General features: G+C 46.0%; 1 protein-coding gene across 3 annotated transcripts; it reads left to right on the top strand.

Annotated features, from left to right (window-relative positions):
- Nucleotides 1–44,006: 44,006 nt before the first annotated feature.
- On the top strand, nucleotides 44,007–267,427 carry afg1lb (AFG1 like ATPase b). Of its 3 annotated transcripts, XM_038799213.1 has the most exons (14): nucleotides 44,173–44,294; nucleotides 64,713–64,961; nucleotides 83,971–84,197; nucleotides 113,222–113,273; nucleotides 124,610–124,711; nucleotides 140,654–140,784; nucleotides 166,082–166,181; nucleotides 180,684–180,742; nucleotides 199,978–200,060; nucleotides 226,717–226,787; nucleotides 227,045–227,145; nucleotides 260,072–260,212; nucleotides 261,003–261,116; nucleotides 266,778–267,427. In XM_038799213.1, exons 2-14 carry the CDS (start codon nucleotides 64,823–64,825, stop codon nucleotides 266,904–266,906), a joined length of 1,449 nt encoding a protein of 482 aa, XP_038655141.1. In that variant the 5' UTR covers nucleotides 44,173–44,294; nucleotides 64,713–64,822; the 3' UTR covers nucleotides 266,907–267,427. The 3 variants fall into 3 exon arrangements, with proteins under 3 accessions (XP_038655144.1, XP_038655141.1, XP_038655142.1); XM_038799216.1 differs by lacking the exon at nucleotides 64,713–64,961 and having other exon boundaries at nucleotides 44,007–44,294; XM_038799214.1 differs by lacking the exon at nucleotides 113,222–113,273 and having other exon boundaries at nucleotides 83,971–84,240.
- The last annotated feature ends 4,023 nt before the right edge of the window (nucleotides 267,428–271,450 follow it).

Here is a 271,450-nt window from a genome sequence, read left to right as displayed (position 1 = left end):
GACGTAATTAATTCAAATTAAAAATCGACATCTTCAATCAATAGCTTTGAAGAACATAGAATAAAGGTGATAAATGCCATTCACTGTGAAACTGGGTTGAAATCTAACCTTGGCTGATCGTAAATTGCTTCACCACATTAACGGCTCTCTAATGAATGCGATAATCACAAAATATCACAGTGAATTTATTTTTAAAAAAAGGAAAACACTGCTGGAAATCTGCTGGGAATACTCAGCAGATCGGGCAGCATCATTGGAGAAAAAATGTCAGGGCAGTGCAAGGCTGTTAGGCGCCGTCGGTGAACCCACAGACTTGTGCCCGCACAAATTAAATGTTGCGCATTAATATGAATACAAATTCTGCATTTATAATTGCAGATATTTTACATGAAAAAAGAAAGTACAGTATTATGATATTGGTTGTACATTATCATTGTTCCGCACTTTTTATCTCAAACAATGATGAGTCAAAATATAGGAGGGAGATAGAGAACCTAGTGGAGTGGTGTAACAACATCAATCTCTCCCTCAATGTCAGCAACACTAAAGAGCTGGTCATTGACTTCAGGAAGCAAAGTATTAAACAAATCCCTGTCTGCATCAACAGGACCAAGGTAGAGATGGTTGACAGCTTCAAATTCCTAGGTGTGCACATCACCAACAATCTGTCCTGGTCCACCCACGTCAACGCGACGACCAAGAAAGCACAAAAGTGACTATATTTTCTCAGGAAACTAAGGAAATTCCTTAGGAGCTGGTTTAGCACACTGGGCTAAATAGCTGGCTTTTAAAGCAGATCTAGGCAGGCCAGCAGCCCCGTTCAATTCCCGTACCAGCTTCCCCAAACAGGCGCCGGAATGTGGCGACTAGGGGCTTTTCACAGTAACTTCATTTAAGCCTACTTGTGACAATAAGCGATTTTCATTTCATTTCAAATTCGCATGTCCACAGTGACTCTTACCTACTTTTACAGATGCACCAGAGAAAGCATCCTATCTGGCTGCATCACAGCCTGGTATGGCAATTGCTTGGCCCAAGACTGGAAGAAACTACAGAGGGTCGTGAACACTGCCCAGTCCATCGCACAAACCCGCCTCCCATCCATTGACTCTGTCTACACCTCCCGCTGCCTGGGGAAAGCGGGCAGCATAATCAAAGACCCCTCCCACCCGGCTTATTCATTCTTCCAACTTCTTCCATCGGGCAGGAGATACGAAGCTCTGAGAACACGTACAATCAGATTCAAAAACAGCTTCTTCTCCGCTGTTACCATACTCCTAAATCACCCTCTTATGGATTGATCTGATCTCTTCACACATCTTCTCTACTGAGTAGTACTACACTCATGTATACTTCACCCGATGCCTGTGTCTATGTATTTACATTGTGTATTTTACATTTGCCCAATGTATTTTCTTTTCATGTACGGAATGATCTGTCTAAGCTCTATGCAGAACAATACTGTTCACTGTACCTCAGTACACGTAACAATAAACAAATCCAAATCCAAATTTACAGGATACATATTAGACAGATGCACATTATAATGTGTAATATGGCTCAAATGATTAATACTATGTGTTCCTGCAACAGGTACCAGATGATTTTATGCACAATTTACCACAATCAATAATCATTATGTCTGCCTTCACCAAAGTCGCAAAGACAGTAATCTGAGAGCTTTTGCAAGCAGATGACTGTGCTCCAGTTGCTCACAACAAGAAAGACAACCAGGCTATGACAAGTAAATCCCCAAGTGTTGCCAAACACTTACGCCTTTAAATCAGTGATTCCAACTTGAGGTTATGTTTCAACTTGCACCAGGGACACACTATGAAGCACCAGACATATCATTGATGGTACCATTTCAAGGCGATAAAAACATTCTAATATCTTGGTAGAGTCCTCTCTGCCACTAATATTGATGAAGATATCACTGCATGTATCCAGAAAGCAAGTTCTGCTTATAGCTGACTCTATGATCATGTCTGGAACTAGCATGACATTAACTTAAAGACTAAACTCTATCAGGCCACTAACCTTACCAAGCTGCTATATGGTGTTGAATCCTGGGTCTCCTATAGGTAGCACATAAAAGCTCTGAAATGCTTCCACCGAGTGCACTTGAGGTCCACCATGAGAATTCAACGGCAGGACAAAATCGCAATCAATGAGGTCATGCATTGTGCTGGTTTCAAAAGCATGAAGACCATACTGGAGAAAATACAACTTAGATTGGCAGAGCATGTCTCCTGAATGGACTGGTTCAGTTCAGTGGACTAGGCAGCTGGTTTGTAATGCAGAACAAGGCCAGCAGCGTGGGTTCAATTCCTGGACCAGCTGAGAATTCTGAATTCTCCCTCTGTGTACCTGAAAAGTGCTGGAATGTGGTTTTTCACAGTCGCTTCATTGCTGTGTTAATGTAAGCCTGCTTGTGACAATAAAGATTATTTACATTTACTACAGAATGCCCAAGCAAGTCTTCTTGGTGAATAATAAATAATCTTTATTGTCACAAGTAGACTTAAATTAACACTGCAATGAAGTTACTGTGAAAAGCCTCTAGTCACCACATTCCAGCACTTGCTCAGGTACACAGAGGGAGAATTCAGAATTCTCAGCTGGTACAGGAATTGAACCCGCGCAGCTGGCCTTGTTCTGCATCACAAACCAGCTGTCTAGCCCACTGAGCTAAACCAGCCCTCAAGGTTGTCAGGACAAATACACAAGACACACGAAAAAATAACTTTACATACTTCTGCATTGCACACCACCTCTATCACACTTGGGAAAACAGTGCAGCTTCATGTAGAAGCAACTGCTGCAAGCTTCAAGGACCATCTATGCCTAATATGCAACATTCAATGTGCCCAGAGGAAGGCCAGAGGTGATGCCGCTGTAGAAGTTCCCCCAGGCACCAACAACGACAACAAACACTGTCAGTTCTTTGCATGTCCATTTGATCTCTCATCAGACACTGCAGTCATGAGAGGATCCATGGAAAGGTTGAAATCATTTACAGTTTACTAGAAACATAAAACATAGGAACAGGAGGAGGCCATTCAGCCCTTCGAGCATGTTTCGCCATTTATTACGATCATGGATGATCAGCTGACTCAATAGCCTAATCCCGTCTTCCCCCCCATATCCTTTGGTGCCCTTTGCCCCGAATGCTATATCTAATTGTTTCTTGAAAACATGTAATATTTTGGCCAACAACTTTCTGTGGTGACAAATTCTACAGGCTCACCATTCTGGGTGAAGGAATTTCTCATCTCCATCCTAAACGATTTACTCTATATCCTCAGACACCCCCACCATTGGGAACATCCTTGTTGCATCTACCCTGTCTAGACCAGTTAGAATTTTATAGGTGCCTATGAGATCCCCCCTCATTATTCTGAACTCCAGCAAATACAATCCTAACCGACTGAATGTCTCCTCGTATGTCTGTCCCGCCATCTAGGAATCAGTCTGGTAAACCTTTGTTGCACTCCTCTAGAGAAAGAACATCCCTCCTCAGATAAGGAGCTTGGGCATACTCGAAAAACGAGGAGTCCACCATTACTGTGACTAGGCACTCGAATCCTATTTTCCTGTCCTTGATCCATAAGTTTGATATTCTTTTTTCTAAAATAACTATCAAATTTATTAAAACACTTTCTAAAGGGGCAGCACGGTGGCGCATTGGATAGCACTGCTGCCTCACGGCATCAAGGTCTCAGGTTCAAGCCCGGCTCTGGGTCACTGTCCGTATGGAGTTTGTACATTCTCCCCGTGTTTGCATGGATTTCACCCACACAACCCAAAGCCAGAGAGTGGTGGGCCTGTGGAATTCATTGCCGCAGAGTGCAGTGGAGGCCGGGACGCTAAATGGCTTCAAGGCAGAGATAGATAAATTCTTGATGTCGCAAGGAATTAAGGGCTACGGGGAGAATGCTGGTAGGTGGAGTTGAAATGCCCATCAGCCATGATTGAATGGCGGAGTGGACTCGATGGGCCGAATGGCCTTACTTCCACTCCTATGTCTTATGGTCTTATGTGCAGGGTAGGTGGACTGGCCATTCTAACTTGACACTTAATTGGAAAAAATGAATTAGGTACGCTAAATTTAAAAAGAAACACTTGCTAAAATTCTAATGTTTAGTTCTTAAGATGTTGCGGCAATGCCAGTGACTCTTTTATTAGCCAGGCCTGAGATGGCCTGAGAAGTTGTCGACCTTCTTTCAGTTGAGTGATTGTACATCTAATATAATAAATTTTATTATTGTCACAAGTAGGCTTACATTAACACTGCAATGTTTTACTGTGAAAATTCCCTGGTCGCCACACTCAGACGCCTGTTCGGGTACACTGAGGGAGAGTTCAAAATGTCCAATTCACCTGACAGCACGTCTTTCGGGACTTGTGGGAGGAAACCAGAGCACCCGGAGGATTCCCACGCAGACACGGGGATAATGACATAGTTGTGCCTGACGCGGCGACACGGCAAGGGCATTAAATTTCACGAGATGCCTCTCAGGAGAGTTACGATGCTTGGGATGCCTTGTGAGATCTAACAATATTAAATATTTACATATTTAAGTGAGCAGTTAGACTCATTTAAATATGTCAGCGCCCGATTCTCCCGGCGCCGGGAACAAACGTCTGTCCTTGTCTGTGAGACTGTTGTGGCGCCATTTAGCACTGGTCCACACAAACGTGGACCAGGTATTATAGCACCTGGGCAGGTCTCCTATGCCATCTGAGCCCCCCAGATGGTCGGGTGGTACCCTGGCACTCCTGCTGTCACCCGGGCATCTTGGCACTGTCAACTTACAGGGGCATCCTGGCACTGCCAGGGTACCCAGGTAGCACTGCTAGGCTGGCAGTGGCACTGTCAGGGTTCCAGGCTGGCAGTGCCTGGGTGCCAGATTGCCCCTGCCAGAGATCAGGCCCAGGGGTGCCCTCCCTTTATGAGGTGCGTTAAGGAGGGTTTTAGGACGCCCTAACAGGTAAGTTGGGGCATTGGGGGTGGGTCCGGTGGCCACGATGGGGATGCCGAGGGGGTCAAGAGATCGAACGGCATTTAAAAGTGGCACCTGATCTCTTCCTGCACTGACCAGCTGAGCTGAGTTAGTCAGTGCAGGAAATGAAGGTAAGTGCTTGAGTGATTGGAATGCTCTTAGTGCTTAGAATACACTTACATTTCCTTGATGTGGTCAATGTTTACAAACATTGGGGTTTCACCACGTAGGCACTGAAGTGTGAAAGGATATGAATCGATCAAAGCTGCAGGTGGTTTTTATGAGCTGCCAATCTCACCACGACTGGAAAGCTATGAATGGCTTGCAGATAATGTATCTGTGGGAACCAGATGCAGACACAGCTGCTCTCCTTCGAGGGATGGACACGTAGAGCTGCAGTGTGAATATTACAGCTATAATCCTTCCCACTGCCCCTGTCTGGTCTGCTCTCCAGCTTCCATTAACACCCTCTAAGATCCATTTGCATTTATTTACATCCCCCTACTGGAGCACATTGTGGACGCAATTCATGCTGCCAGAGGGGGTTAGAGCATCGATTTTCCCCCAACACCTGATTCTGCGTCCCATCAGGGAACATATTCAGAGTATCCCGGGATGGAGAATCCCGCCCTTGATTTTACACATATTATCACCATGCAGCCTAGTGCCTATTTGATGAATGATTCAAAACTTTCTGATGCCACCTTATGTAGACCCACCAGAAATTCTGCACATGCATGCTCCTTTCTGATTCCTTGCTCAAGTTCAACCAAAATGTAGTTGGGGAGGCCTAAGCAGAGTTGCAAGCTCCACACCCACCAGAATTGCTCCCATTTCCACCTGTGAAATGTCATTTGTCTCCATCCCTAATTCACCCCATTGTTACTAAAATCTTCATCTATGTTCTGTCACCACCAGAATAAACTTCTTTGATATTCTTCTGGCCAGTGTCCCAAAGTTGCGCCATCAATAAACCCCAATACATTCAGTATTCTATCTCCCACATTGAACCTGGGTCCTACTTATTTATCACTGCTGCCTTACCAACCTAAATTCACTCCCATCCCCTTTGTTCAAGGACATCAAAATTCTTGGCCTTATTTCAAGTTCCTTGTGATGAATGTAGAAATTGATATATATTAGATTTCATATTTGTGGCAGTAATGTTATTGAACTACATGTCTGCTGATTACATGAAGCTGTAATTAAGGAACAAAGAACAAAGAAAATTACAGCACAGGAACAGGCCCTTCGGCCCTCCCAGCCTGCACCGATCCAGATCCTTTATCTAAACCTGTTGCCTATTTTCCAAGGTCTACTTCTCTCTGTTCCCCACACGTTCATATATCTGTCCAGATGCATCTTAAATGATGCTATCGTACCCGCCTCTACCACCTCCGCTGGCAAAGCATTCCAGGCACCCACCACCCTCTGCGTAAAAAACTTTCCACGCACATCTCCCTTAAACTTTTCCCCTCTCACCTTGAAATCGTGACCCCTTGTAATTGACACCCCCACTCTTGGAAAAAGCTTGTTGCTATCCACCCTGTCCATACCTCTCATAATTTTGTAGACCTCAATCAGGTCTCCCCTCAACCTCCGTCTTTCCAATGAAAACAATCCTAATCTACTCAACCTTTCTTCTATGCTAGCACCCTCCATACCAGGCAACATCCTGGTGAACCTCCTCTGCACCCTCTCTAAAGCATCCACATCCTTCTGGTAATGTGGCGACCAGAACTGCACGCAATATTCCAAATGTGGCCTAACCAAAGTCCGATACAACTGTAACATGACCTGCCGACTCTTGTACTCAATACCCCGTCCGATGAAGGCAAGCATGCTGTGTGCCTTCTTGACCACTCTATCGACCTGCGTTGCCACCTTCAGGGTACAATGGACCTGAACTCCCAGATCTCTCTGTACATCAATTTTTCCCAGGACTCTTCAATTTACCATATAGTCCGCTCTTGAGTTAGATCTTCCAAAATGCATCTCCTCGCATTTACCTGGATTGAACTCCATCTGCCATTTCTCTGCCCAACTCTCCAATCTATCTATATTTTGCTGTATTCTCTGACAGTCCCCCTCGCTATCTGCAACTCCACCAATCTTAGTATCATCTGCAAACTTGCTCATCAGACCACTTATACCTTCATCCAGGTCATTTATGTACATCACAAACAACAGTGGTCCGAGCACGGATCCCTGTGGAACACCACTAATCACCTTTCCACCACTACTCTCTGTCTCCTGTTGCCCAGCCAGTTCTTTATCCATCTAGCTAGTACACCCTGAACCCCATAGGACTTCACTTTTTCCATCAACCTGCCATGGGAAACTTTATCAAATGCTTTACTGAAGTCCATGTATATGACATCTACAGCCCTTACCTCATCAACTAACTTTGTCACTTCTTCAAATAATTCTATTAGGTTTGTAAGACATGACCTTCCCTGCACAAAACCATGCTGCCTATCACTGATAAGTCTATTTCCTTCCAAATGTGAATAGATCCTATCCCTCAGTATCTTCTCCAACGGTTTGCCTACCACTGACGTCAAGCTCACAGGTATATAATTCCCTGGATTATCCCTGCTACCCTTCTTAAACAAAGGGACAACATTAGCAATTCTCCAGTCCTCCGGGACCTCACCCGTGCTCAAGGATGCTGCAAAGATATCTGTTAAGGCCCCAGCTATTTCGTCCCTCGCTTCCCTCAGTAACCTGGGATAGATCCCATCCGGACCTGGGGACTTGTCCACCTTAATGCCTTTTAGAATACCCAAAACCTCCCCCTTCCTTATGCCGACATGACCTCGAGTATTTAAACATCCATCCCTAGCCTCAACATCCATCATGTCCCTCTCCTTGGTGAATACCGATGCAAAGTACTCATTAAGAAGCTCACTCATTTCCTCTGACTGCACGCATAAATTCCCTCTTTTGTCTTTGAGTGGGCCAATCCTTTCTCTAGTTACCCTCTTGCTCCTTATATACGAATAAAAAGCTTTGGGATTTTCCTTAACCCTGTTAGCCAAAGATATTTCATGACCCCTTTTAGCCCTCTTTATTGCTCGTTTGAGATTTGTCCTACTTTCCCGATATTCCTCCAAAGCTTTATCAGTTTTGAGTCGTCCCGATCTTATGTATGCTTCCTTTTTCATCTTAGCTAGTCTCACAATTCCACCCGTCATCCATTGTTCCCTAATCTTGCCATTTCTATCTCTCATTTTCACAGGAACATGTCTGTCCTGCACTCTAATCAACCTTTCCTTAAAAAGGTTGACCGACCTGGTTAAACCAATCGACATGTAGATTAAAATCCCCCATGATAACTGCTGTACCATTTCTACATGCATCAGTTATTTCTTTGTTTATTGCCTGCCCCACCATAATGTTACTATTTTGTGGCCAATAGACTACTCCTATCAGTGACTTTTTTGCCTTACTATTCCTGATTTCCACCCAAATGGATTCAACCTTATCCTCCATTGCACCGATGTCATCCCTTACTATTGCCCGGATGTCATCCTTAAATAACAGAGCTACACCACCTCCCTTACCATCCACTCTGTCCTTCCGAATAGTTTGATACCCTCGGATATTTAACTCCCAGTCGTGACCATCCTTTAACCACGTTTCAGTAATGGCCACTAAATCATAGTCATTGATGATGATTTGCGCCATCAACTCATTAATTTTATTCCGAATACTACGAGCATTCAGGTAAAGTACACTTACGTTGGGTTTTTTACCTCTGTTTTGAATCTTAACATCTCCAGTTTTATTCCTTTTAGTATTACTGGGCCTATTCACTGAGCTCCCCTCAGTCACTGTATCTTGTACTGTCGCTCTTTTTGATTTTTGACTATGTCTTCTGTGCCTTGCACTTTCCCCCTTACTTCCTTTTGCTTCTGTCCCTGTTTTACTACCTTCCAACTTCCTGCATCGGTTCCCATAACCCTGCGACATTAGTTTAAACCCTTCCATAAAAGGTGAGGTCATGATTGATTCCAACCACTTACTTGGTTACAGATAACGGCTAGTGGGATATCATTATGATTTCTGTAGATTCCCTGGAGAGTAGGTCATTTATGAGGAGTTGTATTTAGTCCTACCTAGCTAAGCAGCTCATGTGACAACTTAGTGGGAGACAGATGATATCATTAATGGGAGGAGCCAGGTTTGTAGTTTCGCAGTTTGCCATAGAATCTGAGTCTGACAAGACAGATGGATTTTAGGTTGAACAGCCAAATATTGTTAGGTTGAGCAGAAATGTACTTAACCTGCTATTGAAAGGTTAACCTCTCTCCAAAGGTCTCCACACATTCAGCAAATAACCTGTTTTGTTAACTTTATAGGCTATATTTAAGTGGCATTTGAACTGTATTGGGTTGCTTATTTGAAGTTCGTAGCAGGCACAGATAGTAAGCTTAGGCGTTTTCTTTTGTTTAAGAATGTTTAACTGATAATCATAAAGCTATCTTCTTTGATGTTAATTCTGGGTTTAAATTAAAGATACCTATTGGTCAGAGTCATCACTCCTGGTTTTATAATGTTGGAGTCTGGCCTGGTATCTTGACACTTTTATCTCTATAATCTCCTCCAGCCCGAAGTCATATCTCACATCCTCTACTCCTTTAACTCCAGCTTGCTGAGCATCCGCTGCTGTTGATGGCGGAGTCTGCTACCTTTCTCCCACTTGCTAGAATTCTTTGCTTAAATCCTTCCAACACACTATTCCAAACACTACGACACTTTGAGAGAATAAATTCATCCACATGAGGAATTTATCAGCACACATAAAAAGGTTCAGGGTATGTAATGGAGAGGGAAAGCTTTGCATCTCTTTCTTTTCCAACTCCCCAATTGTCCTAAAGGAATGCAAGGCTATATTTCTATAGAGGATAGCAACTCCTGCTACAAATGACTATTTTTCACATGTAAACTTTGGTGGTGAACACCAGTAGCTAATTACCATTGAGGAGGCATTATAGGTTCCCAGTTCTGTACCAATATCCATGAAGATTTCAGCACTGGGATCATAACTTGCTATCCCCAGTACAGTGGACTTGAGAAGCAGAAACTTGACCTATATTTTCATATTCTTTATGATGGAACCATCAATTCAGTGAACACGTGTAGTTGGATCTGAACAGAGGCTTTAATTCACTCACAATAGAGCCAGCCTATTTGTCGTTGAACTTCAGGTGAACTGGCAGGCTGGCTCTAAGGCACTGATCTTTATACATCGGTCCCAGGGGGAGGAGTCCTGGGCGGAGCCAAGGGAGGAGCCCAGTACAACCCTCGCGTACTCCCAGAGCGACTCCCCCTGGTGGTCGGATAGTGCAACTGCACTTACAATGGGTAGATAACGAACATATATACATGGAGTGATATTGGCAACTATATATAGTGTGAATCACATTCACCACACTTTAATCCTTCAAAAGCGTTCTAAAAGAACTTGACTAACGGCTGAAAATTGCTTCCTAAATACAAGTGTCATCTTTGCCTGCCTATGCAAATGGAATAAGAACTGTATGTTCATTTGGAGCGCTTGTTTACTGGGAACTCGTGTGTTAAGGTTGAGAAACTACTTTTAATCTGTTATTGTTCGGGCTGAAGTTTAAAAGTTTAAATATTGTTTTTCTTTTGTTCTAATAAAATTTGTTTATCAATTAACCAAGTACTGTTTTGTATTTTATCACTCCTGGAACAAATCGATCTTTCCGCACCGTCTTAAAAACGTAAAAACATTATGGTTCTGATTCAGTCTCTGAGCCACTGTTGAGAGCTGATCAGGTGTCCAGAACACAGTGTGTAATTAATACTTAGGCTCCATTTCACCCATACCACATACTGACTGAGAAGGCAGTAAGCAGGCATCCATGGCTACTCTTGTGACACTTCTTGCGCATTATCAGTGTGGTCACCAGTATCAGACACATGAGCTATTTCTCCTGTTACAGTTGTCTATATCTATAATTGCTATTAATGTAATAGCCAAGGCATAAAAAAGACGATTGTTTTTTCCTCCAATGTATCTCAAAATTTAGCATGTCTTCGAGATGGAAGGACCTGCATTCATAGTGCCTCGTATGTCTTTCAGAAATACAGTATCACTAAAGTACTTGACATGAATTACTGAGTCACTCGTTGTGCAGACAGGATTCTACAAATTTCAATTGAATGAATGACCATTTAATCTGTTCCTTAATTGTCAAAGAAATGTTGACTAAAACTCCCAATTCTTCTTCAAATAATGTCACAGAAACTTTAAAGCATTGAGGTATTTAGATATCGTATTCAACTGACTTCAATTCTGACAGTTCAGCGTTTTCCAGCCTATGCTGAAACTCCCAATTTAAAGGTAACACTGCAAATAAGTGAACCAAGCAAGTATACAACCGCTTTATCTAATTGTCCATTTTCTGTCTGGCAGACCCTCCCAATATCTCATCCAAGAGTCAGCACTTCCAGCAGTGCAGTATTTCCTCAGTACGGCACTCATTGTATTATCAATCCTATGTGTTAAAGTGGGGCTTCAACCCATAACCTTCAAATTCATGGGTGAAAGTGTGACAAACTAAGCAGAAATGACATCCAGCACCAGTCAGAGGATGCAATTTTGAGTCTTACACTCAATTAGGCTACCGTAATGATGATTGATGTTTGCCAGGAAGGAAGCTAACTCTGATCCTGTTGAGTAAACTGGAACTGTGTAAAGTATAAGAAATACTGTGACTACTTCCTTTAGTGTTTAAATAGAGAAAAGCTGTTTTCCTGTAGATATGATTGTGTATCACAACCGCACAGTCAGGTTTTATTGGTCTGGAACAAAAACAGCTGCGCAAATATTACTGGGTACATTGTACATCATTGAAATGTATGGTTCATTCATTGACCATTAAAATCTATATGTTGTTTCAGATAAGTACCAGCACCGGGGAGGCAGTGGAATAGTGGTATTGTCACTAGACTAGAAGACCAGAGGCTCAGAATAATGCTTTGGGGGTCCAGGTTCAACCCAAATGGTGAAATTTGAATTCAATAGAAATCTGGAATTACAAGTCCAATGATGACCATGAAACCATTGTCGATTGTTGTAAAAACCCATCTGGTTCACTAATGTTCTTTAGGGAAAGGAATCTGCCGTTACCTGGTCTGGCCTACACACAACTCCAGATCCACAGCAAAGTGGTTGACTCTTAACTCCCCGTCAAGGGCAATTAGGGCTGGGCAATAAATGCTGGCCCAGCCTGCGATGCCCACGTCCCATGAAAAAATAAATAAATAAGAAATCCTAGCAGCCTCAGTCTGCTTCACCTTTCAGCTTGTTTGTTTCGGGGATATTGATTTGACTGTTGCGACCTTTGGTCCTATGTCCGTACAGCTGAACATGACTGAGTAATAATTTAGAATTTAGAACAGTACAGCACAGAACAGGCCCTTCGGCCCTCGATGTTGTGCCGAGCAATGATCACCCTACTCAAACTCACATATCCACCATATACCCGTAACCCAACAACTCCCCCTTAACCTTACCTTTTAGGACACTACGGGCAATTTAGCATGGCCAATCCACCTAACCCGCACATCTTTGGACTGTGGGAGGAAACCGGAGCACCCGGAGGAAACCCACGCACACACGGGGAGGACGTGCAGACTCCGCACAGACAGTGACCCAGCCGGGAACCGAACCTGGGACCCTGGAGCTGTGAAGCATTGATGCTAACCACTATGCTACCGTGCTAATCTCATAGATAAATCTTAAATTTTTACACGCACCCATTCCCCCCCGCACCCTGTTTTTTTTTTATTTCTCTGTATATTTGCAAGCAGGAAATACAGAAATTAGTGTTCAAGAAACAAACTCAAGATTCTCAAGAGGAAGATAAGTCACAGAACAAGACAAAACCTGGGAGACTTATGACCCAGTCAGGAATACTGACAAATCTATGGATAAAACATGCAAAATGAGTTTTAGAGAATCAGGTATTTGATTATTAATATAATAGGAACTTTTGAGATACAATATTTTGTCGGCAGCCAGAGGGTGTGGATCATACTGGGATATGATTCTATCACGGGAGCCCTCCAGTTCCCAAGTGGCCAGGTGCTAGTAACAAGAGGGAATATGACCGAGGGACCAGCATCAATACACACATACTTAACAGCAAAGGTCACCAGATAGTAATCAAGATTGGGAAACCTGTTTAACTTTTCCTCACCCCAGCCTGGGTTATGCCGGGGCCAGCGATAATCCTCAATGCTGCTGCAGTTGAGATTCCATCTCTGTAAGATCCCAGCGAATTTGGCTTGGAGTGGATAGACTTGGAGACTTTGAAGCAGGGGGTAAAGGAAAGCTCTGTAATCCAACACATAATAAAAACATTACATTTGTGGAAACAAGCCAGGCAGTGTGTGGTGCCTATTGAAATCAAGAGGCTCATGGATTACCCAGGCTATAGAAGACAGCTTTTGAAAGTACAGAATTAATAATGAATACTCCACAGAAGCGAATGTCAGGAGCCCATAAACTGTTGCTAATGCTTGTTTTAACATTGAGCTTTGAAAATTAAAACCAATCTCACCACCTAACTGAATGAAGAAAGCAATATATTTCAGAGAAATTGACGTCCTTCAAACTTCCGTGAAACTGATGAAGGGTGCCAGCAGTAATTTTGCATTCCTCATTGAAAATATGAAAAAAACTGCTGCTGAACGTGAACAAGAAAGATGCTTTATGTTTAACGAGAGGCAGCACTCCTCCGTGAGTAATCCTCCTTTATTCTGAGCGGTGACCACATACTGACCCTTTCTGTGTGAAATAACCTTCAACTTTACTTTGAATAATCTGGCTGCATTGATTCTGAAAATTGTAAACGTTGCAAAGGACATTTTTTTGGTTTCACTGTATATGGACATAGAAAATGTAAATCTGCCCTTCATTCCAATATAATGAAGAACATTCCTTAATCATATCCCAGTTTTCCTTTCCTTTGCATCAGCACAAAAAGCAATGCAAAGATTGAAAAGGGGCAAAAAACAGCCCTATCCAGAGAAAATTGCATAAAAGAAAAATCCAAGAAATTAAATGTAGAAGCATTTAATGATTTGTGGCCTTCTTGAACATACAGCAGGGAAAGCAACCAGTATCTGTCATGTCAGTGTCAGTGTTGGATCTTAGTTGGACCTATCTACTCTACTCTCATTTCCTTGAACTTACCTCATTACCTTTCATATTATTCCTTTTCAAATTTCCTTTCCAACTATGTTAGAGCTTTTTCTTTAACCACATGGTAAATAACTTCTTAATCTAATAACTAAATTCCCTCTATCTTTTTCTAGTGATAATTGTCGGTCTATGTGCGCTTGTTACTATTTGTCAACCAATTGAAACAATAGGAGGAATTTACCGTTTTCTTTTGTTAAAGTATCAACTCGGGCAGGACAAGAGAAGGGCAGTGCCGGCTATGTGCCAGCTTTTCCCACCGTATTTTTAAACATTTTGACAGAAGAAAGCCAAGGGATGTGTGCCACGATGTCACGCTGGCCCAGCAACTTTGGTTTTTAAAAGATTGGGGTGTCCATTTTGAAGGATGCCTGAGTGTCAAGAAAAACCACCCCCACGGGACCTCACCCCGAGCTTGGAAACTGCGCCCCCTCTGAATCTCCCCCATAGAACCCCTGGCACTTGCCCCTCAACCCCCCCCCCCCCCGGCACTTCCCCCGACACTGCCAGGGGGCAGTGCCCAAGCAGTGCCATGGGGTGGTGCTAGGGGGCAGTGCTTCGGCAGTGGCAGGGTGCTGCCTGGGCATGACTATTAGATATGAGGTAAGCAGCCACGCATAAGTGAGGTAAGTAGATGGATTCCTGAATTCAGGAACGGAGGAGCCTAAACTCTTTACCCTGTCCAACAGGAATTACATACTTGCTCCCTGTGTGGATGAGAAAAAGGGCTGTAGGGAGGATGAGCTAGCTGACCACTGCACCGTGGTACAGAGGCCATTCAAGCCGGGGGTCGGGGGGGGAGCAAAAAGACAAGTGGTAGTTGTAGGAGATTCTATAATGAGGAGGATTGATAGCATTCTTTGTTAACAGGACAAAGAGTCCACATGGTATGTTGCCTGCCCAGTGCCAGGGTGAGGGACATCTCTAACCGGCTTGATGGATATTGGAGAGTGGGGGGGGGGGGTGGGGGGGGAGGATCCAGTTGTTGTGGTCCATGTTGTGACAAACAACATAGGCAAGGCCGAGGAAAGAGGACCTGTTGGGGATTATCAGGCACGAGGAACTAAATTAAAGAACAGGTCCTCAAGAGTTATAATCTCTGGATACTACTTGAGCCATGTGCGAACTAGCATCTAGATGAGAAAATTAGGGAAGTAAACACCTGGCTAAAGAACTGGTGCAGGAAAGAGGGGTTCCATTTCATGGGGCATTGGCATGAGTATTGGGATAGGAGGGATCTGTACCACTGGGACGGTCTCCACCTGAACTGAGACTAGTGTTCCAGCGGAAAGGATAAATAGGGTGGTCACAAGAACTTTAAACTAGCAAGTGGGGGGTGGGGTGGGGTTGGGGGGGGGGGGGGGGGGGATGATAAAACTATGAGAAGTATAATGGTTAATGGGAAGCAAAGCAGCCGGTTAGTAGATGGGGAGGTGGGCTCAACTACATGGAAAATTATGAAAAAAAGTTAAAGGCAAGAAGAACTCAGGAGATGTTATTAATGGAGGTATTAGGATTCCAAAAGAAGCTATAAAAACTAGCATAAGGACACTGATGGAGCATGTGCAGTTAGCACTGGCGGATGCATGCGCACAGCCATCTTTGTTGGTGGCAATGGTGGAGCCTGATCTTGTCCTCCGCTGGCGCCCCATCCTTGATCGGGAAGTCAGGGAGCATCTCCCCATGGAATGACCGCTGCCACCCCCTCCTCCGGCGCCCGATCAAAATGGCCACCGCCAGCTCCCGATTTTGACCCACGTGACACTGACGCCTGATGTCATGCTGCCGTTGACGCGCTCCCCACCACCAATCAGGGAAAACCTCAGCCCTAGTCCCAGTGAAGACCATCAGGGCCTGGTAGTGCAATTTAAATGCACCAATGAGGTAAAGACCAGTAACGTCATGGGTACATGAACTAAGCGTGCGAACAGCTCTCTCTCTAAAGGAGTGTAATTGTGCTGCACCTTTGGGTACTTAATAAAGCCATTGAAATTTAAAAACCAGACTCGACTCTCTGTGGAAACAAAGAGATCTAACAGGTACTTTACCTAAATGCTCGTAGCATTCTAAGTAAGGTAGATGAGTTGACGGCACATATCATCGCGAATGAGTATGATTTAGTGGCCATTACAGAGACCATGGTTGTAGGTGGTCACAACTGGGAGTTAAATATCCAGGGGTATCACACATTCGGAGAGACTAACAGGAAGGTAAGGGAGGTAGTGTAGCACTGATATTCAAGGTAGTGAGAGATGATGTAGGTTCTATGGAGAAAAAGGTTGAATCCATTTGGGTGGAAATTAGAAATAGGAGAAAAGGTCACTGATAGGCGTAGTCCACATGCCACCAAATAATAAAACCACAATGGGGCGGGCAATAAACAAAGAAATAACTGATGCATGTAAAAATGGTACAGCAATTATCATGGAGCTTTTCCTTTATATGTTGATTGGTCAAACCATGTCAGTCAAAGCAGCCTTGAGGAGGAGTTTTAGAATGCATCCGCGATAGTTTCCTCGAACAGCATGAAATGGAACCTACGAGGGTGCAAGGTCTGATCCTGTGTAATGAGACAAGAATAATTAAAGGTCACATAGTTAGGGATCCTCGGAAGGAGCGATCACAGTATGATTGAACTTAAAATAGAGATGGAGGGTGAGAAGATAAAAGCCAATATCAGTCTTGTGCTTAAACAAAGGAGACTACATTGGGATGAGGGAGGAGTTGACTAAGGTAGACTGGGAGTAAAGACTTTATGGTGGGACAGTGGAGGACTTTCAAAGTGATTTTTCACAGTGCTCAGAAAAAATATATACCAGTGAAAAGGAAGGACTATAGAAAAAGGGATAATCAGCCATGGATATCTAAGGAAATAAAAGGAGGGTATCAAATTGAAAGATAATGCACACAAAGTGGCAAAGATTAGTGGGAAACTCGAGGATTGGGAAATCTTTAAAAGTCAACAGAAAGCCACGCAAAAAGCAATAAAGAAAAGTAAGATAGATTATGAGACTAAACTAACTTAGAATATAAAAACAGATAGCAAAACTTTCCACAAATATATAAAACGAAAAAGAGTGGCTAAGGTCAACATTGGTCCTTTAGAGGATGAGAAGCAGGATTTAATAATAGGAAATGAGGAAATGGCCAAGGCATTGAACAGGTATTTTTTTTTATAAATCATTTTATTGGCATTTTCAATATTATATACATTGCCGGTCTTTCGTTTATTGTTCAGTACAAAGGATTTTTCTTAAGTCTCTCTATTTACAGTTTGTCACCATCTGGATCGGCATACCATTCTCCTTCCCCCTCCCCAGCCCCCTCTTCCTAACCCCCCCATTCCTTGCCCTCCCTTCCCTGATGCCCTTCCTGTTTGTTCTGGGGGGGTGGGGGGGGGGGGGGGTTCTCTCTCCTCATCGTTTCCCCCCTTTATCTCCCTTTCTTCTCTCCTCCTGTCGATTTTGTCCATTTTCATCTTGTGGTGGGGGAGGGGGGTCGTTTGCCCATTCCCTCCGCGTTGTTTCTTTTGTTCCTCTCAGGCTCTCTCTTCTCTTCCCCGCACCCTCCCCCCTCCCCCTGGGTTGTCCGTCCCTGACGTTCCTCTTTGTCTTTTTTAAAAACTTACCCGTTTCCCTCTCTACTGGCTGTTGCTGGCCTCAACCAGGTTTCGGAACAGGCTGACAAATTGCCCCCCATGCAGTAAGGAAGGTTTCCTCCAACCTTCGGATGACAGATTTGATCTTCTCCAGGTGGAGAAATTGCGATAGGTTTGCCAGCCAGTCTGCAGCTGTGGGTGATGCTGCTGATCGGCAGCAGAGCAGGATTCTCCAGCGTGAGATTAGGGAAGCGAAAGCAAGGGCGTCGGTCCTCTTCCCCGTGTGTAGTTCTGGCTGCTCTAATACTCCGAAGATTGCCACTATTGGGCATGGCTTCACCCTCACCCCCACAATCTTGGACATTGCCTCAGCTGTCCAGAACCCAGCAAGTTTGGGACAAGCCCAGAACATGTGGGTGTGGTTAGCCGGGCCCCTCTGGCACCGTTCACATGTGTCTTCCATCTCTGGGCAGAACCTGCTCATTCGGGTTCTGGTGAGGTGTTCTCTGTGCACCACTTTCAACTGCACGAGGCTGAGCCTTGCGCAGGTGAAGGTGGAGTTGGCCCTGCTCAGTGCTTCGCTCCAGAGTCCCCAACCCACTTCTGTCCCCAGTTCGTCCCCCCATTTCCGTTTAGTCTCATCCAGTGGTGTTCGGGCCCTGTCCAGTAGCTGTCCATATATTTTCCGCAGAGTCCCCCTTCCTTACTGTCCGTGTTCATCAGGTCCTCTAATCGTGTGGTCTCCGGGGCCCTGGGGTATCCTACTGTCTCTTTATGGAGGAAGTGTTTTATTTGTAGGTGTCTCATTTCCTATCCTTCGTCAGTTCGTTCAGCATTGATATATAGAAGTCCCTAACTGTCAACGTTTCCAGTCCTGTCCCCATTTTTAAAAGGTTGTGCCTAGCATGGCTGTTAAGAACCTGTGGTTACCGCAGATGGGGCTAAGGGGGACATCTTGGTCAGCCTGAAGTGTTATCTTAATTGGTTCCACATTTTCAGTGTGGCTGCTACCACTGGGCTGGATGTGTATTTTGCCGATGGGGATGGGGGTGCTGCTGTGGCTAGGACCCGCAGTGTGGTCCCCTTGCAGGAAGCCTCCTCCATCCACACCTACTCCGAGTTGGGTTCGTGTACCCACCCCCTCACTCTTTCTGCCGTTGCCGCCCAGTGGTAGTATTGCAGATTTGGTAGTACCAGGTCTCCTTAATTTTTCTCCTTTGCAGTGTTGGTTTGGGACTCTTGGATTCTTAACCCCCCCCACCCCCGACACACACACACGCACATACAAACGACATAATTAAGCTGTCTACGTTTTGGAAGAAGGCCTTGGGGATGAAGATCGGTATGGATCTAAACAAGAAGAGGAACCTCGCAGTACATTCATTTTGAACGTCTGCACTCTCCCTGCCAGGGAAAGTGGGAGTGAGCCCCAACTTTGCAGGTCCCTTTTAACTTCCTCCACCAGGCTGGTCAGGTTCCACTTGTGGATCTGTGTCCAGTCTCTGGCTATTTCGATCCCCAGGTATCGGAATCTATTTTGGGCTATTTTGAATGGGAGTCCCTCCAACTCTATTCCTGCCCCACTTGGGTTCACTGGGAATGCCTCACTCTTGCCCAGGTTGAGTTTGTAACCTGAGTAGGTTCCAAACACTTTCAGGATCTGCATGATTGCTTTCAGTCATTTCTGTGGCTTTGAGACGGATAGCAGCAGGCTATCTGCATAGAGTGAGACTCTGTGCTCTCTGTCTCCTCTCTGGATGCCCTTCCTGCTTTTCGCGTCCCGCAGGGCTATCGCCAGGGGTTCGATTGCTCGCGTAAACAGGAGCGGGGACAGTGGACATCCTTGCCTGTGCCTCTCTGTAGCTGGAAGTATTCAGAGCTGGTGGTGTTGGTTTGAATGCTCGACTTGGAAGTGTTGTACAGGAGTCTCACCCAGGCAGTGAATCCCGCTCCTAGCCCAAACCGTTCCAGTACCTCGAGGAGGTATTTCCATTTGACTCTGTCGAAGGCCTTTTCTGCGTCCAGGGAGATGATCACCTCTGATGTTCTCTCCCGCGAAAGGGCCGGGGGGGGGGGGGGCAAGTTGTCCCTTGCCAGCAAGTCTGCGAAAAGTTCCCTTAGATGTGGGGCCAGGGCCGGCGCAAATGTTTCATAGAAATCCGCCCGTTGGGTCCGGCGCCTTCCCCACCTGCATGGAGCTGATGCTCTCCATAATTTCTCCCAGATCTATTGGTGCTTCCAGCTCCCCCGTCTGTCCTTCCCCCACAACTGGTATTTCCAGTCCGTCAAGCAACTGTTTCATCCCCGCTCAGAGGTGTACAGCCCTCGGTAGAAGATCTCAAATGCTCAATTGACCTCTTTTTGTTCCGCTACCAGTCTGCCTCTGCCATTCTTTACCTGGGCTATTTTCCTCATGGCTGCCTGCTTTCTTAGCCAGTAGGCGGCCAGCCTTTTCCCCATGTTTGTAGAAGGTCCCCCCATGTCTGGCGGAGTTGTTACACTGCTTTCCTAGTGGATAGCAGGTTAAAGTCCATTTGTATCTCTTTCATCTTCGCCAGCAGCTCTATGGTCGGGGCATCGGAGTACTTTCTGTCGACCTCCAAGATGGAGTCGATCAGCTGTTGCCTGGCCGCCCTCTCTTCCCAGTCTCTATGTGCTTTGTAGGCTATGAATCCCCCTCTGATCACAGCCTTCAGTGTCTCCCAGAACGTGGAGGGTGAGACCACCCCTTTCTGGTTGTTACTAACGTACGTCGCCTGTGGCCTATGATGTTTTCTGGCAGAAGGCCTCATCAGCCAGGAGATCCTCCATGTGGGGCGCTGGGTACGGTCCGTCTCCAACCTCACATTCCGTAGTGTGGAGCGTGGTCGAAGGTGACTATCGCGGAGTATTCCGCTCCTACAATTCCTGGAAGCACCGATTTCCTCACTGCAAGGAAGTCGATACAGGTGTACACCTTGTGCACGTGTGAAAAGAATGAGAATTCCTTTTCGCCCATGTGTAGTAACCTCCATGAGTCTACAGCCCCATCTACTCCATAAATGCCCCCAGTCTCGGCCATGCCTGTCTTTCTCCCCATTCTGGGGTTTGATCAGTCAGTCAGCTTGTCCTGTACACAGTCAAAGTCGCCCCCCCCCCATTATCAGTCTGTGTGACAATTTCCGCCATGGTCATTATTATAAATTTTGTGTTGTCCCAGTTGGGAGTGTACACATTCACCAGCACCACCGGTGCCCATTCCAGGACACCACTTACCATGACGTACCTTCCCCCTGGGTCCATAACTACCCTCTTGCTGATCAGTCTGGCGACTCCCCTAGCCCTCGTCCCGTAGCATGAATGGTCTTCTACCTCACCCAGCCCTTCCTTATCAGTAATCTGTCCTTCTCCCTCAGGTGTGTCTCCTGTAGAGAGACTATGTCGGTCTTCAGGATTCTCAGGTGGGCGAAGACCCTGTATTATTTTCACCGGGCCGTTAAGTCCCCTGACATTCCAGGTGATAATCCTGGTGGGAGGATTTTGTGCTGCCATTCCTGCGGGATTAACCATATTTACCTGTTGGACGCGCCTCTGCTCTCCGGGGTTTCCCTTTGTTAGGGGGCCATCCGAAATGCCGCAGTCGCAGCTCTCACCATCAGGTCGGCCCCCCCTTACTGCCTGTCTTCTAGATTGGTGGCTCCCATCCCTGGGCTGGTTTAGCCTGTCTCAAATCTGTCTGCCTGTCTCCCTTCCCTGCCTCGCCCCCTCACCTGCTTCCCCTATCCTCGCTCCCTTCCCTCTCTGTCTTCCAGCTTTATACTGAGAACGAGGCAGCACAGTCCCACGCAAACACAGAGTCCATACGGTTGTTCCTGGTCCCATTCTGTCTTCCACTTGTGTTCCTTTTTTCCTGCAGTTCCCACCACTGCCGTGTTTGTTTCCTCTACAAATTGTTCACTTGTACAAACTCGTCGACCTCCGCTGGGTGTCAAAGTAATATTCCTTTCCCCAGTATGTAACCCAGAGTCTGGCCGGGAACAGCATGCCAAAGCTCACACCGCCTTGTGGAGCTCTGATTTTTCCCTATCGAACTCGGCCTACTTTTTTTGAAAGGTCCTCCCCAATGTCCTGGTAAACCTGTTTCTCTGCCCTTCCCATGAGCACGACTTTGTTTGTCAGGCCCACCTCAGGATTTTTTTCCCGGTCCTGGTACCGGTGCAACTTTGCGATTATCGCCCTCGGGTGCTCCCCAGTTTTGGGTTGTGGCTGGAGAGACCTGTTTTCCTGGTTCGCCCTGTCGAGTTCTGGAGGGCTGAGGAAGCTGTTTCTCCCGACTAGGTTGCCCAGCATTTGGGCGATGTAGTCCGTTGGGGCCCTTCCCTAAATGCCCTCTGGTAAGCCCATGTTACGGACACTTTGCCCACGGAACCTGTTTTCCTGGTCTTCGACCTTCACCTTCAAGTTCCCCTGGGCCGCCACCAACCTCTTCACCTCAGCCTCCAGAGCCACGATCCTGTCGCTCTGATCGATGACGCCTTTTCCAGGTCCAGGATTTTCCTTTCTTGGGCCTCCACCTTCTTCTCCAGGCCGTCTATCGTGCGCTGGGGGGAGGCCATTGCTTCCGTCACCACCTCCTTCACCACCACCTGGAACTCCTTTTTTGTCACCTCCCTAATGATGGCCAGTTCCTTTTTGAGGAATCTCTTCCATCTGTGGCCTGGTTTGCGGGGAGATGTCGACATTCGTTGTAGTTCCGTCATTCGGGTCGCCAGTTGTCCCCACTCCTGGTTCACCGGAGCTTCCACCTCGCCTCATGTGTCCGCTAGTCTGTCCGCCTGTTGCTCGCGCCCCTTTCCGCCGCTTCTGCCTTCTCGTCAGCTCTTTGAACTGCCGTTTGCTGCCATCTTCTTCTCCACTGCGTTGTTGTTCGCCCCGTCAGGGTTTGGAAGAGTTTGGGGTAGCTTTTTGGGCCAAAAATCTCAAAATATTCAATATTTCGGGTTTGATTGGGAGGAGAGCCACCTGATGTGCGTCCACTTAGCACATCACCACCACCGGAAGTCGAACAGGTATTTTGTATCAGTCTTCACAGTGGAAGACACAAATAACATGCCAATAATTGATGGAAAGGAGGCTATAGCAGATGAGGACCTATCATTATCACTAAGAACATAACATAAGAACATAAGAACTAGGAGCAGGAGTAGGCCATCTGGCCCCTCGAACCTGCTCCACCATTCAATGAGATCATGGCTGATCTTTTGTGGACTCAGCTCCACTTTCCGGCCTGAACACCATAACCCTTAATCCCTTTATTCTTCAAAAAACTATCTATCTTTATCTTAAAAACATTTAATGAAGGAGCCTCAACTGCTTCACTGGGCACGGAATTCCATAGATTCACAACCCTTTGGGTGAAGAAGTTCCTCCTAAACTCAGTCCTAAATCTACTTCCCCTTATTTTGAGGCTATGGCCCCTAGTTCTGCTTTCACCCGCCAGTGGAAACAACCTGCCCGCATCTATCCTATCAAGAGGTAGTGATGGGCAAGCTAATGGGGCTAAAGGTAGACAAGTCTCCTGGCCCTGATGGAATGCATCCCAGGGAATGAAAAGAGATGGCGGGGGAAATAGCAAATGCGCTCATGGTAATTTACCAAAATTCGCTGGACTCTGCGGCGGTTCCGGCAGATTGGAAAACAGCAAATGTGACGCCACTGTTTAAAAAAGGAGGTAGACAAATGGAAGGTAACTATAGGCCAATTAACTTAACTTCTGCAGTGGGAAAAATGCTTGAATTTATCATCAAGGAAGAAATAGCAAGGCAGCTGGATAGTAATTGTCCCATGGGGCAGTGCAGCATGGGTTCATGAAAGGCAGGTCATGTTTAACTAACATACTGAAATTCTTTGAGGACGTTACGAGCACGGTGGACAATGGGGAACACCGACCGGTGGCTGAGGTGTATCTGAATTTCCAGAAGACATTCTACAAAGTGCTGCACAAAAGGCTGCAGCAAAAGATAAAGGTGCACAGAGTTACAGGTAATGTATTAGCATGGATAGATGATTGGTTAACTAACAGAAAGCAAAGAGTGAGGATAAATGGGTGTTTTTCTGTTTGGCGATCAGTGGCTAGTGTTGTGCCTCAGGGATCAATGTTGGGACTGCAATTGTCTACAATTTACACAGATGATTTGGAGTTGGGGACCAATTGTAATGTGTCAAAGATCACAGATGACACTAGCATGAGTGGCAGAGCAAAGTGTGCAGAGGACACTGAAATCTGCAAAGGGATATAAGACCATAAGACCATAAGACATAGGAGTGGAAGTAAGGCCATTCGGCCCATCGAGTCCACTCCGCCATTCAATCATGGCTGATGGGCATTTCAACTCCACCTACCAGCATTCTCCCCGTAGCCCTTAATTCCTCGCGACATCAAGAATTTATCTATCTCTGCCTTGAAGCTATTTAGCGTCCCGGCCTCCACTGCACTCCGCGGCAATGAATTCCACAGGCCCACCACTCTCTGGCTGAAGAAATGTCTCCGCATTTCTGTTCTGAATTTACCCCCTCTAATTCTAAGGCTGTGCCCATGGGTCCTCGTCTCCTCGCCTAACGGAAACAGTTTCTTTGCGTCCACCCTTTCCAAGCCATGTATTATCTTGTAAGTTTCTATTAGATCTCCCCTTAACCTTCTAAACTCCAACGAATACAATCCCAGTATCCTCAGCCGTTCATCATATGTTAGACCCGCCATTCCAGGGATCATCCGTGTGAATCTCCGCTGGACACGCTCCAGTGCCAGTATGTCCTTCCTGAGATGTGGGGCCCAAAACTGGACACAGTACTCCAAATGGGGCCTAACCAGAGCCTTATAAAGGCTCAGTAGCACATTGCTGCTTTTATATTCCAACCCCCTTGAGATAAATGACAACATTGCATTCGCTTTCTTAATCACAGATTCAACCTGCATGTTTACCTTTAGGGAATCCTCGACTAGCACTTCCAGATCCCTTTGTACTTTGGCATTATGAATTTTCTCACCGTTTAGAAAGTAGTCTATGCTTGGATTCTTTTTTCCAAAGTGCAAGACCTCACATTTTCTCACGTTGAATTGCATCAGCCATTTCCTGCACCACTCTCCCAAACTGTCTAGATCCTTCTGCAGCCTCCCCACTTCCTCAGCACTACCTGCCTGACCACCTAACTTCGTATCATCGGCAAACTTCGCAAGAATGCCCCCAGTCCCTTTATCCAGATCATTAATATATATGGTGAACAGCTGTGGCCCCAACACTGAACCCTGTGGGACACCGCTGGTCACCGGCTGCCATTCCGAAAAAGAACCTTTTATCCCAACTCTCTGCCTTCTGTCAGACAGCCAATCCTCAACCCATGCCAGTAGCTCACCTCGAACACCATGGGCCCTCACCTTACTCAGCAGCCTCTTGTGTGGCACCTTATCAAAGGCCTTTTGGAAATCCAGATAGACCACATCCACTGGGTTTCCCTGGTCTAACCTACTTGTCACCTCCTCAAAGAATTCTAACAGGTTTGTCAGGCACGACCTCCCCTTACTAAATCCATGTTGACTTGTTCTAATCAGACCCTGCTCTTCCAAGAATTTAGAAATCTCATCCTTAACGATCGATTCTAGAATTTTACCAACAACCGAGGTTAGGCTAATTGGCCTATAATTTTCCATCTTTTGTCTTGATCCTTTCTTGAACAAGGGGGTTACAACAGCGATCTTCCAATTGTCCGGGACTTTCCCTGACTCCAGTGATTTTTGAAAGATCTCAACCAACGCTTCCGCTATTTCTTCAGCCACCTCTCTCAGAACTCTAGGGTGTAGCTCATCGGGGCCAGGAGATTTGTCAATTTTAAGACCTTTTAGCTTTTTTAGCACCATCTCTTTTGTAATGGCAACCATACTCAACTCAGCCCCCTGACCCTCTATAATTTTTGGGATATTACTCATGTCTTCCACTGTGAAGACAGACGCAAAGTACTTATTAAGTTCTCCAGCCATTTCCTCGTCTCCCATCACTAGCCTTCCGGAATCAGTTTGAATTGGCCCAATGTCTACTTTGGCCTGTCGTTTGTTTCTTATGTATTGAAAGAAACTTTTACTATCATTTCTTATATTACTGGCTAGCCTGCCTTCATATTTGATCCTCTCCTTCCTTATTTGTCTCTTTGTTAACCTCTGTTTGTTTTTGTAGCCTTCCCAATCTTCTGATTTCCCAGTGCTTTTGGCCACTTTATAGGATCTCTCTTTTTCTTTGATACATTTCCTGACCTCCTTTGTCAGCCATGGCTGTCTAATCCCTCCCCGGATAATCTTTCTTTTCTTGGGGATGAACCTCTGTACAGTGTCCTCAATTATGCATACAAACTCCTGCCATTTTTGCTCTGCTGTCTTCCCCACTAGGGTCTGCTTCCAGTCGATTTTCGCCAGTTCCTCTCTCATGCCCTCGTAATGACCTTTATTTAACTGTAACACCATTACATCCGATTTTGCCTTCTCTCTTTCAAACTGCAGACTGAACTCAACCATATTATGATCGCTGCTTCCTAAGTGTTCCCTTACTTTAAGATCTTTTATAAAGTCTGGTTCATTACATAGCATTAGGTCCAGAATAGCCTGCTCCCTTGTGGGCTCCATGACAAGCTGTTCCAAAAAGCCATCTTGTAAGCATTCCATGAATTCCTTTTCTTTGGATCCACTGGCTACGTTATTTACCCAATCCACCTGCATATTGAAGTCCCCCATGATCACCGTGACCTTGCCTTTCTGACATGCCTTTTCTATTTCCCGGTACATGTTGCGCCCCTGGTCCTGACCACTGTTAGGAGGTCTGTACATAACTCCCATTATGGTTTTGTTGCCTTTGTGGTTCCTCAATTCTACCCACACAGACTCCACATCATCCGACCCTATGTCGTTTAGTGCCATAGATTTAATTTTGTTCTTAACTAACAAGGCAACCCCACCCCCTCGGCCCACCTCCCTGTCTTTTCGATAGGTTGTATATCCTTGGATGTTTAACTGCCAGTCCTGAACCCCCTGCAGCCATGTCTCTGTGATGCCTACCACATCATAATCATTCACGATGATCTGTGCCATTAGTTTGTCTACTTTGTTACAAATGCTACGAGCATTCAGGTAAAGTGCCTTAATGCTAACTTTCTTATCATTACAGATATTGGAAGTCCTAAGACGTCCAAAGTTATCCTTCCTTTTTGTTGAATTCCTAGTCTGCATCAAGCTTAAATCCACCTGCCTACATGTTATCCTCCTGCGTATCTTGCCATTTAACTCCATGCTCCCTGTCGCTTTCACTTTCCCTTCCCCCCACATGCAGGTTAGGTGGATTGGCCATGTAAAATTGCCCTGAGTGTCCAAGAAGGTTAGGAGGGGTTATTGTGTTACGGGGATAGGGTTTGAAGTGAGGGCTTAAGTGGGTCCGTGCAGTCTTGATGGGCCGAATGGCCTCCTTCTGCACTATATGTTCTATGTTCAAATCCCGCTGGTGTGAAACCTGTTTTGGGAAACCCGCTCTATTCTTCTCCCACTCTACCATTCCTGCCCCCCCCCCCCCCCCTAAGAAAACAGGAGTGGAAAATTCCCCCAGTATTTCACTATTTACCTTTGAAAATTGTTATTATTTTAAAAATCTTGATTAGATTTCTCTGTTCCTTTTCTGTCCTGATTGAAAACTATAACTACTGTGGATGTACACATACAGAAAAATAGGCCTGGGGAGCGAGAGGCCGGCCCGCCGATTGGTGGGCCCCGATCGTGGGTCAGGCTCCATCGGAGGCACCCCCCCCCCCCCCCCAAGGTTGGAGCCCCCCCCCACAGGCCACCCCCCAATCCTGCGCACAGAGTTCCCACCGGTTGCGACCAGGTGCAGACGGCGCCGGCGGGACTCTGCCTTTTTAGAGCGGCCGCTCAGCCCATGCCGGGCCGAGAATCAGTGCCGGCGTCGGGGCAGCGTGGCCCCGTTGTGGGGATTCTCCGGCCCGGCCCCAGGCTGGGAGAATCCTGACCCTCATATCCCCTCATTGCTCTCCTAATTGCTTTCTTAAGCTCCATCCTGCATTTATTGAAAATGAAAATCACTTATTGTCACAAGTAGGCTTCAATGAAGTTACTGTGAAAAGCCCCTAGTCGCCACATTCCAGTGCCTGTTCAGGGAGGCTGTTACGGGAATCGAACCACGCTGCTGGCCTGGTCTGCTTTAAAAGCCAGCGATTTAGTCTAGTGTGCTAAACAGCCCTGTGCTAAACAGAATATTGTATCTGGAAAAAAAAAGGCGGCAATCAGAAACCTGTGGCTTTAAAGTTTTTTAACAAAAGGGACATTTAAATAAAAAGAAAGAACTGGAGAATCTATATTTTTTTATTCGTTTATGAGCCAGCATTTATTGCCCATCCCTAATTGCCCTTGAGGGGGCAGTTGAGAGTCAATGACATTGTTATGGATCTGGAGTCATATGTAGGCCAGACCAGGTAAGGATTGCAGATTTCTTTCCCTAAAGTACATTAGTGAACCAGATGGGTTTTTACGACAATCGTTTGGTCATTATTTCCAGATTTTAAAAAAAATTCAAATTTCACCATCTGCAGTGGCAGGATTTGAACTCTACCCATGCCTCTGATGGTTTACTCCCCAGACACTTATTAAAAGATTATCTCTTTTCTCATTGTAAGATGATAATCTCTGGTCATCCATGGTTCCCGGGCTTGTTACACCTTCCTATTACCCTAGAGGGAGCATGTTGGACCTGTACCCTTCCCATTTCCTCTTTGAACACCCCCCCCCCCCCCCCCCCCCCCCCTCCCCGCCACTGCTCTTCTGCAGATCTCTCCACCAGTAACTTGTTCCAATCTACCTTGGCCAGATCCTGCCTCATTTTACTGAAGCCAGCTCTCCCCCAGTCCAAGACCTTTTTCTGCAATTTGTCTATTTCCTTGTCCATAGCAAAATTAAATTGCACCATGTTGTGGTCACTATCACTGAAATTCTCTCCCGCCATCACATCAACCACCTGTCCGGTTTCATTCCCCAGAATTAGGTCCAGCACTGCACCATCTCTTGTTGGATCCTCCACATGTTGAGCTAAACTGCTCTCTTGTATACATTTTATGAATTCTGCTCCACCCCCAAGATATCAACTCTCCTTACTGCAGTATTTGACTCCTTAACTAATAGTGCAATGCCTCCCCCTCTTTTGTCCCTCCCCCTCCTGAAAATTCTGTATCCTGGGATGTTGAGCTGCCAATCCTGCCCCTCCCTCAACCACGTACCGTGATGGCTACTATATCATAATTCCATGTGTCAACCCTCGTCCTTAACTCATCTGTTTTACCTGTAAATACTCCGGGCATTAAAGTAGAGACCATTCAGCCTTGTCTTACTCTCCTGAAACTTACTACCTCTGTATTCTCACTTACTTGATTGTTTTTCTGTGATACACTGTGTCCCTATTCTGCTGATTGTCTGTGTTCCCTCCCCCTGCCAAATTAGTGTAAACTCCTCCCAACAGCATGAGCAAACCCACGAGCAAAGATGTTAGTCAGATGTAGAGCCTCCCGCTTGTACAGGTCCCACCTTCCCCAGAAATGGTCCCCATGGTCCATGAATCTAAAACACTCCCTCCTGCACCAACTCTTAAGCCACGCATTCATCTGTGCTATTCTTCTATTTCCAAACGCGCTAGCGTGTGGCACTGGGAGTAATCCAGAGATTACAACCCGAGAGGTTCTGCTTTTTAGTCTACCACTTAGTTCCCTGAGTTCCTGATACAAGACCTCCTCCCTCTTTCTACCAATGCCATTGGTACCAATATGTACCATGACCTCTGCCTTGTCACCCTCCCCATTCAGGATGCCCTGCAGTCATTCAGTGACATCTTGGACCCTGGCACCAGGGAGGCAACACACCATCCTGGAGTCTCTTTCACGTCCACAGAAGCACCTATCTGTGCTCCTGACTATGGAATCTCCTATATAATTATCGCTCCTCTGCGCTTTGACCCTCCCTGCTGAACAACAGAGCCAGGGTTAGGGTTAGGGTTAGGGTTAGGGTTGATCCAGCAGAGGGCAGCAGAGCAGAGCTACTGATCAGCTGTTCTGGGGAAATTTGCATACGTGCAGTGCGGTCAGCCTAATTTGAAGGTGAACCTGCAAAGGAGACCCAAGGAGTTTGAGTGAAGGCAAGCATCCAGCAGAGGGCAGCAGAGCAGCGCTACTGATCAGCTGTTCTGGGGAAATTTGCATACGTGCAGTGCGGTCAGCCTAATTTGAAGGTGGTTTGTGGAGGGGCTGTTGTCAAGTGACAGTTAAACCCTACCTCCTCTTCTAACCAAAAAAAAAACCACGGTTGTTGGGAAGCGGGAGCAGGGGCCTGTCGTGAAGGTGAGTGAGTGCCTTTAAATTGCTTACCTTTCAGCGGGAGCAGGGTTTGAGGGAATATCAGGTAAGCTCTTCCTTTCTTTTTCTTTTTCTTGTTTTTTTTTAATCTTTAGAACTTTAGAACAGTACAGCACAGAACAGGCCCTTCGGCCCTCGATGTTGTGCCGAGCAATGATCACCCTACTCAAACACACGTATCCACCCTATACCCGTAACCCAACAACTCCCCCTTAACCTTACTTTTTAGGACACTACGGGCAATTTAGCATGGCCAATCCACCTAACCCGCACATCTTTGGACTGTGGGAGGAAACCGGAGCACCCGGAGGAAACCCACGCACACACGGGGAGGACGTGCAGACTCCACACAGACAGTGACCCAGCCGGGAATCGAACCTGGGACCCTGGAGCTGTGAAGCATTGATGCTAACCACTATGCTACCGTGCTCCGGGATGTCAGGGAAGGCAGTACAATGCTCCTCCTGCAGAATGTTTGAGGTGAGGGACGCCGTCAGTGTCCCTGCTGATTTCATCTGTGGGAAGTGCACCCAACTCCAGCTCCTCAAAAACCGTGTTAGGGACCTGGAGCTTGAGCTGGATGAACTTTGGATCATTCGGGAGGCAGAGGGGGTCATAGATAGGAGCTTCAGGGAAGTAGTTACACCAAAGACTGGAGATAGATGGGTAAGAGGGACTGGGAAGAAGCAGTCAGTGCAGGGACCCCCTGCGGTCGTTCCCCTGAGTAACAAGTATACCGTTTTGGATCCTTGTGGGGGGGACGACTTACCAGGGGTAAGCCATGGGGTACGGGCCTCTGGCACGGAGTCTGTCCCTGTTGCTCAGAAGGGAAGGGGGGAAAGGAGTAGAACATTAGTAATTGGGGACTCAATAGTCAGGGGCACAGATAGGAGATTTTGTGGGAGCGAGAGAGACTCACGTTTGGTATGTTGCCTCCCAGGTGCAAGGGTACGTGATGTCTCGGATCGTGTTTTCCGGGTCCTTAAGGGGGAGGGGGAGCAGCCCCATGTCGTAGTCCACATTGGCACTAATGACATAGGTAGGAAAGGGGACAAGGATGTCAGGCAGGCCTTTAGGGAGCTAGGATGGAAGCTCAGAGCGAGAACAAACAGAGTTGTTATCTCTGGGTTGTTGCCCGTGCCACGTGATAGTGAGATGAGGAATAGGGAGAGAGAGCAATTAAACACGTGGCTACAGGGATGGTGCAGGCGGGAGGGATTCAGATTTCTGGATAACTGGGGCTCTTTCTGGGGAAGGTGGGACCTCTATAGACAGGATGGTCTACATCTGAACCTGAGGGGCACCAATATCCTGGGGGGGAGATTTGTTAGTGCTCTTTGGGGGGGTTTAAACTAATTCAGCAGGGGCATGGGAACCTGGATTGTAGTTTTGGGGTACGGGAGATTGAGAGTACAGAGGTCAGGAGCACAGATTTGACTTCGCAGGAGGGAGCCAGTGTTCAGGTAGGTGGTTTGAAGTGTGTCTACTTCAATGCCAGGAGTATACGAAATAAGATAGGGGAACTGGCAGCATGGGTTGGTACCTGGGACTTCGATGTTGTGGCCATTTCAGAGACATGGATAGAGCAGGGACAGGAATGGTTGTTGCAGGTTCCGGGGTTTAGGTGTTTTAGTAAGCTCAGAAAAGGGGGCAAAAGAGGGGGAGGTGTGGCGCTGCTAGTCAAGGACAGTATTACGGTGGCGGAAAGGATGCTAGATGGGGACTCTTCTTCCGAGGTAGTATGGGCTGAGGTTAGAAACAGGAAAGGAGAGGTCACCCTTTTGGGAGTTTTCTATAGGCCACCTAATAGTTCGAGGGATGTAGAGGAAAGGATTGCGAAGATGATCCTGGAAAAGAGCGAAAGTAACAGGGTAGTTGTTATGGGAGACTTTAACTTTCCAAATATTGACTGGAAAAGATATAGTTCGAGTACATTAGATGGGTCGTTCTTTGTACAATGTGTGCAGGAGGGTTTCCTGACACAATATGTTGACAGGCCAACAAGAGGCGAGGCCACATTGGATTTGGTTTTGGGTAATGAACCAGGCCAGGTGTTAGATCTGGAGGTAGGTGAGCACTTTGGAAACAGTGACCACAATTCGGTGACCTTTACATTAGTGATGGAAAGGGATAAGTATACCCCGCAGGGCAAGAGTTATAGCTGGGGGAAGGGCAATTATGATGCCATTAGACATGACTTAGGATGTGTAGGTTGGAGAAGTAGGCTGCAAGGGTTGGGCACACTGGATATGTGGAGCTTGTTCAAGGAACAGCTATTGCATGTTCTTGATAAGTACGTACCAGTCAGGCAGGGAGGAAGGGGTCGAGCGAGGGAACCGTGGTTTACCAAAGAAGTGGAATCTCTTGTTAAGAGAAAGAAGGAGGCCTATGTGAAGATGAGGCGTGAAGTTTCAGTTGGGGCGCTTGATAGTTACAAAGAAGCGAGGAAGGATCTAAAGAGAGAGCTAAGACGAGAAAGGAGGGGACATGAGAGTCTTTGGCAGGTAGGATCAAGGAAAACCCAAAAGCTTTCTATAGGTATGTCAGGAATAAAAGAATGACTCAGGTAAGAGTAGGGCCAGTCAAGGACAGTGGTGGGAAGTTGTGTGTGGAGGCTGAGGAGATAAGCGAGATACTAAATGAATACTTTTCATCAGTATTCACTCAGGAAAAAGATAATATTGTGGAGGAGAATGCTGAGACCCAGGCTATTAGAATAGATGGCATTGAGGTGCGTAGGGAAGAAGTGTTGACAATTCTGGACAAGGTGAAAATAGATAAGTCCCCGGGGCCTGATGGGATTTATCCTAGGATTCTCTGGGAAGCCAGGGAAGAGATTGCTGAGCTTTGGCTTTGATTTTTAGGTCATCATTGGCTACAGGAATAGTGCCAGAGGACTGGAGGATAGCAAATGTGGTCCCTTTGTTCAAGAAGGGGAGTAGAGATAACCCCGGTAACTATAGGCCGGTGAGCCTAACGTCTGTGGTGGGTAAAGTCTTGGAGAGGATTATAAAAGATACGATTTATAATCATCTAGATAGGAATAATATGATTAGGGATAGTCAGCATGGTTTTGTGAAGGGTAGGTCATGCCTCACAAACCTTATCGAGTTCTTTGAGAAGGTGACTGAACAGGTAGACGAGGGTAGAGCAGTTGATGTGGTGTATATGGATTTCAGTAAAGCGTTTGATAAGGTTCCCCACGGTCGGCTATTGCAGAAAATACGGAGGCTGGGGATTGAGGGTGATCTAGAGACGTGGATCAGAAATTAGCTATTTGAAAGAAGACAGAGAGTGGCAGTTGATGGGAAATGTTCAGAATGGAGTTCAGTTACGAGTGGCGTACCACAAGGATCTGTTCTGGGGCCGTTGCTGTTTGTCATTTTTATAAATGACCTAGAGGAGGGCGCAGAAGGATGGGTGAGTAAATTTGCAGACGACACTAAAGTCGGTGGAGTTGTAGACAGTGCGGAAGGATGTTGCAGGTTACAGAGGGACATAGATAAGCTGCAGAGCTGGCTGAGAGGTGGCAAATGGAGTTTAATGTGGAGAAGTGTGAGGTGATTCACGTTGGAAAGAATATCAGGAATGCGGAATATTTGGCTAATGGTAAAATTCTTGGTAGTGTGGATGAGCAGAGGGATCTCGGTGTCCATGTACATAGATCCCTGAAAGTTGCCACCCAGGTTGATAGGGTTGTGAAGAAGGCCTATGGTGTGTTGGCCTTTATTGGTAGAGGGATTGAGTTCCGGAGCCATGAGGTCATGTAGCAGTTGTACAAAACTCTAGTACGGCCGCATTTGAAGTATTGCGTACAGTTCTGGTCGCCTCATTGTAGGAAGGAAGTGGAAGCTTTGGAACGGGTGCAGAGGAGATTTACCAGGATGTTGCCTGGTATGGAGGGTAAATCTTATGAGGAAAGGCTGATGGACTTGAGGTTGTTTTCGTTAGAGAGAAGAAGGTTAAGAGGTGACTTAATAGAGGCATACAAAATGATCAGAGGGTTAGATAGGGTGGACAGCGAGAGCCTTCTCCCGCGGATGGAGGTGGCTAGCACGAGGGGACATAGCCTTAAATTGAGGGGTAATAGATATAGGACAGAGGTCAGAGGTGGGTTTTTTACGCAAAGAGTGGTGAGGCCGTGGAATGCCCTACCTGCAACAGTAGTGAATTCGCCAACATTGAGGGCATTTAAAAGTTTATTGGATAAGCATATGGATGATAAGGGGATAGTGTAGGTTAGATGGCCTTTAGTTTTTTTCCATGTCGGTGCAACATCGAGGGCCGAAGGGCCTGTACTGCGCTGTATCATTCTATGTTCTATGTTCTAGCTGTGGTGCCTCCTCACACCTCAGGAACTGCAATGGTTCAAGAAAGCAGTTCACCACCACCTTCTGAAGGACATCTAGGGATGGGCAATAAATGTTGGCCTCGCCAGCGATGCCCACATCCCGTAAATGAATAAAAACAAATCTCATTCCTGGTATCAGTCTGGTGACTGCTACACTTTTCATGATTGTAATACATTCGGTCGCACAGTAGTTAGCACTGTTGCTTCACAACACCAGGGTCCCAGGTTCGATTCCCAGCTTGGGTCACTGTCTGTGCTAAATCAGCACTTTCTCGCCGTGTCGGCATGGGTTTCTTCCGGGTGCTCCGGCTTCCTCCCGAAAGACGTGCTTGTTAGGTAAATTGGACGTTCTGAATTCTCCCTCTGTGTACCCGAACAGGCGGCTAGGGGATTTTCACAGTAACTTCATTGCAGTGTTAATGTAAGCCATCTTGTGACAACAATAAAGATTATTATTATTCTAGCGAGCTGCCAGAAATGCATGCAATATACTAACCAATGTCTTGCACAAGTTTAGCATATGGCAGCAAATGTCATTTTGTCTGATTCATAACTCGTCAGGCATGAATTGGGACTCTCAACTTCCCGGTTGGGTAGTTCAAAACTGGAACCATTAGGCAAGAATAATGACTCATCAGATTCACCTTAACTTTGGAATGTTCTTACCTTGAGCTTAGAAATTGTGTACACTCCTCAAACAAACCCTTGTCCTCTTTGCCTTTGCAACCTACCGTGCCATGTCTAACCCCCCCTTTGCTTTCCAAAGTCCTTGAACATGTTACTGTGTCCCAAATCTGAGCTCATGGGCATGATTTTCCCACTGCATTGCGCCCGGCGCCAATCCGGTTAGGTTTACAACTTACTTCCGTGAGTGTCATTCAGTCCTGCCCATTTGGGGCAGGATTCCGACTGCGACGTCTCAAGGTTCTCTGGAGAATTCTGGGAGGTGGGGAGCCTGTCGGGTGGCCCCTCCCAGCATTCTCCGGCCGAGTTGCGCTCAAGCGAGCAATCCAGTTCCTAAATCTTCTTGAATGTGTCAATGTAACAACCTTCTTTCCATTTGACTGTATCGTAAGTGATGGAACCATCAATTCAGCGAACACGTGTAGTTGGATCTGAACAGAGGCTTTAATACACTTAAGAAGCTGCCGAAGTAAAGCATGGAATCCGCTCTAAAACCAGGACGTCTAGAACTCGATCCACAGGATGCAGAGGCGAAAGAAACCTTCTGCCACTGGCTGAAATGTTTAAAGGTTATCAGAGGGAGGATTAGGCAGCCATGGCTGACAAAGGAAGTCAGGGAATGCATCAAGGCAAAAGAGAGAGCCTATAATGTGGCAAAGAGTAGTGGGAAGTCAGAAGATTGGGAAGGCTACAAAAACAAACAGAGGATAACAAAGAGAGAAATAAGGAAGGAGAGGATCAAATATGAAGGTAGGCTAGCCAGTAACATTAGGAATGATAGTAAAAGTTTCTTTAAATACATTAAAAACAAACGGGAGGCAAAAGTAGACATTGGGCCGCTCCAAAATGACGCTGGTAATCTAGTGATGGGAGACAAGGAAATAGCTGAGGAACTTAATAAGTACTTTGCGTCAGTCTTCACAGTAGAAGACATGAGTAATATCCCAACAATTCAGGAACGTCAGGGAGCAGAGTTGAATATGGTTGCCATCACAAAGGAGAAGGTGCTAGAGAAACTAAAAGGTCTGAAAATTGATAAATCTCCGGGCCCAGATGGGCTACATCCTAGAGTTCTAAAGGAGATAGCTGAAGAAATAGTGGAGGCGTTAGTTATGATCTTTCAAAAGTCACTGGAATCAGGGAAAGTCCCAGAGGATTGGAAAATCGCTGTTGTAACCCCCCTGTTCAAGAAGGGAACAAGAAAAAAGATGGAAAATTATAGGCCAATTAGCCTAACCTCGGTTGTTGGCAAAATTCTAGAATCCATCGTTAAGGATGAGATTTCTAAATTCTTGGAAGTGCAGGGTTCGATTAGGACAAGTCAGCATGGATTTAGTAAGGGGAGGTCGTGCCTGACAAACCTGTTAGAGTTCTTTGAAGAGATAACAAATAGGTTAGACCAAGGAGAGCCAATGGATGTTATCTATCTTGACTTCCAAAAAGCCTTTGACAAGGTGCCTCACGGGAGACTGCTGAGTAAAATAAGGGCCCATGGTATTCGAGGCAAGGTACTAACATGGATTGACGATTGGCTGTCAGACAGAAGGCAGAGAGTTGGGATAAAAGGTTCTTTTTCGGAATGGCAACTGGTGACAAGTGGTGTCCCGCAGGGTTCAGTGTTGGGGCCACAGCTGTTCTCTTTATATATTAACGATCTAGATGACGGGACTGGGGGCATTCTAGCCAAGTTTGCCGATGATACAAAGATAGGTGGAGGGGCAGGTAGTATTGAGGAGGTGGGGAGGCTGCAGAAAGATTTAGACAGTTTAGGAGAATGGTCCAAGAAGTGGCTGATGAAATTCAACGTGGGCAAGTGCGAGGTCTTGCACTTTGGAAAAAAGAATAGAGGCATGGACTATTTTCTAAACGGTGACAAAATTCATAATGCTAAAGTGCAAAGGGACTTGGGAGTCCTAGTCCAGGATTCTCTAAAGGTAAACTTGCAGGTTGAGTCCGTAATTAAGAAAGCAAATGTAATGTTGTCATTTATCTCAAGAGGCTTGGAATATAAAAGCAGGGATGTACTTCTGAGGCTTTATAAAGCACTAGTTAGGCCCCATTTAGAATACTGTGAGCAATTTTGGGCCCCATACCTCAGGAAGGACATACTGGCACTGGAGCGGGTCCAGCGGAGATTCACACGGATGATCCCAGGAATGGTAGGCCTAACATACGATGAATGTCTGAGGATCGTGGGATTATATTCATTGGAGTTTAGGAGGTTGAGGGGAGATCTAATAGAAACGTACAAGATAATGAATGGCTTGGATAGGATGGACGTAGGGAAGTTGTTTCCATTAGCAGGGGAGACTAGGACGCGGGGGCACAGCCTTAGAATAAAAGGGAGTCACTTTAGAACAGAGATGAGGAGAAATTTCTTCAGCCAGAGAGTGGTAGGTCTGTGGAATTCATTGCCACAGAGGGCGGTGGAGGCCGGGACATTGAGTGTCTTTAAGACAGAAATTGATAAATTCTTGATTTCTCGAGGAATTAAGGGCTATGGGGAGAGAGCGGGTAAATGGAGTTGAAATCAACCATGATTGAATGGTGGAGTGGACTCGATGGGCCGAATGGCCTTACTTCCACTCCTATGTCTTATGGTCTTATGGTCTTAAGGCCTACCTGGCCGAAATCAGCACCGCTGAAACTACGGAGGAACAAAAGCTCAGCCTACTGCACGCGAGGGTAAGCCACAGAATTTCTACACAACTAAATCCAGCCGGTTCCTACACTGCAGCGCTGGTGATTTTGGATAAAATGTATATTAGGCCCATGAACTAGGTCTTTGCCCGCCATGTGTTCACGACTCGCCGACAACGGGCTACTGAAACATTAGCTGAATTTGCACGCGAGTTGAACAATCTCTCAAATGACTGCAATTACCAGGCCGTAACCGCGGCCGAACATAGGGAGCTTGCTGTGCGGGATGTTTTTGTAGCGGGCCTTCGATCTAGCTATGTACGCCAGAGACTATTAGAAAATGGGGCCCAGGGCTTAGAGACTACCGTAGAGGCTGCTATCACAATGGAAGTTTCCTTCCGCAGCCTCAACTCGTTTCCCGTGGGCCCCGCTAACCCTGCATGGGCCCCTGGCCTGAGGACCCCCAAGCCTGTGCCACAAGGCCCCCCAGCTATCGCGCTGCCACAGCCGGCCGTCCAACTGTCCCAGTCAACTACTCAAACTATCCAGCTGCTCCAGCTAATTACTCAGTTACCCCAGCCAGCTACTCAGCTCGCCAAACCAGTTATTCAACTGCTCCAACCTGCCACTATTCAGCTCCCCAAACCAGTTATTCAACTGCTCTAGCCTGCCACTTCTGTGGACAAAGCGAGCACTGCTCAGCCTGATCCGCGACCTGCAGCAGCTGCGGGAAGAAAGGCCACTGTGCTAAAGTATGCCTCGGCAGAAGGGCCCCAGCCCTCAACACCCCAACAGTCCAAAAACATTGCCCCCAGCACCAGCAGGCCCGCGGGGCCCGAAACGCTGCGGCCTACGCTCTGCCTCCACCCCTCCCGCCACGTGTGATCCATGGGGGCCGCCATCTTGGCAAACCTCCACCATGCGGCCGGCCATGTGCGATTCATGGGGGCCGCCATCTTGGACGCCATCTTCATCACCATCCTCCACGTGCGATCCACAGGCCCTAGCTGCATCCCCAGACTCAAACGGCTCATCGGAGGAGTACGACCTCCCCGGGCAGTCACCACATGGCCCGCAACTTAGCGCAGTTTTCCTGCATCAAGCTCGCCAGAACGCAGCGGCATCTACTCGACAGGACGTCCGATCGGAAGAATTCGACTCCCCCGGGCACCCACTACTCAACACGGTCACCCTCGACCAATCTCGCCCCAAGTATCTGAGAAATTCGATGACGGATGTCCAGATCAACGGGTACAACACGTCGTGCCGCTTTGACTCCGGGAGCACAGATAGCATTATACACCCAGAGCTGGTAAGACGCTGTTCCCTCCATATTTATCCCATCAACCAAACTATCGCCCTCGCTTCGGGCTCCCATTCCATCCAAATCCAAGGCCGCACTACAGCAACGCTAATGATTCGAGGCGCTAGCTATTCCAAATTTAAACTGTATGTCTTGCCCGACCTCTGCGCGCCACTCCTCTTAGGCTTGGATTTCCAATGTAATCTCAAGAGTCTCACCCTCAGCTTCGGCGGGCCCCTGCCCCCACTCACTATCTGCAGCCTCGCCACGCTGCGCACATCGCCCCCCTCCTCTCTTCGCCAACCCCACCCCGGAATGCAAACCGGTAGCCACCCGCAGCAGGCGGTGCAGCCTGCAGGATAGGGTATTTATCAGAACGGAGGTCCGAAGGCTGCTCAGTGAGGGGATCATAGAGGCCAGGAACAGTCCCTGGAGAGCAGAGGTGGTGGTCGTCAAGGCCGGGGAAAAATTCCGCATGGTCGTCGATTATAGCCAGACCATCAATCGCTTTACGCTCCTAGACGCGTATCCCCTTCCCAGAATCGCAGACATGGTAAACCAGATCGTCCAATATAGGGTATTTTCCACGGTGGATCTGAGGTCTGCATACCACCAGCTCCCAATCCGCCCGGAGGACCGCCACGACACGGCGTTCGAGGCCGATGGCCGCCTCTTCCATTTCCTCCGGGTTCCCTTCGGCGTCACTAACGGGGTTTCGGTGTTCCAACGAGCAATGGACCGAATGATAGACCAGTACGGGCTGCGGGCCACGTTTCCGTATCTGGATAATGTTACCATCTGCGGCCATGACCAGCAGGACCATGACGCCAACCTCCACGGTTTTCTCCAGACGGCCCAAAAATTAAACCTTACGTATAATAAGGAGAAATGTGTGTTCCGCACAAACAGACTAGACATCCTCGGCTTCGTCGTGGAGAACGGAGTCCTGGGCCCAGACCCGGACCGCATGCACCCCCTCTTAGAACTCCCCCTCCCCCATGGCCCCAATGCCCTCAAACGGTGCTTGGGACTCTTTTCGTACTACGCCCAGTGGGTCCCCCAATATGCGGACAAAGCCCGCCCACTCTTCAAGGCCACACTATTTCCCCTGTCTGCTGAGGCGCGCCAAGCCTTCAGCTGCATCAGGGACGACATCGCCAAAGCAGCCATGCGGGCGGTGGATGAATCCACTCCCTTTCAGGTTGAGAGCGACGCCTCAGAGGTAGCGCTAGCAGCCACTTTAAACCAAGCAGGGCGGCCCGTTGCATTTTTCTCCCGTACCCTATCCGCTTCAGAACTCCGACACTCCTCAGTCAAGAAGGAAGCACAAGCCATCGTGGAGGCTGTCCGACACTGGAGGCACTACCTCGCAGGTAGGAGGTTCACCCTCATTACCGACCAACGGTCTGTCGCCTTCATGTTCGACAACTCGCAAAGGGGCAAATTTAAAAATGACAAAATTCTTCGGTGGAGGAGTAAACTCTCCACCTACAATTACGATATCAAATATCGACCGGGGAAGTTCAACGAGCCCTCGGATTCCCTATCCCGTGGGACATGCGCCAGCGTGCAAATCAGCCGCCTAAAAGCCATCCACGATGACCTCTGCCACCCAGGGGTCACCCAGCTCGCCCACTACATCAGAGCCCGAAACCTGCCTTTCTCCAACGAGGAGGTAAAAGCGGTCACCAGGGACTGCCCGATCTGTGCGGAGTGCAAACCGCACTTCTATAGACCAGACAGGGCCCACCTGGTCAAGGCTCCTAGGCCCTTTGAACGCCTCGCGATCGATTTCAAAGGGCCACTCCCCTCCACTGACAAAAACATTTACTTCCTTAACATTATTGACGAGTTCTCCCAATTCCCCTTCGCCATCCCATGCCCCGATATGACCTCCCACACAGTCATTAGGGCCCTGCATAGTGTCTTCACCCTGTTCGGTTTCCCCAGTTACGTGCACAGCGACCGGGGTGCGTCCTTTATGAGTGACGAGCTGCGTCAGTACCTGCTTGACAAGGGCATCGCCTCGAGCAGGACTACCAGTTACAACCCCAGGGGGAATGGGCAGGTGGAGAGGGAGAACGCGACGGTCTGGAAGACTGTCCTACTGACCCTCAGGTCCAGAAAGCTCCAAGTTTCTCAATGGCAGGAAGTCCTCCCTGATGCGCTCCACGCAATTAGATCCCTCCTGTGTACAGCTACCAACCAAACCCCTCACGAGCGGTGATAGTGAACATATACACGGAGTTATATTGGCAACTATGTACAGCATTGATCTTACAATGGGTAGATAACGAACATATACATGGAGTGATATTGGCAACTATATATAGTGTGAATCACATTCACCACAGTAAGAACCTGCTATAAGTGCTTTTAAACGTTTTTTCTTTATTATTTTATGGACTGTGGGTGTCACTGGAAGGCCAGCATTGGTTGCCCATCCCTAATTTCTTTTGAACTGAGTGGCATCTGAGCCCACTGCCGTGGGTTGTGTTTATTAATGCCCTTCATTGTGTCCTGAGGGGCAAATCAGCATGGCCAATCCACCTAACCTGCACATATTTGGACTGTGGGAGGAAACCGGATCACCCGTAGACATGGGAAGAAAGTGCAAACTCCACACAGAAAGACACCTGAGACTGGAATTGAACTCAGGTCCCTGGCTCTGTAAGGCAGCAGTGGTAGTATCAACAGCCTGCGATATTGTGAGCTTGTCTTTCCAATCTATTTTTTTCAGGGTATGCAGTGCCCCATGTGAGCTGATCTACCAGCTTTTCATTTTTGACCTGCTGGCTACATTTCTCAATCTCGATAAGAAATTATCAACAGGTTGACCTGGTTCCTGCCTCAAAAATCTGAAATTCATATTGGTGGATTGGATTGATGGTTTAACCCACCTGGCTGGTTATTATGATCCCAGTGAAGCAAATGGCAGGTCAAACGGCCTGCTGCATCTGCCAGGGGAGACACGCCATGGCAGGCTGTAAAATCCTGGCCGTGCTGAATTTCCCAGAATTCTTGTCTGGGTTTTCCCCAGCCACTAAACAGATTTAATCCTTTTTTTCATACCCACAAAAGAGGAAAGTTGACTCTTTCCTTTTCACTAGTTTCTTAGAAAGCTACTAAATGCTAATCTGCACTTTTGTTTCAACGACTCTGATGTGACCATCAATTCACAAGACACGAGATTGGAAGTGAACAGTGGTTTTAATAGTCTTACAACAGAGCCTGTCTGCGACGAGATGAACTGGCAGCAGGCTCAGAACTGCTGATCTTTATACTTCTGGTTAGTGGGAGGAGCCATGGGCGGAGCCAAGGGTGGAGCCCAGTACAAACTCCTCATCTCCCCCTATGGGCAGAGCTGCGCAACTGCATGTATACAGAGATCACAAAGACACAATACATATAATACAACACAGTGTACAGAGCTCACAAAGACATAATACATATAATACAACACAGTGTGAATTACTAGGATTAGAATTCACCACAGTCTCAAATGCATCCATGGCGTTATTGGCTTCCTAATTCATCATGGCCTGAAGCTGCTTTTCCATTGCTGCAGCAGTGGCCATCTTGGTTTTGCACGATTCACTCAGTTTTTTTCTCTCTGGCACTAATTTGGGTTAAGTTTTCTCACTTGAATCAAGCATTAAATCTGTTTAAAATGTTTGGGTTATACACACAAACAACTGCTGCAACCATGTAATGTCTTGTGGTTCCCAGAAGTTTGAAATGAACCCACTATTTTACACTGACACCAGAGCTCATATCAAATGTATTTCTCAGATCTCACCATGTGCTGCTACTTTGTTAGTTAGGTAGAAGGGTGCAGTAGTGAATGATTGGCATTCGCATAGCAATCCAGTTCCTAAATCTTCTTGAATGTGTCAATATAACAACCTTCTTTCCATTTGACTGTATCGTAAGAACCTGCTATAAGTGCTTTTAAACGTTTTTTCTTTATTATTTTATGGACTGTGGATGTCACTGGAAGGCCAGCATTGGTTTCCCATCCCTAATTCCTTTTGAACTGAGTGACATCTGAGCCCACTGCCGTGGGTTGTGTTTATTAATGTCCTTCCCTAAAGGACACCAGTAAACCAGATGGTTTTTACAACAATAGATCATAGTCTCATGGTCACCATTTTGACGTGCAGGACACACAAACAGCATTGTCTATGGGCTAAATCGGTGATCTTAAATCCTGCTCACTTATGCGCTATACGTAGATGGTTGGAAATTTGAAAGAAAATCAGAAAATGGCGGCAACATACAGCAGGTGGTCAGACAGCATCTGCAGTGAAGACAGACAAGTTTATGCTTTAACTGCAGGCCCTTCTTGGACCATACTTAGAGATTTCAATCAAAGTCAATGTCAGGGGAGGTGGTGGCGTCGTGGTCTTGTTGCTGGATGAGTAATCCCAGACCCAGGGTACTGCGTTGGGTACCTGACTTGGAATCCCACAACGGCAGATGGTAAAATTTGAATTCAATAAAAAGTACAACGATGACTATGAAGCTGTTGTCGATTGTCATAAAAAACCATCAGGTATCACTAATGCCCTTCAGGAAAGGAAATCTGCCACCCTTACGTGACCTACATGTGGACTCTAGATTCACAGCAATGTTGACTCTTCGAATACACTCTGAAAATGGAACAATTAGGGATGGGTAATAACTTCTTGACTCTGCCAGTGATGACCACATCCCACGAATGAATTTTAAAAAGAGGTCGAACGAATAAATTGTAAATTTGCCCCACATTTTATTTAAACGGCCTGGAGCTCGGCGCAGAGATTTTTCTCCCCAGGAAAGGTGCCTTGAGAAGGCAATAAACAGACCACCTGTCGCAGCAGCAGCACCACCTTCCCACCTCTCACACACACAGACAACTTAATAAAGTTCATTCTTGTTGACGGCCTGCAAGATGGCGGCCTCCAGGACGCCCTTCGTTTTCATCGGGCGTTTGTCGAGCCTTTTGAACGCTGAAACCCGTCGGTTAAAGAACAAGTTGTGCCCGACAAACCGGGGCTCCTTCAAAGGTGAGGAAGGCGGTTACGGGGTCTGATGAGGCCGGTTCTGGGTGGACAGTGAACGGGTGGGAAAGGCCGGGAGACGGACAGACCGAGGGCGCGGTGTCCGTGTTGTAAACTCTGTTCAATGTCACCGGGCTCTGGGCGGGCAGTTGATTTATTCAATCTGCCTTAAAAGTGATACCTTTTAATAGGTCAGTCCTGTAATTTTGGTCTCCGAATAATGGACAGGAAAAGTAGACATTGACCCTGGAACAAGCTGAGCTGAGCCGGAAAATTGAATTACATTTTTTTTAAAAAAAGGTAGCTGTTCAGAAAGGAGGTTGATGACTCAAGTTTAATCCGTTTATTTAAATTCCGACAATACTGGTATAACGCTGCACCCTTCAATTCCAGCTTCTTGTGCAGATCGGATTTCCCTTCATTCCACCTTTTGCTTCCATGGTCTAAAGCTGTCCAGTGTTAGAATTGTCTCCCGAAACCTCTCTGCCTCTCCCTCCTTTAAGATGCTGCTTAAAACCTATCTCTGGATATTACAACAGTGGCAACATTTTAAAATTATTAATTGGCTGTATAACGCACGGATCTGTTGGGGTTGTAAACGATATTATGATGAATGCCAGATCGTTTGTGCTAAATAAAGCTTATACATGTAGTTAAGCTGTCTGATTTTAAGACGAGGTCTGCTCAGGATGGCAGTTTCTGCCATGGTCTTGATGTGACCGAACAGGCCAATTCTTGTTTTAAAAATGTATTTTATTCCAAACATATGAAATGAAATGAAAATCACTTATTGTCACGAGTAGGCTTCAATGAAGTTACTGTGAAAAGTCCCTAGTTGTTGGGGGAGGCTGTTATGGGAATCGAACCGTGCTGCTGGTCTGCTTTCAAAACCAGCGATTTAGCCCTGTGCTAAACAGCCCCAACACATACACAAGAACATTTAAACAGGCCAATTCTTGATCTGCAATCTTTGGGTTCATGGGGCAGGATGCCCTACGAGATAATGGGATCTGTTTGTAAGATTTTCTTCCTTTTCTTTCCTTCAGTGCTGCTGCTCTGCCTCATCATTGAGACAATTTGACTGAAAGCATGATGCAGCTTGATGGACTATTTGTTGCCATTTAGAACTGTTGGTAGCAAGTTCCTCTCAGTTGTTAATGTCAGTGCTGCTGTTTTTCAAGAGCTGCAGAGTGCCTTTGACATATTTTCTTTGTCCTCCCATGGAATGCTGCCCATTTGAGTTGAAAATACGGACTGGTAGGGACAATGCTTTTTGGATAGCTGGTATCGTGTCCAGTCCAGCGTAGTTCATTTTTCAGGAGCTTTGCTTGAAAGCTTGTGGAACTGGCTTGAGTTAGCGTTTGTTCGGCAGTCCTCCTAAACTCTGCTAGTTACATACACGAGGGAGAAAAGAATGGAAGAGTATGGTGCTAGGGATAGATGAAGTAGGGTGGGAGGAGGCTTGTGAGGAATATAAACATTGGCATAAACCAGTATGAGAAATGAACACAATAAGAAGTCGAACAACACCAGGTTAAAGTCCAATAGCTTTATTTGGAATCACTAGCTTTCGGAGTGTATCTCTTTCATCAAGTGAGTGATGAGTATGTGAAATGACCTGTTTCTGTGCTGTATATTTGAGGTACTTCTGTCTGTTTAAAAAAATGGAAATGCATGTGGCGGCAGCCCTCAGTCTCGTAAGATGGTTTGTGCTGTGTTGGTCAGCTCTGTGTTAAGTGTCGCTTAGTCTGCTTCAGGCATCCCACACTTGCATGGCCATCTCTGCTGAATTTGCTGCAGAGAAAGACAATGATGTGGAGATGCCGGCACTGGACTGGGATGGGCACAGTAAAAAAATCTCTCAACACCGGGTTAAAGCCAACAGGTCTGTTTGAAATCACAAGCTTTTGGTGGCTGCTCCTTCATCAGGTGAAGTGGAGGCAGGTTCACAATGATAGCATATATAGGAGAGACGCAATTGCAAGATAATTACAATCCTACTAATACTGTCCTGGTTTGAGACAATTCACACCTCGATTACCTGTGATTATCACTCATTCCACTCTCACTGTTTGTTCCTGTAAAGTCCCACATTTCAACCATCCTTCACATTCCAATTGCTAAAACACATCCCTGCTGCTGTACTCGAAACCTTTTGCAATGAAGGCCAACATACCATTAGCCTTCTTTACCGCCTGCTGCACCTGCATGCTTACCTTCAGCGAATGGTGCACAAGGACACCCAAACCCGCTGCACACTCCCCGCTCCCAATTTACAACCATTCAGGCAGTTTTTGCTTCCAAAATGAATAACCTCACACCAATCCAAATTATACTGCATCTGCCATTGGTTTGCCCACTTGCCCAATCTGTCCAGATCTTGTTGAAGGATTTTGCATCCTCGTCGCAATTCACCCTCCCACCTAATTTGGTATCATCTGCAAACTTTGAGATGTTAGTATGTGTATGTACTTGTATATGTACATGTTCTTGCAATTCTTTTGTGTAATTTCTTTATTTCTGCTTTTGTGAATTTAAAGAAGACATGGTTGGCTCCTGCAAGGGTACAGACTGGTCTGATATTTGATAGGAGGACGTTACAGCGTGTTGTTGGTACCTCTGGAATTGAGGAAGATATGTTCTGGTGCGCGTATGAACATCGCCCAAAGATCTTATCCTGAATTCTTATGGTCATTGTGGGCAGTTGTTGTGGAGGAAGTTGTGCACCATTTTACCATATTACCATATTTTCATATTTTACCATATTTTCATGGTCTCATGGTTTTCACGGTCTCACGGCGCCACAGTCCCGGGTTCGATCCCAGCCCCAGGTCCGTGTGGAGTTTGTACATTCTCCCCATGTCTGCGTGGGTCTCACTCTCTCAACTCAAAGATATGCAGGTAGATGAATTTAGCCTATTAAAAAAAACAAACATTTTTGTAGCCTTGTCCTCCTCTCCCATCTTCTCCGGTAATGCGTATAGAGGTGCCAAGTAGAGGTTAGCTTAGTGATTGTACTGGGCCATGTGTATTGCTGTTCTTCTGTCTTCCTCTGTATCTGCGTATGTTGAGACATTTTGGCTGTGCTGTACCATTTCTGTGGTTTTGTTGTGTAAATTGTTAAAATGGAAAAACTTCAATAAAAATACCTTTCTTAAAAAAAGAATTCTGTTCAGAGAGCCACATCTGGTGATGGTCAGTTCCAAATTGTTAGGCCCTAATCTTGGATGTCTCTAGGACCTCCATGTGGCATGGTTTGTTCTGCCAGAAGGTATTAGTTAACAGAGTTTGTGGTAGCATTAAAGCTCAAGTCGTCTCTATCTGTTTTCATTTATCTTTTCCAGACCTTGATGTATGAGGCAGGAAGGCCATTGCCCCATGATCTGCAATTGCTCCTGTGATAGCAGTGCCACTATCCTCATAGAATTGGTCTTTCACCTCAGCAGTGAAGCACAGCATTTGATTTTTTTTTTCTAGCTCCTTTTATGGCCACAAGATGTCCAAAAGCACTTCATAGCCAATTGTGTGCAAGTTAAATGGAGTCACTTTTTTAATGTAGGAAATGCAGCAACCAATTTATGCACCGGAAGCACTTGTGAACAGCAGTATAATAATGACCAGATCATCTGTTTTTGTAATGGTTTGATTGGGGATATGTATTGGGTAGGATACCAGCATTAACCCGAGTGTCTTGAATCTTTTACGTTCACTGAAAGAGCAGGCAGGGTCTTAGTTTAATGTTTGATCTGAAAGACAGCACTCCTGACAATCCCCTGACAGTCGAGCAGCCCCCCAGTACTCCAATGGCATGTCAGTCTTGATTGTTGTAACTTAAACCCAGAATCTTCTGACTCGGGTGAGAGCACTACTAGGCAGTGTGAACCTTTGAGATTAGGAATTACAAGATTACCATGTTCAATTTACCCATATCAACTAACCAATTTTGAGTTGTCACCCAAGTCGACGTGAACAGTTGTTTCCGCAGATTCAGTTGTCTGACTCTGTCAAAAGCCTTTCAGAGGATTGGCGCATACTCGATGGACCGAATAGTTTCTTCTGCACTGGTGGAATTTTATGGTTCTATGATCATGGCTGATTCTCTATCTAACTGTACTCCTGTGCTCTTGATGCCTTTACAGTCTAGAAATCTATCTATTTCCTTGTTAAGTATACTCAGTGACTTTGCTTCTAAAGCCTTCTGAGGTAAAGAATTCCAGAGGTTCACCACCCTCTGAGCGAAGAAGCTTTTCCTCATCTCATTCCTGAATGGCCTACCCCATAGCCAGGGACTATGACCTCTTGTTCCAGATCTCCAGAAGGAACAACAATCCTGCACCCAGTCTATCAGCCCTATCAGAATTTCATAGGGTTTCAATGAGATCCCCTCTCATTCTTCTAAATTTCAGTGAATATAGGCCTAGTCAACCCAATCTCTCTTTGTATGACGATCCTTTTTTTATTCGTCCATGCGAGATGGGCATCACTGGCTGAGCCAGCATTTATTGCCCATCCCTGAGGGCATAAGAAATAAATCGGATCTTTCTGTTTCAGTTAGTGTTGATTGAGGGAGGAAAATTGATCCATTGAAAAATCACTTTCACTCACACAGGCCAAGAATTTCCATTGGAGTCAAGTAAGGATAACCTATTTCCTTCCCAAAGGATATTAGTGAACCAGATGGATTTTTTACAACAATCGTCATTGCACTTTTAATTCCAGATTTTTCTTGAATTCAAATTTCACCAACTGCCCTGGTCCCCAGAGCAATACCCTGGGTCTCTACTGGTCCAGTGAAAATACCACAACACCACTACCTCCCCAAAGAGATTAAGCTGTTTTCTGACCTCTATCTCTTTCCAACCAATGTTACGATTCATTGAGTATGACGGCGCTGACATTTGTCGCCAGCAGCTTTTGTACCCTGCCTATCGCGTGCTGTCTTCCATGTACTTTTGTTATGATCCCCGGAGATACTGAACATTTCAAAATGTATTTCATTCCAGTGACCAACTAAAATCAATGGCCAATTGCATTGCTTGCCAGCTATTCCTCCACAGAACCTAGTATGGGGGTGTGTCCTCGGCAGGATCAGAAAATCCCACCAGCGGGAAGGGACGGAAAATTCTGGCCTGTGTGAGTGAAGTGATTTTTCAGTGGAAGGATTTTCCGCCCTCAATCAATACCAACCGAAACAGAAAGATCCGATTTTATTCATATGCAATTTTGGTGTGTGAAAATTGGCTTCATTTTAAAAGTAATCAGCAGCTTGTAAATCATTGCAAAACGTCCTGAGAATGGGATAAAGCCCTTTTATAAATCCAACTTCTTTCTTTTTGTACTTGTTCATGTATTTTGTCATAACTTATGTCTCCAGACGTAGTCAATTAAAAATCCTCCCACAATAATTGGTTCAGACCTTTGAATGTATCCTTCAAATACAATTGAAGCTTTGGCAGCAAGGGATCTCTTTCTAAAGCGCTCCATCATCTTGAGAGAACCTGCAATCCACGTGAGGAGTGTTTTAGGATTGTGATAATTCGGTCAGTGACCTGGTTGGAATTTTGCAAAGAGTGTCTTTTTCCTTTTCTTATAAACTGCATGTTTGTGCCCATGTGCTTTTGCAATCAAATACTGGAGTGCACTATGCCTGAAGCAAGTAGTGAGATGTGCCGTGGTAAAGGATGCATTTTCTTCCCTGAATGCTCTGTTTGTTTATCAACAGTTTAGAAATATATTTGGAGCAGTTGAAAATGTATTTGAAGTTGTCTTCTCCACAAGAAAGCACATTTTGCTATATTTATGATGTTCTAAATCCTCCAGTGTTCTTGGCATATAATTCAATCATGCACCCTATCTTGAACTCTGCGACCCTTTTCCCAGGCTCTGGAAATTCTGCTCTTTCGCTGATCATTAGACAGTGTGAGAGAGCAGTCCAGTTCTGATTATTTTTTATTTTCCCTGCCACCCCTGTGGGCAGTTGTTGACCCTGTATGGCAGTCTTTTTAACTTCTGCGAAGAAGCAAGCAGAATCTAGGTAATTGGTATTTTGTACAGATCAAGTTCAATGTGACTTATTAAAAAAATTGCCAAATTGTAGTTCGGCGCAATTAAAATATTCCGTCCAATTTTTAGTGAGGCACAATTTATTGACCGGACAGTTCAGAAGATTAAATTTCAGAGAGCAGCATTGAAAGAAGAAATAATAAAGAATCTATATTGAACTTTGTGGTTTTGTGCCACTTGCAGGAAAAATCATTTTGGTGCCATTGTACAGAAAAGGGATCCCTGGGTCACAATCGATTGACTACGGACGGTGCAGAAAAGGGTGCACTTCAGATTAATGGGATCGTGCACTTTGTGTGACCTTGACCTGAAAAGATATATAGTGCGAAAATCCAAAGATTGTGACAGGCCCAGAAAAGGCATTGATAAATTGAGCAAATCTATTCAGTCTGTTTCCAGTCAGTGAGATGCTCAGTCCCACTTTTAATTAGTGAGTGCTTAATCTGCAAATTAATATGACAGAATTGTTACGGTGAAGGGGGAGGCCAATTTGCCCATTGTCTTTGATTAAGCAACTTGCCTAGTGCTATTCCCCAACCTTGTCCATGCAGCCCTGCCCTTCCCTTCCAGATAAGTGCCTAATTCCCTTTGAATCTTCAATTGAACTTGCCTTCACCACACTATCAGGCAGCGCATTCCAAACCCTAACCATTCACTGTGTGAAAAAGTTTTTCTGCCGATCATTTTTTTTGCTTCTTTTACTACTTACTTTAAATCTGTGAGTTTGCAATCTTGATCCTTTCACAAATGGGAATGGCTTTTCCCTATCTATTCTGTCCAGACCCCTCATTGTTTTGAATGTCTCTATCAAATCTCCTCTTGCCCATCTCCAAGGAAAACAGTCACAAATTCCCAGGACTGTCAGCCTCTCTAATTGTTCGACAGATGTGAGGTTCCTTCAGCTTGTTTGGATCCTTCAGCTTGTTTGTATGAGAGTGGGCAGCTTGTTTGTATGAGAGTGCGCACTGCAGGGTGGATGAGCTGACTGACCATAGCAATGTGGTACAGGATGCCATTCAAGTGGGTGGAGAACATAAGAATGTAGTGGTAGGAAGGGACAGTAAAGTGAGGGGGTTGACACTGTTTTCTGTAGCAAAGAGCTAGAGTCCAGATAGCTGTGATGCTTGCCCGGTGTCAGGGTTCAGGACATCTGCTCTGGGTTGGAGAGGAACTTGGGTTGGGGAGGGTGGATCCCATTGTCGTAGTCCATGTCGGCACTCGTGACGTAGGTAGAACGAGGATAGAAGTTCTACATAGAGAGTTTGAGGAGCTAGACACTAAATTCAACAACAGAACCTCTAAGGTTATAATCTCTGGATTATTACCTGAGCCATGTGCAAATTGGGATGGAGTACATAAAATTAGTGATGAATACAATGTTCAAAGACGGGTGTGGAAGAAGTGGGTTACAGTTCGTGGGACACTGGCATCAGTACTGGGGAAATTGGGGGATGTACCTGTGGGATGGCCGACATCTGAGCCATGCTGGGACCAGTGTTCTTGCAAACTGCATAACTAGGGAAGTTGGGGGGACTTTATAAATAGAGGGCGGATGGTTCTGGAGAGAGGGTGCATAGGCTTACAAAGGAAAAGGATATGGCAGCATTACAAGACACCTATTTAAGTTAGGACACCCAGAGTGTGACAGGAAGGGGCAGAGTGTACGAACATTTAAAAAACAGCAGCAGATAGGGTCAAAGGGGAAAAATGTTAAAAAGGCAAAAGTAATGACTCTTTGCAAAATAAATGAATTAACATAAGTTAACGTTAATGGGTATCATTTTATTGAGTTGAGATAAATGGGGCATTTTCAGGATGGCAACCTGTAACTAGTGGAGTGCTACAGGGATCCGTGCTGGGACCACAATTATTTACAGTATAAATGACTTTACGAGGGAAGTGATGTACTATTGCCATGTTTGCGGATGACACCGAAGTAGGTGGGAAGGCAAGTGATATGAATGGCACAAGAGTCTACGAGAGATATAGACAGGTAGGTGAGAGGGCAAAAGCTTGGCAGATAGAATATAATGTAGGCAAATGTGAAGTTATGCACTTTGGTAGGAAGAATAAAGGAGCTGAATATTATTTAAATCAGAAAAGACTGCAGAAAACTGCAGCTCAGAGGGATTTGGGGGTCTTCATGCATAAATCACAAAAAGCTGCCATACAAGCTCAGCAGGTAATTGGGAAGGAAAATGGAGTGTTGGCCTTTATTTCAAAAGGAATGGAGTATAAAAATAGGGAAGTCTTGCTAAATCTATCCAAGGCAGTAGTTAGACCAAACCTGAATGTTGTGAACCATTTGGTCAAAAGGTTCACTAGGTTGACCCCAGGTATGGAGGGATTTTCTTATGAGGAGAGGTTGAGTAGATTGGGTCTGCACTCATTGGAGTTTAGAATAATGAAAGGTGACCTTACTGAGACATGTAGGATTCTCAGGGGCTTGACAGGGTAGTTGCTGAGAGGTTGTTTCCTCTTTTGGGAGAGTCTAGGACCAGAGGGCAAAATCTCAGAGTAAGGGGTCAATCATTTAAAACAGAGATGAGGAGGAATTTCTTCTCTCAGAGGGTATGCCCTATTAATAAGGCCTAGGATACATAGAACATAGAACAGTACAGCACAGAACAGGCCCTTCGGCCCTCAATGTTGTGCCGAGCCATGATCACCCTACTCAAACCCACATATCCACCCTATACCCGTAACCCAACAACCCCCCCCCCCTTAACCTTACTTTTTTATTAGGACACTACGGGCAATTTAGCATGGCCAATCCACCTAACCCGCACATCTTTGGACTGTGGGAGGAAACCGGAGGACCCGGAGGAAACCCACGCACACGGGGAGGACGTGCAGACTCCACACAGACAGTGACCCAGCCGGGAATCGAACCTGGGACCCTGGAGCTGTGAAGCATTTATGCTAACCACCCTGCTGCCCCCATGCTACCCTGCTGCCCATACTTTATGCTTTATTAACTACTCTCTCAACCTGTCTGCCATCTTTAATGATTTATGCACATATACACCCAAGTTCCTCTTTAGAGTTATACCATTTATTTTATATTGTCCCTCCATGTATTGCTACTAAAATCACCTCCTACTTTCTGCATTGAGCTTCATCTGTCGCCTATCCACCCATTCCACCAATTTGTCTAAGTCCCTTTAAGTCCTTCACTATCCTTCCCATGATTCGTAATGCTTCCAAGTTTTGTATCATCTGCAAACTCTGGAATTGTGTCCTGTATACTGAGATTGAGGGAATTAATTTCTATTGGGAAAAACAAGGGTTCCAAATCTGATCCCATGTGGAACTCCACCAGAAACCGTTCTCCAGCATGAAAACATCCATTAACCACTGCTCCCTGTTTCCTGTTGCTCAGCCAAATTGTGTCTCATTGTTGTTTCTGTTCCTTTTATCCCATGAGCTTTCCTCATAAATCTGTTGAGTGGCAGAGTATCAAACCCCTTTCGGAAGTCCATATATACCACATTACAGCATTTCCCCCTCCAACCCTCTCTGTTCCCACTTCAAAAAACTCCACCAAGTTAGTTAAACTTGGTATTCCTTTAAGAAATCACTGCTGGCTTTCTTTAATTCACTTGCATTTGTTCATGTGACTATTAAATTTGTTCTGAATTATTGTTTCCAGAGATTTTCCCACCACCAAAGTTAAACTGGCCGTCCTGGGCTTATTGTTGCATCCATTTTGAACAAGGGTGTAGCATTTGTAATTGTCCAGTCCTCTGGCGCCATCCCTGAGTCTATGGAAGATTGAAACTTTATGGTTTGTGCCTCTGCAATTCCTACTTTGACTTCCCTCAGTAACATTTGATGCCTTTCATCCAGACCCAGTGCCGAGAATATAATCTTATTTTTAATAATCTTTATTGTCACAAGTAGACTTACATTAACATTGCAATGAAGTTACTGTGAAAAGCCCCTAGGTGCCACATTCCGGCGCCTATTCAGGAACACTGAGGGAGAATTAAGAATGTCCAATTCACCTAACCTGCACATCTTTGGACTGTGGGAGGAAACCGAAGCACCCGGAGGAAACCCACACAGACACAGGGAAAACGTACAGACTCCGAACAGACAGTGACCCAAGCTGGGAATTGAACCTGGGACTCTGGCGCAGTTAAGATACAGTGCTAGCCACTGTGCTGCCGTGCCCCCCAACTTTCCAAGTGCAGATAATCTCTCCGCCTTTTCCATTTTAAATCCATCTAATGCCTGAATTCCCTCATTTTTTACTATGGGCTGGGTAGCATTTCCTTTCTTCATAAAGAAGAATACAAAGTATTCATTTAGTACTTCAACTCTGCCCTCTGCTACCATGTGTAAATCCTCTTTTTGACTTCTCATGGGCCCTACACCTCCTTTTACCACGCTTTTACTACTTGTATGCCTTTTGAAGACTTTGGGATTTCCTTTTGTGTTGGTTGCCGGTGTCTTTCATACTAACTCTTTGCTTCTATTACTTGTTTCTTCATCCCACCTCTGAACCTTCTGTCTTCAGTTGGGTTTCAACTATATTTTCTTTTTTAAAAAATAATTTTTATTGAAATTTTTTTGAAAAATATATATCAACAAAACAATACAATAATAACAATAATAATAATAAACACCCACCGGCACCTGTAACAACGCATATAACAAACCCCCCCCAACCCCCATAAACAACAGAATAAATTAACAATACGCAAATTAACTTAAACACTATCCCCCTAACCCCCCCCCCCCCCCCCCCCCCCCCGGGTTGCTGCTGCTGCTGACCTAGTACCTTATCGTTGAGCCAGAAAGTCGAGGAAAGACTGCCACCTCCTAAGGAACCCTTGTATCGACCCCCTCAGGGCGAACTTGACCCTTTCCAACTTAATGAATCCCGCCATGTCATTAATCCAGGACTCCATACTCGGAGGTCTCGCATCTTTCCACTGCAGCAAGATCCTCCGCCGGGCTACTAGGGACGCAAAGGCCAAGACATCGGCCTCTTTCGCCTCCTGCACTCCCGGCTCCACCCCAACCCCAAATATCGCGAGTCCCCAGCCTGGCTTGACCCTGGATCCCACCACCCTCGACACCATCCTTGCCACCCCCTTCCAGAACTCCTCCAGTGCCGGGCATGCCCAGAACATATGGGCATGGTTCGCTGGACTCCCCGAACACCTGACGCACCTGCCTTCGCCCCCAAAGAACCTACTCATCCTAGATCCTGACATGTGGGCCCGGTGCAGCACCTTGAACTGGATGAGACTAAGCCTCGCACATGAAGAGGAGGAGTTCACCCTCTCCAGGGCGTCCGCCCATGTCCCCTCCTCAATCTGCTCCCCCAGCTCCACCTCCCACTTAGCCTTCAGCTCCTCTACCGACGCCTCCCCCACCTCCCGCATTACCTGATAGATGTCAGATACCTTCCCATCCCCGACCCACACCCCCGAAAGCACCCTATCCCTTACACCCCCCCCCCCCCGCGGGGGCAGCAAAGGGAACCCCTCCACCTGTCGCCTAGCAAACGCCTTGACCTGAAGGTACCTGAACATATTCCCCGGGGGGAGCTCAAACTTCTCCTCCAGTTCACCAAGGCTCGCGAATCTCCCGTCAATAAACAGGTCTCCCAACTTCCTAATGCCAGCCCTGTGCCACCCCAGGAGCCCGCCATCCATGTTCCCTGGGACAAACCGGTGGTTCCCCCGCAGCGGGGCCTCCACCGAGCCCCCCACTTCCCCCCCTGTGTCGCCTCCACTGCCCCCAAATTTTGAGGGTAGCCGCCACCACCGGGCTCGTGGTGTACCTCGTTGGAGGGAGCGGCAACGGAGCCGTTACCAGTGCCTTCAGGCTCGTGCCTCCGCAGGACGCCATCTCCATCCTTTTCCATGCTGCCCCCTCCCCCTCCATTACCCACTTGCATCCCATCGAGACATTAGCCGTCCAATAGTACCCAGAAATGTTGGGCAGCGCCAGCCACCCTCTATCCCTGCCCCACTCCAAAAAGACCCTCCTTACCCTCGGAGTCCCATGCGCCCAAACAAATCCCAGAATGCTGCTGTTCACCCTCCTAAAAAAGGCCCTCGGAACGAAAATGGGGAGGCACTGAAACAAAAACCAAAACCTCGGGAGCACCGTCATTTTAACGGACTGTACTCTACCCGCCAACGACAACGGCAGCATGTCCCACCTTTTAAATTCCTCCTCCATCTGCTCCACCAACCTAGTAAAATTGAGCTTGTGCAGAGTCCCCCAGCTCCTAGCCACCTGAACCCCCAGGTACCTAAAACTCCTCACTGTCCTCTTTAGCGGGAGCCTACCAATCCCCTCCTCCTGATCTCCCGGGTGCACGACAAACAGCTCACTCTTGCCCAGGTTCAATTTATATCCCGAGAAACTCCCGAACTCAGCAAGAATCTCCATCACCTTTGGCATTCCCCCCACCGGGTCTGCTACATATAACAGAAAGTCATCCGCATACAGCGACACTCGGTGCTCCTCCCCACCTCGCACCAAACCCCTCCACCTCCTCGACTCCCTGAGAGCCATGGCAGGAGGCTCTATTGCCAGTGCAAAAAGCAAGGGGGACAGGGGGCACCCCTGCCTCGTCCCACGGTGGAGCCTGAAGTACTCGGACCCCCTCCCATTTGTCGCTACACTCGCCATCGGGGCCTCGTACAGCAACCTTACCCATTTAATAAGCCCCACCCCAAATCCGAACCTCTCCAACACCTCCCACAAGTACCCCCACTCTACCCTGTCAAAGGCCATCTCCGCATCCAATGCCACCACAATCTCCGCCTCTCCTTCTGCTGCCGGCATCATTATCACATTTAGCAGCCTTCGCACGTTAGTGTTCATCTGCCTTCCCTTCACAAAACCCGTCTGATCTTCGTGTATCACCCCCGGCACACAGTCCTCTATTCTTGTGGCCAAGATCTTCGCCAGCAACTTGACGTCTACATTCAGCAGTGAAATCGGCCTGTATGAACCGCACTGCAAGGGGTCCTTATCGCGCTTCAGGATCAGGGAGATTAGTGCCCGAGACATCGTCGTGGGCAGAACACCCCCCTCCCATGCCTCGTTAAAGGTCCTGACCAACAGGGGGCCCAGCAGGTCCGCATATTTCTTATAAAATTCAACCGGGAACCCATCCGGTCCCGGCGCCTTCCCCGACTGCATGTGGCCAATCCCACTGACCAGCTCCTCCAGCTCGATCGGCGCCCCCAGTCCCTCCACCTGCTCCTCCTGCACCCTTGGAAATCGGAGCCTGTCCAAAAATTTCTCCATTCACCCTCCCACCGCCGGCGGCTCCGACCGGTACAGTTCCCTATAGAAGTCCCTAAAGACCTCATTGACCTCTTCCCCCTGCCACATTCCCATCTCTATCCTTCACTCCACCAATCTCTCTAGCCGCGTCCCGCTTAAGCAGCTGGTGCGCCAGCATCCTGCTCGCCTTCTCGCCATACTCATAGACCGCTCCCTGCGCCTTCCTCCACTGTGTCTCCGCCTTTCTGGTGGTCAATAAATCAAACTTGGCCTGCAAGCTACGCCGTTCCCCCAGCAATCCCTCCTCCGGGGCCTCCGCGTACCTCCTATCCACACTCAACAGCTCCTCCACCAGTCTCTCCCCCTCCCTCCTCTCCCCCCTCTCCCTATGGGCTCGGATGGAGATCAGCTCCCCCCTAATCACTGCCTTCAGAGCCTCTCACACCATCCCCACCTGGACCTCCCCAGTATCATTGACCTCGAGGTACCTCACGATACATCCCCGAACCCTCCTACACACCTCCTCATCAGCCAACAACCCCACGTCCAGACGCCAAAGCGGGCGCTGGTCCCGCGCCTCCCATCTCCAGATCCACCCAATGCGGAGCATGGTCCGAAATCGCGATAGCCGAATATTTGGCCTCCTCCACCCTCGGGACCAGTCTCCTACTCAGAACAAAGAAATCAATGCGGGAATACACCCTGTGCACATGGGAGAAAAAGGAGTACTCCCGAGCCCTCGGCCTCCCGAACCTCCAGGGATCCACTCCTCCCATCTGGTCCATAAACCCCCTCAATACCTTGGCCGCCGCCGGCCTCCTGCCTGTCCTTGAACTAGAACGATCCAGTAGGGGATCCAGCACCGTATTGAAGTCCCCCCCCCCCCCAGCACCGTATTGAAGTCCCCCCCCCATGATCAAGCCCCCCACCTCCAGGCCAGGAATGCGGCCCAACATACGCCTCATGAAACCAGCATCATCCCAATTTGGGGCGTACACATTAACCAACACCACCCTCTCCCCCTGCAGCTTACCGCTCACCATCACATATCTGCCGCCACTATCAGCCACAACCTCAGACGCCTCAAACGCCACCCTCTTCCCCACCAGGATCGCCACCCCCCCGGTTCTTCGAGTCGAGCCCCGCGTGGGAAACCCTGCCCCACCCACCCCTTCTTCCGACACACCTGGTCCGCCACCTTCAGGTGGGTCTCCTGGAGCATGGCCACGTCCGCCTTCAGCCCCTTCAGATGCGAAAACACCTGGGCCCGCTTAACTGGCCCATTCAACCCCCTCACGTTCCACGTAATCAGCCGGATCAGGGGGTACCCCGCCCCCCTCCCCCGTCGACTAGCCATAGCCCATCGACTGCTCGCCCCTGCCCATCACCCATTCGGCCCGTTTCCCACGGCGATAGAACCTCACCCCGACCCCCCCCCCCGAACTCCTCCCTGGCCAATCCAGCAGCAACCCGGTATTCCCCCCCCCCCCCCCCCCCCCCCCCAGGCTAGGACCCCTCCCAGCCGTGACTCTCCCTCCACTGTACTCCCGTGAGCCAGCTGACTTCTGCTGACCCCGGCAGCTCCCGCTCTAACTCCGACCCCTCCCGATATATGAGGTCCCCCCCCTGCATCAGCTCCTGGGCACCGCTTCAGCGCGAGAAACCCGGTCTAATAGCCACGCCCCTCGCCACCAGCTCCACCCCCTCGTCCCGCAGCGCGGGAAACCAGAGAAAAGCCTGCGCTTTCACACTGCCCCACCCCACCAACGCAGCTCCCAAACCGCAGTCCCAACCCAACCACCAACTCCATACAAACAAAGACACAGATCAACCACAAACCCCAGTACCCACCTTAGAACAGGAAACCATAACCCACATCGTCCGAAAGCAAGAGAAAAAACAAAAACAAACAGAATAACCCGCTACAGCATAAACAATGATACATGAATAGAATAGAAAAACTCCCACAGCCCCCAATCTTTAGTTCAAGTCCAGCTTTTCAGCCTGCACAAAGGCCCACGCTTCCTCCGGGTACTCAAAGTAGTGATGCCGGTCCTTTAGGTGACGCGCAGGCGGCAACATGCCGAACTTCTTTCCATGGAGCACTGCCTTCGTCCGGTTAAACCCGGCTCTCCGCTTGGCCACCTCTGCACTCCAGTCCTGGTAGATACGCACTACCGAATTCTCCCACTTACTACTCCTCACCTTCTTGGCCCATCGGAGAACACACTCCCGGTCACTGAACCGATGGAACCGCACCAGCACCGCCCGTGGGGGTTCATTCGCCTTAGGCTGCCTGGCCAGCACTCTATGGGCACCCTCCAGCTCCAGGGGCAGGTGGAAGGATCCTGCCCCCACCAGCGAGTTCAACATCACGGCCACATAGGCCGGCAGGTCCGACCCCACCAGCCCCTCCTCGAGGCCCAGGATCCGCAGGTTCTTCCTCCGTGACCGAAGCTCCATCCCCTCAAACCGATCTTGCCACTTTTTATGAAGTGCCTCGTGTATCTCCACCTTCCCCACGAGGGCCGAAACCTCCTCCTCGCGCTCAGAGGCCTGCTGCTGCAACTCGAGTATCGCTGCACCCTGGGTTGTCTGGGTCTCCAGCAGCTTACTCGTCGTCACCTTCAGGGATTCCAACAACTCCCCTTTCAGCTCCGTGAAATAGCGCAGAAGGGCCGCCTGCTGCTCCTCAGCCCACTGCCTCCACTCCTCAGGGGCTCCACTGGCTGCCATTTTGTCCACCTTCCTCTGCTTTCCCAGGGGAGCTGCTGCCGTTTTTCTCCTCGCCCCACTTCGATTCCGAACCATAAATCCCGGGGGGTTTTGCTCCAGACCCCTTTATCCACCGGGAATCGTTTAATCAGCGCCGTTTGGGGCCCTTAAAAGAGCCCACAAGTCCTTTTAAAGAGGGAGCTGCCGAACGTGCGGCTTAGCTCCGCATAGCCGCAACCGGAAGTCTCAACTATATTTTCTACATGACACCCATCATAAGCACACTATTTCTTATTTATTTTAATTTCAACAACCTTTTTAAAAATAAATTTAGAGTGCCCAATTCCTTTTTTTCCAATGAAGGGGCAATTTAGCATGGCCAATCCACCTAGCTTGCACATTTTTGGGTTGTGGGGGCGAAACCCACGCAAACACGGGGAGAATGTGCAAACTCCACACGGACAGTGACCCAGAGCCAGGATCGAACCTGGGACCTCGGCGCCATGAGGCCGCAGTGCTAACCCACTGCGCCACCGTGCTGCCCTCAGCCCTGTACTTTTTTTGACCTCGGTTGCCGCAGGTCAGGCGACCGACATTTCCTCGTTGGCTGGTGTGGTGGAACTGCCATCAGCGGCTGATTGTCAGGAGACTAGTCATTGGCAATATCTGGCGGTGGCACCTACATCTCGGAGTCTGAATCCTCGGCATATTGCATTTTGGCACCGGGATCCCTGTGGGATGGTGCTGGTGGCGATAGCGACACCAGGGCATCCAGGGGCCATGCAGGGACCTAAAACAAGGCATACACAATACGGAGCTCCTACTATGGAGATAATCAAGTAGCCTATCCAATTTACTGTCTCTCTCACAAACCTGGCACCACAACGGCCTGGTCTATTTAACGATGGTGCCCGGAATCCATTTGGTCCGGTCACTGAAATTGCGCCACCTAGACAAGGATACTCGGCAGAGGAGCGTCTCCAGCTGCTGCTGTCTGCGTCGTAACCTCCTGCCAATAGTGGGGTGAGTCCGAAGTCAACGACCCATAAGGAGTTCCGTCAGTATCATGCAGATGGCGGCCTGTGGGGTATCAAAAAAGGAAATGCGCCAACCACATATTGAGGGACCCTGTGATCTGCTTGCGCATGCCACACCTGAAGGTCTGGACCACCCACTTGGCCAAATTATTGGACGCAGGGTGATATGGGACGGTGCGCATGTGCCATACGCCATTGGTCCTGATGTAATTCCTGAACTCCGCACAAGTAAATTGTATCCTGTTGTCTGAGACCAGTACCTCTGGCCGTGAATACTAAGCGAGAGCCGAAGCTTCTCGACCATTGCCCGTGAAATTGTCGATGACATCCTGAGGAAGTCCAGCCTCTTTGAGTGAGCATTGATAAGGAGGAGAAACACGGACCCCAGAAAAGGGCCGGCAAAATTGGCATGGAGGTCTACCCATGGGTGACTTGGCCACTCCCAGGGGTAAAGCGGGTCGGTGCTTCTTCTGCTGCTGGCATACGCTGCATTGGTGGGCGAGCCGCATCCAAACCTGTCCACCATGTAACTCCGGGCAAGCTTCTTCTTCTTCTACACGCTGGGGTGCCCATTGTGGAGGTCCATGAAATGCATCACAGCGATGACCTCATCGGCCCTGGGGGAGGCTTCGGCGGCCTCATCGGGAGTAGATGTCTGCTCACGGGAGTGGATGTCTGCTCAAAGCGTCCGCGTGCGGTATCTGTGCCCGTGGGCAGTGTTCCAGCACATATTTGTATGCCGCCAGGATGAGGGCCCATCGTTAAATTCTGGCCAATGCAATGGGAGGAATAGCCCTGTCCTCCTTGAACAACCCCAGCAACGGCTTGTGATCAGTCAACACTGTGAACCGATGCCTATAGAGGTGCTGGTGGAATTTCCTAATGGCAAAAACCACGGCTAGACCTTCCTTCTCTATTTGGGCATAGTTGCGCTCAGCCATGGTAAGTGTCCTTGAGGCCAAAGCGATTGGATGCTCCCAACTGTCGTTCATCTGATGGAACAATACGTCGTTGATGCCGCAGGACGAGGCAACACAGGTGACCAGAAGTAGCTTTGCAGGGTCGAAATAAGTCAACAGCTGAGCAAATGTGAGTTGCCGTTGCAAACGCCACCTCCTGTGGCTGTCCCCGATTACAGGAAGATACAGACGGGCTGGTCAGATCGGCTGATCGGTGGCAAATGGAATTCAATATGGATAAGTATGAGGTGATGCACTTGGGCAGGACAAACAAGGCGAGGGCCTTGATGAATGGCAGGACCCTGGGAAGCACCGAGTGTCCGAGGGACGTTGGTGTACATGTCTGATCCCTTAAGGTAGCAGGGCAGGTAGATAAAGTAGTTAAGAAGGCATATGGTGTACTTTCCTTTATTAGCCGAGGTATAGAGGTCAAGAGCAGGGAGGTTATGCTGGAAGTGTATAAAAGGTTAGGCCACAGATAGTGTTGTGTGCATTTCTGAAATCCACATTATAGGAGGGATATGATAGCACTGGAAAGGGCGCAGAGGAGATTTACCAGGATGTTGCTTGACTGGAGGGTTTTAGTTGTAAAGAGAGATTGGATAGACTGGGATTGTTGTCCTTATAGCAAATTATGCAGGGCATAGATAGAGTAGGCAGGAAGAAACTTTTCCCTTTGGTAGAGGGATCAATTACCAGAGGACCCAGATTTCAGCTAAGGGGCAGGAGGTTCAGAGGGGATGCCAAGAAACTCTTTTACACCAAGAAGGTGGGGGAAGTTTGGAATTTGTTGCCTGAAAGGGTGGTGGAGGCAGAGACACGCATAACATTCATTCAGTATTTAGATGTACACTTGTGGGCAGTACGGTAGCATAGTGGTTAGCACAATTGCTTCACAGCTCCAGGGTCCCAGGTTCGATTCCAGGCAGGGTCACTGTCTGTGTGGAGTCTGCACGTTCTCCCCGTGTGTGCGTGGGTTTCCTCCGGATGCTCCGGTTTCCTCCCACAGTCCAAAGATGTGCAGGTTAGGTCAATTGGCCATGCTAAATTGCCCTTAGTGTCCAAAATTGCCCTTAGTGTTGGTTGAGTGGGGTTACTGGGTTATGGGGATAGGTTGGTGTGGGCTTGGATAGGGTGTTCTTTCCAAGAGCCGTTGCAGACTCTATGGGCCAAATGGCCTCCTCCTGCACTGTAAATTCTATGATCTATGATGCCAAGACATATATGGGCCAAGTGCTGGAAAACAGAATTCGAATAGTTCGGTGGTTGTTTTGACCAGCCCAGACATGATGGCCCGAAGGACTCTATGACTACTGCTCTGTCTGCCTGTTCTTTTTACAATGTGGAGATGCCGGCGTTGGACTAGGGTGAGCACGGTAAGAAGTCTTACAACACCAGGTTAAAGTCCAACAGGTTTGTTTCAAACACTAGCTTTCGGAGCACTCTGAGGAAGGAGCAGTGCTCCGAAAGCTAGTGTTTGAAACAAACCTGTTGGACTTTAACCTGGTGTTGTAAGACTTCTTACTGTGCTTACCCCAGTCCAACGCCGGCATCTCCACATCATGACTACCATTGACACCACAAACTGCCGGCTCAAAGTGGAGAGGATCTCCAGGAAGATCGCGCATATAAACGCTGACATTAAGTTTCTACAAAGATGCAAGAAAGCAGACAAGATCCCGAAAGGGCTACAGATCGCTGCTGTCATGCCGGTCCCGCCGGTGGGAATCAAACCACCTTCCTTACCGGCGGGACCAGGTGGCGCGAGCGGGCTCCGGGGTCCTGGGGGGAGTGCGGGGCATCTGGCCCCGTGGGGTGCCCTCACGGTGGCCTGGCCCCCGATCGCGGCCCACCGATTGGCAGGCGGGCCTGTGCCGTGGGGGCTCTCTTTTCCTTCCGCGTTCGCCATAGTCTTCACGATGGCGGACACGGAAGTGACCCCCCTCCCCTGCGCATGCGCGGGGATGACGTCAGCAGCCGCTGACGCTCCGGCGCATGCGTGGACTTCCGCCGACCGGCGAAGTCCCTTCGGCCTCGGCTGGCGTGGCACCAAAGGCCTTTCCTGCTGGCTGGCAGGGCGCCAACCACTCTGCCGCGGGCCTAGCCCCTCAAGGTTATGGCTTGGCCCCTCAAGGTGCGGATTTCTCCGCACCTTTGGGGCGGCCCGACGCCAGAGTGGTTCACGCCACTCCATCCCGCCGGGACCCCTCGCCCCGCCGGGTAGGGGAGAATCCCGGGCCATATTCTCAACTTGCGCTCAGGACGCAGCAGACCAGCTGCGGAAAAAAAATGAGGAAGGAGCAGTGCTCCAAAAGCTAGTGATTTGAAACAAACCTGTTTGACTTTAACCTGGTGTTGTAAGACTTCTTACTGTGTTCTTTTTACGACAGTCTGGTGGTCGCCACTTCTCTCTCCCCCAGCACACTTTGAAACTGCAGGGTGACCACATCTGCAAACGTGTTATCCATGATGCTCTCAACCTCGTGGATGGTCTGGAGTGATGCCAGCAGCTGTTGCTCAAGCTCTACAATCCAGAGCTCAGGGTACTGCATCTGACCACACTTGCTGCACAAATGGTTATCCAAGACATGGGAAGTGGTCCTGGATTCCCTACATTACACATGATGGGCACTCTTCAGGTTAGATCAGCCCTGCAATTTCTCTGTTTATTGTCTGATAACCCTGTGACTGTGGTTAAACCTTACTGTTGGTAATGAACCCTACCAAGATTAACAAAGCTTTATCAATACTAATAAATGTTACTATTAATAAATCTTAGCAATATTGATAAACTCTACCAATATGTAGCACATCTTACTAATTGTCTTAAGCTCCACTTAAGAATAAAAGATAAGACATACCAGCTACTTACTTGTTACTCATTGTTCATATTTTAACATTTTAAAAATTCCCAATGGCTTAGACTCGGTCCCGCAGTAGCATTACTCATTATCATTTTCCTGCGTCACTGTTCACTTTTTTTTCAAACTCCGGCCGCTCGTGGACTTCGCTGCCTCTCTCTGAAGGTAAGTGGCCGACACAGCCTTGCTCCTCGCTTATATTTATCCTCTCCTGGCTGTGTAGCCCCACAGGCCCACTCCTCTCTCTGCCCCTCTCTGAAGGTAAGTGGTGCAAGGGCAAGTGGTATTAATACAAAGACAATGCATTCCGTTGGATGTATCTCTCAGAACCACAGCATTCAAAGGCTCATGGCCTTTCACCATTCAGATTTATGCTGCCGCTGAAAGGAGCTGGTTGGAGATAGACTGAGGGGGAACATCTGAGGGTAATCCATTTGCAAATGATGGTGTTGAAAGTGGATGATTTTCATGGTGGCTTCTCTTGATCTCCTGAAGGCAGTATACAATTCCAGAGGTATTTTAACAAGCAGCCATTCTGTATAAGCTTGATCTTGTCCTCATTTGGTGCACATACCTGTGGGTTAACAAGCAGGGATTACAGGGTTGACATTTAGAGATAAATCCCTCTCTCTGCCACCCCTCACCACCAACCCAGTGATACCTAAAACAATTACAGCAGCCACTCTCCCACCGCAATAATTCCGCCTGAAATCCACAACAAATTTGAGGCCGTGTATTCTGCAAATACTGTACCACACATTTACCTGCCATGGGGCAGCTTTCAAGTGGCTCTTTAGTATCTGGGTGCATTATTTCTTCCAGCGACAGAATCTAGTCCCTTTAAAGTTTGCAGTCCCTTTTAACTGGAAAGGAATGTAGTTGGTACTTTCCTTCATCACGTTTGTTCTTGAGCAGGATCAAATAGATTAAGGTAATAGTGGCTCTTAAACATAATTACCTCCTTGAAGAGCGAACTCTTGAAATGCCAGCAGTGTATTTTTACAGAACCAAATGGATGTTAATTTTTTTCCATTTACAAATGTCTGCAGCCCTTGCCTCCTCCAAAGAAATATCGCTTAATGAATCCTGAATGTGCTAGTTCTCCCACTATGCCTTTTGAAATGAATGGGCAACCTAATGGTTTGAGTTCTGTTCACTGCTTCCCTCCATCTGGGGATTCAGGGCTTGGACTAGTTGTTTTAAAAGGCCAAGCGATGAATGAGAATGTTCAGCAAAATTTCTCCTCTTCATCTTCCAGCTATTATCTGGGTGTTGCCAAAATCCATTCTCCTGCAGGTGGTTCATACGTGAAAACTTGTGATTAGTGCAACAAGTTGCAGCGGAGAAACAATGATCACAAGTTCTTCATTTAGAGCCTCTCAATTTAATTTTGACCTAAAGTCGGGCATGGTTTGATTTGATTTGATTCAACATAGCAGGAGGAAAGTTAGTAATGTGCTCTGGGTGGTGGTGGAGGGGGAAGGGTGCTGATCAGTATGTTTCTTTCTTTCTTTCTTTCTTTACCAAGTATTGGGAGTCCAGCTAGTTCTGACATTTGTTTCGTAGGCACAACCAGATAAGGCAGTCCTTCACACCATCCCTTGTTACTCGCAAAGGGGCCCTCTTGAAAAGAGGTTATTTGAATAGTTTCTTGAAGGAATTGGCAGTGGAGGGCATATTAAATTAGGAGACTTCTTAAAAACGAATCAGTAGAAACAAGTTTTTAAAAAATGCAGCAAGTTAATATGAAGCTCGGCAGATGAACTTTAAGCGAACAAAATAAAGAAAGAAATGTTTCAAAATAGGTGAGAAGGGATTAAAGGATTAACTCAAAAGGTCAAGGCTATTCAGATGCTAATCTATTCATGGGGCAATGGGCTCCAAATAATTTTTTTGACTTGATTAAGGGACTGCAGCAGCTACTTAAATTGATTAGTGGTTGATGGATTTTGATTAACAATTTTGCTTCAAGAGTAGTAGTTTCAGACAAATTGAGCAGTATGTATTCTAAGTGGTTCAGACTTCAAATTGTCTCAGAGCTCAACAATTTGCACCGCAAATTGCAAAGCTAACGGATCAGGAAATGACATTCAGCCCATTTGAGCTCATCCTTCCAGTACTCCAACTTGTCCAGCCCTTGTAGCTAACTGCATTTTAAATTCTTCCCCCATTGCAGTCCACTCCCTCCCTCTATTGCTCCCTCCACTCACCCAAGTATTCGACACCAGCAGTTTGCCAACTGGATTTTTCCAAGTGTTGAATTCCAAAGAGCTCAGTTTTTTTTTTGATGCTTCAGAAAAAATCAGATTATCCATTAATTTGAATTCAGCCGTCACAACAATGTGCAAATTTTGTCTGAAAATGTAAATGATCTGATCATTTAAATCGAAAGTGGCTATAAATTAAGGTTAGTTTTTTTTTACATTTACATTTGGTGACTTTTATATATCTCTGGTCCCACTGGCTTGAAGTAGTATACTAGTTTAGATGATGACTGGACTCATTTGTATTCCAGCCCAGAGAAAACGTTATGTAAAGTTAGTTAGGATGCTTTGAATTCAGTTGGGTATAGGGTCACAGCACCAAGCTTCCTCCAATTTACCATAAATTTACTGGAAATGTAATGCATTACATGGTGATTTTGGACTGTTTTTCAAAGGATGGTGTTAAGGTGTATTTAACAGTGAGAATATTGTGTATTCACGATTGATTCCTGACAGCTGAGTACAAAATCTAGGCTGAAGTACCAGGGCAGTACTGCAGAAGTGATGCACTGTTGGAGGAGCTGTGAGACTACCAAAATGAGCACTCTTGATCTTCGATATGGCAAGTGAACCCCAGAAGAGCGAGGGAACGCTTAAGGACACCCTCTCTCCTTGACAATGGGCAACATCCCCACCGGCACATGGGAATCCCTGCCCCACGCCCATCGAAGTGGAGGAAGGAGCTGAACACCTTGGGTTTCAATCCCAAGAACAAGCTGAAGCCAAGTCGACAGTGAAAAGAGCGCATGGCAACATGGGCTTCCCACCCACCCACTCTGCCAGCCACTGTCTGCCACACCTGAGACAGAGACTGTAGGTCACGCATTGGACTCCTCAGTCACCTGAGAACTATTTTTAGTGTGGCAGCAAGCTATCCTTGACTCCGAGGGACTGCCTAAGAGGATGATTTGGATTCCATGAATCTCAGAAGTGTTCTCATGGTGCCCGAGTCACTATTTATTCTTGAATCAATGTAAATCATTCACAGATTATCTGGGTATCGTCATTATTGCATTTTTGTTTATGGAACTTTGCAATGCGATTGCAGTGTTTTCCACATTGCAACTGTGATAACATTTCAAAAGTAGTTCCTGTTGCAAAGCACTTTGGGATTTCCTGAGGTTGTGAAAGGTCCTTTGCAAATGCAAGTATTTATTTCTGTGTCTGCATCTAGAGGTTCTGTACGTCAGTGGTTCTCAACCTTCATTAGTTGAAGGACCCCTGTTTAAAATGGATTAGTAAGAGTCTTAAGATAGTATTTGAGCTTTATAGGGTCACAGCACCAAGCTGAAAGTATGTCAAGGTGATCATTTCAATGATGCTAGTGAGTTCTTGTATTGTTAACGGCCAGAATTGCCCTTTGAAAATGTTGTTACCATCCAAATTTGTTCCTAACTTGCCTGGAACTCCTGTGTTTATATCCCCCAATTAGGTTCCCACCCCATCATACAACTGTGACTTTTGTCAAAGTCAAATGACATTCACCGTTAGTTGGTGTCAAGGGGCAGCACGGTGGCACAGTGGTTAGCGCTAGGGACCTGGATTCAATTTCGACTTGGGTCACTGTCTGAGTGGAGTTTGTACATTCTCCCCGTGTCTGGGTGGGTTTCCTCCGGGTGTTCCCACCCACAGTCCAAAGATGTGCAGGTTGGGTGGATTGGCCTTGAAAAATTGTCCCTTAGTGTCCAGGAATGTGCAGGTGAGGGTACGGAAATAGGGGGGAAGTGGGTATGAATCAAGTGCTTATTTGAGGGGTCAGTGCAGCATCGATGGGCCAAATGGCCTCCTTCTGCACTGTAGGGATTCTCTGAACGTGACTGTCACAACCATCGCTTTTTTTTTCTATCTTTCTGCAGTCCTTGACAATGTTAATCATACCATTTTCCTCCAATGCCTCTCTACCATCGCCCACCTGGGTGGGACTGGACTTGCATGCTTTCATATTGATTTAATCAGTATCAGAGAATCACCTGTAATAGCTTCTCTTCCTGCTCCTATGCCATCACTTCTGGTGCCACCCAAGGATACATAATTGGGCATTCCTATTTCTCATCTACATCTGCCCCATGGCAACATCATCCAAAAATGTGGCGTTAGTTTCCATTTGTGTGCCAAAGAGGTGCAGCTTTACCTTTCCATCAAGGAGCCCTAGCAAAACTGAAGTCATTGGAAATCGGGGAAAATTTTCCATTGGTTGGTGTCATCGCTCGTACAAAGGAAGGTGGTTGTTGGAGGTCAGTCATCTCGGCTTCAGGACATCACTGCAAGAGTTCCTCAGGTAATGTCCAAGGCCCAACCATTTTCAGCTGTTTGGTCAATGACTTTCCTTCCGTCTTCATGTCAGAAGTGGGAATGTTGGGGGATGATTACACACGTCCGAAGTGGGGATGTTCGCGGAGGATTACACAATGTTTAGCACCATTCGCGATTCCTCGGATACTGAAGCAATCCATGACCATGTGCAGCAAATACTGGACAATACTTGGGTGGGGGCTGAGAAGTGACAAGTAACATTCACACCACACAAATGCCTCCAGGCAATGACCATCTCCAACAAGAGAGAATGTAACTGTAATAATCCACAGGGGGCAGGAGTCCCGTCACCACATCAATATTTATTGCCAATAACTAGATACAAGAGCAGCTCCAAACAGTGCTGCTAGCATTCCAGTCAACTTTCTGTGTCATCCACCGGGTCGTTCTCCAACGTGGGTGGGGTGTACCTTTTATAGGTGCCCGTCTTTTTCTTGACAACCTCCTTGGAAGTTGTTGTTCCTCCTCCTCCTCGGGGAGAGGTGTTGCGGCGGCCTCGTCGAACGTGTCCATCTCTGGAGAAATTGCTCGGGGCTGGGGTCTGGGTATCTTTTCCGTCTGGGCTATCCCAGCTTGAGGCGGTCCTGCTTTGCCTGCCTCCAGGTGTGGTTCCACAGCCCTTATTTGGTCTCGGTGTTTCTTCAGCACCTTGCCTCCTATCGAAACCTCATAGGATATGGGCCCTGTTTGGGACTCTACCGTGCCTTTGACCCACGTTGGTCCATTCCCATAATTCTTGACCCAAACCAGTGCCCCCACCTGGAAATGTCTCTGCTGCCGACTATTATCATGCCCCCTGCGTTGGGCCTCCTGTTGTTTCTCCCCTTTCCCCGTTAAATTTGGGAAAAGGAGACTCAGCCTCGGTCGCAGCCGCCTTCCCATTAAGAGTTCAGCTGGCGGTATGCCCGTTGTGGAATGCGGTGTGGTCCTGTAATCAAACAGCCAGCGGGAGAGCTTTGTGTCCATTGATGCTGCCGGCTGCTTCTTGAGTCCCGCTTTAAGTGTCTGGACCACTCTCTCTGCCGGCCGTTGGTCGCTGGATGGTAAGGGGCCGTTTTGAAGTGACGGACTCCGTTTTCCTTCAGGAATTTTCCAAATTCTCCACTTGTGAATGCCGTTCCGTTTTCCGACACCAATACCTCCAGAAGTCCATGTGTTGCAAACGAGGCCCTGAGCTTTTCAATTGTCAATGCTGTGCTTGCCGTGTTTACCCGGTGGACGTCCAACCATTTGGAGTGGGCGTCCACTATCACCAAAAACATTGAGCCCATGAAAGGGCCGGCGTAGTCAATATGCAGGCGGGTCCACGGTCTGCCTGGCCATTCCCACGGGTGCAATGGCGCAGCTGATGGCACTCTTTGCCCCTGTTGGCATTCCTGGCACTGACGTACCAAGGCTGCTATGTCTATGTCCAATCGTGGCCACCAAACGTAGCTTCGAGCTAGCATCTTCATTTTAGACACCCCTGGGTGTCCGTGATGTAACTCGGTTAAGATTGTCCTACGGCCCTGAGCTGGGACTATTACCCGGGCTCCCCATAATAGGATACCGTCTTCAACGGTTATTTGGTCCCTTCTGCTCCAGTATGGGTGCATCTGGGGCTCCTCTGGTCTTTCCAGTTCCCCTGTTAGCAGTAAATGCTTCATCTTGGCTAAAACTGGGTCTTTTTCCGTCCACAACCGAATATGTTGTACGTCCACTGGTAGGGTGTCCAAAAAATTTAGAGTCATTACTGGCTCCTCTGCTTTCGGTATTAGCGGCGGGGTGTCCGGGAGGGGAAGTCTGCTCAAAGCATCTGCATTTGCTACTCTCGTTCCCGGTCTGTGCTCCAGAACGTATCTATACGCCGCCAGTAGCAACGCCCAGTGTTGGATTCTAGCTGATGCGATCGGGGGTATTGGCTTGTCTTCTTTTAATAACCCTAATAATGGCTTATGGTCCGTCACTATGGTGAATTTCCGCCCGTACAGATACTGGTGAAATTTTTTTACTGCGAATATCACCACCAGTCCTTCCTTCTCGATTTGGGCGTACTTCCTCTCAGCCATCGCCAAGGTCCTCGAAGCATAGGCTATTGGCCGTTCTTCCCCATTCCTTCCTCTATGGGCTAAGACGGCTCCTACCCCGTAAGGGGATGCGTCACAAGTGACCACCATCTCCTTCCTTGGATCATAATACTCTAGGACATTTTCGGATGACAGCTGTTCCTTAATGTTCCTAAATGCTCAGTTTTGGCGGGCGGACCATTTCCATTCTTGCCCCTTTTTTAGTAGCTGGTGGAGGGGTTCTAGGATGGACGCCCTATTTTCAATAAATTTGCCATAATAGGTTACCAACCCTCGAAATGATAGTAACTCCTGGACCGTGGTGGGAGCTGGGGCTTCTTTTATTGCCCTTACTCTCTTCCAATGGGTGTAAGCCCGACTCGTCTACTTTATATCCCAGGTACATCACTTGTGGGGCCAGAAAAACACATTTTTCTTTTTTAAGCCGTACGCCTGCCTTTGCGAAACGCCTGAGCACTTCCTCCAGGTTCCTTAAGTGTTCCCTGTTCGTCCTACTCGTGATTAAGACATCGTCCAAATAAATCGCCACCTGCGGTAATCCCTGCAGAATATTTTCCATCGTACGCTGGAATATAGCGCAGGCTGATGACACTCCGAAAGGTAGCCTAGTATAACGAAAAAGGCCCTTCAGGGTGTTGATCGTAGTGAACTTCTGGGAGTCCTTGTCCAGTTTTAACTGCAGGTAGGCGTGGCTCATGTCCAGTTTCGTGAACAAAAGCCCACCTGCCAATTTGGCATATAGGTCGTCTATTTTCGGGATCGGGTATTTGTCCAGCAGTGCGTATTTGTTTACCGTCTGTTTGAAATCTCCACAGAGATGTATCGAGCCGTCTGGCTTCAAAATTGGTACCACCGGCGCTGCCCATTCCGAGAACTGTACTGGTCTGTTAATGCCGTCGCGCCGTAACCTTTCTATTTCGTCCTTTACTTTCTTCCTTAACGCGAAAGGTACCGCACTGGCCTTACAAAATTTTGGAAGGGCTTCTGAGTCCACGTGCAAAGTTGCTTTGGCGCCTATGATTTCCCCCAAACCTTCTTGGAAGACCTCCGGGTATTTTTGGAATACTCCACTCAACTGCCCGCTTCCACTCTGGAAAATTTTCATCCAATCTAATTTTAGGTCTTTCAGCCAGTTCCGTCCAATTAAGCTCAGTCCGGAGCCCTCTACTATCGTCAACGGTAATCTGAGCAATTGTTTCTCATATTCCACGGGTACATGAGTCGTGCCGAGAACTTCCAGGGGTTCCCCCGTGTGGGTTTTAAGTTTCGTCGATGTTTTTGTTAGGGTTAGTGGCTGGAGTCCATCTTTGATTTTTCTAAATGCTGCCACTCCCATTACTGATACGGCCGCCCCCGTGTCTACTTCCATTATTGTCGGCCGACCGTTCACCCGTGGGGTAATCTTAATAGGTTCTGCTTTCTTCATCGCAATATTATATAATTGTTCCCCTTCGGAGGAGGATGGGGCGTCTAGGTTGTATACTTCCCTGCGTCACCACCTGCTATTCCTCTTTTGCCACCTCCTTCTAGGGTTTCTGTCGCTGTTACCCCATTCTGTCTGGTGCCAAAAACGGTCCTTCTCTGTTGAGGGAGCCTCAGCTGGTACTTCCCTCTGTCTCCAGTTAGTCCTAGCAGACTTGGGGGCAGTTCTGGGGTTTTCCTTTGGCCCTCTATTCCTCAGGCTTTTCCTGAGAGTGGCTATCTGGTAACTGGACCCGTTGTGGTAGTCCCTCTCACAGGTATCTACCTCCATTGGCGTGCCCTGTAGTTCCTGCGCCCCACTTGCTGCCTTTTCTAGGGACAGTGCGAGCTGTAACGCCTGCCTGAAGTCTAGCTACGTTTCCGCCAACAGGCACTTCTGTATTGTGAGGTCGTTTATACCACACACTAACCGGTCCCGAAGCATTTCATTTCGCGTTGGGCCGAACTCACATTTTTCCGCCAGCCTTCTCGGGCGGGTCACGAAATTTGTGACCGACTCCCTGTCTTCCCGCTTCGCTGTGTAAAATCTGTACCTACGCAAAATGAAGGGTGGTTTTAGGTCGTAGTGCTCTTTCACCAATTCCGTTAATTCTTGGAAAGAATTCGTGTCCGGCGCATCGGGATAAGTTAGACTACGTATAATGGCGAAAGCTGAGGGTCCGCACGCCGACAGCAGGATAACCCGTCTCCTTTCGTCCGTAATTATATCATTGGCCCGGAAGAAGTAACACCTTCTCTCCACATACTGGGACCAGTCCTCAATAGTCGGGTCGAATGCATCTAACCTCCCAAAAAACGGCATTTTTGAAATAGCAAGGCTTACCCTCCGAGTGCGACAGCAAAGTTCTTTGTTTACCTCGTCGCCACTGTAATAATCCACAGGAGGCAGGAGTCCCGTCACCACACCAATATTTATTGCCAATAACTAGATACAAGAGCAGCTCCAAACAGTGCTGTTAGCATTCCAGTCAACTTAAGACTGGCTCACAAAGCCTACACAGGTGTTTATATGGGCCCCCTCAATGAGCTATCATTGAGGGAGCTCATACTCCAATTGGCCAACCAATAATGCCAATTGGAGGTCATTACAGTAACCATCTCCCCATGACATTCCGTGGCATTACCATCGCTGAACTGTACACTATCGACATGCTGGGGATATCCATTGATCAGAAACTCAACTGAACCAGCCATATAAATACTGTGGTTACAAGAGCAGGTCAGAAGCTGCGAATTCTGTGGAGAATAACTCTCCTCCTGACTCCCGAAGCCTATCCACCATCTACAAGGCACAAGTCAGGATTGTGAAAGAATACTCCCCCACTTGCCTGGTTGGGTGCAGCTCCAACAATACTCAAGAACTTTGACACCATCCAGGACAGAGAGAATACATTCACTTCCTCCATCACTGGCACACAGTGGCAGCAGTGTGTACTATCTACAAGCTGCACTGCGGCAACTAACCAAGGCTTCTTTGACAGCACCTTCCAAACTCACGACCTCTACCACCTAGAAGGACAAGGGCAGCAGATGTATGGGAACATCATGACCTGCATTCCCCTCCAAGCCACCCGCCATTATGACTTGGAACTATATTGCTTTTCCTTCACTGTCGCTGGGTCAAAACCTCCTTCCTAACTATGGGTGTTCCTATGTCACATGGACTACAGAGGTTCAGTGTGGTGGTACAGCTCACCACCAGCTTCTCAGGGGCAAATAGTGATGGGCAATAAATGCTGGCCTAGCCAGCAACCACCACATCCCCAGAACAAATAACAAAATCCATCAACTCTCTCAACCAGTCCACTGTCTAGATTGTCAGACCGCTGGTCTGAAGTCCAGTCCTGGATGAACAGAAATTTCCAAATGGACGGAGGTCATTGTCTTTGGTCGCCATTGTCTCCGTTCCTGAGCTATCAACACCATATGTCTACTAGGTAAGTCTGAGGCTGAACGCAGCCATTCACAATCTTGGTGACATGTTTGATCCAGCGATGAGCTTTCGACTACACATCCACACCATTATTAAGACTGCTTAGTTCCATCTCCATTACATCGCTTAACACTGCCTCTGCCTAAGTTCATCTGCTGCTGAACTTCTCATCCATGCCTTTGTTACCTCCAGATTTGACTGTTGCAATTCACTCTTGACTGGCATCTCATGCTCTAATCTCCACAATAATAAGGTTATCTAGAATTCCACTGCTCATGTCTTGAGGTACATTAAATCCTGTTCATTCATCGCCCCTATGCTTGCTGACTTCCACTAAAAAGCTGGTTAAGTAATACGTTGATTCAATTACAAAAATTCTCATCCTGTTCAAAGCCGTCCATGGCCTTGCCCCTCTCCATTTCAATAACCTCCTCCAGCCTCGCAACTCGTGTATTTGAGCTTCTTTAATTCTGACCTCTTATGTATGCCTGATTCAATTTTTTCCAATTATGGGACAATTTAGCGTGGCCAATCTACCTACCCTGCACATCTTTTGTGTTGTGGGGGCACCCACGCAAACACGGGGAGAATGTGCAAATTCCACAAGGACACTGACCCAGAGCCGGGATTGAACCTGGGACCTTGGCACCATGAGGCAACAGTGCTAACCACTGTGCCACCGTGCTGCCCTCTGTATCCCTGATTTTAATCAGTGGTCATGTCTTCACCTTTTCTGTAGGATATAGGGGGAAAGTGGGATCAGGTGACTGAGTTGGATGATCAGCCATGATCATAATGAATGGTGGAGTCGGCTCGAAGGGCCGAATGGCCTCCTCCAGCTTCTATTTTCTATGTTTCCAACTGTCTGGCCCTAAGCGCTGGAATTCCTTCCCTAAACAAACTTCTGTCTCTATCTCACTCTCATCCCTTCCGAACTCCTTAAAGCTACATCTTTGGAATATCTCCTCATTGGCTCGGTGTCATGCTTTGTTTTATAATGCCCCTGTGTAACGTCTTGAGATATTTATTTATTTATTTATTTATTTATTTAAAAAATATTTAATTCTGCATTTTCACATTTTCCTACAAAATTTACACCCCACCCACAGACAGTAAACGGTAACAAATACAAAATCAATCCCCTTAACAAAAACAACGATCCCATCCTCCCACCACCCCAAACAACTACCCACCTGTCAATGTATGCATCCAATAAAACAAACCCTCCCACGGTGAAAACAAAAACCAAAGGAGAAAAAGAAAAAGGAGTCCGGGACCGCCCATGGTCGCCATAGAGTCCACTCCCACCCCCCCCTCCCCCCCCCCTTACACACAACGCCATCCAACTTCTGAAAGAGTACCGTACATGATACCCAAGAGATGTAAAACACCTCCCCCCCACCCCCCCCCTCTGCAACATCTTCCATCCACTGCCTCTTGTAAAACTCCTTCCCCCAACTTCGGTTCCTTCCCCCCAACCTTCTGCCCCGGCTAGACCATTCTGACCCTGTTCTGCCAGGCTCCGATGGCCGCAGCCCCTCTCCTCACTCCTGTTCACTGGCCGGCTTAAACCGACCAGTGTGGAGGCCCCCGCTCGGGTCCCTTTCCCCCATGCCCGGCCCCAGGAAAGCCCAGAAATCCCCTTTTAGCACACAAACCCTGCATATCCACCTACACCCCAAAGAGCCCTCACTTCAAGTGAAAGTCCCATCACCTTCCCTTGTCCAAATATATACAACATTGGCTCCTTTAGCCCATACACCCGCACGCAGTGAAACAAAAAAGAAGAAAATACAGTCCTGAGGTTACATCGGCACATAGTCATTTCTCAAGTTCTCAGTTCTGCCACAGTCCTTCTGCCTTCGCAAACTCCTCCGCTGCTTCCGCCGTTCCAAAATAAAAGTCCTTGAGCTTGTAAGTCACCCTCCGCTTCGCTGGATATACAATGCCGCACTGCACCTTGTTAATGTACAGTTCCCTCTTCACCCGGTTGAAGGCAGCCCGCCTCTTCGCCAGCTCCACTGTAAAGTCCTGGTATACACGTATACCAGCACCAGCCCACTGCACCACCCGCTTCTGCTTGGCCCAGCACAGGACCTTCTCCTTCACACTGTACCTACGGAAGCACAGTCACTACCCGTGGCGGCTCACTCGCCTTTGGTACAGGCCTCCACGACCGATGAGCCCGATCCAGTTCATATCAGGAGGGATCCTCCCCCTCCCCCAATAGTTTCGCCAGCATCGCGGCAAAATACTCAGTCGGCCTCGGCCCTACAACTCCTTCGGGCAGCCCCACAATCCTCAAATTCTGTCGCCTGGATTTGTTTTCCAGGTCTTCCATTGTTCCTCGCAGATCCTTGTTAATCTCCATCACCTTCCGCATCTCCTTCCCCATCGAGATAAGTTGATCACCGTGCTGCAATAATGTCTCCTCTACTTCCTTCAGTGCCTCCCCTTGCTCCCGCACCTCCGCCACTGCGCTCGCCACCGCCGTCGTCACCGGGGGAATCACCTCCTCCACCAGCATACTCAAAACCTCCCTCATCTCCTTCCTCATTGTCTCCATGTATTTTGTAAACTGCCTTTCGAATTCCGCAGCCATCACCGTAGTTATTTCTTCAGCTGTAAGCAATGCGGCCTCCCCGGTGCTCCAGCCTCCATTTTCCTTGGTGACCCCACGGTGACCTTTCCACACCCTGCCGGACCTTCAGCTGTTTTTTTTACGGCCGTTTTTTTGCTCACCCTCAACATATTCCTTTACTGTGCCTCCTCTGTGCCTTCTCCCTGCTTTTGCCACCTCCGTGGACCCTGGGACCGGGCTTAAAGCCCCGAAAATGCCGTTTCTGAACGGGAGCCCTCCATTGTGTGGCTGCCTCCCGCCCGCCGTTACCTGGAAGCATCTTGAGATATTTATCACATTAAATGCTAATTGCTTGGTAACAGAGGCATGGATGAGAGGAAATGCCACAAAAATACGTGTTGTTTGAAGACTTTAAAAAATATATATTTTTATTAGAGTTTTTCCATTTTTACAAATAACAGAACAAATCCTCAAAACTGGTACAGTACAGCATTAATGCTTCTGCATACATGAATACACCCACACAGTTGCTTCAGGTTAACCATTACACTCTCTGCCCCTATTTATACAAGGAATACCAATGAACGGATAAGCTAGAGGATGGGGGGAAAAAAAATAAAACCATGCAAATGGGGTAAAGTGGTGCAGACCGAGGCAGCGCGGGGCGCAGTGGTTAGCACTGCTGCCTCACGGCGCCGTGGTCCCAGGTTCGATCTCGGCTCTGAGTCACTTTGCACATTCTCCCCGTGTTTGCATGGGTTTCGCCCCCACAACCCAAAGATGTGCAGGCTAAGTGGATTGGCTATGCTAAATTGCCTCTGAATTGAAAAAAATGAATTGGGTACTCTAAATTTATTTAAAGAAATAAAATTAAAATATTTTTAAAAAATGGTACAGACGGACTTCCGGTGGCGGCAATGTCCGAGTGAGCCGTACATTCGGCGGGCTCTCACTCCAGCGGGCGTTTAGGGGCTGATTCCCCGCGATAGCGGGACCACGGAGCTGAAGGAAGGCGGCAACGAAAGTGCTGAGGAGCGGGCTGCGGCACATGAAACAACGGGAGTCCAGGACGCAGAAGAAAAGAGAAAAAGGGACAGAGACAAGGACCTGAAGAAACTTACCTGGAACCTAAGATGGCGGACACACGGACTCCGGACTCAGCAATCCAGCAGGCGCTGGATAACATGCTCCAGGTAATGAAGTCCAGTTTTGAAGCGCTGAAGCGGGACAGCTTGGACCCAATCCAGAGAGCGGTGGATCAGCTGAACCAGAGGCTGGATGCGCAAGATGTTAAAGTTAAGGAGCTGGGAGAGGCGGTGGAGGAGCAGGCGGATGCGCAGACTGTTGCGGCGCTAGAAGTTGACAGGCTGAAGGAGTGGCAGAGAAGACTGCTGGGCAGAGTGGAGGAGCTGGAGAATAGAGCCCGCAGGAACAACCTGAGGATGGTCGGCCTCCCGGAGGGGGCTGAGGGAACTGATGCCGCAGCGTTTTTAGCAGACCTATTGATGCAGCTGATGAGGGCCGAAGCCTTTCCGTGACCGCCGGAGCTGGAGGGGGCATACAGAGTGCAGGCGAGGCAGGGGCGGCCAGGCGGACCCCTCCCGCCCGATGGTGATTAGGTTCCACAGGTTCGTGGACAAGGAGTGGGTGCTGCGGTGGGCAAAGAGCGCCAGGAGCAGCATGTGGAACAACAGTGTTCTCCGCATTTATCAGGACCTAAGCCAGGAGGTGGCTCGGCGGCGAGCAGCCTTTAAGAATGTCAAGGAGGTGCTGTTCAAGAAGCACTTGAAGTTTGGTCTGCTGTTCCCGGCTCGTCTATGGGTCATGCACCATCTCTGAGCCTGAAGAAGCGATGGACTTTGCGAGGGATCAGGGGCTGGTCCCGAAAAGAGGCCCCACGGATGCGAATTAGGACCCGAGGAAGGTACCGTAGGAAGGTACGCCGAATGGGCCTGGACTGCTGTTCAACGGTTTGCTGGGTCAAAGGTGCCAAGCAGAACATTTGGGACTCTTTCCTTTGTTCATGGACATTGGTTTGGGGTTTTTTTTATTGTTTGTTTATTCTCTTATGTTTTTGTTTTTTCCTCTTTTTTTTCTGTTTTTTTTCCTTTTTGAGTGGGGAGGAGGACGGGGAAACAATGGGAATGAGACAGGAAGGTTCCAGAGTGTTGAGTCACCGGGCTAGCAGATTGGCTAGTCAAGGGAGTCAGGTGGGGGGGGGGGGGGGGGGGGGGGGGGGGAAGATCACAGCCAGTGGATGGCAGGGGTGGGGGTATCGGGGGGCGTTGGCGTTGTTAGTGGGGGGGGGGGGGGGGGGTTGTTCTGCTGACATGGGAGGGACTTGAAATAGGCACTGGAAAGGAGGTAGAGGGTGGAGGCAGCCAACAGGCGGGCCAGGAATGGCGCGACGCACGGGCGGGGGGCCGGCCCGAGAGAGGCTATGGCTGACCAGCGTGGTGGGGGGTGGGTTGTGCCCCCCGACCAGGCTGATCACCTGGAACGTCAGGGGTCTGAATGGGCCAATTAAGAGGGCGCGGGTGTTCGCGCACTTGCGGGCTCTGAGGGCGGACGTAATTATGTTGCAGGACACACATCTGAAAGTGTCTGACCAGACCAGGCTAAGGAAGGGCTGGATTAGCCAGGTCTTCCACTCGGACTTGGACTTGGACTCGAAGTCCAGGGGGGTGGCAATCATGATCAACAAGCGGGTTCAATTTGAGGCGGAGGGCATAGCCGCAGACAGGTGCTGGTGAATATGTATGCCCCAAACTGGGATGATGTGGACTTCATTAAAAGAGTGCTGGGGAAGATCCCGGACCTGGACTCTCGCAGGCTAATAATGGGGGGGGGGGGACTTTAACATGGTCCTTGACCCGGCTTTGGATCAGTCGTGTCCCAGAACGGGTAGACTCCCAGTAATGGCAAGGGAGCTGAAAGGGTTTATGGAGCAAATGGGGGCAGTGGACCCCTGGAGAGCCAGACAGCCGACAGGAAGGGGCTAATCGTTTTACTCGCACGTCCATAAAGTATATTCTAGGATAGATTTCTTTGTACTAAGCAGGGATTGTATGGGGGAGGTAAAGAACACGGAATATTCAGCAATTACTATCTCAGACCATGCCCCGCACTGGGTGGACCTGCAGATCGGGGGGGCGAGCTACCAACGCCGCAATGGAGGCTAGACGTAGGACTACTGTCGGAGGAGGGGATCTGTGCGAGGCTTCGTAGGTGTATGCAAAATTACCTGCAGGTGAATGACACGGGGGAGGTCTCAGCTGCGACCCTCTGGGAGACGCTAAAGGCAGTAGTGCGGGGGGAGCTGATTTCAGTTGGGGCCCACAGAGCCAAGGCAGACCGGGCAGAGATGGATAGATTGGTCAGGGAAATGGGTCAGATAGATGAAGAGCACGCGGAGTCCCCGGGGGAGGTTTTACTCGGGGAGAGGCAGAGACTACAGGTGGAACTGGGGGCACTATCCACGAGTAGGGCCGTGGAACAGCTTAGGAAGGCGAGGGCCGTGGTGTACGAGCATGGTGAAAAGGCTAGCAGACTGTTAGTGCAGCAACTCAGGAGGAGGGAGGCGGCCAGGGAAATAGGTAGAGTGATGGATGGGGAGGGGCGCAAAGTGGAGGATCCGGCAGGATTGAATAAGGTATTCCGGGACTTCTATCGCAAGCTGTATACTTCGGAGCCGCCGGAAGAACCGGAAGAGATGAAAAGGTTTCTGGACGGGTTAACATTCCCAACAGTAGGTGGGGGGTGAGTGGATGAGCTGGGGGCCCCGATTAGAGTAGAGGAGGTATTGGGGGGCCTAAAGGCCATGCAGTCGGGGAAAGCCCCAGGGCCGAATGGATACCCAGTAGAGTTCTATAGGATGTTTTCTGAGCTGGTGGGCCCGGTCTTGGCGAGGGTTTTCAATGAGGCAAGGGACAGAGGGACCCTGCCGCCGACGATATCGCAAGCCACTATATCACTGATATTGAAGCGGGGTAAAGACCCGGAGGCGTGTGGGTCCTACAGGCCAATCTCCCTGATTAATGTTGACGCCAAGCTCCTGGCAAAGGTACTGCCGGTTAGAATGGAGGACTGTGTACCGGAGGTGATTGGGGAGGACCAAACTGAGTTTGTGAAAGGTAGGCAGCTGGCGGCCAACCTGAGAAGATTACTTAATGTGATAATGATTCCCCCGGCGGGCAGGGAGGTGGAGGTAGTGGTGGCGATGGACGCCGAGAAGGCCTTTGACCGGGTGGAGTGGGACTATATATGGGAGGTGCTCGGACGGTTTGGGTTCGGGGAGGGACTGATGGATTGGATCAAATTATTATATCAGGCCCCGAGGGCCAGTGTCAGGACTAACAGAGAAGTGTCGGAGTACTTTAGGTTGTACCGAGGGACCAGACAAGGCTGTCCGCTCTCCCCGCTGCTGTTTGCGCTGGCCATAGAGCCGCTGGCGATTGCGCTGAGAGCCAGAGAGGGATGGAAGGGGATGGTGAGGGGCAGGGTAGAACATACGCAGACGACCTGCTCCTGTACGAGTCGGACCCAGTGGCCGGGATGGGAAGTATACTGGGAATGTTGAGGAAGTTCGGCCAGTTTTCAGGATACAAATTAAATACGGTCAAGAGTGAAATGTTTGTGGTCCAGGCAAGGGGCCAGGAGAACAGATTGAGAGGGCTACCGTTTAGGCTGGTTTTTGGAAAATTTCCGGTATTTGGGAATCCAGGTGGCACGAGACTGGGGCAGGCTGCACAAGTTAAATTTGGCCAGGGTGGTGGAGCAAATGAAGGGAGAGTTTCGGAGATGGGATGCACTCTCGCTGGCAGGGAGGGTGCAGACTGTAAAGATGATAATCCTCCCTAGATTTCTGTTTGTTTTTCAGTGCCTCCCAATCTTTGTCACACAGTCCTTCTTCAAAAGAGTTAACAGGATGATCATGAGCTTTGTCTGGGCGGGAAAATACCCGCGGGTGAAGAAGGCGATGCTGGAGAGGAACCGCAGCGAGGGAGGGCTGGCTTTGCCGAGTCTGATTAATTATTACTGGGCGGCCAATATCACTATGATAAGGAAGTGGATGGTGGGTACGGGATCTATCTGGGAGCGGGTGGAGGCGGCTTCGTGCAGGGGCTCCAGCTTGGCAGCCCTGGTCATGGCTCCTCTACCGCTGCCGCCGGCCAGGCACTCCACCAGCCCGGTAGTGGTGACGACCCTGTGGATATGGGGCCAGTGGAGGAGGCATGTAGGGGAGACGGGGTCGTCGGTTTGGGCGCCAATCTGTGACAACCATCGGTTTGCCCCCGGGAGTATGGATGGGGGGTTTCGAGTATGGTGGCGGGCGGGGGTGGGAAGGGTGGGCGATATGTTCCTGGAAGGGAGCTTTGCGAGTTTGAGGAGCTTGGAGGAGAAATTTGGGCTGGTACGGGGAAATGATTTTAGGTACCTACAGTTGCGGGACTTTGTTCATAGACAGGTTGGGGGGGGGGGGGGGGGGGGGGGTTAGGTAGGTAGAGTAGAGTGGGAGTGATAAAATGGCGGGTAGTACCGGTGGGAGAGGAGCGGGCTTGTGCAGTAAGTTACGATTGAAGTATTGAAAGTACGTGGATGTTTGCACATTTTTGCCTTCTTTGCTTTCTTTCTGTTGATGTCTGTAACTGTTTACAAAGCCAAAAACTACCTCAATAAAATTGTTTATTTAAAAAAAAATGGTACAGACCTTCATATGTAACGAGTTCAAGGCGGCGGAGTTCAAGGCGGCGGAGTTCAAGGCGGCGGAGTTCAAGGCGGCGGAGTTCAAGGCGGCGGAGTTCAAGGCGGTGCTACATAACTTATGAAAAATCTTGTAGGAGCAAGTCCGACATTACAGAATCTATATATTTAACATGGAGGCCCCATACTTTTCGGAGTTGAAGACTTTTAAATTAAGTCAAAACCTGTGATGGTCAGCAGCAGATGTTGTAATAAGATAGCATTAATAGACATCTGCTTGTATTGTTCTGAATATTCAGCATAGCAGGCCGCTTTGAATAACTTGTGGTCATCTTGAGATCATCTCTATTCCGTTTCCGGAATACAGAACAGTCAGTCTATTGTTACTGAAGGTGCATTGTAGTTGAAGATTAAAGTAATCATTTTGACTTGTGCATTCCTTCAGGTTACATTCTTCCAGCATCAAACAGTGCTTTGCCTGATCCAGGAGAAAGGGAGAAACACTCTGCCATTGCACCAAGTATTGAGGGACCTTTGGAGCACTATGAATGGTTGGTCAAAGAAGGCAAACTAAAAGATGATGACCACCAAAGAAGAGTTACGCAAAGTTTACAGAAGCTTCATGAGGCACTTAAAGGATACAGTCCTGATCAGCAAAATTTCTTTTCAAAGGTGAGATCAGAAGTTGAGATATCAGAAGTCCAGGGGTCAGCAGGTGAGCATATTAGAGAGCCTTAAGGAGCTGCAAAGAAACAATGCAGTTTACGTCTAATTGTGAAATGTAATATGCTTAGTTGTCTACTTGACCTTTCGGTTTCCCTTTGTTTATGTTTTAAATCTTATCAAGATCTGTAAGAATTGAGATAAATTTGTTCTATCCCATCTCATGCCTGTAATATAGTAATTATTAAAATTTGGTTTTGTAATTACATAAATAATAAAATGATTGGATCCTCAAAATAACCTTTGAAGTTGTCAGCTATGTGGACTCTGCCCTCCAGATATAGAACAGGGATGCTATGCAAATGCACGATTTCTGTGCTGTAAAACTCTATGACTATGATACTGAGAAATGAAATTGGTTTCAGAACCATTGCATTGGAGAGGGGAAAATAATCAGCCAGATTACCCCTGATCACAAACAAGACGACACTTTCATGAAAGTATAGGTGTGTCAAAGGTGAGATGGCTTATTCATCAACTTGTCCAGAACTTTGCCCTTCTTCCCTGCTGTGCCATTCCTCTTAAAATCATCCTATTGTCATTGGCCTACATTAGTTCCTTGTTCATCTCTATGCTTCAAGTTTAAAATTACTAACCTTGTGCTTCAATGACCTTGTGACTTCTCCTCTCTCTTGCTCAATTCCTCCAGCCTGACGTCCGCTAAACGTAGCCCCTTGAGCCTACTCTGCCATTGGATAAGATAATGGCTGATCTGATTGTGGTCCCTACTTTCCTGCCTAATTCCTATACGCCTGGACTCCCTTGTTAGTCAAGAAGCTATTTAACTGCGCCTTAAAAACATTCAATGGCCCTGCCTCTGCCACTTCTTGGGGAAGAGAATTCAGCAGCCTAATGACCCTTGGAGAGAAAATAAACTCTCATCTTCATCTTAAATGGGAGACCCCTTATTTTCTAATTGTCTCCTCACACATGGGGAAACATCCTTTTGGAATCCACCCTGTCGAGTGCCCTCAGTATCTTGTATTGTTCAGTGTCCAGTGCGCATTAGGAACCATATAGCCACCATGTATTTTTGTAAAAAATGCCTTAAATATACTTTTAATATAGATAAATATATTTTACATTGCTTAAAAAATGTCAGGAAGCTAGGAAAAGGTGGTTTTGTAGTTCTGTTAAGTACGGATGACAGTACTGTAGTGAGAGATGACTCGATGGGCCAAATGGCCTCTTTCTGCACAGTAAATTCTATGATGCCCGTTACTGGGTAATGCCCACGTGTGTGGGAGGGGGATGACATTGCCCATGGGTGGGGAGTGGGAGACCCATAAACTCACTTAGAGATCGGAGCACCCTTTCAAAATGGCAGCCTGATCTCTGTCAGCTCCCCAGTGATGAAGAAAATTCCAAGTGTGGGGAGTGAGAAACTCCCCAGGGCCCAAAAGATTGAATAAGTGTTATTGGATAGCGGTGGGGAACTCCCCCAGCAAAACTCGCCACGAATAACATTTAGAAATCTTTCTGTTAGATTGCTCCCTCGAACTAAAGTCCACCGTTTAAGAATGAGAGGACTTCCTTTTAATACGGAGGTGAGACTTTTCTCTCTGAGGGTCATAAGTCTGTGGAATTCTCTGCCTCAGAAATCTGTGGAGGCTAGATCTTTGAATTTTTTCAAGGCTGAATTTGACAGATTTTTAATTGCCAAGGGAGTCGAGAGCTATGGGGGGCAGACAGGAAGTTGGAGTTGATGACATCGAATGGGTGGAGCAGGTATGAAGGCTGAATGGTCCAATGTTCACCGATCAGTCACCAGGGAAGTAACTTTCAATGAAGGTTGTTCAAGATGCTGTATAAATGCATTGATGCCTTGCCTTGTACCCTGATTTCCAAACTTAAGAAGCTGTTATATGCTGTATTAGTTTCTGGAATCAAATGTTAAGAATGACCACTTGGCGAGGTAATAAAGTAGCACTGGTGCACAGGGATTGTTCATGCCCAGTATATAAGCTGCTGTCATTCGGAGAGGGGAGGGTGAAAGAAAAATTTACAACAGTTGGTGCCACGGTATTGAGTATCTGAAGTGTAAACAGCATGTGCACATTCAAGTAGGCCGCCTTTCGGGCTTTTTAGCTCAATTACAATATCAGCTAAATGTTTTCACCTGAAAGACAAGGAAAAAAACCATGACAATTAAACAGATGGCTTTTATAATCTCATTAATATGCAAATAGAAAATAGATTCTTATAATGACAACATTGGTTGACTAGAAAATTAGGAGCTATTATATACAAAATCTACCATACAGTTTTATGCCATTTCCCAAAAAAATGTTCTAAACTTGTGTTAGGAATAACATGTTCTGAAGTAACAGTTGTTTGGCACGAAAATTTTAAACTTGAACCTAATGGGAGGTTCATAGTTACAAAAGTTAGCCCACTTGTAAAATAAATGTTGTTGTGTGTCTATTTAGCTGTTTTGTTCACACTCTTATTTCAGAGCTGGCAGCTCGAGTGCTCACGTCCGAGAGTGAATACACTATAGTAGTTTAAAACACAATTTTTTTTCATTGTTACAAAATAAGTCCACACTACCTATCAAATACATATATAGTACGGTACATGAATACCAGCTTCAAAAATTAACGACTCGTCTAACCCCATCCCACACACCTATAGTCAAACGCAGACTAATAACTGTACTCTCTCACCCCTCCACCCCCCCCCAAAAACAGCTGACAGTGACTAGCTCTCTGAAAGGAAATTAATGGCTGCCATCTCGAGTAGAACCCTTCTACCGACCCTCTAATGTTGTACTTGACCTTCTTTAGGTATAGGAACTCCATTAGATCTCCCAACCAGGCTGAGGCACTAGGAGGATTAGGAGATCTCCACTCCAGCAGAACTCGCCTCTGGGCTACCAATGAGGCAAAGATGATAACCTCCGCCTTCACCCCCCTCTGCAGCACCGGCGAGTCTGATATCCCGAAAAGGGCCATCAGTGGACAAGGCTCCAGCTCGATTGAACAATCCCTGACATGGTGTTAAAGGAGGAGACCAAAGCTCATAAGTTTAAGACGCGACCAAGAGCAGCAGGTGGCGCAGTGGTTAGCAATGCTGCCTCATGGCGCAAAGAGCTGGATTCGATCCCGGCTCTGGGTCATTGTCTTGTGGAATTTTCACGTTCTCCCCGTGTCTGTGTGGGTCTCACCCCCACAACCCGAAAGATGTGCAATCTGCTTGCAGGCAGATTGACCCTGTTAAAATTGCCCTTAATTGGGAAAAAAAAGAATTGGGTACTCTAAATTACAAAGAAAGTTTGGGACGTTACCAGAACATGTGGGTATGAACCTGCAAAGAGCCTCACTCCACACCCCTTCCTCAAAAAACGGATACAGCTCTCCTCCCACTTCCTCCTCCCCTCAACCAACTGAACCTGTTCTGCCTACAGGATCTGACCATAATTTTGTGCAGTTTTGGTCTCCTAGACTAAGGACATTCTTACCATTGAGGATATCCAGCAAAGGTTCACCAGAGTAATTTATGGGATGACAGGACTGACATGTGAAGAAAGACTGGATCGACTGGGCTTGTATTCATTGGTGTTTAGAAAATTGCGAGGGGAACTCGGACACATATAAAATCCAGATGGGACTGGACTAGCTAGATGCGGGAAGAATGTTCCTGATGTTGGGATGTCAAGAACTAGGGGGTCACAGCCTAAGAATAATCAGGGGTAAGCCATTCAGGACTGAGATGAGGAAGACCTTCTTCTCTCAGAGAGTTGTGAACTTGTGGAATTCTCTACCACAGAAAGCTGTTGGGGCCAGTTTGTTGAATATATTCAAGGGGGAGCTGAATGTGGCCCTTGCGGCTAAAGGAATCAACGGGTATGGAAAGAAACCGGGAGTGGTATACGGAAATTGCATTGTCTTTGATTTGATTTATTATTGTCACATGTATTAATATACAGTGAAAAGTATTGTTTATTGCATGCTGTACAAACAATGCATACCGTACATAGGGAAGGAAGGAGAGACTGCAGAATATAATGTTACAGTTATAGCAAGGTGTAGAGAAAAGATCAACTTAATACGAGGTAGGTCCATTCAAAAGTCTGATGGCAGTAGGGAAGAAGCTGTTCTTGAGTCGGTTGGTACGTGACCTCAAACTTTGGTATCTTTTTCCTGAAGGAAGAAGGTGGAAGAGAGTATGTCCGGGGTGCGTGGAGTCCTTAATTATGCTGGCTGCCTTTCTAAGGCAGCAGGAATTATAGATAGAGCCAATGGATGGGAGGCTGGTTTGCGTGATGGACTGGGCTACATTCACAACCTTTTGTAGTTCCTGCGGTCTTGGGCAGAGCAGACTCCATATCAAGCTGTGATACAACCAGAAAGAATGCTTTCTATGGTGCATCTGTAGAAGTTGGTGAGGGTCGTAGCTGACATGCCAAATTTCCTTAGTCTTCTGAGAAAGTAGAGTCGTTGGTAGACTTTCTTAACTACAGTGGCGTCATGGGGGGACCAGTGCAGGTTGGTGGTGATCTGTACACCTAAAAACTTGAAGCTCTCGACCCTTTCTACTTGGTTCCCATTGATGTAGACGGGGCCATGTTCTCCACTACACTTCCTGAAGTCGATGACAATCTCCTTTGTTTTGTTGACATTGAGGGAGAGATTATTGTCGTCACACCAGTTCACCAGATTCTCTATCTCATTCCTGTACTCTGTCTCGTCATTGTTTGAAATCCGACCCACTACGGTGGTGTCATCAGCAAATTTGAAATTCGAGTGGAGGGGAATTTGGCCACACAGTCATAGGTGTACAAGGAGTATAGTAGAGGGCTGAGGACACAGCCTTGTGGGGCACCGGTGTTGACGATGATCGTGGAGGAGGTGTTGTTGCCTATCTTTACTGATTGTGGCCTGTGGGTTAGAAAGTTCAGGATCCAGTCGCAGAGGGAGGAACCAAGGCCATGGAGTTTGGAGATGAGTTTCGTAGGAATGATGGTGTAGTCGATAAATAGGAGACTGACATAGATGTCTTTGTTATCTAGGTGTTCCAGGTAGAGTGCAGTACCATGGAGATGGCGTCTGCTGTGAACCTGTTACAGCGGGAAGCGAACTTTAGTGGATCAAGGCAATCTGGGAGGCTGGAGTTGATTCGTGCCATGACTAACCTTTCGAAGCACTTCATGATGATGGATGTCAGAGCCACTGGACGATAGTCATTAAGGCACGCTGCTTGACTTTTTTTTTGGTACAGGGATGATGGTCGTCTTCTTGAAGCAGATAGGGACCTCATTGTTGTAAAGAGAGGTTGAAGATGTCTGCGAATACCCCTGCCAGCTGATCCGCGCAAGACCCGAGTGCCCATCCGGGTACCCCATCCGGGCCAGTGGCTTTCCGAGGGTTGACCTTTGAGAAGGCTGCTCTGACGTCTGCATTGGTGATCTCAGATACAAGTTCATCTGCGGCTTCTGGGGTGGAGGGCTCGCTCTCGCTAACCTCTTGCTCAAAGCGGGCATAGAATGCGTTGAGCTCATCAGGGAGGTGTGCGTTGGAGCTGACAATTTTACATGCCTTCATCTTGTAGCCTGTTGTGTCTTGCAGACCTTGCCATGGAAGGCGGGGATCAGTGTGGCTAGCCTGGGACTCGAGCTTGGTCCGGTACTGTCTTTTGGCATCTTTGATGGATTTCTTTAGATCATATCTGGTTTTCTTGTAGAGGCCAGGGTCACCTGACTTTAACGCCTCAGACCTAGACTTCAGCAAGCAGTGGATATCCCTGTTCATCCAGGGTTTCCGGTTGGGAAACACGCGGCTTTGCTTCTTTGGCACACAGTCATCTACACACTTACTAATGAAGTCAGTTACTGTAGTGGCGTACTCGTTCAGGCTGGTCACAGAGTATTTAAATACTGACCATCCACTGACTCTAAGCAGTCCCGTAGGAGATCATCCGATTCCTCAGACCAACAATGCACGACTTAGACCAACAAGCACGACTAGTCAGCCATGATCATATTGAATGGTGGTGCAGGCTCGAAGGGCCGAATGGCATACTCCTGCACCTCTTTTCTATGTTTCTATAAATTTCCAAAATCTTTCCCTTAACAAATGCCATTGGTGAGGAGTCACTGAGGAACATTCTGGGAAATCTCAGCTTGATCCCCATAACCGAGGAGGGGATTGCAGGGGTTCTAGTGTTCTACCGGAGGAAGAGCAGTCAACAAATGCCGGTTCAGAAAGTGACAATGGGCCAGCCAAAGCAGCTAATTGGTGAATAAGTCCCGGTGAATATTTTCATATTATTAAAGCAATTCATTGTGTAATACTCAGGTAGGGACTTTAAAAAAAAAAAGGATAGTACCGTCCAATTATAATAGAAGTTTTTGGTAAGAAACAAGGTTCGTAGCTAATATAAATAAGACTCCTAGCTAGCGTAATTCTTTTAAAGGGAGTAACGGGAGGAACTAGCTTCATTGAGAGGGATGTCCTGGCAGGAGAACTCAGACACGTGATATGCTCCTTCTGCACAATGTGTGAAATGAGGCACACTGGATAACCACGTGTGCAGAAGATGTGTCCAAATGCAGCTTCTAACTAACCAGATTTTGGAGGTGGAGCTGCGTGTGGACTCATTGTGGAGCATCCGTGATGCTGAGGAAGTCGAGGATAGTGTGTGTGTTTTGTGCGTGTAAAACAAGAGGGCAATAATAGTGGGAGACGTTAACTATCCCAGTATCAACTGGGATTCAAATAAGCGATGGGGAACTGAGGGAGAACAGTTAATGCAGTGTGTCCAGTAATGGGGAATGAAGAAGGGCACGTGGGTGAAATGGCAGTTGCCGAACATATCGGGGATAGTGATCACAGTTCCATTGGATTCAGTATTACCATGGAAAAGAACAAGGCAAAGCAGGAATAAAAGTTTTGCACAATAAATGAGAATATACTAAGAGGGTTAGATGAAGCGAGAGGTCTTGGCATACAAGGCAGCACTTCAAATAGACATGGCTGTAAAGAAGGCATATGGAATGCTCTCCTTCGGTGGCAGAGGTATAGAACATAAAAGCAAGGTTATAATATTGGAATTGTACAAAACACTGGTGAGGCCACAATTGGAGTATTGTGTGCAGTCACCAGATTACAGAAAGTACCTAATTTCACTGGCGAGAATGCAGAGGAGGTTTACAAGAATGTTGCCAGGGTGAGGAAAGTGTAGCTACGGGGAGAGATCAGATAGATTGGGGTTATTTTCCTTGGAACAATGAAGGCTGAGGGATGACTTAATTGAGATGTACAAAATTATGAGGGGAAGAGATAGAGTGGACAATATAAAATAGTTTCGCTTGATGGGGCATTCTCGAGCCAGGAGACAGATTCAACATAAGTGGCAGAAGGTGTACAGGGGCCATGAGGAAGAACGCTTTTGTGCAGAGGGTAGTGGGTGTCTAGAATTTGCTGCCTGAGTTGGTGGAGGCAGAGACCCTAAACCCTTTTTAAAAGAACCTGGATCTGCACCTTAACTGCTGCAAGCTATAGGGCTATGGACCGGGTGCAGGAAGGTGGGATTAGAAAGGGCACCTGGGCGTCCTTGGGCTGGCATGGACAAGAATGGCCTCTTTCTGTGCTGTAACTTTTTTATGGTTCTATGGTTCACCCAGTCTCTGAAGAAATACTTCCAGAAAGCCAGTGTTACTTCCGACCAAATCGAGGAACAACAGGTATGATTTTCACTGCTAGGCAAATCCCAAGAGAAATGGCAGGAGCAACATCAAACACCTGATTGGGAGAATTAGCTCAAATGGTAGATCGCTTGCTTTGCATGTAAGAGGTAGTGGGAGGTGCGTGGTACTGTAGAACAGTGGTTAACACCTTTGCTTCACAGTTCCAGGGTCCCAGGTTCGATTCCCGGATTGGGTCACTGTCTGTGCGGAGTCTGCACATTCTCCTCGTGTCTGCGTGTTTCCTCTGGGTGCTCCGGTTTCCTCCCACAGTCCAAAGATGTGCAGGTTAGGTGGATTGGCCACTCTAAATTGTCCTTAGTGTCCAAAAAAGGTTAGGTGGGGTTACTGGGTTACAGAGATAGGGTAGAAGTGTGGGCTTAAGTAGGGTGCTCTTTCCAAGGGTCAGGGCAGACTCGATGGGCTGAATGGCCTCCTGCACTGTAAATTCTATTATTTTACCTGGCCCTCATTGGTCTGACTCAGTCAATTGGGAAGTGCTATGGAAGACTCTGTCAATGGCTGACTGTCCATAGAAATTCAAAATCCTCGGACTCCTCCATGACAACATGTCGGTGACAGTCCTCGCCAACGGAAATAAGACAAAAGCTTTTGAGATCAAGACCATAGTCAAACAGGGATTTGCCATCCTTTTCTCCATCTTCATTGTCACCATCCTTCAACGTGTCAAGAGAAAGCTTCCAAATGGAGTGGACATTGTCTACAGGATGGTCAGAAAATACCGTTGGGCAGCACGGTAGCATGGTGGTTCGCATAAATGCTTCACAGCTCCAGGGTCCCAGGTTCGATTCCCGGCTGGGTCACTGTCTGTGCGGAGTCTGCACGTCCTCCCCGTGTGTGCGTGGGTTTCCTCCGGGTGCTCTGGTTTCCTCCCACAGTCCAAAGATGTGCGGGTTAGGTGGATTGGCCATGCTAAATTGCCCGTAGTGTCCTTAAAAAAAAAAAAAAAAAAAGTAAGGTTAAGGGGGTGTTGTTGGGTTACGGGTTTTGGGTGGATACGTGGGTTTGAGTAGGGTGATCATTGCTCGGCACAACATCGAGGGCCAAAGGGCCTGTTCTGTGCTGTACTGTTCTATGTTCTATGTTCTAAAACCTTTCAATCTCAACCGGTTGAAATCCAAGAAGAAAACGACACTGACGTCGCTCGTGGTAATCCAGTATGTGGATGGCCTCTCCCTCTACACTTTCTCCGAAGAGAATCTCCAAGCCATGCTTAACACCTGAGCGGAAGGCTACCAAAGTATCGGTCTTAGCCTCAACCTCAAGGAAACTTGTGTCCTTTACCAACCCAGCCCAAGACCAGATCTGGTCTTTCCATTAAAATCAACGGAGCGATTGTACCAAATGTGGAACATTTCTCCTGTCTCCTCCGAAGGCTGACATTGATATGGAGATCCAACGTTGAATCCAACCCGCGAGTACCTCCTTTAGATGCCTAAGGATGAGAGTCTTTGAGGCCTGTGACATCCATGCTGTCACCAAGATCTTTCAGTACAAGGTGGTTCTCCTTCCAACTCTTCTATTCGGCCCATAAATCTGGACTACGCACACCAAAGCCCGGGAGAGGTAACGTCAACGCCGGCTTAAATGGATTCTCCGCATCAGCTGGGAGTGTTAAGGAATGGGTTAAGAGACATTCCAATTAGATGTCTCATTGATGTTAAGTATCCAATAATTGACACTATGTAAAGGGGTTGCAGGTGGCTCTTGGGGCATGTGATGTGGTGATAAGAGTTTTGTATAGTGTGTTCAAGGAAAATAAAGGTGTTTGTGAAAAGGAGCAGAACTCTTGACTCTTCACTCAATAGCAGCCAAAAGCTAACAATGGTAGCAGAGGATGGTTGCTGTGCAAATGTAAAGGGTTGAAAGATACAACTGTTCCAGAAGGAAAAAACAATCTACATCAACCAAGGAGTGGGTGGGAAAGGAAAAAATATATATACATGTGGCTGAACCTAGAATAAAGATGTCCGGATATGACTATCCACCATTATTTTCTGAAAGGGGATGGTACGACCAATGTATAAGTGAAGTTGTTATGTGGACTAAGGAAAGAGGAACAAGGTATGGCATTGGATCTTTCTCTACCTTATGGGAGTAAAATCCGAAGCAGTGTTTTATGAACTGGAATTGGAAGAGTTAGACTCCGAAGAAGGTCTGGAGATTCTACTACGTCTTATGGATAAGATTTATCAAAACGATGACTTGTTTTTAAAAAAATAATTTTTATTCGAATTTTCACAAAATATCAATAATAGAAAATACTAAGAACAGAAAGAACAAACCCCCTCCTCCCCCTATGTATACAAAAAAGAGGAAATAAATTAACGCCCGTCCTTAGCAAAGAACATATATACACGTCCCGTCAGCCCAAAACAAAGAGACGCCCCCCCCCCTCCCCCCGGGTTGCTGCTGCTGCTGGCCTTTTTCTACTGTTCTGCCAGGAAATGTAGGAATGGTTGCCACCTCCTGAAGAACCCCTGCACTGATCCCCTTAGGGAAAATTTCACCCTCTCCAATTTAATAAACCCCGCCATATTGTTGACCCAGGCCTCCACGTTCGGGGGCCTCGCATCCTTCCACTGAGGAAGAATCCTCCACCGGGCTACTAGGGACGCAAAGGCCAGAATGCCGGCCTCTTTCGCCTCCTGCACTCACGGCTCCTCTGCAACCCCAAATATTGCGAGCCCCCAGCCCGGTTTGACCCTGGATCCTACCACCCTCGACACCGTCCTTGCTACGCCCTTCCAAAATTCCCCCAGCGCTGGGCATGCCCAGAACATATGGGTATGGTTTGCTGGGCTCCCTGAGCATGTAATACGCCTGTCCTCGCTCCCAAAAAACCGGCTCATCCTTGTCCTGGTCATGTGAGCCCTATGCAGCACCTTAAACTGTATGAGGCTAAGCCTTGCTCAAGAAGAGGAGGAGTTCACCCTTCCTAGGGCGTCCGCCCACGTCCCCTCCTCAATCTCCTCGCCCAGCTTCTCCTCCCATTTACCCTTCAGCTCCTCCACCGAGGCCTCGTCTACCTCCTGCATCACTCGGTATGTTGCCGAGATCCTCCCCTCTCCGACCCACACCCCCGAGAGCACCTTGTCCTGAACCCAACGTGGCGGCAGCAGAGGGAACTCTGCCGCCTGACAAACGACCTTACCTGCATGTACCTAAAGGTGTTCCCAGGGGGAGCCCGAACTTCCCTTCCAGCTCACCCAGGCTCGCAAACTTCCTGTCTACAAATGGGTCCCTCAACCTCCTGACACCTGCCCTGTGCCAACTCAAGAATCCGCCATCAATTCTCCCCGGGACAAACCGGTGGTTCCCCCGTATTGGGGACCCCATCAAGGCCCCCCCCCCCCCCCCCCCCCCCCCCCCCCTCCCCCAGTGCCGTCTCGATTGCCCCCAAATTTTGAGGGTAGCCGCCACCACCGGGCTCCTCGTATACCTTGTTGGAGGGAGCGGCAGCGGCACCGTTACCAGCACCTCCAGGCTCGTGTCCATGCAGGACGCCATCTCCACCCTCTTCCATGCAGAGAATTTCCAAGAGGGTAATTCTGGATTAGATTGTGGAAAAATGGATAGGGACAGAAATGGGCCCACAGTCAAAATTCCTTAACAGACAATGGGGGAGAATTTGTTGATGATGAGTTTAGGGGGGCAGCACAGCGGCGCAGTGGTTAGCACTGGGATTACAGCGCTGTGGACCCGGGTTTGAATCTCGGCTGGGTCACTGTCTGTGTGGAATTTGCACATTCTTCCCATGTCTATATGGGTTTCACCCCCACAACCCTAAAAGATGTGCAGGTTAGGTGGACTGGCCATGCTAAATTGCCCCTTAATTGGAAAATAAATAATTGGGTGCTCTAAATTTATTTTTTAAAATGATGAGTTTAGGGATATGTGTGAAAACATGAATATCACAGTTATGAATATGGCTGCAGAAAGCCCATTTAGTAATGGTGCGTGTGTGAAAGGAACCATGCTGTGATAGATGACCTGCTCTGGATAATTTTGACAGATAGACCAAATTGAAGTTAAATTCAGCCTTAGCATGGGCGGTACATGCAAAGAATTCATTGCAGATGGTTGGGGGCTATAGTCTCTATCAATTAGTGTTTGGTAGAAATCCTAAAATTCCGTCCATTTTGGATGACCAGCCTCCAGCTTAGGAAGGGATTACAATTAGCTCTGCCTTTGCTGAGCATTTAAATGCATTACATAGCAGCAGAAAAGCTTTTTTGGAAGCAGAAGTCTCTGAAAGAATTCACAGAGCTTGAAGGCATAATGTACACCCATCAAATACCGCTTTTCAGCAAATAAAACATAGTATACTAGAAGAGAGACAATTGTAATGAATGGAAAGTCCCAGGGAAGATGATGGGCATTGTTGGCAAATCAATTATTTTGCAACATGGCAATATAACTATGAGGGTACATTAATTAAAGATAATGCGTGCAAATTACAAATTTTCAAATTTGGCCAGAGCAGATGGACACGATGAACCAGGGTCATCTGGTGTACATGTGCTACAGAAATATGAGGATCAGTTAACTGATATAGACAGGGTTTCTGTAGAGGAACACAATACCTCTGATGAATTAGAAGAGGCCATTTTTCCGAAAGGACAACTGCCAAACGTTTGTACAAAAGTGATATACTTGCCTGAAGGGTCTAGTCAATGGAAGGATGCAACTGTTATTAATAGTGCAGAGAAGGCCACTGGAAAGTATAAACACTGGTTGAATGTACAGCATTCAGGGGAGGGTGTCAAGATTGGGAACACAAAGTTCAAAAATGGAGGGCACAGAAACGCAGTGGCAGTTCAGATAGTACATGGGATAGTGAATAGGTTCGCAGGAAAAGGTTGAGAACTATTGAAACGATATCCCACAGCAGAAGGGAAAGATTAAGCAGTAGCAGTAGAGAACGAGATACCAGGCGGGATAGGGGACGTAGTTTGTCAAGGTTTTGGAACATGGGTAAGACTACGAATACTACTAGGAGTAGAAGCCCACATGCACGTGAGGTTTTGGTGGCTTCCAATAAATTAGATGAAAAAATGATTAAAGATGTCAAACAGCAACAACTGCATAGTTGGAGTGAATTTGGGGTATACACGGAAGTACTGGAGAGAGCTCTATCCCACAGATGGATTTGCATGGAAAAGGTTCTTCCGGATGGAACTTGTAATGCAAAGGCCAGGCTTGTGGCAAAGGGATTTGAAGAAAACTTAGAAGATCAGGATTTAAGGGTAGATTCACCTCCGGCAGGAAAGGTTATTTTAAAGGTCTTCTTGGCTCTATTAGCCACAAAGGCATGGGAATGCAATTCTATAGATATTAAATCTGCCTTGTTGCAGGGGCATCAGCTTCAGAAAGACATTTTTCTCTGTCCTAAAGAGGCAGTCAACACCGAAGGGGTACTCTGGAATTTGAACAAATGTGTACATGGATTAAATGATGTGGCTAGAGTCGTTTTTTTTCGGTAAGGTCAGTTTTGTTAAAGGTCGGCTGTTGCCAGTTGAAAGCGGGTCTGGCACTGTTTTACTGGCACTATAAAGGAAATCTTTCTGATATCTTTATGATGCATGCTGATAATTTCTTGTGGGGTGGATCTTCTAGTGATTTCGAAGCTATTGTAATCTCTGGGTTGAGGAAAGAATTCGGGATTGGAAGTCAGGCTTCTGCTGCATTTAAATCTATTGGACTGGAAATTGGACAGACTAAGTTAGGTGCTACTTTATGTCAGCAATCTTATTTGGAGAGCATCAGCCCAATAGCAATTAGTCGTGGTCGGATTTTACAAAAAGGTGCAGTGGTTTCAAAGATGGAAAAAGAGCAACTGCGTAGTTACATTGGGCAACTGAATTGGTTAGGTAGACCGACTAGACCGGACGTTATTTTGATGTCTTGGAATTGAGTACTAAAATGAATGATCCTTAAAGGGAAGACCCAATGAGAACAAATAAAGCGTTGGTCAAACTAAAAGTGCAGGAGTGTGTTTTGAGGTTCCCGGTTTTAGGTGATCTTAGGTACTTGAAACTCATAGTTTGTAGTGAGGCGTCCTATGCAAATTTAGGTGAGGCGTCCTATGCAAATTTATGTTGTGGGGTTTCAAGATCAAGAGGGTTTATAATTTTCCTTTTGGGGAACAATGGTAAATGTTGCCCTCTTGTGTGGGAAATAAAGAAAATAAGGAGAGTGGTCAAAAGCACTTTGGCCGCTGAAATGTTAAGCCTTGGAGAGGCGGTGGCTATGGCCTTTTATATATCCCAGATATTGACAGACATAGAACATAGAACAGTACAGCACAGAACAGGCCCTTCGGCCCTCGATGTTGTGCCGAGCAATGATCACCCTACTCAAACCCATGTATCCACCCTATACCCGTAACCCAACAAACCCCCCCCCCCCCTTAACCCTACTTTTTAGGACACTACGGGCAATTTAGCATGGCCAATCCACCTAACCCGCACATCTTTGGAGTGTGGGAGGAAACCGCACGGGGAGGACGTGCAGGCTCCGCACAAACAGTGACCCAGCCGGGAACCGAACCTTCTGACCCTGGAGCTGTGAAGCATTTATGCTAACCACATCTTGGGATTAGGGGATTTGGGGAACATATCCATTGAGCGTCACATTGACAATAAATCCCTGTGGGCAAATGTGCACTCTACAAAAAGTGTGAATGAGAATATGTTAAGGATCGACATCGCAAGTTTGAGGCAGATGTTGGACAGAGGGGAGATAGCAAAAATTAAATGTGTCGACAGTAGCTATCAATTGTCCGATTGTTTTACGAAAAGAGGGGCTAGTTCACAGAAACCTTTGTATATTAATGAGTATCGGGGCTGGTTTAGCACAGTGGGCTAAACGGCTGGCTTGTAAAGCAGAACAGTGCCAGCAGCGCGGGTTCAATTCCTGTACCAGCCTCCCGGAACAGGCACTGGAATGTGGCAACCAGGGGCTTTTCACATTAACTTTGTTGAAGCCTACCTGTGACAATAAGCGATTATTTATTATTATTATTATTGTTGAAGGGTGCCTGTTTGTGTGAATTTCCCCCCCTTCCCCAGAAAAGGGGAGGAATTGAGTATGTTTTTGAGTTTCTTGTAATTTTGTTTTTTCGGGGGAAACCAATATTTACCAAATTATTGGGAGACTGCTAAGGAATGGGTTAAGAGACATTCCAATTAGATGTCTCATTGATGTTAAGTATCCAATAATTGACACTGATATGTAATGGGGTTGCAGGTGCTCATGGGGCATGTGATGTGGTGATAATAGTTTTGTATCGTGTGTTCAAGGAAAATAAAGGTGTTTGTGAAAAGGAGCAGAACTTTTGACTCTTTATTCAACAGCAGAAAGAAGCTAACAGGGAGGACAGGCGCACTAACATCAGCATCTTGAGAGAGCCAAGAGCACCAATATCGAGGCGGTGATCATCCGAAACCAACTCCATTGGGCCTGCTATGTGCTTAGGATATCAGACTTCAGACTGTCAAAGCAAATCTTCTTTTCCCAGCTCAAGGCTGGCTTCCAAACAAGAGGAGGACAAAGGAAACATATCAAAGACATCCTGAAGGCTTACTTCAAGAAATGCAACATCGACGTCAATGACCGGGGCATCTTCTTGGAGGAACCTCCTGATTGAAGGGACACAATTCTTCGAGGAAATCTGAAGGCAGGAGGAGGCCTGGAAACCTTTCCAGATGCACCATAGAAAGCATCCTATCTGGCTACATCACAGCCTGTGCAACTGCTGCAGAGAGTCGTGAACACAGCGCAGTCCATCACATAAACCTGCCTCCCATCCATTGACTCCATCTACACCTCCCGCTGCCGTGGGAAAACGGGCAGCATAATCAAAGACCCCTCCCACCCGGCTTACTCAGTCTTCCAACTTCTTCCATCGGGCAGGAGCTACAAAAGTCTGAGAACACGCACAAACAGATTCCAAAACAGCTTCTTCCCCACTGTCACCAGACTCCTAAATGACCCTCTTATGGATTGACCTGATTAATACTACACCTCTGCATGCTTCACCCAATGTCGGTGTCTATGTATTTACATTGTGTACCTTGTTTTGCCCGATAATGTATTTTCTTTTTATTTTAATTCCTTTTCCTGTACTAAATGATCTGTTTGAGCTGCTCGCAGAAAAATACTTTTCACTGTACCTCAGTACACGTGACAATAAACAAATCCAATCCAATCAATAAGGAGCCTGAGAAAGGAATACCAGCAGTTTAGTGCAAGGACTGAACCCACCTCCCGGCAACACCTGCCAAGGTCAAAGATGTGGCTCGAGGAATGGGCTCATTAGCCAAGCAGGAGCCCACAGAACCCATGACCGGTAACACGGAGCTCCTTAGGTGGGCAAGGGATCACCGAAGAAAACCCGTTTAATTCTAATACTGTACACAAAAGGTTATTTGTGTTGAAGTTACAAACCTGGTGACTGCAGTTTATTGTGATCAACCAAGGACCTTGGTTATTTTAAATAACATCCAATTTACCTGTGTTGCGACTCCAGGTCAAGTAGGGCTGGAATTGACCGTGCTCCAGCCCAGGCTATCGTGACATAGTTTGAGGGCTTGGTTCCGGGATCTTTGCGATGGTATACAGCAACAATTTAATTGAGCTGAGTAAGAGTAGCTGGAGTTTGCCACTGTGTTCATTGACCTACCTTGGCTCCTGGTTTGGCAACCCGTCAATTTTAAAATTGTCAACCTTGTTTTCAAAACTCTCCATAGGCTCACCCCTCGGTTTTTGAAACATCACTCCACCATTGATGGCCACGCCCTCAGCTGCCGAGGCCCCAAGCTGCGGAATGCCATCCTTAACTGTTCTCTCTACCTGACCATTCTCTTTTAAATGACATTCCATAAAACTCACCAACTTCAGCAACCTTTTGATGAGGCCCTGTGACTTGGTGTCTAATTTTATTTGATCACTCTGATAAACATTTGAAAATTTGGCCATATTAATGACATAAATATAAGTTGCTTTTGTTGGACATTTTTGCTCTGTGCTAACTAATTGGTTATGTGCTGTTTACAGCCTTGTTTATATTGTCTTAACAAATGCATGTTGAATTAACTTGCAGGCTCATGATTCACTCATCTGACACTAGAACTGATTTGTTTGAATGCTGTCAGTCTCTCTGGCTCTCTCCTGGGATTAGAGCTTGTTGTCATCAAAATGCATTATACAAATACACAACAGCCAAACTCCACCGACCCACACATGCACGTGGCATCCCCTCCCCCACACAAACACAAGCCCCGCCACACACACACGCGCTCCGCCCCCCCCCCACACACACGCACACACGTGAACAACTCCACAACTTACACTCTCCCACTCCCCAGCGCACACTCACACCAACACCATCACATCCCCAACCCCACCCATTCACACCCCCCACCCCACCCATACACACCCCACGCAAACACAGCCCACCCCACCACACCCATAAGACATAGGAGCAGAATTACTCCATTCGTCCCATTGAGTCTGCGCCGCCATTCAATTATGACTGATGCGTTTCTCATCCCCATTCTCCTGCCTTCTCCCCATAACCCCGATCCCCTTATTATTTCTCTGTCTGAAAGGCACTCAGCAATTTGGCCTCCACAGCCATCTACGGCAATGAGTTCCACAGATGCATCACCTGCTGGTTGAAGAAATTTCTTCTCAGCTCAGTTTTAAAGGATCATTCCTTCAGTCTGACGCTGTTGCCTCGGAGTTTTAGTTTTTCCTACAAGTGGAAACATCCTCTCCACGTCCACTTTATCCAGGCCTTGCAGTATTCTGTAAGTTTCAATAAGATCCCCCCCTCCTCATCCTTCTAAACTCCAAAGAGTACAGACCCAGAGTCCTCAACCGTTCCTCATAAGACGAGCTCCTCAGTCTAGGGATCATTCTTGTGAACCTCCTCTGGACCCTTTCCAAGGCCAGCACATCCTTCCTTAGATACGGGGCAAACCACTCACAATGCTTCAAACGGGGTCTGACCAAAGCTTTACACATCGTCAGAGGTACATCCCTGCATTCTATCCGCTCAGCATGAATGCTAACATTACGACACTTCGGTGGCGGCAAGGAAGGCAAAGGGTGTCAAAAGGATTCAGAAAAACAGCCATGAAGAAGGGAGGGAGTGAGTGTTCACCATCGAGTGAGAGGGCCAGCCAGGGGGCTAGCAAGATGGCGGAGACTGGGCTGCCGGGTGGGGCCGCACTGCTCACAGCAGAGAGGATGACAGGTGATGTCTTTGGAGCTGGAGAAGCAGTTTGTGAAGCACATGGAGGGGTTGAGGAAGGAGATGGCGGTGGCATTGAAGACGTTGGTGGAGGAGGCAGTCGCCCCAGTGAGAGTAGCTATGGTGAAGAAATCGGCCGAGGTGAGAGAGCAGAGAGAGAGGATGAAGGGAGTGGAGGAGGCCATGTCGCAGCACAGCGATCAGCTCACCTTTGATGGGGGATGAGCTGCGGAGGGTGGTCGATGCCAATTAGGGGCTTCGAGCAAAGCTGGAGGACCTGGAGAATCGCTCGAGGTGGCAAAATGTGAGGATTGTGGACTTGCCCGAAGGGGTAGAGGGCTCGAGGCTGACTGAGTACTTTGCCAAGATGTTGGTGGAATTGATGGGGGAGGGTGAGGAGCCCTCCTGGTATGAACTGCATTGAGCTCATCGGTCGCTGAGGCCGAAGCCAAAGTTAAATGAGCCACCAAGGTTAGTGAGCATCTGCTTTCACAAATATCACATGAAGGAGAAGCTGTTGAACTGGGTGAAGCAGAAGCGGGAAGTGCAGTGGGCTGATGCTGGAGTTTCCATTTACCAGGACTTGACGGTGAAGCTGGTAAAGAAGCGAGTGGCTTTCGGCCGAGTTAAGACGGCATTATACAACAGTGGGGTGAGGTTTAGTGTGGTGTTTCCAGCGAAGCTGAGGGTGACCTACAACGCCAGAGATTTCTACTTCGAGGCTGTGGAGGCGTTCGTGAAGGAAGAAGGCCTGGGACAGAAGTGAAGACTGGAATTGAAGAGGGGTTGTGGACTGTGAATGGGGAATTGGGAGTGTGTATAAATATTTTAAAGCGTTTCTTTTGATCTACCTTGCTCTTTATTTCCTTCACGCTGTTATAGGGTTTATGTTTTTTGATTGTCATTCTTTGTTGCGCCAGTTTGATATTTTATTGAGCTGTTTGGGTTTGATGTTTTTTTTTCCTGGGACAGGAAGGAAAGCCTTGAGTGGGGGCCCTGTGCTCGATAACTTAAGTCGGCTAAGTGAACGGAGGTGAGGTGGGGAGAGGGGTGCGGTCATTGGAGCCTGGTGAGCAGGTTTTGATGGGCCTAAGGGTGTGAAAGGTGGGGGGAGGGGATCGATACTGGGTGAGGGTTTTTTGAGAGGAAGTGCAGGGGGAGATTCTGGCACGGGATTCGATCTTAACAATGGATGGGGGCTGGTCAGACTCATGGCGCTGGGCTCGATGTTGTGATGATGGTGGATAAGACGGGGGGGTTGGTGAGAGACCCCCGGCTAGGATAGCTACGTGGAACGTGAGGAGGTTGGGTGGCCCAGACAAGAGAACAAGGGTGCTGGCGCATCTTAAAGGTTTGAAGGCCATTATGGCGATTCTGCAGGAGACTCACTTGAGGATGAAGGACCAGCTGAGGCTTGGGAAGGGCTGGTGTTTCATTCGGGATTTAATGGTAGGGCTCGAGAGGTAGTGATCCTGGTTAGCAGGTCCAGATGGAGAAAGTGGTTGTGGACCAGGGAGTCGGGTATGTGATAGTGACAGGGGCGTTGGAGGAGAGGCTGACTGTGCTGGTAAGTGTGTATCGTCCCAACTGGGATTATGTAGGATTTGTGAAGGTGGTGTGTTGGGGCCATTCCTGACTTGGATTGACACAAATTGATAGTGGGTGGGGACTGGAACCTGGTGCAGGAGCTGAGATTGGACAAGTCGTGGCCGCACTCTCTTGTCCTGTCCGGGGGGGGGGGGGGGGCGCGAAGGCGTTGGTTGGACTAATGGGGGGGGGGGGGGGGTGGACCCTTGGAGGTTTCTGCACCGGGGGAACGGGAGAACTCTTTTTTTTTTCTCCTCGGTCCACAAGGTTTATTCGCAAATTGACTTTTTTTGTGGTGTGGTAGGCGCAGTTGGCAGGGGCTAAGGGTTGGAATACTCAGCAATTGCGATATTGGGTCATGTGCCTGATTGGATGGATATGGTGTTGGAGGAGGGTGGGTGGGTGGGGGGGGGGGGGGGATAGAGGATTGGTTAATTAATAGAAAGCAAAGAGTGGGGATTAATGAGTGTTTCTCTGGTTGGCAATCAGTAGCTAGTGGTGTCCCTCAGGGATCCGTGTTGGGCCCACAATTGTTCACAATTTACATAGATGATTTGGAGTTGAGGACAAAGGGCAATGTGTCCAAGTTTGCAGATGACACTAAGATGAGTGGTAAAGCAAAAAGTGCAGAGGATACTGGAAGTCTGCAGAGGGATTTGGATAGGTTAAGTGAATGGGCTAGGGTCTGGCGGATGGGATACATAGAACATAGAACAGTACAGCACAGAACAGGCCCTTCGGCCCTCGATGTTGTGCCGAGCAATGATCACCCTACTCAAACCCACGTATCCACCCTATACCCGTAACCCAACAACCCCCCCCCCTTAACCTTACTTTTTAGGACACTACGGGCAATTTAGCATGGCCAATCCACCTAACCCGCACATCTTTAGACTGTGGGAGGAAACCGGAGCACCCGGAGGAAACCCACGCACACACGGGGAGGACGTGCAGACTCCGCACAGACAGTGACCCAGCCGGGAATCGAACCTGGGACCCTGGAGCTGTGAAGCATTTATGCTAACCACCATGCTACCGTGCTGCCCTTAATTACAATGTTGACAAATGTGAGGTTATCTATTTGTGATTAAGAAGGCAAATGGAATTTTGTCCTTCATTGCTAGAGGGATGGAGTTTAAGACTAGGGAGGTTATGTTGTAATTGTATAAGGTGTTAGTGAGGCCACACCTGGAGTATTGTGTTCAGTTTTGGTCTCCTTACTTGAGAAAGGACATACTGGCACTGGAGGGTGTGCAGAGGAGATTCACGAGGGTAATCCCAGAGCTGAAGGCGTTGGATTATGAGGAGAGGTTGAGTAGACTGGGACTGTACTCATTGGAATTTAGAAGGATGAGGGGGGATCTTATAGAAACATTTAAAATTATGAAGGGAATAGATAGGATAGATGCGGGCAGGTTGTTTCCACTGGCGGGTGAAAGCAGAACTAGGGGACATAGCCTCAAAATAAGGGGAAGTAGATTTAGGACTGAGTTTAGGAGGACCTTCTTCACCCAAAGGGTTGTGAATCTATGGAATTCCTTGCCCAGTGAAGCAGTTGAGGCTCCTTCATTAAATGTTTTTAATGTAAAGATAGATAGTTTTTTGAAGAATAAAGGGATTAAGGGTTATGGTGTTCGGGCCGGAAAGTGGAGCTGAGTCCACAAAAGATCAGCCATGATCTTATTGAATGGCGGAGCAGGTTCGAGGGGCCAGATGGCCTACTCCTGCTCCTAGTTCTTGTGTTCTTATGTTCTTATGTGGGGTTTAATTGTATGGGGGAGGTTTCACAGGCGGTGGTATGGGAAGCTCTAAAGGTCGTGGTGAGGTGAGAGGTGATCTTGTTTAAAGCAAAGGTGGATAAGGAGGAGAGGGTGGAGTGACAAAGGGTAATAAACGAGACGCTGGAGGTAGACAGGAGTTATGCAGAAGACTGAGATCCAGCGAAGCTGGTAAAGAGGAAGGAGTTGCAGACAAGTTTTGACCGGCTGTCCACAAGGAAGGCGGTGCGCCAATTGAGGCGGGCAAGGGGAGCAGTTTACGAATATGGAGAGGAGGCAGGGCGCATGTTGGCAGGCCAGCTTCGGAGGGAGGCAGCGGTGAGGGAAATTGTTCAGGTGCGGGATAGGGCAGGGAAGTTGGTGGTGGCTCCAGATCAGATTAATAGGGTTTTTTGATGAGTTTTACGAGAGATTGCATAGGTCGGAGCCATCTAGGGAGGATTCAGGGGATGCAGGAATTCCTGGATTGTTTGGAATACCCGAGGTTGGGGGAGGGGGATAGGGGCATACTGGAGGTGGCGACAGTGGAGCAGGAGATAAAAGATGCGATTGGGAGGAAGGTCGCAGGGCCAGATGGGTTTCCGGTGGAGTATTACAAGAAATTTAAAGATAAGTTGGTGCCGCGCATGGTGGGGATGTTTGAGGAGGTATAGGGAAGGGGATGTTGCCACAGACTTTGCGGCAGGCATCGATCTCCCTGTTGCTCAAGATGGATAAGGGTCGTATAGCCCCATATCACTTGAATGTGGATGCAAAGGTGTTGGCGAAAGTACTGGCGGGTAGGTTGGAGGAGTGCCTCCCGAAGGTGATAGGCGAAGATCAGACTGGGTTTGTGAAGGGGAGGCAGCTCTTTTCGAACATTAGGAGGGTATTGAATGTGGTTATGGCACCGGCGGTGGGAGGGAGACAGGTGGTTGCCGAGAAGGCATTTGACAGAGTAGAGTGGGGGCATTTGATGGCAGTTTTGGAGGGGTTTGGGATTGGGCCATGATTTGTAGATTGGGTAAGGCTTCTGTACAGGAAGCCGAGGGTGTCCGCACGAATAACATGAATTCAAAATATTTTGCCCTGCACCGTGGGACCAGGCAGGGATGACCTATGTCCCCCCTGTTGTTTGCACTTGCGATTGAGCCATTGGCCATTGTGTTAAATTTGGAGGTGCGGACAAGGATAGTGTTGGGGGGTGGGGTGGGATGTGGGGGGGTGGGTGGGATGTGGGGGGGTGGGTGGGATGTGGGGGGGGTGGGATGTGGGGGGGGCGTGGGAGGGAAGAGCATAGGGTATCTTTGTATGCGGACAGCTTGCTGTTGTATTTATCTGAACCGAGTGGGTCGATGGGGCATATTGGGTGTGTCGGTCTTTTTTGGGATATAAACTTAATTTCGAGTGAAGTGAATATTTTGTGGTGTCTCGGCCGGGGGGGGGGGGGGGGGGGGGGGGGTACCATTCCGTGGGGGGGGGGGGGTACCATTCCGTAGGGCGGGGACTCACTTTAGATAACTGGGGGTGCAGGTGGCATGGGATTGGGGGGGTCTCTGTCGGGGTAACATGACTAGTTTGGCAGGGAGGGTGAAAGCAGATTTGACAAGGTGGGAGGATCTCCACTGTCACTAGCAGGTCGGGTACAGGCAATTAAAATGAACGTGTTGCTGCGATTTTTGTTTATTTTTCAGTGGCTGCCGATCTTTCTGCCAGAGGCATTTTTCAAGGAGGTTGAAAAGATGATTACCTCGTTTATATTGTTTATATTTGGGGGGGGGGGGACGGACGGTGGCTAGGATCAGTAAGATGCTGTTGCAGAGCGGACGGCAGTCAGGGGGGTGGGAGGGACTCCCAGTGTGTCAGGATGGAGAAGAGTCTGTGCAGTGGATTGGGGCTGAAGGTGTCGGCAACAACGTCGCTCCCGATGGCGCTGGGGAAATACTCAGGGAGTCCGGTAGTAGTCGCGACATTGGAAATCTGGACGCAGTTGGGCCAGCACTTTAGGCTGGGGGTTGGGCCAAGGGAAATGCCAATTCGGGGGAATCACGGATTTGAGCCAGGGAAGTGGGATGGGAGTTTTTGGAGTTGGGAGAAGAAGGGAGTTTTGGCACTAAAGGATTTGTTTCTGCGGAGCTAGTTTGCAGGATTAAAGGAGGTGGGAGCAAAGTATGGGCTGGAGCAGGGGGAAATGTTTAGGGGTATGCAGGTCCGGAATTTCACTAAGGAGATAGAGCTTTCCGGTGGTGCCGGCCTCCACACTGTTGGTGGAGGTGCTGACGACAGGGGGAATGGAGACGGGAATGGTGTCGCCGATTTATGATGTGATTCCGGAGAAGAGAAGGCACCGCTGACGGGGATTAAGGCAAAGTGGGAGGAAGTGTTGGGAGAGAGCATGGAGGACGGGTTGTGGTGTGTGGTGCTCCGAGGGTAAATGCTTCAACTTTGTGTACGAGGTTCGGGTGATACAACTGAAGGTGGTGTATAAGGTGCGTTTCACAAGGGCGAGGATGAGCTGACTCTTTGAGTGGGTAGAGGATGTTTGTGAGCATTGATGGAGGGCGGGGGGAGCAAACCACGTTCATATATGTTTTGGTCTTGTCCAAAGCTTGGGGGGGGTTTTAGAGGGAGGTATTCAGGGTAATTACGAAGCTGGTACATGTGAGGCTTGAGCCGGGTCCTCTGGAGGCCATATTCAGGGTATTGGATCGGCCGGGGTTTGAAGTGGACGCGGAGGCAGATGTTTTAGCCTTCGCCTCATCGATCGCCCGAAGGCAGATCCTGTTGGGGTGGAGGTCAGTCTCTCCACCCTGTGCCCTAGCGTGGCGGGGTGGAGATCTGTTGCAGTTTTTAACACTTGAGAATGTGAAGTTTGAGTTGAGGGGAAGGTTGCAAGGGTTCTACAATTCATGGGCGTTGTTTATTATGCACTTTCAAGAATTGGATGACATCGAACATGAGTGTGGGGGGTCATTGGCATGGGGGCGGGGGTTTAGACTGTGTGCGTTGTTGGAGACTGTCTGGGTGGATGGTGGATTCCTAATTCCTTTTCTTTGATGTTTGTATTTAAACTGTTGGGGGCTGTTTGGGGGCTTACTGGGAGTATAAGGGTCGTATAGCCCCATATCACTTGAATGTGGACGCAAAGGTGTTGGCGAAAGTACAACCAGGGCTGTTGACCAGGGCTTTGACATTGTATTTGTTATTGTTGATTGTTTGTTGTGGGTTTAAATTTGGCTGAAAATGTGAAAAAGGAGAATAAAAATATTTATTTTTTAAAAAACGAACGCTAACATTACATCTGCCTTCGTAACTGCTGACTGAACCTGCACGTTAACCTTAAGAGAATCTTGAACTAGGACTCCTAAATCCCTTTGTGCTTCTGATTTCATAAGCCTTTCCCATTTAGAAAATAGTTTATGCCTCCATTCGTCCTACCAAAATGCATAACCTCACACTTTTCCACATTGTATTCCATCTGCCACTTTTCCCACTCTCCTAGCCTGTCCAAGTCCTTTTGCAGCCACTCCTACTTCCTCAATGCTACGTGTCACTCTGCATATCTTTGTATCATCTGCAAACTGAGCAACAGTGCCCTCAGTTCCTTCTTCCACACATCCCCCCCCTCTCCACACACACATCACTCTCCCATAACACACACGCAAACACATCACCCCCCACACCACACACACACAAAACCCCCCGCCGCATGCGCGCACACCCCGCCACACACACATGCACCACGTGCAGTGCCCAAAATATACACCCCTCGCGCTGCACACACGCACACAAACACACGTGCCCTGCCACACACGCACATGTACAGACGCATTCTGCGCCCTCTGCACATGGGAACATACACTGCCATGCGCACATACGCTCGCGCGCGCGCGCACACACACACACACACACACACACACACACACACACACACACACACCCATGCACCGCACCACACACAAACACGCATGGCAACACCTCAACACATGAGCACACGGTCGCTAACTCTCTTCCCCTCCCCAACACACACGCACACTAATTTGTCCCCCGCACACAGACACACGCATGCCAATCCACACACCGACACACACTCATGCCAATCCATTCTTCTTCCCCATTCCTGCTTTTTCTACTTCTCCCTCCCCACACCTCACAGCCACTCTCTAAAAGCATCTTCCATTTGTGGTGATATGCATCACTGTAAATACACAAGGGGTTAATGCAAATACACGTAGACTAGCTAGACACTAGAGGGAGCACCAGAGGCATGACGCACAGACATTCCTCCAATAGTCCAGTAAGATAGAACACGGCCAATGGGCATTCACGATACACACAGAGGTGACACAACCACAGGGGAGGCATTACACCAACCCATATATAAAGGACACAGCACACATGATCTTCCTCTTTCCAGTGGAGACACTCGGTGTGTACACAGGGTTGATTTGAAACACATCACACCCACCACCTGGATTGTAGCAGACTGGTTTGTCAGTCTGAGTAGCTATAGCAGGATTAACAGGAGAGTCGAATCCAAGTAGGAGAATTGTTAATAGTTCAATAAATGTGTTGAAGCTATCTCCACGTCTGAACCTTCCTTTGTCAGAGTGCACATCAAGGAAGCAGCTTATGCTACGTCAAGAGCATAACAAGATATGGTACCAGTGAGTGACTGTTTAAATCCATATAGTTACAACTCGGCAAACAGTGACACCCAGGCAACACGATTGAGATTCCGGTTCCACAGCGGCTCAGGTGCCACAGCAATCTCAGTGAAAACTGGCGTGCATTCAGGCAAAGGTTTGAGATCTTCCTGGTAGCAGCCGACCTACAAGACGTGGCCGATGCTGAAAGCTTCTGTTCACCATCGCCGATGCCAGCGCAGAAGAAATCTTCAAAACATTCAAGTTCTCCAAAGGGCAAAACAGGAGCGACTTCCAGGCAGTCCTGGACAAATTCGAACAATACTGCGAGGAAAATACAAACAAACCAACGGTAAGAGAGGCGCCAATACTCACCACGAGGCCGAGGTCCCGGAGCAAAGAACGACAATTTTGATCGGCGGCCATCTTGAAAAAGGCTCCGCACATGCGCAGTTGAGAGAAATGCGCAAAGTAAAGGAGCAGCGATCTGCACATGCGCAATCGCTTCCTATGCACTACGTCACACGCTTCGTGACATCAGAGACCCCAGACCACGCCCACTTAAAGGAGAAATGTCCCAAAACAAGAAAAAAAAATTTTTAAGCCATAAAACCAGATTCTTTCACCTGACAGCACAATGCCTGAACTTCGACCAGTAGCTGAAAGTAACCTCCGCAGAACCCTGCATCAAGCAGTTAGCATCGCCCAAAGAGATGATACAGTCCTTGAAGACTATGACTCCGATCTTGATTTCTTCTTTTGGGCATCACGAGTCCAGAAAGCGATGAAAGACTCCACAGCGAGACAACTGCATGTCTCCACACAGAAAGTGACTCCAGTGTCACAAGCCTCCACAACGAGCTCATGGACAGCCTCCACGATAGAAGCAATGCAAGGCTTCAGAGCACAGTCCTTGCATGAACAAGACCATGAGGGTCTAGCAACATCCTCTGAGCAACCAGCAGCTGACGATGCAAGTGAACAACAGAAAGACTATGACAGTCTGCCATGCTCAAGTGCACAGCAAGGAGACTATGACAGTCTACCACGCTCCAGTGAACAAGAAAGTGACTATGACAGTCCACCCAGATTGTTTGAGCCACAAGAAGAAGACTCTGACAGTCTACCCAGCTCAAGTGAACAACAAGAAGCTACCGAGACTCTACCCACTGTATGTGAGACAAGTGCCGACAGCATCCCACTTCCCATATAAGATGTGCAATGTGACAGACCTCGGCTAGAATGTATAGAGGCACTCGACGATCACTGTGGGACTACTGGTGACGCCGGTGACACCACGTTACTTCAAACCTCATTCGCTCGAGCCTCTCCACAAGCAAATGCATTCCTGAACGTTTTCACTCCTGACGTGGAGCATCAAGAAACCTCAGCTGACTCGAGCGAACCTGCAATGACTCCGGATGGGGAGCGTCAAGAAACCAAAGCTGACTCAGGTGAAACAGACCAGACTCCAGATGGGGAGCATCCACAAGCCAAAGCTGATTCAAGTAAGCCGGATATGACTCCAGACGGGGAGCGCGGTGGACTCAGTGACAGCATGCTCAAGAAAACAGCAGATGCCACAATGCACGCTGACATGAGTAACTGTGTGAAGGACTCGTATTATCCACAGAGTGTGGTCCTTGAGCGCAGCAAACAGGGGAACAAAACCATCCAACACAACACAACCTATGATAACCATATCAAAGACAACGACACAACGCGTGCCAAAGGCAACAATGTTGACAACCAGTATGACAAAAACGACACCAATGGAACAGCGACTGGTACGACATGGTACAACTCTACCCATGAGGGACACTGTTACTGATCAGCTCAGTACAATGACATACCATGGCAGGACGATACATCTTCCCAATTCACGTTTGCTGCACTGCTAACAGGCAACCTGGCTTTCAGGACAGATGCCATCCAACATCGCTATCACAAGCATTGGGAAAAAAAATGACTCCAAATCAGACAACAAAGTGATTTGACTACTTCTTGGTTCCTTACGCACAGGGACACTGATGGTGTTTACAAAGCAATGCCACCATCAACATCACCACCTCACCAACCCAACAAGAAAGAAACTCGATCATAATAATTAATGAATTTTGGACTCGTGCATATGATTTGGACTTGGTGTTTAATGATCACTGTTATCATAACTTGTACAGAGCATCACTTATCTACCTGTTTTTGTTCAATTTTCTTTAACACTGTACAGAAAATATGTAACACGAACAAAAAGGAGATGTGGTGAAATGCATCATTGTAAATACAGAAGGGTTAATGTAAATACACGTAGATTAGATAGACACTAGAGGGAGCACAAGAGATATGACACACAGACATTCATCCAAGAGGTCAGTAAGATGGAACACGGCCAATGGGCATTCACAATACATACAGAGGTGACACTACCACAGGGGGGCATTACACCAACCCATATATAATGGACGCAGCACACATGATCTTCCTCTTTCCAGTGGCGACACTCAGTGAGTACAGACAACAGGGTTGATTCAACACCTCACACCCACCACCTGGATTGTAGCAGACTGGTTCATCAGTCTGAGTAGCTATAGCAGGATTAACAGTAGAGTCGAATCCAAGTAGGAGAATTGTTAATAGTTCAATAAATGTGTTGAAGCTATCTCCACATCTGAACCTTCCTTTGTCAGAGTGCACATCAAGGAAGCAGCTTATGCTACGTCAAGAGCATAACAAAACACCTTTCTTGAGTGTGTGGGTGTCAGCGTGGTGGTCTTGCTCTTTGTCTCCTATTGGTCTTGCAGATTTATATGTATAGGGTTGTCTTTTATGTGCATGATCCTCCAATCCATATTTGGTCCCTTCGAGTGTTTGCAGATCCCTGGCTCAGCAATTAACTCCCATGGCCAATCGGCTGGGAGCAACAAAACATTAAAATAATGATAGTTGGAAAATTGTATGGTGCATTTCATTTTGCTTAATTACATCTGAAATATCTGTTCCTTGTGTTGTGTTTGCAGTTTTTTGAAACATCTAAACCTCCAAAAGGCCTTTATGTGTATGGAGATGTTGGTAAGTCTCAATCATAATTGTTCTGCACTCCTCTGGTGTGTTAAGCTGCCATTCCATATTATAGCTGCTGTTGAATTGACTGATGTATATTTTTCTTATACATTTCCAATATAATTATAATACGTTATCGGATCTTTCATTGTGCTGTCTGGCCAGGCAACGTGAGATCAGAGGCTGTGAATATTTGGGCCGGAGTGCACTGGCACAGATTATTTCTCATTTTAAAATGCTACATTCTATACTTATATTCTATACTTATTTTTATAAAACAATTTGATTTTGTATCAAAAGTTAGAAATCCAAGCTCGTAGCAATTTGGAAAGCAGAGAAGTGGAATAGGTTAGAAATAGAAGGTTCTCTGCAGACTCGGTTGAAGGAGTCAAAAATTCAAAACAGGGGCAGCACGGTGGCGCAGTGGGTTAGCCCTGCTGCCTCACGGCGCCGAGGTCCCAGGTTCGATCCCGGCTCTGGGTCACTGTCCGTGTGGAGTTTGCACATTCTCCCCGTGTTTGCGTGGGTCTCACCCCCACAACCCAAAGATGTGCAAGGTAGGTGGATTGGCCACGCTAAATTGCCCCTTAATTGGAAAAATGAATTGGGTACACTACATTTATTTTACAAAATGCAAAAAAATGCAAAACAGAGACGCTGCAATATCACCATCAATGAGAGGGTAAAATTATTGTGTCCTGAGTTTATATGGATGCAATTGGGCAAACCTGACTGAAAGTGTGTGTAGATGTAAAATTTTTAATATATTGTAGATGCACCTTTGCCGATATAGTTTTGTTTTTGGAGAGATGTTGAGGTGCTTACTGCGATCCAAAATGTTCCTCGTGCAATGGAAATTGTGCAGTACAGCCTTCTGTTGCTGATGCCACAACTAATAGCTGCACCGGACAATCACCCAATCCCTCCAGCGGTGCCAAATTCCAGGGGAACCCTTCCCATTGCTCGTGAAAACAGAGGCCTCCTCTTTCACCAAAATATTAGTCCCAGAATACCATGTAATTAAAAGCACATTTCGACTTAATCAGTGGAACTAATAATAAGTGGCATATATTCCAGTTCATTGTGAGGTATGCCACAGGAGATCTCTGCTCACATTTTTGAATTGTTTTCCCAAGTTCCCCCAACTGGACACTTTTTTGAATGGTGTCCAAATTGAATATATTCAGTCCATTAAGCATTTGAACTTTTCACTCGCTAGAATAATGGTGTGGAATTCACTGAATGAAACTTTAGATCTTCATCATGGGAGGAAGGAAAAGTAAAACATCTTAAACTGCAGTAATGTAGAAAGAAAGCAGCACTCTTCAAAACTACTTAGTGTGATGTTTGTGCGAAGGATACCGTATTCTGATTCTTCAATATTGCTTTATCGTTTTGAACTTTGTGGAGGTGCAATGGGTGTAGGTTGCCACTGGCTTTATTAGTCATTATGGTAAAGTTGTGAGTTTCTTTATTTCTGTTAATCAGTTTCACAAGAGATCCCAACAGACTCTGCTCAACAGAACTGACTGAATGAGGTATTCTTTTTGAAGTTACAAAGCGGGTAAAGGTAAATTACATATTGAAAACACCACATTCATCCATCACCTCTGTTCTCGCTGATCTACCTTGGCCAAGCAACACCTCCATTTTGAATTTCTCATCCTTGTTTTCAAATTCCTGTCTGCCTCGCCTCTCCCAATCTCTGTCATTTTCTCCATCTCTGCAACCCTCCTGAATCTCTGTGCTCTCATCTGATCCCAGCCTCTGGATCGTTCCTGATTTAAATTGCTCCATCGGTGGTGGCCGTACCTTCCGTTATTTAAACTCTGGAATACCCTGCTTCGAACCCCTCCAGCTATCTATACCTGCCTTTCCTCTTTGAAGCTGCTTCTTAAAACCTACATCTTTTGATCAAGCTTTTGGCCAGCACCCCTATGTCACTTTATATGACTCAGTGTCAAATCTGACTTTTTAATGCTACTATGAAGTACCGTGGCAAGTTTAATTACATTAAAGGTATTATGTAAATATAATTTGTTGCAGTACGTGAGTGCAGCATAGCAAGGTCAAGGACACATTGTCAAGATACAATAGGATTTCCCTTGTGTGTGTGAAAGGGGGGGTGGGGGGGGGGGGCGGGGAAGAGGCTCTCACTTTCGGCTGAATATGGTTAAGGAGAGGTGGGTGTCTGGCATCTGACAGCAGCAAGGGAGAAGATATCTAGGATTTGGGTTGTTGATGTTTGGTGCCTTGGGATGCAGAGTCCTAAAAGTTAATGAGATCAGGCAGAACAGCTTAGGGATAGATCATTGGTAATTGGAGCAATAGAAGGGTTGCTGAGGCCCCATTACAAGCCGCTTGCCCATAGCGATGCCCGTGAATGGGACTGCAATGGTGTTATTAAAGTTTATAAAATGTACCAATTTATGCACTGTCGGTGTCATCGGCATGGCCAGCAAATATTGCCCCATCTTTAATTGTCCTTGAAAAGGTGCTTGCTTGTTGCAAAGATGCTCCAATGGTGCTGTTAGGTAGTGAGTTCCAAGAGTTTGACCCAGTGATGCTAAATGCGCAGCAATGTATTTCTAAGTCAGGATGGCATTTGTATTGGAGGGGCACTGGTGTTCCCATGCATCAGTTGCACTTTTCCTTGTTGGAGATGTAGCTTGTGGGATTGGGAGGTTCTGAAGTGCGTCTTGTAGGTGGTACACAGTGCAGCCTTAATGTGTCACAAGTGGAGGGAGTGAATGTTTCCGGTAGTGGACAGGAAGCAAATCAAACTGGTTGCTATGTCCTGCATGACATTGGGTTGCCTGAGGGTTTTTGGAGCTGCGCCCATCCAGGAATGTGGAGAATATTGCATCCTGCTACTGGTGTGTGCCCTGGAGGTAGTGGAAAAGCCTTGGTGAGGCATTTGCAGCAGAATATCCAGCCCCTGACCTGCTTTTGTCGCCATAGATTTTATGTGGCTAGTCCTGTTAAGTTTCTGGTCATTTTACCACCAAATCGTTCTTTTTTTAATATATGTCTTTATTTGATTTTTCAATTTTTTTTTTACAAATATTGAAACTAAGAATCAAAAGAAAGTAATTAATAATGCAAAACAGGTATAGTACAGAGCAAGATTTATTAAATTATGGGAACAAACAAGACAGGATTTATTTCGAACAGTATACTTAAGGAACCAGTACTTCCAGTTTTGATACCCGATCAATCTAATAACCGGTTAATAACAGATTAAGGTGGAAAGGGGAATAAGGACATACAAGTACGAAAGGTTAATAGTTCAGGCTGCACACCTTGATGTATTGCGAGATCAAGATGGCTCAAGGAAAGCCCAACAGGAGCAAGTCAGACAAGGTGAAGCCCATAAATTGAAGATGGGGTCCAATACTCTATGGCAGGGGTGGGCAAACTTTTCCGTGCAAGGGCCACATTCAGAAATTCACAATTTTAAAGGGCCGCATAGTATATTAAGTAAAATAATTAATATTTTAAATAGCCAAAATAAAAGGTCTTTAAAGAAAAAAAAGCACATTTATTTGAAAAACAAAGTAACTCAGTAAGTAACAGAACAATGTCAATGAGAATGATGCATCTGACTGCAGTAATTTACCAGTTTGTTGAAATCAGGTGTCAAGTTGCTTGTGCTGATCCTTAACACTGACAGAAGCACAGCCTGGCCGAGTCAACGATAAAAACGCGCGTAGTGGGGTGGATGAGTGGGGCGGCCTTATTGGTCGGTTTAGTTGGGTGTGCGACCAATAATAAGGCTTATTGTTTGTAACCTGGACTCCTATTGGTCGCACACCCAACTAAACCGACCAATGAGACAGCCCCACTCATCCACCCCACTACGCGCGTTTTTATGCAGCCCGCCAATGAGGTGCCCGGAATCATAACCGGCATTTTTGAAAAGCCGCTGAAGTAAATGCGGCTTTTCAAAAATGCCGGTTATGATTCCGGGCACCTCATTGGCGGGCCGCATAAAAACCTTTGTCGGGCCGCATGCGGCCTGCGGGCCGTAGTTTGCCCACCCCTGCTCTATGGAATGCATCAGATTTAGAACGGATCACAGATGTCAGGAATTCCATTAGAAAGCATTCCATAACTAATTTATGCCAGTTTTGAATTGAAGGATGTTTGCCCCCAATCCAGGTGCAAAGAATATTCTTACGAGCTGCAAAAGTCGGTATTGTACAGCCTTTTGTCAGTAATTCTTTGACTCTCCCATCTGGCAGACCCAGAATTAGGAACATAGGATTAAGTTTGAAGACTCTATCAAAGATTCTCCGTGCCGTAGATTCTATGATTCCATAGGCAAATGGGGTTAGCTTCGATGGGCGTTTTGGTTGGCATGGACAAGTTTGAGCCAAAGGTCCTGTCTCCTTGCCATAGATTCTATGATCTTATTCAGCTCTCTGACTACACCGGACTAATTGGATTGAATCATAACACAGGTCCATATGCAGTGTATGTAATCACCATCATCTCCATAAAATAACATCACCTGCAGAGGGTAAGCCGAGATTGGTCTGCAATGGAAGGAGGGTCCTTCCAAACCCAATCTCTTATGAACCTGAGGTGAGACGTCAGTTGGTACATAGAACATAGAACATAGAACAGTACAGCACAGAACAGGCCCTTCGGCCCTCAATGTTGTGCCGAGCCATGATCTCCCTACTCAAACCCACGTATCCACCCTATACCCGTAACCCAACAACCCCCCCCCCACTTAACCTTACTTTTATTAGGACACTACGGGCAATTTAGCATGGCCAATCTACCTAACCCGCACATCTTTGGACTGTGGGAGGAAACCGGAGCACCCGGAGGAAACCCACGCACACAGGGGGAGGACGTGCAGACTCCACACAGACAGTGACCCAGCCGGGAATCGAACCTGGGACCCTGGAGCTGTGAAGCATTTATGCTAACCACCATGCTACCCTGCTGCCCCCTACAGGTACAGCCTAATGTTTAGGGGATCCAAACCCCGCCCTTAGCCCTTGGGAGCTGGAGCTTAGTAAACTTATGGTGAGGCTTCTTCTTATTCCAGATAAATGAACTGATCTCCTTTGAAACTCTAGCTGATAGCAAGATTAGCACCATCTGCAGGGGTATAACAATCTGGGCAACATAATCATTTAATCAAGGCAATCCTGCCCAGCCATTGGTTCCATACAACTGCCTTAAACAGAGATAATTGTGACATTCAGGCACTTAAAACCCAATGGAACCACCTAAAGGGTAAATTAGCAGGATTTTGCTTTTATAAGATTTGTTCGACATTCCAATTCGTATTTTCCAATTAAGGGGCAATTTAGCGTGGCCAATCCACCTAGCCAGCACATCTTTAGGTTGTGGGGGCGAAACCCACGCAAACACGGGGAGAATGTGCAAACTCCACACGGACAGTGACCCAGAGCCAGGATCGAACCTGGGACCTCGGCGCCGTGAGGCAGCAGGGCTAACCACTGCGCCACCGTGCTGCTCAGGGAAATTAGCAGGATTAGCAAGGTGGGGGGGGGGGTTTGAAAGCGGGGGAGGTCTACACCTCCGCTCTCCCACTGGCATAGTCTCCGACTTTGTAAAAAAATTGTTTTTTCAAATCTTTTTATTGGCCAACTTTGTAAAATTAATTTTGTGACCAGTAAAGGCACAAAATCAATCCACCGCTTTAATAACAGCGGGAACTGAGACATGCAGCTTCAACACAAACAGCAGCAAACAGTCCGCATAAAGTGTGATCTTGTGCTGCTTATCCTCACACTTTAGCCCCGATATGACAGGGTCCTGTCAAATAGTCTTTGCCTAAGGCTCTATGGCCAACGTAAATAACAAGGGTGATAGGGGACAGCCCTGCCTGGTGCCTCTCCGGAATCCAAAATTCTCACACCTAAACCATTAGTAAGCATTCTCACACCTAAACCATTGGTAAGCATTCTCACACCTAACCCATTAGTAACCATTCTCACACCTAAACCATTAGTAACCATTCTCACACCTAAACCATTAGTAACCATTCTTACACCTAAACCATTAGTAAGCACTGCTGCCAGAGGCCTATGGTCCAACACCCAAATCTATTTCGCACAGTCCTCACCCAGCCCAAATCACCACAGTGTGTACACCAAATAATTCCATTCAACCTGATCAAAGGCTTTCTCCGCATGGAAGGAGTTCACCAGTCAATCTAGAGCCCACTTCTGGAAAGCCTAAATCACGTTCCACAATCTCCTCACATTATCACTGGAGAACCTGCCCTAAATAAACCCAGTCTGAGCTTCCTGAATAATTGTCAGCAGAATACCTTCCCGCTGTCTTGCTAGTACCTTAGACAAAAAATTCAAGTTTACATTCAAAAGAGAGACTAACCTGTAAGAGGGACATTCCTCTGGAACTTTACCTGTCTTCAAAATCAGGGATATAGTGGCTTCTCAAAGTGTCGGTGGCACCATCCCTGCCTCAAAAGAGTGACAGTATATGCCCACCAATAACTCTATAAACGGATCCTTAAACTCCCTGTAAAACTCATACCCAAAACCATCCGCCCCCTGGGCCCGGCTGAATCTCCCGAATAGCTGCAGCCACCTCGGCTTATTCCCAAACTCGTATCGTTGCTGCCTTACAAATTTTAAGCTTCTCTCAGCCTGCTCTGTCAATAAGGAGTCTAGAACCACTCTCTCTACATTAACTTCCTTCAACAATTGCTTGTTGAAGGCCCTCCTATACCGCTCCTCAGCATCAGCCAAACAGACCTCCAATCGATGCCGAATGCCAACATTCCATGTCTTTTGTTGGCTGGGTAAGAAATAACCAACCCCCCGAGCATAGCCTCCCACAAAGTGGAAGGGGTGACCTGAGAAATAGCATTTGCTAAAATATGGGGTAAAAGGTGCATCCCTAAGTTAAAAAATTTTTTTTTTTTTTTTTTTTTTTTAGAGTACCCAATTCATTTTTTCTAATTAAGGGGCAATTTAGCGTGGCCAATCCACCAACCCTGCACATCTTTTGGGTTGTGGGGGCGAAACCCACACAAACACGGGGAGAATGTGCAAACTCCACACGGACAGTGACCCAGAGCCGGGATCGAACCTGGGACCTCGGCGCCGTGAGGCTGCAGGGCTAACCCACTGCATCACCATGCTGCCCTGTGCATCCCTATGTTGGGAGGTGTCAAACTGCCATGACCTGGACCAGAGATTTGGGGCCTGGCAGGCAGATGGCCAAGCCCTCAAGCACAAGTGAAACAGTAGTGTATTATAGTGTATAAATGTTTTATTCTTTTGTTAAAAGTTAATCAGTAGTCCTGCAATTCTGCAGCCACACCTCAAGAGTGTACTGCCAAAATTCACACAGCACATCTCCTGTCCCACCAGGGGCGACAATACTCTTGACCACTGCTACTCAAAAATCAAGGGCGTCTACCGTTCCATCCCCCGACCGCACTTTGGCAAATCAGACCATAAGACAGTGCTCCTTCTCCCGGCATACAAGCAGAAACTCAAGCGGGAGAACCCAACTAAGAAGGTTGTGCAGTGCTGGTCCGAGGAAACAGAAGAGCTCCTATGTATACGAAGATTGGTGGAGTTGTGGATAGTGAGGAGGGCTGTTGTCGGCTTCAAAGAGACATAGATAGAATGCAGAGCTGGGCTGAGAAGTGGCAGATGGAGTTTAACCTTGACAAGTGTGAGGTTGTCCATTTTGGAAGGACAAATATGAATGCGGAATACAGGGTTAACGGTAGGGTTCTTGGCAATGTGGAGGAGCAGAGAGATCTTGGGGTCTATGTTCATAGATCTTTGAAAGTTGCCACTCAAGTGGATAGAGCTGTGAAGAAGGCCTATGGTGTGCTAGCGTTCATTAGCAGAGGGATTGAATTTAAGAGCCGTGAGGTGATGATGCAGCTGTACAAAACCTTGGTCAGGCCACATTTGGAGTACTGTGTGCAGTTCTGGTCGCCTCATTTTAGGAAGGATGTGGAAGCTTTGGAAAAGGTGCAAAGGAGATTTACCAGGATGTTGCCTGGAATGGAGAGTAGGTCATACGAGGAAAGGTTGAGGGTGCTAGGCCTTTTCTCATTAGAACGGAGAAGGATGAGGGGCGACTTGATAGAGGTTTATAAGATGATTAGGGGAATAGATAGAGTAGACAGTCGGAGACTTTTTCCCCGGGTGGAACACACCATTACAAGGGGACATAAATTTAAGATAAATGGTGGAAGATATAGGGGGGATGTCAGAGGTAGGTTCTTTACCCAGAGAGTAGTGGGGGCATGGAATGCACTGCCTGTGGAAGTAGTTGAGTCGGAAACGTTAGGGACCTTCAAGCGGCTATTGGATAGGTACATGGATTAGGGTAGAATAATGGAGTGTAGGTTAACTTCTTAAGGGCAGCACGGTAGCATTGTGGATAGCACAATTGCTTCACAGCTCCAGGGTCAAGTTCGATTTCAACTTGGGTCACTGTCTGTGTGGAGTCTGCACATCCTCCCCGTGACTGCGTGGGTTTCCTCCGGGTACTCCGGTTTCCTCCCACAGTCCAAAGATGTGCAGGTTGGGTGGATTGGCCATGAAAAATTGTCCAAAATTCTATGATTAACCTAGGACAAAAGTTCGGCGTAACATCGTGGGCCGAAGGGCCTGTTCTGTGCTGTATTTCTCTATCTCTATCTATCTATCTATCTATGTGACTGCTTGGAGTCAGTGGACTGGTCCATATTTAAGAACTCAATGACCAACTTTAATGAGTATGCCACCACCGTCACAGACTTCATCAGCAAATGTGTGGACGACTGCATGCCAAAGAAAGCAGTACATACGTTCCCCAACCAGAAACTATGGCTCATCGCGAAATTGACTCCCTACTGAAGGACAGATATCATAGAATTTGCAGTGCAGAAGGAGGCCATTCAGCCCATCAAGTCTGCACCGGCTCCTGGAAAGAGCACCCTACCCAAGGTCAACACCTCCACCTTATCCCCATAACCCAGTAACCCCACCTAACACTAAGGGCAATTTTGGACACTAAGGGCAATTTATCCAATCCACCTAACCTGCACATCTTTGGACTGTGGGAGGAAACCGGAGCACCCGGAGGAAACCCACGCACACATGGGGAGGATGTGCAGACTCCACACAGACAGTGACCCAAGCTGGAATCGAACCTGGGACCCTGGAGCTGTGAAGCAATTGTGCTATCCACAAGGCTACCGTGCATCAACTCTATACTCGCAGAACGCCTTGATCCATCGGGCATGAGATACATAAGTCTGAGAACATGCACAAAGAGACTCAAAAATAGTTTCTTCCCCGCTGTTACCAGACTCCTAAACGACCCTCTTATGGACTGACCACTCCTGTATGCTTCACCCGATGTTGGTGTCTATGTATTTATATTGTGTACCTTGTGTTGCCCTATTATGTATTTTCTTTTCTTTTCATGTACTTAATGATCTGTTTGAGCTGCTCACGGAAAAATACTTTTCACTGTACCTCGGTATACGTGACAATAAACAAATCCATCCTCTACAGAAAAATAGAAGTTCCGATCTCTTGAGGAAGGCTTTCGCTCTGTGACATCAACTGGGATTGTAACAATGCTGCTTCCATTATTTAAAGGGAAGTTATGTTGTAGCTTCATCAGCTTTAGATGATGCCTGGTGTTGCTCCTGATATGCACTCCTCATTAAACCAGTGTTGATCCTCCGATTTGATGGCGATGGTAGAATGAAGGACATGCTAGGCCATGATGTCACAGGTTGGGTGGCATTCAATTCTACTGCTGAAGATGACTCTTGGCACCTAACGCATACCATCTGTTCTTGATCTATCTCATTTCGCTCCATGGTAGTGCTAAAATCGACTTCATTTCCAAAAGATCTGTGCAATCAAGAGTGGCCGAGATTCCAACCAATACTGTCCTGGACAGATTTATCAGCAACCGGTGGATTGGGAAGGGTGAGGTCAAGTAGGCTTTTTCCATGATTCTCGTGCCATGCTGCAAGCCTATTCCAGCAACTATGTCCTTCAGGACTTTGACAGCTTGGGCAGTGGTGTTGTTACTGAGTGTAGATACTGACGAATGAAGGTCTTTAGGAATATTGGATTCTAAATGTTTGGCCATTTAAGGGTTAAAAGCTGGGGTTATAATGTGCTTGGCTGCAGTGATCATATTTATAAAAAGGTTTTGGTTTTGCAGGGCCTGGGCATATTTAATCTAATCCCATGAGATCTAACTGGGACTGCGGAGAAATCCCAGGACCGCTTGCTCCTGACTGTATACCACTGCCACCTTTGGTGTGTCTGTGCAGCCTGCGGAACAGGGAATGCCCAGGGATGTTGATCGAGGATGCTGATTGACAGGTTTGGTTCTGTGACTATAATTGTCAGTAGTTCTCCCAGTGCCTAGATGTTAGCGAGAAAAACATTGCCGAGTCGACGTGACGGGAATGATGCTGGGTGGTCCATCCAGTTGTATGCTTGTTATGTTTTTTCATAGCAGTCTGTTACATGCTAGGCAGTTAAGAGTCGAGCACATTTTTGTGGGTATGGTGTCACAGAGAGAACAGACTATGTAAGGATGCAGTTTTCCATACCAAAAGGAAATTAGTGAACTGGACTGCAGTCCGGTAGCTGTATGGTCACCATTAACTGATGGAATATGTTTTTTGAAATAAATAAATACATTTAAACTGCTACATTGGGATTTGAACTCGTGTCCCTGCAATTATTATCCCAGCCGCTGGATTAGTAGCCCAGTAACATAACCACTCTATACTCCACTGTGCTCAGTGCATACACTGGGAAAGGAAGTAAGAAAAGCGTCTCCGTTTAAAAAGTAATTCTTCCCAAGTCTGTGGTTTTCTAACAGGGTGTTGCCAAATTAAAACTGTTATAGTCTTTGCACATCTCCATAGCAATCGCAGTGTTGGTTAACCAGTGCATCTGCTGCAAAATATTCAGCTTCATATGTCAATTGAAAATAAATGGTTAATATATTCTCCTCCTTTTATGTAAAAAGAAAGCTAATAGAATCACAAAATTGTTGCAGCACAGGAGGCCATTTGGCCCAACGTGTCTGCACCAGCTCTCCAAACGAGCATTATGGCTTACCCCCTGCCTTTTCCCCGGACCCCTGCATATTGTTTCTGTTCGAGTAATCATCTAATGTGGTCTTGAATGCTTTAATTGAACCTGTCTCCACTACACTTCCAGACAGTGCAATGTAGACCCAAACCACTCGTTGAAAACGTTTTTTTCCCATCACATTTGCTGGTAGTAAAAGGAAAAGTCATTGCTATTCTTTTTGTGATACAAAATCTCCTTTATTCTTCGCAGGGACGGGGAAGACCATGGTGATGGACCTGTTTTATTCTCACGCAACGGTTAAAAGGAAAAGTAGAGTACATTTTCATGGTTTCATGCTGGATGTCCATCAAAGTAAGATATTTCAACTAGAGCATCAGAAATGCAGAACGTCAGCATAAATTAAATTCAAGGTTTAAAAAAAAATACCATAAAGTCAATTTGCATTGTAGTTCCAATTGTGTACAACAGAGTGGTAACTTGTGGGTTTGCATCCACTGTTCCTCATGAAATAAATTCTCAATTTCAAATCTACTACCATCAGGAAGTGGGAAAATCTAATGAAACATTCCTTAAATGTCGATTACATGTCGATTGGTTTAACCAGGTCGGTCAAGGCAACCGTGAGGAGGAGTTTATAGAATGTATCCGCGATAGTTTCATAGAACAGTATGTAATGGAACCTACGAGGGAACAAGCGGTCCTAGATCTTGTCCTGTGTAATGAGACAGGATTGATTCATGATCTCATAGTTAGGGATCCTCTCGGAAGGAGCGATCACAATATGGTGGAATTTAAAATACAGATGGAGGGTGAGAAAGTAAAATCAAATACTAGTGTTTTGTGTTTAAACAAAGGAGATTACAAGGGGATGAGAGAAGAACTAGCTAAGGTAGACTGGGAGCTAAGACTTTATGGTGGAACAGTTGAGGAACAGTGGAGAACCTTCCAAGCGATTTTTCACAGTGCTCAGCAAAGGTTTATACCAACAAAAAGGAAGGACGGAAGAAAGAGGGAAAATCGACCGTGGATATCTAAGGAAATAAGGGAGAGTATCAAATTGAAGGAAAAAGCATATAAAGTGGCAAAGATTGGTGGGAGATTAGAGGACTGGGAAATCTTTAGGGGGCAACAGAAAGCTACTAAAAAAGCTATAAAGAAGAGTAAGATAGAGTATGAGAGTAAACTTGCTCAGAATATAAAAACAGACAGTAAAAGTTTTTACAAATATATAAGACAAAAAAGAGTGGCTAAGGTAAATATTGGTCCTTTAGAGGATGAGAAGGGAGTTTTAATAATGGGAAATGAGGAAATGGCTGAGGAACTGAACAGGTTTTTTGGGTCGGTCTTCACAGTGGAAGACACAAATAACATGCCAGCGACTGATAGAAATGAGGCTATGACAGGTGAGGACCTTGAGAGGATTGTTATCACTAAGGAGGGAGTGATGGGCAAGCTAATGGGGCTAAAGGTAGACAAGTCTCCTGGCCCTGATGGAATGCATCCCAGAGTGCTAAAAGAGATGGCTAGGGAAATTGCAGATGCACTAGTGATAATTTACCGAAATTCACTAGACTCTGGGGTGGTCCCGGTGGATTGGAAATTAGCAAACGTGACGCCACTGTTTAAAAAAGGAGGTAGGCAGAAAGCAGGAAATTATAGGCCAGTGAGTTTAACTTCGGTAATAGGGAAGATTCTGGAATCTATCATCAAGGAAGAAATTGCGAGGCATCTGGATAGAAATTGTCCCATTGGGCAGACGCAGCATGGGTTCGTTAAAGGCAGGTCATGCCTAACTAATTTAGTGGAATTTTTTGAGGACATTACCAGTGCAGTAGATAACGGGGAGCCGATGGATGTGGTATATCTGGATTTCCAGAAAGCCTTTGACAAGGTGCCACACAAAAGGTTGCTGCATAAGATAAAGATGCATGGCATTAAGGGTAAAGTAGTAGCATGGATAGAGGATTGGTTAATTAATAGAAAGCAAAGAGTTGGGATAAATGGGTGTTTCTCTGGTTGGCAATCAGTAGCTAGTGGTGTCCCTCAGGGATCCGTGTTGGGCCCACAATTGTTCACAATTTACATTGATGATTTGGAGTTGGGGACCAAGGGCAATGTGTCCAAGTTTGCAGATGACACTAAGATGAGTGGTAAAGCGAAAAGTGCAGAGGATACTGGAAGTCTGCAGAGGGATTTGGATAGGTTAAGTGAATGGGCTCGGGTCTGGCAGATGGAATACAATGTTGACAAATGTGAGGTTATCCATTTTGGTAGGAATAACAGCAAACGGGATTATTATTTAAACGATAAAATATTAAAGCATGCCGCTGTTCAGAGAGACTTGGGTGTGCTAGTGCATGAGTCACAGAAGGTTGGTTTACAAGTGCAACAGGTGATTAAGAAGGCAAATGGAATTTTGTCCTTCATTGCTAGAGGGATGGAGTTTAAGACTAGGGAGGTTATGTTGCAACTGTATAAGGTGTTAGTGCGGCCACACCTGGAGTATTGTGTTCAGTTTTGGTCTCCTTACTTGAGAAAGGACGTACTGGCACTGGAGGGTGTGCAGAGGAGATTCACTAGGTTAATCCCAGAGCTGAAGGGGTTGGATTATGAGGAGAGGTTGAGTAGACTGGGACTGTACTCGTTGGAATTTAGAAGGATGAGGGGGGATCTTATAGAAACATTTAAAATTATGAAGGGAATAGATAGGATAGATGCGGGCAGGTTGTTTCCACTGGCGGGTGAAAGCAGAACTAGGGGGCATAGCCTCAAAATAAGGGGAAGTAGATTTAGGACTGAGTTTAGGAGGAACTTCTTCACCCAAAGGGTTGTGAATCTATGGAATTCCTTGCCCAGTGAAGCAGTTGAGGCTCCTTCATTACATGTTTTTAAGGTAAAGATAGATAGTTTTTGAAGAATAAAGGGATTAAGGGTTATGGTGTTCGGGCCGGAAAGTGGAGCTGAGTCCACAAAAGATCAGCCATGATCTAATTGAATGGCGGAGCAGGCTCGAGGGGCCAGATGGCCTACTCCTGCTCCTAGTTCTTATGTTCTTATGTTCTTATGTTCTTATAAAGACGAGAAGGAAAAATAATCGAGTTTTCCTGAGCAATTGTCTACCTCTGAATGCTATTTTTGGAGCAGCATTGATGGAGTTGGAAAAGATTGAAGTCTCAGGTCCTCTTGGTCAGGAAACATGTTCAGAGTGATGACTGCAAGGGCAGTTGTGTGGATAAAATATGAACTTTAAAAAGAACATGGGCGGGATTCTCCCAGCCCCGTGCCAGGCCGGAGAATTCCCGCAACCATGACACGCCGCCCCGATGCTGGCACGCAATTCTCCATGGAGCGGAGAATTGGCGCCGGTGTGGCGCCGGTCGCGGGCAGCTCTACGCGGCCGGGCCGCCGATTCTCTGGCCCGGATGGGCCGCCGATTCTCCGGCCCGGATGGGCCGAGTGGCCGCTCTAAAAGGGCAGAGTCCCACCGGCGCCGTCCACACCTGGTCACAGCCGGCGGGAACTCTGCGCGCAGGGTTGGGGTACAGCCTGAGCTCCGACCCCGGGGCGGGCCTCCGATGGGGCCTGGTCTGCGATCGGGGCCCACCGATCGGTGAGCTGGCCTCTAGCTCGCCGGGCCTATTTACTTACGCGCCGGCCCCTGAACTCCCGCGTCATGTTGCGTCGGGGCCGGTGCGTTGAGGAGGGCCACCGCGCATACGTGGATTGGCGCCGGTGCCACTGCGCATGTCCGTGTTGACGCCGGCGCCACTGCACATGCGCGGATCCCGCAGCGCACAGTTCATGCCGGGATGGGAGGCTGGAGCGGCGTTAACCGCTCCAGCGCCGTGCTGGCCCCCTATAGCGGCCAGAATCGGTACTCACAGTGGCCCGTTCACGCCGTCGTGAAATGAGACGGTGTTTCCGATGGCATGGAGACTCTGCTGCCGAATGGGAGAATCCCACCCAGGAATTTGTTGCCAGTATATTCTTTAAGCTGAATATCTGGATTTGTGTTCAGTCGACGCTGAAGCTGCAAAGATGTCCTCTTGTAAAGCTGCCATTTAAAATTACTTTGGATAGTTTCAGCCCAATTCTTACTTTTGATTTGATTTGATTCATTATTATCACATGTATTGTTTCTTGCGTGCTGTACAGACAACGTATACTGTACATAAGGAAGGAGAGACTACAGAATGTAATGTTACAGTCATAACTATGGTGTAGAGAAAAGATCAACTTAATATGAGATAGGTCCATTCAAAAGTCTCATGGCAGCAGGAAAGAAGCTGTTCTTGAGTCAGTTGGTACGTGACCTCAAACTTTTGTATCTTTCTCCTGATGGAAGAAGGTGGAAGAGTGTATGTCCGGCGTGTGTGGGTCCTTATTTATGCTGATTGCATTTCTGGGGCAGCGGGAATTAAAGACAGAGTCAATGGATGGGAGGCTGGTTTGCGTGATGGACTGGGCTACATTCACAACCTTTTGTAGTTTCCTGAAGTCTTGGGCAGAGCAGGATCCATGCCAAGCTGTGATACAACCAGAAAGAATGATTTCAATGGTGCATCTGTAAAAGTTGGTGAGGGTCGTAGCTGACATGCCAAATTTCCTTAGTCGTCTGAGAAAGTAGAGTTGTTGGGCTTTCTTAACTATAGTGTTGGCATGAGGGGACTAGGACAGGTTGTTGGTAATCTGGGTACCTAAAAACCTGAAGCTCTCGACCCTTTCTACTTCGTTCCCATTGATGTAGATAGAGGCATGTTCTCCTCTACGCTACCTGAAGTCGATGACAATCTCCTTAGTTTTGTTGACATTGAGGAAGAGATTATTGTCGTCGCACTGGATGTAGGCACATGATGCAAAGCATATAGCAATTGGTATAAATTGCTGGTTGTACTCTGGCTACAGGGATTGCCACTGTGGAAGAAGGAAAAGTTGTCTGGTGCAATATGGAGTATTCTAAGACCGTGTTGCATCTGATCTCGAGATGCTTGATATTGATGCAGAGTTCTTGAAGTAGATATGCGTATTTTAAACATTGTAAAATCCCTCATCTTGATGAATACAAAATTCACCAGAAGAACCAAAGAACATAAGAAATAGCAGCAGAAGTAGCCCATTGGGCTCAGCAAGCAAGCCCCCTCATTTAGTAAGATCATGACTGGTCTGATTGTGGCCGTAACTCTATTTTCCTGCACACTGCTCAACTGAGCCATTTAGTGATGGAGACCTGAAGTCGGGCTTTATTTCATTTTGATGTATTTGCAAATAAATGTGAATCGACAAGTGAAAACACCAGCGACAATATGTCTCTTTATAGGTACTAAAATAATTTAATGCCCTTCACCTGTTTATCCTGACACTTATTTTATGCAATTGACAGTTTCCCTTGTTTTTTTAAAATGAAACTTTTGTGAGGATCATGAAGAACCCAGCATGAGTTTGTAGAGTCAAACAGAAAGTAACTTTATTCACAACGATATGTACATAGCAGCAGTAGTTCACTACTGCTTCCTTCTCTAGCCAGGGCCACACTGGCCAGCTCTACTTATACAGTTGCAACTATGAGTGCTTGTCCCGCCCCCTCTAGGGGGAGCTCATATTCCCCAAGAAACATGGGTAACCAATTGTCCCCAGCCAATAGGATCTGGGCAGGTAATAACAGAAACGTAACAATTAACACTCACAACAGTATTCCAAAAAAAAAGAGAAAAAAGTTACTTTCCAAGCTAGACAACCCTCTTCCAGGATCCTCAACAACTTCTTGGTGCAAACATTCTTTTTTGTAAAACAAATTAGATATTTGATCACTTGCATCGACCACTTGATCTTGGGATTTACCTTTTTTCCACTATTTGTTTCACATCAACAAGATCTACTCTTTTTTCATTTACCTTTTTTGTTGATAAATATTATCCTCCCTAATGTCTAAGGGCAAACTGTTTTCAGTACACTTTGTGTATATAGAATTTCCTAGAAAATGTTTGAAAGATAGAGTCCCATACGCACTGCTTCCACAAGAGCCAATGTTTCTGCAGCTAAAGTGCTTTTAACAAAACGTTTTACTTCATAGAAAATACATAGACACACACATAGAAAATAGAAGCAGGAGGAGGCCAATCAGCCCTGTATGCCTGCTCTGCCATTCATTATGATCATGGCTGATCATAGAGTTCAATATCATTCTCAAATGTCTCCGTCTCTATGTCGAGGTCCTTAGAGTTATATGTAACCCAAAAAAGTGCCGGAATGTGGGGACTGGAGACTTTTCACAGTAACTCCATTGCAGTGTTAATGTAAGCCTACTCCTGACAATAAAGATTATTATTATTAACCGTCCCCTTCACCGTGTAGACCACCCCAAATCTCCCGTTGCTTTTGTACAACACTGCCTTCGCTCTGCCAAAGGGCAAAGCCTTCGCGCTAGCTCTGCTGTGAGATTCTGCTATATACAAATACCATTTCCTTCCCACCTCACCTCTCTGTTCAGCTCTGCCCATCTCAGCACTTTTTCCTTCACTTGATAGCTGTAGAAGCATATTATACAGCTCTCGGTGGCTCACTTGGCTTTGGTTTTGAGCAGAGTGACGGGTGAGCCCTGTCCAGATCGTAGAGGGAGGGGTCCTCCTCCCCCATCAACCCAGCGTACATCTCCGCAAAGTACTCAGTCAGCCTCCAGCCCTCCCGCCCTCAGGCAGTCCCATGATCCTTAGATTTTGCCTTTGTGACCTGTTCTCCAGGTCTTCCAACTTGGCTCTCAGCCCTTTATTGCTCTCCACAGCTACTCAACCATTGAGGTGAACTGGTCACCGTGCTGCGATAAAGCTTCTTCCACCACCTTCAAAGCGTCTCCTTGCTGCCGCACCTCCCACATCTTTGCCAGAGCCACCTCCACCGGGGCAAGAGTCTCATCCACCCACTCCTTGAGGGAGGTCATCATCTCCTTGCAATGCTTGTCAATGTGCGTGTAAAACAGCTCTTCAAACAGCCCTGCGATCACCTAGCTTATCCACCGTGATGGGCGTGGCCCCACGCAGCTCCTGCTATCTTTCCTCCCGCTAAACTCCCCACCTAACTCGCCGACGGACTTCGCTCACCCCCTCTTACCCCAAATTCTTTTTTCTGGGTTTTTGAAATCCTTTAGTTGCCTTAGCCTTTCCAACACATAGTCATGCAAAATTCTCCCCAGAAGAGGGAGGGCGAGAAAAACAAAAACTCTAACAAGAGCCACCCAGGGTGTGACCTCAAACTACATGTCGCCACCGGAAGTCCCCTACTGCCGCCTTAATAATAGATTCCAACATTTTTTGAAGGATAGGTAATTAGGCTAACTGGCCCATAGCTTCCTGCTTTTTTTCTCTCTCTCTCTCTCTCTCATCCTCTTTTCTTGAATGGAGGTGTTATATTTGCGGTTTTCCAAACCACTGGGACCTTTCCAGAATCTAGTGAATTTTGCACGATTACAACCAATGCATCCACCATCTCTGCAGTCACTTATTTTCATTTCCCAGATGCAGGGCATCAGGTCCAAGGGACTTTTGGCCTTCAGTCCCGTTCGTTTTCCTTGTACTTTTTCTCTCTTGATCATAAAACAATATTAACAGGTGTTCTCATTTTGATTGTGATACTAGAATGAAGAGTGACCAACAGCTAAGTACATTGCCACATGAAGGAAGAGAAGTCATGATCACTTAATTACCTCCGGTTATGTTTGCATATTAATTGACCACATTAAGAGCAACGACAATATGGAGATCTGTGAGTTGCATAGAAATACAGAAAAGTTAACGCTTGGCAAAAGACCAGTTGACTCAACTAGTTCTTGTTTGCTCACCCCACGAAAAAAATAGTCCTGAATATGTTTATGCACGCTGTCCCTTTTTCATTTTTCTCCTTCGACCTATCCAATCGAATCCTGAATATTGACACTATTTCTGCATCAGCCACTTATCCTGGAGGTAAGTTCTGCATTCTGTGTAGAACTGGCTCCAAAATGGTGGTAGCACCATCATGTGGTGGGACTTTGTGTAATGTTATTTTTGTAACTGTAACAAACACTTCTTGTGTCTTCTCACTTGGTGTCACAATTGGTTACATCTCTTTTTCCAAGTCATTATAGAATGTTTGTTTATTTTCATTTCTATCTATCTGATTATCTGTTTTTGTTATCATCTGAGTGAGTTGCATGAACTCTTTGCACCAATTGTAACCTTTTCTATTACTAAAGCTAGAGAAGCATCAAACTTTTAATCTTTCGTACACCGTTGTTTAATTTCCACTAGAGCCATAAATTGTTCCAAAACGCTGTCTCATCGCATCTGAAATTTAAAAATTTTCTCTCTTTAAATTTTTCCTTTTGAGACCTTTTTTATACAATAATCAATAGGCTTGTTACCATTGCTATCACAGGCCATCTATTTATTTGGGTTATTCATGGAGGCCCCGCCTTTTCAAGTTTGCTCCTGGCCTGAGGTGTGGTGACCCTCCAGTTAAATCGCCACCAGTCAGCTCTCCCCCTCAGGGGAAAGCAGCCTATGGTCATCTGGGACTATGGCAACTTTACCGTTACCTTTATTCATTTGTCTAATATCTCCTCCGCATTATCCCTGTCAGCTCTTCTGCTATTTTATCTTATTTTCCTCGTCATCCAAGGCCAATTTTGGTTAACTTTGCATAATGATTGCTCTCGGGCGGAAGGCACCATTTTATGTTAATATTACTATTACTCGTTCTTTTATTTGCTGATCTGGTCAATGTTGTTTTTTTAAAATTTACTTACTTTCCCCAAAAGTCTGTTATCTGAAGACAAATGTTTATTTATTTTGGAGAAGCTCATGGTTTATATTGGCTATGGTATTCTGATATAATTAGTTTGGGTGTAAATCTGTCTCTACTTCTCTGCGTTTGGCCTCTGCTCTTTACGATGTTCCATAAATATTCCTTCATTTAAATTTACATTCCATTTATATTTATTCCACCTTTATCTTTGTTTTATCCTAAGCTCTGCCTCCATCAAATCCTTTTCTCAAATATCCACTATATCCACTCTTCTACTACCCATTGTCTGCAGTACACACTCCTCACCTTCAAACTATCTTACTTCTCCAATCACCCGTTCACTTCCAATGCTAACAATCCATCATCCAAACTTTTCACTCCCTTGCAGCTGTCTTCTCATTTCATCACCAATTCCCCTGAGGTTTCCAACTATCCTTCTCCCTTTAGTACTTTTCCCAAGTTTTGTCAATTGCAATCTATTGTAAATGATGCCATGTGTACCCAAGGACTGTTCATTAATATACATAAAAAACAAGCAGCTCTAGCCCTGACCCTTGGATGCACCATTCCCGTAGTCTGACAAACAACTATTTACCATTGCTCTCTGCTTTCTATCTCTTGGCCAATTTCATATTTGTGATGCCACTATCCTTTTAATCCCATGGGCTATAATTTTGTTAACAAGTATTTTAGGTGGGACTTCTGGTGGCGGCTACGAGGGAGTAAGTCGCACATTTGGTGGCTCCCGCTCTGGTCGGACTTTTGGACCCCCCCCGTACTGAATTCCCACATCGGTGCATGGAGATAAGGACTAGAAGCGCTTGTAAAGGCAGAAACAGAAGGACAGAGAAGGCTTGGGCTGAAGCTGCAGCGGGAGACAGCATGGCGGAGGACCAGACCTCTGCCTTGTCGACCCAGCGGTCAACAGAGCAGCTGATGCAAGTTATCCAGGCAGAGCAGGACTGCTTGGACCAGATTAAAGAGGCAATTGTGCAGCTGGAGCTTAGATTGAATGCCCAAGATCGGGCGATCCAGAAAGTAGCGAAGTCGCTGGCTGACCAGGAGAAACATCAAACAGCAGTGGAGTTGGAGGTGGGGATGCTGAGAGACCAGCAGAAAAGGCTCCTGAAGAAGGTGGAGGACCTAAAGAACAGGTCCCACCGGCAAAACTTGAGAATTGTTGGGCTCCTGGAGGGCTCCAAAGGAGCGGACGCTGGGGCATACATAGCGGGTATGTTCGAGAAACTGCTGGAGGATGGGACATTCTCCCAACCCTTGGAGGCTCACAGAACACTCACGAGAAAGCCGCAAATGGGAGACCCCCCGAGGGCAATGGTGATGAGATTTTGCAGATATTTGGATAAGGAGCATATTTTACAGTGGGCCAAGCAGACACGGAGCTGTAAATGGGCCAACAGTATCCTGCGGATCTATCAGGACCTGAGTGCGGAGGTGACCATGAGAAGAGCGGGGTTTAACTTGATAAGGTCGACCCTTTTCAAGAAAAAGGTGAAGTTCGGGCTGTTGTATACGGCCCACCTCTGGGTCACATACAAGGAGCAACATTTTTATTTCGAGTCGCCTAAGGAAGCGCTGGACTTCGCGAAAAGGAAAGGACTGGTGGTGGTGGTGGACTGAGAACTTTGAACTTTGCTGCAATGTTAATGTTCAAAAAAGTTTCACGATTATTGTTTTGAGGACGTTGATTTATTTTGTTTTGTTACTGGGGGTGGAGAGGTGGAAAATGTTCTGCTGACAAGGGAGGGACTGTTGCTGAGGGACAGAGAGGAAGTTGGGGGCGGAGGCTGCCTGTGGGCAGGCCGGTGGAGGCGTGGGGTGCGGGTTGGCGACTGGCCCAAGAGAGGGGATGGCTGATCGGCAAAGGGGGGGCAATGAGCCCCCCCGACTAGACTGACCACCGGAATGTAAGAGGGCTAAATGGGCCGAAGAAGAGGGCACGCGTGTTCGCGCATTTGAAAGGACTGAAGGCGGATGTGGTAATGCTGCAGGAGACGCACCTCAGAGTAGCTGACCAGATTAGATGAAGGAAAGGTTTGGTCGGACAAGTTTTTCACTCGGGACTGGACTCGAAGACAAGTGGTGTTTGAGGCGGGAAGAATAGTTTTGGATGTGGGAGGTTGGTGCAGTATGTTCAGTGGGAAACTGGAGGGGGTGCAGGTGGTACCAGTAAATGTGCATGTGCCAAATTAGGACGATGTTGAGTTGATAAAGAGGATGCTGGGGAAGATACCGGACCTGCACTCGCACAGGTTGGTCATGGGAGGGGACTTCAGCACAGTTATTGACCCTGGCTTGGACCGGTCAAGCTCAAAAACAGACAGGGTGCCAGTAATGGCTAAGGAGCTAAAAGGGTTCATGGAGCAGATGGGGGGGGGGGGGGGGGGGGTTTGATCCATGGAGATTTGGGCAGCCGAGGGTGAAGGAGTTCTCCTTTTACTCACGTGCATAAAGTGTACTCCCGGATTGATTTCTTTATTCTGAACAAGGCTCTACTGACGGGGGTGGTGGACACGGGGTACTCGGCGATCATAATCTCAGACCATGCCCCGCACTGGGTTGACCTACAGGTTAGTAAAGACAGTAACCAGTGCCCGCAATGGAGGTTAGACGTGGGACTTTTAGTGGACGAGAAGGTGTTCGGGCGGTTGAGGAAATGTATTCAGAACTACCTACAGGTCAATGACATAGAACATAGAACAGTACAGCACAGAACAGGCCCTTCGGCCCTCGATGTTGTGCCGAGCCATGATCACCCTACTCAAACCCACGTATCCGCCCTATACCCGTAACCCAACAACCCCCCCCTTAACCTTACTTTTTAGGACACTACGGGTAATTTAGCATGGCCAATCCACCTAACCCGCACATCTTTGGACTGTGGGAGGAAACCGGAGCACCCGGAGGAAACCCACGCACACAGGGGGAGGACGTGCAGACTCCACACAGACAGTGACCCAACCGGGAATCGAACCTGGGACCCTGGAGCTGTGAAGCATTTATGCTAACCACCATGCTACCCTGCTGCCCTCACGGCAACACGGGGAAAATTTCGGCAGCGGTGGTCTGGGAGGTATTGAAGGCGGTGGTTAGAGGGGAGCTGATGTCAATACGGGCCCACAGGGAGAAGGTAGACAGGGCAGAGATGGACCGATTGGTAAAGGAGATGCTACAGGTCGCCAGGAAGTATGCGGAGACCCCAGAGGCAGGGCTTTTAAGGGAACGGCGGAGACGACAGGCGGTGTTCGGCTTGTTAACCACAGGAAGGGCGGTAGAGCAGCTGAGAAAGGTGAGGGGGGGGGGTGATTTATGAGCATGGAGAGCAGGCCAGCAGAATGCTTGCACAGCAGCTTAGATAGAGGGAGGCAGCCAGGGAGATTGGGAAAGTAAATGACGGAGATGGTAACCTGGTTGGAGATTCAGCAGCAGTGAATAAGGCGTTTAGGGATTTCTGCAGCAGGCTGTACGGGTTGGACCCCCACCGGGGCCGGAGGGAATGAGGCACTTCCTAGGGGGGCTGAATTTCCCAAAGGTGGACGGGGAGTTGGTAGAAAGGCTGGGGGCCCTGATCGTGATCGAAGAGATAGCGGAGGGGCTGAAGGCCATGCAGTCGGGTAAAGCCCCGGGACTGGATGGGTACCCAGTGGAGTTCTATAAAAAGTTCTCTGGGATATTGGGGCCGCTGTTGATGAGGACATTCAGTGAGGCAAGGGAAAGGGGGGTGCTTCCCCCGATGATGTCACAGACCATGATCTTCGCTGATCCTGAAGCGGGACAAGGACCCAGAGCTGTGTGGGTCCTACAGGCCGATATCCCCATTGAATGTGGACGCCAAACTGCTGGCCAAAATTTTGTCCTCTAGGATTGATGACTGTGTTCCGGTCGTGATTGGGGAGGACCAGACGGGGTTTGTTAAGGCAGTTGGTGGCCTGTTGTTAAATGTGATCATGACGCCCCCAGAAGGTAGGGAGGTGGCGGTAGTGGTTGCAATGGACGCAGAGAAGGCTTTTGATGAGTAGAATGGGAATATCTGTGGGAGGTACTGGGACGGTTTGGATTTTGGCGGGGCTTTATTGACTGGGTCGGGTTGCTGTATCAGGCTCCTGTGGCGAGCGTACGGACGAATAAGACAACATCAGACTATTTTAGGTTGCATCGGAGGACGAGAGGGATGCCCCCTCTCCCCACTGTTGTTCGCGTTAGCTATAGAGCCGTTGACAATTGCACTGAGAGCTTCAAGGGGATGGAAGGGGCTGGTCCTGGGGGGGAATGGAACACAGTCTCGCTTTACGCAGAAGACCTGCTCCTGTATGTATCGGACCCATTAGAGGGGATGGAAGAAATCATGAGGATTCTGGGGGAATTTGGCCAATTTTCGGGGTACAAGCTAAATATGGGGAAAAGTGAGATGTTTGTGATCCAAGCAAGGGGACAGGAGAGGCGACTGGGGGAACTGTTGTTTAGAGTGGTAGGGTGAAGCTTTAGGTATCTAGGCATCCAAGTGGCAGTGGGAATGGGAACAGTTGCACAAACTTAATCTGGCCCGATTAATAGACCAAATGAAGGCCAATTTCCGAAGGTAGGATGCGCTCCCGGTGTCACTAGCTGGGAGGGTGCAGACGGTGAAAATGACGGTCCTTCCGAGATTACTGTTTGTGTTCCAGTGTCTCCCAATCTTTATTCCGCGGTCCTTTTTTAAACGGGTTAACAAACTGATCTCTTGCTTTGTATGGGCGGGCATGACCCCGCAGTTAAAAGGGCATGCTGGAGCAGAGCCGGGGAGGGGGCGGGCTGGCGCTGCCAAACTTCAGTAGCTATTCTTGGGCGGCGAATATGGCCATGATTGGGAAGTGGGTGGTGGGGGGAGGGTCGGCATGGAATCGCAGGGAGGGGCTTCATATAATGCCACCAGCTTGGGGGCGTTGATAATGGCGCCTCTGCCGTTCCCGCTGGCCCGGTACTCCACCAGCCCCTTCCATCCCCTTGAAGCTCTCAGTGCAATTGACAACTGCTCTATAGCTAACGTGAACAACAGTGGGGAGAGGGGGCATCCCTCTTGTCCTCCGATGCAATCTAAAATAGTCTGATGTTGTCTTATTTGTCCGTACGCTCGCCACAGGAGCCTGATAGAGCAACCTGACCCAGTCAATAAAGCCCTGCCAAAATCCGAACTGCCCCAGGACCTCCCACAGATATTCCCATTCTACTCATCAAAAGCCTGTGAGTCTGTGGGCAATGGAGGAAGCATGTGGGAGCGGAGGGAGCATCTGATTAGTTTGCAATTTGTAATAATCACCAGTTTGCCTCTGGAAGGATTGACGGGGGGTTTCGGAGATGGCAGAAGGCAGAGATTGAGAGGATGGGGAATGTGTTTATAGAGGGGAACTTTCCTTGCTTGAGGGAGCTGGAGGGGAAATTTGGCGAGGGGAAATTAATTTAGGTACCTGCTCTTCCTACGTCTCAACCTTCCTGCTCCTACCACCAAGGGGGATACAGGATAGGGTAGTTTCCAGAGTGTGGGTGGGAGAAGGGAATGTCTCTGACATCTATAAGGAACTCTTGGGGTCAGAGGATACGCAGACTGAGGAGCTGAAGCGCAAGTGGGTAGAGGAGTAAGAGATAGAGGATGGTCTCTGGGCGGATGCATTGAGTGGAGTCGACGCGTCCACAACATACGCCAGGCTCGGCCTGATACAGTTTAAAGTCGTTCACCGGGTTCACATGACAGTGGCCCGGATGAGCAGGTTCTTTGGGGTTGAAGATAGGTGTGCAAGGTGTGCGGGAAGGCCAGCGAACCATGTCCACAAATTTTGGACATGCCCAAAGCTCAGGGGATTCTGGCAGGGGTTTGCCGATGTCATGTCCACGGTGTTAAAAACAAGAGTGGCGCTGAGTCCAGAGGTGGCAATTTTCGGGGTGTCGGAAGACCCGGGAATCCAGGAGGAGAAAGAGGCAGACGTTCTGGCCTTTGCTTCCCTGGTAGCCCGGAGATGGATACTATTAGCTTGGAGGGACTCAAAGCACCCGAAGTCGGAGACCTGGCTATCGGACATGGCTAGCTTTCTCTGTTTGGAGAAAATCAAGTTTGCCTTGAGAGGGTCAATGTTAGGGTTCGCAACCGTTTGTCGACTTCTTTGTGGGAAATTAATCGTCAGCAGATGGGGTGTGGGTTAGTTTAGCTTAGAGTAGGGGGTTAATAAATGTGGGACCTGTAAGGGAGGAAGCAGGCATTTGCACTATGTTTATAGACTCATGTACATTGTTTTATTTTGTTGTTGTTGTAAAACCAAAAATACCTCAATAAAATGTTTATTTAAAGAAAAAAGTCTTTTAGGTGGAACTTTTATCAAATACTTTCTGAAAGTTCATAACCACAACATCATCTGTGCTATCCTCACCGTCCTGCTCTGTTGTTTCATTGAAGAATTCGGTGAGATTTGCCTTGAACAAAGTAATTTATTAACCCACGTCCTTCCAAGTTCAGATTTACACCCACAATTCATTTGGCCTGGTTTATTGCAATTGCTTATTGTCTCCACCACTGTCTTCACTATCCAAGTCCTACCATGCCACGTCAACAACCTTTTTCTCCAAAATCCATTTCTCTCCCAGATAATTACCAGTCTCTCCTGCAGATCTCCCCTCTTCCTGTTCTGCAAAGTATGCAATTTTATGATTCTGGAGCAGCGGAACGTCCTGGAGCAGCGGAACGTCCTGGAGCAGCGGAACGTCCTGGAGCAGCGGAACGTCCTGGAGCAGCGGAACGTCCTGGAGCAGCGGAACGTCCTGGAGCAGCGGAACGTCCTGGAGCAGCGGAACGTCCTGGAGCAGCAGAACAATGTTTTACACCATGTAATTTACAGCACGAATCAGGCATTGAATCGCCAGTTTAAGCTCCTTCTATTCCTTTCTCCCTCGTGCACTTGTATAGCTTTCCCGTAAATGCATCTGTGCTGTTTCTCCTGAATTAGTTATTTGACAAAGTAAAGTACAATCTCAACCATCCAGCAAACTAGGAGTCAACATGTGGAGCATACATGGACCGGTTGGTTGAATAGCCATGTTCATGTTCTGCATTCTATGTAATTCAGTCAAAACCAGAAGATTTAAGGCTGTATGAGAGAAACATTGTTTTCTTGTCAATTATGTGTATGCAGTAAAGTGGTGTGAGAGACAACAACAAAGTGTGAACAGTAAACTGAAGAACGGTAATCTAAATCCACCAATTTCTGTTATCTTCAATTTTATTTTGTTGAGAATCAAGTTTACCCAGTCTTGTTTTGACACCTCACTTTAAGGGTGCAGGAGTGGGACATCCATGAGCATGCACTCAATCCTTTAATTGTCTTCATTGTAAAATTGATTAAATACTTAAAAATGAAATGCCCCACCAACATACCATAACCATTGTTTTGTCTGGTTCTAGATATGTTTTTAAAGTTGTTAAAACAGGTTCCCTAAATATCAGTAATAACCAGTTTTTCAACTTTGTTACAACAGGAATTCACCGGTTAAAGCAGACTCTACCAAAGAGGAAACCTGGCTTAATGGCCAAGTCATATGACCCAATAGCACCCATAGCAGCAGAAATCAGCGATGAGAGTTGGCTATTGTGTTTCGATGAGTTTCAGGTAATTGGAACATTTTTGCAGGACATATTGAGTTAATGTACTCAAGAGTTTAGAACTTGTATGTGTGTTTGGGCGAATGCAGATAGTAACTTTGATAGTATTAACTAAGCCCTCCGAAAATTCCACTTGAGACTAAATAGTTTTAGTGAACAAACTTGACTTTATAGATTTATAACCTTGTTTGTTATAAGTACTTGTTAAAAGCAAATGTGCACACCTTCTCATGCTTATCTTCCAACCGCCCCCCTCCGCTGCATTCACACCATATTTTATTAAAAGTGCAACAAGGTGGTCAAGAGAGCTAGCAGAGGAGTAGAGCACAAGCTGTACTGAGATGCATGTCAGCTGTTTCAGTACACATAAATATAAGGGCTTGTCTCATAGAATTTGCAGTGAAGAAGGATGCCATTCAGCCCATCGGGTCTGCACCGGCCCTTGGAAAGAACACCACATCTCCACCCTATCCCAGTAACCCAACCTAACCTTTTGGATCCAAAGGGGCAATTTAGCATGGCCAATCCACCTAACTGGCGGAATTCTCCCAAAGGGAGACCAACAGCTGACGCCGGAGTGAAACCCAGAGTGTTTCACTCCGGCGTCGGAGGCCGCTCCTCGCCCCCTATCCCCCCCCCCCCCCCCCCCCCCCCCCCCCCCGGGTGGCTAGGAGCGGCGGCGCGTGAATCTCAGGCGCCGGGCCTTGACGCTTGCGTCAAAGCGGCGCGCCGGGAATGCCGCGGCCGGCGGTGCCTAAGTGACGTCAGCCGCGCATGCGCAGGTTGGCCGGCGCCAACCCGCGCATGTGCGGTTGCCGTCTTCCCCTCCGCTGCCCCGCAAGACATGGCGGCTTGATCTTGCGGGGCGGCGGAGGGAAAAGAGTGCGTCTTTTAGAGATGCCGGCCCGGCGATCGGTGGGCACCGATCGCGGGCCAGACATCTCCTGAGCACGCCCGTGGTGCTCGATCCTCCCTCTGCCACCCACAGGCCCCAAACACAAGAGGTCGCGCGCTGTTCACGCCGGCAGCGACCAGGTGTGGTTGGCGCCGGCGTGAACTGGTCGGGTTCGGCAGGCCGCTCGGCCCATCTGGGCCGGAGAATCGCCAGTCGCTGTGAGAAGCGGCGATTCTGCGAGCGGCCTGTCGAAAAACGCGACACGCCATTTTTTTTGGGGGGGGGGGGGGGGGAGAATCGCAGGGGGTTCCAGGGCGGCGTGTCGTGATTCGCCCGGCCCTCCCGGGATACCCCCCCCCCCCCCCCGGCCCGGCGTGGGGTGCGGAGAATCGCGCCCAACATCTTTGGACTGTGGGAGAAACCGGAGCACCTGGAGGAAACCCACGCAAACACTGGGAGAAAGTGCAAACTACACACAGACAGTCACCCGAGGCTGGAATTGAACCCAGGACCCTGGAGCTGTGAGGCAGCAGTGCTAATCTGTGCCACCACGCCGCCCATTATGACACCAAGAATGGGAAAGAGCAGCATCAGGAGCGGATGGGAAGGTTCAGCACCATTGAAATCACCAGTAGCAAAGTCAGCAAAGCTATCAGGGAACCCTTTGAGAAGCAATGAGTGAGGCGTTTATATCTCACTAAGGATTTGCCTCACCTGGAATCAGATCTGCAACAAGGATAATATCAGCCTCATGCTATCACTATGGTTCTTCCATTTAAAAAAAATTAAATCTTCTCCTCTCCAGCCTTCAGTCTCAGCAGGTGAAATGAATCATGCAATGAATCGTGTTTACTTTAAAAAAAAAATTTAGAGTACCCAATTCATTTTTTTCTAGTTAAGGGGCAATCGCTGGCTTTGAAAGCAGATCAAGGCAGGCCAGCAGCACGGTTCAATTCCCGTAACAGCCTCCCCGAACAGGCGGCGGAATGTAGCGACTAGGGGCTTTTCACAGCAACTTCATTTGAAGCCTACTTGTGACAATAAGCGATTTTCATTTAATTTCATCTTCGCAGCAGCTCAAATTTTCTCTTTTTTTTAATAAATTCGTTGTTTAATGCATTTTATTTATAAAGTCTGCAGGCTTCTTTTTGTTCCAACTCCACAGGTTCCTGTACTTAACTCTGCCAGCTCTTAACTCTGCACACCTTTGCACACCTTTGGGTTGTTGTGGGCGAAACCCACGCAAACAGGGAGAATATACAAACTCCACACCGACAGTGGCCCAGAGCCGGGATCGAACCTGGGACCTCGGCGTGAGGCAGCAGTGCTATCCACTGCACCACGGAGTGTTGCCCGAATAGTGTTTATGATAAGTATTATTTCACCCCATTGAGTTCTGAGAGAGAAGCATTCCATCGTCTGACTCGGCTAGTGTTCCTGATGCATTGTCGAAAGTTGCATACTGGGCATGTTGAGAGCTAAGTCTCCTCTTGGTACACCAAGTGCAATCCTAAACTGAGACCTTCAAATAAAATCTGTCGGAAGGAATTAAAATGCAATTTTATTACCATGAGATTTTAGTTTTTGCTATGTATTGTATGTCTTGCCTGGCTTGCTGTACTTTGGAAGCCAGTGCATTATGGTATCGCACGATCCATGTTTTTTGTCAGTTCAATTGCTGAAACAATGAAGTACAGATGCAGAGTTAATCACCTCTTGTGGCTACATGTACACTCACTCACTGATATTGAAAGGTACCAGGACCAAAACATAACAAACTGGTGACGTAGTCGGAGGATTTTTGTTGTCAGGCAATTTGAAAGGCGAATAAGGCAATTTTACTTTTCAACTGCGAACCGCGCGTTTGTTTTGAACTGCACGACAGAAAAAGGGCTGGCAGAGTTAAGTACAGGAACCTGTGGAGTTGGAACAAAAAGAAGTCTGCAGACTTTATAAGTAAAATGCATTAGACAACGGATTTATTAAAAAAAAAGAGAAAATTTCAGCTGCTGCGAAGATTAAATGAAATGAAAATGAAAATCGCTTATTGTCACGAGTAGGCTTCAATGAAGTTACTGTGAAAAGCCCCTAGTTGCCACATTCTGGCGTCTGTCAGGGGAGGCTGGTACGGGAATTGAACCGTGCTGCTGGCCTGCTTGGTCTGCTTTAAAAGCCAGCGATTTAGCCCAGTGTGCTATCCAGCCCTGTGCTAAACAGGATATTGTATCTGGAAAAAAAGGCGGCAATCAGAAACCTGTGGCTTTAAAAATTTTTTTTAAAAAGGGACATTTAAATAAAAAGAAAGAACTGGAAAATCTATATTTTTTTTATTTGTTCATGAGCCAGCATTTATTGCCCATCCTTAATTGCCCTTGGGGGGGCAATGAAGAGTCAATTACATTGTTATGGATCTGGAGTCATATGTAGGCCAGACCAGGTAAGGATGGCAGATTTCTTTCCCTAAAGTACATTAGTGAACCAGATGGGTTTTTACGACAATCTTTTGGTCATTATTTCCAGATTTTAAAAACAATTCAAATTTCAAAGAACATTACTCTGGGTCTCTGGTTTACTAGCCCAGTGACAATGCCATTATGCAACCGCCTCCTCTGATAACCCTGCAGAGCTAACGGGAAGAATTGCTGCAGTTATAAAAATGCTTCAAAAGCTTAAAGAAAAATGTCTGGCATTAGAAAGCAGTGCTGCAGCTTATGTTAACAAAAAGAAATGGCCTGACGTGAACAGCAGTGAAATCTCCCAAAATACTCCCAAAGTTTCATGGCAAACCGAGCCAAATGTGGAAATCTTAGTTTTAAAATCACTCTAAACTGAAAGAAAATGTTTTTAAATCCCCTAATTTTAAATAAGGAGATCAGATTTAAGACTGAAGGCCAGTGCGGTACGGTACAAAAGCTAGAAATTCTGTACTTTCATTGATACATTTCTTTCAAAATACACCACAAAGTTTATTTGTCAAAGGTCTGTCCAGCAACAAGACCTAATAAAAAGAGGGAAGCCAACTGTATCCTAGCAACTACAGCCTCTGTGGAGAAAAATAGATTACTACACTTGATCTTGAGAGGTGAAAAAAAAATTACAGTGGCAACCACAAAAAGAAGCAAACGGCTGTGGGCAGGAAAATTAGAAGAGGCCCAAGGTAGAGAGTACCTCTCAGAAAAGATCCAGAGGCATCAATGACTACAAAGGCCTAAAAAGAGGAGGGCAGCGCCAGACCCCGGCAGGCAGGAGGGCAGCGCCAGACCCCGGCAGGCAGGAGGGCAGCGCCAGACCCCGGCAGGCAGGAGGGCAGCACCAGACCCCGGTGGGCGGGAGGGCGGCGCCAGACCCCAGCAGGAGGGCAGCGGCAGTCCCTGGCGGGAGGGCAGCGCATGAAGGGCAAGGAGGAAATTGCAGAATGGAAGCAAGTGAACACTTTGCTCGAGACAGACATGGCCAATAGGAAGCAGGTAGAAAAAAGAGTGTCAGAAGTGAGATTGGAGAATGTAAATCTGACACTGAAGTGCAAAGCACTGGAAGACAGAAAAGCACAGCTTTCTAGTTTGACTGCTGAATCAATAAGTACGGATGCAATGTTCATCACTTCCTGTGGCCACATTTGCACTGGTTGATCTTGAAAGGTACCAGGACCAAAAAATTTTAAATAAAAAAAATTTAGCTTAAAATGTTTTAAACTTCTCTGGCGCACAAGATATTTTAGCAACTTTGGCACTGAATGAATATTTCTTTTAAAATTAATTTTTAGTGATTGGTACATTTATAAACAGTGATCGCAAAATTGTACATGCTCAAATATTGATTTGCCGCTATAAATATTTACAAATATTTTTTCTGTTGTGTTGACAAAAAACATTCTTCAAAATTGTGACAGAAATTTAGGGTCGTTAATGAATGCTCTTTGTACCATTTTAAGTATCTAGTATCAATTTTTAAGCTCTTTCAAAACTTCAATTCTGAGCATTTTTATCTGGAACATTGATTTCCACATCTCCAATAAAACCGATCTTTCACTTTCAAGCTAGTGCTAATTAATGAAAACACATGTTCATGTTTAGCATGTATTACAAAGAGCTCCACCAATCAAGGATGACTGAGTGTAAAGCACTTACTTATGTAAATGCTGTATTGGTTTTTTTCTCCTCTTTTGCGTAAGTGAGTCATAATGGAAAGCAACTGTAGGTCATAAAAATCTTTTCTCTTAAATGTTAATGAAATTTCTCTCTTCCTATTAGCTGACTTTCATTAACAGTAATTTGTATCCTTCCTTTTCTGCTTGCTTGTAATGAATACCGTGTTGCAGTTGAGAAAATGCTTCTGCTACTGTCTTCTGCTTGCTTAGACTGTACAATTACTTCTCTCTTCTCAAGCTGTAGAAGTAATATTATAAGATCAAAGGACCCACGCACTGGCACCCATGTACATTCTGGCTCCTGGTCTATCTATTACGTGTATTCTAAAACTGTTCAGTTGATGATAAACTATCAGAACCCACAAACTCAAATGCTGCCAAAATAGATCAATTATGTTTAACATTTAAAATGTAACCTTTGTTGCAGTAAAAGCATGAATCATCAATGAACCATCCTGTATACAGTATTGATAATATTCTGTCACAAGATGACAAGATAATTATAGATGTGGAAGGCCATTCACTCCATTTTAACACACCCATCTGGAAAAGCATGACTGTTTCAACCCCAAACTCTCATTGCTGCATCAAATCATTCTAGGGTTTCCCACAGCTCTATCTGGCGGTTCATTCCAAGTGTTCATCACTCCGGGTGAAGAATTCCCTGATATCAATCCTTAGTTTATTATTTATTATTTTCAACCTATAATCTCCTTTACACTTGCGATTTAATCTATCGTAGTTTCTAGATTTACCCTTTTAACTACTTTGTACAGATCATAATGTCGGTTCTCAGATTTCCCTTTTCCAGACTGAAATATCCAGGTTTGTCCAGTCCTTAAAACTTGAGACTCCTGACTATAGGGATCAGTCCTCTAGCTCCTCTGCATTGCCTCCAATGGTTGAATGTTGTCCTCATTTCTCAGCGACTAGATTGAGACATAGTACTCGAGATGTGTCTGATCAGAGCACTGTGCAGTTTGGTCACAACTTCTTCTGACTTAAATTCTGTTGTTCTGGTCATGGCATTGAACTTTCTAATGGTTTTTCTGATTGCTGCTCTGTATTTGGCTAGACGTTTTTAGCATCAAGTCTGCTAAGACTCCGGAGTTTCTTTCAGAACAGAAGTTGGGAGAGCGGGAATTGGTTTTTTGGCCCTTTGAGTCTGCTGCGCTATTCAGTGAGATTACACCCGATCTTCTACTTGGAATCCATTTCATTGCCATCCTTACTATTTTCGCACCATTTGTAGAGTATCTTTTCCGTCCTAACTGCAGTAATTCTGTATGCATTTTGTAATTTCTGAACTTGGTCCTTTGATTCCACTCACATGCCTAGTTTGACATGATGTGTAAAAGTGACCCCTTTTTGCATTGACTTTCTGAATTCAAGGCATTGATGTAGACTTGCTTACTTGCACCAAACATTAGCTTTATTCTCTCCTCTGCTATCGCTTCAAGTTTATCCAGTGAGTGTTGTTCAGCATAACAAATGGACAGTTGTACAAATTTTAAGCCGCATCCAACCGAGCGACATATGTGTGGCACTCAGAAATCCAGGTGAAAATGCAGAGGCAGTGTGAAGCATATTTGGTGTTAATCCTGCCCACATGCATGATGCTGTACTTGGGCAGGTTAAATATTATTTTCCAGAGTTTGGCCCATTCTCCTAGTGCACTTAAATTTGTTTTCAGAAATTTTATCTTGCACAAATCTTTATCCCAGCTGCAAATTTACCCCAACACTTTTTATATTTGGATCATTTATGAAAATAGTAATCAAAGAAAACACCGATCTCTTAAAAGGATTACAAGTAACCAGCCTTCTGGCAATCCATATCCATAAACTTTCTGCTAATTTCAGAAGATTCTGTCCTGTAACATAGGATATTTTCAGTTACCATACCAAAGCTTTTGTCAAAGTAACAATCTCTATTAAGATACTTCATTCACTATTAAGTTATATCAGAATAAATTCGAGCAAATTTCAAAGTTGAAACTTTCTTTTCCAGAAAGATGCTTTGAATGACTCCTTTAGCCAGATGCTCATAAAATGAAACTTTGGGATCCCTTCCAGAAGCTTGCTGATAACAGATGTCAGCTAAATGGATAATGGGCCTATAACTGCAGGGGTCTGACTTGTCTTATGTTTTGGAAATTACATCAGCATCTTTTCAATCTAAGAGAACAAACCCAGACTCTAACAAGCTGTTAAAGATATTGGCAAGGGGCATTGCAAAACACACATCTCATCTCTTTTCTTCAGTTACTTACAAATGAATGTAATCTAGACCAGAAGCCTAATTTATTTTAAGGTTCTTTATTTCCTATGAACATACATACGAACATACAAATTAAGAGTAGGAATAGACCACTCAGCCTCTCGAGCCTGCCTTGCCATTCAATATCATGGCTGATCTGATTGTAACTTCAACCCCACATTCCTGCCTACCCTTATAACCTTTCACCTTTTTGTTTAGCAGCAATCTGTCTAGCTCTGCCTTAAATATATTCAAAGATTCTGCTTCCACTGCCTTTTGAGGAAGAGAGTTCCAGAGACACCTGACCTTTTGAAAGAAAAGATTTCTCCTCATCTCACTCACCGATGAGTGACGCCTTATTTGTAAACAGTGACCACTGATTCTAGATTCTCTGGCAAGAGGAAATATCCACTCTACATCCACCTTGTCAGTGCTCCCCCAGGATCTTGAATGGTTTTGATCAAGCCGTCTCTTACTCTTCTAAACTCTAGTGGTTATAATCCTAACCTGTCCAACTTTTCAAAGTACAAAGAATATTACAGCACAGGAACAGGCCCTTCAAGCCTGCACCGACCATGCTGCCCGTCTGAACTAAAACTCCCTACCCTTTCGTGGTCCATATCCCTCGATTCCCATCCTATTCATGTATTTGTCAAGACACCCCTCAAAATTCACTATCGTATCTGCTTCCACTTCCTCCCCCGGCAGCGAGTTCCAGGCTCCCATCACCCTTTGTGTAAAAAAAACACTTGCCTCGTACATCTCCTTTAAACCTTGCTCCTCACACCATAAACCTATGCCCCCTAGTATTTGACTCTTCCACCCTGGGAAAAAGCTTCTGAATATCCACTCTGTCTATGCCCCTCATAATCATGTAGACTTCTATCAGGTCACCCTCAACCTCCGCCGTTCAAGTTTCTCCAACCTCTCCTCATAGCTAATGCCCTCCACAGCAGGCAACATCCTGGTAAATCTTTTCTGTACCCTCTCCAAAGCCTCCGTAGGACAACCTCCTAAAACAACTCGCGCAACAACCCTGCAGCACTGATTAGCACTGCAGCCTCATAGGGACAGTGGTTCAATTCTGGCTTTGGGTGACTGTGTGGAGTCTGCATCTTCTCGTGTCTGTGTGGGTTTTGTCCGGGTGCTCTGGTTTCCACACACAATTCAAAGATCTGCAGGTTAGGTGGATTTGCCACGATCAGTGCGCGGGGATTATGGGGATGGCGTAGGTGGAGTGCTCTTTCAGAAGGTCAGTGTAGACTAACTGGGCCAAATTTCCTCGTTCTGGGATTTTATTCCTGGTAATAGCCTAGTAAACCTTCTCTGAACTGTTTCTAATTTACGTCTTTCCTTAAATAAGGAGACCAGTTCTGTTCACACTGCTCCACATGTGGTTTCACCAGTATCCTGCAAAATTGAAGCACAACCATCCTAATTTTCTAATCAGTGCTCATCAGAATAAATGATAGCATTCTATTAGCTTTCCAAATTACTTACTGTACCTGTATATCAGCCTTTTCTGCCTCATGCACTCAGACCCCCAGATCCCTCTGCACCTCAGAGTTCTGCAATCTCTCACCATTTGGATACTAAGCTTTTCGATTCTTCCTGCCAAAATGGACAATTTCATATTTTCCCACATTATGCTATATTGGTCAGATTTTTGCTCACTCACTTAATTCATCCAAGTCCCCTTGTAGGCTCCTTGCATCCTCATCACAATTTACTTTCCTACCTATCTTTGTGCTGTCATGAAATTTAGCAACCATACCTTCAGTCCCTCCATCAAGTCATATTTATGTAGATCGCTCTGGCACACCACTTCTCACATCGTGCCAAACAGAAAAAGACCCATTTTATGTCAACTCCTGTTAACTAGCCAATCCTCAATCCATGTTACTCTCCACATCATGAGCTTTTATTTTGACCTTTGATGTGACACCTTTATCAAATGCCTTCTGAAAAATACAGGTCATCCACCGGTTCTCCTTTATCCACAGCACATGTGACTCCTTCAAAAAACTCATGTTCACCTTGCCTGATTGCCTTAACTTTTTCCAGATACCCTGCTATAACATCTTTAATACTGGCTTCTAACATTTTTCCTGTGGCAGATGTTTGGCTAACTGGCCTGTAGTTTCCTGCTTTCTATCTCTCTTCCTTTTGGAATAAACAAATAGCATTTTCCAACTTCTAATCTAATGGAACCGTCCCGAATCTAGGAAGTTTTGGAAAATTAAAACCAATGCATCTGCAATCTCATTCACCTTTTCTTTCAAGACCTGAGGGTAAAGTCCATCCGGACCCGGGGTATTTTAGCCCGCAGACCCAACAATTTGCTCAACACACTTACTTCACTGGTGATGATAATTTTTCTGAGTTCCTCCCTCCCTGATTTACAGTTATTATTTGGAAGTTACTTGTTTCCTCTACAGTGAAGACTGCTGCAAAACACCGATTTAATTTATCTGCCATAGCCCTTTTTTCCATGATCAATTCCCCATGTGCACTTTCTGTAGGTCCAATGCTCACTTTGCTAACTCTTTTCTCTTGAAAATATCTATAGAACATTTTAAATTCATTTTCACGGGATTTGGGCTTCGCTGGCATTTGTTACCCCTCCCTAATTGCCCTCAGGAAGGTGGTGGTGAGTTGCCTTCTTGAACTGTTGCCGTCCATGTGGTGTAGGTGCACCCATTGTTCTAATAAGGAGGGAGTTTCAGGATTTTGACCCAGTGACGGTGAAGGAACGGCGATATATTTCCAAGTCAGGATGGTGAGTGACTTGGAGGAGAACTTGCAAGTGGTGGTGTTCCGATGTATCTGCTGCTTTTGTACTTCTAGATGGGAGTGATCATAGGTTTGGAAGGTGCTGCCTAAGGAGCCTTTGTGAGTTCTTGCAGTGTATCTTATAGATGGTAAACACTGCTGTCACTGTGCATCGCTGGTGGAGGGTTTGAATGTTTATGGAAGGGGTACCAATCAGGTGGGCCGAGGAACGTTTGAGAACTCTGGGTTTAGAAGGATGAGATAGGATCTTATTGAAACTTAAAAGATACTGCGAGGCTTGGATAGAGTGGACGTGGAGAGGATGTTTCCACTTGTAGGAAAAACTAACCAGAGGACACCATCTCAGACTAAAGGGACGATCCTTTAAAACTGAGTAGAGGAGGAACTTCTTCAGCCTGAGGGTGGTGAATCTGTGGAACTGTTTACCGCAGAAGGCTGTGGAGGCCAATTCACTGAGTGTCTTTAAGACAGAGATAGATAGGTACTTGATTAATAAGGGGATCAGGGGTTATGGGGAGAAGACAGGAGAATGGGGATGAGACATGATTGAATGGCAGAGCAGACCCGATGGGCGAAGTGACCTAATTCTGCTCCTATGTTTTATGGTCTTATGGGCTGCTTTCTCCTGGATGGTGTTGACATTCTTGAGTATATTGGAGCTGCACCCATTCGGACATGTGCCTTGTAGGTGGTGGACAGGCTTTGGGGAGTCGGGATGTGAGTTACTCGCCGGAGTATTGTCACCTCTGACCTCTTGTAGCCACAGTGTTTATATGACCAGTCCAATTTAGTTTCTGGTCAATGGTAACCCCAGGACATTGATTGTGGGGGATTCAGTGATGGTAATGCCATTGAATGTTGAGGGGCAATGGTTAGATTCTCTCTTGCTGGAGATGGTCATTGCCTGGCACCTGTGTGGCGCAAATGTTCCTTGACACTTGTCAGCCCAAGCCTGGATAATGTCCATGTCTTGCTGCATTTGCATATAGAATCTCTACAGTGCAGAAGGAAGCCATTCGGTCCATTAAATCTGCACCGACTCTCTGAAAGAGCTCCCTACCTAGGCCCTAGGCCCACTCCCCTGCCCTATCCCTGTGACCCCATCTAACCTTTAGACACTAAGGGCAATTTAGCATGGCCAATCCACCTATCCTGCACATCTTTGGACTATAGGAGGAAACCGGAGGAAACACACAAAGACACTGGGAGAATGTTCAAACTCCACACAAGCAGTCCCCCAAGGGGACCAAATTTGGGTCCCTGGCACTGTTAGGCAGCAGTGCTAACCACTGTGCTGCTCTGGACTGCTTCAGTGTCTGAGGAGTCATGAATGGTGCTGAACGTTGTGCAACCATCAGCGAATATCCCCACATCTGACGTTATGTTGAAAGGAAGGTCATTGATGAAGCAGCTGAAGATGGGCCTAGACAATACTCTGATGAACTCTTGCTTTGATGTCCCGGGACTGAGATGACTGACCTCAACAAACACAACCATCCTCCCATGTGCCAGGTATGACTCCAACCAGCGGAGAGTTTCCCCCCGATTCCCATTGACTCCAGTTTTGCTAGGGCTCCTTGATGCCGTACTCAGTCAGATGTTGCCTTGATGCCAAGGGCAGTCACTCTCACCTCACCTCTGGAGTTCAGCTCCTTTGTCCATGTTTGAACCAAGGCTGTATTGAGGTCAGGAACAGAGTGACCCTGGTGGATCCCAAACTGAGTAATCTTTATAATTATCACAAGTAGGCTGACATTAGCACTGCAATGAAGTTACTGTGAAAAGCCTCTAGTCGCCACACTCCGGCGCCTGGTCGGGTACACTGAGGGAGAATTCAGAGTGTCCAATTCACCTAATAAGCACATCTATCGGGATTGTGGGAGGAAACCGGAGCACCCGGAGGAAACCCACGTAGACACGAGGAGAACGTGCAGACTCCGCACAGACGGTGACCCAAGCCTGGAATCGACTCGAGCAGTGAAGTAACTGTGCTAACCACTGTGCTACCATGCCACCTGAATGTCAGTGAACAGGTTATTGCTAAGTAAGTGCTGCTTGGTAGCACTGTTGATGACCCCTTCTATCACGTTACAAATGATTGAGAATAGACTGATAGGGCAGTTATTTGCTGGTTGTATTTGTCCTGCGTTTTGAGTACAGACATTTCCACATTGGCGGGTAGATGCCAGTGTTATAGCTGTACTGTACCAGCTTGGCTAAGAGCATGACAGGTTCTGGGGCACAAGTCTTCAGTACTGTTGTACTCTTACTATCCATCTTTATCTTACCAGCTAGCTTTATCTCATACTCTAGTTGTTCCCTTATCAATCGTTTTGTCATTCTTTGATCTTTATATTCTTTCCAATCTTCTGACCTGCCACTCATCTTTGAGCAGATATACTTTTTCTTTAAGTTTAATATTGACTTAACGGGTCCTCCCCTTGGAATCTTCCTTTCTCGTCGGAATGTGTCTCTTCTGTGTTTTCTGTAATGATCCTTTAAATGTCTACCACTGCACCTCTGTTGATCTATCCCTTAAGCCCATTTGCTTTAACTAGCTCCATTTTCGTTCCCTCCTAATGGCCCTTATAGATGGTTAAATATTAGTCTTGGGTGCACACTTCTCTTACTGAAACTGAATGTGAAATTCAATCCTATTATGATCACTGCTACATAGGGATGTGTTCACTGTGAGGTGATCAATTAACCCTATCTCATTGCTCAATACTAAGTCTAGAATAGCCTGCTCTCTTGTTGGCTCCAGACTCTGCTGTTTTTAGAAATGATTCCAAAAACATTCTATGAACTCCTCATGTAAATTACCGTTGCCCATCTGGTTTTCCCAATCTATATGAAGATTAAAATCCCCCATGATTATCGTAACACCTTTCTAACAAGCTCCCGTTATCGGTCCATGACATCTTTGTCAATCTCCACCTATCGCTGTTCCTCTCTGCAGCCCCACCTTTCTTATCTACAAGCACCCTATTACTTGTACTTGAATATTATTTACAGATGTGATGCAAAATAAACATCTAACTCTGCTGCCATACTTTTGGAATCCTTATGAATCTGTCAGAAGGAATCCTTCAATGGCCCGATACATTCTTTTGTGGATGCCTAACTCCTCAAATAACTTAATAACATCTTCTTCAGTAATTTTTGACTATTCTGATCGCAATTTTTACTTCCCTTAATTGTGCAAGGTGTAGCCTGTCTCATTATGAATTATATTCCTTTAAATTGTAAATGTATTTTTGCTTATGCCTATTTGTCCTTGCACACGATTGGTTAGCCACTTTGCTTTCATTTTGCCGTGCTTTTTTAATCCTTGGGAAAATACAGAATCATTGAACGGTCTCCTTCTGTGCAGTGTTATTCTGTCAGTCCTGCCCCCCTGCTCTTTCCTCATAGACCTGCAAATGATTTTGTCTTGTAAGAAAGCATCCACCTCCCCTTTGAACATTGCTATTGAATTAGCTTCCACCACTCTGTCAGACAGATCATCATAATGTGCTGAGTAAAAATAATTCTCATCTGTCCCTGGCTTTTTTCAGTTTGCTATCTTAAACCTCTGTCCTCTGGTTACTGACCCTCTTGGATGTGGAAACAGTGGCTTCATGCTTTTCTTTGCTTAAGAGTGGTTAAAGACTATCCATTTCTTCATTTCTTCTCGGCTTTGATTTCCTAATAGGATATCCATTCAACTTTTCCCCCAAGTCTTCAGCCATCTTTGTAAAAGTAGCCCTCTTGGAATCAGAAATGAGCATTGGATTAACAGTTGCTTTAGCTTGGCTAATAAGATTAAATCTAATTATATTGTGCACTGTTGCCCAGATGTTCCCCCACATGGAAGTCTAATATAGCACTTAGGTGACTCCGAAAAACTAGATCAAGATTTGATTACCCCAAGTCTCATGCTGTGTTGTAGCATACTGTGTGGGGAAATACCTCTCAATGTTAGTTATTATGAGATAACTGCACTGACAGGTTTATAACAAATTCCTTTGTCAGCTATTTTAAATCGGGCATCAACCTATTTGTTTTAATGCACTAATGCACTGATATTGCACAATGCATTCATTCCATTGAAGATGTTAAAATTATTTCAGCAATCGATGGATATTGACCTATACTGTGCCATGGAAAGATTGCGCCAGAAGCTTTTGCTACCCCTCTGCGCCACTCTGTGAGATCTTTATAATTGCCACCGAGGAAGATTTTGTAATATAAAGAAAAACAGTATGTGGGAATTGGCAGTAAAAGTGACATCTAGCAAAATTTCCTTGGTGTATTATTTTGCTGTGATTTTAACACAATCTTCTCTTTCCTCCTCCACCCATCATAAGTAAGTAAAGCTACAAAAGCTACAATGTTGTGCCGCGTTTGATTACAAAGTCCACTCCAAGGGAGCTGCAATCACTTATCTCTGACTGGGCTGGCACGATAATTATTATAAAGAGCAAATATGCACAAGTAGTCAGCATTTGAAAAAAAAATCCTAACTCATAAACTGAAAAGGAATATTGAGAAGAAACTTTTTAAAAATGAAAATGTGGAATCCGGCAAAGCTATCAGATATAGTTTCTGCATGGAATAGCTAAACCAAATGAACTAGCATGGTCCCAGTTTGGTTCTTGGTATAAACGGAGTTATCTGGCCTCAGGTTGATGGGGAAGCGGTGGAGTAGTGGACGAGTAAACCAGAGACCCAGAGTAATGCTCTGGGGACACAAGTTAAAATCCCGCTACTGCAGACGGTGAAACTTGAACTCAATAAAAATCTAGAATTTAAAAAGTCTAATGGTGACCATGAAACCATTTTCGATTGTCATAAAAAAACATCTGGTTCACTAATGTCCTTTAGGGAAGAAAATCTGGAGACTTCTGGTTGCGGCTATGCGGAGCTAAGTCGCACGTTCGGCAGCTCCTGCCAGAAACGGACCTTTTGGCTCTTTTTCAGGCCCCCAACGGCATTTGTTTGACGATTCCCAGAGTGGGAAGGTGACAGCAATATTTCCCCGGCACTGTATGGATTCGACCAGGAGTGGAGCGGTGAAGAAAGTAGATTTGGAGCGGCGAAAAGTACGAGGGAGGAGAACCAAGATGGCGGCGGGTGGAGACCAGGCAGCGTGGGTGCAGTGGTCGCAGGAGCAGCAGGAGTTTCTCCAGCGCTGCTTCACTGAGCTGAAGGCAGAGCTGTTGGAGCCGATGAAGGCTTCGATTGACAAGCTGCTCGAGACCCAGAAGGCCCAAGGGGCGGCGATCCGGGAGGTGCGGCAAAAGGCCTCGGAGAACAAGGATGAGATCTTGGGCCTGGCGGTGAAGTTAGAGGCGCACAAGGCGCTGCATAAGAAATGGCAGGCGAAGTTCGACGACATGGAGTATCGGTCGAGGAGGAAGAACTTGCGGATCCTGGGTCTCCCGGAGGGGGGGGAGGGGTCGGATGTTGGAGCATACGTGGTCACGATGCTGAACACGCTGATGGGCGCGGGGGTCTTCCCGGGGCCCCTGGAGCTGGAGGGGGCCCATCGAGTCCTGGCGAGGAGGCCCAAGCCCAACGAGCCGCCACGGGCGGTGCTGGTGCGGTTCCACCGCTTCGTGGACAGGGAATGTGTCCTAAGGTGGGCAAAAAAAGAGCGGAGCAGCAGATGGGAGAATGCAGAGGTCCAGATATACCAGGACTGGAGCGCAGAGGTGGCCAGGAAGAGGGCCAGGTACAATCGGGCTTAGGCGGCGCTGCATCGGAGGGGGTGAAATTTGGATTGTTACAGCCGGCATGACTGTGGGTCACCTTCCAGGACCGCCACCACTACTTCGAGACGCCGGAGGAGGCGTGGACCTTTTATCCAGGCCGAAAAGTTGGACTCGAATTGAGGGTCGGTGGCGAGGGGATGTCGAGAGGGGATTGATGTGATTGTTGTGTTTTGGTGGGAATGTTCTGTTCTGGTTGGTACTGCTTTTTCTTTTTTTTTTGGTTTGTAGTGGGGGTTTGGTGAGAGTGTGGGCGTCGGTTGTTGGAAGCGGGGGCCCTGTTTGGGGGGGGGGGGGGGAAGGGAGAGGGGAGGCCCGAGGTGGTGGAGCTGGGATTAGGTCGTGAAAGGGAGCTGCGCCAGAGGGGCCGGGGCCGGCTTGGTGGAAATGTGGGCTTTTTCCCGCGCAGGGGGCGGGGTCGGGGGGAAGGGGGCGGGATCTGATAACTTGGAATGTGAGAGGCCTGAACGGGCCAGTCAAGAGGGCCCGTGTGTTCGCGCACCTGAAGGGACTGACGGCAGATGTGGTCATGCTCCAGGAGACACACCTGAGGGTGGCAGACCAGGTTAGGCTGAGAAAGGGGTGGGTAGGGCAGGTCTTCCATTCGGGGTTCGACGCAAAGAATCGATAGGTGGCGATTTTGCTGGGGAAGCGGGTGCCGTTTGAGGCGCTGAGCATTGTGGCAGACAATGGAGGTAGGTACGTGATGGTGAGTGGTAAGCTGCAGGGGGTGCGGGTGGTCTTGGTGAATGTATATGCCCCGAACTGGGACGATGCCGGATTTATGAGGCGCATGTTGGGCTGGATCCGGGACCTGGAGGCAGGGAACTTGATAATGGGGGGGGACTTCAATGCGGTATTGGATCCAGCATTGGACCGCTCTAGGTCCAGGACGGGTAGGAGGCTGGTGGCGGCCAAGGTGCTGAGGGGGTTTATGGGACAGATGGGAGGAGTGGACCCATGGAGGTTTGTTAGGCCGGGGGCCAGTTAATTCTCATTCTTTTCCCACGTCCATAGAGCCTACTCCCGGATTGACTTTTTTGAAGGGTGCAGGACACGGAGTATTTGGCCACAGCCATCTCTGACCATGCCCCGCACTGGGTGGACCTCAAGCTTGGGGAGGAGAGGGACCAGCGCCCGCTGTGGGGCCTGGAGGTGGGGTTGTTGGCGGATGAAGAGGCGAGCGGGCTGATCCGGGGGTGCACAGATGGGTTCCCGGTGGAATTTTACAGGAGGTAAATGGACCTGCTGGGCCCACTACTAGTGAGAACTTTCAATGAGGCGAGGGAGGGGGAGGTCCTACCCCTGACGATGTCTAGGGCACTGATCTCGCTGATCTTGAAGCGGGACAAGGACCCCTTACAGTGTGGGTTGTATAGGCCAATCGCGCTCCTCAATGTGGATGCGAAACTGTTAGCGAAGGTGTTGGCTGCTAGAATTGAGGACCGTGTCCCGGGGGTCCTCCATGAGGACCAGACGGGTTTCGTGAAAGGAAGGCAGCTAAACACAACGTGTGGAGGCTCCTAAATGTAATCATGATGCCGGCAGTGGAGGGGGAGGCGGAGATAGGGGCGGCTATGGATACGGAGAAGGCCTTTGATAGGGTGGAGTGGGGGTACCTCTGGGAGGTATTGAGGAGGTTCGGGTTTGGGGAGGGGTTCGTCAGTTGGGTTAGGTTACTATTCGAAGCCCCGGTGGCGAGTGTGGCCACGAATCGGAGGAGGTCGGAACACTTTCAGCTGTACCGGGGGACGAGGCAGGGGTGCCCCCTATCTCCCCTGCTATTTGCGTTGGCAATTGAGCCTTTGGCGATGGCTATGAGGGAGTCCAAGAACTGGAGGGGGATGGTGTGGGGGGAGGGGTGGTGGTGGTGCGGGGTGGGGGGAGGAACACCGGGTATCGCTGTATGCCGACGATCTGTTATTGTATGTGGCAGACCCGGTGGGGGGGATGCCGGAGGTGATGCGGATCCTCAGGGAGTTTGGGGACTTCTCCGGGTATAAGCTCAACATGGGGAAGAGAGCGCTGTTCGTGGTACACCCAGGGAAGGGGAATAGATGAGCTTCCACTGAAAAGGGAGGAAAGGAGTTTTAGGAGATCCAGGTGGCCAGGAGCTGGGGGGCCCTACACTAGCTCAACTTGATGAGGCTGGTGGAGCAAATGGAGGAGGAGTTTAAAAGGTGGCATATGCTGTCGCTCTCACTGGCGGAGAGGGTGCAGTCGGTGAAGATGACGGTGCTCCCGAGGTTCCTTTTTATATTCCAGTGCCTCCCCATCCTGATCCCTAAGGCCTTTTTTAAGCGGGTCAGCAGGAGCATTATGGGGTTTGTATGGGCGAAGAAGTCCCTGTGGGTGAGAAGGGTGTTTCTGGAGCAGAGCAGGGACAGAGGAGGGCTAGCGTTGCCTAATCTATGCGGATACTACTTGGCTGCCAACGTGGCGATGATACGCAAGTGGGTAATGGAGGGGGAGGGGGCGGCGTGGAAGAGGCTAGAGATGGCGTCCTGTGTGGGCACGTGCCTGAGAGCGCTGGTGACGGCACCGCTGCCGCTCCTGCCAACAAGGTATACCACGAGTCCAGTGGTGGCGGCATCCCTCAAAATTTGGGGGCAATGGAGACGCCACAGTGGGGAGGTAGAGGCTTCGGTGTGGTCCCCGATCTGAGAGAAGCATCGGTTTGTCCCAGGGAGAATGGATGGGGGGTTCCTGAGCTGGCACAGTGCAGGTATTAAAAGGATGGGGTCCTGTTTATAGACGGGACGTTCGCGAGCCTTGGGGCATTGGAGGAAAAATTTGGGCTCCACCTGGAAATGCCTTCAGGTACATGCAGGTAAGGGCATTCCCGCTGTTGCCAGCACGCAGGATCCAGGATAGGGTGCTCTCAAGGGCGTGGGTTGGAGAGGGCAAGGTCTCAGCAATCTACCAGGAGATGCAGAAGGAGGAGGAGGCCTCGGTGGTGGAACTAAAAGGTAAATGTGAGGAGGAGCTTGGGGAGGAGATAGACGAGGGTACCTGGGCGGATGCCCTGGGTAGGGTAAATTCTTCCTCCTCTTGCGCCAGGCTTAGCCTGATACAGTTTAAGGTTCTGCACAAGGCGCACATGACTGGGGCAAGGCTGAGTTGGTTTTGTGGGGTAGAGGACAGGTGTGTGAGGTGTTCGGGGAGCCTGGCAAACCACGCCCACATGTTCTGGGCAATCCCAGCGCTGGATGAGTTCTGGAGGGGCAATGCGAGGATGGTGTCGAAGGTGGTGAACACCGGGTTAAGCCGAGCTGGGGGCTGGCAATATTTGGGGTATCGGACGAGCCGGGAGTGCAGGATGCGAAAGAGGTCGGTATTCTGGCCTTTGCGTCCCTGGTAGCGTGGCGGAGGATTCTGTTGCAGTGGAGAAATGCGAGGCCCCCAAGTGTGGCAGCCTGGATCAGCGACATGGCAGGGCTTATTAAATTAGAGAAGGTAAAATTTGCCTTAAGAGGATCCATGCAAGGGTTCTTCAAGCGGTGGCAACCGTTCCTAGACTTTCCAGTGGAGTGTTAGAAGATGGTCAGCAGCAGCAGCAACCTGAGAAGGGGGGGGGGGGGGGGTACTATGTGTTTACTATTGTATTTATTATTGTTTATCGTTTAATGGGGGGCATGTAGTCGGGGAGAAATGTGTGATATAGTTATAATTGGTTTATTTGTGCATTTTTTGTTGTTTCTCTTATTTTTGTAAGAGGGGGTTTTGTTGAAAATATGTGAAAAATTTTGAATAAAAATTATTTTTTAAAAAAGGAAGGAAATCTGCCATCCTCACCTGGTCTGGCCGACATGTGACTCCAGATGCACATCAATGTGGTTGACTCTTAATTGCCCCTTCAAGGGCAATTAGGGATGGGAAATAAATGCTGGCACAGCCAGCAACACCCACGTCCTATGAACTAATTTTTAAAAAAGGGCACTGAGGTGCATTTTTGTCAATGATGTTTTGCCAATTTTTGGATTCTTTCTATGCCTGCACAGAGTTAAAGTTAGGTACAATGAGCTGATTTCTCAAGCTGTCAAGAATGGATATTACAGTCTGGTTGATATTTTCACTTGGGAACCTAGTAGAGATGTGCATAGTTGAGGCAAGTGTTGGTGCAGAGTGTTTATTGCCATTATAGTTTAATGACATGTTTCGCAAACTTGAATAAGTTATTTTCCTTGGGACAAAGAAGGCTGAGGAGTGACGTGATTGATGTGCACAAAAGTATGAGTGGAAGTGATAGTGGACAGGATAAATTTCTTTCCCCTGGTGGAGAATTCTAGAACCAGGGGCATAGATTCAAGATAAGTGGCAGAAGGTGCAGAGGGGACATGAGGAAAAACCTTTTTACACAAAGGATAGTGGGAGTCTGGGATTCACTGTCTGAGTTGGTGGTGGAGGCAGAGACCCTAAACACTTTTTAAAGGTACCTGGACTTACACCTTCAGTGCTTTAAGCTATGGATCGGGTACAGAAAGGTGGGATTAGAAAGGGCTACTGGGTGTCCTCAGGTTGACACTGACCAGATGGGCCGAATAGCCTCTTTATGTGCTATAACTTTTCCATAGTTCTATTTAAAAATAAAATTCCAAGTTCAGGGCAATTTAGCATGGCCAATCCACCCACCCTGCAGATCTTTGGGTTGTGGGAGTGAGACCCACGCAGTCAGGGGGAGAATGTGCAAACTCCACACAGTGACCCGGGGACGGGATCTAACCCGACTTCTTGGTGCCATGAGTGATTCTATGATTCTAAGGTCGGGTGAATATTGACAATAGGAATAAAATAAAGCAATCGGGAAGGGTTCAATAGAAAGAGAAAGGTGATAAGTGTAAGAGAGGGCTAATGGAATGAGCTTCTTTCCTGCTTCATTAAGCAATGTGGACTTGGTGTTTAAGGAGAATTTAGACTGACAGAGGGAAAGAATTGTCTGGGTGCCAGGGTTGGTGCGGAGAAGGAAACTGATCTTCTTAAAAATAGCTGTAACCATGGTAGAGGTATGTGAGTTCCACAGAAATCCAAGGATATAGTGGTATCCAAAATGTCAATAGATAAATAAGGAATAAATGGGTGGCAGTTGGTTGAATTTGATAATGGAGTTAAAGGCTGTGGCAAAGGTGCTGAGGGTCCTGAAGAGTTAAGGAAACTGCTTTCCAATGAGCATTCTAACCAGTGATTAGCAGAATTTATAAACAGATACTTTGACTCAGAATGTAAAAGACTGATCCAGATGTGTCGCAGGTTGTTTTTCAATAAGGAAGCATAACAGAAGGCAAGATTGAAGTAAGAAGCGGTCCCAGTTTTGATCGTAATTGAGATAGGAAGTGTTTTAAGCCAAGCGAAATAGCATCTATTTCCCAATGTGGAATTCAGGGTCAGAAGAGTGAAAAGGCAGCATTTGAGGCAAAGAAGTGCTGCAAAAATGCTAACTGATTAATGGCACTAAATCAATGGAACCGGCATGTAGAGTATGATTTGTTGCAGATTATTCTGCAAGAGGCAAATATAGGAGGTCAGAAAAGGCCAATGTTGAGAAAAGAGAGACAATGAAAGAATTAAAATTGGTGAAGAGGATAAGGTCAAGGAAATTAGCGGAATTACAGGGCTGATGAAGAGAAGGTTGATTGAATTTGAGATAATTAAGAATAGCCAAAGGTCTAGCATGAATGCAAATCTGATCCGTAGAACAGGAGGCACAGAGTCATTGCTAATGGTGAGTACTCAAGTCATCAAGAATAGTGGTTCAGCAGCTCAAGTTTAGAGTTGATTTCTGTTTATATATTTAACACTTGCACAAAAAAGATTAGAACAAATGAATTTGCTGAGATTAAGAAAAAATATATGCAGCAGCAGGAGTTATGGGTTGAGCTGTATGGACGCGTTAAAACAGGGTGATCAGATTGAAAATATGCAGGTCGACCTACTTTGGATTAGAAATTGGAGCAAAAAATCTTCAAGGGGGGAGAAATCAAGAGTAAAAATTTGGGTTTCATTGTGAAATGATAATGAGGGTGAATCATCCAGAAATGAAAGTGAACTCCATTGAAGCCTGAGAAGATGCTATTAATGTTATTACATACTTGTCATGTGAAGTGCATTGGATGCAACCTTAGTGCAGGCGTTAGCACATGCGCACAGTAAACATACTCTAAATATGCAGATCATGATACACATCAGCAAGTAACACTGATTTGACACCAATGTTCCATTTTGGAGCTTGACAGTCCAGCCAATGCCTTCTCCTTAGCTTGTGCAGTTGAATGTGTGTTAAGCAGGAGAGACCCACCCCCCACCTCGCCCCGACTATCAGCACTTATTAAAGGGACCATCAAGTATTTACAGGTTACCTGCTGGTTGATTTCTCCTGGCTGTTGCTACAATTCTGCATATTTTCAGTTCTTTCCATAAGGTGTTTCAAACGTTTACAAGCAGTGGTGTAGCAGATGCTGATGTATTTGGATTTGGGTTTATTATTCAGTGTACCGAGGTCCAGTAAAAGGTATTGTTCCGCGGTTTCTCCAGTTGCTTATATCACCATTGTGCACCCTGAAGCCTCTGCCCGCTCCCTCCCACCCATTCTCTCGAACAACATGAGTCAGAGCACAGGAGGGAGATAGAGAACCGAGTGGTGTGGTGTGACGACAACAATCTCTCTCTCAATGTCAGCAAAACTAAGGAGCTGGTCATTGGCTTCAGGAAGCAAAGTATCGTACACACCCCTGGCTGCATCAATGGTTCCGAGGTGGAGATGGTCGACAGCTTCAAATTCCTCTCTCCTGGTCTACCCACGTCGATGCTGTGACCAAGAAAGCACAACAGCGCCTATACTTCCTCAGGAAACTAATCCGGAATGTCCACATTGACTCTTACCAATTTTTATAGATGCACCATTGAAAGCATCCTATCTGGTTGCATCACAGCCTGGTACGGCAACTGCTTGACCAAAACCATGAAAAACTTCAGAGAGTTGTGAACACATCCCAGTCCATCACGCAAACCCGCCTCCCATCCATTGACTCTGTCTACACCTCCTGCTGCCTTGGGAAAGTGGGCAGCATAATCAAAGATTCCTCCCACCCGGCTCATTCACTCTTCCAACTTCTTCCATGAGGCAGGAGAGACAAAAGTCTGAGAACACTCATTAACAGGTTCAAAAACAGCTCCTTTGCCACTGTTACCAGACTCCTGAATGATTCTCTTATGGACTGATCTGATCTCTTCACACATCTTTACTACTGAGTAGTAATACACTCCGTATGCTCACCCTTTGCCTGTGCCCATGTATTTACATTGTGTATTTATGTTATGTATGTCCTATCTGGACTGTACGAAGAACAATACTTTTCACTGTACCTCAGTACAGGTGACAATGAAACAAATTCAAATACCCCTCTGCAGACATTGTGTCCTCTGTGCACTTCGCTCTGCCACTCATCTTATTGTCATATGCGAACTTTGACACATTACACTTGGTCTCCAGCTCCAAATCATCTGTGTATATTGTAAACAATTGTGGTCCCAACATTGACCCCTGAGGCACACCACTTGCCACTGATGGCTGACCAGAAAAACACCCATTTATTCCCACTCTTTGCTTTCTGTCAGTTAACTAGTCCTCTAGGCATGCTAATACAGTACCCATAATGCCATGCACCTTGATCTTATGCAGCAGTTTTTTGTGAGGCAGCTTGTTGAATGCCTTCTGGAAATCCAGATGCACCACATCCACTAGTTCCCCATTGTCCACCATGCTCATAATGCCCTCGAAGAATTCTAATAAATTAGTTTAACATAACCTGCCTTTCATGAATCCATGATGTGTCTGCCCAATGGGTCAATTCCTACCCAGATGCCTCGTTAATCATTAGTTATCCACGTTTTGTCTACCTCCTTTTTTAAACATTGGCGTCACTATTCTGTTTTCCTACCCCCCCCCCAGTCCAGCGAAGTTTGGTAAATTACCATGAGTGCATTTGCTATTTGCCCCGCCATTGCTTTTAGTACCCTGGGATGCATTCCATCAGGGCCAGGATATTTGTCTACCTTTAGCCCCATTAGCTTGCCCAACACCATCTCCTTAAGTGATAATGATCATTCTTGGGTCTTCACCTGCCATACACTCCTTGCCATCAATTATTGCCATGTTATTTGTGTCTTCACTGAGAAGATCGACACAAAATACCTGTTCAATGCCTCGGCCATTCCCTCATTTCCCATTATAAAACCTGTGCCTCACCAGTGCAGCTGCAGGCAGATGAAAAGTCTTTAACCTCTTTTCTCTCTCCACTGATGCTGCTAGACCTGCTGAGTTATTCAGCATTTTCTGTTTTTAATTTTTGTGTTCAGAAGCGATAGAAGGCACAGCAGAACAAACAGTTTCCCAACATGTGTCCTGTTCATTTACAAGTTGAATGATTTCAAATTGAAGTTATAATGAGCTAGTTGTTATGCTGGTATTTCACACACATTAACATTCTCTCAGATTATGTCTCTCCATGGTTTCTCCTGTTCTGCAAGTTGGAAAAGCTGTATTAATCATGGAGAAAATGAAGTCTTTGAATTAAGAATCCAACACATTTGTTCTGTATAAATAGAATACCTGAGGAGTCATGATTTAAAAATTTTTTTATTCTGCTTCAAAAGTACAAATATTTAGTATTTTTTGTATTTGACAAATTTTGGAGAATTTTCAATGTTCTAATTGTTTTAACACCAGTTACTTAAAGTTGTTTTAGTAACAATGGCCAACATGGATATTTTAATTTACTGTACACCGTGTTACGTTCATGGGAGCAGTGAACCATTTTACTGGCAATCCACTGGCAATACTCAGTCCATCCAGTCAACTATGTAGTTTGTAACTTGATCCCACCATGATAATTATTCAATATTTTTATTCATTATTTTTTTTAAAATTTAGAGTAGCCAATTATTTTTTTCTTTTCCAATTAAGGGGCAATTTTAGCGTGGCCAATCCACCTAACCAGCACATCTTTGGGTTGTGGGGGTGAAACCCACGCAGACGGGGAGAATGTGTAAACTCCACACGGACACTGACCCAGGGCCGGGATTCGAACCCGGGTCCTCAGCACCGTAATCCCAGTGCTAACCACTGCGCCACATGCTGCCCTCGTGTTTACTCATAATTTAACACGCACAATTTAGATAGCCCATGTCGCTGCATTTACCTTTATAAAACATAGTTTCTATTTGTTCTGTTAATTACTGGTTTCCTTTATAAGTGATTCAACAGGTTTCGTTTTTAATCTTCCAATTGTAGATAGCATCATTTGATCATCCTTCATGAAATAAGTAATTCAGTAATAAAAAGTTTGCGCATGAAAAAATTTAATTTATCCTGTTACATTTGATGGTGGGATGCTTCATATGTGAAGTGAAGTGAAGTGAACCAAGATCACACTAGATTATAGCTTTATTTCTGTTTCATAAGGTCACAGATATTGCTGATGCTATGATACTGAAGCAGCTTTTTGAAAATCTATTCCAAAATGGTGTTGTTGTTGTCGCCACGTCCAACAGACCACCTGAAGGTAACACCAATACAAAATTGTTTAAATACAATTATGTTAATCTTTGGTAGTAGAGTATCACTGGTTGAGCATTGGCGCACACATTAACAACTACATTAAGCATAGGTTTGATTCCATCATGCTGCTGTGTTGCAATCTTGCGATTTAATGAAGAGCGGGGATGCTGAATGTTGAGGAGCTGCTTGTCAATGATGAATCGGGGAGGATGAGAGGGAAAATTGGAGGGAGAGCTGCACTCGGCTCACGCCTGCCATTGACTTTAAAGCTGCATTTATGGGGGTTGTGAGCAAATATTCCATTTGCTCGCTGAAAATGATGTTCGGAGACCATGACAGCTAGAGAATAAACTGAGCAATTCATACTGTTTGAAGGAGAAAGGAAAAATTAACTTGAGTCTTTATTTTGTTTTTTCTCCCCTACCCTACGCAAATATTGTCACATGACTGAGTTTAACTTGTTGCCTTAGAGGCATTTATATTTGTTACCTTTTCCATTCTTTGTGTTTTCAAGTTTGCATTTGGATCATTATTTTTGTGTACTCAACCAATTTGAAATGAGCTTTTCCACCTCTGCATTGAGAGAACCTTAATATTTGGATGCATTTCTATTGAATGGAGAGAGAGAACAAAAACTAAATCAGGTTAAGTTCTCATCAAGCTTTATTGTACTTAAAAACCTGCAAAAATACTTTCTGTTCTATTGAACAGTAAACTATCCTACATGTGTTGAGAGTACCCCAGGCAAACTTGCATGATGCATAACATTCAAGAACTGTCAATACTTCTTCCCACATATGCACCTTCTGAAACTTATTCACCAAGGTTGGATAAACTCTGGTAACATGCCTCAATTTATGGACATTGAAATGTAAGAGTAAGTTAACTCGAGGAGGTTCAATTCTGGGAATCCTTATCTGCCTTAATTATTGGGGTACTTGTACCTGTGATGGAATTGATAGTCAGCATTACAAGAGTTGCTGCAGTGAAAGACAATCAGTTAAGGTCTTCACTATGGTCTAAATGGCTTGTAGGTGTATCAGCATAATCCAGCCCCAAAGGCGGCTGTGTATTTAAGATATTAAATCAGGTGTACATATATCGGCTGCACTGGACAGTGGATTTTCATGACATTTTAAAAAGTGTACACAATTTATTGTTGTTATGGCACAGCCGATGGTAAGTGCCAGGCCACCCAAATCCCAAAGAGAAACTTGGAACAGCTGCCAGAACAATTTTGTAATTGGAGTATCATGAGGAGGTTTTCTGAAGACAAGATAAGTAACTCTCAGACCAATTGTGATAATTTTATGTTATTACATGTTAAACATTTATTAAAATAAGGAAAGAAGAAGAAAATCACATTTAAAAATACAAGAACACGGTTACTTTCAAACCATTTCCTAAAAGATTTTGGTTTAAATGAACTCCGGGCTCAACTTCCTTTCGATGGCAGCAGTCCTTATAGATTTTCTACTCTATAAAATTCCAGTAACTTTACTACACAAAGCCCTGCTGCTTTAGGGCACTGTTTTTCAAACTGTTTTTCCGGGGACCAATTTTTAGCAACTGGCCGACCTTCGTGACCCACCGTTTTCTCTAACCTTTAATGCGAGAGTGAGCCTGCTTGGTCCTCACGATCTCACTCTAATCAGGTACACAGGAGGAGAGGACTATGCGCATATCGGGTGCAGGATTCAGCCGGTTCTTTTGTGCCGTCTTCATCATTGTGAGGACGGAAAATCCAAACTTGCACATGTAGGTCGTTGTGAAGGACAAAAGCAACAAAATGCTTGTTTTACTCCGCTCCGGATACTCCTCGGAGATGCTACTCCTGAATGCTGACAGTTTCATTGACTTTTGCCCTGTTTTTAATGTGTTGTCGAAGCTGAGGCGCAGAGGTTCAGTCAGCTTCATTTGGCATCAGGCTTGCCAGTCCATTGACAGTTTCTTTGATGCATTGCAGCAATGTGGGGAATATGTAGTAATTTTGATTTTGCACTCGCAATTGCCAAACTTTCAATGACTTTTGGATAGATGCGATTTCTTCACAGTGCCGAAAGCTATCATCATCCTTCGCTTGCAATTTGAGTTTCAGTTCATTTACAATTGAAAATATGTCTGCAAGGTAAGACATAGTTAGCATCCAAGTTTCATCAGCAAACGAATCAGCCAGAGGACAATTTCTTGAGGTGGAAAGTGTGGATTTCGTACCTCAGTTCGTAAACTCTGAGTCACTTCCCTGTTTACTGATCATGACAGTAACTCTTCAAGCGGATAAAGTCCACCATCACTGTTTCGATTCAGTGCTTTAATGTAGTCTAAAAGATCAGCAAAAAACTTATAGCCACCCTTCAGTACACAGAGGGCGACGATGTGATGATTCCCCATGGCTTTCAATTTCTCCCTTGCCAAACGTTCAGTTCTGTCCATAATTAAACCAGGAAGAATTATACTCTCTCCAGATCATTGAGTAATGTTTAGGGATGCAGAACAGATTGAGGTCATAGACTTGTTTATGATCAGTGATCAGTCAGCTGCCGCCATGCTGCGATCATACTTTGACCCCAGGATCAGGTCCCAACACTCCCAGTCCGCATGCGCACTGATGAGCGGGGCACACGTGCGCAGTGCCCCCGCATTTTATTAGCTGATCACGGCCGCCATTTCTAAAGCCGCTCGCAGCCGTCATTGTTAAAAGCCGCTGCTGCCGCTGTTGCATGTGAATTCCTGCGATTGGGAACAACGTGATGGCTGGCTCTGCGACCCTCCCGAGACCCTCATGTGACCCACCCGGGGGCCTCAACCCCCACTTTGAGAATGCCTGCTTTAGGGTGTTCTCTGCGGGTGACAGAAAACTGGTGTTCACAGGTCTGGCTTCATCCACACTCTGTCCTGTTCGAATTCTCACCAGCCACCAGACAGTCTTCAATGTATCCTTAAATCAGTTTTTCCATTTAACTGTTTAGTATAATCCTTTTAAAAGTTTATTTTCCCAGAATTGATCAACTCCTTTTATTTTATGGCTACTATATTTTACAAGTAAACTTACACTATATTTTCTCTCGTCTATTTACAATCTTTCAATTGTATATCTTCCCTTTTGAAACACAGCAGCTAACTTCTTATTTTGTCTTATGTAAATTTCTACTCAAGCTCTGCTGCCTCTCCGTTCATTACCATATCAAACCACTTGCCATCACACCCTCCTTATTGATGTTTGACTTTTGCAGCTTATTTGTCTCCAATTCAATTAAGCCAGTCACGCCCCCACAAGCTTGCTTCCCAGCGAAATATGACAGTGATATTGCAAAGAACAAATATTAAATCTTCTGATTTTCCTGACATTAGATTTAAAGCTGCAGCTACAGAGCCAGATCTGTACCCAGTCTCAGCTACCCTTGTGCCAGGTTTAATTCCATTGTGCAGTCCCCAGTCTCTTTTTCCCTCAGCACTGTTCATGGCCCCTTCTACTCTGCAGTTTCTTCCAGCTCATGGTCTTGTTAAACCTTCACTTTTTTTGAACTTGTTAAACCGTCTCCTTTTTTGAACATGGTGATTTCATTGTTACCATACAGTTGCAGAAATGTTGCTAATTTTTCAGTACGTTGCCTCAAGTACCCATTAATCATGTGAGATGGACAGTGAACCTTGGTCAGCTGCTTAACAGTGTAGGCCATTGCAACTGATCCTGTTGCCTTGACACTACACAACCACGGTTCAAGCAGGATGAACTGGACAACAGTTGGGGCAGAGCTTGCTTTTTTACCTTGTGGTAGTACTTAAACCATTAATTTTAAAGAATTGGAAAAATGTAATGCATCATCGATATTTCAGTGAAACTGTTGGCAAATGCTTACGTTTATGAACATTTGGTTGCTCGAATCTTCTACATTTTCCTACCTATTTTCTCCCTTCGTGTGAAGATGATGATGGCACATGGTCCTACAAATGCTATTCTCGATATTGACAAATGACAAGCCAATTATCCACAGGAACATCTGCGATTATGAGTGACTTTAAACTGCATATAGATTGGGCGCATCATATTAGTCACAGTACAATAGAGGAGGAACTTCTGGAGTGTATACAGGATGATTTTTTGGACCAATACGTTGAGGAACCAACAAGGGTACAGGCCATCTTGGACTGGGCATTGCGCAAGAATTAGTTGACAATCTAGTTATGCAAGAACCCTTGGAGATGAGTGACCATAATATGATAGAATTCTTTATCAAAGTGGAAAGTGAGGTAGTTGGGCAGCATGGTAGCACAGTGGTTAGCACAATTGTTTCACAGCTCCAGTGTCCCAGGTTCGATTCCTGGCTTGGGTCACTGTCTGTGTGGAGTCTGCATGTTCTCTCGGTGTCTGCGTGGGTTTCCTCCGGGTGCTCCTGTTTCCTCCCACAATCCAAAGATGTGCAGGTTAGGTGGATTGGCCATGATAAATTGTCCTTCGGGTCCAAAAAACGGTTGGGTGGGATGGCTGGATTACGGGGATAGGGTGGAGACGTGGGCTTAAGTAGGGTGCTCTTTCCAAGGGCTGGTACAGACTCGATGGGCTGAATGGCCTCCTGCACTGTAAAATCTATGATTCTATGGTAGTTGATTCTGAGGCAGGGGCGGAATTCTCCGACTCCCTGCAGGGTCGGCGAATCGCCCGGGGCCGGCGTAAATCCCGCCCCCACCGTGGCCGGAATTCTCCGTCACCCGGGAATCGGCGGGAGCGGGAATCACGCCCCGCCGATCGGCATGCCCCCCGCGTCGATTCTCCGGCCCACGATGGGCCGAAGTCCCGCCGCTGACAGGCCAATCCCGCCGACGTGGTTTAAACCACCTCTGGTGCCGGCGGGATTGGCGGCGCGAGCGGGCCCCTGGAGTCCTGGGGGGGTGCGGGGCGATCGGAACCCAGGGGGTGCCCCCACTGTGGCCTGGCCCGCGATCGGAGCCCACCGATTGGCGGGTGGGCCAGTGCCGTGGGGGCACTCTTTTTCTTCCTCCGCCGCCACGGCCTCCACCATGGCGGAGGCGGAAGAGACCCACCTACCGCGCATGCGCCGGTGGTGACGTCAGTGGCCGCTGACGCACCGGCGCATGCGCGGACCAGCGAAGGCATTTCGGCCAGCCCCGACGCCGGACGGCGTAGCGCCAAAGGCCGTTGCCGCCGGTTTTGGCGCCATCGGCGTAGCGGAAACCACTCCGACGCGGGCCTAGCCCCTGAAGGTGCGGAATTTGGGGGGGCCCGACGCTGGAGTGGTTGGCACCACTCCGATACGCCGGGACCCCCCGCCCCGCCGGGTAGGGGAGAATCCCGGCCCAGGTTCCTGAACCTCAATAAAGATAACTGTGATGGTATGAGACATGAGTTGGCTATGATGGACTTGCAAACATTGCCGAAAGGAAGGACTGTGGACTGGCAATGGCAGGCATTCATGGAACGAATAGGTAAACTCCAAAAGTTGTTTCTTCCTTTATGACAGTAAGAAGTCTTACAACACCAGGTTAAAGTCCAACAGGTTTGTTTCCAACACGAGCTTTCGGAGCGCAGCTCCTTCCTCAGGTGAATGGCGAGGTATGTTCCAGAAACATTTATATAGACAAAGTTAGAGATGCTGGACAATGCTTGGAATGCAGGCATTTGCAGGTAATCAAATCATTACAGATCCAGGGAGAGGGATAATCACAGGTTAAAGAGATGTGAATTGTCTCAAGCCAGAACAGTTGGTAGGATTTTGCAAGTCCAGGGCAGATGGTGGGGGGTGGATGTAATGCGACATGAATCCAAGATCCCTGTGCGGAACTTAGCTATAAGTTTTTGCTCGGCAATTCTGCGTTGTCGCGTGTCCTGAAGACCGCCTTGGAGAACGCTTACCCGGAGATCAGAGGCTGAATGCCCTTGACTGCTGAAGTGTTCCCCGACTGGGAGGGAACATTCCTGCCTGGTGAACGCCGGCATCTCCACATCATTCCTTTATGACGCAAGAGTAGAAAGGGAGTTGTGGCCAAACCATGCCTTGCAAAGAAAATTAGAGATCGTGTTAGATTCAAAGAAGACGATTATAAATTAGCAAGAGAAAGCAATAGACCTGAGGAATGGGAACAGTTTGAAATTCAGCAAAGGTGGACCAAGGGATTGATTAAGATGGGGGAAAATACAAAATGAAATTAAGCTAGTGGAAAACAAAAATTGAACAAAAGCTTCTATAGGTATATAGAGGGAAAAAGATTGATAAAAACAAATGTAGGACCTTTGAGTCAGAAATGGTGAAATTCATAACGGAAAATAAAGAAATGGTTGAGGAACAAAATTGTACTTTGATTCTGTCTTCACAAAGGAAGGCATGATTAATTTCTGGAAGTTCAGAGTAACACAAGTTACTGAATGGATTATCCGGCGGCGTGATTCTCCGTTTTGCCGGCAGCCCGGGGGTTTCCCAACGGTGTGGGGCTGCCCCACAATGGGAAACCCCATTGACCAGCCGGTGTAACGGAGCATCCCGCCGGCGTGGTGAAACAGAAATGTGAAGCGCCGATGGTGGAGAATCCAGCCCATGGTTTTGGGGAAATCAATGGGATTGATGGTGGATAAATCTCCAGGGCCTGATAACCTTCATCCCAGAGTACTTAAGGAAGTCGCCCCAGAAATCTACTAGATCCATTGGTGGTCATTTTCCAAAATTGTTTGTACTCTGGAATGATTCCTAGAGATTGCAAGGTAGCCAGTATAACCCTGGTATTCACAAAGGTTGGTAGAGAGAAAACAGGGAACTATAGACCAGTGAGCCTAACGACATAGAACAGAACAGGCCCTTAAGCCCTCTATGTTGTGCCGAGCAATGATCACCCTACTCAAACCCACGTATCCACCCTATACCCGTAACCCAACAACCCCTCCCTTAACCTTACTTTTTAGGACACTACGGGCAATTTAGCATGGCCAATCCACCTAACCCGCACATCTTTGGACTGTGGGAGGAAACCGGAGGAAACCCACGCACGCACGGGGAGGACGTGCAGACTCCGCACAGACAGTGACCCAGCCGGGAATCGAACCTGGGACCCTGGAGCTGTGAAGCATTTATGCTAACCACCATGCTACCGGGAAGTTGGTAGCGTCCATTATCAAGGATTTCATAGCACAGCATTTGGAAAGCAGTGGTGTAATCAGACAAAGTCAGCATGGATTTATGAAAGGGAAATCATGCCTGAAAAATCTGCTAGAATTCTTTGAAGATGCAACTGGTAAAGTCGACCAGGGAGAACAAGTGGATGTGGTTTATTTAGAATTTCAGAAGGCTTTCGACCACGTCTCACATAGCTGATTACTATGTAAAGCTAAAGTGCATGGGATCTTGGGTAGTGTCTTGTGATGGATAGAAAGCTGGTAGCAGACAGGAAGCAAAACATAAAATAAATGGGTCTTTTTCAGATTGTCAGCAGTGACTAGTGGGATACCGCAGGGATCCGTGCCAGGACCCAACTGTTCACATTATATATTAATTATTTGGCCGAGGAACTAAATGTATTATCTCCAAATTTGCAGATGATACAAAACTGGGTGTGAGGAGGATGCAGAGCTACTTCAGTGGGATTTGGACAGGCTGAATGTGTGGGTATATGCATGGCAGATGCAGAATAATGTGGATAAATGTGAGGTTATTTGCTTCGGTAGCAAAAATAAGACGGCAAATTATTATTTGAATAGGTGTAAATTGAGAGAGGCGGATACTCAGGGAAACCTTGGTGTCCTCGTGCATCAGTGTTGAAAGTAAGCGCGCAGGTAAAGCAGGTAGACAGTAAAGAAGGCAAATTATATGTTGGCCTTCGTAGCAAGAGGATTTGAGTGTAGGAATTGAGATGTTTTACTGCAATTGTATAGGGCGTTGGTGAGGCCACACCTGGAGTATTGTGTGCAGTTTTGGTGTCCTTATCTGAGGAAGGATGTTCTTGTTGTGGAGAGAGTGCAGTGAAGATTTACCAGGCTGAATCCTGGGGTGGCGTGACTGCCATTTGAGGAGAGAATAAATCGGTTAGGATTATATTCTTTGAAGTTTAGAAGAGTGAGAGGGGATCTCATGGAAACTTGAAAAATTCTAACAGGATTAGATAGGGTAAATTCAGAAAGAATGTTCCCGATGAAAATGAAATGAATTGAAAATCGCTTATTGTCAAAAGTAGGCTTCAAATGAAGTTACTGTGAATAGCCCCTCGTGCCACATTCCGACGCCTGTTCGGGGAGGCTGGTACGATGGTGGGGGAGTCCAGAACTAGAGGTCATAATAATAATCAATAGTAATATTTATTAGTGTCACAAGTAGGCTTACATTAACACTCCGGCGCCCGTTTGGGTACACTGAGAGAGAATTCAGAATGTCCAATTCACCTAACAAAGCACATCTTTTGGGACTTGTGGGAGGAAACTGGAGCACCTGGAGAAAATCATTGGGGAGAACGTGCAGACTCTACACGGACAGTGACACAAACCAGGAATCGAACCTGGCTCCCTGGCACTGTGAAGCAACCATGCTAACCACTGTGCTACTATGGCGCCCATAGTTTGAGGATAAGGAGTAAACCTTTAGGACTGAGGTGAGGAGAAAGTTCGACACCCAGAGAGTGGTGAATCTGTGGGATTCACTACTGCAGAAAGTAGTTGTAATGACTTAGGCCGGGCCTTTGAGATTGGCCAATTAGAATACGAGTTCCCTGATTCGTGGTCCAATGAGGGAATCCCTTTCTGTGTATAAAACAGGGAGTGTCAGATCCTCTGCACTCCTGGTATGAACAGCAGACTGAATGGTCAAAGAAACCTGCTCGTCAGCAGCTGCCGCATATTAAGGGTAAGCCACTGACGGGCAAAATGCCTTTATTCAGAAAGTTGGCCTCTTTTGGCCCTGCAGTGGAAGACTGGGCCCAATATGTAGAGTGGATGAATTATTTCTTTAGCGCAAACGATATAATTCTGGATGAAAAGCAACGGGTCATTCTGCTGACCGCGTGTGGGCCAGCAGCCTTTGCCATTATGTGCAGTCTCACTTTTCCGGAGGCACCGGACACAAAAACCTTCCAGGGATTGACGGACTTAGTAAAAGAGTACTATGACCCTAAGCCACCTCTGATCCGAAGGTACCGGTTTTACTCAGCATTCCGAGACACTGGATAGCCAGTTACAAATTTTTTAACAAGATTAAGGCGATTAGCAAAGGCTTGCGAATTGGGCCTCATGCTAAATGAGATGCTCCAAGACCGTTTGGTATATGGAATAAATAATTTAGCAATGCAGAAACGTCTGTTAGCAGAGGCCGAGCTGGATTGCAAACAAGCATTGCAGCTGGCTTCGTCCTTAGAAAAAGCGGCAAGCGGAGCGCATGAGTTACAGGGTACTAGGATGGAGATAGATGCCCATACCAGTGAAACTGAGTTAAGGGACTATCGCTGGGGGATAGGCAACTGCATAGCCACCCTCAGGAACGACTTGGAAACTCGCAGAAACCCTCCCAAGCAAGGGAAAATTAGGTCCAGACAGACGGCAGTCCCTGCAGCTCGGAACAATAAAGGGAGCAACGGTGATATTGCATGTAGATCCAGAGGCAGTCCCAAAATTCTACAAGGCCCGACCAGTACCCTTTGCATTAAGACAGAAAGTCTATATGGAAATAAAACAATTAGAGCGTGAGGGGATAATAAAACCAGTCCAGTTTGCAGAGTGGGCGGCACCCGTTGTGCCTATCCTTAACCGGACGGCTCAGTCTGCATTTGTGGAGATTTCAAACAAACGATTAATTGCTACTCACAACTGGACATATACCCAATTCCCCGGATTGAGGATTTGTATGCCAAGCTGGCTGGAGGACTCCTATTCTCAAAGCTGGATATGAACCATGCACATCTACAGCTGAAGCTGGACGAAGAGTCCCAGAAATTCTCAACGATAAACACCCTGAAGGGCCTTTTTCAGTATACAAGATTACCGTTCGGGGTATCGTCAGCTTGTGCAATATTCCAGAGGACAATGGAGAATATATTGCAAGGGCTACCACAAGTTGCCATTTACCCGGACAACGTCCTCATTACAGGAAAAACCAAAGGCAGAACACCTACAGAACCTGGAGGAAGTCCTTAGGAGGTTTTCAGCAGCAGGCGTGCGCCTAAAGAGGGAGAAATGAGTTTTCCTAGCACCTCGAGTAATCTATCTGGAGTACAAGGTTGACAAATCAGGGCTACACCCTTTGGAGGGTCGGGTGAGGGCGATTAAAGATGCCCTGGCCCCCATCACAATCCAGGAGTTAAGGCCTTTTTTATGACTGGTGACATATTACGGAAAGTTCATACAGAACAGAGCTTCCATCTTGGACTCCCGACACCAATTACTAAAAACGGAGCAAGCCTGGGAGTGGTCCGCCCGCCAAGACAGGGCTTTCAAGAAGATAAAAGAACAGCTTTCCTCAGAGAACGTCTTGGCACATTACGACCCAGGAAAGAGTTCGTGCTCACGTGTGACGCGTCTCCATATGACGTTGGTGCAGTTTTGGCACACAGGGCAAAACGGACAGCGTTTGCTTCCGGGACGATGGCAACAGCAGAATGAAAGTACGCCCAAATCGAAAAGGAAGGACTGGCTGTGATCTTCGCGGTGAAGAAATCTCACCAGTACTTGTACGGGCGGAAATTCACTATAATTACAGACCACAAGCCATTGCTAGGTTTGTTGAAAGAAGACGAAGCAATACCACCAATAGCTTCAGCCCGGATCCAACACTGGGCCCTACTACTAGCGGCGTACCAGTATCAACTTGAGCATCGGCCAGGAACCCAGGTGGTAAATGCCGATGCACTAAGCAGGCTGCCATTACCGGACACCCCGTCATTAGTACCCAAAAAAAAGAAGAAACGGTAATGACGTTACATTTCCTGGATACCCTTCCAGTGGCCGCACAAAACATTCGTTTATGGACCCAAAGGGACCCGGTTTTATCAAAAATAAAACACATGGTGCTAACTGGGGAGATGGAAAGACCAATCTAGGTGGAATTCCACCCTTACTGGCGCAGAAGAGAGCAGATCACCGTGGAAGACAGGATCCTGCTATGGGGGGGGGGGGGGGGGGGGGGGGCTCGAGTAATAGTTCTAAGTCAAGGCCGTCAAGCCATACTGGCTGAACTACATCATGGGCACCCTGGAGTCTCCAAAATGAATATGCTGTCCAGAAGCTATGTCTGGTGGCCGGGCCTGGACACAGACATAGCAACATTGGTAGGTCGGTGCCAAGAATGCCAACAAGGGCAGAAGGTGCCACCGGCAGCCCCCCCATGGGAATGGCCAGGTTGACCATGGTCGGGACTTCATGTCGATTCTGCAGGCCTGTTTATGGGTTCAATGTTTTTATAATCACACAAGGACGGCACCATACCACCCGGCATCGAATGGTTTGGCGGAGCGAGCCGTCCAGACTTTAAAAGTCAGGTTGAAGAAACAGTCAGCAGCATCATTGGACACCAAACTGTTGCACTGGCTATTTGACTACAGAACAACCCCCCACGCCACAACGGGAATAGTACCGGCGGAGCTACTCGTGGGCAGACGACTCCGAACCCGGCTGAGTTGACTATTCCCGAATTTAGTTGGCAGAATAGAGCGACACCAAGAGACCCAATGCAGGGGCCACGACAACACTCGCTGCGAAAGGCAGTTCAACATGGGTGAAAATACGTGTGGGAAAGCATGTAATAAAGAAACACCTGGACCAGGTGCGGGCCTGAGATTAATTTCCTCCTCCGGAGCTGACTCAGACCAGCATAGCAAGGACCGTGGAGAGTCCTCCCCGACAAACTATTCACGCCCCTCCGACATCACTGGTGAGGACATCGGACTCGGATATGGACACCGTGGATGATGCCGCATCTGTACCCCAGCCACCAGAGGAAAGGGGCGAACCGCCGCTCAGGCGCTCACATTGGAAAAGGTGGGCGTCTAGCCGTTATATTCCCCCTACGTCGGAGGCTGAAGTGGAGGAGCCGGACCTGGCGCAAAAACGAAGGAGGAGACCCATGAGTCACGAGGACCATTGGGGCTCCTTGGACTTTGGGGGGGAAAGGGTGTAATGACTTAGGCTGGGCCTTTGAGATTGGCCAATTAGAATACGAGTTCCCTGATTCGTGGCCCAATGAGGGAACCCCTTTCTGTGTATATAACAGGGAGTGTCAGATCCTCTGCACTCCTGGTATAAACAGCAGACTGAATGGTCATGGTTGTTCAGCTGTTGGGTTGTAAATAAAAGGAATTCTGGTGACGGGACTTCTGCCTCCGTGGACATTTGAGGCCAAAATGTTGTGTAATTTCAAGGAGGAATTCGGTATAGCTCTTGGAACTAAAATGGATCAAGGGATATGGGGGAAGGCTGGATCAGGGTATTGATTTGATAATTAACCATGATCTTAATGAATGGTGGAGCCAGCTTGAAGGGCTGAATGGCCCCCTCTTGCTTCTATTTTTGATGTTCTATTTTCGGGGTGGCACGATAGCACAGGTTCGATTCCTGGCTTGGGTCACTGTCTGTGCAGCGTCTGCACATTCTCCCTGTGTCTGCATGGGTTTCACCCCCACAACCCAAAGATGTGCAGGTTAGGTGGATTGGCGACGCTAAATTGCACTTAGTGTCTAGAAAGGTTGGGTGGGATTGCTGGGTTACGGGGATAAGGTGGAGGTGTGGGCTTAGATCGGGTGCTCTTTCCAAGGGCCAGTGCAGACTCGATGGGCCGAATGGCCTCCTGCCCTGTATGTCTATGTATTTTTCTATAAATACTATGAATGAAAACAACCCTATCCTCTCAGACATTCATATGCGGGTACTTTGCAGCAGGGGTTTCAAAGACATTCAAGTAAGAACCTTGGCTAATTTTCTACGCCAATCACTCCTCTGAATGAGATTAATGAAGCATTACTGGGCATTAACCATGAGACCAGGGTCTGGATATGGTTCATGGTTTTCCTAAGGGAGAATTGTGTTCAACTAACTTGCTGGAGTTTTTTTGAAGAGGTAACAGAAAGGGTTGATGAGGGCAAAGCTGTTGATGTGGTGTATATGGACTTGCATTTGTTGCAGTGTCACACACCACCCATGAGCATTGTTATAGCTCATGCAATAAAAGGGAAAGTAGCAACATGGATATGAAATTGACTGAGTGATCAGAAATGGGAGTAGAGCTAATGGATGTTTTTCAGGCTGGTGGAAGGTTTTTAGTATGGTTCAGAATGTTGGGACCCTTGCTTTTCCTGAGGTATGTTAATTCTAGTATATTAATATCTACGTTATGATTGGTGTACAGGGCATAATTTCAAAGTTTGAAAATGCGAAACCTGGAAGCATCTGAACTGTAAAGAGGTTAGTGTAGAACTTCAAAAGGACGTAGACAAGTTGGTGGAATGGGTGGACAGGGGCAGATGACGCCCAATGTGAAGAAATGTGAAGTGATTCATTTTGGTAGGAAGAACATGGAGAGACAATGAAAAATAGAGGATACAATTTAAAAGCGGTACAGGAGCACAGGGCACTCAGGGTCATTGAAGGTGGCAGCATAAGTTGAGAGAGCAGTTAATAAAGCATCAAGTATCCTCAGCTTTATTAACAGGCGCATAGAGTACAAGAGCAGGAAGTTTTGTTGAACTTGTATAAGACGCTAGCTCAGCCTCAGCATTGTGTCCAATTCTGGACACTGCACCGTAGGAAGGATGTGAAGCCATTGGAAAGAGCCCAGAAAAGATTCACGAGAATGGTTCCAGGAATGTGGAACTTCAGCTATGAAGATAGATTGGAGAAGTTATGACTTTTTTCCCTTGGAGTAGAGAATGTTGGGAGGAGATTTGATCAAGTTATTCAAAATTGTTCGGGATCTGAACAGAGTGAACAGGGAGAAACTGTCCCCACTTGTGAAAGGATATTTATATCCGAGTTACAACACTGCAAAAACATTTGCAGTTGGAAGTCTTGTTCTTGCGATTAAGCTGTTTTTATAAAACAGAAATCCAACACTCAAGAGCTGAAGCAATAGATGTTCCAGCAAACATTCATGAATTTCTCGAAACATTTATTGAGCATAAAGGTAGCCTGAACCTGTTCATTTAAATTTATTTTGAAGGTATTTTGTTCAAACTGTTTGAAAAGTGGCAGTGCCAGTTGGTTATGATCCTTTTGTAAAAATAAATAAAAGGCTTTATCTCCCCGTTTCAGAAATGAGTCGTGTCACGCAGGCCATGGATCTTTTTACTTCAGAGGGTCTACGGACTGTCTGCTGCTGTGCACACTCTAATTCACACCGTAACTATCACGGATCAATATAAAGAACTCTATATATTGCTCAAGCAGGAATCAATTTTGTTTCTTTGGTCTTGCTATTATCTGCTATTGTTGTGTTGGGGGGGCGAGAGGGGGGCTGCTATTTACCAAAGTGAAAAAAGAAATGCTATTATCAAGATGAGTAGCAAAGCTAATGCCAATTTTCTCTTTCAGACCTCTATAAAAATGGGCTTCAGAGGACTAACTTTGTGCCATTCATTGCTGTCCTGAAGGTAAAGAAAGTCATGTTTTGATGTTTTCTCTTTCTGACTGTAATATTGATAATCAGGGTTTACACAGGTTCCTTTGATCTTGCCTTCAAGGAGAATGCTACTAATAATTACACCACCAATGCTGCTAATGGAATTGCTGTTCGAAAAGGAGAATCGAACAATGACGGGTCCTTAGATTTTTGAGTGGGCACACAGCAACTCGATAGCTTGATTTTTTTTTTCTTAACTCTGTGACTGCCACAGGCAATTTATTAAAAAAAACACAAATGGGCAAGAACGATTTGGTGAGGAATATTGCAGGTGTGATGTTGGGGAGAGAAGTAATTTATTTACTGCTGTAGAAATGCATCTGAATGGAGTTTTGAATTGACGTGTCCTTTTGCCACCCCTTAAGTACGTGCATTCTGTTCCAACGGGTGTTGGAGACACCTATTCTTTTAAGTGCAGACTGACTAGTGGGTTTGGCATGATTATTAGAAAAATGTTTAACCCTCTTGACAGCTTATTGGATTTATGTAATAGTCCCTGTCAGAGCATTATATTCACCAGGACCTTAAATCTCTGAATTGTGAAGAGAAGAGGAATTTGTTTGGAGTTATTTTTTGTTGAGTGACCAAGGCAGGCATATTTTTTATGTTGAAAAACATTTGTATCTGAATCATCGAATCCTTACAGTTCAGAAGGAGGCCATTCAGCCCATCGCGTCTGCACCAACCCTCTGAAAGTGTACCCTACCTCACCTTTGGACACTAAGGGCAATTTAGCATGGCCAATCCACCTAACCACACCTTTTTGGACTGTGGTGGAAACCGGAGCACCCGGAGGAAACCCATACAGACACTGGGAGAATGTGCAGACTCCGCACAGACAGTCACCCAAGGCTGGAATTGAACCTGGGTCCCTGGCACTGTGAAGCAGCAGTGCTAACCACTTTGCCACCGCTCCGCCCTGTGCTGTTCTGCTGAACAGTTTGACCCTTATTCATTATGTATACAGGCTGCTACATTTTATTGACTGTGAGCACAAGAGCAGAACTTGCAAACAAGCACAAAAATATGGTTGTGGGTTGGTGTCTGCAGGCTTCCTGACGCACACTCCGGCAGAAATGTTTATGGTCGATTTTTCGGTTATCTTTTTCATAGCAAAGCTGGAAAAATTCATTGTTTTTTTCCCCAATCCACCCAGCCCTTTTCATTCACCATTTTTCTTAATGATTTAGAGTTAGGAATTGGAGGAATGGGTCATAAGTTGTAGATGCTATCACATTGGTGGGTATTACTAATATTGTGGAAGACTGTCAAAATACAGGAAGACAAAAAGAGACCTTAACATTAAAATGGTGGATAAATTACATAAAATTCTATATGGTAAAGCTTGGTACTTAGAAGATCATAATCCAATTTGGGTAGAGCAATAAAGATACCTGAGAACACATTCATTAATCGATAGGGCAGCACGGTAGCATAGTGATTAGCACAATGGCTTCACAGCGGTTCGATTCCCGGCTTGGGTCACTGTCTGTGCGGAGTCTGCACGTTCTCCCTGTGTCTGTGTGGGTTTCCTCTGGGTGCTCCCGTTTCCTCCCACAGTCCAAAGATGTGCAGGGATAGGTGGGTTGGCTGTGCTGAATTGCCCTTAGTGTCCAAAAAAGGTAAGGTAAGGTGGGGTTACAGGGATAGGGTGGAAGTGTGGGGATAGGGTGGAGGTGTGGGCTTAGGTAGGGTGCTCTTCCCAAGGGCCAGTGCAGACTCGTTGGGCCGAATGGCCTCCTTCTGCACTGTAAATTCTGTGAAAAGTAGCAACACACGATAAGGTCATAAAACGTGCAAACAAAATAGTAGCATTCATTTCGAGAGGAATAAAACACAAAAACAAGGGTCTGGATTCTTCCATCCCGCCCACCGAAAGATCACCGTAGGCAGGAGGCGGACCATGGAAAGGTCCATTGACCTCATGCAGGACTTTCCAGTCGTCAGGTGGGCGTGGCCGGAGAATCCCGCCCAAGGAGATAATGTCAAAGGTCAGGTGGATAACGTGGAGTACTATGAGCAATTCTGCTCTCTGTACTCCAAAATGGATATTGAAACATGAGAGAGTGTGGAGTGAAGATGTGCAAGCATTTTTCCAGAATTGAAAGGGTAAAACTATGGGGAAGATTGAGTTGTCTGGGGTTCTGCAAAAGAGGACACCTGATATAGTTACTTTTACAATTCTGAGGGGCTTCAATAGGGTGGACGTAGAGATGGAATTTCCAAAAGTGAGCGAGTCCAGACCAGGAATCATAAATAAAGGACTGTTGCTCTCAGACAAAGAATTTAGCTGGCTTTTTATTACAGAGTGGTGAGAATGTGAAACTTGATGCCACATGGAAAGGTTGAAGTATTGTAAGAGGCTTGAAGCCTACTTAAGAGTGAAGGGAACTGTGGGCTTCAGTGGGAAAAGATGGGAAGAGGTAATTTTAGTGGGAGGAAAGCACAAATACTGCTTTAGACCACTTAGACCAATGGTCTGTTTCTGTGCTGCAAATTCTACGTGATGGTTACATCGGAGGGGCGGCTGTGATACAGCCTATGTCACTGGGCTTGTAATTTAAAAGTCCAGACTAATCCTCTGGGGGCACGGGTTTAAACCCCATCATGCCAGTTGGTGTAACTTAAATTCAATTAATAAAACCTGGAATTGAAAGCTAGTTGGGGACCATGAAACTTTCAACGATTGCCATTAAAAACCCATCCGATTTTACTGATTGTCCTTTAGGGGAGGAAATCTGCCATCCTTACCTGTTCTGGCCTATATTTGACTCCTGACCCACAGCAATGTGGATGACTATTAAGGGCCATCTGAAATGGTCTAGCAAGCCACTCAGTTCAAGGGATCAATATCATCTTGCCAGTGACGCCCACCATAAAAGAATAAAACAATAGTTGGATTGCATATATTTCAGGGTCCCAAAAACAGATTTGCAGGATTGGTACACTTGTACACATTGACGTTAGTTTCCACTTGTTAAAACAGATTGATACATTTCTATTGGTGTAACTGGGAACAGGGAACAAAATAAACATACTATATTGTAGTTTCAAAATCATCATGGAAGTCTGACTCCCTCCTTGGACAAGCTTTTTCTTTCTTTCCAGGAACTGAGTGGAAGGTGTGCAGGAATAACATGCTGCAATTCTTGGTGAGATGGGGAAACTGGGTTAATTTATCTCCATTCTTTGGGAAATTACTCCTGAAAATCCATTGCACAGAATCACAGAATAATACAGCACAGGAGAGACCCTTTGGCTCATCGAGTCTACACTGACGCATGAAAAAATACCTGACCTGCTTACCTAATCTTGTTTGTCAGCACTTAGCCCATACCCTTAAATGTTATGATGTGCCAAGTGCTCATCCAGGTATTTTTTTAAAGGATGTGAGGCAACCCGCCTCCCAGACAGTACATTCCAGACCACCTCTGGGTAAAAAGGTTTTTCCTCAAATCCCCCCTAAACCTGCCCTGACCTTGAACTTGTGTCCTGGCAACTGACCTTTCAACTAAGGGAAGTAGCTGCTCCCTATCCACCCTGTCCATCCATGCCGCTCATAAACGTACATCTCGATCAAGTCGTCCCTCAGTCTTCTCTACTCCAGCAAAAACCACCCAAGCCTATCCAACCTCTCTTCATAACTTAAAATGTTCCATCCACAGGCAACATCCTGGTGAATCACCTCTGCACCCACTCCAGTACTATTACATCCTTATGCTCGCAGGCTGTATCTCATAACTTGCTCAGTGCCTCACATCAAGTTGCTTTTTCATGAGAGGTATGGGAAAGACTTGCTCTTCCTGCCCCTACATTCTGTTGTACTGTGTTCCTTTGGCATGTGATGCCATCATGATTGCATAGTTCCTCATAATTTCATCTCCACTTCTCTACAAGTATCTCTTCTTGGAAGCCAGCAACTCTAAACCGAATTGCTTTCTCCTTTCAATTTACTGAAAACTTTTCATTCCAGGTGATTTAAAAACAAAAAAAATGCATTTATTTGCACCACTCATATTTGGGTTCAAACTCGATGGAAAGGCACCGCTTCATACTGGATAGTTCAGCCCCAGGGACCAAGGTTTTAAAATGAGTCAGGAAAAGCTAACCTAGCAACAGAATAAAATCAAGAACAGTAAACTTTTCTGACTTTCAGTTGGCCCTTTTTATTAATAAGTAAAAGCAAAATGCTCAAATCAGATTAGATTTTTCTTTTGACTTTGGTAACCTCCTCCGTTGCCAAAAAATCAATCTGTTGAAAGTCTGAGGTAACTTCTGAAGTCACAAAGTCCTATTGCGGACAATTAGAATGGAGAGTCTTGTGACGTGACGGCTGTGAACCCTTTTCCATCATGAGCAAATATAGCAGTTGCTTTGTATGGCAGAACACTGACCTCTGTTGTCAGTGAGCTTTTAAAACATTTAATTTTGTAAAAGGTTGTTTCCAATAGATACTATGAGGCATTCTGATCACATAGTACTTAGCTAATGGATACTGAGATGTTCAACATTTTTTCTTCCAAGCCTCCTTTTTATTTTATTCTCCTGGGTCCGATGGATTGAAGCTTCTTCGTATTTTTTAACTTGGGCACCTCTGTTCCATTAACAAGCATCTTTCCAATAGCAAATGGCATGAGCAATTAACCATCCTCGCAGAGTCTTCTGCCTGGAAGCTTAAATTGAGTTGTCAGATTGCAACCTTATAAGACTTTGACACAACAACAGCCCTTTATAGGCTACGATGACCCAAAGACCAACCTGTGAGGTCAGCCCCTGTGCTGCTGTCACCTGAGCCGAGTACTGAGGTTAATCCGCTGCCGATGTAGTTGCTTATCAATTGACTCTGCGGTGCAGAGTCGGCCCACTGACGTCAATTAAATTTTAGCTGAACTCTGAATCTTTGCCACCTATTTTTATCTCAATTTTCTCCTCAATTCAAAAGTATGTGATGCTTATTTGGCGTCACAAAATTAGGCCCATGTCAATTGTGTATTGTTTAAGTTTCTAATGAAAGTCTAACTATTACCATGCCTTGCCCACTAGCTCCCACTCTGGTTGAAAGGATCAGGGCCCATAATGAAACTAATAAATTTCCTCTGTTTTTGGTGTGCTGATGTAATGCCGAATCAAGTTTTCTGTTTTTAATCCCAGGGCAATTAGTATAGTCATTGGGATTTTTAAGTTCTTTGTTACAGGCCACCTCGGAGGTCTGCAGAGAAGAACCCTAATCCAATAAACGTCTCATTTAGATCATGAAAAGAAAGCATGAGGAGAAGCCCCACAGGAGAGGTCGTTTCCACTGCCTCTAAGCAGCAACACTATGGGGAACTGTCAAATTAACCAGGAGGTCCCCATATTTAACATGCATTTTCTGTTGAAACTAATAATAGAATAATTATTTAATGCAGGTAGAACCTTTATAACAGACCATAAAAGAAATAATAATTGTCCTCCAAAGATCTTGCCATTATGTTAGCTGTCTTGCAAAAGGCATGGGGGAGGGTGTGAGAAATGCAAGTAATAAATAGCTCTGGCTGAAGTTGGTCACAGAAAAAAGAATTGATAATTAGATGTAATTAGGGTGTATGAATCGTTGTCTTCTGTTTTGGGAATGAATAAATTTGGAAGAAAAAACCCTTGTGGTGAAAATGCTTTGATGTAAGAAGAGTAGTTGTGGCTTGGCAGCATAAAGGCAGTGTTTTATACTTTTTGCATAATAGCTGTAACACAGAAATGGTGAAAGGACTACAGCCCCCTATTTGCTTTAGACCAAGTGCTTTGAGGTTGGTTGATTCTTTTCAAACAAAAAGCATCAAAAGTTTTCAGCTGTTGGTAATGAGGAGTAGACCTCAACACAGCTGAAGGAGTTAGTTATCTCGAGTTTCTCCCTCTAGATCGAACAATAACAGATCAAAAAATTGAACTCCCCGTCTTAAAAAGTGATTCAGGCCCAAGGTAGAGTTTGGAGGTGGAAAAAGTGTTTTAACTTGACTTTTTACAAGCTTGTGTCTTGCATGCAGTAATATAGTGGGCAAATATGACTTTTAAAGGAAAGTACCAATACTGCCCACGGGGATGTAAACCTGTTCCATTTTCTTTGTTGCTGTGGGTGGGTTTGAGCATTCTCACTGTGGAAATGGTGATTTTATTACAAAAAACCAACTGCACATCACGCTGCTATTTTGGCTTCTTCCTATGTGATCACTGTGTATAAAGGGAAAATAAGTGTAGACGGTTGTTCCAGCACTGATTAGAATTGGTTCCTTGTGCAAACATAGCAACTGAGGACTATTAATTCTTCCCCTGGTTTTACTAATTTGCTGCTGTTTCTGTTCATGTCTTGCCTTGCAAGTACAGAGAAATAAAGGTTTGTTATAAGAGCTCTAGAAGGAATTGTGTTTGAAATTTACAGATAGATATTAAAATTTTAGAAGCTTCGGGAATGACTTACTGCAACATTAGTTTAATTATCGTGTTAGTCAAAATGTTCCTTCAGTGTTGCTCTATAAGTTTGTTATTTTATTGAATCCTCTGATCTACAATCACAATGCTTCTAATATTCTGATAAATAGTTATAGACTGAGGCTGACAAGCACCTGAGGAAAATACCTTTAGTTAAGCCAAAATGCAATAAAATGTTTGGTACTGGTTTCCGTTGATTTTGTCACTCCCCTCTATGTTGGATTTCATGTTGCTTTATGATTTCAGTACACCTAGCAATCAGCGGAAGTGTTTTCCTCTGATAACACACTGATTAACTTATCTGTGTTCCTAAGAGTAAAGAAGATTTAAGGAGTTACGTATTTTATGGGTCTCAAACAATTAAATAATTGATAGGAAACTATTTCCTGTGGTGTGAGAGGCAAGGGCTTAACTTATAGAGATAGGTTATTCATTGGTGATATTAGGAGTACTCCTTCAGACAAAGAATAGTTGAAATCTGGAACTCTGTCCCCCAGAAAGGGGCTGTGGCTGGGTGTGAGTTGAAAATCCCAAAACTGAGATATAATCTTTATTAGTGTCACAAGTAGGCTTACATTAATACTGCAATGAAGTTACTGTGAAAAGCCCCTCTCGTCACACTCCAGCGCCTGATCAGGTACACTGAGGGAGAATTTAGAATGTCCAATTCATGTAACAGCATGTCGTTTGTGACTTGTGGGAGGAAACCGGAGCACCCGGAGGAAACCCACGCAGACACTGGGAGAATGTGCAGACTCCGCACAGACAGTGACCCAAGCTGGGAATTAAGCAACTGTGCCAACCACTGTGCTACCCTGCCGCCCACCAGATTGGTAGTAGCATCTCCCGACCAAAATAAATTTGGTGTAAATGTGCAGATCAGCTCATGATCTAAATAGATGGAGGAACAGGCTCAAGGGAATATGGTCTCCTTCTGATCCTACATTCCTGAATATGTGAAGAGAGAACATATTTGCAAAACAAGTTGCTGCATCCATGTTTGAAAAATAAAGACTTGAGTTATTTGAAATGTGTTTTAAGATATAGTAAAGCTGCCTCCAGCAAACAAACAAAGAAAAGTACAGCAAAGGAACATTCCCTTAGGCTCCTCAAACCTGCGCCGATCATGATGCCTGTTTAAACTAAAACCTGCACCATATCCCTCTTTCCCATCCTTTGCATGTATTTGTCTGGATGCCTCTTAAATGTCGCTATTGCATCTGCTTTCACCACCTCCCCCGGCAGTGAGTTCCAGGCACTCACCACCCTCTGTGTAAAAACACTTGCCTTGCAAGGTGGTAGCATAGTGGTATTGTCGCTGGACTAGTAATCCAGAAACTATCCAGGATAATGATCTGGGGACCCGGGTTCGAATCCCACCACAGCAGGTAATGGAATTTAAACTCAATAAAATATCTGGAATTAAAAATCTAATCATGACTATGAAACCATTGTTGATTGTTGTAAAAAAAAAACCTGGTTCATTAATGTCCTTAAGGGGCTGGTTTAGCACAGTGGGCTAAACAGCTGGCTTGTAATGCAGAACAATGCCAGCAGCGCGGGTTCAATTCCCGTACCGGCCTCCCCGAACAGGCAGCACAATGTGGCGACTAGGGGCATTCCACAGCAACTTCATTGAATTCCACTTGTGACAATAAGCGATTATTGTTATATTATTATTAGGGAAGGAAATCTTGCCCTACTTACCTTGTCTGGCCTACATGTGATTCCAGACCCAAGGCAATGTGGTTGACACTTAACTTCCCCTTCAAGGGTAATTCGGAATGGGCAATAAATGCTGGCACAGCCTGCAACACCCACTTCCCATGAATGAATAAAACAAAGCATCTCCTCTAAACTTTGCTCCTCGCACCTTTTATGTCCCTTAATAATGGACTTTTCCACCTTGGGGGAGGGGCGGGGAGAGAAAAAGCTTCTGACTATCCACTCTGTCCACTTTGTAAACTTCTATCAGGTCGCCCCTCAACCTCCATCGTTCCAGTGAAAATAATCCAAGTTTATCCAACCTCTCCAAATAGCTAATACCGTCCAGAACAGGTAACATCCTGGTAAACCTCTTCTGTACCCTTTTCCAAAGCTTCCACATCCTTCTGGTGGTGTGGCGACCAGAATTGTACACAATATTCCAACTATGGCCTAACTAAGATTCTGTACAACTGCAGCATGACTTGCCAATTTTTATACTCAGTGCCCAGACTGATGGAGGCAAGCATGCATATGCCTTCTTGACTTCCTAATCCACCTGCGTTGTCATTTTCAGTGATCTGTGGACCTGTATGCCCCGATCTCTCTACCTGTCAATACCTCCTAAGGGTTCTAACATTTACTGTGTAGTTCCCACCTGTATTAGACCTTCGAAAATGCATCACCTCACATTTGTCCGGATTAAACTCCATCTGCCATTTCTCCGCCCAAGTCTCCAGCCGATCTGTATCCTCTGATAATCCTCATCACTATCCACAACTCCACGAACCTTTGTGTCATCTGCAAACTTACTAATCAGACCAGTTACATTTTTCTCCAAATCATCTATATAGAATACAAACATCAAAGGTCCAAGCACTGATCTCTGCGGAACACCACGAGTCCTAGCCCTCCATTCAAAAAGCACCCTTCCAGTGCTACCCTCTGTCTTCTGTCACCGAGCCACTTCTGTTTTCATAGAATTTACAGTGCAGAAGGAGGCCATTTGGCCCATCAAGTCTGCACCGGCCCTTAGGAAAGAGCACCCCACTTAAGCACATGCCTCCACCCTATCCCTGTAACCCACCAACCCCACCAAACACTAAGGGAAATTTATCATCTCCAATCCACCTAACCTGCACATCTTTGGACTGTGGGAGGAAACCGGAGCACCCGGAGGAAACCCAAGCAGACACTGGGAGAATGTGCAGACTCCGCACAGTGACCCAAGCTGGGAATCGAACCTGGGACCCTGGAGCTAGGAAGCAATTGTGCTAACCACTGTGCTACCATGCTACCGTTCTGTATCTATCTTTCCAGCTCACCACTGATCCCATGTGACATCACCTTTTGTACCAGTCAAAAGGTCTCGTATCCTTTCACTCATACCTACATGATGGAGTCACGACGTCTCCTCATGATCTTTCCTCCCACAGTCACACGAGGAGTATTTCAATGTTTCAACCTTGACCCTCAATCATTGGCTCAGATTTTATTGTTGTAGGGCTTATAACGTTTGCCAGAGATTAAGACTTACCCTTGACAAATTGTGAAAGATAATATCACAAGTGCAAAGGGCATGCACATTTGCATCTATGGAACATTGTTGGCTTTATGCTCTTCTCCCTATGGATGCTAAACCCAATTCCCCGCATAGATCGCTTTTAAGATTGATTTCTTTGACGGTCCCTGCCAGCACGCATTTCCCCATTCTTCACAAACTTCAACTAATCCTGAACTTTACTACAAGTCCCATCATTGGTATCCTTGACAAGTTGCCCTGGTTCCCTGTGTTTAGCAAATTAATTTCAAGATCCTCTTGTCATCTTCAAATCAATTTAAGCTTCATTCTGAAATTTGATCAGTCTTCAGTCTTCAGCATCTCAGATTGATCCTTCAGCCACTATCTCCTTAAAATTTGCAATTTATTTAAGAAAAATAACCTCCCTCACTATGTCCCTTCCTACCTACATCAAAATGTCTGCAAAAATTTCTTCTCTTCGCCAGTTGAAATGAAAATGAAATGAAAATCGTTTATTATCACAAGTAGGCTTCAATGAAGTTACTGTGAAAAGCCCCTAGTCGCCACATTCCGGCGCCTGTTCGGGGAGGCTGGTACGGGAAGTTCTATTGGCCTCCACCATCTCCGGATTAAGCTCCCTTCCAATTTCCTTGATCTGTTGGTCTTTGATTTTTCATGTGAGGGTTGTGAAATAAATACAAGTTCTTGGCCTTCATTATTAAATGAGTGAAGCCGGGGTGACACAGTGGTATTGTCACTGGACAGGAAACCAGAGATCCAGAGCAATGTTCTGGGAACCCAGGGGATGGTGAAATTACAATTCAATAAAAATCTGGAATTAGAAGTCTGATGATGACCATGAAACCACTAAATGAGTGAAGCCTTCCATTAACAGCGAGTTAAAACTAACATTCCAGTTGAATCTTGCTGTAGGGTTTCACAGTGGTGAACAGTCTGAGCAAGTGAGAAGTGGGGCGGCACAGTAGTTAGCACTGCTGCCTCACAGCGCCAGGGAGCTGGGTTCAATTTCAGCATTGGGTCACCTCTGTAAAGTTTATACGTTCTCCCCATGTGTTTGGACTGTAGGAGGAACCGTAGCACCCGGAAGAAACCCATGTAGAAAATGAAAGCTTCACACAAGTCACCTGAGACTGGAATTGACCCCTGGCGCTGTGAGGCAGCAGTGCTAACCATTGTGCCACCATGCCGCCCACAAGTCCCTCCCACAGTCCAAAGATGTGCAGATTAGGTGGATTGGCCATGCTAAATTGTCCCTTGGTACCAACTGGTATTGGGTTATGGGGATAGAGTGGGGGCATGGGCCTGAGGAGGGTGCCCTTTCAGGGGGTGAGCAGACTCGATGGGCTGAATGGCCTCCTGCACTGTCGTGATTCTCTAAATTGGGGGGGAAAACATTTTACAGTAACCTTCCATTTTACAAAGTGTAACATAACTTTTGATGTGACTAGATCTTGAATATTATTTCCCTATTATTTGCAAGTGTTAAAACAAGAAAGTGAGTAATAATTTGAAGACAACACTTGTTTAGCAGATTAGCTTTTAACCTTGCTTTGGTCACTAGTGAAAACTAAATAAAGAGATCTAATAAGAGATGTTCAGAATTGAGGTTGATGAAATAAATGGAAAAAATTGTCGCTTTATTAGAAGTCATAACTTTAAAATCATAAAAGGGAAAAGTTTTGAGATTTGTATTTTCATTCAGAGGTGTCAGGATGTGGAATGCTTCTCCAGAAAACAGGTCGGAAACAGATTTTCTCATAGCTTTTTCAAATAAATTGGATATGTTTTGAAAAGTAAAAAGGTTTAAAAGGGGAAATGACAAGAGAATGGGCAGTTTCAGCGACCCCATGCAGGCGTGATGAGCTGAATAGCTTCCCGCCCTTATTTTGAGGAACCTTAATAGAATATTGCAGTACATCTTTAAAGAAACTAAACTGCACAACCTGCTTATTAAAGTGAAACCATCTCAAACTCATCATATTATGGCTTTCTGGAACTTGTAGCTTGTCTGTGGGGAGATTTTGTATCCCAAAACAAAGAGAGTGCGGGGATACTGACAAAGCATTGCAGTGCCTCACTTAAATGGGATTATATGTATTCATGTCTCATGCAGGGTTCCAGTAGTTGACTTGGCAATCTTCATTTATGCATTTTGAGCACTTCACTATGCAATTATGAATGATTCAAAGAATCAGTTCTTAACCACCTAAATTTTAAAGGCTGATTAGGACAAGGATTGATAGTATAGTAGGTGGAACTTGTCGCAGCGTTATTTCTGGAATCATTATTAATCATTGCTGGTCAGAAGCGTTTCTGTATATTGCTGACTGTCATCAGCTGCGATAGTTAACCCTTAGGATGCCAGTCACCCCATTTTGAAAACACTTAATCTCCAAATATCCAACTGGGATACAAGACTTCTAAATTGGTTGTTTGGATAACATGTACACGTTAGAAAGGCTTTAATGCAGATAGCTTGAAAATGATTCTCACTATTTAAATGGGTTCCCTTCCTGCAAACTTAAAAAATGCTTTCCTGTGAGAATGAGGAGTCTCCTTCCTGCATAGTTTTGACACCTTTGCATTTGAATAACTGAGCCTTCTCTGCAATCACTTTGAGCGCTGGAAATGAAATGAAAAATGAAAATCACTTATTGTCACGAGTAGGCTTCAATGAAGTTACTGTGAAAAGCCCCTAGTCGCCACATTCCGGCGCCTGTCCGGGGAGGCTGGTACGGGAATCGAACCGTGCTGCTGGCCTGCTTTAAAAGCCAGCAATTTAGCCGAGTGAGCTAAACCAGACACTTACTTTGCCCGAGTCTTCCCTATGCTGAACGGGGTTGCCTTTTGGAAACCTAAGAATGTCACGGTAGTCATGGCGGTCCACAATCTAAAGCTAACTGAAGCCCAAGATGGACCTGATTTCTATTGATCGTGGCTACAATTGGACCAATAAGAAAAAATGCTCAAGTTTTCTTGGTTATGGAGGAGTCTGATGAGAATTCTATCTAATGCACTAACCTGGGAAGCTGTAAGTGGTCAGCAAGGTGCAAAGGTTTTGTTATACATGCCAGAAGTTTTCAGAACTTGCTTTATCTTGCTCATAACATCACCAGAAAGTTCCTCATTCATGTCATGCAAACTGCAGCTTTGTTCTCTTCATTGCCTTTGCACGTATGCCTAATCTTTTGTCCTTTCGCAGCACAGAAACTTCCATGATCTAGAGTCTCAATGGGTTGCAAAGATACATCAGAGATGAAAGATTGCATCATTGAAAATCACTATAATGCCTGTCAAGAACCCTGACAGCGTGAATAAAAGTAATTCAGGACAATTATTTCCAATTATAGAGAGTAAATGAAAGAAGGGAATCAAGCCACAGTATCTTTTAAAAATCCTTAATACTGCAGTACAGCAAATCAACTTGAGAAATCTGTAAATATGATTTAACCTTAATCCCTGTGTACCGCGGAGCTTGATTTTCTCTGTGCATCTCTCTCTTATCTTTCAACAATTGTTTGTCATGTGAATAACTGAGAAAATCCTTTTTGCAAACTTTTAAAATTAACTTCTTCGAAAACGCCTTTCTCCCACGAGGCATTGGATTCCTTTTGCACGTGGCACTTCTGGGAGTTGGGTGTAAAGATGTACCTAGCTATAGATATGAACAGTGATATACCACGTTTTTAATCTGAGAAACATTTTTTTTGGATTTCAATTAAACTTCCAAAGGAAAAACTACTGTATGCAAATGATCACCTGTCTCTTCACCACCACCCCCTCCCCCTCCTCCTTCCTGAAAGATTGATAAATCGTTAAGAATGTCGCTTCCCAGAGGTAATAGATTCTGTTTGTGTCAGAAAAAATGTAGCCATGGGAAGATCCATTATCTCATGTCTCTTGACTGGTAAAGACCCAGAACGGCAATGCATCCAGTAGAAACACTCATATTTGATTACCATTGTGTTGAGCAGGAATTTGGCATTCTTGAACATGCATGACAAACCTTGTACATGAATGAAGCCAAATAATTAAATGCTGTCAGTAGCATCCTGTTCGAATGCTAATCCTTGCTCAGCTTGTTGGTGGTGTAAGGAATGTATTTTCTTTGCAACAATGGAAAATATTGGTCAATGTGCTTCCATACACTCCCAAATATTGTTCCCAATAACTGTGGAAAAAAATGACAAAACTCAGTTTAAAAAGCTTACCTTCAAAATTATCTCCACATTTGATGATGACGACTTGATACCACAACAACAATCCTGATCGGAACAATAATAGAGCATTAAAATCGGGAGCCTATTTCATTTACAAGCTTGTGTTCACTCGAGTAAAGACATTTTTTCACTTACTGTGAAAAAAGTCAATGTTTTAATTAAAATTCGGCACTAAGAAGTTTTCATTGTTCAGATTTTATTTCCTTTCCCACTTGATGTTAATGATGAAGGTCACATGGTGAAACCGGTGTCACAGCTTTTGTGATTTATTTGCTCTCTTTACCTAGTTATTTTTGGCTGCTGTGTTTCAGACAAATTTTGTAAATAAATCCTAGCTACTTATGAGAATAATTTCACTTGCTTCGATGTCTAGGTGAATTAATGGTGTGCTCAAGGATGGAACAGACAACCCATTTTAGTTTTAACACCTGCCCTCAATATAATCTACCAAGTCTTCAGAAAGAGGCAGAATAACATTTTGACTTGAGCTTTAATTACTAATCATGTTTATTAAGCAGTTTAAAAAAAAAAAATAGTAACAGTGATGCAACATCTATTTTTGCATTAGTTGTTGACAGTAGCTCATCTCTTGTGCAGCAGAACATAATAAATAACTCGCAGCTGCTGTGCTAAATTGTAACTCCTATTCTCAAAGCAATTTTTCTGTTTTTGTCAGTATTTATGGAGGATATTTGTCGTAACTATTCTCCTAAAAGGCACAGGCAGACTTTGGGGAAAAAAAGTGACCATAATCCATTCAGTTCAAATAACAACCGGTTCATCTTGTTTTAAGTTGCCAGTCAAACACACAGCAACATGGAAGGATTTATGGCACAGAAGGAGGCCATTTGACTCATTGTGTTCCTGCCGGCTGAAAAAGGCCTAACCAAATGTGCTAACCATCACGAGGATCACTTATCGATCTCCTTGTGGGGCTCGTGGAGTATGCGTTCCCATGGTAACAGACGGAGGCCCGCCCAGCTGGGACTCGTTACCGAGCCCTATAAATGGCGTCCCAGACCAGACTGGGAGTTCTGATAGTCCTGGGCTGGGATACTTGTGTTGTACACCACGGGTGCAGTTTCACTTTTGAGTTTAGAATAAATCTGTTTGAATCTTCCTCTTCTTGTCTCCTGGATTACTCCATCAATCCAACCCCACGTTCCAGCTCTTGGTCTGTGGCCCTGTGGATTATGCTACTTCCACTGCATATCCACAAGTATTTTTAAAATGTGATGAGGATTTTTGCTTCTACCAATTTTACAAACAGCGCGTTCCAGATCACACCACCCTCTGGGTGAAAATAATTACTCCTTAATTCTCTTTTAATCCTTCTACCAATCCCTTTAAATCTGTGCCCCGTGGTTATTGATTTCTCTGCTAAAGTAAATAGGTCCTTCTAAACCACTCTCCCTCAGCCCTCATAACTTTATATACACCAATTAAATCTTTCTTCAGTCTCCACGGTTCCAAGTAAAACGAGCCCAGTTTGTCCAATCTTCATAGCTAAAATGTTCTATTCCTTTTTTAAAAAAAAACGTAAAGTTCCCAATTCATTTTTTTTACAATTAAGGGGAAATTTAGCATGACCAATCCACCTACCCTGTACATCTTTGGGTTGTGGGGATGAGACCCACACAGTCACAGGGAGACTGTGCAAACTCCACACAGACAGTGACCCGGGGCCGGGATCGAACCCGGGTCCTCGGTGCCGTGAGACAGTGGTGCTAACCACTGTGCAACCATGCCACCCCATTATGTCTATTTCTGACAAACTTCTTGTCAATCGCTTTTGTACTCTTTCTAATGTGATCACACCCTTCCTGCAATATACTGTCTAGAATTCTATGCAGTTCTAGAATAACCTCCCTCCTTTTGTACTCTAGGCTTTAGCCAATAAAGGGCAGTATCCCATATGCCTTCTTGAACACCTTAGCTTTTGTTCTTTTATCTTCAGGGATCTGCAGACTAAAACTCTGAAGGTCACTTCGTTCCTCTACAATTTTCTGAAGCACATCATTTATTGTATATTTCCTTGTCCTCCCTTTGCACTAATTCCATTTGTCCCTTTTGTGTCCACCATTGATAGCTTCTTCCAAATCTTTAACCACACGGCCAAATTTCATATAATCTGCAAGCTTCTTTCTCATTTAAATTTAAGTTTAAATCGTGGATATACCCCAAACAGCAGGGGAGTCAATATTGAGCCTTGCGGAACCCCACTAGAAACAACCTTCCAGTCACAAAAGCTCCCTGTGGCATAAATTGACCCTTGGCTTCCTTACCTGATCCTGATTTGAAGAGGCATTGCCTTGGAGTAAACAATGGGGAACTTTCGGCCCCCCAAGCTATCGGCCCCGGGTAAAAAAGGATCAAGGCTTCAACAGATTGCTTTTGTTTACAGAGAACGGGTCCCTGAGTATGAATGTATGTCGCCCCCAGCAAGCGTAACTGAGCCACGTTACAAACTCAACTGATCATCTTAAATTGGTTGTTGGTGTAGCTATTAGCACATTTGGGGTTGTTCAATCGCAGAATCACAGCTAACCGTGGACACAGAGGTTCCAACAGCACCATGTATTATAAAATTGGCCTTATCGGCAATCTCAGAAATAGGACATGAACCATTTGCTCACCATGCAATCTTGACGCTGGGATAGGGCACATCAAACCTATCCTGTGGGACAATGGCTACCCAATCAGATCATTGCTCGCTGTGTATTGCAAATAGTCACAAATGGGCCCCAAGGCCCCCACTTTCAGACTTAACTAATTTAGTGGAATTTTTTGAGGACATTACCAGTGCGGTAGATAACAGGGAGCCAATGGATGTGGTATATCTGGATTTCCAGAAAGCCTTTGACAAGCCACACAAAAGGTTGCTGCATAAGATAAAGATGCATGGCATTAAGGGTAAAGTAGTAGCATGGATAGAGGATTGTTAATTAATAGAAAGCAAAGAGTGGGGATTAATGGGTGTTTATCTGGTTGGCAATCAGTAGCTAGTGGTGTCCCTCGGGGATCCGTGTTGGGCCCACAATTGTTCACAATTTACATAGATGATTTGGAGTTGGGGACCAAGGGCAATGTGTCCAGGTTTGCAGACGACACTAAGATGAGTGGTAAAGCGAAAAGTGCAGAGGATACTGGAAGTCTGCAGAGGGATTTGGATAGGTTAAGTGAATGGGCTAGGGTCTGGCAGATGGAATACAATGTTGACAAATGTGAGGTTATCCATTTTGGTAGGAATAACAGCAAACGGGATTATTATTTAAATGATAAAATATTAAAGCATGCTGCTGCGCAGAGAGACCTGGGTGTGCTTGTGCATGAGTCACAGAAAGTTGGTTTACAGGTGCAACAGGTGCTTAAGAAGGCAAATGGAATTTTGTCCTTCATTGCTAGAGGGGTGGAGTTTAAGACTAGGGAAGTTATGCTGCAATTGTATAAGGTGTTAATGAGGCTACACCTGGAGTATTGTGTTCAGTTTTGGTCTCCTTACTTGAGAAAGGACGTACTGACACTGGAGGGTGTGCAGAGGAGATTCACTAGGTTAATCCCAGAGCTGAAGGGGTTGGATTACGAGGAGAGGTTGAGTAGACTGGGACTGTACTCGTTGGAATTTAGAAGGATGTGGGGGGATCGTATAGAAACCTATAAAATTATGAAGGGAATAGATAGGATAGATGCGGGCAGGTTGTTTCCACTGGTGGGTGAAAGCAGAACTAGGGGGCATAGCCTCAAAATAAGGGGAAGTAGATTTAGGACTGAGTTTAGGAGGAACTTCTTCACCCAAAGGGTTGTGAATCTATGGAATTCCTTGCCCAGTGAAGCAGTTGAGGCTCCTTCATTACATGTTTTTAAGGTAAAGATAGATAGTTTTCTGAAGAATAAAGGGATTAAGGGTTATGGTGATCGGGCCGGAAAGTGGAGCTGAGTCCACAAAAGATCAGCCATGATCTCATTGAATGGCGGAGCAGGCTCGAAGGGCCAGATGGCCTACTCACTTTCTCCAGGCAGCGGGAGATGTAGACAGTTTTTTGTGATGGACTGGGCTCTGTAGTTTCTTGCGATCTTGGTCTGAGCACTTGCCATACCCAGGCTGTGATGTAGCCAGATAGGATGCTTTCTATGGTGCATCTGTAAAAATTGCTAAGAGTCAATGCGGACATGCCAAATTTCCTGAGGAAGTACAGGTGCTGTTGTGCTTTCTTGGTCGTAGCGTTGAAGTGGGTGAATCTGGACAGATTGGTGGTCATGTGCACACCTAGGAATTTGAAGCTGTCAACCATCTCCGCCTCAGCACCATTGACGCAAGCAGGGGTGTGTACGATACTTTGCTTCTTGAAGTCAATGACCAGCTCCTTAGTTTTGCTGACGTTGAGAGAGTGAGATTGTTGTCGTTACACCACTCCACTAGGAGTTTTCTCTATCGCCCTCCTGTATTCTGACTCATTGTTGTTCGAGGTCTGACCCACTACCGTCATGTTATCAGCAAATTTGTAAATGGAATTAGAGCCAGGTTTTGCCACGCAGACATGTGTGTATGGAGGGTATAGTTGGGGGCTAAGTATGCAGCCTTGTGGGGTTCCGGTATTGAGGACTATTATGGAGGAGATGTTGTTGTTTATCCTCAGTGACTGTAGTCTATGGGCCAAGAAGTCGAGGATCCAGTTGCAGAGGGAGGAACCGAGTCCTAGGTTTGGAGTTTTGATCTGAGCTTGGCTGGGATTATGGTGTTGAAGGTGGAGCTGTAGTCAATGAATAGGAGCCTGACGTAGGAGTCCTTTTTGTCGAGTTGCTCCAGGGATGAGTGTAGAGCCAGGGAGATGTCATCTGCAGTGGACTGGTTGTAGCAGTATGCAAATTGCAGTGGACCAAGGCATTCTGAGAGTATGGAGTTGATGTCTCATAACCAACCTCTTGAAGCACTGACCATTTTACACCAGCCCGACTTTGAACATTAATGTCTCACGTTAGATGTGATTCTGTGTTTGGACAGCACTTACTTCACTGTGACTTGGCGAAGGACTATCCCATTTGCCACTTTTATCTGTGATTGTATGAGATGTCTTAGCACATTGGCAAAAACAAAACTGTGATGATGTAAATGGTGTGTATTTGAATACTTGAGAATGCATTCTGTACAATGAATATAGTTCTGAGAAATTGAAAAGGTTAATACTAAATTTGAAACTTGAATCAATTATTTTTTCTTGGCTGACAAAAGTTCAACTGAATCCTCGTTTTTGTTTTGTTGTATTTTTTTTTTTGCAGAAGTATTGCGAAGCTATCCAGCTGAATGCAGAGACTGACTATAGGAAAAGACACCTTCCTGGAGCAGGGAAACTTTATTATCTGTAAGCTCAAAAAGAAAAATTAAGATAGTTTATGGCATGGAGAAGTGGTAGTAGAGTGAACTGTGATTAACCGCCAGACTTGGAGTCAATAATGAAAATTGCCAGATACCCACAAGTCTTCAACTTCTGGTACAGTACAAATATCTCAGACTATTAATTGAGCTCACCACAATACAGCTAACAGAGAAAATGTATCATTTTATTTGTCTCAAAATATGAGGGAAATACAGTGAAGAGGAGCATGAAAATGTGGTGCAAGGTTTATACCCATGAAGATCTTTGTAAATATGTAAGAATCTTATAAGTTTGAGTACATTCTCAACAGATTCAAAGCAGTTTCTGTAAGTGGATTTGTCCTGTCCCATTCATAAATGGTAGTTTTTCTGTAATCTTAACTGAATTGTAAGACCCAAGCATCCAAAATAATCCTATTTGTCCAACAAATGCAACGGTAGTGTCTGAAACGACACTTGGCCCAAACGTAATGTTTCTGAGTGCCATGAAGGCCTTGTTACAGCATAGGATCATAGAAAACACGAGGTGTCATTTAGCTCCTCGAGCCTGTTTTGCTGTTCAATGAGATTATCGTGATCTGTGACCTACCTTCTAACCCCAGGACTTCTGCCAGATAATGTGAGATTGACTGCCTTTGATATCAAGGCAGCATTTGACCGAACATGGCATCAAGGAGCCCTAGCAAATCTTGGAGTCAGTGGAAATTGGGGGGGAAACTCTTCACTGGTTGGAGTCTTACCTAGCACAAAGGTGGTTGTGGTTGTTAGAAGTCAATCATCTCAGTCCCAAAAAATTGCCGCAGGAGGTCCTCAGGGTAGAGTCCTAGGCCCAGCCATCTTCAGCTGCTTCTTCAATGACCTTCCTCCATCATAAGGTTAGAAGGAGGGATGTTCACTAATGATTGCACTATATTCAGCACCATTCACAATTCCTCAGATACAGAAGCAGTTCATGCCCAAAGGCAGCAAGACTGGACAGTATCCAAGCTCGGGCTGATAAGTAGCAAGTAACATCTGTGTCACACAAGTTCCAGAAAATGACCATCTCCAACAAGAGATAATCTAAACAGCTCCTCATGACATTCAAAGATGTTACCATTGTTGAATTCACCACTATTAATATCCAGGGGGGGGTTACCATTGACCAGAAACTGAACAGGACGGGCAGCACGGTGGCACAGTGGTTAGCACAGCTGTCTCACGGCACTGAGGTCCCAGGTTCGATCCCAGCCCTGGGTCACTTCCGTGTGGAGTTTGCACATTCTCCCCGTGTTTGCGTGGGTTTTGCACCCATAACTCAAAGATGTGCAGGGTAGGTAGATTGGCGACGCTAAATTGCCCCTTAATTGGAAAAAATTAATCGGGTATTCTAAATTTATTAAAAAATAGAAACTGAATTGGACTAGCCATATAAATACTGTGGTTACAAGATCAAGTCAGAAGTAGGAATCCTGTGGCGCGTAGCTTATCTCCTGACTCCCAAAGCCTGTCCACCATTTACAAGGCAAGAGTCAGGAGAGTGATGCTGGCCATTTTCCTGGACGAGTGCAACTCCAACAACACTTGAGTAGCTCGACAGAACAGTCCGCTTGTTTGGCACTCCATCCATAAACATTCGCTTCTTCCTCCGCCACTGACGCACAGTGCCATATACAAGATGTACTGCAGGAATTCACAAAGACTCTTCCTCAGAATTCACAAAGATAGCACCTTGCAAATCCGTTCCTTCGCTGTCACTGGGTCAAAATTCTGGAACTCCCTCCCTAACAGCACTGTGGGTGTACCTACACCATGGACTGCAGTGGTTCAAGAAAGCAGCTCCCCACCTCCTTCTCAAAGGGAATAAATGCTGGCCTTTCCAGCAACGCTCACATCCCGTGAATAAATAAATACAATGTCACCTATCGTTGCTACTTACCAAAACAACACAGAACAAATTTGCCATTCCTATGCAAGACAGTTCCAATGAAAGCTTGATGAGAACAGCAATTGCTGATGGTAATGGATCCAAAAGTAAACTGGGTTGTAAATAATTACTGAGACTACAAGTGTAACAGTGTCTAGGCACATCTGATATACATGTGAAACAAGATAGAATGAGCTGATGGAGGCACCAACCATAATCTTTCAAAATTGTTTTGAAGTGGGAAAGGTGGCAAAGGACTGGAGCGTGACAAATATTTATGTGTCTCTTCAGTGAAGAGTAAAATGATGAGGTAGGGAATTTAGGCCGGTTTGACTTTGTTGTGGGAAACTTGCTGGAGCCCACTTGGGATGGGATGAAATGTGTAAACATTTAAAAAGTTCCAGGTTTACTGGGGATTTATAAATGGCAAGTCATGCTTGACCAATTTCATTGTTTTCTTTCTGTTTGAGGAAACAAGTTTCTGGGCGAAGAACACTTGCATATGTGTGCTGCCTTTTGTATCCTCAGGGTGTACCAAAGCACTTCACAGACAGTGAGTTACTGAATGTTACATGTGGTCGGTCACTCGGAAGCAAGTTTGACGGCCAATATGCAGAAAGCAAAATCTTCCAACGAGACAAATCACCAGTTCACCTAATTTAGTGGTTTTGATTGGGGCAGGATGGTTGCTGGAACACCAGGAAAATCCCATGCTTCCCCGAGAGGAAGCATCCCGTGCTTCTCTGAGAGGATGGCCAGGGAGGGAGTGGTAAGAACTTTTCCATCAACCTGAACAGGCAGAAAGGGCCTTGGTTTAATGTCTTTGACAATAGAGCTCTCCTGAATTCTGCAAAGGACTGTAAACCTAGATTAGGGCAGCACGGTGGCACAGTGGTCAGCATTCTGCCTCTCAGTGCCAGGGACCCGGGTTCAATTCCAGCGTTGGGGGATTGTGTGGAGTCTGCATGTTCTCCCCGTGTCTGCATGGGTTTCCTCCGGATGCTCCGGTTTCCTCATACAGTCCAAAGAAGTGCAGGTTAGGTGGATTGGCCATGCTAAATTGCCCCTTCGTGTCCAAAACTGTGTAGGTTAGGTGGGGTCCGGTGATAGTGTGGGTGAGTGGGCCTAGGTAGGGTGCTCTTTCAGAGGGTTCGTGCAGACTTGATGGGCCAAATGGCCTCCTTCTGCATAGTAAGAATTCTATGTTCTGTGCTTCTTGGTGCTCAGGTCCTGGAATGGGCTTGAACCCACAATCTTCAGACACAGAAAAGAGACTACTAGCACTGAGTCAAACTGATGCAGGTAAAAGGAATACAATGAGTGTATATAGAATTTCAGAAAATGTTTGGTCAAGTGGCACATGAAATTAAGATGGGTGGTAATGAAGAGAATGGAAATGCAAAAGAGTTTGCTATGAGGAGGAAAGCAAAGAGTATGGAGTTTCTTTATCTTTTGGGAGGATGCAGATTATGTGTACCTTGGAAGTCTGTTGGAAACTCTGATGTTGTTAAATAGTTTGGGCATGGGCTGAAAAAGAATTGTGAAGTTGAAGTAGTAAATTTGAGAAAAAAGAACAGTGAAAGGGCATATACATTGAAGAGTAAGATTCTTAAAAGAAGAGGAACAGAGAAGGATGTTTAAAGTTGGGAGCACAGTTAGAAAAAAACAAATGGGATTCTGGCTGTTACGACAAAGGAGCATTGAATGTAAAATCAAATAAATTATATTAAATTTATACGAAGCATTGACTAAGCTGCAGTTGAAATATGGCATGCATCCAATTATAGGAAATTATATTACAGAAGTGTATACTTTAAATCAGCAGAATATTAGCAGAGCGGTAATAGCTATGTAGAAAGGTTCAAAAAATATTTTTCCCACTGCAACACAGAAGTAAAAGGGGAAATCTTTTTTTAAGTTTCGAGTACCTAATTAATTTTTTCCAATTAAGGGGTAATTTAGCGTAGCCAATCCACCTAGCTTGCACATCTGTGGGTTTTGGGGGTGAAACCCACGTAAACACGGGGAGAATGTGCAAACTCCACACGGACAGTGACCCAGAGCCGGGATCGAATCTGGGACCTTGGCGACATGAGACTGCAGTGCGCCACCGTGCTGCCCCTTAAAGGGGAAATCTAATAGAAGGTGTCAAGATTTTGAGAGGATAGTGGAAGATTATTTCGACTGGTGACAATGGACAGATAAAAGATCACCACTGAAAAAATGAAGTGGGGGGTTGGACAATTTTTTTAAAAACTAGACCGACAAATTGTCTCTTGGATGGGAATTGTAGAAGGATTTGAAAAGCAAAAGTATGAATGAATTTGGGAAAAATGCAAGAAAATTGAATTTGAGTAGGTAGCTCGAGTTGAAGTGCTGAGGCTAACACCAACACCGGTTTAATAGCACAAGTGAGTTGAACCTAAATTATAGTTTGTATGCTTTTATGGTGTTGCGCATTTAAAACAAATGGTATAAAGCAAGATCCCAGGCCGTTTTCGGATTTCTGTTCGCTGCCCTGCTTTTCTGATTAAAACACATTTGAACAGATTTGACATCTACTTAAAGCAGAGGGTAACATTGGCAAATTAAGGACCAAATTTGCAATCTGTGAATGTTTATTTACTAATCATTCAGCTACTCCCATCCATTCTGAAGAAGATAGGAACATAGGGACAAAGAACTTAGATGAATGAGTAGGCCTTTTGGGCCTTCGAGCCTGATCTGCCATGTGATAAGATATGGCTTATTTGGTTATGTTATATTTTCAGAAAAATCCAAATTAATGTGCGCCACTATAAAGTTGACCAAGGAAACGAGCCTGATATCATACTGCAAGCACAAATCTAAATGCCTGGATGGTTTTTAGGGGCTTTTGCATTTTAGAATCCTTAAACTCTCATTTGCAGTTTGCAGTTCTATTGATAACTTGCAGGATACAGCCAATCTATAATCATTGTATATAGCTAGCTTATAGTGTACAATGCATGTGTGTGTTCATTATTCCTTTATATGGCAGTGAGCCTGCATGCTTTACTATTATTATCTGAACTGGGAAAAATTAGACCAAAGGCATGGATGATATTTTAACCAAGTTATGTGCACGATATAATGATGAGCATCTCAAACTGCTGCAATACAACAACATGAATAGAACTGTTGCGACACCCTGGGCCAGTGCACGGTCAATTTCAGCCCACTAGACCCTGTGTCGCAACACAGTTGAAATTAACTTTTATTTTAACTTACCTGAGGTCTTCCGTTGCCCAATAACGAGTCACCAGGTTTGTAAATTTAAACTCTATTCACTTTTTATTATCAACAGTAACTATAATTAAATAGGTAACCTATACAACTGGCACACACATACATACTTACATACATACTTACTTACATACTCACATACAAACATACATACATACATACTTGCACACGTAGATACTTACATACATGCACGCATACATACACACACACAGAGGGGAAAGAGGGGTGTAGAATGATGATGAAAGTAAAAGGATCAGAATCTTTGTTTCAGATGGATCTCTTCCAGTTAGTTTCTTCAGTCTGAGCTCTCAGATGGATGTTATCCTTTCAGCTTGTAATAGTTTTCACTGTAGACTCACAAAAATAACATGCAACCAGCATCGGAGAGAGACAGCATCGGAGAGAGACAGCTTCTCCTTTCAGGGTCCAGAAGCTTCTGCCTTCAAAGACAATAGGCAGTAGAACAGAGGTGCTTCCACCTTGGGGTCCAGTTGCTTCTAGGTTCTCTCCGAAAAACCCCACCTGACAGTAAACAATTACCCAGTTGCCGGGCAGAATACTGTCCCTGGCCAATCCATTCGCCACCAGCCAACCAATTGAAATAAACTCCTCCAATTTCTTGGGTGCCATAAAGTCTGATTCTTCTGCCCAAAATACAAAACTTTATAACACAGTGTATTATTTGGTACTTTGACTCTTATGCTTCCTCTGCTCAACTTAAAGGTATAGCTTCATTAAGTTTTTAAAGACAAATTTAGAGTACCCAATTATTTTTTTCCAATTAAGGGGCAATTTAGGATGGCTGAAACCAACGCAGGGAGAATGTGCAAACCTCACACAGACAGTGACCTGGGGCCGGGATCTAACCCTGGTTCTTAGCGCTGTATGAGGTACATCTCCTTAATGATCCATGAACCAAAATGGTAAAGACGAAAGGAACAGAAAGCGTCCTTGCAGAACTAAAATCATTGTTGTACAGGTGTAGTTATAGTGAGCCACACATCATGGGGTGGATTCTCCGTTTGAGAGACTATGGGCGGGATTTTCCGTCCCACCTCACTCGTTTTTCTGGTGCGCGCGCCCTGCTGGCAGCGGGATCCACCATCCTGCCAATGGGATCTCCCATTGTGGGCACCCTTGCGCCATCGGGAAATTCAATTGAGTGCGCTGCCAGCAAATCGGAGGATCAAGCCGTCGGAGAATCCAGTTCTATGTACTTCCAGCAGAGCTGAATAGCACCAGTTTGCACCTTGCAGTAGTAAAGCTAGATGCAATTCAGTGTTCTACGCCATGCAAAATTATACATGGCATGGAATGTGAGGGATTCCCAGGGAATCACGCTATTGGGACGCTATCCCGCAGCCAGCACCCCCCCCCCCCCCCGCATATCGGGCCTGCCCTCCCCCTTGCACCTCAAACCAGCCCTAACCCCACACCCCTGCACTGCAAATTGATCCTGATCCCCACCCCCGCACCACAAATTGGCCCGGATCTCCTCCTCCGTACCGCAAACCGGCCCTGACCCCCCAACCCCCATGCATTGCAAATCGGCCCCGATTCCCCCACGCACCACAAATTGGCACCAATTTCTCCATATTGGTCCGATTCTCATTCTCCCTCCCCCCGGCATCACAAAATAGCCCCAACTCTCCTCACTCCCAATTATGGGGGTGACCCCCCGTGACCCCTGTAATGGGCCCCCCCCCCCCCCCCCCCACAGTGACTCTCCTGACTAAAGGAAGCCCTTCCACAGACCCCTCCCCATCATAAAAGAAACCCCTGACTGAAAGCGAGAGAACAGATTTTGCACTTTTGGTTACAGAATCATCTCTCCACAACCATCCCTGTCAATGTGACATAATGGCTACTTGTGCTTTTACTGCTCCCTGATCAATCGCTCCAAAGTGATCATCTTGGCATCGAGGTCTTTTGGTAATCTCTGGGAATCTGAGCAATCTTGGACCTCCGTCGTGATGCCGGACTTTGTTGTTCCGTCAAGCAGCTACACCAACTTAGCTGTTGCTTTCTGAAGTCTTTTCTGAACTCCGGGTTCAATGTGGCTCACTTAAGATGTGGTTGTTGTTGTTTCTCCTCTTGCTCTTATTTGTCCACAAGGCAGACTTTCATCTGGAACAGATCATTAACCTTTCACCAGAGGCTTATACCTTGAGAGGTACCACACCACAGCAAACATGTGTGACCAGACGTCTCCCACTCTTATCGTCTGCCATTGGTGGTGTGTTGGAAGGTAGTCAACCTGTTGGCGGTGTTATGAATGTCCCCTCCTTGGCCATCAAGTCCTGGGGTGGGACTCAAACCTGGATCTTTTGGCTCATAGGTCGGGATGCTGCCCACTGCACCACAAGGCCTCCATTCTCACTTAAGTGCCTTTATGCATTTCTGCCGATGGTGTAATTGTTCCGACGATTTTTGAGGACCCATTCTGATACATGTTTCTCAAGTTCAGTGAATTTTCCCTGTTCTCATGGTGCATTTAATCTGAAACATCTTCAGGGTGAACAAAGAACAATACAGCACAGGAACAGGCCCTTCGGCCCTCCAAGCCTGTACCGGTCTTGATACTAACCTTGGCCAAAACCCTCAGCGCTTCCTTGTGCCATATCCCTCTATACCCATCCTACCAAGATATTTATGGTAACATAATGGTTAGCACTGTTGCCTCACAGGTTCCAACTTCGATTCCCGGCTTGGATCACTGTCTGTGCGGAGTCTGCACGTTCTCCCCGTGTCTGCATGGGTTTCTTCCAGGTGCTCCGGTTTCCTCCCATAAGACCCGAAAGATGTGCTGTTAGGTGAATTGGACATTCTGAATTCTCCCTCTATGTACCTGAACAGGCGCCGGAATGTGGCAACTAGGGGCTTTTCACAGTAACTTCATTGCAACGTTAATGTAAGCCTATGTGTGACACAAATAAAGATGATGATTATTTGTCAAGATGCCTTTTGAACGCTGTTAATGTATCTGCTTTCACAACCTCGCTGGCAACGCGTTCCAGGAATTCACCACCCTCTGTGTAAAAAAAAAAAAACCAAAAAAAAAAAAACCTACCATCCCTTCTAAACTTTGCCCCACGGACCTTAAACCCCTGTATCCATGTCCCTCATAATCTTGTAGACCTCTTTAAAAAAAAAAGAAATGAAATGAAAATCGCTTATTGTCACAAATAGGCTTCAAATTAAATTCCTGTGAAAAGCCCCTAGTCGCCACATTCTGGCGCCTGTTCGGGAAGGCTGGTATGGGAATTGAACTGCGCTGCTGGCCTGCCCTGTCTGCTTTCAAGGCCAGCGATTTAGCCCTGAGCTAAACGAGCCCCATTTTTTATCAGGTCACCCGTCAACCTCCGTCGTTCTGATGAAAACAGTCCAAGTCTATTCAGCCTCTCCGCATAGCTAACATCCTCCAGACCAGGCAACATCCTGGTAAAACTCCTCTGCACCCTCTCCAAACCCTCCACATCCTTCTGGTAGTGTGGTGACCAGAATTGTGCGCAATATTCCAAGTGCGGCCATACCAAGGTTCTATACAACTGAGGGTGGATTCCATTCTCTTACTAGTTTTTCCTCTAACACCGAATTCTCTCAGTGCAGCACAGTTATTTGATGAGTTTGCAAATGTTATGACTTTTAGCTTGAAACCAGCTTCATACTTACTTCATTTTGTGGGGGAAACTAATTTATTTTCATTGTTTACCACTTTTTGAGGGTGTATTTTAAACTCCCACTCATCTTCGCAACACAGCTTGTATTTCATGTTTGATCCCTTGTGCCCAGTTATGAAGAAATATTAAGTAAAACTTGTAATACTGGGGTGAAAAATCTAATGGAAGTGTAGTATGTCGTGGCTGAAGAGGATGGTTGACGTATATGCTGAATGCATGCAAAAACATGATCTTTGGCAGATTGTCTTTGACGCCTGGTCGACCTTTCTGTCGTGATCTACAGTAGCCTAGAAACAAGTCTGGCACCACATACTTGAGAACAGAAAATGGCCACAGTAGAGGAAAATTAGTGGTCAATGGGTTTGTCGTACCTTAATGTTAGCACGAGTCATACTGGGTGTGGTACTGCTCCTGTAAACGTTGCTGACTGACACTTTCCTATCCTTGCATGTTCTGACCAGGTTTCAGAGTAGCTTTTTTAGTTATTTATTTACTGACTTTTACATGGTTTTGCACTACGCTGTCAAATGATTTTTGAGTGACTTGGCTTGAAACATGAATCTAATATTAGTAGATGAAACACCTAATATATATTTGCAGCTGAAAGAGAAATATGAAAGCAAAAGATCTGCTGAATGTAGTATGAGCAAAAAGTAAAAATACGTACATCGAGAAACATTCAGTTACTCTTTGTAAGTCTTTTTCTGTGGAAATATAATAGTAATTTTGAAAAAATAGATTTTTTTTTTGGTTACTAGTAAAAATAATTTATAATTAAATTGATACCAAAAGCAGTAAAATAGGATAAATTGATGGTTTTTCTTTGTGATTTGATAGTGAGCTATCTATTTACTAATGCACCAGAAATCACCAGAAGTGAGGCAAAAATATCCTTTAATCCCTCAATTTCTTTTTCAAAACTGTTTTCAAGAGTAACTTGATGAAGTTGCATTTCAAATATGCATTGAACAAGTGTTGCATAATAAAATATGAATAATATCTGTTATTCAAATGTGAAGCTCAGCACAGTTCTCTCAATCCATTCGGCAGGAAAATAACATGTTGTAACTGTGAATATTCAAACACCGTGAACAATTTCCTATCAGTCACTCTGTTGTTGAAATGAGCTACTTTAAACATGGGATCAAAAGTCACCGTCTGCTTCTTTGATTACAAAGGAAATAAAGCAATTTAAAATTCATGACAGTTTATGAAAAAAAGTCTGTAATTTTGACATCTGTTCCAAAGAAAAATGGTATACAAGCAACTCTACTTACAGACATTGTTTCATTATTTTCCTTGGGACTGATTGCTAAACAGGAAGCAACTATTCCTCTGAAAATCACGTTTACTTTTTGTCAAATCAATGTGCAATGTAACTAGAAACACCCACGTACAATTCTCCAGTCCATCCATTTAGTAGAAGTTGCTGTGACTTTTTACAACTGTACTATGTTCATCTGTTCAACAATGCTCCCAAATCACAAAAAATACTCTCACACCTCACTTATTTGCCCCCTTTCTTCCTGATGTGATTATGAAAGAACAACATCTTTCATAACTTTGGAATGTCTCAGTGCTCTCACTTTTGTAACGTAAGGGAACTACAGTGGATGAAGCAAGAACTATCTGGCCGAAGAGCCAGAAGGTTCTGGTATCCACCATCAGTCAAAGAATTAAAATGCGTTTTTCTCCACTTCCTTAGGGCTTTGTTCTGTGAAAACATTTCAAGATATTTTAAACGCATGAATAATTGCAGTGTTAAAGCAAGCCTACGTGTGACAATAAAGATTATTATTATTAATTAATTAAAATAGATTTAATGAAGGACAACATTCCACTTTAATATTAAAAAACACATTTTCCTCCCCGGTTGTTTCTGTTGAATAGACTATAGGGTGTTTACAGTTGAAGAACAATTATTCTGCTGCGTTGTTATAAACCAAGCACCATTTTAGTATAACCTTTTTTACATTTTACACTTGGAAGAAACCGGGTTTATGAAAAGTTACTGTACAATAACTTGGATGAAGTTAGAGAATAATGAATACTTGGAAGAATCCTGGGATGTGAATAAAGCTTTGGAATCACTCCCAATTTTTAAAATTGGGTGGTTTTATTTGTTTTTATTTATTTTTTTATTTTTTTAAAATTTAGAGTACCCAATTAATTTTTTCCAATTAAGGGCCAATTTAGCGTGTTCAATCCACCTAGCCTGCACATCTTTGGGTTGTGGGGGTGAAACCCACGCAAACACGGGGAGAATGTGCAAACTCCACACGGACAGTGACCCAGAGCCGGGATCGAACCTGGGACCTCAGCGCCGTGAGACTGCAGTGCTAACCCACTGAGCCACCGTGCTGCCTTATTTGTTTTTATGATGTGGAGATGCCGGCGTTGGACTGGGAGCACAGTAAGAAGTCTTACTACACCAGATTAAAGTCCAACAGGTTTGTTTCAAACATCTCAAAAGTCTCACCTGAGGAAGGAGCAGTGCTCCGAAAGCTAGTGTTTGAAACAAACATGTTGGACTTTAACCTGGTGTTATAAGACTTCTTACTGTTATTTGTTTTTGAATGAGAATTTATTTTTAGTGTTAATGATGGCAATTGACAGGTGCCATTGCATCCAGGTGAGCTCTGAATGCAGCAAGAATTCCACAAATCATACTTACTTGCTGTGCAATGATTATGGTTCATAGATCTGACTAAAAAGTGGGAGGATTGGGAATTTAATACCTCTGTCGTTAAAGTGTTTAGGAAAGAGAGAAAGAAGAAACGGAGAGGAGGGGCATGGTGGTCTTAATCAAAAAAAAACTATTATAACACTGCAAAGCGATGATGTAGTTGATAAAACAAAGATAGACTTTATTTGGTTAGAATGAAGGAACTATTATGTGATCTAGTGTACACCATAGGGCACAAAATAGTGGCAAGAAGGTGGAGGAGCAAATTTGCAGTCAAATTATAGAAAGATGCAAGAGTACTGATGAAGGGTGATTTCAGTTATTCTCATATAGGTTAGGATAATAACAGTGTAAGTTGCATAGCAGGGGAGGGATTCTGAAATATGTACAAGAAAACTTTCGTAATCCGTATTTTTCCAGCCTAATGCAGAAGGAAACCGTGGTGGACCGAGTTCTGAATTATGAATTAGGTCAAATGGAACATGATTCAGTCAAGGCTCATTGGAGAACAGTGATCATAACTATTTTAAATGTATACTTTTTGAGTTGTATCAGCCATGAATTATGTGACTGGGTAAAAGAATACATGGGATGGTTTCCCCATGTCTTCCTCATCGATGCTTGAAGGAAACGCCAAGTACGAACTATTTTGAACCTGATGACATGAAAAAGAACTGAGAGTAATCTATCATATAAATGGCTAACTGGAGGAATGCTCATTTCAATGACTTGACAGGCGATCTTGCCCAAGTGGATTTGAATCAAAAATTGGGAGGCAGAACAGTAATTGTGCTATGGGGGCCTCCAATGAGGAAATGATTCAGGTACAGAGTTGAGGAATTCCAGAAGGGTAGAAAGGAAGAGCATCTGAAGCGAGCGCTCCCTGAATGATCAAAGATATAGACATCAAAGTGAAACAGAAAAAAGAGGCTTATGACAACTGTAATACAGTAGAGACCAAAGCTGAATACAGAGATTACAGCGGAGATCTTGCGCGGGATGCTCCCAACGGGCGGCTAAGTGTCGACGCTGGAGTAAAAATGGGAGTGTTTTACTCCGGCGTCGGCGCCCGTTCTGGGATCCCATTCTGCGGCCCACAGGAGGCTAGGACGGCGCTGGAACGGCCTCCGCCACCCCAACTGCCGATCCCGGCCTGAACCCGGCGTCGCAGACTCCACGCATGCACAGTTGGGCCGGCGCCAACTGGCGCATGCGCAGTGGCCTTCCCCACGGCATCCCTGACGCCAAATGGCGCAGGATTACAGGAGCCAGCACGGAGGAAAGGAGGCCGGGGGGCAGAGAGGCTGGCCCGCCGATCAGTGGGTCCCAACCGCGGGCCAGGCCACTACGGAGCCCCCCCCCCCCCCCCCAGCGTTGGACCCCACTCTCCCCTCCACAGACCGCACCCAGGCCCTTCAACGGCGAGGTCCCGCAGGCTCAGAGGATGTTAGGACGGCGTTCTAACATCCTCTGAGCCGGCGGTACTCGGCTTTTTGTTGACGGCCGCTTGGCCCATCTGGCCCGGAGAATCGATGCGCCGACCGGTGCCGGCCTGGGCCGGAGAGTCAACGCATAGCCCGACCGGTGCCACGCTGACCACTCTGGCACTGGTGGCCCTGATTCTCCACAATTGTGTCCTGGCATTGGGGCGGCGTGGCGCCGAGATGATCCTCCAACTCGGCAGGGGGTCGGAGAATTTCAACATTTTTTCAAGCATAGATGTAGAGAAAGAGGAAGAGTGGAGCCAATCAGGAACCAAAAATTAAATTATTTAAATTTTTGTTAATTTATGGGATGTAAGCATTGCTGGCAGGGCCAGCTAATTGCCTTTGAGAAGGTGGTGGTGAGCCAGGGGGGTCACATTCTCAAGTATCTCAGAGTATGGGGTCAGTTATTTTTGGCTGAGATGTGAAATTTGTGCACTCAAAGGGTTGTGAAACTTTGTCCATTTCCCAGAGAACAGCGAATGCTGAATTGTTGAACATTTTCAAGGCTGAGCTCAATAGACTTTTGGATACAAAGGGAACTAAGGTTAGTGTGGGAAGGTGCAGTTGAAGTAGAAGATCAACTACGAACTTTTCGAATAGCGGATCAAGTTTGAAGGGCCGAATAGCCTAGTGTTCCTGTTTCTTATGTTTCTATAATCATATAGTAGGTAGGATATCAATAGATACAGAGAGGTACTTAAAAAGGATGCATCCCAGGTTACTGAAGAAAATAAGGGTAGAAACTGCAGAGGGTCTGTGTAGTGTATTGAAAATTGCATTGTGCCCACTTGTGGCTGCCATGCACATTTGTACCAACAGGAGGAATCAACTGGAAAGGAGTAATAAATAAAGGAATCCATGGCTGCCCATAAATTTTGGATATCTCTAAATATGTACATGTTTCTGTCCCAGGAACTGCACAGCCTGGATAATGATCTTTCAATGCTCCTCAGATATGGAGGAGGTGACTGGATGATTGCAAATGTTAAACCTCTGCTCATAAAACTGGAGTGAAATAATTCTGGTTGCTATTGATCAGCAATTGGTGGCAGGGGTAACGTATAGAGGAAATAATCTGGGACAAAGGTATTTGACTTTTAGAAAAATATGGGCCAATAAATGAGAGAATGGATTTGTTCAAAGAAAACAGTGTTCAACTAACTTTATTTATATATTTAGTGAAGTAACAGATATGATTGAAAACAGAAGTGTGGTTGGTGTGTTTATGGACTTTCAAAGGTATTTGCTGATGTGTAGTTGACTTGCAGATACAGTAACGTTGTGACTACGTGACCTGGACACATAATAGTGCGATGTCAGTTCAGTTACCACCAATGAGTTTGTGAATTTGGATTAGCTAATGAAATAAATCTGAAATGAAAAGCTAGTAAAGGTGGCCGTGAAATGATTAGATTTTTAATTATTATCTTTCTTTCACAATTGCCCATCCCTAATTGCCCTTGAGAAAGTGAGCCGCCTTCCTGAACCGTTGCAGTCCATGTGATGTAGTTACACCAACAGTGCTGTTGGGGGAGAGTTTCAGGATTTTGACCCATCAACAGTGAAGGAATGGCGATATAGTTCCAAGTCATGATGGTGACAAAGAAAAGGACATACAAACGTACGTATTAGGAACAGGAGTAGACCACTCGGCCTCTTAAACCTGCTGCGCCATTCAATAAATTGATATGATTGTAATCTCGCCATACATTCATGGCTACCCCGAAAACCTTGCACCCCCTTGTTAATAAAGAATCTATCCAGCTCTGCCTTAAAAATGTTCAATGATTCTGCTTCTACAGCCTTTTGAGGAAGAGAGTTCCAGCAACTCACTACCCTCTGAGAGAAAAAGGTTCTTGGCATCTCCATCTTAAACAAGTAATCCCTAGTTCAAGATTCTCTGACAAGAGGAAACATCCTCTCCACATCCACCTTGTCAATACCCCTCAGAATCTTAAAGGTTACAATCAAGTCATCTACTCAGAGTAGGAATGTCAGGATAAATAGGATAAATGTGTGGCTCAAGAGATGGTGCAAGAGGGAGGGATTCAAATTCCTGGGGCATTGGAACTGGTTCTGGAGGAGGTGGAACCAGTACAAACCGGACGGTCTGCACCTGGGCAGGACTGGAACCAATGTCCTAGTGTTTGCTAGTGCTGTTGGGGAGGGTTTAAATTAATGTGGCAGGGGGATGGGAACCAATGAAGGAAGTCGGAGGTAAGTAAAACGGGGTCAGAAACAAAAGGCAGTAAGGGGGAAAGTGTAAGGCAGAGAAGCCATAGTCAAAAATCAAAAAGGGCCACAGTACAGGGGTACAGTGACTGAGGGGTGCTCAGTGACTGGCGCAGTAATACTAAAAGGAATAAAACGGGAAGTAAAAACATGAATGGAAAGCGAAGCAGCAGATTATTACATGAAGATATGGGTTCAACGATAAGAAAACTTAGGAGAAAAGTTAAAAGGAAACATAAGTTGGGAGAGGTTACCGATAGAGGTGTTAAGATTCAAAACGGAGGTATAAAAGCCAACATAAGGGTACTTTACCTGAATGCTCGTAGTATTTGGAATAAGGAAATAAGTTGATGGCGCAAATCACCATGAATGAGTATGATTTAGTGCCCATTACTAAAACATGGTTAAAGGATGGTCACGACTGGGAGTTAAATATCCCAGGGTATCAAACTATTCGGAAGGACAGAGTGGATGGTAAGAGAGGTGGTGTAGCTCTGTTATTTAAGGATGACATCCGGGCAGTGGTGAGGGATGATATTGGTGCTATGGAGGATAAGGTTGAATCCATTTGGGTGGAAATCAGGAAGAGTAACGTGAAAAAGTCACTGATCGGAGTAATCTATAGGCCACCAAATAATAACATTACGGTGGGGCGGGCAATAAACAAAGAAATAACTGATGCATGTAGAAATGGTACAGCAGTTATCATGGGGATTTTAATCTACATGTTGATTGTTTAACCAAATCGGTCAAGGAGGCCTTGAGGAGGAGTTTATAGAATGTATCAGTGATAGTTTCCAAGAGCAGTATGTAATGGAACCTACAAGGGATCAAGCGATGCTTGATCTGGTCCTGTGTAATGAGACAGGATTGATTAATGATCTCATAGTTCGGGATCCCCTCGGAAGGAGCGATCACAATATGGTGGAATTTAAAATACAGATGGAGTATGAGAAGGTAAAATCAAACACTACTGTTTTGTACTTAAACGAAGGTGATTACAATGGGATGAGAGAAGAGCTGGTTACGGTAGACTGGGAGAAAAGACTTTATGATGAAACTGTTCAGGAACAGTGGAGAACCTTCCAAGCGATTTTTCACAGTGCTCAGCAAAAGTTTATACCAACGAAAAGAAAGGACGGTAGAAAGAGGAAAAGTTGACCGTGGATATCTCAGGAAATAAGTGAGAGTATCAAATTGAAGGAAAACGCATCCATCTCGCACTTCAGCATCTTCTAGTGTGTTGAGTCGCCACAGGCTGCAGTTCGCCTGGTCGGTCTGTCTGCTGAATTTTAACTTTGTCACTGCCAGTGTTATCTTCAAATATTCAGCGCTCTTGGTGTGATGTTGTGTTTGGTGTTCAATGTCTAGCAAGGAATCTGCCAAACGACTTGTGACTTGTCCAAACCAGATCTTTATTGAATCATGTATGGTAAGATAATTATCTGTTTCAGAGCAAGTTATCGTGCACTGCACCGAGGCACATTTGCCGACTTGTACGGCTTACAACCATTTGCCGATTACCAATGTGCCCGCACTTATATTTGAGTGCTTTATCACATGGCCCCTGTCTGGAGACCACATGGTGTGTCTGTACTGCCACCTGCTGGTTGAAGGACCCACCACCAGTCTTCTGCAATATTGCTTACAGGCATATCACCACATACTTTGCCGGGTTTTCTTTTGACCTTGGCGAGAAATGCCCTTTGTATGCTGTTGAAAGCATACAAAGTGGCAAAGATTAGTGGGAGACCAGAGGACTGGGAAATCTTTAGGGGGCAACAGAAAGCTACTAAAAAAGCTATAAAGAAGAGTAAGATAGATTATGAGAGTAAACTTGCTCAGAATATAAAACCAGACAGTAAAGGTTTCTCCAAATATATAAAACAAAAAAAGGAGTGGCTAAGGTAAATACTGGTCCTTTAGAGGATGAGAAAGGAGATTTAATAATGGGTGATGAGGAAATGGCTGAGGAACTGAACAGGTTTTTTGGGTCGGTCTTCACAGTGGAAGACGCAAATAACATGCCAGCGACTGATGGAGATGAGGCTATGACAGCTGAGGACCTTGAGATGATTGTTATCACTAAGGCGGTAGTCATGGGCAAGCTAATGGGGCTAACGGTAGACCAGTCTCCTGGACCTGATGGACTGCATCCCAGGGTACTAAAAGAGATGGCTAGGGAAATTGCAGATGCACGCGTGATAATTTACCAAAATTCACTAGACTCAGGGGGGTCCCGTCAGATTAGAAATGAGCAAACATGACACCACTGTTTAAAAAAGGAGGTAGGCAGAAGCAGGTTAGCTTAACTTTGGTAGTGGGGAATATGCTGGAATCTATCATCAAGGAAGAAATAGTGAGGCATCTGGATGGAAATTGTCCCATTGTACAGACGCAGCATGGGTTCATAAAGGGCTGGTCGTGCCTAACTAATTTAATGGAATTTTTTGAGGACATGACCAGTGCGGTAGACAACGGGGAGTCAATGGATGTGGTATTCCAGGAAGATTTTGACAAAGTGCCACACAAAAGGTTGCTATAAGATAATGAAGCATGGCGTTAAGGGTAAAGTAGTAGCATGGATAGAGGATTGGTTAATTAATAGAAAGCAAAGAGTGGGGATTAATGGGTGTTTCTCTGGTTGGCAATCAGTAGCTAGTGGTGTCCCTCAGGGATCAGTGTTGGGCCCACAATTGTTCACAATTTACATAGATGATTTGGAGTTGGGAACCAAGGGCAATGTGTCCAGGTTTGCAGACGACATTAAGATGAGTGGTAAAGCAAAAAGTGCAGAGGATACCGGAAGTCTGCAAAGGGATTTAGATGGTTTAAGTGAATGGGCTAGGGTCTGGCAGATGGAATACAATGTTGACAAATGTGAGGTTATCCATTTTGGTAGGAATAACAGCAAAAGGGATTATTATTTAAATGATAAAATATTAAAACATGCTGCTGTGCAGAGAGACCTGGGTGTCCGAGTGCACGAGTCGCAAAGAGTTGGTTTACAGGTGCAACAGGTGATTAAGTAGGCAAATGGAGTTTTTTCCTTCATTGCTAGAGGGATGGAGTTTAAGACTAGGGAGGTTATGCTGCAACTGTATAAGGTGCTGGTGGGGCCACACCTGGAGTATTGTGTTCAGTTTTGGTCTCCTTACCTGAGAAAGGACGTACTGGCACTGGAGGGTGTGCGAAGGAGATTCACTAGGTTAATCCCAGAGCTGAAGGGGTTGGATTACGAGGTGAGGTTGAGTAGACTGGGACTGTATTCGTTGGAATTTAGAAGGATGCGGGGGGGGGGATCTTATAGAAACACATAAAATTCTGAAGGGAATAAATAGGATAGATGCGGGCAGGTTGTTTCCACTGGCGGGTGAAAGCAGAACTAGGGGGCATAGCCTCTAAATAAGGGGAAGTAGATTTAGGACTGAGTTTAGGAGGAATTTCTTCACCCAAAGGGTTGTGAATCTATGGAATTCCTTGCCCAGTGAAACAATTAAATGTATTCAAGATAAAGATAGTTTTTTGAAGAATAAACACGAATACAGGTGTTCGAGCCGGAAAGTGGAGCTGAGTCCACAAAAGATCAGCCATGATCTCATTGAATGGCGGAGCAGGCTCGAGGGGCCAGACCTACTCCTGCTCCTAGTTCTTATGTTCTTATGTACCCGTCTCAACTCGAGTGGCTATAAGCCTACTTCAACCTTTCCTCATAAGACAACCTACCTGTTCCTGGTATTAGTCTATTAAAACCTCTGAACTGCTTCTAATGCATTTATATCCTTCCTCAAATAAGAAGACTAATACTGTACTTAATACTCCCGATGTGGTCTCACCAATGCCCTGTACACCTGAAGCATACTACACTACCAGAAGGATGTGGAGGCTTTGAAGAAGGTGCAGAAGACATTTACCAGGATGTTGCCTGCATGGAGGGCATTAGCTATGAGGAGAGGTTGGAGAAACGTAGTTTGTTCTCACTGGAACGATTAAGGTTGAGGGGCGACCTGATCGAAGTCTACAAGCTTGAGGGGCATGGACAAAGTGGATAGTCAGAATCTTTTCCGCAGGATGGAAGAGTCAATTACTCGGGGGCATAGGTTTAAGGTGTGAAGGGCAAGGTTTAAAGATGTACGAGGCACTTTTTCTTTACACAAAGGGTGGTGGGAGCCTGGAACTCGTTGCCGGGGGAGGTAGTGGAAGCAGGGACGATAGTGGCTTTTCAGGGGCGTCGTGACAAATACGTGAATAGGATGGGAATAGACGGATATGGTCTCTGGGAGGGTAGGGGGTTTTAGTTCAGATGGGCAGCATGGTCGGTGCAGGTTTGGAGGGCCAAAGGGCCTGTTCCTGTGCTGTAATTATCTTTGTTCTTTGTTCATAATCTTCCTACTTTTGTAATCAATTCCCCTCATAATAAATGATAACATTCTATTAGTTTTCTTATTTACTTGCTAGACCTGTAACTAGCCTTTTGCGTAGGTAAAAACATACCTTTAAATCAGAGATCTGGTCCTCGGACGTCAGTAACAACAGTTTCCTGCAGGCCCTAGTAGACTCTGCACATGCCCAAGCTGTAGAATGGCTGCATGTGCGCAGTTCTTTTTTTTTCATTCTTCAGGTTCTGCATAGGCACTGGCCACAAATGGCAGCACGTGCGCAGTTTGTATGCTGTTTCTTATTTCCAAGCTTAAAAGTGGCTCTGCACCTATACGCAGTTAGTTTCTTTATATCTTCAGCCAGGAACCTAGTTCTGCACACCTGCGCAAAAGGGAAAAAAGTCCCAAATGTGAAATTACGTGAAAAGTTCCGATGACCTGGGCGAGAAGCACTATTCAGAAAGAAAGTACCCATTGAGCAGGACACAGGAGGGGAGCAGGGGACTGGTCCTAAAAGAAAGAAGGTGGACCCAAACCAGGGAGTTGGTTAGAAAGAGGCCCCAAGAAGACCGTCTAGTCAAGAGAAAAGGACAGGATTCTGAAAAGGCCCTGTTTAGTGAAGTTAAATTAAGAAGCAGAGGCAAAGACTCCAACGTAAAGAGACAGAGCTGCAGGGAGCAAGCTTTGAATAAATGGGACTTGAGAGAAGCCAGAGATTTGAGGAGACAGCCGAAAATTGGTGACTCCTTACTACGGACCTTTGGAGCAGTTTTATTCTGCTTGGCACGGCTGAATAACTGGGAGTGTGTGCGGAAGGTGACACTTGATTGCACGTACAGATCCAGGGGAAGGGAACATCGGAAAGAGAGATTGAAACCCTGGAGGTGGGTTCTTGTTGAAGACTTCTGAGTGAAAGTGTCATTTGGGAGAGAACTTGAAGATTGGAAGCCCTGATGAAAAAGGCTTCTGTGAGACCCGTTGGCTCATGGTGTGGCAAGTATCTTGGGGATTGTTGGGAAACCCATCGACTTTGCTTTGGTGGCATCCATCACTTCTTTTGGAGTGTAGTGTGTCCACATACTGAATATAAATTTTCGAGCATGAGATAGATATTGTAAATTGTGTTATCTTTATGCATTTATATGCACTTGTAAAGGTATGGTTGGGGTGAAAGGATAGCGCAATTTGACTCATTTGCTGGTGTTTGTATTGAAATCTTTCCAACCTTTTGTGCCTAGTATAATATATTTCAATTTTCTTGCTTCACAACTGTTTTATTCCTTTGTTAAACTAGACTGGCAGGCTGCTGTGAATGTTTTCAGTAACTGCCCGCCACGGCTTCTTTAAAAAAAAGTTTGGATCTATCAAGTCAGATTTTGCTCTGGAATCTGACGTGTCCAGCAATAACATCAGGTGTGACTGTAAGAGGATGGGGAGTGGCTTGGAGGGGAACATGCAGGTGGCGGTGTTCTCATGTGTCTGCTGCCATTGTCCTCCGAAGTGGTAGAGTTTGCAAGTTTGAAAGGCGTGGTCAAAGGAACATTGGTGAGCTGTTGTATTGCATGTTGTAGATTATCTTGTATATTCTACACACTGCTGTCACTGTGCATCATTGACGAGGGAGTAAAATTTGAATGTGATGAATGGGCTGCCAATCAAATGTGCTGCTTTTCCATTGATGGTGTAGAGCTTCTCGATTGTTATTGGAACTGTACTCATCCAGACAAGCGGAGAGTATTTCATCTCACTCCTGACCTCTTGACTTGTGTCATGCCGATAGTGGACAGGCTTTGCAGAGTCAGGAGGTGAGAGTTACTCGCTGCAGAATTCCCAGCCTCTGATCTGCTCTTGTCGCCACAGTATGTATATGGATAGTCCAGTTCAGTTTGGGGTCAGTGGTAACCCCCAGAGTGGTGATCGTGGGGGATTCAATGACGGTAATACCATTTAATGTTAAAGGGAGATGGTTGGATTCTCTCTCCGATGACCCCACCTCATCTGATGGAGGTCCGGCAATACAAGGGACATGGGTTCAGTGAATGGGAAGGACAACAGAATCTAGAAAATAAACAACTCATTTGAAACATGTCATCTGGATGAAAGTGCAGTGGATCCTCACTTCTCTGGCATCAGCCAACCTTGCTGTCAGTCACTGCTCACTCCGTGTCTTCCCCTACGATCTCCAGCGTCCTTTCCTCATAGGTGGTGAGGACTCGCAAAATGGGTATCCCCCACCAGTCTACTCCCTCGGTCTTTTATTGTGCGATACCGTGTCCAGCGGGGACAAGAGGAAGACATTGTGAACCGGACACTTGGCCGGCTGGGGGCATCTATAGCAGGTGGCATGTGTGGGCACTGCACCTAGGCAGAAAGGATTGTGATGAGAAGTGCCTGGGGGTGGGGGGGGGGGGCATTATGAGGAAGATGTTGGAATGCTGTAAGGTGACAGCGAATGGGTTAATGGTGAGATTCTAGAGGTGACTACAGGATTAATGCCAGGAGGAGACAGCTTGTCGGAGGTCATTCATTTCTTTTGACATTGGACGCCGGTCGTCCTTGTCGTGCTGCTGGCACTGACTGCAGCTGCCACCGCATCCCAGGCTCCTACCCACATGGTACAGCGTTCCTTGACTCTCCCCACGGCTTCTAGAAGCCAGGCCAGGTCTTTCTCCAGGAATCAAGGAGCAAATCTCTGCGCTGTCATTCTCCTGGCTTGACTGGGAGTGAGTGCAGAGGGACCGTTTAAATGCAGCCCCCCCTTGTTAGCACTGAACAGCTGAGCCCCAGGTTGGGCGAATTAGATGCCTCCAACTGTGGGTGGAGTGCGATCTGGATCACATCGACCAGCCCAGCAGGAATCGCACTGTGTTTCGTTTGTAAATCTTAGTTTGTAAATCTTTGGGAGAGTTGTGCCCATGGTGTTAAACTGAAACACCATTTGCTACAAAAAAACAACTAAAAGTTGAAAGCAATTGAAATATTTCTGCAATCATTCAAACTATTTAAACATGTTGAAGAATCAATTTTACTTGTCATGGATAATCTTCAAAGCACTGTTATTTTAAATTGTTTTGTTAATACTTGAGGACTCCGAACATTTATATAACATGTTGTTTTCCGTACAGTTACTCTGTTCTCCACCATATATTCTAATCATTGACTGGGGTGGGGTGGGGGAAATATTGCCTCACTAACAGAATTGTTATAAAGTTTATTTTTAAGTCATGTGCAAAATCAATTTTTAATATATTGTGTAGGCTACTCATGCATGTAGTAACTTTTAAGGTCTATTTCTTAAATAATATTCTCATGTAAAAAACTTTCACAATTTTCGGTGTTTTGTTTTTCAGTTTTGGTCCACAACAGTGGAAATGTTTTCCTGTGAGTTACAGTCAGTCATGGTGTGACAGAACCCTTTGCATGATTAGAATTGTTAATGATGAGTTGGAATTCATGGTATTGTGTGTGTCTTTAAGAATACACAGCAGGAGACCTGTAGATGGTCACAATGCTTATAAAGTAGAAAATGCGAATAATTTTCAAATACAGTAACTGATGTTAAGAGGTTTCTTTATGTGCAGCTGATTTCTTTAGTTCTCTGTGCTGGAAACCCACTGTCTAGTGGCCAACCCTTAAAAGGGAAGTGTAAAAGGGAAGTGTTGGCAAGGTTAAGGCACAATGCAGAAAAGCACAGGAGAACATTGGGAAACATCGATCAGTGCAGCACAACAGAACATGAGCAAGAAAACAGTCTTTCAGTATACTTCTGAAAATGTGAATCAGAAAAGTTGTATGTAGAAAACTTTCAAAGAAAGTATTTTGGAACAAGAAAACATTTAATTAAAGTACACAAATTATTTTCACCAATCCACCCTTTTAAAAATGATGCAAAAAATGCACTTTGTAACAAAGTGCTAATAGTGAGCTTAGATCTAATTTTTTTTCAATAAGCACGCAAAGGTTGATAACTGGGATGTAATTTATATTAAACTTTCTTTAAAATTTAAAGTACCCAATTTTTTTCCCAATTAAGGAGCAATTTAGCATGGCCAATTCACCTACCCTGCACATCTTTGGCGTTTTGGGGGGTGAGACCAATGCAGACACATGGAGAATGTGCAAACTCCACACAGACAGTGACCCAGGGCCGGGATCGAACCTGGGTCCTCAGTGCTGCGAAGCAGCAGTGCTAACCACTGTGCCACCGTGCCACCCTTTATTTTATATTTAACTGAGGTGCACAGCCAATGTGTGCTTGCGAAACCAAAGAAAAAAAAAACAACTTTTCAAAATTTACTCCATAATTCTCTTTTTTATTTCAAACATTAAAATCGGTGCCTATGTTGAGGACATTCTATATTTTTCTTTACAAGCGCTTTGTACGAAAACAGCAGTGAGGTAAGTTTTCTGGTCATAATTCGGTACCAACATGATAAGAAGAAATTAAAAACATAGTTTTGGAGTTAAGTGGCATAGGCTATTAAAATAAAACTCTGCACACTGCCTCTAACTAAGGATTGCAATATAATTCTGGCAAGGCTGGGGAATAATGGTGCTATAAAAAGATGAGGCAGTATAGTCTAACATTTGTGTGTGTTTTTTGTCTGAGACTATTAAGTGACATTGGGGTTAATTTTACATTGTCAGCAGACATGAATTAAATGAATAAAACCTCGTCAAAACAGAGGAATATCAGCTTCATCTTTTGGATGCAAATTCTGTCACTAGTTCCAGTTATTTAAACATTGAATTCTCAGTTATGTTGAACTGAGCCAATTATAATGCTGTCGATTTTAATAATGATATTTAAAATATATTTTGGTACTACGTGGAAATTTCAATGCCAGAGGAGATTATAATTATTTGTACTAATACGTGGAAGTGCAGTTGAAGGTTGATATTCAAAGTTCATGGGTCAAATAGAGAAGGCTCAGGCGAGAGTGTACAATATCCTACCTTTGCTTCCTGACAATAGTCATTGGGTGAAACAAATATATCGTTTCCCCACTAAATGTGATGTTATAGATGCAATGTGTCCAGGGTTGGTACAGTTTTGCCCACCAAGGGAGGTGTCAATGTCAGGTCTCGTTCTAGGAAATTAAGTGTGGCAAGTAGGCAAAGTAAGCATCGGGGAACATCCAGGAAATAATAACCATAATATAATTAGGCTCGATATGGAAACTTGAAAGGAAAGGAAACTGAAAAAGTTAAAGGTTCTTGACTGGAAAAAAGCCAATTTAATGAGATGCAAAAGAAACTAGCCAAATAAATTGGAAAGGAAATGTTAAACAAGGCAATGAACAAACCATGGGAAACTTTTAAAGAAAACTGATTAAGGTGCAGATCAACCATATTCCCACAAGAAGTAATGAGGGTGCAACAGGAGATCTTTGGATGAATAGAGAAATTTAAGTGAGACTTTAAAAAGAGGCATATGATAAATTTGGGCTGATAATACAAAAGAAAATCAAGCCGACTACAGATTAAGAAGGGAAGCCAAGAAGATTAGAAAGTCTAAAGGAGAAGACTGGCATTAAACATGAAGTGAAATTGTGAATGATTTTACAACTATAGTGCGTGACATGAGGGAACCTAAAATAATAAATTTCAAAAATGTATTTGCAGTGGTGTTACCATCAATGGCATTTAATAGTATCCAGTAGATCAATAGACCCCAACTTTAAATTAAATTGTTGGCTATCTCAGTTGAAGTTGCAGTCTCATACCGCTTTACATTGGTATAGTTTCACCAACACCCACACCGGTGCACTGAGACTGTGACCACTTGTTTTGTCTTCATATTAGTTTCTATTCATTGGCTCACTTTGCCTGATTCTATTTGTGACTGAGCCAGGTATGTTTCCTTTGTTAACATTCTAATACGTCTCTTGAATGATGTGGAATAGTATGTGCACCAAGATTGTAATGCATTTAGCATTTTATGTAAAATACATGATTAACTCCAACAAAGTTTGAGCAGTTAATGAGCAAATTTGCCGTGTCGCTACTTTGCCATGTAACCCGCCTGAGCATTTCAGCCAGTCAAAACAGAAATTACACTGAGCAAATGTTAAGAAATTTAGGAACAATGTTATCCTGAAATTATTTAAATGTTTCACCGAGCAACCCATATCATAACCTATAACCTTTATCTCCTCTTGCTTAACTGAAGTCAAAATAGAACAATTTGCACTCAATCCCACACCTTTAATGTAAGAAAAACATCCCAAAGTACTTCAGATGTGAAATATAAAGTCCTGGCCTTTATTTTAAACAGTTTGATTTAAAAAATATATCAATTTGAAGACTGCTTTCAGGTACAAATTGCTCCTTTGCGTTTTGTTCACTTTTAATGATCTTCAAGCACCAATACCCAGATTGATTTCCATTTATCATTTCCTTTGATTATTACCGAACCCTTGACAGTTACTTTACTCTGCACTGTTTTGTAAATAATAATGCAGTTCCGAAGAGCTTGAGTAGTTACTTGATTTCTGATTTGAAATCTGTATGCATTCACTCATAATATTTTATAAGCTTAACTGTATCATGCTCTCTCAACACACTGCTTTAATTTGACTTTTATAACAAGCTACTTAGCCATATTTAGTCTGAATGATGTACCATCTCAGTACATTTTCAAAAGCTGTTTCTTCAGAAGAATGACTGATCTGTTCTCTTGCTCTTGTTTTGCATGTAAGAGAACCCCATGGTCCTTTCTTCTCATTGTATACACATAGCATTAATGGATTCGGTTCGCTTGTATTGCCTCATTACTAGCTTAGGTTTCAATCACAGAAGTCTTTCAGTGTATGCAAATAAGATAGAATCATCTACCTGAGAGTTAATATTCCAAGCTTTAAAGTGTATTATAAATCTAATGTTTGTATTTAGAGCATAACATCCTGTTCTTTTTTGATGGGCAAAAAGCTAAGCGAGCCTGGGCAGCTGTTTGATGTTGGCTTCAAGTGTTATTAATTTCATATTCCATTATTCTTTTCACTGTAGCACAAGTGAAGCTGATGTGGAGGCTGTCATGGATAAGCTATTTGATGAGCTGGCTCAGAAACAAAATGATAGTACGTAAGTTAATTTCTCTTGAAAGAGAATACATTTAGAACACAATGCCCAATCTCCACTGACCAATTAGTAAGTTCCATTGCTGTATATGGGTTGATGCCATACTCAAGTGGTTGTCATTGTATCAGTATTTTGTCTAATTTCTGTGTTGAATCATGTGCTATTATTCATCAAACCATGCATTTTCCAAGGTATAAGAGATGAATTTTATAGTAATTATCCAGACAAGGCTGATTCTTTGTTCATGTTTCCATAGTAACAAGACCAAGGATTTTGAAAGTGCAAGGCAGAGAACTGAGACTGAGCAAAGCTTGCGGAACCATAGCAGACTGCACATTTGAAGAGCTGTGTGATAAAGTGAGTACAGTCACTTCAGCCAAGGAGATGTTCTGCCTTTCAGCTTTGCTTTACTATATGTGCAAAATATGCTTCCTGAGACAAGTGAGGTCTCATCCATTAGATAAAACGCCGTTGGCATCTTGAGCACAAATTTCTTACTTTGCATTTTTATAATTTCATGTATTTTATTGTGGTGAAGTTGAAGGAGATACCTTTTTCGTTGCAATGAAAGGAAATAAAGTACACAAGTAGGGCAGTTGGACTGAGTTAGATAATTACAATTAGCTGTAATGGAAAACAGGACCAGATATATCATACTGTTTTGCATTCCAAAAGGTTCTAAAGGGTAGTAGTTCTTGGCCTTTTTTTCATTCCTATCTTCCCCTTCCTGTTTGTCCAACTTGAAGAAATTTAACCTCACCCTATGCCTTGTTTCTGAGTGAGAACTGGGACGACTTTCGCAACTGAACGGGAAACATCAAGTGATACAAACACTGGGCATTGAATGTGCACTCATTTAGTTGGGAGAAGATGCTCACGGTCGTTGTTTACTTCACTGTTCTTTAAACCTGTTTGCATAAAGATTAGATTTAATTACAGAAATATTATACTGAGGATTAGTATTACATTCACTGCTAACTAGGAGACTAGTTGGAGGAAAATTGAAACTATACTCTTAATTTGACAACTGTGAACCTGTCTTACTCTGTGATTTTTCTGATTGAAATTTACTGACCTCAGTGAAGCAACCTGCTTTATATTTTCCCTGCTGTTCACAGCTTACATTTGTATGGAATCCTCAATGTTACAAAACCTCAAAGCATGTTTTGATACAGGTAAAGGGACAGTGAGAATGAGCCTCAAGCACAGTCCACCGGGAGAATGACAGCAAACTGGCAGGGAATTATTAAAAGGTTGATCAAATAAATAGATCTTGATAAGATTTTGAAAGGTTGAAAAACAAAGATGCTCATGCGGTGAATTCCAGCTCCATTAATTTCATCCCTCCCACTGCTGACCCTGTGCACTCAGCCAGCAGCTCTTCTCACTCCCCATCTACACATTTCCCTCCAGAATATCTATTCACTTATAAACCAGGTCCTTGCCATCTTTAACCTTGTTGTGGATGATTGCATCACCATCATGGCCTTAACAGAGTCCTGGTTGAAGGGTGATGACAACTTTACCCTTATTGAAGCCCCCCTCCCACCTGTATCTTCTACCCCTTGCTATCAAGACCATTGTGGTTGCAGTGCGTCACCAGATTACATTTGGCCTAAGTCCCTACTCCACTGGCACTTTCTCCTTCTTTGAACATCTCACCTTGTTCTACCTCTCTCACCTGTCTTTCAAATTGTCCTGTATCACCCTCCCAAGTACAATGAAATGCCACTGCTTTGCCACATTATTATTAATTCAATTATAGGCGATAGTGAATAATAATGCCACAAGGCTGATCTGAAAGAAGAAAACCAACAATCTAGTGCCCAAACATGCAAATGTGCCCCCATCACCAGTATACCTTCTGCTTATTTATGCTGTCTTTTGGCAGATTAATAAATAACCATTTTGGTGAAATATAATGACTGATCTAAAAGCACATACAGAGCCAGAGCACTTTGTATATTTTACTTCTCGAAAACCCACAGATTTTTCTACTGAGAATAACTAATGCAGCCAGACAAAAGACTCAACTTCCCACCGAACAGTGCAGAATATGTTCAGGTGAAGAAAATGAATGATAATTCTGGAGTTGAAATGATGCTGACGGGAGCATGCATAAAATCATTCCATTTTCGTTTTTAAAAAAGTACTATGGGAGAACAAAAGGTATGATGTGAACAACTCTAATGCGCTAACTGAAGTGGGCTGCTGATGAAAAGCCAAAGCTCATTGCGTTACATGTTTCTACTTTGACACATCAGCCTCATAAAGGAAGTAAGCTTTTAGCCATAATGAGAATTGCACTTAAAGCTTTGTATGATTTGTTTCTCTCGTCATGGTAGAAACTATATTGGTACTTTCCCTGCAATGAATAATTTAGAGTCAAAAGATTTAATTCCACCTGGTAAGTAAAAATCAATCTTTCTTGTTTGCAATACCACTCAACAAAGTTGCGCATCTCATGCTCGTTGGCTTTGAATTTTTGTAGTGTGCTTCTGTAGCCCATTCCTTATCTCTCCGTATCTATTAAATTGAGAAAGGCTTTCAGTAGTGGACAAGCCATATAAATGCTACAGCTTTGAGAGCAGGTCAGAGGCTGCGACTTCAGTGGTGACTCCCCAAGGCATGCCCACCATCTGCAAGACACAAGTCAGACGGACCACTCTCCACTTGAGTAAGTGCAGTTCCAACAATGCTCCAGAAACTCAATCATCCAGGACAAAGCAACATCCATCCACCACCTTAAACATTCACTCCCTCCACCACCGACGCATACTGGCAGCAGTGTATATACAATTTACCAGATACCCTGCAGCGACTCACCAAGGCTCCTTAGGCAGCACCTTCCAAACCCACGATCACTACCATCTAGAAGGACAAGGGCAGCAGATGCCGGGGAGCACCACCACCTGTAAGTTCCCCTCAAAGTCTCACATCCTCCTGGCTTGGAAATATATCGCCGTTCCTTCACTGTCACTGGGTCAGAAATCCTGGAACTCCTCTCCTAACAGCACAGTGGGTTTACCTACACCACATGGACTGCAGCGGTCCCAAGAAAGCACCTTCTCACCACCTGGAGCAGTTAAGGACAGGCATCAAATGCTGACACAGCCGGCGTTGCCCACATACTGTGAAAGAATTTTTAAAAATGCACAGAATGCCTTTCGCAGCCTCAGGTTCTCAGAGTTGTTTGCAGCCAATGATATACTTTTGAAGTGGAGTTGCTATAATTAGGAAACATAGTAGCCTATTTACATACAGAGAAGTCCCACAAACATCAATATCTGTTTCAGGGATTTCGATGAGCAACAAATGTTGACCAGGATACTGGAGAACTTAGCTGTACTTCTTCAACATAGTGCCATGAGATCCGGAAGTCCACCTGAGAGGGCAGTTTAGTGTCTCATCTGGCAGTTCAGCACTGGATTGTCATTCTAGGAAACTGATACTTTTGATTACGTTACACAAAGTGGCACCAGCTATGTAAAAGAACTAAGTCTTTATGTGATTCTCAAACATTATTGATTTTTGACATATATATTTTCATTGTGTACAACACACAGGCTGACTGTAGTGGATATGTGTGTTTTGCAACCAGCTTTCCAAGTTCCTCTTATTAGGTGAAAATTAAGAGCAGTGTAAGGAGCACACCAAGAGTCGGAGAGATGTAAGAGTGAGACCCAGAGTGGAGTTGGGGAGTAAGAGTATGGGACAAGAACGGAGCCAATGAGATAGAATTCTTACAGTGCAGAAGGCAGCCATTCGGCCCATCAAGTCTACACCAAACCTCTGAAAGAGCACCCAACTTAGGCCCACTCCCTCATCCTATCCCAATGACCCATAGCCCCACCTGACTGGCACATCTTTATGACACTGAAAAGCATTTTGCCATGCCCAATCCACCTAACCTGCACATCTAACCTGCACCCGGAGGAAACCCACGAAGCCACGGGGAGAACGTGCTGACTCCACACAGACAGTAACCCAAGGCCGGAAATGAACCCAGGTTCCTGGCACTATGAGGCAACAGTGCTCACCACTGTGCCACCATGCCAATAAAAGAGCATGAGACCCAGAGCTGAGCCGGGGAGATAAAAGAATTTGAGACCCTGAGTGGAGCTGGTGTGATAAAAGAGCGCGAGACCCAGAGTGGTGGCGGGGAGATATTAGAGCGTGAGACACAAGGTGCTGGCGGGGATGTAATAGAGCACGAAACTCAGAGCGGAGCCAGAAGAGTGCAAGACCCAGAGCAGAGCCAGGGAGATAAGAGTGCGAGAACGAAAGCCGGGCCAGGGAGATAAAAGAAAGCGAGGTCCAGAGTGAGTTTAAAAAAAAAGAGTGCGAGGCCCAAACAGAGCCAGGGAGATGAAAAAGAGTGCGAGACGCAGAGCAGAGCCAGGGAGATAAAGGAGCTAGGTGGTGGTGGTTCTCAGTCTGTGAACTGACCAGGTATGGAGAAAATAAAGTGTGAAGTCATGTCGAAATTTAACTGAGTGGCTGGTGAATATTTTGCTTGTTTGCGCCATTTATCTCTTAGATACTGGTACAATTTATTAGTAACTAAGTTTTTCTTCATAGAGTCACAGAATCACATAATTGTTATGGTGCAGAAGAAGGCCATTTGGCCCACCATGTCTACACAGGCGCCCAAAATGAGCATTATGACGTAGTGTCAATCCCCTGTCTTTTCCCGTACCTTGGAAAATTGTTTTTAATCATCTAATTCCCTCTTGTATGCTCAATTGAACCTGCCATTACGTTCCTGGATCAGACCCCAACAGTGGCTAGGAAACTGGACAGAAATCCCAATATTCTATTTTAATTTTGTAAGACTGTGAGGAAAGGATGCCTCACACCAGGAGTGGTTTCACACAAAATAGGAATATGGTATATTAAAACAAACTTTATGACTAACACAATAATAAAATATCTTTAGCAGCACAAAGGAAATAGATTACAATTACACTTTAAACAATGCAAATCAATACAGTGACACAATAACCCTTAACTCCTATCTTTCTTTCCACTTAAACAACAAAATCATCTCAGATCCAAATCCACTTTTAAATACAGTTAGCACTCAGGAATATTTGCTGTCCAGAGATATCTTGAAACTCCACTTTGGGGAAAAAAGATCTTTTGAGTTTTCTCTAAAGAAAGAGACCTGACCCTGTCAGAACAATGCCGAAACTCTGGTTGTATTTCTTCAGAAGCTGCTCTCAGCTTATTTTCTCTTACATTCCAGCCACAAAACTAACTCTCTGCACTGTTTAGAAAGAAACTGCTAGTCTATCTACAGACAGATCTTTAACTGAACTGTATCGGGAGCGGATGTTTGACTTGTGTTCACATCCCAATCTAAAACTAAACAGCTTTTCTTCAAAATGCCTGGTACTCTAGCTCTTCCCATTAGTTACACCATCTTACCCAGCTGCAACACAATGGGCTGGATTCTACGTTTCAATGGCTAAGTCCTGGCTCGAATGGAGAATTCATGGGCGTTTTATGGCGCCAAAATGGGCGGCGAGCTCTCACTGATTGCGGAACCGGTGAGGGGCTAGCAGAGGCGCTGGGTGAAGCTCCCGCGCCGAAAACGGTCAGAGAAAGTCCGGGTCCCGAGCCGCACATGCATATGCTGACGACCTGAAGCGGTTGTGCTGTACAACATGGTGTCGGCTGAGCGTGGACCCGACCCGCCTTCCGTGACCCCACAGGCCTCCCCTGGTCACCCCCCAGCACTCGCGAAAGCCCCCTCCAACAAACTGCACGGATCCCGGCCAAGTGTGGTGGCGCCGGACACAGTCCGCAGCCGTCACGCTGGGTTCCCGACCGCTGAGACCACACATGTCCCGCGCGTGTGGGAACTTGGCCCATCGGGGGCGGAGCATCGCGAGGGGGCCAGCCGAACGCGATGGTGCCATTTCGGAGCGGGGCGTAGCTTGACTGACTGGTGTAAAACTGGCACCGGCCCCGATTTGGGCATCGGAGCCCATTCTCCGCCCGATTGCTGATTACGATATCAGCGTCAGGCAATGGAGAATCCAGCCCATTGTCTCCAAATTTCTACTCCCTGGGAGCCCTCTTAATCCAAATAAAAACCCATTAGGCCAAGTTTTACGATGCTTTAATTGTACCTCTGGCTCCCAAAACACCGAGCAGTCTTGCTAACCAGGATTTTTTAAAACATCACTGCAGCAGTCCTACTCCCACTAACCCACTAACACACAGAGCGGTAAACCCAGCCCAGTCAACCCTGCAAAGTCTTCCTGACTGATATCTGGGGGCTTCTGCCAAAGTTGGCAGCGTTGTCTCACACGACTAGTCAAGCAACAACCTGACATATTCAGACTCTCAGAATCATACCTTACAGACAATGTCCCTGACACCACTATCACCATTCCTGGGTATGTCCTGTCTCACTGGCAGGACAGACCAAGCAGTCTGTGGCACAGTGATATACAGTCGGGATGGATGTGTCTTGGGAGTCCTCAACATCAACTCTGGACTTCATGAAGTCTCATGGCTTCAGGTTAAACATGGACAAGGAAACCTCCTGCTGCTTACCACGTACCGGCCACCATCAGCTGATGAATCAGTACTCCTCCATGTTGAACACCACTTGGAGAAAGCACTGAGGGTGGCAAGGGGGCAGAATATGCTCTTGGTGTCCACCACCAAGAGTGGCTTAGTAGTATCACCACAGACTGAGCTGGCTGTGTCCTAGAGGACATATCTGCTATTTTGGGATGCAGCACATGGCGAACCTACGAAGGGAAAAAACATACTTGACCTCAGCCTCACCAATCTGCCGCAGATGCATCTGTCCATGACAGTATCCGTAGAACTGACCACCACACAGTCCTTATGGAGACAAAGTCCTGTCTTCACATTGAGGATACCCTCCATCGTGATGTGCGGCATTACCACCGTGATAAATGGGATAGACTTCCAACAGATCTAGCAACTCAAGACTGGGCATCCAATAGACGCTGTGGCCCATCAACAGGAGCAGATCTGCAACCTCCTGGCCCGGCATCTGCACTCTACGATTACCACCAATCCAGGGGATCAACCCTGGTTCAATGAGGAGTGCAGGAGAGTATGCCAGGAGCAGCACCAGACATGCCTAAAAATGAAGTGTCGACCTGGTGAAGCTACAACTTGTGAATCAAATAGCATAAGGAACAAATAATAGACGGAGCTAAGCGATTCCACAACCAACACATCAGATCTAAGCTCTACAGTCCTGCCACATCCAGCCATGAATGGTGGTGGATAATTAAACAGCTCACTGGAGGAGGAGGATCCACAAATATCCCCATCCTTAATGTGGGAGGAGCCCAGCACATCTGTGCAAAAGACAGGGCTGAGGCATTAGTAACAATTTTCAGCCAGAAGTGCCAAGTGGATGATCCATCTCAGTCTCCTTCAGAGGCTGATTTCAGTCTTCAGCCAATACGATTCATTCCACGTGATATCAAGAACAACTGAAGGCATTGGATACTGCAAAGGCTACGGGTTCTGACAATATCCCGGCAATAGTACTGAAGGCTTGTGCTCAAAGACTTTCCGCACCCCTAGCCAAGCTGTTTTCGTACAGGTACAACACTGGAATCTGCCCGGCAATGTGGAACGTTGCCCAGGTGTTTCCTGTACACAAGGAACAGGACAAACCCAACCTAGCTAATTACCGCAATACAAGTCTACTCTCCATCATCAGCAAAGTGATTGAAGGAGCCATCAACAGTTCGGTCAATTACTCAGCAATTACCTGCTCACGGATGCTCAGTTTGGGTTCCGCCAGGGTCACTCAGCTCTTGATCAATTGCAGCTTTGGTTCAAACATAGACAAAAGGGCTGAATGCCAGAGGTGAAATGAGAGTGACTGCCCTTGTCATCAAGGCAGCATTTAACTGAGTATAGCATCAAGGGACCCTAATCAATGGGAATCAGGGGGGGAAACTCTCCACCTGTGGAAGTCATACCTGACACAAAGGAAGATGATTGGGATGGTTGGAGGTCAATCATCTCCACTCCAGGAAATCACTGCAGGAGTTCTTTTCACTCAGAGGGTGGTGGGAGTTTGGAATTTGCTGCCTGAAAGGTTGGTAGAGGCAGAGGCCCTCATATCATTTAAGAAGAATTTATCTGTGTATTTGCAATCCCAGGGCATACAAGGCAATATGCCAAGTGCTGGAAAATGGGATTAAAATGGTTAAGTGGTTGATTTTGACCGGCACAGACACGATTGGCTGAAGGGCTTTATCTGAGCTGTATGAATCTATGACTATATGACTATGACCATTTGCAACTCCTTGGATAATGAAACAGTCCATGTCCAAATGCATCAAGACCTGGACAATATCCAGGCTTGACAATATCCATGCTTGGGCTGACAAGTGGCAAGTTACATTCGTACCACACAAGTGTCAGGCGATGGCCATTTCCTACAAGAGAAGATCTAACCATCACCTCTTGAGATTCAATGGCATTACTATCGATGAATCCCCTACAATCAACATCCTGGGGTCTACAATTGAACAGAAACTGAACTGAACTAGCCAAATTAATACTGTGGTTACCAGAGCTGATCAAAGGCTCAGAATCCTATGGCGAGTAGCTCATCTCCTGACCACCACCCCCCCCCCCCCCCCCCCCCCCCCCCCGAAAAAAGAAAAGCCTGTCCACCATCAACAACGCACAAGTCAGGAGTTTAATGGAATACTCTCCACTTGCCTGGATGAGTGTAGCCCCAACAACACTCGAGAATCTCAACACCATCCAGGACAAAGCAGCCCGCTTGATTGCTCCCCCTTCCACAAACATTCAATCCCTCCACCACCTACGAACAGTGGCAGCCACATGTACCATCTACAAGATGCACTGCAGGAACTCACCAAGGTTCTTTGAGCAGCATCTTCCAAACCCACAACCACTGCCATTTAGAAGGACAAGAGCAGCAGATACCTGGGAACCCCACCACCTGGAGGTTCCCCTCCAAGTCACTCACCACCCCGACTGGGAAATATATCACCGTTCCTTCACTGTTGCTCGTTTAAAATCCTGGAGCCCTCCATAACACCACCGTGACTATAGGCACTGTGACACCTCAGGTACTGCAGCAGTTCAAGAAGGCAACTCACCACCACCGTCTAAAGCAGGAGTTCTCAACTTTTTTTAACCCATGGACCCCTTTTCCTCTTAATTTTTTTTTGTGGACCCCCATAGCCATTCCACAGAAAAAAAAGCTTCTTATATGCGTGGTAAACTAATCCTAAAGTCCATCTACCTTACCGTGAGGGTTGGAAACGGATTAGCGGTATTTTCGTACGTTGCCAAACTTATTCTAATATGAAAAGTAATGAAAAAAACTTTTTACTGACTAAATTGAATTAAATTACTCTAAAAAATAACCAATTCATATCAAATATACACAGTTTCTAGTGATTACTGTGTTAAATCATTCATTAAACTTGTCAAGGAGAAACGTGGCATAAGCGTCAGGTCAACCGTGGGTATTTACCTCAAGGAAAATTAGATAGATTATAATCTCACTTTGACCTTTGTCAGTGCGAGAGAGAGAGAAAGGTGAATATTCATCATGAAAACAAACATTTTTTTCTTCTACTTGATTCTCAATAATAACAATTGTTCTGAAGTAGAATTGCTCTATGGACCACTAAAATATCACCGTGGACCCCCAATTCGGTATTTTTTTTGTGTGGACCCCCAGTAATGTTACATGGACCCCCAGGGTCCATGTGGACCCCGGTTGAGAACCACTCTAGACTCTAAAGGGTAACTAGAGATGGACAATAAATGCTGGCCCACCCAGCGAAGCCCACATCATGTAACTGAATCAATTTATTTTAAGGGTTTTAACCCTCAACTGTACCTCGGAGGATTCGTTTTTTCTTTCATTCAAAATAGCATATTACTTAAAATATATTAAGCTATTGAGACATTGAAATCGGATGAACTTGAACAATGTCTGCATCTGTGAAACTTTGAAATGAAGTTCAATATGGAGTCTGTCTGGAATCCCATGTAGGTCAGACAAGGTAAGGGTGCCAGATTTCCCTGCCTGAAGGATATTGCAAAGCAACTGGATTTTTACGATAATAGTTTTGTGGTCATCATTAGACTCTTAATTCCAGATTTTGTTTTATTGAATTTGTATTTCACCATCTGCTGTATCCTGGGCCCCCAGACCTTGGGTCTCTCGATTGCTAGCCCAATGGCAATACCATGCTGCCATCATCTCCTCATCCTCTGGAATCTGTTTCCTTGGGCTGTGATATGATAATACATAGATACATCAAAGATCGGAGCAGGAGAAGGCTTTTTGGCCCGTTGAGCCTGCTCCGCCACTTATCACGATCATGGCTGATCGTCCAACAGTGTTGGATGATGCAATAAGTGACTGACCTCCATGCCGTGCATTCAACAGCATCCACTAACATTATCAACTGCCCCAATCATGCCACTTAACCTTGCCAACAAATCAAACATTTCAGGGAGAAAAAGGAAGGATGTGGATGATTTGGAGAGGGTACAGAGGAGATTTACCAGGATGCTGTCTGGAATGCAGGGCATGTCTTATGAAGAAAGGTTGAGGGAGCTAGGGCTTTTCTCACTGGAGCGAAGAAGGAAAAGAGGTGACTTGATCGAGGTGTACAAGGTGATGAGAGGCATGGATAGAGTGGATAGCCAGAGACTTTTCCCCAGGGTGGAAATGGCTGTCACGAGGGGACATCATTTTAAGGTGATTGGAGGAAGGTATAGGGGAGATGTCAGAGGTGGTTCTTTGCACAGAGAGTGGTGGGTGGGTGGAATGCACTGCCAGCAGAGGTGGTGGAGTCAGAGTTATTCGGGACATTTCAGCGACTCTTGGACAGGCACATGGACAGCAGTAAATTGAAGGGGTGTAGGTTAGGTTGACCTTGGATTAGGATAAATGGTCGGCACAACATCGTGGGCCGAAGGGCCTGTACTGTGCTGTACTGTTCTATGTTCTAAATACATATAATACAATATATCTGAAATTCCTACACTTCCTACACTCATCACTGTCTTCAGTACACTTCCAACGAGTGCATTCCAGACCCGAACCACTCGCTGTGCGAAACTTTTGTTTGCATATCGCATTTGCTTCTTTTACAAATCACTTTAAATCTGTATCTTCTCGTTCTTGATCCTTTTACGAGTGGGAACAGTTTCTCCCTATTCACACTGTCAAATCACCCCCTTATGATATTGAACAGCACTATCAAATCACCTCCCGGCTTTCTCTTCTCCAAGGAGAACAGTCCCAATCTTCCCAATCGATCCACATAACTGAAGTTTCTCATCCTGGAACCATTCTTGTAAAACTCTTCTGCACTCTCTCCAATGCATTCTCATCCTTCCTCTGGTGTGGTGCCCGGAACTGTACACCATATTCCAGCTGAGGTCTAACTAGTGTGTTATATGAATTAAGCATAACCTCCTTGCTCTTGTACTCTGTGCCCTATTAATAATGCCCAGGATACTGTATGTTTTATTAGCTGCTCTCCATCTGTCCTGCCATCTTTCATGAGTGATGCACATATACACCCAGGTCCCTCTGCTCCTGTCTTTAGAGTTGTATCCTTTATTTTATATTGCCTTTCCATGTTCTTCTGACCAAAATGAATCATCTCACCCTTCTATGATATTGAACTTCATCTGCCACCGTTGCCCATTCCACCTACTTGCCTATGTCCCTTTGAAGTTTGACACTGCTCTCCTCACAGTTAACAATGCTTTTATTGTACCATTCACAAACGTTGAAATTATCCCCAATTGTTCATAATTTTCTTGTAGTACCAGTAGTCAAGCTTCTTGGGAATAGTAAAGTGTATTAATTAAAATAGTAAGAACATAAGACATAAGAACATACAGTGCAGAAGTAGGCCATTCAGCCCATCGAATCTGCACCGACTTACTTAAGCCCTCACTTCCACCCTATCCCCGTAACCCAATAACCCCTCCTAACTTTTTTGGTCACTCAGGGTAATTTATCGTGGTCAATCCACCTAACCTGCAAGTCTTTGGACTGTGGGAGGAAACCGGAGCACCCGGAGGAAACCCACGCAGACACAGGGAGAACATGCAGACTCTGCACAGCCATTGACCCAGTGGGGAATCGAACCTGGGACCCTGGCTCTGTGAAACCACAATGCTATCCACTTGTACTACCGTGCCGCACTAAAGTCTTACAACACCAGGTTAAAGTCCAACAGGTTTGTTTTGAATCACTAACTTTCGGAGCACAGCTCCTTCCTCAGGTGAGGGATCAGCATCACTCCCACAAATTAAATTAATAAGCCCTCTGTGGGCTAACAGTAAAGTACAAGATGCCGATGGACATTTACTCTAATGAGTGAGTTAAATTCACCCTCAGACTATGAGCTTTCCTCAAATTAACTAAATAAAAGCAGCCGCCTTTGGGAGTGCGAAAGGGTTTGTGGTGAATTAATTACTAAATAAAAAGGGGGTTCAGACGGAAGAAACTACAAGTAAAATAAAAAATTAAAACTAGATTAATGGACTGATTAAATAAATGAGCGCTGGGAGAAGTAACTGAAAGTTTCAAGTTGTGAAGGATGACAAAAGTGCTTAGATGGTGACAGGACAGCTTGACTGAGTTTGAAGCTAGAAGGTAGAATTGGAACGGAGTGCCTTCGGAACAATGTCATGGCGAAAGATAAGGTGTTTAAGACATTTATTTTGGTGTTGTCAAAAATGAGAAGTTTTAATTATGAGGAGAGACTAGAGAAACCTGACCTCTTGTAGAAACCTGGCTTCTTTTAGAAAAAAGGTAAAAAGGAGTTCTAATGGTAGCGTGGAAAATTATGAATGCAAATCAGGAAACATTTTCACTGGCTGATGACTCTAATTAGAAGCCTTAAATATAATATTGTGAGCAATAGGCCAAAGGGAAAGATCAGAAAGATTTATTTTTTTAACATGTGGGTTGTTAGGAAATGGAATGCCCTACTAGACATTGTAGTGGAAGCAGAGTCCGCAATAGTTTTTAAAAGAGAAGTGAATAAATAGTTCAATTATTTTAAAGAACATGGGGGCAAAGTGGAGAGCTTTTCAGAGAGCTAATACAGGCACAATAAACTCCTTCTGTGCTGTAAAATTCTCTGACAAAAGAGAGGCTTGGTCACATGGGCAGGTTAGGTCAAGCAGGATTGAGCGTATGAAAAACAAGTTATGAGTCAGCTAAGAAAAGTACTGCAAACAAACGTTTAAAATGTGGCAAAAAGCTATGACATGCAAGCACATTGAAGGTAAACATGATACAAAATTGTGACCGGTGGCAGTTTGAAATGAGCAACAAAAGCTGACGGGAGATGCAAAACCTTGGATTATATTATGATAATAATAGATATAGCAGATCAAAAATATTACTCCAAAGCCAGCAGCAAAGTAAGAAAAGAGATTTAAATTAGTGAAAGTTAAGTTTAAAACTTTATTGTAGAGAACGTCTCCACAAGTAGTTAGAATGCATCAGGAAGAAAGTTAGAGACCAAAACATTGGGGCACTCAAAAGATGCATTTGGACCCTCAACTGGGAGATCTAGGGTATTAAGCTCAAAAACCTTCACGGACCTGTATAACATTTTCTCATCCTTGACCTCATTCTAAGCTTGCATGAAATCTGGTGAACTGCTCAATACCAAGGGCTGAAATATCAGCCTTCACCAGAGTTGACAACAGAGACTCCATTCCACCTGCAGGCCATTTTCCTGGAAGGATGTCGCGGTTAGCCATCACGGCTCATTTAAGACCCTATTAAGGCCAATTAAAGAAGGTACCACAGGGATTTTCCAGAAGGGGTGCCAGCACTCCAGGCAGGCCCGGGGCTGGTTTAGCACACTGGGCTAAATTGCTGGCTTTTAAAGCAGACCAAGGCAGGCCAGCAGCACGGCTCAATTCCCGTACCAGCCTCCCCGAACAGGTGCCGGAACGTGGCGACTAGGGGCTTTTCACAGTAACTTCATTGAAGCTTACTCGTGACAAGCGATTTTCAACGGTCCTCTCTGCATCCCTGGGTGATGAACAGCGACAGGTCACTTTGTCGAGGAATTACCATCGCCCCGACCCCCACCCCAAGATCCTTTTTTTATTTTAATAATTTAATAATAATCGCTTATTGTCACGAATAGGCTTCAATGAAGTTACTGTGAAAAGCCCCTAGTCGCCGCATTCCAGCGCCTGTTCGGGGAGGCCGGTACAGGAATTGAACCCGCGCTGCTGGCATTGTTCTGCATTACAAGCCAGCTATTTATTTATTTATTTTTAAATTAAAAAAATTTAGAGTGCCCAATTATTTTTTCCAATTAAGGGGCAATTTAGCATGGTCAGTCCACCTACCCTGCACATCTTTGGGTTGTGGGGGCGAAACCCACGCAGTCACGGGGAGAACGTGCAAACTCCACACAGACAGTGACCCAGGGCCAGGATTCGATCCCAGGTCCTCAGCGCCATAGGCAGCAATGCTAACCACTGTGCCACCGTGCTGCCCTCAAGCCAGCTATTTAGCCCAGTTTTAGAAAGTTAGAGAGCCACTCTATCTTGAAATGCCCTCCCCCTTACTTACCCACTATTGCAGTCTGTTGCACCTTTCAAATTGGAAAAATCTCTGACTGGCCCTGTAGCTTCAAGAACCCAGAGAGCAAGTCTCCAGTCCAATTAAGGGGGCATACCTGGAAAATCAGAATGAGTGACTTGAGGTGAGTTTTCACCCAAAAATAGCCCCAATCTCTGCTTGCAGCTCCAGAGGAACATCCCAAATCTCTTGCTTCATATGCTCAAGTTAATAAGCAACTGTTTTCTCTTAGAAAGGAGTAAAAGTTCTAAATTGAGGGAAGACAAAAGTGACAAAGCTGAGAGATGAGCTGGCAAGAGTGGACTGGAGACAGCTATTAGAATGAAATTCTGTGTCAAAGCAGCAGGAGGCAATCAAAGGCGAAATTCTAGTATAGACATGTCCTCTAAAAGAAAAAGGGCGGTACTGCCAAATCTAGAGCCCTGGTTATCCCGAAGCATGCAGGCCAAGATAGAACAGGAAGTGGGCAGCACGGTGGCACAAGTGGTTAGCACGGTTGCCTCACGGCGGCGAGGTCCCATGTTCAACCCCAGCTCTGGGTCACTATCCATGTGCAGTTTGCACATTCTCCCTGTGTTTGCATGGGTTTCGCCCCACAACCCAAAAAATGTGCAGGGTAGGTGGATTGGCCACGCTAAGTTGCTTCTTAATTGGAAAAAATGATTTGGATATTCTAAATTTTTTTAAAAATAGAACAAGAAAATAAAGCTTAAGACTGTCACAAATGACTTAATACTGTAGGAAGTCTAGAGGAGCAGAGAAAGTAAAGGGGTGAAGTAAAAATGGAAATTAGGAAAGCAGAGAGAGGGTTAAAAAAGAAATATTGACAGGTAAAATCTAAGAAAATCCTAAGATATTTTACTAATGCATTAAAAGCATGGGCATAACAAAGGAAAAGGTGGGGCTTATCGATGATGTACATGGTGACTTATGGGTTGATTCAGAAGGTGTGGGCAGGGTTCTCAATGAGCATTTTGTCTCTGTCTAATAATAATAATACTCTTTACTTAACTAAGGAGAAGGATGATTCTGACATTCTATTTAAAGGAGTGTATTAGTTACAATAAGTAGAGTGAGAGAGAAAATACTGGAGGAACTGGCATCTTTGAAGGTGGATAAACCAACAGGGCCAGATGGATTGTATCCCAGGCTGTTGAAGGAAGCCAGAGAGGAAATAGAGGATGCTCTGAGGATCATCCTCCAATTCTGACTCAATACACTTGAGGTACCAATGGACTGAAGATCCGCGAATATTGTATCATTATTTAAAAAGGGTGCGAGGGATAGGAAAACTATAGACCAGTCAGTCTGCCTTCAGTGGTGGGTAAATCATTGGAAACAATTCTGAGAGACAGGATAAACTGTCACTTAGAAAGGCACAGTTTGACCAGGGTTAGTCAGCTTGTTTTTCAATGAATCCCTACATGCAGAAGGAGGCCTTTTGGCCCATTTAGTCTGCACTGAACCCAGGGCGGCACAGTGGCCTACTTGAGTCTGCAGCGAACCTCAGAAAGAACAACCCATCGAGGCCCAGTCCCCCGCCCCATCCCCCAACACCACCTACCTTTAGACACTAAGAGACAATTTAGCATGGCTAATCCACCTAACCTGCACATTTTTGGAACGTGGGAGGAAACCGGAGCACCCGGAGGAAACCCACGCAGACATCGTGAGAATGTGCAAACTCCATACAAAGTCATCTGAGGTTGGAATGGAACTCAGGTCCATGGTGCTGTGAGGCACCAGTGCTAGCCACTGTGCCACCACCATGCTAGGGGACGATCTTACCACCTTAATAACATTTTTTGAGGCCGTAACAAGATTGGGAACGATAATGCAGTGGATATTGTCCAGATAGATTTTAGCATGGCATTTGACAAGATCCCACATGGCAGACTGGTCGAAAAGTGAGACCTCATGGGCTACAGTGGGAGGTGGCAGCTTGGATCCAAAATTGGCTCAGTGACAGGAAACAAAGGGTAATGGTCAATGAATGTTTTTGCGAATGGAAAACAGTTTCCAATGGTGTTCCACTGGGCCCAGTCTTGGGACCCTTGCTCCTGGTTATATGTGAATGATTTAGACAGGTATGGGAGAGATGTTTGAGAAATTTGCAGATGACGCAAAAATTGGCCATGTAGTTCAAAGTGAAGAGGATAGCTGTCGACTCCAGAATGATACAAATGATGTGGCTGAATGGACAGGGATGTGGCAAATTAATTCCGTCATTTCCTCCCCCAGCAATGAAACTGGCCAATTTGGTTTATTTAATTGTAACTTTCTGTAGCCCTTATTTTAAAATTGCCAAATGCTGATTATATTTGATAAATTTTAGTGAAACCTGCATTGAGATTTTGGTTGTAACTTAATGACCCCTTCCTCCTCAGTGCTTCCACATCAAAGGACCACCTCCCTTCCAGTGGCGTGGTGGTTATGTCATGGGCTGGTAATTCAGACTAACCCTCTAAGGACATGGGTTCAAATCCCACCACAGCAGCTGGTATAATTTAAAATCAATTCATTAAATCTGGAATTGAAAGTCAGTTGGTGACCATGAAACGATCATCGATAGTCGTAAAAACCCATCTGATTTTACTGATGTCTTTTGGGAAAGGAAATATGCGGCCTTACCTGGTCTGCCCTACATGTGACATCAGACCCACAGCAACATGCTTCACTCTTAACTGCCCTCTGCAATGGCCTTGCAAGTCACTCAGTTCATTGGCAGTTAAGGATGGGCAACAAGTGCTGGCTTTCCCACTGATACCTGCATCCTGTGAAAGAATATATATATTTTGTAAACCTTTCTTCAATACCTTGCAGCTGTTCCTCCAAAACTACCAAATCTACTCCTCGTCTGAGTTTTATTGTCGATTAGACAGACAGACTTTCTTTATTTTTTTGCATCTGGTACTGGGGCAGACATTGCAGATGTCACACATGATAATATCACAGAAGCAAGAGACTCTTGGGTTGACAGTTGGCGTCATACCTAGTACCTAGCACAAAGGAAGATAGTTGTGGTGGTTGGAGGTCAATCATCTCGGTCCGGGGACATGACTGCAGGGGTTCCTCAGGGCCCAACCATCTTCAGTTGCTTCAACAATGACTTCCTTCCACAATAAGGTCAGAAGTGGTGATGTTTCTTGATGATTGTGCAATGGTCAGCACCATTCATAACTCTGATATTGAAGCAGTCCATATCCAAATGCAGCAGGACCTGGATAATATTCAGGCTTGGGCTGACAAGTGGCAAGTAATATTCGTGCCACGCTTGCCAGCAATGACTATCTCTGATAAGAGAGATCCTGAACGTCTCCCTTGACATTCAATGATGTTACATCACCGCTATCAAATTGCTGGGGTGTTACCATTGGCAAGAGACTGAACAGGACTAGCCGTATAAATGCTGGTCAAAGGCTGGGAATTATTTAGAGAGTAACTCCCCTCCTGACTCCCCAAACACCACCATCTATGAGGCACAAGTCAGGAGTGTGATGGGATACTCTCCACTTGCCTGGATGAGTGCAGCCCCACAGCACTCAAGAAGCTTGTTACGGTCCAGGAAAAAGCAACCTGCTTCACTGCTACTCGTTCCCATACGTTCACTCCCTCAACCAACAATGAGCTGTGTCAACCACGTGTACCACCAACAAGATGCACTGCAGGAATTCACCAAGACCACTTAAGCAACAACTTCCAAATCCTTGACCGCTACCATTTAGAAGGACAAAGGCAGCAGCACATGAGAACCCCAACACCTGGGAGTTCCCCTCTAAGCCACTCACTATCTGACTCGGAAATATATTGCCGTTTCTTCATTGTCACTGGGTCATAATCCCTGAATTCCCTCCCTGACCTAACCGCACGATGGGTGTATCTTTACCACCTGGACTGCAGCAGTTCTAGAAGGCAGGCTACCACCATCTTCCGAAGGGCAACTAGGGATGGGCAATAAATGTCCACACACCATGAGCAAATAAATAAAAGCCTTGTTTAACAAAACAAAGGTGCTCTTGCCCTGCAATAAAAAACATAGAATTGACCTCTTACTGACCTCCAGAGTTCACAGTACCATATCCACTATATACTGGACGAGCAAACCCAGAGGTTATATTCAGTTAACAAAAACAACTAATTGCCTTTATGAAGGTGCTTGAAATGCATTTACAATACAAAATGTAACACTGAGCCGCATAATAAAATATTAGGCCAGAAGACAAAAATCTTCGTGAAAAATAGGTTTTGAACAGTGTCTTAAAGGAAGGAGGAAAGAGAAGCGATACAAGGTGGAACATCAAGAGCTTCGGGCCTAGGCAGCTGAGTGAGATGGGCAGAACCTGAGGAGAGAGTTAACCAGCTAACATGGGAGCCAAGAAAGAAATTGTAAATGTCAACCAATTAGTAGGTACAAAGGCTGAGAGAGCATGAGGTGAGTCTCATTGATGAGTGTTGTGATGAAAACTAGAAATGCTCAAGTGGCCAGAATTGGTGGAGCTTAGGGATCTGGGGGTGGTGGTAGGGCTGAAGAAGATTATAGAGATGTGGGCGTGGTGAGGCAAATATCCAATTTGAAATGAGGATGATAATTTCCCAATCGGGGTGTTGCTTGACTGGAAGCCAATGTAGGTTAGCAAACACCGGGGAGATGTCTGCGGGCAACCTGGTATGAGTTAGGACATGGGCAGCAGCGTATTGAATGACATCAAGTTTGTGGAGGGTAGAACATGGGAGGCTGGGCAAGTGGGCACTGGAATAATAAAGCCCAGTGGTAATAAAGACATGGATGAAGGCGTCCAAAGCAGATAAGCTGAGTCAAAGGTAGGGTCTAACAATGTCATGTGGGTGAGAATAGGCAGTCTCACTGATGATGAAGATGTCTGGTGGGAAGCTCATCCTCAGAGTCAAATAGAACACAAGGCTGCAAACAGTTTGATTCAACTTCTGACAGGAACAAATATGTACTCGGTGGCTAGAGACGAGAGATTGTGGTGGGGACTGAAGGCAATAGCTTCCTAATAGATAATTGAAGGAAACCTCTACTAACTCAAAATTGGAGTTTGGACAAACATTCAGACATTAGGCAGAGTAGGGTGTCAAAAGGAGCTGAGGTGATTGAGACCTAGGTGTTGTGAGTATACGTATGGAAACATGCCTTGTTTTCAGATGATATCACTGAGAGGCAGCATGTAGATGGAAAATAGAAGGAACCAAGGACAAATCCTTGGGAGACAGTAGAGGTATCAGTGAAATCAGGCAAATGCAGTACCACACAACCAGATGACGGTGGAGAGATGTAGAGAATTTTGTGGTCAACCATGTCAAAGGCTATAAACAGGACAAGGAGGGGTAGTTTACCTTTGTTTCAGTTGTGGAGAATGTCATTCGTAACTTTGGTAAGAGTCATTTGATGAGGTAGGAACCTAATTGGAGGGATTCAAACAAGTTCTAAAAAAGATGGACACGGATTTGGGGGGGGGGGGGGGGGGGGGGGGGATTGTAAGGAAGGAGTGGTCAAGCATTTTCCAGAGGGTGGTGACAGCAGATTTTAAGGAAATGGGCAGAACCTGAGGAGAGAGTTAACCAGCTAATATGGGAGGCAAGAAATAAATTGTAAATGTCAACCAATTCGTAGGTACAAAGGCTACAGAGAGCAAGAGGTGAGTCACACAGGACCGCAAGGAACTTCAGAGAGTCGTGAATACTGCCCAGTCCATCACACGAACCTGCTTCCCATCCATGGACTCCATCTACACCTCCCACTGCCGGGGGAAAGCGGGCAGCATAATCAAGGATCCCTCCCACCCGGCTTACTCACTTTTCCAACTTCTTCCATCGGGCAGGAGATTCAGAAGTCTGAGAACACGCACGAACAGACTCAAAAACAGCTTCTTCCCCACTGTCACCAGATTCTTAAATGACCCTCTTATTGACTGACCTCATTTACACTACACCCTGTATGCTTCATCCGATGCCAATGCTTATGTAGTTACATTGTATATCTTGTGTTGCCCTATTATGTATTCTCATGTATTTTCTTGAATTTTGTTTAATTCCCTTTTCTTCCATGTACTGAATGATCTGTTGAGCTGCTTGCAGAAAAATACTTTTCACTGTACCTCGGTACACGTGACAATAAACAAATCCAATCTTCAGGTAGGGTAGGGCAAGGAAAATCTTAAAGGAAGTTGGTCCTTGTGAGCTAGAGAAAGGTAAGGATGCACCAGAGGCAGCTGAATGGATAATCTCGATCTTTGTAGCAAAAATGTCTGTGAGCTTGTTGTAGTTATTGCTGCCGGTAAGAGTGGAGCAGACAGGGGAGAGGGATTTAATAAGATAGTGGTGGAGAAGGGAAGCTGGGATTTTCTTTGCCTTCCGAGATGATCTTTGAACAGTGGGCATATGAATTAAGAGCAGGAGTGATTTTAGAGATGGAGAGCATTGTCCAATAACATTTTAAGTGGTCCAGCAAGATCTTGTTTTGCAGAAGAGTCATACTGGACGTTAACTCTGGTTCTCTATCCGCTGATGTTACCAGCCTACATCATTTTCTGTTTTTATTAGGAAGATCTGATGATGGGCGGCATGGTGGCGCCGTGGTTAGCACTGCTGCCTCACAGCGCTGAGGACCGGGGTTCGATCCCGGCACCAGGTCTCTGTCCATGTGGAGTTTGCACATTCTCCCCGTGTCTGCGTGGGTCTCACGTTCACAGCCCAAAACATGTGCTAAACTGCCCCTTAATTGGGGGGAAAACATTGGGTACTCTAATTTTTTTTTTAAAGCATGATCTGATGTTGAATTCACAGAAACTGTGAAATTGAATTCAATAAATTTGGCCTCAGTGAATTGACTAAGTTGTCAGCTAGCATCAGAAAATAACAATGAAAGCTACTGGATAATCATACACATGCAAATGGCTCAGGGAAGGAAATCTGCCAACTTAATCAGTACTGTGTTCATGGGACCTAATGAGGCATGGACAATAAATGCAGCATTATCAATATTACACACATCCTAAGATTTTTTTTCAAAGTTACCTTGATTCGGATCGAGTTGGATTATTACCCAACAAGCCAGATTCAATACAACTGCATCTCAGCAGCACAACTTAACAAAAGTACTCCAGATATCAGTAGGAACGCCATGATAGATTTGTTAGGACCATTACATATTTGATATATTTTGAAATTATTGAGTTGCTTACAATGTAATAATTGTGTGATGTGCTGTGACCTTACTAAAATTCAAGCACTCTTAGATCTCCTCTTCGGTAAACTATATCAAATTGTCATTAATTTATTTTTTGCCCTATACCCCCGTACCAGTTTAAAATAGTAGTCACACAGTCCTGTCATGTGAGAGTCCCTTTAAGAAATGGGTGTTAATCAAAAAGCTGAATTGATGTCATTGTGTGGGTGGAGCTGAGCTCTGCTCTGCTTTTTACTTTTGTTTTGAGCTAGAAGCTCTTTTTGGCTCTGTGTTTAGTTTCACTTTCAGTTGGGGAGCTGTATTCAAAGCAAGTAGATGTGTATTGATCTCTCTCTCTCTCTCTGCAATCTAATGAATGTCTCCAGATCAAAGGACAAAGAAAAATTACAGCACAGAACAGGCCTTTCGGCCCTCCAAGCCTGCGCTGAACCAGATCCTCCATCTAAAACTGTTGCCTATTTTCTAAGGATCTGTATCCCTGCCCATTCATGTATCTGTCTAGATACATTTTAAATGACGTAATCGTGCCCACCTCTACCACCTCCGCCGGCAATGCGTTTAAGGCACTCACCACCCTCTGCATAAAGAACTTTCCACGCATATCTCCCTTAAACTTTTCCCCACTCACCTTGAACTCGTGACCCCTAGTAATTGAGTCCCCCACTCTGGGGAAAAAGCTTCTTGCTATCCACCCTGTCTATACCTCTCATAATTTTGTAGACCTCAATGAGGTCCCCCCTCAACCTTCGTCTTTCGAATGAAAATAATACTAATCTACTCAACCTCTCTTCATAGCTAACACCCTCCAGACCAGGCAACATCCTGGTGAACCTCCTCTGCACCTTCTCCAAAGCATCCACATCGTTTTGGTAATGTGGCGACCAGAACTGTACGCCGTATTCCAAATGTGGCCGAACCAAAGTCCTATACAACTGTAACATGACCTGCCAACTCTTGTACTCAATACCCCTTCCGATGAAGGAAAGCATGCCGTATGCCTTCTTGACCACTCTATCGACCTGCGTTGCCACCTTCAGGGTTCAATGGACCTGAACATCCAGATCTCTCTGTACATCAATTTTCCCCACGGCTTTTTCATTTACCGTACAGTTCGCTCTGAATTGGATCTTCCAAAATACATCACCTCGCATTGCCCGGATTGCACACCGTCTGCCATTTCTCTACCCAACTCTCCAATCGATCTATATTCTGCTGTATTCACTGACAGTCCCCTTCACTATCTGCTACTCTACCAATCTTAGTGTCATCTGCAAACTTGCTAATCAGACCACCTATACCTTCCTCCAGATCATTTATGTATATCACAAACAGTGGTCCCAGCACGGATCCCTGTGGAACACCACTGGTCACAGTTCTCCATTTTGAGAAACTCCCTTCCACTACTACTCTCTGTCTCCTGTTGCCCAGCCAGTTCTTTATCCATCTAGCTAGTACACCCTGGACCCCATGAGACTTAATTTTCTCCATCAGCCTACCATGGGGAACCTTATCAAATGCCTTACTGAAGTCCATGTATATGGCATCTACAGCTCTTCCCTTATCAATCAACTTTGGCACTTCCTGAAAGAATTCTATTAAGTTGGTAAGACATGACCTTCCCTGCTCAAAACCATGTTGTCTATCACTGATAAGGCCATTTTCTTCCAAATGGGAATAGATCCTATCCCTCGGTGTCTTCTCCAGCAGCTTCCCTACCACTGACGTCAGGCTCACCGGTCTATAATTACCTGGATTATCCCTGCTACCCTTCTTAAACAAGGGGACAACGTTAGCAATTCTCCAGTCCTCCAGTTCCTCACCCAGGTTCAAGGATGCTGCAAAGATATCTGTTAAGGCCCTAGCTATTTCCTCTCTCACTTCCCTCAGTAACCTGGGATAGATCCCATCCGGACCTGGGGACTTGTCCACCCTAATGCCTTTTAGAATACGCAACACATCCTCCCTCCTTATGCCGACTTGACCTAGAGTAATCAAACATTTATCCCGAACCTCAACATCCGTCATGTCCCTCTCCTCGGTGAATACCGATGCAAAGTACTCGTTAATGATCTCACCCCTTTTCTCTGACTCCACGCATAACTTTCCTCCTTTGTCCTTGAGTGGGCCAACCCTTTCTCTAGTTACCCTCTTGCTCCTTATATATGAATCAAAGGCTTTTGGATTTTCCTTAACCCTGTTTGCTAAAGATATTTCATGACCCCTTTTAGCCCTCTTGATTCCTCGTTTTAGATTGGTCGCCTTGACCTTATGTTTGCTTCCTTTTTCCTCTTAGCTAGTCTCACAATTTCACCTGTCATCCATGGTTCCTTAATCTTGCCATTTCTATCCCTCATTTTCACAGGGACATGTCTGTCCTGCACTCTGATCAACCTTTCCTTAAAAGACTCCCACATTTCAAATGTGGATTTACCCTTAAACAGCTGCTCCCAATCCACATTCCCCGGCTCCTTTAGAATTTTGGTATAGTTGGCCTTCCCCCAATTTAGCACTCTTCCTTTTGGACCACTCTCGTCTTTGCCCATGAGTATTCAGAAACTTACGGAATTGTGATCACTATTCCCAAAGTAATTCCCGACTGAAACTCAACCACCTGGCCGGGCTCATTCCCCAACACCTGGTCCAGTATGGCCCCTTCCCGAGTTGGACTATTTACATACTGCTCTAGAAAACCCTCCTAGATGCTCCTTACAAATTCTGCTCCATCTAGACCTGACACTAAGTGTATCCCAGTCAATGTTGGGAATATTAAAATCTCCTGTCACCACCACCCTGTTGCTCCTACATCTTTCTATAATCTGTTTACATATTTGTACCTCTATCTCACGCTCGTTGTTGGGAGGTCTGTAGTACAGCCCCAACATTGTTACCGCACCCTTCCTATTTCTGAGCTCTGCCTATATCGCCTCACTACTCGAGTCCTCCAAAGTGCCCTCCTTCAGCACAGCTGTGATATCCTCTCTGACCAGTAATGCAACTCCTCCACTCCTTTTACCTCTCTCTATCCCGCCTGAAGCATCGATATCCTGGGATATTTAGTTGCCAATCATACCCTTCCCTCAACCAAGTCTCAGTAATAACAATAACATCATACTCCCTGGTACTAATCCAAGCCCTAAGTTCATCTGCCTTACCTACTACACTTCTTGCATTAAATCAAATGCTCCTCAGACCACCAGTCCCTTTGCGTTCATCATCTGCTCCCTGCCTACTCTTCCCCTTAGTCACGCTGACTTCATGATCTAGTTCCTTACAGGCTTTAGTTACTACCTCCTTACTGTCCATTAACCTCCTCATTTAGTTCCCACCCCCCTGCCACATTAGTTTAAACCCTCCCCAACAGCGTTAGCAAAAGCACCCCCAAGGACGTTGGTTTGAGTCCGGCCCAGGTGTAGACCGTCCTATTTGTAGTAGTCCCACCTCCCCCAGAACCGGTCCCAATGTCCCTCCCTCCTGCACCATCTCAAGCCACGCTTTCATCCTGCCTATTCTTTCATTTCTACTCTGACTACCACGTGGCACTGGTAGCAATCCTGAGATTACTACCTTTGAGGTCCGACTTTTAACTTGGCTCCTAACTCCCTAAATTCTGCTTGTAGGACCTCATCCCGTTTTTTACCTATATCATTGGTGCCTATATGCACCACGACAACTGACTGTTCACGCTCCCCCTTCAGAATGTTCTGTAGCCGATCTGAGACATCCCTGACCTGTACACCTGGGAGGCAACATACCATTCGGGAGTCTCGTTTTCGATCACAGAACCGCCTACCTACTCCCCTTACAACTCCCCTATGACTATAGCCCTGCCAGTCTTTTTTCCGCCCTTCTGTGCAGCAGAGCCAGCCACGGTGCCATGAGCCTGGCTACTACTGCCTTCCCCTGGTGAGCCATCTCCCTGAACAGTATCCAAAACAGTATACCTGTTTTGGAGGGAGATGACCGCAGGGGACACCTGCACTACCTTCCTGCTTTTTCTCTGTCATTTAGTCACCCATTCCCTTTCTCCCTCAGAAATCCTAATCTGTGGTGTGACCAATTCGCTAAACATGCTATCCACGACCTCCTCAGCATTACGGATGCGCCAAAGTGAGTCCATCCGCAGCTCCAGAGCCGTCATGAGGTCTATCAAGAGCTGCAACTGGACACACTTCCCGCACGTGAAGGAGCCAGGGACATGAGCCACGTCCCTGAGCTCCCACATTGAGCAAGATGAGCATAACATGGGTCTGAGATCTCCTGCCATTTAATCTTAAGCTTAACTTAGTCCAACTATAATATCAAATAATGGATAAATGAAAAAGGAAAAAAAAAGGAAAATTGTTACCAATCACACGATAAAAAAAATAGAAATAGAAAAACCTTAGCTTATCAACGCACCTCGGGGAAAAGAAAAACTACTTACCAGTCACTAGCCAATCACTTATCTGCTGGCTGTGACGTCACGGTTCAACTTTTTTCTACTTCTACCTGCCCTCGTGATCTTTACTCAGCTGGGCTCCTTAGTGATTGATTTTTTTTGTTAGAGGAGGCGGTAGGGAGGGAAACACTGAAGAAGTGTTTGGGGTTTAACTGTCACTTGACAACAGCTCATCCACAAACCACCTTCTGGATACAGTGACCGCAATGCACTGATGCAAATTTTCTCCACAACAGCCAATCAGCGGCTCCGCTCTGCTGGATGCTTGCCTTCACTTGAATACGGAGAGTGTCTTGCTCAGGTACACCTTCTGGATACAGTGACCACAATGCACAGTTGCAAATTTTCCCCGCAACAGCCAATCAGCGGCTCCACTCTGCTGCCCTCTGCTGGATGCTTGCCTTCACTTGAATATGGAGGGTGTCTTGCTCAGGTACACCTTCTGGATACAGTGACTGCAATGCACTGATGTAAATTTTCCCCGCAACAGCCAATCAGCTGCTCCGCTCTGCTGCCCTCGGCTGACTTGATGATTTCAAAGTAATACCTGTTTCTGTAAGGAATGCAAACCTACTGTCTTTGTTAAAAAGGGCTTTTTGACTTATGGATATTGTTTGGAAAGTTATTAAAGGTTACTTATAGAGTACTGTATCTTTTGGGGCTGGTTATCAGGTCTGGTAGTTGATAAACTGTTTACTGTGTGTTTATAAAATGTTAATTGGATTCATAGAATAAACATTGTTTTTGTTTAAAATACTTTTCGATCTCTGTTGCATCACACCTGCACAGTGGGCTCTTGTGCTCCCCATAACCAAAATCTATTAAAAGTTGTGGGTCAGGTGAACTCCATAATATACTTTGATGTTCTCTAAACCCTGGCCATAATAGTGCCAGCTAATTTAGTTGTGTTACCAACCATTCTTACACAGAGTACTGTACGTTGACTTGCCTCCCCCACATCTCCACTCTGTTTAGGAATTTTAACTACTCGCACATTCTGGGTCTTGTATATTTATTTGATTTTTCTCATTCTGTTTCATTTTGTCTTGCATTTCACTTCTGTCAGTTAATTATCTCCTGTGCATCATCTAATCGCTTTACAGCACATTTTGTTCTTTTTATCTCTACCCCTTTCCGTCACTTTGACATTCATTTGTAATTCCATTTTGTTCTGATTGAATGGCTATGCCCGAAACTTGTCATTTCTCATCACATTTGACTGACTTGTTCAGTGTGTCCTGTAATTTCGTTATTCATTTCCAACGGTCGCGATCCACCGGCCACTCTCGCCCGAGAACGGTGCGTCTGGTGAATGCTGGGAGAAGCCTCTCGCGGGCTTGCCGACAGTCTTCGCGCCTCACGGGGTCCATCCAAGTCCCAAGAGGCGCCCAGTCAGAAACACGGCTACAAGGGAGGGGACCAAACGGCATGCTCCAAAGCCGGTTTTAAACCAGATTCGGCGAATTCACCTGGGATCCACCAGCCTCCCCAACTAGGCCACAGCCGGGTGCCGTTCAGTTCTGGTCCACACAAACGTGGACTAGGCAAAATGGTACCAGGGGTCTCCTGGGCCTTTGGAGGCCCCTGGGTGGTCAGGGATAGTGCAGGGTGGCTCCCTGGCCCTCCCCCTGGAACATGGACACCTTGGTACTGCCCAGCTGGCAGGAGTACTGCCTGAGTGGCAATGCAAGGGGGCCAGGGTGGCACTACCAAGGGTCGGAGCCTGAAACAGGCCATGTTAGAAAGGAGGGTGGGGGAGGGGAGGGGGTTACAAAATGGTGGCCCGATCTCTGAGTTCAGTTCCCCAGTGCTTAAAAAAAAAAATTCTAAGTGTGGGCTAAACCGGTGAGAAACTCCCCAGGACCCAAAATAGTGACTAAGTGTCATTAAATAGCGGTGGGGAACTTGCCGGCAGAGCCAGCGGGAAACTCCCTGAAATTCGCCCAACATCTGTAGTATTTTAATTTCTGTTTTCCTGAGGAAGCTTCTTGGTTTGCTGAGATTCAGAATTAGATTGGCCACTCCAGTGGGATCTGTCTTTTCTTTTTTTTTAACAGACAATTTTATTGAGGTATTTTTTGGCATTGTAAACAGTAACGATATACATTAGGGTGCAGATACCGATTACAAAAAACATAGTGCGACGATTAGTTCCCCACGAAGAAGTCGATGAATGGTTGCCACCTCCGGGCGAACCCCGATAGTGATCCTCGTAAGGCGAACTTGATATTTTCCAAGCCGAGAAAGCTTGCCCTGTCCGACAGCCATACTTCGGTCTTTGGGGGCTTTGAGTCCCTCCAGGCCAACAGTATTCGTCGCCGGGCTATCAGGGAAGCAAAGGCCACAACGTCGGCCTCTATCCCCTCCTAGACTCCCGGGTCCTCCGACACCACAAAAATCGCCACCTCTGGACTCATCGCCACCCTTCTTTTCAGTACCCGGGATATGGCGTCCGCAAATCCCTGCCAGTATCCCCTGAGTTTTGGACACGCCCAGAACATGTGGACATGGTTCACTGGTCCTCCCCCACATCTAGCACACTTGTCCTCCAGCCCAAAGAATTTGCTCATCCGGGCCACCGTCATGTGGGCCCGATGAACTACCTTGAACTGAATCAGGCCGAGCCTGGCACATGTTGCTGTTGCATTTACCCTCCTCAGAGCGTCTGCCCATACGCCTCCCTCCAACTCCCCACCAAGCTACTCCTCCCACTTGAGTTTCAGTTCCTCGGTCCCTGTGTCCTGCGCTCCCATAAGCTGCTTAGAAATATCTGAGACTCTCCCCTCTCCTACCTCACCCCTGGAAACTACCCTGTCCTGGATCCCCCTTGGTGGAAGGCGTGGAAAGGATGGGACCTGTCTGCGTACGAAATCCCGCACCTGCAAGTACCGAAAGTCATTCCCCCTCGCCAGCCCGAACGTCTCCTCCAGCGCCCTCATGTTCGCGAAGCTCCCTTCCAGGAACAAGTCCCCATCCTTCCCACCCCCGCCCTCCGCCACGCTCAACCCGCCATCCATCTTCCCCGGGACAAATCGGTGGTTGTCACATATTGGGGACCAGACCGACGCTCCCACTTCCCCCGCATGCTTCCTCCATTGGCCCCAAATCCACAAAGCCGCCACCACTACAGGGCTGGTGGAGCACCTGGCCGGCGGGAGCGGCAGAGGAGCCGTGACCAGGGCTGCCAAACTGGTGCCCCTGCACGAAGCAGCCTCCACCCGCTCCCAAACCGACCCCGCACCCACCATCCATTTCCTTATCATGGCTATGTTAGCCGCCCAGTAGTAGTTGCTGAGGTTCGGCAACGCCAGTCCCCCCTCGCTACGGTTCCGTTCCAGCATCCCCCTCTTTACCCGCGGGGACTTCCCCGCCCAAACAAATCCCAGGATGATTATATTGATTCTTTTGAAGTAGGACTGCGGAATGAAAATAGGGAGACACTGAAAAATAAACAGGAATCTCGGGAGGATCGTCATCTTCACCGTCTGTACTCTCTCCGCTAGTGACAGCGGGAGTGCATCCCACCTCCGAAACTCATTTGCTCCACCAGCCTAGACAAGTTCAACTTATGCATCTTACCCCAGTCACATGCCGCTTGTATCCCTAAATACCTAAAACTTTCCCCAACCAGCCTAAACGGTAGCTCTCTCAGCTTATTCTCCTGACCCCTCGCCTGCACCACAAACATCTCGCTTTTTGCCATGTTCAACTTGTAGCCCAAAAACCGGCCAAATTTCCCTAGGATTTCCATAATCCCGTCCATCCCTGCCGCTGGATCCGATACATACAAAAGCAGGTCGTCCGCGTAGAGCGAGACCTTGTGTTCTATCCCCCCCCCTGACCATTCCCTTCCATCCCCTTGCTGCTCTCAGAGCAATTGCCAGCGGTTCTATGGCCATCGCAAACAGCAGTGGAGAGAGGGGGCATCCCTATCTTGTCCCGCGGTGTAGTCTAAAATACTCAAATGTCATCCTGTTCGTCCTTACACTAGCCTCCGGGGCCTGATATAGCAGTCTAACCCACAAAGCCTTCTCCAAACCCAAACCGTCCCAGCACCTCCCATAAATAGTTCCACTCCACCCAGTCAAAAGCCTTTTCGGCATCTATTCCCACCACTACCTCCATCTCACTGCCCTCCGGGGGCATCATAATCATATTGAGTAGCCTTCTTAAATTGGCTACCAGCTGCCTGCCCTTAACAAACCCCGTTTGGTCCTCCACAGTCATGTCCGGTACGCAGTCTTCGATTCTGGATGCCAGGATCTTGGCCAGCAGTTTAGCGTCCACATTAATCAGGGAGATCGGCCTATAGGACCCACAAGCTTCCAGATCTTTATCCCGTTTTAATATCAGCGAGATGGTGGCTTGCGACATCGTCGGGGGTAGCACCCCATTGTCCCTCGCCTCGTTAAACACCCTAACTAGCCACTATGCCCGAGAACTTTTGTAGAACTCCACTGGATACCCGTCCGGCCCCAGGGCTTTACCCGACTGCATGGCCTTCAGGCCCCCCATTACTTCTTCAGCTCTAATCGGGGCCCCCAGCCCCTCTACCATCCCCCTGCCCACCTTTGGGAAGGTCAGCCCATCTAAGAAGCGCCTCATCCCCTCCGACCCCGTGGGGGGTTCCGAGGAAGTCCCTGAATACCCTGTTCAATCCTGCCGGGTCTCCAACCCGGTTCCCTGCCCCGTCCACTACCATCCCTATTTCCCTGGCCGCCTCCCTCTTCCTAAGTTGCTGTGCAAACATTCTGCTGGCTTTCTCCCCATACTCCTACACCGCGCCCCTGGCCTTTCGGAGTTGCTCTACAGCCTTCCCAGTGGATAGCACTCCCAGCTCCGCCTGGAGTCTCTGTCGTTCCCTAAGTAGCTCTGCCCTCGGGGAGTCCGCATATTCCCTATCCGTCCGTGTCATCTCCTGCACCAGTCTGTCCATCTCTGACCTATCCGTTCTGTCCCTATGGGCTCGGATTAAGATCAGTTCCCCTCTCACCACCGCCTTCAGCACCTCCCAGAGCACCACTGCTGACACTTCCTCTGTATCGTTGACCTGCAGGTAGTCTCTCACACATCCTCTCATCTGCCAACAATCCCACCTCTAACCTCCATTGTGGGCACTGGTAACTTTCTTTGCAGACCTGCAGGTCGACCCAATGTGGAGCATGGTCCGAAATAGTGATCGCCGAGTATTCTGTATCCCTCACCCCTTCCAAAAAGTCCCTGGATCTGTCTTTTCAACCCTGGGACTTGCTTTGGAGTCAGGCTCAGACTGATGAGGCCAGTGCCTGCTGCCCACAACAGGCGCAACTGAATCTTTTTGAGCAGTTTTAATCGAGCTCCCAATCAGTTTCGGTTGCTAACTCTGATTGGATGCATTCATATCAGAGTTATGATGGGTGTCCACTTATAATAATAATAATCTTTTATTATTTTCACAAGTAGTCCTACATTAACATTGCAATGAAGCACGGTAGCATTGTGGATAGCACAATTGCTTCACAGCTCCAGGGTCCCAGGTTCGATTCCGGCTTGGGTCACTGTCTGTGTGGAGTCTGCACATCCTCCCCGTGTGTGCGTGGGTTTCCTCCGGGTGCTCCGGTTTCCTCCCACAGTCCAAAGATGTGCAAGTTAGGTGGATTGGACATGATAAATTGCCCTTAGTGTCCAAAAATTGCCCTTAGTGTTGGGTGGGGTTACTGGGCTATGGGGATAGGGTGGAGGTGTTAACCTTGGGTAGGGTGCTCTTTCCAGGAGCCGGTGCAGACTCGATGGACCGAATGGCCTCCTTCTGCACTGTAAATTCTATGATATCTATGATATCGCCGCACCCTTTTTTGTCAATCTATATCATATTTTTATAGCTATTAAATAAGTTAAAAGAAATCGAGACCTTTTTTTTCCTGCCGCCGCGATTTTCCTTAAGGGTTGCCCATAGCAGTGTCCAAGTGGTTACGGGCTGGATTTTCCATTATTGGGACTATGTCCCGACGCCGGTGTTAAAACGGTGGAGTTTTACTCCTGAAAATCCTGGATTAAAGGACACAAATTTCTCGCCCTGCAGGGGGCTGGCAGGGACCCGTTGTGAATCCTGCAGCTTTTGCTGCAGATACAGGCCCTTGCACTCGCGTATGAGGCCGCGTATGTGCATGGTGGTGGCCTCCAGCGGCCGCGATGTGCTCCATGGCGGACTCGGACAGCGGCGGTACACCCACAAAGGAGACCTTCAATCGACCGCGCGCCTGACCCTCAAACCCCGCACGAACATTGCCCGGCAGCCTATAAGGCCGCCCCTGGCCTCCGATCCGCCCGCCCCCCCCATCAGGGCGGTCGCGGACCGAGTGCGCAGCCGTCACGCCAGTATCCTGACCGAGTGGACCAGGTTAGATCCACATCCACAGGACTTGGGGCAGAGGATGTCAGAGCAGGCCTCTGGCAATGGCCCCAGGAGGCGCGGCGTACTCTCTGGTGACACCGCTTTTCGGTGCCCGGAGAATCAGCGAACCAGTGCTGGTCCCGATTTCCACATCAAAGTGGATTCTCTGCCACTGCGCCGGCCTGGATTTTGGCACGCGGGTGCGGAGAATTCAGCCCTAAATTTTAATTCCTGAACACTCCCAAGACAAGCCTGGGAGTGTAGGCTATTCTGTTTGGTTCCAAAGTGAAAACCTAAATTAACACATTGATATTCAGTTGAAAACCTCACCTATTGAGGTGACATGGGGTGGGACATAGAGAACTATATGTTTGTGTAATTACACTGAGGTTAAGGCAGAATAGAAACATCAAGACCCTCCCAGATCTGGTGAGGGACTGACCAGGTTGTAGGTATCGCAGTGTCCCATTCCTCACCTTTATTGGCACAACTTTAGGAAAAACAAAATCTGTTCTTGTTGCGGGCATAAAGCTGAAAATGAAATCACTAAATGAAAGCTGGAGGCAACAAGCATTAGAATGAAAGTATATTATAATTTGGCTCTGCTTTAAATTGCAGCCCGTTGGAGCAAGTGACTATCTGGAAATGGCTAAATATTTTGACACGGTATTTATCCGGAACATACCAATGCTGACTTTGTCAAAGAAGACACAAGCTCGACGCTTAATCACTCTTATTGATGCCTTTTACGATCACAAGGTTGGATTTCATTATATCACACTGGAAATTATTTTGATGCAACATCATAATTAACTGGATCTTTGCTTCTAAAGCCACGTTGAAGATTTTGTTTCAAAGTTAAGATTCTTAAAATTATTTTCAGTGTTTCATAGTAACATTGAACAGCACAACACTGACGACGGTCATTTAGCCCACCGGATCTTCAGCTGTTCCCCACTTATAGGTGCTGAGTCTCAAACTCTGACTTTCCCAGCAATTCTCTTTCTCTCTCTTTCTCTCTCTCTCTCTCTCTCTCTCTTGTACCAGCCTCCCCGGACAGGCGCCGGAATGTGGCGACTAGGGGCTTTTCACAGTAACTTCATTGAAGCCTACTCGTGACAATAAGCGATTTTCATTTCATTTATCTCTCTCTCTCTCTCTCTCTCTCTCTCTCTCTCTCTCTTTCTCTCTCTTTCTCTCTCAAAGCCTAAGGTCCTCTATGACTATGGCGGCATTCATTTAATTTCACATATAATTCTGCTGGTATTTATAATACTAGCTTCCAAAATACGTCACTGCTTTTGGGCGCCGATTAAATCATCACCAGTCCGCTTGCGCTCTCTCTCTCTCTCTCTCTCTCTCTCACTTTTATGAGCCAAGAAATAAGAGACTATGTTAAATTCAAAAATTTGCAATGCCAAACTTTTTATGAATGTTTCAGAATTAACCACTGGCATTATCAATCAGGCACTGTTTACAATTTTAAAATACTTGTAAAATCTAATGAAAACTTTCCAGTTTAATTGCATCTTCTTTTACATTCTTAAAGGTCAGAGTTATCTGCTCAGCCGCAATGCCATTGGAGAGTTTGTTTGTTCAGAAGGATGATGATAGTCAGGAGGATGATGCCAGAGTGTTCATAGATGACCTAGAACTGGATAATGTGAGTGGTTGTTGTTTTTATTTTCTCCTCTCTCTGCTCTCTATTGCTCAGGTGCTGTAGTAGACAGACACACTGCCCTCCAATGGCATCCATCCTCTTCACACAATACTGGGGACGTCAGAACCCCAACTCTCTGGGCCGCATTTTACATGCCCCTGCGGCCCAACACCCCGGATAACCAGCTGCAGAGATCCATTGGCGTTCTTAGTGTTTGCAGTCCCAGCAGCGATGACTAATTCTCTCTTTGTGCTCCCCGGACTGATGGAGCTGCCAGCCAATCGGATTGGCCAGCAGTTCAAGAGGGCAGGACTTCCTCCCTAGTAAGAGGGGATGAATCCATAAAATCCCTATTAGGTAGAACAAGGCAGTTTGGCCCATCGAGTCCCACTCCCACCCCCTTTCACTGCCCATTTATCGCGGCCAATCCACCTAACCTGCACATCTTTGGACTGAGAGATGAACCTGGAGCACCCGGACAAAACCCACGAGGAAAACGTGAGTCCCAGGCAACTCCCACATCGCCCTTGTTATGAGGATTTTTACAGTAACTTCATTGCAGTGTTAATTTAAGCTTACTTGTGACATAATAAAGATTATTATTATTAGTAGTAGCAAGGCTGCCCGCAGCACATTATGACTGTAGGGTGGTGTGGGCTTGCATGGAGCAGGTCACTCCACCCCAGCTTTGTTTCCGGGAGTGCGGGGGGCACTATCACTCAGTAGGAGTTCCATCGAGTATTATAGAGTAGGCAAATCCACTGACGAATCATAACTGGCTCCATCAGTAAATAGAGAATGTTGGCTGTGTCACAAAACAGATTGTCGAATATCAATTATGTTTGATCAAATAATTAAGGTTCAAAGGAATACACCAGATTGGGTGGTGCAGTGGTTAGCACTGCTGCCTACGGCGCTGAAGACCCGGGTTCAATTCCAACCCTGGGTCACTGTCTGTGTGGAGTTTGCACATTCTCCCCTTGTCTGCGTGGCTTTCACCCCCACAACCCAAAGATGTGCAGATTAGGTGGATTGGCCACACTAAATTGCCCCTTAATTGGGAAAAAAAGAATAGGGTACTCTAAATTTAAAAGAAAAGAAAAAGGAATGCACCAGATTAATTGCCAGACTTTGCAACCAGAAAATGGTGACTAATAATAATCACTTATTATCACAAGTAGGTTTCAATGAAGTTACTGTGAAAAGCCCCTAGTCGCCACATTCCGGCGTGTGTTCGAGGAGGCCAGTACGGGAATTGAACCCGCAATGCTGGCCTTGCTCTGCATTACAAACCAGCTATTTATTTTTCATTTTCATTTTCATTTTTAGCCCGCTGTGCTAAACCAGCCTAGCTGTATATCGAAGATTCTTTATTTATGGTGTATGAATTAATTATTTTTTAATCGGGCAAGTGCTAGCTATTGATTATCTACATTAAAAACATGGGACTGAATTTTTTGCCTCCACCCCCCCCCCCCCCAGTGGCAGGTTTGAAGTGGGGTTGGGGGCACATAAGATCCAGTGGGTGACCACTGCCAAACCTACCTGAAATTTCACAGGGGTTGAGGAAGGCATCAGATAATCCTATTGAGGCCATTAACAGTGGCTGATTAATAACCATTTAATGGCTTCATCTCACCTCTACCAGGATTTCACCTGCAGTTGGGAGGGGCCCCCACCATGTGGGAAACCCAGCAGCTTTAGCTGTGCTAACTGGTGTCAGGCAATTGGTGGGGGGGTACACGCACTGCAAAGCCTCTCTCTTTTACTCAACCCAGCCTCATGTCCACCCATTCATGCCCATGGCCTCCATTCACTCCCCTCACAATAATAATAATCGCTTATTGTCACGAGTAGGCTTCAATGAAGTTACTGCGAAACGTGACCTTGAACCTACCTATCAGAAGCTCCTGAAGGACCAAGCTTGGTCCACCATCCCCAGCTGATTCACCAGTCATCTTGCCTCCAACATTTTTTGATTTGATTTGATTTATTATTGCCCCATGTATTAGTATACATTAGTATTGCATGCTGTACAAACAATGCATACCGTACATAGGGAAGGAAGGAGAGACTGTAGAATATAATGTTACAGTTATAGCAAGGTATAGAGAATAGATCAACCTAATACGAGGTAGGTCCATTCAAAAGTCTGATGGCAGTAGGGAAGAAGCTGTTCTTGAGTCGGTTGGTACGTGACCTCAAACTTTGGTATCTTTTTCCTGACAGAAGGAGGTGGAAGAGAGTATGTCCGGGGTGCGTGGGGTCCTTAATTATGCTGGCTGCCTTTCCGAAGCAGCGGGAATTATAGATAGAGTCAATGGATGGGAGGCTGGTTTGCGTGATGAATGGGCTACATTCACGACTTTTTGTAATTTCCTGCGGTCTTGGGCAGAGCAGGCTCCATACCAAGCTGTGATACAACCAGAAAGGATGCTTTCTATGGTGCATCTGTAGAAGTTGGTGAGAGTCGTTGCTGACATGCCAAATTTCCTTAGTCTTCTGAGAAGGTGGAGTTGTAGGTGGGCTTTCTTAACTACAGTGTCGGCATGGGGGGACCAGGCCAGGTTGTTGGTAATCTGAACACCTAAAAGCTTGAAGCTCTCGACCCTTTCTACTTTGTTCCCATTGATGTAGACAGGGGCATGTTCTCCACTACGCTTCCTGAAGTCGATGATAATCTCCTTATCTTTTTGGGCAGCACGGTAGCATTGTGGATAGCACAATCGCTTCACAGCTCCAGGGTCCCAGGTTCGATTCCGGCTTGGGTCACTGTCTGTGCGGAGTCTGCACATCCTCCCCGTGTGTGCGTGGGTTTCCTCCGGGTGCTCCGGTTTCCTCCCACAGTCCAAAGATGTGTAGGTTAGGTGGATTGGCCATAATAAATTGCCCTTAGTGTCCAAAATTGACCTTAGTGTTGGGTGGGGTTACTGAGTTATGGGGATAGGGTGGAGGTGTTGACCTTGGGTAGGGGGTAGGGTGCTCTTTCCAAGAGCTGGTGCAGACTCGATGGGCCGAATGGCCTCCTTCTGCACTGTAAATTCTATGTAATCCTTCGTTTTGTTGACATTGAGGGATAAATTATTGTCGTCATACCAGTTCACCAGATTCTCTCCCATTCCTGTACTCTGTCTCGTCATTGTTTGAAATCCGACCCCTATGTGGCAAATTTGAAAATCGGGTTGGAGGGGAATTTGGCCACACAGTCATAGGTGTATAAGGAGTATAGTAGAGGGCTGAGGACACAGCCTTGTGGGGCACCGGTGTTGAGGATGATCGTGGAGGAGGTGTTGTTGCCTATTTTTACTGATTGTGGCTTGTGGGTTAGAAAGTTCAGGATCCAGTCGCAGAGGGAGGAGCTGAGGCCAAGGTCACGGAGTTTGGAGATGAGTTTTGATGGTGTTGAAGGCTGAGCTGTAGTCGTTAAATAGGAGACTGACATAGATGTCTTTGGTATCTAGGTGTTCCAGGGTAGAGTGCAGGGCCATGGAGATGGCGTCTGCTGTGGACCTATTGCAGCGGTAGGCGAACTTTAGTGGATCAAGGCAATCTGGGAGGCTGGAGTTAATTCGTGCCATGACTAACCTTTTGAAGCACTTCATGATGATGGATGTCAGAGCCACTGGACGATAGTCATTAAGGCACGCTGCTTGACTTTCTTTTGGTACAGGGATGATGGTCGTTTTCTTGAAGCAGATAAGGACCTCAGATTATTGTAAAGAGAGGTTGAAGATGTCTGCGAATACCCCTGCCAGCTGATCCGCGCAAGACCCGAGTGCCCATCCGGGCCAGTGGCTTTCCGAGGGTTGACCTTCGAGAAGGCTGCTCTGACGTCTGCTGTGGTGATCTCAGATACAAGTTCATCCAAGGCTTCTGGGGTGGAGGGCTCGTTCTCGCTGACCTTTTGCTCAAAGCGGGCATAGAATGTGTTGAGCTTATCAGGGAGGGGTGTGTTGGAGCCGACGATTTTACATGCCTTCATCTTGTAGCCCGTTATGTCTTGTAGAACTTGCCATAGTCGTCGGGGGTCAGTGTGACTAGCCTGGGACTCGAGCTTGGTCCAGTACTGTCTTTTGGCATCTTTGATGGATTTCCTTGGATCATATCTGGCTTTCTTGTAGAGGTCAGGGTCGCCTGACTTGAATGCCTCAGACCTAGACTTCAGCAAGCCGTGGATATCCCTGTTCATCCAGGGTTTCCGGTTGGGATACAGGCGGATTTGGCATACAGTCTTCTAAACACTTACTAATGAAGCCAGTTACTGCAGTAGCGTACTCGTTCAGGCTGGTCGCAGAGTTTTTAAATACTGACCAGTCCACTGACTCTAAACAGTCCCGTAGGAGATCATCTGATTCCTCAGACCAACAATGCACAACTTTCTTTGACGGATTCTCCCGCTTCAGTTTTTGCTTATAAGCCGGGAGCAGGAGCACAGCCTTGTGGTCAGATTTGCCAAAGTGTGGGCGGGCGATAGAGCAGTCGGCATGTTTGATATTTGTGTAGCAGTGGTCCAGGATGTTTGGGCCTCTGGTGGAACAGGTGACGTGTTGGTGGTAATTTGGTAGTATGCTCTTGAGCTTAACCTGATAGAAGTCCCCAGCTACAATAAACAAGGCTCGGGATGTTTCGTTTCAAGGCTATTAGTGGTGGTGAATATTTCATCCAGTGCAATTTTCACATTCGCATGGGATGGGATGTAAACTGCCGTCAATATAACGGAGCTGGACTCTTGCGGAAGGTAGTGGGGCGGCATTTTAGTGTCAGGTATTCTAGATCTGGGGAGCAAAAACTCGCCAGTGTTGCTACATCTAGGCACCAGAGGTGTTGATTAGGAGGCCGACCCCACCACCCCTAGTCTTAAGACTACAACATAAGCCTACAATTGAACCTGTTTGCTGACATTTGTTTTCACCTCAGTTCACAATTCCTCTGATGAAGCAGCTCATTTAATCTACATCAGGAATGGTGTCTGTTCAGCTCTTTCTGGGCTATGAGTTGGATTTAGCCTTCTCTTCTCTTTGAGGTCCTGATGAAATTTCAGTGCTCACATCAGATGTTGACCTGGTGCCAGTTATGAAAGTGATGTTATGCCTTCCAAGAAAATATTACTTACTTTAATTAATTCACGTGTGATCTGCCTGAAGGCAGGTTCTTGGCTCATTGTCTGCCGATGCTTCATCCTGAGCCAATCTGTTGACTGTGTTTTCAGTGATAGTTTGCAATTGCCTTCCACTTTGAGGGGCAGGTCCCAGACCCACGTCGGGTGCAATGGGAACCTAACCTGTGTTGTCTGCGTTATTCTGAAGTACACACTAGCCATCTAACCGGCTGAGCTCACCGGCCCCCATTACATAAATATCTATGCTGTAAATGTATCCAGAATAGAGACATTAAATTGAGGTCCCATGTACCCATTCAGATGGAGTGGAGTTTTCTTGGTGTCCAGGGTACCATTGTCTTAATTGCTACTGTTAGTCCATTGACATTAACATGTTATGAACTGGTTAAATTCATTGCTGTGAAATGGTAATCTGAATTGCAATTATCATGCTACATTTGATGCCTGTCTAGATAAGATCTCCATCGCACGAAAATTGCTGGCTGTTAGGTTTTGACGCCCGTTTATTTTAATTTTGACCTCCATTTATTTTTATTTTCCAACAGACTACGGTGGAAGAAATTTCAATTTTTTCTGGGTCAGAAGAAATATTTGCGTTTCAGCGCACGATCTCGCGGCTGACAGAAATGCAAACCAAACAGTACTGGAATGAAGGCGACAGGAAGAAGAAATGACTCTGCTGAGTGAAAAGCAAATGTAATTGTAAATCCATCAAACTCATTCAGCAACGGATCGAATTTTAGTTTAATGTAAGAACTGAGGTGCACTCGTACTTTATTTGTTAGCACTTTGTGCATAGGACCATTGACTTTCTTCCATACAAGGTTTTCAGAGATTGCCTGGGCCCAAACTGATGTGCAGTTGCCTCTAATTTAACAGTCAGCCCCCATTGGACTTGACATTATGGGTAACCCAAGTTTTATATCATCTATCCACCACTTGATTCATCCCCTCTTCAGTGCTGCACTTCCTCTTGGTATTGTTCCCATGTAATGAAGTTTAACCTTTCATCTAAGCTGCTCCAAAGACAACTGTAAGAGATGACAGACATAAAAAGCCATTTGTTCTGTCAAATGCACTCCTTCCACACAACCTCCCATTGTGGGCTGTATTCCATCAATTTTACATACTCAGGGAAGGTTCTACATAAATACTTGTATATTTAAACTCCGGAAATAAAATGTTTTTAACACAATCTTCAAGGAACATTTTTTTTTCCATTTTTGCTGGGAGTGAAGGTAAATTATACTAGAACCCCCTGAGGTTACACTTTTTGAAGGCGAGTTTGATGTTCAAACATTGAGAGTTTGGACACACCCAAAGGGACACAGGGAGCAGCAATCCCTTCCCTGAAACAATGAGGACTTGCCATCATCAACACCAAGCTGGTGAGCCACGGACAGGAACAAGAGGCTCACTAGTGAAGTGGGATTGAAGATTGATTCTCTGCAAAACCCACACTGTTGATGATGTAAGGAGGTAAAGTGATGCATCAGAAAGGAAGTGGTGAAGGGGTATTGGGGGGGGGGGGGGGGGGGGAGGAAGCTGTGATAACTTGCTGGGGAGGGGAGGATAAGGATAAGTGGGAGAAGAGGTGGGCATCATCGCTCTGCATTCTTTTATTGTAGGCTCTTGATTTGGGTAAATATACAATAAAATCTTACCATGCAGTATGGGTTGTGACCTGTTAGGCCAAATGCAGACCTGCTTTTTCAATGAAAACCAATCAGGCAAATGGGACTATAAACAGGTATTTGGTACCTTATTTGCACATACAAAGTGTCTATCTAATGTGCTTTCAGGCTTGGGCGTTGCATGCTGAGTTTTCCTTTGGCTTTTAACAATATTGTGGGCAGAGCACATCCAGCTTTTAGTTGGCATGCGCCCTCTGCATGCCATAATGGTGGCCTGGGAGGCTCTGAAATATGGAAATATTCAGTCCGTATGACTGAACTGCCAATCCAAACTCACCTTTGACGCGTATCACCAATTCCAAGACCATAAAAACAAAGTTTTCTCCAAGATAACCACTTCACTATTGAGCAATTGAAGAATGGCATTGAGAAATGCTATGGACAATCTCATTGAAGGAAGAACTATACTGGAAGGAAGTGGGAGTTAAAAATGGGGAGAAGTTTTCCTTGAGAAGATTTGAAGGTGGAATACTTCATGCCTTAATAGTAAGGAATTCATATTTAAGTTAAGTATTTATATTTCAGTTAAGTTTTATGCAAATTGCAATGTTAATTTTAATAGTTAAAGATAACTACAAATTTGCAATCATTAAACCCGGGATTTTCTCTCCTTTTACATTTGACTAGTTTATTACTTTTCTGTCGTCGTCCCCCCCCCAACCTCTATTCGCAATGTCAGTCTCCTTGGTAAACACCGAGTGATAGTGACATGGTCAGGAGAGAACGGTGAAAGCCTTGTACCCTTTCCCTTACAATCCACAATCAGTGTGGTTTGGTGAAGAAGATGTGTGTTTCTTAGCCCCCAGTGCATGTAGTCAAATTTTGAAACAGCAGCAGAGGATTATTTATTCACGCATTCACTCCAAAAGTCTGAACAACATGTCAATCACTCAGCACTCATATCTGGAAAAAATATATAGTTTTTTAAAAATAGGACACTTTTACAAGGTGTAAACAAAAGAATAGTTCATAGTTTACAATAGTTCCGCCACATTGTAGGAGAAGAGTTGTTGCAGGCCTGGTAAAGCAAGGAGCTTTAGCGTCGCAGTGTAAGAGTGGGGAAGTCGTGCTGCAACTGGAAAAGGTACTGAAATGAAATGAAAATCGCTTATTGTCACAAATAGGCTTCAAATGAAGTTACTGTGAAAAGTCCCTAGTCGCCACATTCCGGCATTCGGGGAGGCTGGTACTGGTGAGACCACATCTGGAGTACTGGTCCCTTATTTAAGGAAAGATATTATTTCATTGCAGGCAGTTCAGAGAAGGTACACTAGGATAATCCCCGGTATGGAGGGATTGCCTGATGAGCAATGGTTAAACCGGTTGGGACTCTACTCATTGGAATTTGGAAGAATGAGAGATGATCACATTGAAACAAATCGGATTCGTAAGCTGCTTGACGGGGTAAATGCTGAAAGGATGTTTCCGCTCATGGGAGAGTCTTGGATGGGCGGGCATAGTCTCAGAATAAAAGGGCAGTTTCAAACTGAGATGAGGAGGAGTTTCTTCTCTCGGAGGGTTGTGAGACTTTGTAACCCCTTGCCACAGAGAGCTGTGGGGAAAGGGTCCTTATGCAGATTTAGGGCTGAGAGGCAGAGTTAGATAGATTCTTGATCAGTAAGTAAATCAAGGGTCACAGGGAGCGGGCTGAAAGTGGACATGAGGAATGTCGGATCAGCCATGATCCTATTGAATGGCAGAGCAGGCTCGAGGGCTGAATGGCCTACTCCTGTTCCTATTTTTTATGGTCTCATATTATTAGAAATGTGGTTTAGATTGTTAAGAACCCTGTTGATCTTACCTGTGAGTGTCTCAAAACCCCGATGGGTAACTTGAAACACTGGTTCTTCGTGGTATATATTTGTTTGGAATAATGTGAGGAACAATATACAACGCAGGGAGGAACCAGAGCAGTTGTGTAAACAATGAATAAAGAATATTAAAGTAATATAAAAGAAAAAACATACAACAAAACACAGTTAATAATAGTAATCATTTATTGTCACAAGTAGGCTTCAACGAAGCTACTGTGAAAAGCCCCTCGTCCCCACATTCCGGCGCCTGTTCAGGGAGGCCGGTACACTGTGATACTTAATTAATAACTATGCACACCATTTTATCTGAAGTTACCTCTTGTTCCCAAAATATACCAACGTTCCCTAACTCACTGAGGTACCCCTTTTCCCAAGCAACACCCAGTTTTAGTAACTCTATTTAAGTGAAATCAGCCTCGGGCTGGGGGAAGGGAGGGACCAACGTCAGCTCTGGCGCTTGGAGGTGGGGCTGCTGGCAGACGAGGAGGTGGCCGAGAGGGTTCGGGGGTGTATCGAGAGGTACCTTGAGGCCAATGACAACGGGGAGGTCCGAGTGGGGACGGTCTGGGAGGCATTGAAGGCGGTGACTAGAGGGGAATTGATCTCCATCCGAACCCATAGGGAGAGGGGGGAGCAGAGGGAGAGACTGATAGGGGAGATGATGCGGGTGGATAGGAGATATGCGGAGGCTCCAGAGGAGGGATTGCTGGGGGAGAGGCGTAGCCTTCAGGCCAGATTTGACCTATTGACTACCAGAAAGGCGGAAGCTCAGTGGAGGAAAGCACAGGAGGCGTTGTATGAGTATGGGGAGAAGGCGAGCAGGATGCTGGCACATCAGCTCCGAAAGCGGGACGCGGCCAGGGGGATTGGGGGAGTGATAGATAGGGCTGGGAAGGTGGTGCGGAGGGCAGTAGATGTTAATGGGGTCTTCAGGGACTTATATGGGGAACTGTACCAGTCGGAACCCCCGGTGGAGGGGGGTGGAATGGGGCGCTTCTTGGACAAGCTGCGATTCCCGAGGGTGGAGGAGGAGCAGGTGGAGGGACTGGGGGCGCCGATCAAGCTGGAGGAGGTGGTCAAAGGGATAGGGAGCATGCAGTCGGGGAAGATGCCGGGGCCGGACGGGTTTCCGGCGGAATTTTATAAAAGGTATGTGGACCTGTTGGGCCCCTGTTGGTCCGGACCTTTAACGAGACAAGGGGGGGGGGGGGGGGGCTTTGCCCCCAACTATGTCACGGGTGCTGATTTCCTTGATCCTGGTGGGACAAGGACCCTCTGCAGTGCGAGTCATATAGGCTGATTTCGCTGCTCAACGCCGACGCTAAGCTGCTGGCAAAGATCCTAGCCACTAGAATAGAGGATTGCGTGCCCGGGGTCATTCATGAGGACCAGACGGGGTTTGTGAAGGGAAGGCAGTTGATACGAACGTGCGAAGGCTCCTCAATGTCATTATGATGCCGGCCGTGGAAGGGGAGGTGGAGATAGTGGTGGTATTGGCTGCGGAGAAGGCCTTTGATAGGGTTGAGTGGGAGTATCTGTGGGAGGTGTTGGAGAGGTTTGGGTTTGGGGAGGGGTTTATCCGGTGGGTGAGGCTGTTCTATGAGGCCCCGATGGTGAGTGTAGCCACAGATAGGAGGAGGTCGGAGTACTTTCGGCTGTACTGGGGGACGAGACAGAGGTGTCCCCTGTCCCCCTTGCTCTTCGCGTTGG

Source organism: Scyliorhinus canicula, chromosome 6 (assembly GCF_902713615.1).
Source record: "Scyliorhinus canicula chromosome 6, sScyCan1.1, whole genome shotgun sequence".
Taxonomy (NCBI): Eukaryota; Metazoa; Chordata; class Chondrichthyes; order Carcharhiniformes; family Scyliorhinidae; genus Scyliorhinus; species Scyliorhinus canicula.
This window is presented reverse-complemented; position numbering and strand designations above follow the sequence as displayed.

Coding starts and splice junctions, on each gene's coding strand:
- afg1lb (XM_038799213.1), top strand. CDS start 64,823: ATGCCAGCAGCTGTTGCTCAAGCTCTACAATCCAGAGCTCAGGGTACT. Junction 124,712..140,653: donor CATGCTGGATGTCCATCAAA/GTAAGATATTTC, acceptor TTGTTACAACAG/GAATTCACCGGTTAAAGCAG. Junction 180,743..199,977: donor CATTCATTGCTGTCCTGAAG/GTAAAGAAAGTC, acceptor TTTTTTTTGCAG/AAGTATTGCGAAGCTATCCA.